Source organism: Lithobates pipiens, unplaced genomic scaffold (genome assembly GCF_037356315.1).
Source record: "Lithobates pipiens isolate NorthernLeopardFrog02 unplaced genomic scaffold, aLitPip1_a1.2 Scaffold_16, whole genome shotgun sequence".
Classification (NCBI taxonomy): Eukaryota; Metazoa; Chordata; class Amphibia; order Anura; family Ranidae; genus Lithobates; species Lithobates pipiens.
This window is the reverse complement of record NW_027507748.1, coordinates 346,652,570-346,897,692: the sequence shown is the minus strand read 5'-3', so window position 1 is coordinate 346,897,692 and position 245,123 is coordinate 346,652,570. Positions and strand designations below refer to the sequence as shown.

The 245,123-nt window shown below is 44.5% G+C and overlaps 1 protein-coding gene across 1 annotated transcript; it reads left to right on the top strand.

Moving 5' to 3' along the window:
• Positions 1-25,754: 25,754 nt before the first annotated feature.
• Positions 25,755-232,799, top strand: MYOM3 (myomesin 3). The gene is made up of 37 exons (XM_077481840.1): positions 25,755-25,941; positions 34,950-35,071; positions 45,388-45,468; positions 78,849-79,008; positions 80,171-80,328; positions 105,673-105,768; positions 106,987-107,075; positions 107,423-107,467; positions 119,648-119,788; positions 121,646-121,807; positions 131,712-131,853; positions 135,087-135,286; positions 136,496-136,549; positions 136,813-136,940; positions 139,145-139,328; positions 141,429-141,603; positions 150,196-150,317; positions 151,490-151,677; positions 163,761-163,887; positions 165,935-166,113; positions 166,766-166,880; positions 167,130-167,286; positions 167,813-167,919; positions 173,731-173,775; positions 174,297-174,433; positions 184,710-184,854; positions 196,607-196,666; positions 199,327-199,394; positions 202,581-202,691; positions 212,068-212,155; positions 213,679-213,717; positions 215,011-215,116; positions 216,261-216,424; positions 218,167-218,203; positions 223,171-223,193; positions 224,648-224,703; positions 232,403-232,799. Exons 2-37 carry the CDS (start codon positions 34,965-34,967, stop codon positions 232,703-232,705), a joined length of 4,299 nt encoding a protein of 1,432 aa, XP_077337966.1. The 5' UTR covers positions 25,755-25,941; positions 34,950-34,964; the 3' UTR covers positions 232,706-232,799.
• Positions 232,800-245,123: the final 12,324 nt, after the last annotated feature.

The window sequence follows — 245,123 nt, the reverse complement described above, 5'->3', positions numbered from 1 at the left end:
GTAACACATTTATCCCAAAAAGAAAACAAAACTGTTTGCTGTAACTGATTATAAAGTATTAGCTGGAGTTTGGCTTCAATTTGTTAGTGTATTTCAATCTGCTAGTCCATCTAGCACTTTCTTCCGCCCAGACTGACAATGCTGCTGTCCAAATGTGCCCCCTATTCTCCTTCATCCAGAATGAGGGCACTCTAATACAGAAGGTGTGTTACTGGCCAGATCACCAGGTAAAAAAAAAAGAGGGAAAAAAGCCTAAAACAAGAAAACTGATGCAACCACCATATCTAAGGATTGATAGGCTGCAATATATTACATTTTTGAGTTGGGGTTTAATACTACTTTGAGGATTTTTTTAAAATCGATACATAACTGCATTATTTCTTGTTTTTGTAATATCTACCTGGAGTTCAGCTTTAGGCTCGGTTCACACAGGGGCAACACGACTTTTGGAGGCAACTTGGACGTGACTTGGACGCGACTTGGACACGACTTGGACACGACTTGGACGTGACTTGGACATGACTTGGACACGACTTACAACACTACTTTAAGTCGCCCCAGGCCAGGCGACTTGCCGTGGCCAATCAGAGAATGAGCTCTCAGGGGGGAACTCCTTTTGAGAGCTGATAATTCTCTGAGAGTCGCCTCTGTATAGACGGAGATCCGACTTGGAGGCGACCTCCATTGAAATCAATGGGTACCAGTCACCTACAAGTCGGATTGAAGTAGTACAGGAACCTTTTCTGAAGTTGGAGCGACTTCAGTAGTGTGCATTAAGACGGCTCTCATTCACTTACATTGATTTCTACATGTTGTGCGACCTGAGGTGACTTAGGGCGACTTGAAGTCGGATCTGAGTCGCCCCTGTGTGAACCGGCACTTAACGAAGCAACAAGAAGTGGACAAACCCAAAACTGCTACACAGTAGCTAGCTTCCAATAGACCTTATCCAATACTGAAATCTGTAAATTGACTGTTTCTCTTGTAAATACACAATGTTTTCTATGATGTTATTTATTAATGGCTATAAAATTTACATAATGTTACTAGGAGAGTAATATATTGGGAAGGAGGAAACTTCTTGTGAGATTCAGACAGTAGGTCAAATAGGAGCAAATGCAGAGGGGTCACAGGCAGTGAAGTTAAAAAATATTGTATGCCAGAAAGTACCTTATAGGGGTGTCTGGGACAGGCTTTGGTCCTCAGACTGACTACCATTAAGTAGACCTCCTTCTTCCCAATACGCCCTATACTTAGGGGTAGAGAACTTAACCGTAAGGTGCTGCTGGATCAACCCAACTGGGCCCATGTTCAGTTAAGGATTTATTGCAGGTTTGCACTTCTGTTAATTGCTGTTATATGTAATATTGTCACACCTATATTTTGCATGACTTTTGGAAATTAATAAAAATCTATTGAAAGAAAAGAAAAATATTGTATGCGATCACCTGTTCCAGTCACAGTTGCCTCAAAGGGGATTTCCCCTCACAAAGATTTCTACTGACTTCCTCTTGGTGTTCTGGAAAAAGGAACTTGATAGGTTCTGGCTATCCCCTACTATTTAAACTTAAAGTGCTATTAAACCTAAAAAACAAAATGGAGTATGTTGCAGCTTACCAATACTTAGATGTGGCGTCTGCATTTATTTTTTGTAGCTTTTTTTTGCGTTCATTTCATTCGGTCAGTGGCAGCTGGTGAAGTTTTGGGATGGAAGGGCTCCAGACCCAGCCCTTCTTTTTTGACCCCTCCCGATTCTCATAAGCCCCACCCCTTACATAATCCACCCACTCCGTCCCCTGTATTCCACTTGCTTCCACCCATAGTGTCAGGAGTATACAGCTCAGCATCACAGGACAGAGTATATAGCTCAGCCTCACAGATCAGGGTATACAGCTCAGCATTACAGATCATGGTATACAGCTCAGCCTCACAGATCAGGGTATATAGCTCAGCCTCACAGATCAGGGTATATAGCTCAGCCTCACAGATCAGGGTATATAGCTCAGCATGACACAGATCAGGGTATACAGCTCAGCCTCACAGATCAGTGTATATAGCTTAGCATGACACAGATCCGGGTATATATCTCCGCATGACACAGATCAGGGTAAATAGCTCAGCATGACACAGATCAAGGTATATTGCTCAGCATGACACAGATCAGGGTATATAGTTCAGCATGACACAGATCAGGGTATACAGCTCAGCATGACACAGATCAGGGTATACAGCCAGGCATGTCAGCAGGGGCAGCCGGGGGCTCACAGCACTGACACCACCCCCTCTGCGGGCTGTGGTGTCCTCTCCTCTGAGTCCTGTGTCTCCTCCAGAGTGTGGGCAGCAGGCTGCAGCGGTGGCGGAGGTGTCCGTTCCTTCAGCGTGTGTCTCCTCTGCTCCTCTGGCTGCGTGTTTCCTCTTCCTAAGAGCTAGGCATCCAATAGGATCACATGGCACCTGCCTCCTGATTGGCGGGGAAGAAGTGAGAAAATAGAAAAAATGTATTCGCTATACTCACGTAATTGTGTGGGATCGGGGCACCCTCGCTGTATCCCGAGCCTACCCTTTTTTGAAGCCTATCAGAGCCTCTGGCTCTAATCAGGTGCTTAAAAAAAACCCTGCCTACCCCCGCCATAGGAATTCATGCGCCTGGCATCCTGAAAGGGGCAGGCAGCAGGGAGGCAGGGGGGCATCGCCGGTGGCCCTCAATGCACGGGCCGCCACTGCATCTGGTAATCCTGCCAGTAACACACTTCCTGTCCTAGGGTGTCTGCATTCTGGATAACGTAGTAGCAGACACCTTTGGACAGCAGCATTGTCAGTCTGTGGGGACTGGAGGGTTAGAATAGCAGATTTAGATGGACTTTACTAACAAATTGAAGCTGATCTCCATTCTTTTTGGGGTAAACGTTTTGCATAAATTAACAACAGCAGACCATTATAAGTACCTCTGTCAGTGGTAAATGGTTTCTCTCAACCCTTTAACTGCCACTTTTGCTTGGTCTGTTAAAGGAAGATGAAAAATAACATGCTTACTGGCTTGATCATTAGGTGAAAATAAAGAAAAAAAGGCTTAACCACTTCAGCCCCAGTAGGTTTCACCCCCTTCCTGACCAGAGCATTTTTTGCGATATGCACTGCATTGTTTTAACTATTGATTGTGACACTGTACCCATACATTATTTATATCCTTTTTTCCCAAAAATAGAGCTTTCTTTTGGTGGTATTTGATCACCTCTGCGTTTTTTATTTTTTGCGCTATAAACAAAAAAAGACCGAAATTATATTATATTATATAATATTATATTAAATATATTTTTTTTTACTTTCTGCTATACTTTCTGCTATAAAACACATCCAATAAAAAAATGTAAAAATCTAATTTCTTCATCAATTTAGGCCAATATTTATTCTGCTACATTGGTAAAAAAAAATCCAATAAGCGTATATTGATTGTTTTGCATAAAAGTAATCATATCTACAAACTATGGGATCGATTTATGGACTTTTTAAAATATATTTATTACTAGTAATGGCAGCGATCACTGATTTTTAGCAGGACTGCAACATTGTGGCAGACAAATCTGACACCAAGTGCCACTTTTTGGGGACCAGTGACACCAATACAGTGATCAGTGCAAAAAAATGCACTGTCACTGTATAAATAACACTGGCAGGCAAGGAGTTAACACCAGGGGGCGATCAAAGGGTTAAGTGTGCTCCTAGGGAGTGCTTTTTAACTGTGTGGGGATGGACTGCTTAGCAGGAACACAAGATCTCCATCTTGCACCCTTGCAGAATGGGGATCTACCTTGTTTACATGGCTACTCAAAATGTAAAATAATAGGATTGTAGCGTAGTATGTGTTTAAAAAACGTTGTCTTTTAACCACTACAATACAGGGCACTTTCGCCCCCTTCCTTCCCAGCCCAATTTTCAGCTTTCATCGCTCTAGCGCTTTCAGTGACAATTGCGCGGTCATGCTACACTGTACCCAAATGAAATTTTTATCATTTTGTTCGCACAAATAGAGATTTATTTTGGTGGTATTTATTCACGACTCCGTTTTTTATTTTTTGCGATATAAGCGCAAAAAAGCGGAAATTTGGAAAAAAACCAATATTTTCTTTTTTCTATTTGAAAAGAAATCCAATAAAATCAAATTTTGTCATAAATTTAAGCCAAAATGTATTCTGCTACATGTTTTTGGTAAAAAAAATTCCGTTAAGTGTATAATAATTGGTTTGTGTGATAACGGACATATGTACGCAAATGATCATGTACATATGTGTGCAGGTGATCACGTACATATGTGTGCACATAATCATTGGGACAAGTGATTTTAGTGGGACATATGTGGGGGACATGTTTTTATTATTAGGGACATGTGTTTTTATTTTTTGGGGACATGTATGTTTTGGGGACATGTGTGTTTTGGGGACATATGTGGGGACTGTGTTTGTACTGTGTGGTGTGTTGTGTGTTTACACTAGACTGAAGATCAGTGAGTAAAAAGCTGTAAAAAACAGCTCATACTCACTGATCATCAGCCGGCTGCAGCAATCTGCTCTCCTCTCCTCAGCGATGTCTTCTGTGTGAGGAGAGGAGGAGCCGATTGCCTAGCAACCGGCTGTTTGTTTACATCACATGACGGCCGTGATTGGACACGGCCGTCATGTGATCAGGAGGGCCAATCACAGAGCCCTCCTGCCGATCTGAGATGCGCCGTGTCCCGGTGACACAGGCGCAATCGGGATCGCGCCGCTGCGCGGGCGCGCGATCCCGCTCCTCCTGATGGACGTTCCTGAACGTCCTATCAGGAGTAGACGGCTCCCACCCGGCCGTATATGTGCATTGGCTGGGTGGGAAGTGGTTAAAAAGATCAGGAATACTTACAAATACAAGTACTTGCCAAAACGCATGTAAAAAACAGCCCTTGGGATGATAAATATTCCAATGCCTCAGAGACACCAGAAGTGACGTCACTGGCTCCGCCCGATGCATTGCATCACTTGTCATAAGACTTCCTAGCTACCTTTCTATTAGTGCACACTCAAATGAATTGAGAATTTGTGGCTGTCTCCACAAAGTGCACATTAACCCATGACATAGCACGCAGTAATTCATGTGCCCTATCACTTTGCATCGACTGCATAGTCTGAACAGTAAGAGCTCATTCAGACCAGCCTGGTCTGTTGTAGTTAGTTAAAGCAGACATTCAGTCATTTTTTTCAACTTTCCAACTATTTATCTTCTGCCCTTGTTCCAGTCTTCTGCCCTTGTTGTTTTAACTTTGGATAGTAAAACATTTTTTTCCACCAGTAAATATATTTTATAGCCCACTTCCTGTTTCTAGTCTGGTAATAAGCCTAGGCTTATGACATCATGCACAGCTCTGTCTCTCTCACTTTCATGAGAGTTTGTCAGGAAGGGAGGGGGTGAGTCATAGAAGGGCCAATGAGAGCTGCAGGGCTGCAAAGCTGGAGGTGTGCCTCTGTGTGTCTGTGTAAATCCAGGAAGTGAACAGGCAGCAGCTTCTGTTACCCACAGTTGAAATGGATGCAGCCAGACTCAGTGGAGGGAGATTTCTGCAGCAAATTTGGCAAGTACAGAGTCACAGTATATATAAAATAATATGGAAAGTGGTTGGAGGGAAGCTTCAGCATGGCAAAGATGTTTTTTATTACAAATGACGTGAGCAGACTGCAGTTCTTTAACCACTTGCCAACCGCATCACAAAGATATACTGCGGCACAATGGCTCTCCTGGGCGAAATCCCATACGGGTATGCCTTACCCTTTTTCGGCCACCAGAGGGCATGCGCACCTGCTGCATGGTGGGGGACCCAATGCACGTGGCCAGCAGGCACTATAGCCGCTGGCCACGTGCAATTGCGTGCAAGAGCACCAGCATGGGGATTTGTGTGTGTAAACACACAAATCCCTGTGCTGTCAGAAGAGAGGAGCCATAGCATTTGTTCCTAAAAAAAAAAATAAAAAAAAATTATATGGCTCCTGTTCTAGTCAATTCTTTCCCCATACAATTAGAACACAGTGAGGGAACACACAATTAACCCCTTGATCGCCCCCTAGTGTTAACCCCTTCCCTTCCATTAACATTTACACAGTAATCAGTGCATTATTATAGCACTGATCACTGTATAACTGCCAATGGTCCCAAAAAAGTGTCAAAAGTCTCCAATCTGTCTGTTGCAATGTCGCAGTGCCGCTAAAAATCGCAGATTACCACCATTACTAGTAAAAAAAAAATAATAATAATAAAAAAGCCATAAAAATGCCATAAGTCTTTCCCATAGTTTGCAGACACTATAACTTTTACGCAAACCTATCTATATCTGTATACGCTTATTGTGATTTTTTTTATGAAAAATATGTAGACTAATATATATTGACCTAAACTGATTAAGACATTTGTTTTTTTTAAATATTTTTGGGTATAATTATTATAGCAAAAAGTAAAAAATATTGTGTTTTTTTTTCAAAATTGTCACTCTTTTTTTGTTCATAACACAAAAAACAAAAAACCCAGAGGTGATCAAATACCACCAAAAGAAAGATCTATTTGTGGGGAAAAAAGTATGCAGGTTTCGTTTGGGTACAGTGCTGAACGACCGCGCAATTGTTAGTTAACCCCCCTGACGGTATTCCCGAGTCTGGCTCGGGGTGGAATTTTTATGCCAAAAGCGGTAACCCCGAGCCAGACTCGGGACTGCATCGCTGGATCCAGGAGGATGTTTACTTACCTTCTCCCTCGGATCCAGCGATGTCCCCCCGCTGTACGAGCGAGCCGTGTCTCGCTCGATTCATCACATCGCTGATCTCCACGCCCTGCGAGCGTTGCGACGCACGGGGACGGAGATCAGCGCCAAATTCAAGAAATTAAACACACATATTACATACAGTATAATGTAATCTTACAGATATGTAATTATTTCACATCCCCTTTGTCCCTAGTGGTCTGTCCAGTGTCCTGCATGCAGTTTTATATTATAAAAACTGTTCTTTATGCCTGGAAACTGGAGATTGTCCATAGCTACCAAAACTGTCCCTTTACATCAAAAATGGTTTTAGACCAGCTAGAAAACAGCGATAATAAATTGGAATCACTCGCAGAATTGAGGGATAGTGATTTGTGGGGAGATCCGTCATCAAATATTGAAAAGTAATGACAGCAACAATTCTGCAACTGAGCAAATTTCAGTGTTTTTATTTTGATTACATTATTGAATAATTTTTATTATTATTATATTATTATTTGGTATAGTTATTTATTTATTTATTTTTTTCAAATATAATTTTTTTTATTGAATTCCAGAGGGGTCGAGGCTCCCCAGTACATATAGTAAAACATACACACAGGGCAAAGGTTACAGGAGCAGCAGTACAAAAACCAGGTCAGGAGACAAGATATAACAAATAACATTCCAATGTACGTGCAACAAAGAGGAGGAGGAAAATATGTAAAAATAGCCCTTGTCAACGCCCAGTCAAACAGCACCGGAGCAGGAGTCGACCCCTCCGCCCCCCCCCCCTGTAAATGAGAGGGGGGGGCGTCCCGAGCTCCCGGAGAGAAGGAGCACGGGACTAACAAGGAATAGTAGCTAGAAGCAAAGAGGAGTGAGATAGAAGGGTCGGAAAAAAGGAAGGGGAGGGAAAAAGGGGGGGTAAGAAAGGCAGAGATAAAGCGTAAAAGAAATTAAAAGGGCAGAAATAGACATGGACATGATGGTGGCCCCAGCCATCCCCCCATTCAAGGTGGCGAAGAAGGATCAGGACGCCAATAGGCGTTGACCCTCGGCTGAGAATATAAATAGGCACCAGGCGTCCCAGGTCTTTTTAAAGATTTCTTGTTTATGTTGTGCTGTAAAAATCACGTCCTCCAGCCTCCGCACGTCCTCCACCCTCCTCAACCAATGTGCCACACTTGGGGGGGGGAGTTTTGCTTCCAGTGTAGAGGGATGCACGCTTTAGCTGCATTGAGAAGGTGGCAGACCAGGGATCTCCTATATTGCTGGACGGGAGTCGGGGGGTGATGAAGCAGGAAGAAAGCCGCCTCATTCGGAACCTCATATTCCGTAAATTGCTGAGTAATGCGGCGGACCTCATCCCAAAACCCCCTTAGGCTAGAGCAAGTCCAGAAAACATGGAGCAAAGTACCCTCCTCTTCATTGCAGCGCCAGCACCATGCCGAAGAGGAGGGGAAGCATTTACTCAGGCGAGAGGGGGTCAGGTACCAACGGTTAAGGACCTTAAAGTTAGTTTCCTGAATTTTGGTGCAGGACGAGGACTTAAGAGCTAGAGTGACAATGCGCTGTGCCTGCGCGGTCGAGAAAGTGCATTGAAGGTCTCTTTCCCATTTAGTTAGGCAGGGTAGGCGGGACGGGTCCCGCGGTGTGGCTAACAAACCATGAGTCTGAGAAAGAATATGGGTCAATGGTTCTGTGCCTGAGCATAAGATCTCAAAAGGGGTTAGTTGCTGCTCAAAGTCCCGCGGTCGTGGTAACGAGTGAAGGAAATGGTGCAACCGTAGGGCCTTCCAGAAAGGGAGCCGATATGTCCCCGTCGCTGTCAAAAGTTCTGAGATGGAGGGCCAGCGTCCACCGGCCAGAAATTTGGCCGCATGATCGTGACCTGAGTCTCTAAGAGATATGTAGTCCGTCTGGTTGAGACCCGGTTCAAATTTCGGGTGACCCAGAATGGGAAGTAATAGGGATACAGATGACAAAAGGGACTTTTGAGTAACGGCCCTATGACTCTGCGTCAATGTCGTCCCTATTAGGGGGTGTGTCTTCAAGGCAGTCGGAAGGTCCCTATAGCACCACAGTGCTCCAGGCAGGGGTATACGGGTTTGGGATTGTTCTACAGTGGTCCAAAGTTTGGAGGCCCTATTTCGGCGCCAGTCAAGAATCCGTCCGAGATGAGAGGCTAGATAATAGCAGCGAATGTCGGGAAGCGCCAGGCCTCCCCATTGCTTGGGAAGAGTCATTTGAGAATAACGTAGTCTAGGTCTCTTAGCAGCCCAGACAAATTTGGTAAGGAGAGCTTGTGTCTGCTTAAAAAAGGAGGGAGGGATATGTATAGGCAATGCTTGGATGAGATAGATAAATTTGGGTAAGATGGTCATTTTGAGAAGATTGCACCTCCCGAACCAGGAGTGAAGACCTCCGGTCCATGACTCAAGAAGTAAATGGGTAGTCATCAATAGGGGTGGGAAGTTAAGATCGAACGTTCAGGAAATGTCCGCAGGGATTTTCGTGCCCAGGTATGTGAGGGCGGTGTCGGTCCATTTAAGACTAAAACTAGCCTGAAGGTCTGATAGGGTGCGGGCGGGGATTGCCAATCCCATGGCCTCCGATTTGGTAAAATTAATTTTTAGATGGGAAATCTCCCCAAACTTCCCAAACTCCTTAAGTAAATTCGGCAAAGAGATGTGGGGGTTCGTTAGGGAGAAGAGGAGGTCGTCTGCATATGCGGAGATTTTATAATGCGAATTACCGATTTGGAGCCCCGAAACGTCTGGATTATGTCGAATGGTACATAGAAACGGTTCTAGTGAGAGAGCAAAGAGTAGCGGGGATAAAGGGCAGCCCTGTCTCGCCCCATTCCCAATAGGAAAGGGGGTCGACAGGACCCCGTTGGCTTTAACTTGAGCCGAGGGGACCGAGTAAATGCTGGTGATCCACTTCATCATCCTCTCTCCCAGTCCTATATGCTTGAGAACGGAAAACATGTATTGCCAGTTGACCCTGTCAAATGCCTTCTCGGCATCGGTATTGACCAAAAGGCAGGGGATTTTCCGTGAATTGGCTACTTGGAGCAAGTTCAGGACCTTGATAGTGTTATCTCTTGCTTCTCTATTGGGTATGAACCCCACTTGGTCCAGATGTACTAGGGATTGGAGATGGTGCGCTAATCTAGAGGCAATTATTTTAGAAAACAGTTTCAAATCCAGATTTAGCAGGGAGATCGGTCTATAGCTGCCGCATTGGTTGGGATCCTTCCCCTCCTTAGGGATCAGTGATATATGGGCTCTCAATGTGTCCCTGGGGAAGCTAGTGCCCGCACTTAAAGCATTAAAGAAAGACACCAGGTAGGGTCCTAAAATTGGGAGTAGGGCCTTATAATATTGGGCGGTAAAGCCGTCCGGGCCCGGGGCCTTATCCACCTTCATCGCGTTCACAGCTACCCGCAGTTCCTCAATAGTAATCGGCGCATCTAAAACGGCCTGGGCCTCTGGAGATAGCGAAGGGAGCCAAGAGTCTGCAATATAACTATCTATTTGTGCTTGTGTGCAAGTAGAACGCGGTAGGTTATAAAGACCCGAATAAAATTCACCAAAGGCCGTGGCAATCTGCTGTGGGGTGGAGGCCCGTTGGCCTTGCGCATCTATCACCTGGGGGATGTAGGATGCTGATTTAATCGCTTTGACCGACCTGGCCAACATCTTCCCGCATTTGTCTCCCGTTTCGTACGACAGCCGACGGGTAAATTGCACCGCTGCTTTCGCCTTGTATCGGAGGGCTTCCGTGATTTGTGTGCGAAGCGATGTCAATTCTACTTCCAAGGGTTGTGTGGGGGAATGCTTATGGGAAGACTCCACAGCGGCCAGCCGGGTGAGTAAATGAGCTATGTGGGCATTTCTTTTCTTTTTCAGGGTGGCTCCATGTTTGATAAGAACACCCCGGATAACCGGTTTATGAGCTTCCCAGAGAATCCTGGGGTCGCAATCGTGGGTGGCGTTTTCCTGGAAATAAAGATTAAGGGCTTTGGAAACATCCGCAAGAACCTCAGGGGCCTGCAGGAGGCTTTCATTTAACCGCCAAAATAGGGACCTGGGCGAGGGGTGATCGCTAAGAGTGTAAATTAAAGAGATGGGAGCATGGTCGGACCACGTAATCTGACCCAGGGCGGTAGAACTGACTAAGTGTAGCTGATCGTGCGGAATCAAGAAGAGATCTATCCTGGAGTAGACTTTATGGGGAGAGGAGTAAAAAGTATAGTCCCGCTCTCCAGGGTGTTGGAGTCGCCAGACGTCTATGAGTTGGGTGTCATGTAAGGTCTGCGTCACACGTTTCCTGCAGATTGGCGGTGTAGAGGAGAACCCAGAGGACGTGTCAGATGCTGGGAACAAAGGCACATTAAAATCGCCTCCTAGTATCAACTGGCCTGTCTTGACCTCCATCAGCTTAAAAAGGGTGTGTCTGAGAAAGGTGTCTTGGTAGTCGTTAGGGGCATAGAGCGTGGCCAGCGTAAGTTGCGCCATCCCAATATGTCCCACTAAAAAGAGGAATCGCCCTGTCAGGTCAATAGTTACCTTTTGGCACTGCCAGGGTAGCTTGCTAGAGATTAAAATAGACACTCCCTTGGATTTAGAAAGGGGGTTAGTGGAGTGATAGACCTTGGAATAGTGTCTGTTCTGAAGCAGAGGGAGTCTATCATTTCTAAAGTGGGTCTCTTGAATAAAAGCTATGTCCGCGTGAGATCTCCTTAGATCATGAAGGAGCATACGTCTCTTTTCCGGGGTGTTTAAACCCCTAGCGTTCAAGGAAACCACCTTGACGGAGGCCACCGCCATGTCTCAAGTGTGGGGTGAGAGGGAACAGAAAGGGAATCCCAAGAAGGTAGTGTAGAAGACAAACGCGGGGGAGAAGAGAGGGTAAGGAAGGAGAGAAAGGGGACGAGCAAGAGAAAAGAAAAGGAAGGAAAGAAAGGGGGTGAAGTCTAGGGGGTAGAAGGGTAAAATACACCCACCACTCCGGCACCACCGGGAGCGGCTGGGAGTAAGCTAATAGGAAGGCCTAGCCTTCAGTAGTGTACAACACCGGATTGCCGGGAGTACACAGTGGCCTATGTGGGGCGAGGGCAGACGGGGGACGGGTGGCGAGCCCCCGGGCCTCCCTCCCAGCCCGGCGCACACATAAAGAGGGAAAAAGAAAGAATGACTCTGTGGAAATAGAGAATACTAGATGCAGAGCATGCACCAAGAGGAGGGAAAAGGAGAGGAAGGGACACAACGAGGGAGAGGCAAACACAATAATCACATCCAACAGATAACATTAACATTAACGGCAACTACCTGCATGCGTGATCCGAGGTCCAGCGCTGGACGCGGACCCCAAACTTCAGGACACAGGTGGAATATATAATAGAACAAAAAACCTGGCACGTGCTGAGTAACCCCAGGCGGAGAAAAAAAAAAAAAAGGGGGGGAGAGGGGGGAGGAGAACAGTCCGGTAGGGATGCTCCACCCCATCAGTGCCGGGGGAGGCGGGGGAACAGCCAAACCAGCCCGGCATCAAGCATAGAAACAGACCACTGCCCACAATACAACCCCCCAAGCAAGCGAGAGGGCACAAAACAGGCAGAAAAATATTTGACCCCCAATAGGCATAAAAGCCTCCAAGACCCCTCTGTGCCCAGCCCCCCCCCCCCACACCATCACCACCACAGCATCCCCATCTAGCCCCATCACATTGAGGGGAACCTCGGTGGGTCACAAGAGTCCCGCTTAGCCTCTGCCCTCCCCTCGTTAAGAACCCCCCCCTCCCCAGTCTGTACCATGTATAGGCGTCCAGCAGGCGGGTGCTTCATAGGAGATGAGACGTCAAAGTCCGTTTGTGAGAGTACAGCGCACCTCCGAGACAGGAGACCGGTCCTTAGGGATAACACACACAAAAAGGGGGGGTAAACACAACAAACCCCAAGAGCCCGTTCATGTGAGGATAGGACCCCCCCGTCAAGACGGCGGGTGGCGGCGATGACCGACGGGGGCACCAGGTAATGGGGGCAACCGAGCCAAGGGGGGGCGGCAAGCTCACTTAGTGGAGGGACAGGAGCAAGGCAGTCAGAGAGGAGGGACTAGCCATGGGATCTGCCGCCGTGTTTCCAAGCGACTAGTTGACTGCGGCAGTGCAAGGCAGCTATCGGTCCCTCCTCCTAAGTGATCCGGTAGCTCGGCAGCCAGTGTCCGGGGGGTTATGGACAGTTAGATCTAAGTTCAAATTCTAGGCAGGGGGGAGCAGGGGGCAAAAAAAAAAAGGCTGTGGGGGAGCCATTGGGTTAAAAGCAAAGGGGAAGGTGTCGACAAGGCCAGGAAGGTAAAAAGAAGGTCCAGAAACAACACTTACGCCTCTCTCTCACCATCCCGAGAGATAGAGCGCGGGCGGCGGGCTTCTCGTAGTCTCCTCTGCGGCAGCGGCGTGCTGCGCCCTGGAGCGGCCGAGCGGTTCTGCGAGCGTGGGAGGTAGGCTAGCCAGTCGGGAACCTCAATGGGGTCGGTGGCTAGGAAGTTGAATAGCGCTGGGAGGGCCTCCGGAGATCGTAGCATGAAGGATCGCTGATTCCTAGTGAAAGTAACGGAGAGGGGGAAGCCCCAGCGATAGGTAGCACTGCAGCGTCTGGCCAGGTCCAGGAGAGGCTTGAGGAGTGCTCGGCGGTACAGGGTCGGTCTGGAGACATCAGGCAGGATCTTTACTTCGGCCCCGTCAAAATCCACAGCACCCATTTCCCATGACTTGCGGGCAATCATTTCTTTGTGGGTGTAATGGTGCAGGCGGCAAAGGACGTCCCTGGGTCGGGCCGGATCGGAAGATCGTGGGCCCAGGGCTCTGTGCACTCTGTCCACCTCCAGCTGTTCTGGCAGTTGCTCGCCCACGACCCGCCGGAAGATCGCCGTGACCGTGGCCAGGAGATCTGTAGCACCGGTAGCCTCCGGGATGCCGCGGAGCCGCAAGTTATTCCTGCGGCTCCGGTCTTCAATTTCCTTCATGCGGAGCTGGAGGTCTACAGCTGCCAGGGAGTGAGCACTATGCTGGTTCTCCAGTGCAGAGACCCTGTGTTCCAGGGAGGCCACTGATTGCTCCCCTGTTGTAAGGCGATTGTCCAGGGAGCTGACCTCTTGGCGGACAGCCGCTATTTCTTTCCTGTGTGCCGCCTCTACTCTCCCCACGATTGCCTCAATGTCCGCTTTCGTTGGAAGGGACTGCAGGATAGCCTTCAGCTCCGGATCCGCGCGATAGAGTAGCGGCAGTGGAGGAGCTCCCCCTGGGTCCGTCAAAGGCGCCGCCGGTGAGTTTGGATAAAGGATCGGGCACTGGGATCTCTCTGAAGTGGCCGGCAGATCCTCTAGTGCCAAGGCTGGGGAATGCGAGCCACGCGGCGCCGCCATCTTGGATCCCGGGATGCCCGGGCTCTTACGGCCAAAAAGTCTCTGTATCTCCCCAGCTGCTGGAGTTGTAGGGGTGAGAGTAGTCCGGTGCTTGTGCCTCTGACTTGTCCGCTTCCTAGAAGAGTGCATTCTAGGCAAATCGGTAGATAAGTGCAAGGCTAGGAGGAAGGTGGCCGGGAGCTCAGAGCAAACACCTCTTCACTCGGCCATGTCCAGACCACGCCCCTCATTTGGTATAGTTATTTATAATTATTTATTATATTATAATTTATGATTTCATTTTTCAAACTTTATCATACCCAAGATGTCTGCTAGACTCTGTTTTGGACAGATTTATGTGAGTTATTTCAAAAGCCGCGTACACACGGGCGGATTGTATGGCCTACTTAGTCCGTCATACAATCCGACGGACAGTCCGTCATACTTTCGAATGAACGGACTTGACCACACACGGATGCACAAACAGTCCGTTGAAAGCTTGCGCGATGACGTGTACAGCACGTACGACGGGACTAGAAATAGGAAGTCCAATACACAGCAATGCAACCTTCCGCCGTGTAAATCCTTTCTGAGCATGCGCCATTCTTAGTCCGTCGAACTAGCCTACTCACGAGCGGATTGTCCGCTGAAACCAAAGTATGACGGACAGTATTACAGAAATTCCGAAATACTTAGTACGCCAGACTGCACGCTGAAAAAGTCCGCTGAAGCCCACACACGAGCGGACTGTCCGCTGAAATGTGTTTCGGCGGACTAAGTTGGTCATACAGTCCGCCCGTGTGTACGCGGCTTAAGAATTACAGGACTACAATATAAAACGTCAAATTTTCATGCAAAATAATTGTACCGCTTTTAGCACCTAAAATCCGAAATAATCGTACCGCCAGAGAGGTTAAATCTATGCAGTGCCAAATTGTAAAAAGTGCTCCGGTCAGGAAGGGGGTAAAATCTTTTGGGACTGTATTTATCCCATGTTACCCCAGCACTTCGTATTACTGATACGTGCCTGTTGTACAATGTACTTCAGGGATGTGTGGGGATGTTAGTGGCTCGTGAGACCTGTTTATATTATATATACCTGTGCGTATGCACAGGTGTATATAAAAGTGTTGCGCTCCTGAAAAAATGCTATAATCTAATCAATGAACTCAGTAATAATAAATAGTTAAAAGTGCTCGTGCTCCTATCCCAAAAATGCTGTGATATCAATTCAAATATTCAGAATAAACATAAATGTAAATCCAATGAATTATAAAAGGCAATGAATAAAAAAATAAAAAAATGAAAATGAAAAGTGCTCGTGCGTCCGTGAATCTCAAACAATATAAAGTGGTATAAATCAATATATTGCAATAAAGTCCATAAATAAAATTCAATTCAACAAGAGTCCATATTAATAATTAAAGTGACACTTAAGGTGAGGGCACACCTGACGAGGGAGGAGAGCACAATGCATGAAGTCACTTGTCACTTTATTTATTAATTGGACTCTTGTTGAATTGAATTTTATTTATGGACTTTATTGCAATATATTTATTTATACCACTTTATATTGTTTGAGATTCACGGACGCACGAGCACTTTTCATTTTTATTTTTTTATTCATTGCATTTTTCATTCATTGCATTTTATAATTCATTGGATTAACATTTATGTTTATTCTGAATATTTGAATTGATATCACAGCATTTTTGCAATAGGAGTACGAGCACTTTTAACTATTTATTATTACTGAGTTCATTGATTAGATTATAGCATTTTTTGTGATCAGGAGCGCGATACTTTTATATACATGTGCATACGCACAGGTATATATAATATGTACAGGTCTTAGTTTTCACATTGTGGGAAGGTGTGGGAAGTGTCAGCAGCTGTTACGCATTCATAGCATTTTTGTTTTAGTTTAAGCAGCGCACAAGGTTCCACCCATTTTTAGTGCCTGGTGAGGCACTGGCTAATACCAGAGCCAGATAAACACAGGTTACATACTTACAAGTTATGTATTAATGTAACCAACATAAGGACTTGTTTTAGCATATGTAAACAGTGTTCAATCCACACATGTGAGGTATTGCTGCGAATGTTAGAGCGAGAGCAATAATTCTAGCACTAGACCTCCTCTGTAACTCTAAACCTGTGACCTGTAAAAAAATTTAAAGCATCTCCTATGGAGATTTTTAAGTCCTGAAGTTTGTTGCCATTCCACAAGTGTGTGCAATTTTAAAGCATGACATGTTAGATATCTTTACTCGGTGTAACATCATCTTTCACATTATACAAAAAAATCAGGCTAACTTTAGTGTTTTTTTTTAATTTTATTAAGGAAACAGTATTTTTCTTTTTTTGAAAAAAAACAACCACCTTTTTATTCCCTAGCGTGTCTGATAAAAAATATATATATAATGTTTGGGGGTTTTGAGTAATTTTCTAGCAAAAAAATGCACTCATGCACTCACTTGTCAGGTCTCCTCCCACTGTCCAATATGCCTCCCTATTGGACCAGTGGGGGACAATCAGAGCAAGCTGAGCTGCACCCGAGTACAATGAGCAGACCTAACCAATAGATCCTGCTCCCTGGTAGGCAGAAAGTTTTACCTGACCATCTTCCTGGTAAGCAGAAAGACCAAAAACTATACTCTTCTAGCACCTACCTAGGAGGGTGCTATAATTGTTTGGATCCTTTTTAATCATAATGATAAGAGAAATCATCCAAATGGCCCCGATCTAAAGTTTTCTAAGGTTTACATACCCTGGAATGTTTGGCCTTGGTACAGAAATACAAGATGACACACACAGGTTAAATTATCAATCAAAGGTTAATTTCCCACATATGTGACTTTTTAAATTGCAATTAGTGTCTGCATATAAATAGTCAATGAGTTTGTTAGCTCTCATGTGGATGCACTGAGCAGCTATATACTGCTGAGACATGGGGAGCAGAGAAGAACTGTCAAAAGACCTGCATAACAAGGTAATGTAACTTTATAAGGATGGAAAAGGATATTAAAAGATATCCAAAGCCTTGAATTTGCTAGTCAGTACTGTTTATTAAGAAGTGGAAAATTCAGGGTTCTCTTGATACCATTCCAAACTCAGGTAGACCAGTAAAGATTGCAGCCAAAACTACCAGAAGAATTCTTCAGGATACAAAGAAAACCCCAGAGGTAACCTCAGGATAAATACAGGCTGCTCTGGAAAAGACAGTGCAGTTGTTTCAAGGGCACAATATGACAACACTTGAACAAAATGAGCTGCATGATCAAGTTGCCAGAAAGAACCCTTTAGTGTGCCAGTGCCACAAAAATCCCAGTTACAATATTCTCCACAATACCTTGACATGCCTCGCAGCTTCCGGCACACTGTAACCTGGATTAAAAAGACCAAAATAGAGCTTTATGGTCACAACTATAACCGTTATGTTTGGAGAATAATAATAATATACCCACTGTGAAGCATGGTGATGGCTGACTGATGTTTTGGGGTGTGTGAGCTCTAAGGGCACAGGGAATCTTGTGAAAATAAATGGCAAGGTGAATGTATGTTATCAGAAAATACCGGCAGTCAATTTACATTCTTATGCACAAAAGCTGCGCACGGGATGCTTCTGAACTTTACAGCACGTCAGTGACCCTAAGCACAAGGCCAAGTTGACCCTCTAGTGGTCACAGCAGAATTAGATGGAGTTTCTGGAGTCGCCATCAAAGTCTCCTGACATTAATACCATCAAGCCACTCTAGAAAGAGCTCAAACATGCGATTCAGGCAAGTTGGCTAAAGACTTTGCATTACCTGGAGGCATTTTGCCAATACGAATGGGCAGCTATACCATCTGCAAGAATTTGGGGCCTCATAGCCAACTATTACAAAAGACTGCACGCTGTCATTGATGCTAAAGGGGGCAATACACAGTGTTCAGAACTAAGGGTATGCTTCTGAACAGGGGTCGTTTCATTTTTTCACTTGTTGCCATGTTTTGATTTATGATTGTGCCATTGTGTTATGACCTACAGTTTAATATGAATCCCATAAGAAATAAAAGAAATGTATTTTGCCTGCTCACTCATGTTTTCTTTTTAAATGGTACATATTGTATATTACCAATTCTCCAAGGGTATGCAAACTTTTGAGCACAATTGTATCTCCAACGTTGGCTAATGAGGAATGTATTTACATGAATGTTTTTGTGCCTGGAATTCAGCTTTTAGATCAGTATTTTCAAATGCAGAGATAGTAGATTGAAAACTGCACAAGTTCTGACAAACTTTACACTGCCATTGACACAGCAATCTCCATCATAGCACATAGAAAACTCATCTGTCTCTGGCTGAATATCTCCTATGAAGGACAGTTCTTTATTAGAGGACTGAACTGGCAGGGGTTATTGAGCTGACACACAACAACTTGCACTATGCTGGTATTCTGCGATAATCTCTTGCACCTGCTGCACCACAATAATTTTCTGAAACCCTAGAATGTGCTTGCTCTCTGCAGTCTGCTTTAGTGATGTTCGTCATCCTCTACTATGCTACTAGTTTTTATGGTTTCTAAACAAACGTTCAATAGACCCCACTATACATAACACAGAAATATGAGACTAGAAAGCTAAAACATTAAAATGTATGTATGGGTGCCAAAACCTTTTTTTTTTTTTTTTTTTTTTTTTTTTAAGGTTTGGATACAATCACAAAGATTTATATGTTGGGTAGAATTACCCTCTCTATGTGTCCTTTTACCATTGTTACTGGGACAGAAAGTGACCGGCAATCGCAAATTTTATAGTTGTCACCAAAAAGAAGATATGAGGAAAAGTCTTCCAAAGGGGGGCACCTGACACAGTGACAATTATCTAAAGTCGCGTACACACGATCGGAATTTGGGTCGGAAAAGCTCTGATGGTTTTCCAGATGGAATTCCGACAGGATTTTGCTCAAGCTGTCTTGCCTACACACGGTTACACCAAATTCCGACCGTCAAGAACACGGTGATGTACAACACGTACAACGGGACTAGAAAAAGGAAGTTCAATACCCAGTAGCCAGTAGCTTCCATCTCGTAGTTGAATCTGAGCATTCGTGAGTTTTTGTGCATCGGAATTGCATACACACAAGCGCATTTTCAGATAGGAACTTTTTCCGACGGAAAAATTGAGAACATGCTCTCAATCTTTTGCTGGCCAAAATTTGAAGTGAAGGGAACTCTCCTTAATTGGACTCATACAGCAATACATAACCTGAAAACTGTTTCAGTCCTTTCCTACTCTATCCAAAAAAATTATAATTTAGCATATACAATTGCAGCACAAGCCATATTGTAATTTAAACCAGAACTCAATGTTAGGTTTCCCTATCAAAATTGTATTTGGGCCAGCATGGTCCAAGCGATTACACATTGTTACAGATGGCTCTGGCCACTCTGTACCCAGTAATGCAATGCACCAGTTTGTGCTGATACAACAATATGTGCTGTTTTCCAGCCAAGTCCTATTCACTTCACTTGTGTGGCCAGAACAAAATTGGTCATGTGGTTCATGAGCTATTCAGGGAGTGCCTTGTGTTTTTATCATTATTTTCTAAAGATCCAAACAGTTGCATTTTTCTTGTTTACCACTTCCAAGGATCATCTTCAGCAGCTACGGGCGACTTCTCAAGACTAAAGTCCTTCTTGCTGTGCCTGTTCTTCTTTAAGTGTCATATTTTTATTAATGAATACAAGACATTTCACAATTGGCTATGTTGAAGCTTGTGACATATTCTTCAAGCTTCAGCCAATCAGTGCACACCTTGCATTAATTCACAAAAATATAAATATCTGCTTGAATGGCTAATATACATGACCGGATTGGCTTCTTTCCAGCCACACAACTGAACTAAGTAGGACTTTGGTTGAAACATAGCACATATTACTGTATGAGCACAAACTTCTGCACTGTATTACTAGATACATAGCGTCCAAAGCCTTCTATAACCCTTCAACTTTTCTCATCAAAACACTGAGTTTTCACCAGCTGATTTTAGTGAACCAGAACCTCCTATTCACAATCAGTCTGCAAAGGACATGGTGAAACAAACAGCTATTTCTTTAGAGCAGAAAAGGGTAGGATGACATTTTTTTAAAACCTTGCACTGTACATTGATCATTTTCAACCGTAGTGGTTACAATAGGATTAGTGATTTTTTATTTATTTTTTAACCAAGGACAGTACTTACAATGAATGAAAAGTGTCCCTTGTGCTGATGTGTGTTGCTTGAAATCTTTAGCCCTTTTTTCACAGGATACCCCAGTAACTGTGATCTTCTGGTGCTATGGGAGTTAATGTGTGGCTCCACCTGTCACAAGCATACGTCAAAAGTGTCGCATACACCTGCCCTTCATAGCTTCGTAGAAACTGTATAATCGGTTCCCACAATGAAAAAGCCCTCTATGAATGAAGACTGGGCGGATGAATGAATGGTCCTTCTGCTCCATTCGTAGAATTCTTTTTATTGTGGGAATTAATAGTATGGCTTTCATGGAGCAGATGGGTTGTAAAGGGCACACATAGTCAACACCTGACAAGTGCTTCGTCCCGAAGGGAGCTGGCACTAATACTGCATACGTATACTTCCTGGACTTTATAGACTTTTAGTTGTGTTATCAGTGTGTTTTAGTACCCTCTCGTGCGCCATTCTGTTTTTGTCTTGTAGCACTTGACAAGTGCCTGTGATGGGTGCAGCTGCCCAATTTAACTGCCACAGTGCTGGAAGATTACAGCTGCAGGGGTATCTGGGGGGCAGAGCAGCCATCAGCATAAGGGACACTTTTCATTCATAGAAAGTACCATCCCTGGTGGTCAGTAAACCCCAATCACCCAGGAGGACAGGTATTCTGTTAAAGAGATCTTATTGTTACGGTATCCAAGCCATTTAAGAAACCAGGTTACTTCATGCCTACTATTCACCATATATAACTAAAATATCAGTTTTGGATGGACTGGTTGCATAAAGATTACATAATTGTGTATTGTATGAAACTGCATAAGTACACAGTAGCAAATCACTTGGTTTCAATCCACATGCTTATTCAAGGAAGCTTCTTTGAGTAATCTTGTGGACTGTGGCAAAACGATTTTGCCACATTCAGGCATTCCACTAGACACCAATGACAGTCGCTTGCACTTCTGGTGTGCTCACCTTCCCGAGCTGGATAGCCAATCTCCCCTTATTGACAAATTTCCTGGAGAATTTGACAACGCTTTCACTATAGCCAAGACTGATCATTTCAAATGTGTCAGGAGTCATAGCAGCTAATTAGCTAATGACTATTGCCTGAGATGTGAAGTGTCATGGAAGGTATGAGTGAGGTGTCAGAGCCTGACAGCTGAGGGATAAGAGTTTGAGAGTTCCCTATTGGTCTGTAAATAGCAACAGCAAACTTTACTTTCCATCCTGATGGTATTCCAATGTCATGTGATGAAATCAATTAAAATCATTAAAGCTGAACTCCAAGAATTATAGTTTTTCATAACTACGTTAGGCCAGCTTGGGTTGATATATTCATATCTGATATCCGGATTGCCACTGAGAATGACTTGAAGGTCTGGGCTTCTCCTATGAGTCGCAGGTGTGCAATTCGTCTTGCACTCCAGTGACCCAATTTTTTAGCAGAGAGTGGTCTGAACTCCGCTCTCTGCTGACATCACTGGAATGAGTCCAGGCACCGCGTCATCACGACAATAAACAAACAAGATATTCAAACAAGATAACATCACGACAATTAAATCTGGATCTGCCAGATGCCTGGACTGATACCTGTCTCAGCCTCTCAGCGGGCCGCTGAGAGCCTGAGACGGCCGATCCCCGCCCCTCCACAGCTCAGTACTCCAATGGGCGTGGAGGAGCAGAGAGGAGAGCTGCTAACTGACAAGCAGCAGCTCTCTGCTCGGGGAGCAGAGAGAACCTAACCATCAGCTGTGTTCGATGGCTCGGTTCTCAGTGCAGAGGCGTCAGGGGACAGATGCAACATCGGTCTGATGCTGCATCCATCTAGGTAAGTATAATGGGTAACTAAAAAAAACATACTTCTCTTTTAAATTAATGTAGTAGTCCACACTACATACAGTGAGTTCCATGATCTTGTAGGTTCTGTTCGAGTGACTTCCCCTCTGCACATGGATGACAGGGGGTTGCTTACTCAGCGCCTCTTCATCCAATCAGAGAACAACTTGCATTTATTTTTAAAAAATCTAAGTGTACTGTGAATGGTGGAGGTGCTGAGCAAGGGAAGCCACTTACACAGAACCGGAAATATCACTGTATGTAGTGCAAACTACTACATCAATTTAAAGCAATAGCCCGCAGCATATCAGATTTTCATACTTACAACAAGCCAAAGCTTCCCAATAAAAGTATGCAGACAATTTTAATCCTGGAGATCATCTTCAAGGTTGTAAGGTACTCATAATGCATAAAGGAAATAAGAAGGGTAAACCAATGTAGTAAGGTTTGACCAGAAACCCGCTAATTCTAATAATAAAAAATCTAATTCTGCAAAGTTGTATTAGTGTTTTAAAATGTTTATAATGTTTAAATGTAATTAAAACCTCATGCAGCATGGAGAGGGTATCATATTCAAAACAATGTTTTTAAACCGATCCATGATCCGAATGGGTCAACCTGTTCGGATCGACACGCCACGCGATCCGCGGAGCAATCCGCTGCCTCTGCCTTAGGAAAGGACACGGCTTCGGCCTAGCTCCGGAACGGTGGTCATCTTGGTACACCCGGTGGCCGTTTACCACGTGATCGCTCCATCAAATGACGGAGGGATCAATTGTAAACAAACCGGCATCGTGTCATGACGCTGGTTCTTCTCTCTCCTCTGTATACTGATCTGTACAGTGGAGGGGAGATTTCGGATGGCAGCAGTACTCTGGGCTGGATCTGTAGTGCCCACAGCGCTGCTCTGTGACAATTGCAGTCACATCCATCCATCCCTCCATACTCTGCCAATACCCTGTCATACTCTGCCATACCCTGCCATACTCTGCCAATACTCTGCAATACCCTGCCAATACCCTGCAATACCCTGCCATACCCTGCCAATACTCTGCAATACCCTGCCAATACCCTGCAATACCCAGCCATACTCTGCAATACCCAGCCATACTCTGCCATACCCAGCCATACCCAGCCATACTCTGCCATAACCAGCCATACTCTGCAATACTAGGTGATACCCAGCCATACTCTGCAATACCCAGCCATACTCTGCCATACTCTGCAATACCCAGCCATACTCTGCAATACTCAGTGATACCCAGCCATACTCTGCAATTCCCAGCCATACTCTGCCATACTCTGCAATACTCAGCCATACTCTGCAATACTCGGTGATATCCAGCCATACTCTGAAATACCCAGCCATACTCTGCAATACTCGGTGATACCCAGCCATACTCTGCAATACCCAGCCATACTCTGCAATACTCAGTGATACCCAGCCATACTCTGCAATACCCAGCCATACTCTGCAATACCCAGCCATGCTCAGCCAATATAACAGTGGGGGAGATGTCCATTACAGTGGGGGAGATGACGTGGATGTTACAGTGGGGGAGATGACGTGGATATCACAGTGGGGGAGATGACGTGGATATTACAGTGCGGACTATATGGTGGTGGAATTTTCACAGGTTTTTGCAAATTCAATTATTATTTGCTGATCCGAAAAATGATCCGATCCATCACTCTGATCCGAGGAACGATCCGATCCGTGAGTTTTTTGATCCGTTGCACCCCTACAGTTGGGAGTTAAGAATATCTGTCATGCCGCGTACACATGATCGGAATTTCGGGCCGCAAAAGACAGATGAGAGTTTTTCATCGGAAAATGTGACCGTGTGTATGCTCCTTCGGTATTTTGCTGGCAGAACTCCAGTCAGAAAAAGATTGAGAGCATGCTCTCAATTTTTCAGTCGGGAAAAGTTCCTATCCAAAAATGCGATTGTGGCAATTCCGACGTGCAAAATTCCTATGTATGCTCGGAAACAATTCGATACATGCTCGGAAGTATTGAACTTCATTTTCTCGTCGTAGTGTTGCACATCACCACATTCTTGATGGTCGTAATTTCAGCAAACTTTTGCCTGACCGTGTGTATGCAAGGCAAACTTGAGCGGAATCCCATGTGAAAAGCTGTCATATCTTTTTCCGATGAGAAATCCGATCACGTGTACGTGGCATAAGTGTTATGTCGCGTACACACGGGCGGACTGTATGGCATACTTAGTCCGTCGAAACACATTTCAGCGGACAGTCCACTCGTGTGTGGGCTTCAGCGGACTTTTTCAGCGTGCAGTCTGGCGTACTAAGTATTTCGGATTTTTCTAAATTCTGTCCGTCGTACTTTGGTTTCAGCGGACAATCCGCTCGTCAGTAGGCTAGTTCGACGGACTAAGAATGGCGCATGCCCAGAAAGGATTTACACGGCGGAAGGGTGCTTTGCTGTGTATTGGACTTCCTATTTCTAGTCCCGTCGTACGTGCTGTACACGTCATCGCGCAAGCTTTCGACGGACTGTTTGGGTATCCGTGTGTGGTCAAGTCCGTTCAGTCGAAAGTATGACGGACTGTCCGTCGGATTGTATGACGGACTAAGTACGCCATACAGTCCGCTCGTGTGTACGCGGCATTACACTTACTGTACACATTATATATCATGCATGCACTTAAAGTGTATGTCCAACCCAGGACTGCTGTTAGAAATCATGGGCCCTGTACAGCCCACCTGATAGGGCCCCTTACCCCTGAAGATAGCAAAACTCCTGCTAAATTTAAAAGAAATCTGTATTGACTTAATAAATAAAGCTTTATTTATTTTGAGGTCTTTGGGCTCATACACATGGGTGCTACGGCCTGTATAGTGTGAACTAGCGTTTTCTTTTTATGTGGCTGGAGCTGTGTGCAGGCAGCCTATGTTACGCTATGGGCACACAGCAGCTGTATGAACACAACCGCAGGCCCTAATTTAACATGCACACCTGTCAAATTAGGACCTGCGGCTGTGTTCGTATAGATGTTGCATCCCCATAGAGTAACAATTGGCTCAAGTTGAACAAACAAACCATTCATCCACACTGTATGGGCCAGAGAATGAGCTCAACTTGTGTACAACCAGACTGTCTGGATTTTCCCGAATGACCAGTGCCACCAGCTATAACCGGCAACACTGATTATTGTATTCTGCCATCAGAATATAATAGCTCAACAGAAGGATTCCCCCATTTACATCAAATGTGTGGATGGGGGAATTGATTAATTTTTATTATTCATATATGGCCTGCTTTAGTCATTGAACCTAAATTCTGTACAACTAAAGATGCAGAAACCAATATCATCAATGAGAATTATTTGAATAAATCAATAACACTTTAACATTGCAAGTTATTTCTCTTTTTAAATGTCAATGTACTGGATTTATTCCACTGTTGATCAAACCCCTCCCAATGGCCTTTCTGAAATCCATCTTAATCCCTGGTATATTTATATACCCATAGTGTATTCTCTCATCCCGTTATAAAATAGAAGATGGAGTATGCTCTGAAACTTTTGTTGAAATGAGCCCAGAGATTGTTTTGGATCACAGTTTACGAGGCTCATCGTTTCATAGTGCAGCTGTAAGGCTTAGAATTAGCCTCTTATTCTGGGAGTTGTCAGTATTGCAGAAGGGGGACATTGGTCTTATCTCTTGAGCAGAACACAGTTTCAGTCACTGCAAAATTTGTAAGTATAATTGATTTTTTTTCTGCGAATATTTCAGATTTATGGTAATATCAACTTGACTTTTTATTTTTATAAACATGTGGACGTGTGTACAATTTATTTATTTAGCACTATTAATATTTTTCTATACAGCACCATATTTATTATAGAATGAACATTTATTGTATACCCTACAGCAAAGTTTTACTGATAGAAGTAATTATAATATAGGGGGCTAGGGAATAAATGTATAAAGAGTATTAAGATAGTATGTGGATATTTATAATCTACTAAGCAGAACATAACACATATTAAAAGACATAAAATCAGGGTATTTAAAGCAGAAAAAGGTTTCTTGAGCTTACATATAACATTTACTTATAATATCCCATAAACGTTGCTATTATGAAGAGCATAAGGACTTATTCGGGTGTTCTGTGTCTTTATAGTCAACACACAGTACATTTGTGAAGCATTTTCAAAGGATAAAAAGTTTTTGCCATTTATTGCATTGTGTTTTATGGGCCATATTCAATTCTGCTGTATTTCAACTTTCTGAATGTGAGACTTTTTCCAAAAGAAATAAAATATTACTTTTTTGTGAATAGGTCTGAGCTGAATAAATTAGACTAAACTGACCTTGGTAATGATGAAATTGCACCAAAACTATTTTTGCTCTTCAGCTGCTCAGAGGGAATTTGCTGGAAAATATATATATCTTTTTATATATATATAGGGTATGTTTGTTTGAGGGGTGAATTCAGATTAGTTTAGTTTATTTTATTTTATTTCTTTTTTTTTTGTATTTTATTTTTAACCTTTTGATATATTTGATTAGTATGTGTATAATGATACTTTTATATATTTATTTTCTTTTTTCTTTTTTTTCCTTTCTTTTTTTAATATGTGAAAAACAAAGCATACAGCAATATGACAAATGCAGGGCTGTTTTTTTTTATTATTTTTTTACAAAAGAACATATCTAGAAAAGTTGGCAGGAGCATCAACACTCCTCAGGAGCTTTAACCACTTAAAGACCTCCCACTGCATATATATATATATATATATATATATATATATATATATATATACAGCAGGGCAGCTCTATTGCTTGAAACTATGTGCCTGTACGTAATTTCGTGCAATAGATACTGTGGGTGCTGGTTGGCCAGAGGGGGAGCCAATCAGAAGGTCCGACGGCCATCCACGATCACTCCCCAGAGAGATAGAATGGCAGTCTGCCAATGTAAACAAGGCAGACCACCGTTCTGTCAGAGATGAACACAGTGATCTTGTGTTCCTGCTAATCAGGAACACAGATCACTGTGTTCATCTAATAAGTCCATCCCCCACATTAGAAAGTGTCCCTTAGGGACACACTTAACCCTTTGATCGCCCCTGGTGTTAACCCCTTCTCTGCCAGTGTTATTAGTACAGTAACAGTGCATAATTTTAGCACTGATTAGTGTAGTCACTGGTTCCCAAAAAGTCTGCCGCAATGTTACTAGTAAAAAATTTTAATTCATTTTTTATTTCTAGCACAAAAAATACAAACCGCAGAGGTGATCAAATACCACCAAAAGAAAGCTCTATTTGTGGGGAAAAAATGGCATCAATTTTATTTGGGTACACTGTCGCACAACCGCACAGTTGTCAGTTAAAATGACGCAGTGCTGTATCACAAAAAATTAGGGGGTAAAACCTTCCGGGGTTGAAGTGGTAAAAACACAAATAAAAACTTGATTTTGTTTTTCCTACTGATATCAATGCATTTTGCCAAAATGGCAACATTTTGGTGAAATCCCATGGATTTTTAGGCTGTTCACATAGCAAGGGGATTTTCCAATTTGCAAGGGAATTAAAAAAGAAAATTCTTACATTTTATCTTAATTAACCACTTACCCACTGGGCACTTAAACCCCCTTTCTAACCAGACCAATTTTCAGCTTTCGGTGCTCTCACATTCTTAATGACAATTACTTAATCATGCAACATTGTACCTATATGAAATTTTTGTCAGTTTTTTTCACACAAATACAGCTTTCTTTTAGTGGTATTTAATCATGGGTTCTTTTGGTGGTATTTAATCACAGTTTTTTGGGTTTTTTTGCGCTATAAAAGAAAAAAGAGCGAAAATTTGGTTAAAGAAATGCATTTTTCTTTGTTTCTGTTATCAAATTTTGCAAATTAGTAATTTTTCTTCATATATTTTGGCCAAAATATATACTGCTACATATCTTTGGTAAAAATAACCAAAATCAGTGTATATTATTTGGTCTTTGTGAAAGTTATAGTCCAAAAGCTGTGGTGCCAATCTCTGAAAATTGATCACACCTGATGTACTGACGGCCTATATCATTTCTTGAGACCCTAACAAGCCAGTAAAGTACAAATACCCCCCAAATTACCCCTTTTTGGAAAGTAGACATTCCAAGGTGATTCGTTAGAGGCATGGTGAGTTTTTTGAAGTTTTAATTTTTTCCCACAATTCTTTTCACAAAATTGTTATATTAGCAATTATTTCTCACACACAGCATATGCATAGCACAAATTATACCCCAAAACACATTCTACTATTCCTCCTGAGTATGGCGTTACCGCATGTGTGAGACTTTTACACAGCATGGCCACATACAGAGGCGCAACATGCAGGGAGCACCCTCATATAATTTCTTGGCTACCTCTTACACTTTTGAAGGCCCTGGAGCACCAGGACAATGGAAACACCCCAAAAATGACCCCATTTTGGAAAGAAAACAACCCAATGTATAATCTATGAAGCATAATGAGTCTTTTGAACATGTCATTTTTTTCTACAATTTTTTTGGAAAATGTGTAAAGAAAATTAAAACGCATTTTTTTTTACACAACATTGTCCATTTACACAATGTTTCTAACACATAGCATGTACATACCAAAAATTACACCCCAAAATAGATTCTCCTACTCCTTCTGAGTATGGCGATACCACATGTGGGAGACTTTTCCACAGCCTGGCCAGAGGCCCAACATGCAGGGAGCACCATCAGGTGTTCTAGGGGCATAAGTTTCAAATCTTATTTGACTACCTATTACACATTTGTGAGGCACTGTAGTGGCATGGATGTGGCATGGATGATAACTGATGTGGCATGGATGACCATGAATGGGGATGGATGAGCCGTGGATGGGGATGGCTGAGCATGAATGAGTATGGCTGAATACGGATGGGTACGGCTGAGTTCGGATGGGTATGGCTGAGTATGGCTGGGTATAGATGGGATGGCTGGGTATGGCTGAGTATGGCTGGGTATGACTGAGTGCGACTGAGTACGGCTGGGTATGGCTGAATATGGCTAGGTACGGCTGAGTATTGCTGGGTATTGCTGGGTATGGCTGAGTATGGATGGGTATGGCTAATTATGGATGGGGGTGGATTGGATGGCTGAGCATGGATGGATGGGATGCATCCAATGGGATGCATTGGCTAATGCCCTTATTTAATATGCTCTTAAAGAAAACCCATCTCTCCTCTACATTCGTTAGACAAATTAGACAAAAAAATGAAATGTATGCAGTAAAGATGTTGCAATTATTCTGCAGAAAAAATAAAGAAATGGTAAAGTAAATATAGGACACAATATACTATGATACACTTGTAAGAATATATAATTATTATACAGAATAAGGTAAAACATAATCAGCATTACAGTTACATAAAAATATTCATCTATTCATAAAAATTCAATGAATATAATCGATTGCTCATGGTGAAACTTGTCTAGACATCAGTTCCACAGGGGCGGCTCGTCCATAGGGGCACCTGGGGGACGCCCCCCCCCCCCCCCTCCAGGCAGTCAAAAAAATATGTAAAAAAAATAAAATATATATATATATATATATATATATATAGTGACACATGCTGCTGCAACTTGGTGGGGCACATGCTGCTGCAATTTGGTGGGACGCATGCTGCTGCAATTTGGTGGGATACATGCTGCTGCAATTGATGGTGACACATGCTGCTGCAATTTGATAGTGACACATGCTGCTGCAATTTGATGGTGACATATGCTGCTGCAATTTGAAGGTGACACATGCTTATGCAATTTGGTGTTGCCACATGCTGCTGCAATTTGGTGGTGACACATGCTGCTGCAATTTGGTGGTGACACATGCTGCTGCAAATTGGTGGTGGCACATGCTGCTGCAATTTAGTGGGACACATGCTGCTGCAATTTGGTGGTGACACATGCTGCTGCAATTTGGTGGTGACACAGGCTGCTGCAATTTGGTGGGACACATGCTGCTGTAATTTGGTGGTGACACATGCTGCTGCAATTTGGTGGTGACACATGCTGCTGCAATTGATGGTGACACATGCTGCTGCAATTTGGTGGTGACACATGCTGCTGCAATTGATGGTGACACAGGCTGCATTTGGTGGGACACAGGCTGCATGTTAGGAGGGACTCCGCTGGGGACACCTGATGGCATCTGGTGGCAGGCGATCTGGCTAGTGACACGCTCAGGGCTCCCACTGATTCTGCATTATGGTGAGTTGAATGATTTCATTTTATATTACAATGTTATAATAGAAATAATGTTCTTTAATGATCCTGACACCATAACAACCATGGTGCCGGGATGATTGAAGTGCTAACACCAGGTGTTTGAAATATCTTTATCTGCTGATTGTTAAACTTTCTAGAATATACATGTTTCTATTGTTGTGTAGGATCTGTCCCTGCTGTCCCTCCATCCCTCTCTCCCTCCGCCCCTCGTTCATCTCAGACACTAACCACACCACCTTAGAGCCATGCCCACTATTTCACTGAAACTACGCCCATTTTCACCAAATGTGAGGGGTCAAAAAGGAAGGGCGGGGTCTGGCACCCCCCATCCTAAAACGTCACCAGCCGCCACTGCAGTTCAATGTAACTCGACGCACGTTTCATGGCTTGTGCCAATCAAATGCTCTGAAACTAAATCAATATTATCTATAAATAGAGGATTGCCTTTAAATGGGGAACAATCTCTCAAAATAAAGGTGTGTAACTTACAATACGGCCCAAAGGTGGCTCCCAAACAGGGGACAAGGATGATCATCTCCCCCGGGGCTGAGGTAGGGAGCCCCATCCAAACCAGAGACAGCAAACAGGTGAAGACCAGGCGACCATGTCACGACCATGAAAATCTAGTGTATGTTAAACAGTCCACACTGCTCTGCAGAGTATAAAAATAAAACCATGTGAAATGAGAAAATTAATGAGATAAGCCTATACCTGGGAGTGTGTGAAGTAATGAATAATAGTGATTGCTATAATGGTATGAGGTGTTTTAGCTGAAAAACTACAGCCCAAGAAAGTGTATGTGTACATATACCAACAAAAAATATAACCAAAAAACAGAACCACCAAATAGTCGTTGGCTGTATGATGTAAAACTAAAAAATAAAATCAAGGCGATGTTGTGATGAATATGAGTAAACCTTAATTACCTTCTGTGTGGTTCTGTGACCCTAAGCAAGCCTGAAATCCTACTTGTGTAAATGGTCCAGGTGAAATGGTCAGCTGGCCCGCCTGAGCAGCTTATATCCCTGGCAAAGGGTGTGTGCCCACAAACATAATGAGCCCCAATTGGATGGGAAGAGGAAATCTGCTCAATGCTCAGGCAAGTTAATGCACTAAGCAGGGCATTCAATTATGATGCCAATGCATAGGAGGCAAAACCTTGCCCCCCAACTTGTATAAGGGAATAGTGGGGGAAGGGGAGAGACTGCTGTGCATTGCAGCCCCGGGGTCAGAAGGCACCCCATCACCCCCCACCTCCACCCAGCAAGGGGGCCCATCCATGGCCCGAAGAGAGAAGTTATATCCAAAATATTGTGTCTAATGCCTCTTCTTCACGTCTCAATAAATGCCAGAATATATGACTATATATATATATATATATATATATATATATATATATATATATATATATATATATATATACATACACACACACATGATAATTAAAGGTTTCAAAGACAGGTGGCTTGTTATAAAGAAAATCTGAATATGGATGAGTGGTTGACTATTTTTCTTGTTAAGGTGTGGCAGGTTGCTGGGAAAATGGGTATCTTCTACCCTAATTAGACAACATGATTGGATGTGACCTGATGCGACCTAACTCTAACTGATTATGGCAGTGGCAAGCCTCCATCCCTAATATGTATTAAACACCAGAAAAAAGAAAGAAATGGGACTTTGAGTGAGGCAGGTCACTGAATGGATACCTTATTCAAATCATTTATAAAATTATTTATTAATAATAACAAGTCACGTTATAGAGAATGTCAATCAGTAAATATACACCATATACTATTATACACTTGTAAGAATATATAATTATTATACAGAATAAGGTAAAACATAATCAGCATTACAGTTACATAAAAATACTCATCCATTCATAAAAAATTTATGAATATAATCGATTGCTCATGGTGAGACAGCAAACAAGTGAAGACCAGGTGACCATGTCACGACCATGTGAATTTAGTGTATGTTAAACAGTCCACACTGCTCTGCAAGAATATAAAAATAAAACCATGTGAAATGAGACTATTAATTAATGAGATAAGTATACTTGGGAGTGAGTGAAGTAATGAATAATGTTGATTGCTATAGTGGTATAAGGTACAGCCCGAGAAAGTGTGTGTTTACATATACCAACAAAAAATATAACCAAAAAACCTCAAATTTATAGATAATATTGATTTAATTTCAGAGCATTTTACTCCTGATGATTGGCATGATCATGAGCTCAAGTTTAGCTAAAAATAAAAAATAAAATAATAAAAAAAAAATAAAAATAAAAAACATAAAAATGAGCACAAGGGACATAATATATAAAGTTAGTGTGATGTGTCCCTTGTGCTCTTCTCCTTTCAGTAGAAATCTTCCTCTTCTGTACTACAGCTTCTATGAATAGGGGATGGGGGAATGTGAAGACAATTGATAGTCCTGCTCCCTCAATTTACCGATCCTGTGTCATTCATAGAAGCTGTAGTTCAACTTCTGTCAATGACGTGTAGCAGGTAACGTCCCCCCCCACCCCCCCCCCCCGCAAATCCTGCAGCTGCCAGCCAGGGACACAGGGAGCGACTCTGAGACACAAACAGTCTGAGGAGAGAAACAGAGCCTGTCACAGCTGTGGGGGGATTTTTCCCTCCCCTGCTTCTTCGTTGGCAGAGGGAGAGAGCCAATGCTTGGACAGCACTGCAGCCGAAGCAAAGGAGTTGGGGGCATGTAGTCCCGAAGGCAGGCGACTCCATGTTCATCTCTACAGGGCAAGTTACACACCCTAGCATGCCAGGAAGGGAGAAAGGAAAAAAAAGAACACCACAAGGTTGCCTGGGAGCAGAGAGAGACCATGAGGCAAAGAAAAGACTGGACACTGGAGAGGGGTGCTGCTATCCAGGGTCGGTGTGCCTGTTCCTGCCACAGTTCCACGGCCGGTCACAAACATTCTACCAGAGAGGGATTCTGGGTGCATCTCCAGGCGCATTCCTGAAGGTGTCGGACAATCCAATTGTGGGGTAGCCAGTCGGGCAACCTGAAGAGCCTGACAGAGCATCTCCTTTGGGCCTTGGTTACAAGAATGGTGAGCGGGCACTTGGCCATCGTACAGATACACAGAGACACTGACAACGTTGCATATCTTTACGTACATCACTAGAACACCCCCCCCCCCTCCCTACAAGGCAGAAACAATGTGTATTTTGAGTCAGAGCTCTGCAGTAGAGCACAGTATAAACAGAATACTGTGCCTGAAGTGCACCCACAAAGAGATAGCTGAAGATATTGGAAATATATAATGTGCAGATTTCCATATCTCTGCTCTGTATACTCAGGAACTCAGTGACACTTATACTCAGGAACTCAGAAGTACTTACACTCATTAAGGAGGAACTCTAACTTCCATACTAAAGCTAATATTGTCGTATATGGTGTTATGTTTATAAAGCCCAGTCCTGTGATTTCAGCATTTCAGGTAGATAGACTGGCTTACATCAAGCCACCTCTGTTCCCCCTTTATGCATGAGCACATAGGCTATACCTGAGTCATTTGAAGTGGTTAAACTGCGTTAACTTTATAACCTGCCTGTGCCTTTAAAGATATACTGTTTATATGAGAGTTTTTAAAAAAAAAATCCTCTGTGTTGTTATTACTGTTGTTCTATGACCAATATGAATACTTTCTATTCAGCTACCATTTGTCTCTATTTACTGTTGTGCTGCAGTGACATTGTCTAATAGGTGTGCCAGAGGAGCTGAGACTGTTCTTGGGGGTTGAGAGCCAGAGCACAGAACCAAATATACTTAAAGTGGAAGTAAACCCTCCTATCGTTTTCAGTCAAGGAAGCTGCCATCTTGGCCTCTAATAATTCTTCAACTGCCATAATGCTGCACATGTGATCAGTTATTACACCAGCCATTGGATGGTTTGAAAGTTTGGTTGAGAGCACAACCAATGTGAAAGTTAGCATTTCCGGCATGCCGGGAATGTAAGTGTTTTTTGAAACTGGGTTTACTCCCGCTTTAAGTGGCTCCTTCAGGGGTGGTGCTACAGACGGATCTGGCAGAAAAGGGTAGGCATAGTTAAGCTCTCTTCATGAGAGCTCCTGACTGGCCTTTAGTTGTATTAAACCCTGCTGCACCGGAAGATTATGGCAGTGGGTTTAGAGTAGGACAGATAAGGATTTCTACTGAAAGAGAAGCGTTAACACAAGGGACACATCATCCTTACTGTCCCTTGTGCTGATTTTTATGTTTTTATCTTTAGCTACATTTTGAAGAGATCTGAGTCTGCATGTGAGGCACTCTGCTACATTTCTTACACTTCATTCAGAGTAAGTGCTACGGTGTGAATGGGTAATCCTGCACAGATCAGATTTTGGCATATGTATTTTGCATGCAGTTATTTTGTCAAGACAGTTATAAACAGCTCTGAAACAGAAACAGGCAGATATGAACTGTCATGGATTTGTCTTTTTTCACTAGACTTGTGGATTTAGGATGGAAAAGAGAATCACATATTCTTATGCAGAAGAAGAAGAATCTGAGCAGAAGAAACGAAAGTTTGAAATGGGAACTTCAACAATGAAAAAGAAATTTAGAACAAGGTCAGTTTCTGTTCTCAGTTCTTTGTGGTTTTATGGCTTTTGCCTTTCCCGGTATACCAAAATTGGTCTGGTTTTAACACGGTGAGCAATTACAAAATGAATACACTTCATCTCACTAGAATTGGCAATGCTTATTGAAATACAAAATACATATATAAAAAGGATTATACTAATATGAACATTTACCATACCTGATCATTAATGACCATTTGCAATTCTTTGGAACAATAGATTACTCTAAAAATGAAAGGACATCAGTCCACGTGAAATATAGAATTGTTGTTCCTCCATTTACATATCGCTTTCTTCTTGCTATTTAACCACTTGCCGACCGCCGCACGACGATATACGTCGGCAGAATGGCACGGGCAGGCATATGGGCGTATATATAAGTCCCTGCCTGCCCGCGGGTGGGGGGCCCGATCGGGCCCCCCCCCGGTGCCTGCGGCGGTCGGCATTTCTTCGAGAGCGATCCGGGATGAGGGGGCGGCCATTCATTCATGGCCACCCCCTCGCGATCGCTCTCGACGAATGGAAATCCCCGGTGACATCACTTCCTCTCCTGTAATGTAAACACAGGAGAGGAAGTGATGTATTCTCTCCTCCGTGTCGGTATTTTCCGTTCCGACACGGAGGAGAGCGGATCGGTGAGTTGCACCAACACTCTACACACACAGTAGAACATGCCAGGCACACTCACACCCCCCCTTTACCCCCCGATCACCCCCCCAATTACCCCTGCCCCCCAGTCACAGTGACACCAATGTCATTTTTTTTTTTTTTTTTTGCATTGGTGTCATTTGTGACTGTAATAACTGTTAGGGCAGTTAGAGTTAGCCCCCTTTAGTTCTAATGTACCCCCCTAACCCCCCCAATAAAGGTTTAACCCCGTGATCACCCCCCGTCGCCAGTGTCACTAAGGCTGGGTTCACATTGCAGCGGTTTATGAGAACGAATGTGATTCGCACCGCACTGCAGTGCAAATCACATCCGATCTCTGTGCGATTCGAGTTCAGCCATTCGCCGCACCCGCCGCACCCGCCACACCCGCCGCACCCGCCGCAAATTCGCACGGGACCCTTTTTTTGGCCCGCAGCAGAATCGGATCGCATGGGTGTTCACACCATGCGATCCGAGTTTGCAGATCGCACTGCGATATGCGAACTGATCTGGGGGTGTCAGTAACATTTCACTGACACTCCCAGCAGTTCGCATAGGGCAGTGTGAACTGCCGCCGGGAGGCATGCGATGCGGGAACCCGCCGCGGATTCGCGGCGTTTCCGCATCGCTCCAGTGTGAACCCAGCCTAATAAGCGATCATTTTTCTGATCGCCGTATTAGTGTCACAGGTGACGCTAGTTAGGCAGGTAGGTATTTAGGTTCGCCGCAGCTTTTTATAGCGCCAGGGACCCCCATATACTACCGCATAAAGCCCCCTGATTGCCCCCTAGTTAACCCTTTCACCAGTGATCACCATATAACTGTTACAGGTGACGCTGGTTGGTTAGTTATTTTTTTATAGTTTCAGGGCACCCGCCATTTATTACCTAATAAAGGTTTAACCCCCTGATCACCCGGCGGGTGTCATTTGTGACTAATAACTGTTAGGGCAGTTAGGGTTAGCCCCCTTTAGTTCTAAGGTACCCCCCTAACCCCCCCAATAAAGGTTTAACCCCGTGATCACCCCCCGTCGCCAGTGTCACTAAGGCTGGGTTCAGATTGCAGCGGTTTGAGAACGGATGTGATTCGCACCGCACTGCAGTGCAAATCACATCCGATCTCTGTGCGATTCGAGTTCAGCCATTCGCCGCACCCGCCGCAAATTCGCACGGGACCCTTTTTTTGGCCCGCAGCAGAATCGGATCGCATGGGTGTTCACACCATGCGATCCGAGTTTGCAGATCGCACTGCGATATGCGAACTGATCTGGGGGTGTCAGTAACATTTCACTGACACTCCCAGCAGTTCGCATAGGGCAGTGTGAACTGCCGCCGGGAGGCATGCGATGCGGGAACCCGCCGCGCATTCGTGGCGTTCCCGCATCGCTCCAGTGTGAACCCAGCCTAATAAGCGATCGTTTTTCTGATCGCTGTATTAGTGTCACAGGTGACGCTAGTTAGGCAGGTAGGTATTTAGGTTCGCCGCAGCTTTTTATAGCGCCAGGGACCCCCATATACTACCGCATAAAGCCCCCTGATTGCCCCCTAGTTAACCCTTTCACCAGTGATCACCATATAACTGTTACAGGTGACGCTGGTTGGTTAGTTATTTTTTTATAGTTTCAGGGCACCCGCCATTTATTACCTAGTCTCACTAGTGTACCCCTAAATTTAGGGGTGTCTACTTTCCAAAATGGGGTCATTTGGGGGGGGTTTGTGCCATCTTGGCATTTTATGGCCTTCAAAACTGTAACGCCCTTAGAAAGCCTGAAGGCGGTGCTTGGTTTTCGGGGCCCGGTACGCGGCTAGGCTCCCAAAAAGTCCCACATATGTGGTATCCCCGTACTCAGGAGAAGCAGCAGAATTTATTTTGGGGTGTCATTTCACATATGCCCATGGCATGCGTGAGCAATATATCATTTAGTGACAACTTTGTGGAAAAAAAAAAAAAAAAAAAAAAGTTTGTAATTTTCCCGCAACTTGTGGCAAAATATAAAATATTCCATGGACTCAACATGCCTCTCAGCAAATAGCTTGGGGTGTCTACTTTCTAAAATGGGGTCATTTGTGGGGGTTTTGTGCCATCTTGGCATTTTATGGCCTTCAAAACTGTAATAGGTAGTGAGGAGTGAAGTCAAATATTTACGCCCTTAGAAAGCCTGAAGGCGGTGCTTGGATTTCGGGGCCCCGTACGCGGCTAGGCTCCCAAAAAGTCCCACATATGTGGTATCCCCGTACTCAGGAGAAGCAGCAGAATTTATTTTGGGGTGTCATTTCACATATGCCCATGGCATGTGTGAGCAATATATCATTTAGTGACAACTTTGTGAAAAAAAAAAAAAAAAAAGTTTGTAATTTTCCCGCAACTTGTGGCAAAATATAAAATATTCCATGAACTCAACATGCCTCTCAGCAAATAGCTTGGGGTGTCTACTTTCTAAAATGGGGTCATTTGTGGGGGTTTTGTGCCATCTTGGCATTTTATGGCCTTCAAAACTGTAATAGGTAGTGAGAAGTGAACTCAAAAATTTACGCCCTTAGAAAGCCTGAAGGCGGTGCTTGGTTTTCGGGGCCCCGTACGCGGCTAGGCTCCCAAAAAGTCCCACATATGTGGTATCCCCGTACTCAGGAGAAGCAGCAGAATTTATTTTGGGGTGTCATTTCACATACGCCCATAGCATGTGTGAGCAGTATATCATTTAGTGACAACTTTGTGTAAAAAAAAAAAAAAAAATTTTTTTTTGTCATTATTCAATCGCTTGAGGCAAAAAAATAAAATATTCAATGGGCTCAACATGCCTCTTATCAATTTCCTTAGGGGGTCTACTTTCCAAAATGGGGTCATTTGGGGGGGTTTTGTACTGCCCTGCCATTTTAGCACCTCAAGAAATGAGATAGGCAGTCGTAAACTAAAAGCTGCGTAAATTCCAGAAAACGTACCTTAGTTTGTAGATGTGACAACTTTTGCGCAAACCAATAAATATACAATTATTGACTTTTTTTTTACCAAAGACATGTGGCTGAATACATTTTGGCCTAAATGTATGACTAAAATTGAGTTTATTGGATTTTTCTAATAACAAAAAGTAGAAAATATCATTTTTTTTCAAAATTTGCGGTCTTTTTACGTTTATATCGCAAAAAATAAAAATCGCAGAGGCAATCAAATACCATCAAAAGAAAGCTCTATTTGTGGGAAGAAAAGGACGCAAATTTTGTTTGGGTACAACATTGCATGACCGCGCAATTACCAGTTAAAGCAGCGCAGTGCCAAAGTGTAAAAAGACCTCTGGTCATTTACCAGCAAAATGGTCCGGTCTGAAAGTGGTTAAAAAAAAATATTAGTCTCTTTATTTCAGTTGCATATATACCTCTCCGACTCTCCCAATAAGGGCAACATAGTGAAGTAGTAACATCACTCAATCTATAACTGGAGGAAGAGGCATTGATAGCTGGTTTATCTATATTATTGCTATTAGTGTACTATGCTTTTTTTGGACCTGGAGTTTTAAATATTTTGATTGCAGTGGATATTCTTTTTTCACTACAGTTTTTGAGTCTAACCATTTAGGTAAGTCACTGCACTTGTCACAAAATAGCAGGTGGTGATTCTAATGTCACTCTCTGGCAGAGCCATGGCTGCCACTTGTATCCAACACTTCTGTGTGTGTTGGATGTCTGGTCTTCTACCGTATGCTGTGGTTCCTTGCACTAAGCTCTAAGTCACTACAGTGGAAACAAGACATACCTGTGCTCAGATCCCAATAGCTTGCACATGCATATAATCTACCAGGTGCTAAAGGGGTGTGACCACATTAGCACTACAAATACTGGATGAACCCTCTGCACACTGCTATACCCTTTCAAGCAAACTTTGCAAATAAAAAACAGGACACAGTAGTGACATAGAGTTCAGCAGGAAAAAATACTACAGTGCCCAGCAGGAAGCCATGTATTTGAAACAAACTTGAAAGTTATGGTCAAAGTTGTGCAAGAGAGCAAAGATCGAAGTAGTTGCCAGTAACAGTAAGTAGTCGTTTATACCTGGTGACTCTAGTTTTTTTTTTTTCTTTAAATAACAGTTTTATTAGTTGTCACAGCAGGTAATAAGACAAAAAAAAAAAAAACAGAACACTGGTATATAGCAAATACAAACACTTTAGCAGTAGGTGGAGCAAGATCATTGTTATGTCATACTATGAACTGTAAATTAGTAGTTAAGGTTTGCCAAAGGTTAAGTAAGAGCCTATGGGGTATGGGAAAAAAAAAACACAAAAGAGAAAGTAAAGCCCCATATACAATATCAGATTTTCTGCTGATTTTTGTCTTCATATTTACCAAAACCATGTAGTGCAAGGGCCTGCCTGATTGCATACAAATTGAAACTTCTAAGGTTTAACCTCATATTATATGGTTTTGGTAAATCTGAAGGAAAATATCTGCAGAAAATCTGATAGTGTGTATGGGGCTTAAGAGGATAGGAGGAGAAAGAGAGTTTGAAAGAGAAAGTGAGTAAAGAGGAGATGATAAGGTAGAGTAGTAGCTCAACCATCGGTTCAGGGCGGGTCCTCCCGGCGGTGCCACAGCTCCCAGACCTTATTGTGCGATTCCAGCCTATCCTGTAATCTAACTGTCATTTTTTCCATTAGCTCCACGTCTTTAATTCTGGCAAACAGAGCGTCATGGGAGGGAGGAGAGTGCTGTTTTTCATATTAAAAAAAAATGTAGTGGTCAAATACCACCACAAAAAATATTTATTTGTGGGGGGAAAAATTATATCCATTTTATTTGGGTACAGTGACACATGATCACGCAATTTTCAGTTAAAGCAACGCAATGCTGTATCGCAAATAATGGCCTGGTCATGAAGGGGGGAAAATCTTGCAGAGGTCAAGAGGTTAATAATCATTAAAGTTTCATGACTACTGCTTACCCTTGATTAATGCTACCAATGCACTCATATTAATATAAGCCGTATCACTGCAGACAGCAAGAATTTTCCATATCATTCTTTGTGTGAACTTTGAAATTCTAAGGTGAAGAATGTGAAAAACAGTTGTCAGATATTTATCCCCACGCTAATATTGTTAACGTTAAGAAAAATACGAACCCCCAACCCCCCACGACACCACCACCACCACCACCACCACCACCGCCATTTCTGCTACCTAACCAAGCAGATCAAATGGCAAATATTTATGCATGTTTGTATAGTGTGATAGAATTACATAGGCACTAATCCTCTCTGGCATTGAATGCTGTTCTAATTAAAATAGATTTATTGGTCTTTGAAGAAGGATAGCGTAGCTTTAGCTGAATGTAAAAATAAATAGGTGACTATATATTTTAAATTAGTTTGGAAAGCTAAGTTCTTCAAGGGAAAGCTTATGTATGTATTTTAAAAATATGATTGCATCTGATATGATATCATCTGATGAAAGCTGCTGTACCTAAATACTCTCTATGTAAAACAGAAAAACCAGTCCACTGCTCTGGGGCATAATGGCAGAAAACACAAGCCTAGCATTGTTTCTCAAGCATAATGACAACCCGCTCCCACTCGCATACACACACCCACACGCACACACACACACTGGGCCTGTACTTGTTTGTTTCTAAATCCTGGTACATACGATCGGATTTTCTGTCGGGAAATGTATGATGACAGGCTGTTGTCGGATTTTCCACGGACAAATGTTAGATAGCAGGTTTTAAAATTTTCCCCGGACAAATATCTGTTGTCGGATTTTCCGAGCGTGTGTACTCATGTCCGTCAGACAAAAGACCAAAGTACAAACATACATGCTCGGAAGCAAAGACGAGTGAGAAGCGGTCGGTCTTGTAAACTAGCGTTCGTAATGGAGAATTAACATTTGTGACGTGGCAAATTATGAAATCTCGAAATGCAGCGCACATTCTCTTCTTCTTGAATGGGACAATAATGAAGCTGCTTTGCAGGTGATACTGATGGAATTATTGCAAACGAATTTTCAAAGGCTTTTTTTTTCTAGTGATATCAAGAATAATATTATTATGCTTTTTTTTTTGGGCAAGTTACCACAACACATTATCCCGTAGTTTTTAAGCTCAAAGATACAACTATGTTGGTGTCCCTTGTCAATTTTACATTGTATTTTTTAAATGTAACTGCCTACTCCCAAACTGTAATTTTAAGTAAAACACATAGCTAAATATTATTCTCCACATTTTTTTATTGTGCATTAAAAAAATAAAACAAATAAAATTAGACATGCTATCTGCCAATGGAACTTAACCAAAAAGTGCATTCTATGCATCCAAAAATATAGAAAATGCACCAAATCAAATCATTATTATTCAACCAAAAAATAAAATAAAAGCCTCATGCATGTGTCCTGTTTCTTAATATAGGGGGTCAACAATGGCAAGAGTTGATGAAAGCAGGGGTCCGTCGTCTGTAGATAATTGCGAAAATCATCTGGATTATTTTCCTGGCGCTCCCGCAGCAAAGGCATATGACATAATTGGTCACGATAAATAAAGCAACCAATTTTTGGTCCAAGCACTTCTCCTCCCCCTGTTCCTGGACTGGACTTGGGTCAAAGCAATAACTCCAAGGCCAATAATAAATAACACGTTATCTCCTCCGATTCCACAACATGGCTGGACGGCGAACTGCCATCCAGAAACTAACTGAAAACGCAAAATGAAAACGTGAAATGAAAAGCACGAATCAACACTCACCAAACTTCTACTAACATGAAATTAGCAGAAGAAGCCCAAAGGGTGGCGATAAAGAGCTGAAAAACAACATAGTACGTCACTACGTTCGTATTTGTTGGCCAATAATTGTGTGCCGTGTGTATGCAAGACAAGTTTGGCCTAACGCCCTTCTGACAAAAGGCTTAAAGCCTCGTACACACGATCAGATTTTCATCCGGGAATTATGACAGATTGTTTGCCTAAAATCCGACCATTAGTACGCTCCATCAGACAATTGTTGATCAACTTTCCGCCAACAAATGTTGGATGTCAGGCTAGTAAATTTTCGGTGGACAACAGTCTGTTGTCAGATTTTCTTATTGTGTGTACACAAGTCAGTCACACAAAAGTCCAAAGTACAAACACGCATGCTCGGAATCAATGCTCACCAAACACGACATTAGCAGAAAGTTCCCAAAGGGTGGCACTCAAGAGCTTAAATTCACATTACTGAATATGAACGTTACTACGTTCATGTTTGTTGGCCGACAATTGTGTACCGTTTGTATGCAAGACAAGTTCACGGCACGTTAGATTATAACGTGTGCAAAAAAATTTAAAAATCAAAAACAAAAAAAAAGCTCCAGTAGACAAGTACCGTATATACTCGAGTATAAGCCGAGATTTTCAGCCTCTTTTTTGAGGCTGAAAGTGCCCCCCTCGGCTTATACTCGAGTCATCGCTGTCTGCCCGCTCGATCAGCGTGTCGAGCAGACAGACAGCGGCCATTCTATTCAAAAGCCGCGCCTCCGGCTCCGCCTTCGCCTGTGATAGGCGGAACACTGAATTTCCCAGCAGCCTGTGTTCCGCCTATCACGGACGTCGTATCATCCTCGTACTACGGACGAGGATGATACGACGTCTGTGATAGGCGGAACACAGGCTGCTGGGAAATTCAGTGTTCCGCCTATCACAGGCGAAGGCGGCGGCGCAGCTTTTGAACTTTACAATGGCCGCCGACGAAGAGGGCACGGGACGGCACGGCACGGGACGGGACGGGACGGGGGCAAGGCAAGGCACGACACGGGACGGATGCAAGGAGGCAAGGCACGGCACGGGACGGAGGCAAGGAGGCAAGGCACGGGACGGAGGCTCGGGACAAAGGTAGGCTGGACACACACACACACACACACACACACACACACACACACACACACACACACACACACACACACACACACACACACACATGGATGGAGACACACACAGGGATGGATGGATGGATGGATGGAGACACACACACACAGGGATGGATGGATGGATGGATGGATGGAGACACACACACACAGGGATGGATGGATGGATGGATGGAGACACACACACACAGGGATGGATGGATGGATGGACACACACACACACAGGGATGGATGGACGGACACACAGGGATGGACGGACACACAGGGATGGACGGACACACAGGGATGGACGGACACACAGGGATGGACGGACACACACACAGGGATGGACAGGCATGTCTCACCCTCGGCTTATACACGAGTCAATAAGTTTGCCAGTTTTTTTGGGGGTAAATTGGGGGCCTCGGCTTATATTCGGGTCGGCCTATACTCGAGTATATACGGTAGATAATTCCAGGCATTGATGGGGTCATGCTCACTATAAAACTATGTTTTAGAAATTTGGAGTGTTTTTAACCATTATAAAATGCAGCATAATAGCTATGGTTCTACAATTATTTTCAAACAGTACCAAAATCTAATTTTATATGCCTGTTTTACTATAGTGAGTATTTACAGAGGCATTCTCACTATAAGTATATACTATGCTTTCAATTCTTAAAGTGTTTTGCCAATGATAAAATGTTGCATAATAGCTCTGGTTTACAGTTATGACTTATTGCAACGCTTTCCTAAATTTTTATTTGATCTGTGATTATTTTCAGACATTACCAAATTCTGGATTCTCCGAGTCTATTATAATCTTGTGATTTGGAATGCAGTTTGGCTGACCCAGTCCTGTATAATTATCCTTTCAGATCCTATCTAATTGGTCATATTGGTTTGAGGCCCGCTTTGGACATTACGATCCTACACAAGGGTAGTCATGATATTTGAGCTAATCCAGGCAATGTTATCATTCTGAAAAGTGTCAATGAGTATGAACAGGTGTTTACCACAGATAGAAATCATTTCTATGATTGGTAATATGACACATTGGGATTGATTTACTAAAACTGGAGAGTGCAAAATCTGGTGCAGCTCTGCGTAGAAACCAATCAGCTTCCAGATTTTTTCCGTCAAAGCTTAATTAAACAAGCTGAAGTTAGAAGCTGATTGGGTGCCATAGAGTTGATTTACTAAAACTGGAGAGTGCCAAATCTGGGGAAGCTCTGCATAGAAACCAATCGGCTTTCAGATTTTTTCTGTCCAAGCTTAATTGAACAAGTTGAAGTTAGTAGTTGATTGGCTACCATTGCACAGCAGCAGATTTTGCACTCTCCAGTTGTAGTAAGTCAACCCCGCAGTTACTACTCCCTGTTAGGTCACATGTATGCTTCTGATGTTCAACTTAACAAAGAGTTAAATAAGAAATCGACACATCTGGAAGTTTCAAATTTTCAACAATCGTCAGCTGTAGGCCTTTCTTCAATACTGCAGAGATTGGTGTCATAGGAAGCAGGGGAGGTGAGTATTTTATGATTTTTTTTGCAGGGGGACATTCATTTTGAATCTGTATTTTAGTCACTTTAAGGATTCTTTAAAAGAGACACTAATTTAGACAACCCCTTACTGTATTACTGAGTAATAAATGAAGCTGTAATCTTGTGAAAGGCAGAGTGATGTATTATATTTTTTGTTTTCTAAAGGTTATCTATCTGTCAGTAAGTAATGCATTGTACTAAACTATGCGAAGAACAAAAGAATGGTTGATGCTATTTTTATGTGTTGTATTTTTCAGCATGGAAGAGCTTGTGGATATTCCAGTTTCATCTATTCATCTTTCAATAGCCAGGGCAGAGCAAACATTGAGGTCCACACTGTAAGTACAATCAGCTCCAAAAATAAATAAAATAAATAATAATAATATGTTGGACTATTGTTTTTAGTAAATGAGGTGAACAAATTCAATTGTAATTGTAATTAGCTTTTTCTGGCTAAAAACTGTTTTGTGATTTTTTTTGTGTGTACTAGATCAACATTGAGAGCTATACAAATCATTAAACTTGATTGCCAAGTTTAGAGAACAGTTTCTATTAGCTGGAAAATAGCACATTCATTCTATTCTCTAGATTTGCTAGTTCACATATTGGTATGTGTACTCAGGGCCATCTTTAATTTTGATTGGGCCCTGGGCAAACATTTTCTTGGGGCCCCCCTCCATTTTGAGACATACAAAAAATGGCAGGTAGACTCAAAATCAGTTTACTGCAGCAGATCACGCAGTGATTGCAATTGTTTGCCAGAGGTTACAGCCTATCCTTACTGCTCGCTGGCTGGTTGCTAGAGGTTACAACACATAATTTCTTCTTGCCGATTGGTTGCTAAAGGTTAATGCACATCATTACCACTTACTGATTGGCTGCTAGAGATTAAAGCAGATCACTACTGTTTGCTGATTGGTTGCTACAGGCTAATACACATCATTACCTCTCACTGGAGCAATTCTAAATAATTGAGCAAGTAAAGGGGCACATTAACCACTTGCCGACCGCCTCACGCCGATGTACGTCGGCAGAATGGCACGGGCAGGCATAAGCACGTACATGTACGTGCTTTGCCTCCCGCGGGTCGGGGGCCCGATCGGGCCCCCGCCCGGTGCCTGCGGCGGTCGGTTTTCGTTCGGGAGCGATCCCGGACGAGGGGACGGCCATTCATTCATGGCCACCCCCTCGCGATCGCTCCCGACGAATGGAAATCCCCGGTGACATCACTTCCTCTCCTGTAATGTAAACACAGGAGAGGAAGTGATGTATTCTCTCCTCCGTGTCGGTATTTTTCGTTCCGACACGGAGGAGAGCGGATCAGTGAGTTGCACCAACACATCCCACACACAGTAGAACATGCCAGGCACACTCACACCCCCCCTTTACCCCCCGATCACCCCCCCAATTACCCCTGCCCCCCAGTCACAGTGACACCAATGTCATTTTTTTTTTTTTTTTTTTTTTTTTGCATTGGTGTCATTTGTGACTGTAATAACTGTTAGGGCAGTTAGGGTTAGCCCCCTTTAGTTCTAATGTACCCCCCTAACCCCCCCAATAAAGGTTTAACCCCGTGATCACCCCCCGTCGCCAGTGTCACTAAGGCTGGGTTCACATTGCAGCGGTTTATGAGAACGAATGTGATTCGCACCGCACTGCAGTGCAAATCACATCCGATCTCTGTGCGATTCGAGTTCAGCCATTCGCCGCACCCGCCGCACCCGCCACACCCGCCGCACCCGCCGCAAATTCGCACGGGACCCTTTTTTTGGCCCGCAGCAGAATCGGATCGCATGGGTGTTCACACCATGCGATCCGAGTTTGCAGATCGCACTGCGATATGCGAACTGATCTGGGGGTGTCAGTAACATTTCACTGACACTCCCAGCAGTTCGCATAGGGCAGTGTGAACTGCCGCCGGGAGGCATGCGATGCGGGAACCCGCCGCGGATTCGCGGCGTTTCCGCATCGCTCCAGTGTGAACCCAGCCTAATAAGCGATCATTTTTCTGATCGCCGTATTAGTGTCACAGGTGACGCTAGTTAGGCAGGTAGGTATTTAGGTTCGCCGCAGCTTTTTATAGCGCTAGGGACCCCCATATACTACCGCATAAAGCCCCCTGATTGCCCCCTAGTTAACCCTTTCACCAGTGATCACCATATAACTGTTACAGGTGACGCTGGTTGGTTAGTTATTTTTTTATAGTTTCAGGGCACCCGCCATTTATTACCTAATAAAGGTTTAACCCCCTGATCACCCGGCAGGTGTCATTTGTGACTAATAACTGTTAGGGCAGTTAGGGTTAGCCCCCTTTAGTTCTAAGGTACCCCCCTAACCCCCCCAATAAAGGTTTAACCCCGTGATCACCCCCCGTCGCCAGTGTCACTAAGGCTGGGTTCACATTGCAGCGGTTTATGAGAACGGATGTGATTCGCACCGCACTGCAGTGCAAATCACATCCGATCTCTGTGCGATTCGAGTTCAGCTATACAGATAGTATGGCTGAATTCGTGTCGCACCCGCCGCACCCGCCGCAAACTCGCACGGGACCCTTTTTTTGGTCCGCAGCAGAATCGGATCGCATGGGTGTTCACACCATGCGATCCAAGTTTGCAGATCGCACTGCGATATGCGAACTGATCTGGGGGTGTCATTAACATTTCACTGACACTCCCAGCAGTTCGCATAGGGCAGTGTGAACTGCCGCCGGGAGGCATGCGATGCGGGAACCCGCCGCGCATTCGTGGCGTTCCCGCATCGCTCCAGTGTGAACCCAGCCTAATAAGCGATCGTTTTTCTGATCGCTGTATTAGTGTCACAGGTGACGCTAGTTAGGCAGGTAGGTATTTAGGTTCGCCGCAGCTTTTTATAGCGCCAGGGACCCCCATATACTACCGCATAAAGCCCCCTGATTGCCCCCTAGTTAACCCTTTCACCAGTGATCACCATATAACTGTTACAGGTGACGCTGGTTGGTTAGTTATTTTTTTATAGTTTCAGGGCACCCGCCATTTATTACCTAGTCTCACTAGTGTACCCCTAAATTTAGGGGTGTCTACTTTCTAAAATGGGGTCATTTGGGGGGGGGGTTTGTGCCATCTTGGCATTTTATGGCCTTCAAAACTGTAACGCCCTTAGAAAGCCTGAAGGCGGTGCTTGGTTTTTGGGGCCCCGTACGCGGCTAGGCTCCCAAAAAGTCCCACATATGTGGTATCCCCGTACTCAGGAGAAGCAGCAGAATTTATTTTGGGGTGTCATTTCACATATGCCCATGGCATGCGTGAGCAATATATCATTTAGTGACAACTTTGTGAAAAAAAAAAAAAGTTTGTAATTTTCCCGCAACTTGTGGCAAAATATAAAATATTCCATGGACTCAACATGCCTCTCAGCAAATAGCTTGGGGTGTCTACTTTCTAAAATGGGGTCATTTGTGGGGGTTTTGTGCCATCTTGGCATTTTATGGCCTTCAAAACTGTAATAGGTAGTGAGAAGTGAACTCAAAAAATTACGCCCTTAGAAAGCCTGAAGGCGGTGCTTGGTTTTCGGGGCCCCGTACGCGGCTAGGCTCCCAAAAAGTCCCACATATGTGGTATCCCCGTACTCAGGAGAAGCAGCAGAATTTATTTTGGGGTGTCATTTCACATATGCCCATGGCATGCATGAGCAATATATCATTTAGTGACAACTTTGTGAAAAAAAAAAAAAAAAAAAAAAAGTTTGTAATTTTCCCGCAACTTGTGGCAAAATATAAAATATTCCATGGACTCAACATGCCTCTCAGCAAATAGCTTGGGGTGTCTACTTTCTAAAATGGGGTCATTTGTGGGGGTTTTGTGCCATCTTGGCATTTTATGGCCTTCAAAACTGTAATAGGTAGTGAGGCGTGAAATCAAAAATTTACGCCCTTAGAAAGCCTGAAGGCGGTGCTTGGTTTTCGGGGCCCTGTACGCGGCTAGGCTCCCAAAAAGTCCCACATATGTGGTATCCCCGTACTCAGGAGAAGCAGCAGAATTTATTTTGGGGTGTCATTTCACATACGCCCATAGCATGTGTGAGCAATATATCATTTAGTGACAACTTTGTGTAAAAAAAAAAAAAAAATTTTTTTTTTGTCATTATTCAATCGCTTGAGGCAAAAAAATAAAATATTCAATGGGCTCAACATGCCTCTTATCAATTTCCTTAGGGGGTCTACTTTCCAAAATGGGGTCATTTGGGGGGGTTTTGTACTGCCCTGTCATTTTAGCACCTCAAGAAATGAGATAGACAGTCGTAAACTAAAAGCTGCGTAAATTCCAGAAAACGTACCTTAGTTTGTAGATGTGACAACTTTTGCGCAAACCAATAAATATACAATTATTGACTTTTTTTTTACCAAAGACATGTGGCTGAATACATTTTGGCCTAAATGTATGACTAAAATTGAGTTTATTGGATTTTTCTAATAACAAAAAGTAGAAAATATCATTTTTTTTCAAAATTTGCGGTCTTTTTACGTTTATATCGCAAAAAATAAAAATCGCAGAGGCAATCAAATACCATCAAAAGAAAGCTCTATTTGTGGGAAGAAAAGGACGCAAATTTTGTTTGGGTACAACATTGCATGACCGCGCAATTACCAGTTAAAGCAGCGCAGTGCCAAAGTGTAAAAAGACCTCTGGTCATTTACCAGCAAAATGGTCCGGTCTGAAAGTGGTTAATACACATACTACAGGAGAGTGTCAGAGAGTGCAGACATACTACAGGAGAGGTTCAGAGACTGCAGACATACTACAGGAGAGGTTCAGAGACTGCAGACATACTGCAGGAGACAATCAGAGACTGCGGACATACTGCAGGAGACAATCGGAGACTGCGGACATACTGCAGGAGACAATCGGAGACTGCGGACATACTGCAGGAGACAATCAGAGACTGCGGACATACTGCAGGAGACAATCAGGGACTGCGGACATACTGCAGGAGACAATCAGAGACTGGCGACATACTGCAGGAGACAATCAGAGACTGGCGACATACTGCAGGAGACAATCAGAGACTGGCGACATACTGCAGGAGACGATCAGAGACTGTGAACATACTGCAGGAGACAATCCAAGACTGCGGACATACTGCAGGAGACAATCAGAGATTGCGGACATACTGCAGGAGACAATCAGAGACTGCGAACATACTGCAGGAGACAATCAGAGACTGGCGACATACTGCAGGAGACAATCAGAGACTGGCGACATACTTCAGGAGACAATCAGAGACTGGCGACATACTGCAGGAGACAATCAGAGACTGGCGACATACTGCAGCAGACAATCAGAGACTGCAGACATACTGCAGGAGACAATCAGAGACTGCGGACATACTGCAGGAGACAATCAGAGACTGCGGACATACTGCAGGAGACAGAGACTGCGGACATACTGCAGGAGACAATCAGACACTGCGGACATACTGCAGGAGACAATCAAAGACTGCAGACATACTGCAGGAGACAATCAGACACTGCGGACATACTGCAGGAGACAATCAAAGACTGCGGACATACTGCAGGAGACAATCAAAGACTGCGGACATACTGCAGGAGACAATAAAAGACTGTGGACATACTGCAGGAGACAATCAGAGACTGCGGACATACTGCAGGAGACAATCAGAGACTGCGGACATACTGCAGGAGACAATCAAAGATTGCGGACATACTGCAGGAGACAATCAGAGACTGCGGACATACTGCAGGAGACAATCAGAGACTGGCGACATACTGCAGGAGACAATCAGAGACTGGCGACATACTGCAGCAGACAATCAGAGACTGCAGACATACTGCAGGAGACAATCAGAGACTGCGGACATACTGCAGGAGACAATCAGAGACTGCGGACATACTGCAGGAGACAATCAGAGACTGCGGACATACTGCAGGAGACAATCAGAGACTGCGTACATACTGCAGGAGACAATAAGAGACTGCGGACATACTGCAGAAGACAATCAGAGACTGCGTACATGCTACAGGTGATGGTCAGAGAACTTTCAGCAACGCACAGCTTGACAGTTGAATAACACAGCTCAGGGTTTAAGCAGTCAGGCATTTTATGGGTGCAAGGACATACCTGGGCAGCCAAACACACTACATACATTTAGAGGTATGTGGGCGGGGCTTCCATTCTCAGATCGCACTACAACACCCGGGAGCTCCACTGATGCTTTGTAGGGGGGCCCCGTTACCCGTGAATTGGGGCCCCAAATGAAGGTGTTGCAGAGTGCACAGAGGACACGGGAGGCTGTATTCCCGCGCTAGCCAGCTGAGAGGGGGCGGGGCCGGGAGTTCCACTGACGCTCTGACCCCACCCCCGTGCAGCTTGTATGCTCAGAACAGAGCGGCTGTAGTGAGAGCCAGTGATCGGAGTGGGAGTGTCAGTGGAGCTCCCGGCCCCGCACCCTCTATACTGGCTGGGGAATACAGAGGTCCGGGCGGGGCCGGGAGCTCCACTGACACTCCCACTCCGATCACTGCTCTAACTACAGCAGCTCTGTTCTGAGCATACAGGCTGTACGGGGGCGGGGTCAGAGCGTCAGTGGAGCTCCCGGCCCCGCCCCCTCTCAGCTGGCTAGCAGGGGAATACAGCCTCCCGTCCCGTGTCTTCTGCGCACTCTGCAAAACCTTCATCGGGGCCCCAATTCGCGGGTAGAAGTGCGGGCCCCCCTACAAACATTGGGCCCAGGGCAGGTACCCCGTTTGCCCTGCGCTAAAGACGGCCCTGTGTGTACTCTATTACTGAATCGCCTAAAGTTTGCCTAATGCCCTGTACACACGACCAGTTTACCCGTTGGAATAAACTCTGAAGGTTTTTCCAACGAAGTTCCAACGGAATTCCACTGAAACTGTCTTGCGTGCCCACAATCACATCAAAGTCCGAGAGTCAAGAACGCGGGGATGTACAGCGCGTAAGACGAGACTAGAAAAAGGAAGTTCAATAGCCAGTAGCCAATAGCTTCTGCCTCGTACTTGCTTCAGAGCATGCGTTGTTTTTGGTCCGTCGGAACAGCATGCAGATGAGCAGTTTTCCTGATAGGAATTGGTTCCGTCGGAAATACTTAGAACATGTTCTATTTCTAGGTCCGTCAGAATTTAAAAAAAAAAAGTCAGATGAGGGCTACACACGATCAGAATATCGATGAAAAGCTTCCGTCTGACTTTTTCTGTCTGACATTCCGCTCGTGTGTACGCGGCATAAATAGAACACTCAACATAAAAAGTGTCTGCACTAAATTAGCCGTGACAATGGTAAACTATAAATCTAAATTATATTTTTCTAAGGCCGCTGTAAAAATGTGAGTTGCACCTTCCAATCAAACTAGTGGTTATTTTCAAGCAGCAACATGACAATGAACAAAAAATATGGTTGCTTGTGCTGCTTCCAATTGCACTTTGCAATAAGTTATGGACTGCAATGGGCTGCTTAGGGCAATGACTATGTGATGTGCCCCCATGTCAAAGCTAGTAACAGACTCTCTAGCCCCCATTCCAAGGCAATTACTCTAGTGATACCTTATATGAATTGCTTTCATGGTAATTGCACAGGGGAGTTTTTTGTTTAAATACTAATGCTACCAGTATAAATTTCTGCGTCATCAAGTGCCAGGTCCTTTGTTTTCTTTGGCCTCATAGTAGTTCCATGATCTGCTATGACTATAGTTAAACCCCCTGGGACTGTATAATGATGTTCACAAATAGGAAATCTCCTCAGAGATATCAGGCAGACATGATGGGAAAACTTTATTGTGTGGTTCTATTAGAGCCGTGTGATTTGTCCTTTGGCCTGCCCCAAGCTTGAGCCTGCCTCTTTGGATATTTCTCTTAAAAGCTGATGCCATACTTGATTTGGAACAAAGTCACTCAGTGGTAATGGTAACCTAATATACTAACATAGTATTAACATACTAGTTAGATAGCCTCTGCTACTTTGGAGGTTCTACCGGGTGTTTTTTGAGACTTCATTAGATCTTGGATTTCTTCTTGGATAACCACTAATACAGCAATTTCACGAGTGGCATATTTTTTTATTTCCCTACTGTGTTACAGATTATTCCCTACTGTATTAGTATCATAATTGTGAGCATGCTGGCAGTGTCATGGATCTTGGTTTTGACTGTTGTGAGGTGAGGTCTGCATTAAGCGGACTAAAAAAAAAAACTCCTGGGGGATTTAGGAGGTCTTTTGTCCATTTGTTATAAGATCAAGTCTTGTAGTATGAGATTGTATACATCTAAGTTTATCTGTAACCACTGGAATGTGTCAGAGCTAGGCTCATTAATGCAGATTTGCTTGTAGATGTTTGTATTTATAATTAAAATATAAAAATAATTATCAGAATCTTAAAGTTATAATTGAATCTCCTCAACTAGGCAGTTCTTTGATTGTAGTTGCACAGATTAGTTCTAAATATTTTTTAACAAGTTTTGTTTTATTAATTTTCATCATACAATTACAAATGTACAGTACAATACAGTACAAAACAACACAGATAAGCATACGCGGTTCAACAAAAGCCCACCATCAACAGTCAACAAGCAAGAAATGCTGCACCAGAACATCTGTTAAGTTTGCAAATCATCCCAAAGTCAAAATAGTAACATATCATGCCAGAGAGCGATGGAATGCCCATCATGCCCATAGCTTATACAGCCCAAATTACATTGTTTATATTTCTGACAAGAACCTGGGAAGTAATGTAATTGCTCCAGGTGTGATTGATGAAAATGCAGGTAGGAGACTTAATGAGTTTTTACACATATATGAGAGGTGATTCTACCAACAGAGCGCTTATATGTTGCACAGGTAGTTCCACAAAGAAGTATCCCTAAAGAGTGCAATCAGGTCTGGGTCACTTTGTTAGAATTTTACACCCAGGGAGACCAGACTTTGACAAATTTAGTGGGGCAGTCTCTACTTTTATAGGTAACCTTGTACAGCAGTAGTGCTTTCAATTTTCATTTATCAAGAGTTGAAGAATCACCATTGAAGCACAATTGCTTTCCCAGCATAGTAAAGTAACAAACCTAGCAGTGTTCTAGTGGCATTCTGTGGGGTCAATGTGTCCATAAGGCCTAAAAGGCAGATTTTTAGGACCAATCTGGGACCAATAATCACTGATATCTGGACAAGTCCAGAAGGTGTGGAGGAATCCCGCATTAAATGCACCACATCACCAGCATTGGGTCAGTTGAGAACTTGGTCTCTCAGGGGTGAGGTAACAATAGTGGATGATCTTGAATTGGATAATTATATCACTGACTGAGACTAATTTCTGAAAAGGATAACCCCAGATATCTTTCCAATTATAATTATCTAAGTTAGGGACATCCAGAGATCACAATTCTCTCTATATTTATTTAATCCCTCTGAGCTGGGCTGTTGCAGGGCCCTGTATAATGTAGAGTGGGCCTCCAACAAGAGATTCCAAACTGGATGTGGATAAATGGATGGGGAGTAAATCAAAGTGAGAAGCACATGCACAAAGCAGTTGCAAGTAGTGATAAAAATATCATTTAGGGGGGGCGTGGCTTGGCCGGACTCGAAGATGGCTGCTTAGACTGAGAGCTCCTGCATGCCGAGGACTTATTTTTGCTACCGCGGGGAACCACAACGCCTTTTCACCATGGGCAAATCGAATAGGAATGCCGCAACATCTCAGACACCGAGGGAGACCGGAACGCAGCTCAGCCGTAACATCCCGGAGCTATTCCGTACCCTCCGCTCTGACAGCCACGAGGCACAACAGGCCCAGGCCCTGGATCACCAAGCGCAAGTTCAGACCCACGCTCTGACGGAGGTGATACACCGCCCCACCATCTCCACCCGTCAGTGAGCCTAGCGGATCTACAAAAAGTGGCTTCTGATATCACCAAAACCCTCTCGGCGGCTATCTTGGATCTGAAGACAGACATCCAAGCGGTAGCCACCCGGCTCGCGGACGTGGAGCAGACCACGCAGCTGCATACAGCAGCCATAAGGCAAGTCCAGCACACATATGACGCCCAACTAACCTACCTCTTTGACCTGCACCGCCAAGTCGAGGACCTCGACAATAGGGGTCGCCGCCATAACGTGAGGGTCAGAGGTGTAACCGAGGGCATAGAAGCGGGGTCTCTCCCACAAACAATCTGTGCTATTTTTAATGACCTGCTTGACCACCCTGCTGATTCCCCAATAGAAATGGAGAGGCTTCACAGAGCTCTCAGACCTCTCCCCCGGGACAATGAACCACCGAGAGATGTGATCTGCTGCATCGTTAACTTCCCATTGAAAGAGGAAATTTAGAGGAAAGCCAGGGAGAGGGGTCGGATACTGTACAATGGTGCAGAGGTAAAACTCTTTCAAGATTTGTCACCGACCACATTACAAAGCAGAAGAGCTCTGCGCCCTCTGCTGGATCTGTTGAGAACCCGCAACATACAGTACCGATGGAAGTTCACGTTTTGCCTGTCGGCTTCCGCCAGAGGTCGCACTGCGCTCTTACGCTCGCCAGATGATCTGCAATCTTTCTGCGAGCAACTTGATTTACCTATCCCAGATCTTCCGGACTGGTGTGTCTTTCACTTCCCGACGGAACCGTGGCATCCAGTGTCACATGCACTCTCTCCTAAAGCCCAAAGACACCGCGCCAGAAGGCGGCGATTGAACCCTTCCTCACCTGGGGCCCATGTATCCCGCCGTGACCTGAACCAGCGGAGCCCTGGATTGCCGATTACCCCCCGTAGGGAGCGCTCCGAAGCCTGATCTTCTTACTGGTTTAGATCCCCTGTAAGTACTCTGAATTTGTACCTTCTGTTCTTTTTTGTCCCTTCAGGTTTTTTTTTTTTTTGTGGTTAGCACTGGGTTTACCTTGTCCCAACGACGCAATGGTCCCTGGGCATACAAGGATTTACCCCTGGAGCACAGCGGGCTTAACGCTTTCCATATTGCCGAACTGATCAGGAGGCTATAGCAATCATTAGAACTAAGGAAAGTCACATCTAGTTAACACTTGCTGTCCTTCTAGAACTTTGAGATGCTCAAGGATTGTACACTGCTCTACAACAGGGGTTGGAATAATGAGTCTGGATCCTTTGGAGGCGTCATGATTGAACGCTGCTCTACAACAGGAATGACTCGTCCTCCCAGGCGCTGACTATGCTGTTTTTTGTTTTTGTTTTGTTAGTCTCCCTGGGAGTCCTTATCTTGATTGCTTCAGAGGGCATCAGCCGTTATTTACTGAGGACATGTTGACAACTTACCCTATTCAAAATGCCGCTTTGGGACATTGGTAATGTATGGTTTGGAATCCACCACTGGCTGTACAGGGTTATAGCATTTGATACGATCCCATAATGCCACACACACACTGTGGCTTCCCTTGACCTGCTGTCCAGTTCCGGGTGTAAACCCGAATTCCTTTTTTGCCCTCCCACTCCCTAATGGGTTCCAGTTACTTAAGGGAAACACGAAGTCCCTACGAAGCCCCCTCTTCCGGATGGGTGCTCCCTGCACTAATCCCCCTTTTTTTTTTTTTAAGCTTTGAGGTTGCATAGGAGTTTCGCGCCGACCCCTGATCCCGGACCCATGCTTTTCGATTTCAGGTGACCCGCTGGGAACTTCACATTACTTACCGTATTTTGCTCAACACTGAGCTTGCTGGTGGCTGGCATTGGGGATCCGCAGTGAACCTTCAACTATTATTCACTTACCTGGGGATGATGTGATGCTTTGTTTTTGTTTTTGTTCTTTAGTTTGATTGGTATACCATGTTAGAGTTTCCCCATGGGGATAATATTTGTTGTCAGACTTAAAAGGTATAGTACGTAATGGTTTTGTAAACATCCCGGCTCGTGGATAGACTGAAATACCCAATACCTGGTTATAATGACTAGCTAATAAATATGGTGAGGTACGCCCGGACATGCCTCCTATGTCATCGGTCCCCCCACTAACCGTTACATGTCTAGTGCCTCGGCATTGCAGTAGTAAATGAGTCCCGTTACTCTCATTGCCCCCCCGCAGCAGTTCTGTATAAGAACTTGCTGACCAACCAGCCTTCTCTTTCCTAGGTGGATTGGTATTTCTGTATCCACCTCTGGTACTCTTTCCTCTATCTACTCCCCACCTTCTTGACCTTTACCCCCTCTTGCACTCAACATCTGGGTCTCTTCCTCCCCTCCCCGACTTAGCTACTCTCTTTAACCTACGTGGTCTTTCCCTCTCCCTCCTTCTCGTTCTTCTTTTCTACCCCTTCCCCCCTCCCCCCTTTTTTTTTTCCCGGCACCCCCCCTCTCCTTTGGCCCTCCTTACCCAACTCTGTCCCTCCGTTATCCTCCTTTTGAAATTATATTGGCCCGTTCTCCAGTCCACTTGTCAGGGTGTAGGTGAATTAATCCTGGTTCATAGAAGGGAGACTAGACCTCGCAAACTCCGTGTTGTGTCCCTCTCAGCATCATGCAAAAAAATAGGAAGATCCATAGCTGCCTCTCCTTGAAGTGTGTGTCTTCCCTACGTGTGTCTTCCCTACGCCTGACATCACATCACGTGACTTCATCAGGGGATCCCCTGATGAAGTCACGTGATGTGATGTCACGCGTAGGGACGGGAAGGAAGCTGACTGTGGATGCACTTGCTGCTGATTACTAGAAAAAGGCCTTTTTCTATCTATTAATGTGTGAGTACCCTGTGTATGAAAATGTTTAATAAGTGCTATTTGTGAAATACTACACTATGGTATTCCCTCTCTATTAATCTATTGGGTCCTCTGGAGCAATAAGAATAAAATTCAAAGGAGAAGGTGACCGAATTTACCAGGAGAGAAGACATATAAAGAAATCTATATACCTCTATGCGAATCCCTCCTTGCTATAGGTAAGGGGCCACTGCCCACTAAAGTGTGATCACAGCGGAATTAAGCACTGGGAGATCCATACCTCAGTTGAATTTGCACAAGTTTGCACAAAACACTTGCACTTAACCACTTGAGATCCGCGCTATAGCCAAATGACGGCTACAGCGCGGATCTCCTTTTCCGGGACGGCGTCAATAGACGTAGTCCCGTGCACGAGCGCCCTGCACACCCCCTGAGGGGCGCGCGCGGCGCGCTCTGGGATCGGCGAGTCTACGAGACTCGCCTGATCACCGATCCATGCAAGGGGTCGATCCCGACCCTTATCACGTGATCAGCTGTCAGCCAATGACAGCTGATCATGTGATATAACGGAGCCGGTAATCGGCTATTATACCTCCTCGGGCTGACAGCGCGAGGAGAAAAAAAAAAAGCCGATCACCGGCGGCCGTGATCGGGACATCAGTCCCAATCACGGCCAGCCCTGCCAGTGCCCACCTGCCCCCTACCAGTGCCCACCTGCCCCCTGCTTTGCCTGCCTAAATAAACAATGTGTCCCCCCTGTCAGTGCCACCCAGCAGTGCCCATAGTGCCACCCAGCAGTGCCCATAGTGCCACCCAGCAGTGCCCACAGTGCCACCCAGCAGTGCCACCCAGCAGTGCCACCCAGCAGTGCCCACAGTGCCACCCAGCAGTGCCCACAGTCTGCCTAAACAAAGGTGCTGCACCCCAGTGCCACATATCCGTGCCCAGCAGTGCCGCCCATCAGTGCCCAGCAGTGCCGCCCATCAGTGCCCAGCAGTGCCACCTATCAGAGCCACCTATCAGTTCCACCTATCAGTGCCCAGCAGTCCCATCTTTCAGTGGTACCTAACAGTGCCCCTTCGTGCCACCCATCTGTGCCACCCATCCGTGCCATCTTATCTGTGCCCGTCTTTGCCCATCGGTGCCGCCTTATCTGTGCCTATTAGTGCCGCCTTAACTATGCCTATCAGTGCCCACCAGTGCAGCCTATCAGTGCCCACCAGTGCAGCCTATCAGTGCCTACCAGTGCAGCCTATCAGTGCCGCCTCATCAGCGCACTTCAATGAAGGAGAAAAATGACCTGTTTGCAAAATTTTATAACAAACTATTAAACATTATTTTATTTTATTTTTGCATCTTTTTTTGTTTGTTTAGCAAAAAATAAAACTCCCAGCTGTGATTAAATACCACCAAAAGAAAGCTCTATTTGTGGTATTTCATTTGGGTACAGTGTTGTATGCCCGCGCAATTGTCATTCAAAGTGCATCAGCGATGAAAGCTGAAAATTGATCTGGGACTGAGGGGGGTTTAAGTGCCCAGTAAGCAAGTGGTTAAAGGAGACTGTTGTTTATTTATGGACTTGAATATTTATGTCTTTTTATTTTTGATGGATTTCAATATGTATATTTAATCTATAGAGGCCGGATTCATTCTGATATAACGTATGTTACAGCCGGCTCTGTAGTGCGTTTACTACTATATATATTTTTGGTTTATTCTAAAGTTTATTCCCATGTGATCAGGAGAGGGTACCCTCTTTTTGGTCTAGGTATACTCTTTCTTATTTTCTTGTATATCATTTGTTTATTATTAGGGTGGTTCACTTATATCACCTCTGGAGAGTGTTTACTTATTTGCACATTTATAAGACGCACTTGGCACTTCAATTCACTGTTTTTTGGCTTTGCACTCAATTGAAGCAGTTGTGTTTCCGTGGAGGTTTTCAATTGACTCTGTAGTGCGTTTACTTTTTTTTTAAAAAATTTTTGCATTTTTTCTGCACTTTATCAAAATACTAATCTTTTAAGAGACTGTTTTTAGTTACTTACCTTTTTCACTTGATTTTCATTTATTTGGATTCTATCACCTCTGTGGTGTGTTTATTTTATTTTATTTAATGTAGCACTTTGCACTTTTTGATACTATTCAGTAGACATTTATAGATATATATTTTTATATTACACTATTGATTTATGTAACTAGGCATTATACTTATCACCCTCGGAGGGTTATTTAATATAGGGACAGCGCAATACCAACATATCTTTAGTTTCATATTAAGTGGATACGGTGTGATCCATTCCGGTAGTAGCAGAAGCCCCTGACATTTGATAGATCACCAGTGGTAGCGCAGGAATAAAACACTATCAAATAAATGCGGAAAGCTCTTGGCGCGGGCAGTGCGGAACTCGCGACCCTCTAACATTATTCATCAGATTAGAGATAATCAAGGTACCCCCTATTCTATAAATGAGGATATAGCCAGACAATTCGAGAATTACTACACGGGCCTATATAACCTGAGTTCAGTGAATCATCGCCATACCCAAGCAGATAGGAGAATGGAAGCCATCAGGGAGTTCCTATCACAATATTGCCCCACCACCCTCTCCCAGGAACAAGCGGAGGAAATGGAACGCCCTCTATCCATAGAGGAGCTCCAGACTGCTCTTAAACAAATGAAAACGGGTAAGAGCCCGGGCCCAGACGGGTTCACGCTTCAATACTATAAGTGTTTTTTTCCAGCATTGTCTCGTGAGATGATATCAGCCTTTAATTATTTAGCCTCTCCCAATGCAGCCACTGGCCACATGTTAGAAGCCCATATCACGGTCATACCGAAGGAAGGTAAGGACGCAACTCAGGTTCAAAATTACAGACCTATATCCCTCCTCAATGTAGACACCAAATTGTACACCAAGCTGTAAGCTAATAGGTTATCCCTATTCCTTCCCAACCTCATATCCCTGGACCAGGTCGGTTTTATCCCTGGTAGAGAGGCCAGGGATAATACCATCAGAGCGCTGAATCTCCACCACTGGTGTAAGACTTCGGGTACCCAAGGTTTTTTCTAATCACTGGATGCAGAGAAGGCGTTCGATAGGGTGGCCTGGGATTACATGCGGGAGGTTTTGAGGACAATTGGCCTCGGCCCCCGCAAGTTGGCCCATATTGTGGCACTTTACTCCTCTCCAAATGCGAGAGTGCGCATTAATGGTCACCTGTCGAACGCCTTCACCATCAGCAATGGTACCCGTCAGGGCTGCCCTTTGTCCCCCCTAATATTCGTACTTTCGCTGGAACCCTTTCTTAATCTAATCCGCAGTAACCCCAATAGCAAAGGCTTCTCCGTCCACGACAAAGAATGTAAGGTTGCGCCTTTGCGGACGACATACTCCTCTCCCTATCTGCCCCACGTATCTCACTACCCAACCTACTACAGAATTTGAAAGACTTTGGGAAACTATCCCACTTGAAAGTTAATTACACGAAATCACACGCGCTGAATGTCTCCTTGCCACAACATGAGGTAGAGGGATGTGAAACCTCATTTCCATTCACTTGGAACAAAAAAGCCATCACATATCTGGGAATTCAAATTACGGCCAACCTAGATGAGCTGTATAATGCAAACTTTCTGGTAGCTCTTAAAAAAGCCCAACGGGATCTAAAAGAATGGGGAAACCTTAACGTGTCTTGGTTTGGACGCTCGGCTCTACTGAAGATGATAACTTTGCCGCGTCTTCTTTATCTTATGCAGGGCATCCTGATCAAAATACCAGCCTCATTTTTTGCAGCTTTTAGGAAGGCAGCCTCCTTGTTCCTTTGGAGGAACTCCCCCCCCACGCATTAGCTATCATCGCCTTACCCGTCCGAAATCAGGAGGAGGTATCGGTCTGCCGGACCTTTACAAATACTACCTAGCAACCCAACTTACGCGTTTGGTCGACTGGAATATACATGAGGTAGGGAAAATCTGGGTATCCCTGGAGAAATCACTTATACGCTACCCGATTGAATCTTTACCCTGGATATTGCCGTGACATTGGCCAATGGAGGTTTTGACGTACCCCCTTATTGGCCCATCTCTGGACGCTTTCAGACAGGCGGCCAAAAATGGTGCTTTCTCCTCGGCTCCCGGACCCCTCACCACGTTAAGGAACAATCCCGATTTTACGCCGACTTCTTAGAACAGGTTTGGCCGCACGCTAAGGTTCTAGCGAACCAATTCTTTGCACATGGTTCCCTTCATACATACGAGGACTTAGTCACCCTATCCCACTCCAACTCCTTTCCATTCTGGACATATAGACAAATAAGACATTTCCTATCCTCCCAAGCCCAGATAGGGACATGGACAAGACAGTTGACCCCTTTCGAACTGTTATGCTCGAAACCTCCCCCGCAAAGACAGTTGATCGCGTCTATCTATGCCATACTCGCCGACGACAGGCCTACAGCACCCGATGCGGCGCATATGGCATGGGCAAGAGAGCTGGGAATTTCCCTTACTGACGGTGACTGGTCTCTCATTAACGAATATATCCACAAAGGTTCTCTCAATGTGGCTATTCAAGAGAACTGCTATAAAATCGCGACACGGTGGTACAGGACCCCTACGCTGTTACACAGATTTTCCCCGGCGATCCCGGATAGGTGCTGGAGATGTGACAGGGCGGAGGGAACGATGCTCCACATTTGGTGGACCTGTGAGGCTTTACAACCTTTTTGGAAGGAGGTACATGGACTCATTGCACACATCTCCACATATACGCTAGATTACTCCCCAGCTCAGTACCTGCTACACCACACTAGTCTACCCAAACACACTTACTTTAAGTCACTAGCTATGCACCTAGTAAACGCTGCTCGATTATGTATTCCCGTACATTGGCGATCGACACACACTCCTACGGTGGGAGAATGGTTTCAAAGGATCTCTAAAATAGAAGAGCTAGCGGAGCTAGTTCACATTTCTCAGGAACTAATCACAAAATTTACAAATACGTGGGCATGTTGGATTCACTTTAAAACGACACAACGTTTCCGAGCCTATAGCCCTTGAATAGTTGAACCTGTGGCGAATGGACTGGAGGCCTACTGACCCGCATGGGCAAACTGTACTGGAGAACGATTAGTGATGGCAGAGGAGATTCAACATAGCGTTATCCCCCTCCTCCCTCCCTGTTCCTTATTAGGCCCCCCTCTACCCTTCCCCAACCCCCTTTACGTTTTACCCCACCCCCCATTTTTGGGATTCTTCCCCCCTCCCTTTTTTTTTTTTTCTCTTTTTCTCTTTTTCTTCTCTTTCCTCTCTTTTCTCCCTTACTCTTCCACTCCCTTCTCGAAGTATGGTCCCTCCCCTGACTTCTGGCACACCACTACATAAGGCTCTATGGCGAGTGAAGGATTTGTACTCTCTCTTTAGACAACTCCCTCACCTGTAGAGACCCCACCAGGGAGTTGATACATGAATAACTAAGATAACTCCTTAACTTTAATATTGTACTTTTCTACCTGACTGTTTCACACTAAAGTGTTGCATATATCTGTGAATATTGTACATTTGTATTTCTGCATTTCAATAAATTTATTATGGAATAAAAAAAATATATATCATTTAGGTAGAAAGTATTTACATTGTAGTTCTGAAAATGATAGTAACTTAGTATTAACAAATAGGTCCCCCAGACCTTTCAGATGACTGGGTCCGGTAGCTGCATTAGATGGGGGTTAGTTATATATATTTAACATGTACAGTAGTTTAATTGATCAGTCATTTTGTTTTATTGATTTTTACTTGTCAAAATCCATGTTTTATGTTTTACTCCAGGTCTGTTATCTTCATCCTTGCTTCAATACCTAGAAAATCACTGACCTAGGATAAGCATTCAGCTGTGAATCTATAAAACCTGACTGATATTTTCTATACATGTTCCCTGTCAGTGTCTCAGCCCTAGAGCCTTGAATCACAAACAGTCTCACTTTAAGCCACATTCATAGTCACATTCTTCGAACTGTCTGTGGACAATCACAACCCTGTGGCAACAATACTTGCCAGCTGATTTTTGGCTAACTTGTTCCAACTGTCATACAAATATTTAGAGAGAAATGCTTGCTAAATGAGCATTGCCCCATTAAATTATAGATCTGTTGTGTTTTGACCGAGTTGGGGTTGAGGTAATTAAAAATGTTGCAATAGTTGGAGTTATAATTATTAACCTGTTAACAAATAAAAGAACGATATACAGTGGATATAAAAAGTCTACACACCCCTGTTAAAATGTCAGGTTTCTGTGATGTAAAAAAATGAGACATAGATAAATCATTTCAGAACTTTTTCCACCTTTAATGTGACCTATAAACTGTACAACCCAGTTGAAAACAAACTGAAATCTTTTAGGTGGAGGGAAGTAAAAATAAAAAACAAAATAATATGGTTGAATAAGTGTGTACACTCTTAAACTAATAATTTGTTGAGGCACCTTTTGATTTTATTACAGCACTCTTGTTGAGGCACCTTTTGATTTTATTACAGTCTTTTTGTGTATGAGTCTATCAGCATGGCACATCTTGACTTGCCAATATTTGCCCACTCTTTGTTCTGTCCACCAGATGTCTATGCAGATTATCTGTAACTGTGTTGTTAAATTTACATGTAAGATGTGTAATTTACATAAGACAATCATATGTGGTGTGCAGGCTCCATCTAGAGTTCTTTTTTGGTATTGCTGCAGTTGTTCTGTTTATTTGATTTACTATGTGTAGGTAAGGAAGTTGTTAGTAAGCAGGGAATTCTGGGTAGAATCTTCACAGGAAGTGAAGCAGCCACCATTCTTTGAGAAGATACTCAGGATGCAAGACATGTATTTCTCAATGTATCGCCATCACCCCTTAGAGGACTTTAAAAAAGTATGTTTTTACTATCTCATCCTATATTGTAGATCGTTGTTTCTGCAATGTATGCTGTAATATATGCTAAATTGTACTTATTGAGGTCTATTTCTGTTATTTTGTAGTTTCACCTGGCTTGTTTTAATAAAACTGAGATTAAAGAAATATGGTATCTGAAGTTTATGGGACAAGCAGGTTTAGCTATATGTCCTTGAGACAGAACACTCTTCTTTGCAAAAACTCTCCAAATCTGTCAGATTGCGAGGGCATCTCTTGTGCACAGCCCTCTTCAGATCACCCCACAGATTTTAAATCGGATTCAGGTCTGGGCTCTGGCTGGACCATTCCAAAACTTTAATCTTCTTCTGGTGGAGCCTTTACTTTGTTGATTTGGATGTACGCTTTGGGTTATTGTCATGCTGAAAGATAAAGTTCCTCTTCATGTTCAGCTTTCTGGCAGAAGCCTGAAGGTTTTGTGCCAATATTGACTGGTATTTGGAACTGTTCATAATTTCCTGTACCTTGACTAAGGCCCCTGTTCCAGATGAAGAAAAAACACGCCAAAGCATGATGCTGCCACCACCATGCCTTACGGTGGGTATGGTGTTCTTTTGGTGATGTGCATTGTTGTTTTTGCGCCAAAGATATCTTTTGGAATTATGACCACAAAGTTAACCTTGGTTTCATCAGACCATAACACATTTTTCTGACAGACTCCATGGCAGCAACGTGTGGGTTAAGTCCCGCCTCCACTACCCTATAGGACACTACTCCCATAAATCTTTGCTCCCTGCCCCTGGCTGTGTTCTTTTTTTGTCCTCCTCCGAAGGACCCAGAGGTGGTCTTTCTACCTGAAGATTTATCATCCCCACGACCGAGGTCGGCCGGTCTGCGACTCTGGGTCTGGAAAGTCGCATTACTCCGCTAAGCCCTAGCTATTAGCAGGGTATAGAGTGGGCAGTGGAAGAGGCGCTGTGAAGAAGCCCATGTCCTGGCCCCTGGCAGGCAGGCTGCGCATTGGTCGGATAGCCAGCTATTAGCAGGTGACCTGTTTTGCCCCCTGGAAAGTCTGGTGTCATCTTACCTTACCTTCGGCCGAGTGATCGATCGTGGTGGGAGTGGTGAGAGGTTCTATAAGTTCATTATGGCAGCAGTTTGTGTATCTTTTATCTGTCTTCGTTTTTTCTGTTTGTTTGTATGTGCAGGCATGGCGGCTGGTTCTTCCGCTTTCCAGCCGCCGTTCTACTTCCGGGTTTGCGCTCTCGGCCGTACTGCGCATGCGCGGATGAGGTTGAGATCGAGGCTTAGTTTCGCGCATGCGCGATAGCGGCATATTGCCGCTATTTTGCGCATGCGCACAGGCACGGCAGTGACATCACAGGGGCGGGCTATTTAAACGGGGAATTAGTCTGCAAGCTTTGGGAATGCTTGCGGGCTGTTGCGGTGACTTCCCCCTGCCTCTGTGTTGCATCTATTGGTAAGTGGCATTCTGGGACAGGGTGGCTATCCCTTCCCTGTCCTTTGCACTGATACCTTGTCATCTTTTCAGCGCGTATGGATATCGCTGAGGACATGGATTCTTTACCGCCTGTTTGTGGCCAGCCCTCTCATAAAAGGTATTTTTAATGATCACCTGAAGGTCTGGTGGGGGAGGGGTATATATCTGTTAGCTCTGTCCTGATGTCTTGTCTCTTGTGGTTTCTTGTCTTGTTCCTGTTTCAGCCCTTCCAGGTCAGAACAGCATCGCAGCTCTCATAGAGGGAGCGACTCCTCCAAGTCGCATCACCGGCACTCCTCTTCCAAATCAAAACATTATGGTTCCTCCTGAAGATCAGGACACCCTAGTGAGGAACGGTCGCATTCCTCGAGGACTCAATCTAGTCACTCAGCTAGTGCCTGTTGGGGGTGCAGAGCTCTTGTACCGGCAGGAAAATCTTTGTGCGATCCTTGCTACGCCAAGGCTTCCAATGAAAGGGGTGACGCGGATCGACAACTTAAAACCCTGGTGGAAAAAGTTGTTAAGGAGTCCCTCAGAAATATTGAGGGCCAGTCCTATGTTCCCCCGGCAGAGCTGCCACTTTCTCCAGGAATGGAGACTCAGCTGCAGGATACTTGGGAATCCTCTGCGCATAGCCACCCCTCAGCTGCCATATCTGACAGTGACTCTGATGAAAGTGATCCCTGTGTGGGTTTTGATTTCGCTCTACTTCCTCCTCTGGTCAGAGCTGTTAGAGAGACACTGAACTGGGAAGATTCTGTGGCTGCTCCTTCCAAACAGAGAAAATTCTTTAAGCAATTAAAGAAGGAACAGATTAATTTTCCTTTTATCTCTGAGCTAGGGGAGATTATCACAGATGAATGGGGCAAGGTGGAGAAGAAAAATTCCATGCTATCAAAGGTTTCGAAACTCTATCCTTTCAATGAAGAAGAGGTGAAGCATTTGGAGTCAGCGCCGTTGGTAGACGCAGCAGTCATGAGGCTGGTGAAACATGTCACACTTCCCTTAGAGGATACTGTGTCTTTTAAGGATGTTCTGGACAGACAGATTGATGCTGATTTGAAGAGAGTGTATCTCACAGCAGGAATGGCCTGTAAGCCAGCGTTAGCTCTGGCCGCTATGTCCAAAGCAATGGAGATATGGACGGATAGTGTAGATGAGACGCTTAGAAATATCTCTGAAGATACGGCTAAGAGCTCGCCTATCCAAGAACTTAGGCTGGCCTCCGCCTTTCTTGGGGAGGCCTCTATCGACATCATATGCCTGGTGGCTCGGGTGATGCTTTCTTCTGTTACGGCCAAACGGGCTCTGTGGCTCTGCCCTTGGCTGGCAGACCCAGCCTCAAAACAAGTATGGTGCCGTATCCCCTTTGAGGGGTCCTCCCTTTTTGGCAATAAGTTGGATGAGGCTATTACCCGAGCCACTGGTGGGAAGTCGGGGTTCCTTCCCGAGGACCGGCGTTTGCAATCCCAGAGAAGGTCTTTTCCAAAGAGACAGTACCAGGAACGAGTCAGGGAAGCTCGTAGTTACAGACCGGGCCGTGAATTTTCCAGGTCCTGGAAATCAAGACAATCCTCTTTTAAAAAATCTACAAAAAGTGATTTAAAGGGAGAGAGGGAACAGACTAAATCCTTTTGAGGTTGGGCCCGCTCAGACAGGGCAGGTGGGGGCTCGTCTTTTCCACTTTCGCCATGTCTGGGCGGCCTCGATCCAAGACTTCTGGACCGTCAAGACTGTCTCCTCAGGTCATGTTTGGACCTTCAAGGAATCTCCCAGGCTCAAATGGGTCCCCACTTCTCTTCCGGCTTCAGACGAAAAAAGGCAAATTCTTCTAGCCTACGTGGAATCTTTGTTGGCTCAAGGCACCGTTATCCATGTTCCAGTCATTCAGCGAGGCATGGGAATCTACTCTCCTTTGTTTATGGTCCAGAAAAAGAGCGGGGCCTGGAGGCCGGTCATAGATCTAACTCACTTGAACAATTTTATCAAAAAAGAAAAATTCAAGATGGAGTCATTATCCACAATTCAACAATCTGTTTAAGCAGGGGACTGGATGGTCTCCATAGACCTCAAGGACGCCTATTTTCATGTCCCAGTTGCAGAAAATTACCAGCAGTATCTCCACTTCTCCGTGGGCGAAAGCCATTTTCAATTCACATGCCTTCCCTTCGGGCTATCAACTTCTCCTCGTGTATTTTCAAAAGTACTGTTGGCAGTGGTAGCTCTTCTGAGAACCAAAGGGATTCGTCTACATCACTACCTAGACGACCTTCTGTTGTTGGCTCAAGACAAGGATCAACTTCTGGTACACAGAAAGCAGGTCATCTCCACCCTACAGGAGTTCGGGTGGATCTTGAACTTGGAGAAGAGCCAGCTGGTCCCATCTCAGCGGCTGGTGTTCTTAGGGGCCCTATTCAACACTGTCAGAGGCACCATCTCATTACCAGAAGAGAAGTTGTCAGTGGTCAGGGACAGAATCCATCCAGCCCTCTCTGCCTCTCATCTCCAGGCTCTCCAGTGCCTGAAAATTATAGGCACTATGGTAGCGACAATTCCGATGGTGAGGTGGGCACAGTGGAGGATGAGGCCCTTTCAGAAGGGTTTCCTTCATCAATGGTCAGGCAGCAAAACCCAGCTGATTCGGATCACCCTATCCATGAGGAATTCCCTTTCGTGGCGGCTCCAACGGGAAAATCTCTGCAACTGCCATTCCATTCTCCCCATCTCATGGGTCACCATAACAACGGATGCCAGCAACAGAGGCTGGGGCGCCCACTGTCTGGCGGAAGTGGCTCAGGGCACCTGGATTCTCCCCTCCAGAAGGATGGTGTCAAACATCCTGGAGTTAAGGGCAGCCTTTCAAGCTCTGCTAGCCTTTCGGCATCTGATTTCAGGAGCCTCGGTCTTACTCAGGCTAGACAATACCACAGCAGTAGCATACATAAGAAGGCAAGGGGGTACCCGAAGTCTATCCCTTCTCCAGGAGGTGGAACCGATCATGACCTGGGCTCAGAGGAACCTGAAGGATCTGACAGCAACCTATGTTCCAGGGATTCAGAACGTTCAGACAGACTTTCTTTCCCGGATACTTCTGGACAACAACGAGTGGTCTCTTCACGAGGAAGTGTTCAACTGGATCCTGACGATGGGGCTCTCCCCAGAAGTCAACCTGTTTGCCTCTCCCTGCAACAAAAAACTGGAGAAGTATTATTCAAGGTACAGGGATCCTCAAGCCTACGGGGTGGATGCCTTGACGGAGAAATGGTGGTTCCACAGGGCCTATGCCTTTCCACCAACTCCTATCATTCATCAGTTCCTGAGGCGACTCAGGTCAGAGACAGCAGAAGTGATAGCCATAATCCCTTATTGGCCCAACAGACCCTGGTTTCCGCTTCTGATGCTCCTCAGTGTCAGGGATCCAATTCCTTTACCATCCAGACCATACCTTCTGTCTCAAGGGTTGAGATTACATTCTTGCCCGGATCACCTGCGCCTAAAGGCTTGGTTTTTGAAAGGGGACGGTTGAAGGCTTTAGGCTGTCCTGAAGAAGTCATTCCCACTCTTCTTAGTGCATGAAGAAGTAGTACTAACCGGATATATGAGAGAATTTGGGCAAAGTTTGCAGATCACTTGTCTTCAAGGTCCAGTTCCTGTAATACCCTGACAGTCCGGGACGTTTTAAGCTTTTTACAATCAGGATTGGATATCTCCCTTTCGGTTAGTTCTCTCCGGGTCCAGGTATCAGCAATTTCAGATTTTTCTGGAGTCGCATGGGCCAATCATCCCTTGGTCCAACAATTCTTCAAAGGAGCAGTCAGGCTTAGGCCACAAAGGAAGCCTAGATTCCCTAAATGGGACCTTCCATTGGTTCTAGATTTCTTCTCTCAACTTGACAAAACGCTCTCAATCAGAGAATTAACCCTTAAAACCTCTTTTCTGGTAGCCATAACTTCGGCGAAGAGAATCTCCGAAACAGTCTCTAGGCGCAAAGGAACCTTTTCTCACCTTCTTTCCAGATAGGGTAGTCCTAATTCCGATGTTGGGGACAAATCCCAAGGTTACCTCTCTTTTCCATGAAAACCAGGAAATCACTCTTCCTACCTTCAATTCTGCTGGAAGTCCGGATCCACATCCACTCGATTTGGGAGTTACTCTAAAACAATATCTGGATGTTACAGCTTCTTTTCGTCAATCTGACTTCCTCTTCGTGCTATTTAACGGGAAAAATAGAGGCGCTAAGGCCTCCGTTAGATCCATCGCTGCTTGGGTGGTCCAGGCAATCCAATGGGCTTATAGAGAGAAGGGCTTGGCTCCTCCTGAGGTGGTTACAGCTCACTCTACCAGAAGTCTCTCAACCTCATGGGCGGCTTTGCGTCATGTTGTAATCTGCAGAGTGGCCTCCTGGTCTTCAATTCATACCTTCATGTCTCACTATTGTGTTGAGCCAGCATCTTTATCCTCTGTTGATTTTGGTTTGAAAGTCCTGTCAGCTGACAGTGTTAAATAAATCTTTTGTTCAGCATTTTTCCCACCCGGGTGTGTTTTGCGAGTTATTTCCCACACGTTGCTGCCATGTAGTCTGTCAGGAAAATGGAAAATTCCTATCAAAATGCTTACCGTAATTTTCCTTTCCTGATGGACTCCATGGCAGCAGTAGTTCCCTCCCAAATGGCTTGAGTAGACTAGTTAACGAAAACGGCCAGGGGCAGGGAGCAAAGATTTATGGGAGTAGTGTCCTATAGGGTAGTGGAGGCGGGACTTAACCCACACGTTGCTGCCATGGAGTCCCAAAGGAAAGGAAAATTACGGTAAGCATTTTGATAGGAATTTTCCATTTTCCCACCTGCTTTTCAGAGACTTTAGATGTGTTTTTTTTAAATTTAGCCGGGATTGGATGTTTTTCTTTGTAAGAAAAGGCTTCAGGCTTGCCACTTTACCCCATAGCCCAGACATATGAAGATTACAGGTGATTGTTGTCATATGTACCACACAGCCAGTACTTGCCAGAAATTCCTGCAGCTCCTTTAATGTTGCTGTCTCTTGGCAGCCTCCCTGACCAGTTTTCTTCTCGTCTTTTCATCAACTGGAGGGGCGTTCAGTTCTTCGTAATGTCACTGTTGTGCCATATATTCTCCACTTGATGTGACTGTCGTCACTATGTTCCATGGTATATCTAATGCCTTGGAAATTCTTTTGTACCCTTCTCCTGACTGATATTTTTTAACAATGATATCCCTCTGATGCTTTGGAAACTCTCTGTGGACCACGGCTTTTGCTGTAGGATGCGACTAATAAATGTCAGGAAAGACCTACTAGAACAGCTGAACTTTATTTGGGGTTATTTACAGACACTTTAAATGATGGCAGATGTGTACTGACTCCTATTTAACCACCTCAATACAGTGCAGTTACACCCCCTTCCTGACCAGACCAATTTTCAGCTTTCAGTGCTCTCACAGTTTGAATGACAATTACTCAGTCATGCAACACTGTACCCATATGAAACTTGCGGCCTTTTTTCCACACAAATAGAGCTTTCTTTTAGTGGTATTTAATCACTAGTGAGTTTTTTATTTTTTGTGCTATAAATAAAATAAAACGTACATTTTGTGAAAAAAATGCCTTTTTCTTTGTTTCTGTCATAAATTTTTGCTAATTAGTAATTTTTCTTCATACATTTTGGCCAAGATTTATACTGCTACATATCTTTGGTAAAAATAACCCACATTAGTATATATTATTTGGTCTTTGTGAAAGTTATAGAGTCTACAAACTATGGTGCCAATCGCTGAAAATTGATCACATCTGATCAGGCCTTCAGTACATCAGGTTTATCTCATTTCCTGAGACACTAACAAGTCAGGAAAGTACAAATACCCCCCAAATGACCCCTTTTTACAAAGTAGACATTCCAAGGTATTAAGTAAGTAGCATGATGAGTTTTTTTAAGTTGTCATTTTTTCCCACAATTCTTTGCAAAATGAAGATTTTTTTTTATTATTATTTTTTTTTACAAAATTGTCATATTATCAGGTTATTTCTCACACACAGCATATGCATACAACAAATTACACCCCAAAATACATTCTGCTACTCTTCCCGAGTATGGCGATACCACATGTGTGACACTTTTACACAGCCTGGCTACATACAGAGCACCAACATTGATGCAGTACCTTCAGACGTTCTACGAGCAAAAATGACGCATCTCATTTCTCAACCACCTATTACACTTTTGAAGGCCCTGGAGTACCAGGACAATGGAATTGCCCATAAAATTACCCCATTTTGGAAAGCAAACACCCCAACGTATAATCTGTGAGGCATAATGAGTCTTTTGAATGGTTAATTTTTTTCCAGAAGTTTTTGGAATATGTGGAAAAAAATTAAACCGCATTTTTTTTTACACAAAATTGTCAATTTATAAGATATTTCTAACACATAGCATGTATATAGCAAAAATTACAACCCAAAACACATTCTGCTACTCCTCCCGAGTATGGCGATACCACATGTGTATGACTTTTACACAGCCTGGCAACATAGAGAGGCCGAACATTGAAGTAGTACGTTCAGGCGTTCTAGGAGCATAAATGACACATCTCATTTCATTCCTACCCATCACACTTTTGAAGGTCCTTGATAACCATGACAGTGAAATTACCCACAAAATGACCCCATTTTGGAAAGCAAACACCCGAACGTATATTCTATGAAACATGGGCTGCAAATAGGTACTGGGGTACTCTGATGGGCTGGAGATAGATACTCTGGTACTCTGATGGCCTGGTGACAGGTACTCGGGTACTCTGATGGCCTGGTGACAGGTACTCGGGTACTCTGATGGCCTGGTGACAGGTACTCGGGTACTCTGATGGCCTGGTGACAGGTACTTGGGTACTCTGATGGCCTGGTGACAGGTACTCGGGGTACTCTGATGGCCTGATGACAGGTACTCGGGTACTATGATGGCCTGGTGACAGGTACTCGGGTACTCTGATGGCCTGGTGACAGGTACTCTGATGGCTTGGTGACTGGTATTTGGGTACTCTGAAGGGCGGTGAACGGTACTCATATGGACTGTGACAGGTACTCGGGTACTGAGATGAACTGTGACAGGTACTGAGATGAACTGTGACAGGTACTCGGATGCTCAGATGAACTGTGACAGGTACTCGGATACTCAAATGAACTGTGACAGGTACTCGGGTACTTAGATGAACTGTGACAGGTACTCAGGTACTCAGATGAACTGTGACAGGTACTCAGGTACTCAGATGAACTGTGACAGGTACTCAGGTACTCAGATGAACTGTGACAGGTACTCGGGTACTCAGATGAACTGTGACAGGTACTCGGGTACTCTGATGGGCTGTGACAGGTACTCGGGTACTCTGATGGGCTGTGACAGGTACTCGGGTACTCTGATGGGCTGTGACAGCTACTCGGGTACTTTGATGGGCTGTGACAGGTACTCGGGTACTTTGATGGGCTGTGACAGGTACTCGGGTACACTGTTGGACCGTGACAGATACTTGGGTACCATGATGGACTGTAACAGGTACTCGGGTACTCTGATGGACTGTGACAGGTACTCGGGTACCCTGGTGGACTGTGACAGGTACTCGGGTACCCTGATGGACTGTGACAGGTACTCGGGTACTCTGATGGACTGTGACAGGTACTCGGGTACTATGATGGCCTGGTGACAGGTACTCGGGTACTCTGATGGCCTGGTGACAGGTACTCTGATGGCTTGGTGACTGGTATTTGGGTACTCTGAAGGGCGGTGACAGGTACTCATATGGACTGTGACAGGTACTCGGGTACTGAGATGAACTGTGACAGGTACTCAGATGAACTGTGACAGGTACTCGGATGCTCAGATGAACTGTGACAGGTACTCGGATACTCAGATGAACTGTGACAGGTACTCGGGTACTCAGATGAACTGTGACAGGTATTCGGGTACTGAGATGAACTGTGACAGGTACTTGGGTACTCAGATGGACTGGGACAGGTACTCGGGTACTCAGATGGACTGGGACAGGTACTCTGGTACTCTGATGGGCTGTGACAGGTACTCGGGTACTCTGATGGGCTGTGACAGGTACTCGGGTACTCTGATGGGCTGTGACAGCTACTCGGGTACTTTGATGGGCTGTGACAGGTACTCGGGTACTTTGATGGGCTGTGACAGGTACTCGGGTACATTGTTGGACCGTGACAGATACTTGGGTACCATGATAGACTGTGACAGGTACTCGGGTACTCTGATGGACTGTGACAGGTACTCGGGTACCCTGATGGACTGTGACAGGTACGCGGGTACCCTGATGGACTGTGACAGGTACTCGGGTACTCTGATGGACTGTGACAGGTACTCGGGTACTATGATGGCCTGGTGACAGGTACTCGGGTACTCTGATGGCCTGGTGACAGGTACTCTGATGGCTTGGTGACTGGTATTTGGGTACTCTGAAGGGCGGTGACAGGTACTCATATGGACTGTGACAGGTACTCGGGTACTGAGATGAACTGTGACAGGTACTCAGATGAACTGTGACAGATACTCGGATGCTCAGATGAACTGTGACAGGTACTCGGATACTCAGATGAACTGTGACAGGTACTCGGGTACTTAGATGAACTGTGACAGGTACTCAGGTACTCAGATGAACTGTGACAGGTACTCAGGTACTCAGATGAACTGTGACAGGTACTCAGGTACTCATATGAACTGTGACAGGTACTCGGGTACTCAGATGAACTGTGACAGGTACTCGGGTACTCAGATGAACTGTGACAGGTACTCGGGTACTCAGATGAACTGTGACAGGTACTCGGGTACTGAGATGAACTGTTACAGGTACTCGGGTACTCAGATGGACTGGGACAGGTACTCGGGTACTCAGATGGACTGGGACAGGTACTCGGGTACTCAGATGAACTGTGACAGGTACTCGGGTACTCTGATGGGCTGTGACAGGTACTCGGGTACTCTGATGGGCTGTGACAGGTACTCGGGTACTCTGATGGGCTGTGACAGCTACTCGGGTACTTTGATGGGCTGTGACAGGTACTCGGGTACTTTGATGGGCTGTGACAGGTACTCGGGTACTTTGATGGGCTGTGACAGGTGCTCGGGTACACTGTTGGACCGTGACAGATACTTGGGTACCATGATGGACTGTGACAGGTACTCGGGTACTCTGATGGACTGTGACAGGTACTCGGGTACCCTGATGGACTGTGACAGGTACTCGGGTACCCTGATGGACTGTGACAGGTACTCGGGTACTCTGATGGACTGTGACAGGTACTCGGGTACTTTGATGGACCGTGACAGGTACTCGGGTACTCTGATGGACCGTGACAGGTGCTCAGGTGCCCTGATGTGCCGTGACAGGTACTCGGGTACTCTGATGGGCCGTGACAGGTACTCGGGTACTCTGATGGGCTGTGACAGGTACTCGGGTACTCTGATGGGCCGTGACAGGTACTCAGGTACTCTGAGGTGCGGTGACAGGTACTCGGGTACTCTGATGGGCTGGGACAGGTACTCGGGTACTCTGATGGGCTGGGACAGGTACTCGGGTACTCTGATGGACTGTGACAGGTACTCGGGTACTCTGATGGACTGTGACAGGTACTCGGGTACTCAGATGGACTGGGACAGGTACTCGGGTACTCTGATTGGCTGTGACAGGTACTCAAATACTCTGATGGACTGTGACAGGTACTCTGATGGACTGTGATTGACAGGTACTATGAGGGGTGGTGGCAGATCCTCTTTATTGGGGGGGGCAATCAGTGTGATTGGTGTACACTAGGCGGTAATGAGATGTTACCGCAATCTCCTCCTCACACACGATCGGTGTGTGAGGAGGAGAACAACCCGGTAACATCTCGTTACCGCGGTTTGTTTACATTTTAGTGATCGGCTGTGAAAGGATCACAGCCGATCACGTGGGTAAACAGCCGGCCAATGGCTGTTTACCAGCGTCGGTGACGAGCAGTGTTCCCGGGGAACACGCCGCCACCGACGTGCACGCGCAGTGCGCTCGCGAACGCGCGCATGCGCCGTGCACAGCCGGGGTGTGACCATCTGTGATCGGTCGTGACTTCATCATGGCCGATCACGTGGTAAACAGCCATAACCAATGGCTGTTCACCCCCTTCGGTGGCGAGCGGTGTCTCCGTGACACGCCGCCACCGAAGAAACAGGGATGTGCGTGCACGATCACGCTCATTCCCTGTTTAAACGGGAGGCCAATAGGTGCGCCGCCTGGCCGTCATTTGACGGCCGGCGGTCAGCAACCAGTTAAGATGAGTTTGAATGTCATTGCTTAATTCTGAACACCGCTACATCCCAATTTAAAAGAGAGCGTGCATACTTATGCAACCACATAATTTTATTTTTTTATTTTTACTTCCACCTCCTAAAAGATTTGTTTCTCAATTGAGTTGTGCAGTTTATAGGTCACATTAAAGGTGGAAAAAGTTCTGAAAGAATTTATCTTTGTCTCATTTTTTTACATCACAGAAACTTGACATTTTAACAGGGGTGTGTAGACTTTTTATATCCACTGTACTACAGCCATGAAGGCATGTGTACTGTACTCTAGCGCTAGTATCAAAAAAGTGGGACCTCTGAGGTACAAAATTTGTTCTAAATTAAAATTATTATTTCATTAGTTCATCTAAAATGTAGTATTTTTACATAACATCTTTTACATATTATACACAACTATAAAATTCAATATTGACAGTAAAGGCCCATACACACGATCAGACTTTTTGACAACAAACATGCAAATTAGCTGTTTTGGAGCAACATCCGACTGTGTGTACGCTCCATCGGACAAACTTTTTTGGTTTTCATCGGACTTTTGTTGGCTGTGCGAACGGACAAACTTTCTGGCAACAAAAGTCCGATGAAGCAAAGTCTGATCGTGTGTACAGAAAACCATAGGACTTTTGTACAAAGTACAAACAGGCATGCTCAGAACCAATGCAAAAGATCAGACAACAATACAGAAGTTGACCAAAGGTGGCAGTAGAGAGCAGAAAAACCACGTGGTTTGGTGAAAGTTGGCTGAAAAAGTCCTGCTGTGTGTATGCAATACAAGTTCAGGGCCGACGCCCTTTGTACAAAAATCCAAGGGAAAGTTTGTACAAAGTCCTATCGTGTGTATGAGGCTTAAGATGTATCTTGTTCACATATGACGATCTTAGACATTTACTTGACCTAGTCCACTTCCTCAGGAGCCAATGATACACAATTTGTAGAGCAAACGATCTAGATAGAATAACAATCTGTCAGTAATCACTTTTCATCAATTAATAATTATACCATCACCCATTATATTGACATGTTCACCCAATGTGTGCATAGACCCATGAGAAGGGGAGCAAGGTCTGTCAGTAGGGGCAACCTACACCCTCCAGGCCCTCCAGACCAATGAACCTCTTCTCCAAAACCTGCACAAGAGTTAATAAAAATATAATAAGCGCTGCTTTACATATGGCCGTTAGGCCTATTCAGACTGTGAGTATATATTACCTTAATAATGTGGCGTCACATCATTAAGGTAATATATACTCACAGGGTGTAGGCATGGGAGGGTGTCCATCTGCCCCTACTGATGGACCTTTCTCCCCTTCTCATGGGTCTATGCATGCATTGGGTGAACATGTCAATATAATGAGTTGTGGTATAAATATTAATTGATGAAACGTGATTACTGACTGATTGTTATTCTATCTAGATTGTTTGCTGTAGAAATTGTGTATCATTGGCTCCTGAGGAAGTGAACTTGGTCCAGGAAACATGTTGAGCCTCTAAGATCATCATATGTCAACAAGATAGATCATACTGTCAATATTGACTTTTACGGTTGTGTATAATGTTATGTAAAATTTTATGTGCAAACACTACATTTTTGATGAACAAATAAAATAAGATTTAAATATATAGAACAAATGTTGTGCCTCTAAAGTCCCACTTTTTTTATACTATTATGTTTCAAGGCACTAGATTATATATAGAGATGTGGCATTCATATCTCGCAAATTATTTTTGGGTTTGGCGTATCTAGTGTATATGATTGGCTATGTAGGTTTAGAAACTCTAAGGTGCAGAAACAACAGATAAGTTTTATCAAATGCGAGGGAATGCCATATCTGCACACACCCCTCTGCATCACATTGCCACAGTCTACCTGTAGTCTCCTGTTCTGCATAATTCATGTTTAAAGACTGTCCCCCCTTCCTGTGCTTCCCCACATGAGGGGGACTTGTTCAGATTTTGCATCAGCTTATAGCTTTTACTTGCATCTCTTTGTCTGAGCTTAGATTTTATATCAACAAACTTTTTGTGGTGCATCAAAAAAAAAATTAATAGACATATTTGCAGATATTATTATTCCTCTTATTATAATTCTGTCTCCCCATCAATGTATTCTGTACCGACTGACTAAGAATGAATGCCATTTTTATGATGCACAAGCTTTTTATGGTGCATTATAAAAATGTTTTTAAAAGACATATCAAATCATGTATTTGCAGATATTATTATCCCTTTTTTTATAATTCTCTTTCCCTATCATTGTATTCTGTACCTACTGACCAATAATGAATGCCATTGCAGTTATCACATACCAAAATGTGATGTGAAAGACATGTGGTTCGAAACTAGGGAGCAAAGAAAAGGTGGATTCCGGAATGATATGGAGAAGATGGAAGTCATGGTGCTCCAGGCCTGCAGAGCCTTACGTGTAAGGACTGATCGCAAAGCCTCATATAGGAGGGTATGTCCTTATTACTCATTTTACATAGTTACATAGTAGGCGAGGTTGAAAAAAAGACACCAATCCATCAAGTCCAACCTATGCGTGTGATTATGCGTCAGTATTACACTGTATATCCCTGTATGTTGGGGTCGTTCAGGTGCTTATCTAATAGTTTCTTGAAACTATTGATGCCTGCCCGCTGAGAACACCGCATGTAGAAGGAAATTCCACATCCTTGCCGCTCTTACAGTAAAGAACCCTCTACGAGTGGCCACGAGTCTTGTTAAACTCCCTTCCACAAAAAAGTTTTATCTCTATTGTGGGGTCACCAATATGGTATTTGTATATTGAAATCATATCCCCTCTCAAGCGTCTCTTCTGCAGAGAGAATAAGTCTCGTGCTCGCAACCTTTCCTCATAACTAATATCCTCCAGACCCTTTATTAGCTTTGTTGCCCATCTCTGTACTCGCTCCATTTCCAGTACATCCTTCCTGAGGACTGGTGCCCAGAACTGGACAGCATACTCTAGGTGCGGCCAGAATTATTTGTGTGATAATTGTATTGCCCTGCTTGCATGTCACTGTGGAACACATTAAATATGCTACCCCTGGTGAGCTTACCTCTAACGAACAGTGCAGGATAAGTTTGAGCAATAAGCAGCTAATATAATTAAAACCAATTTAAAAAAGTCCTTATTTTGGAAAAGTAGCTAACTTCCTTTAAATTTAGGAAGATAGATGTATTGCAAGCAGCATATTTTTAATTTTTCATATTTTTCATAAAATGTATCATTTTAAAAATCTCCTTGGGTATGTTTTGTGGCATTTTATGTAAACTGGGCTAGAGGAGTTCATCCTTTGAATTTGAAATCTATCTTGCTTTACACACCAGTAATGCCGCGTATACACGACCCGTTTTCACGACAGAATAGACTCTGAAGGTTCCACTGAAACTGTAGTGTGTACACACGATCACACCAAAAGTCTGATCGTCAAGAACGCGGTGACGTACAACATGTACGACGGGACTAGAAAAAGGAAGTTGACTTACTGTAGATTTAGAAGCATGTTAAAATATTTAAATGCATGGCTAATCCAAAAATGTTTTTGTCTATTGTGGTTATGCCGAGTGCAGAGAAATCAAATGACCACAACGGTGTGTTTGTTAACTATGTGCAGGCTGATGAGAAATCCAGACAAATGAAAGAGTTCAGAGAGCTGTGTGCAAGACGAGCACCTATGTTCTGGATCCCGCTCAGGGCGCATTGTGTGTGGGAACGGATGTCTGTCACGCTAGCGTGCACCGTAATGGGCACACCTAGGCCATCTGTACAGTGGTAAGACAATTCCACGCATGTTTACTAATGCATTTACACTGTGCTAACAATACGCTACTAGGAATGTTTTTGTGTCTGCACCGCTTTTTCCTCTAAGCATCATTTTCAACAAGGCAAGAAGAACTAGACTCAGACTTCTCATAGGTATATCATGTGCACCTGTCTATGTATACAGGTACTATGGATCTGCATTGAATCCAAAATTAGATATAACATTCAGTGAATCCAATCAGTAATAAAAGCTTGTCTCTTTATTGAGCAGATGAAGCTAAACACAAATGGAGAACAGAAATGACTGTGTGTCTTTTATTTATTATAGGTACTTATATAGCGCCATCAATTTACACAGTGCTTTGCATACAGTATATACTGTACATTCACATCAGTTCCTGCCCTCAAGGAGCTTACAATCTAAGGTCCCTAACGCACATTCATACATGTAAATACTAGGGCCAATGTAGACAGCAACCAATTAACTTACCAGCATGTATTTGGAGTGGGGGAGGAAACCGGAGCACCCGGAGGAAACCCACACAGGCACAGGGAGAACATGTAAACTCCAGCCAGGTCGTGCAGTGGTTGCGTTTTGAATCGATGACCCTAGTGCTGCTAGGCGGAAATAAAATAAAATGTATAAATCAATTAATATGTGCACTCATACTAACATGATTATTTTGTTTTGTAAAAAAAAAAAACAATATCATTAGATTGCTACATATACTCTGCAATGGCAGATTTGACACCCAAAAACCTAATATGACATTTACGCATTCTGTAATTAGAGGGAGATTATCGTTTAAATTATCGATCGATTTGAAAGTGTTTATTTTGTTAAATTTTCTAATCATGTGTACTATTGTAGTCTTTAGCGTCTTCCTGCCCGGCGGCCGAGCTGGGCAGTGCGGCTCTCATTCCGGGTGGACGTCATATGATGGCTCTCCAGAACGACCGCTCTTGCACGCATCACGGTGATCGTGGTGTGGTGTGTCAGTCTGACACACCGTTACACCGATCTCGGTAAAGAGCCTCTGACGGAGCAGCCATGTCCAATCATGGCTCATCGCGATGTAAACAGGAAGAGCCATTGATCGGATGCCAATAACGCCATCCAATGTATACAATCCATATGTGCATATTATGTGCATTTTATTGCATTCGGCACATCACAACATCATGTCCCTAGCATTCTCTTCAGAGACAGCTTACCTGTCAGACTGTGAGATGATCTGGTTTTGTTGGAATTAATCACAAATGCAATTAGCCCACTTTGCTTTAGGTCTTGGGATTAAAGCAAACCAGGTCTGCTATTTCATACACATCATCAAAGGGATTTTTTTTAGATTTTAAGTTTTTGTGACGCCAATGTGAACATTAGGCCCTTTTCACACTGGGGTGAGTGTGTCGGCGGTAAAACCCGCTATTTTTGCCGGCGCTTTACCTCCAATTTCGCTGCGCTTTTCGGCACTCCGCTAGCAGCCGATAAAGGGTTAAAACCACTGCAAATCACTGCAAAGCAGTGCTATGCTGGCGGTATAGCCATGTTGCCCTATTGATTTCAATGGGCAGGAGCGGCGAAGGAGCGGTGTGTACACCGCTCCTTCACCGCTCCAAAGATGCTGCTAGCAGGACTTTTTTTAGTGTCCTGCCAGTGCACCGCTCCAGTGTGAAAGCCCTCGGGGGGTTCACACTGGAGACACAGCAGCGGCTCTTTCAGGGCGCTTTGCCTGTGCTATTTTTAGTGCTGTAACGCCTGCAAAGTTCCTCCCCAGAGTGAAAGGGGTCTAAATGTATACATTACCTAAAATGTATATTTTAGATTTGGCATGGCTGCTATTAAAGTAATAATAACATTTTATTAAAAAAAAATTTAAATAACAAACATGTTATACTTACCTGCTCTGTGTAATGATTTTGACCAGAGCAGCCCAAATTCTCCTTTTCTCAGTTTCCCACTCCGACACTGTCCGCTCCTCCCCTATGCTGAGTGCTGCCCCATAGAAAGTCACTTACTATGGAAGAACTCATGCGTGCTTGCTCCTGAGCTGACTATGTGTGTCCATTGACACACAGAGCGGGGCTCAGTCCCAACCCCCCACTCCCTCTTTTCTGGCTGTGATTGACAACAACAGGACCCAGTGGCTCCAACCAATCCAATCCATTCTTATACTTCAATCTTTACCAGTCATATTGTATGTTAAACTGCAATACTCCTACTACTGCCAATTTACTTTTATGTCTTTATTGTTCCTAACCATACTAAGCGACAATATATTCAGATTTGTCTTCCTGAACCACTTCCCGACTGGTGCATTCTGATGTACGTCGGCAGAATGGCACGGTCAGGCAAATGGGCGTACAGGTATGTCCCTTTAAATTTGCTGGCACCGCCGGTGGCATCGCGTGTGTATCAGTCAGGACCTTCGTGAGTCTGATTGCGGATCCCGCGCCCTCGATCGCCTCGGGGATACCCGCGATCGTCTCGCAGGGAGGAAGAACGGGGACATGCTAACGTAAACAAGCATCTCCCAGTTCTGCCTAGTGATAGTGTCACTGATCTCTGCTCCCTGTCATCGGCAGCAGAGATCAGTGACATGTCACACACAGCCACGCCCCCCCCCCCCCACAGTTAGAAACACGTCCCAGGACACACTTAACCCCTACACTGCCCCCCAGTGTTTAACCCCTTCACTGCCAGTGTCATTTACACAGGAATCAGTGCATTTATATAGCACTGATTGCTATATAAATGACAATGGTCCCAAAAATGTGTCAAAAATGTCTGATGTGTCTGCCATAATGTCGCAGTCATGATAAAAATCGCTGATCGCCGCCATTACTAGTAAAAAAAAGTTATTAATAAAAATGCCATTAAACTATCCCCTTTTTGTAAACGAAATAACTTTTAGGCAAACCAATCAATAAACGCTTATTGCGATTTTTTTTTACCAAAAATATGTAGAAGAATATGTATCGGCCTAAACTGAGGAAAAAACATTTTTTTATATATTTTTGGGGGATATTTATTATAGCAAAATGTAAAAAATTGTGCATTTTTTTCAAAATTGTCATTCTTTTTTTGTTTATAGCGCAAAAAATAAAAACCGCAGGGGTGATCATATACCACCAAAAGAAATCTCTATTTGTGGGGAAAAAAGGAAGTCACTTTTGTTTTGGAGCCACGTCGCACGACCACGCAATTGTCAGTTAAAGCGACGCAGTGCCGAATCGCAAAAAAGTGGTCTGGTCTTTGGCCAGCAAAATGGTCTGGGGCTTAAGTGGTTAAAAGAAAAGTGGTTTAAATCATACTTCTCTAGGTGGATGCAGCATAGATCCAATTCCTATATCTGTTGACCACCGGCTCTAGCACTGGAAACCGAGTTATAAAACTCGGAGAATAATTTGTTGAGCCCCTTCTCTTTGTGCCTTAAACACATGCTTATTTTGTTCCTTGGTTATTCCAGTCCTGGTTCTGTTTCTTGACCAGTAAGGGCTGGGGGGGAAAGCAGATGGACGAGGAATGTGCTACAGCTCAATCATTATCCAGTTACAAGTTATGGTCGGCCCTCACCCAGATCACATTTTCCAACAATAGGGTAGTCTACAGAGAGACAGAGAGGTGTAGTATCAGCATATGTTGTCTGGCAAGGTTGATTGAATCACAAAACTGACTGAGAAGGATTAGTAATTTTTTGGCGGGTAAGACAGTTTGCATACAGTATACACTATGTATTTTAACATTGCAACTTGTAAAGTACATATGCAGAGCTATAGACACAACAAAAATTAAAAAAAAATATAATAAAACTAAATACAGTGCAACAGTTTGCATTAGATGCAAATTATTACATTTCACCTATATTCAATATGCATCAACAAGCAATCAGTTATAACTGTCAACATTTCTAAAGTCATCTAAAATGCATATTTTTCTGCTGTAACTACCTACTGTATATATACTGTTTATTCTCAATACTAGCTCACTACTCTTATGCCCCATACACACGATCAGACATTCCAACCACAAAATCCGTCAGATTTTTTCCGACGAATTTTGTTCGAAACTTGTGTTGCATACACATGGTCGCACAAAGTTCGTTCTGAACGAGGTGACGTCAAACGCGTACGTCGGGACTATAAACAGGCCAGTAGCCAATAGCTTTCATCTCTTAGTTTATTTTGAGCATGTGTGGCACTTTGTCCGTCGAAATTGTCTACACACGATTAGTGATGGACGAACTTCCGACGGGACGTTTCGCGAACGCGAAACGCGAACGGACACAAACGTTCGCGAAAACGACCGTTCGCCGCGGGCTCCATTGACTTCAATGGGAGGCGAATTTCGCAAACCTTTAGGTCGAATTTGCGGCCACGGGGTAATTATTAGGGGGTAGCACGTAGTCCCACCACCTGGACAATAGCATAATACATGTATGAGGTGAATTTGGGATCGATAACTACAAGCATTTTTTTTTTATTTGGGAAATTGTTCTGACAATTCAGGACTATGGAGCTAATGAAGGCAATGGAGGAGAGGGAAGGTCAGGGACCAGGGTAGGCAAACAAGAGGGTGCAGGAGATACAGAGCACTGACAGCAGCACCGTAATACAGAGCACTGACATCAGCACCGTGACATACAGCGCTGACAGCAGCTCCGTGACATACAGCGCTGACAGCAGCTCCGTGACATACAGCGCTGACAGCATCTCCGTGACATACAGCGCTGACAGCAGCTCCGTGACATACAGCGCTGACAGCAGCTCCGTGACATACAGCGCTGACAGCAGCACCGTGACATACAGCGCTGACAGCAGCTCCGTGACATACAGCGCTGACAGCAGCTCCGTGACATACAGCGCTGACAGCAGCTCCGTGACATACAGCACTGACAGCAGCTCCGTGACATACAGCGCTGACAGCAGCTCCGTGACATACAGCGCTGACAGCAGCACCGTGACATACAGCGCTGACAGCAGCTCCGTGACATACAGCGCTGACAGCAGCTCCGTGACATACAGCACTGACAGCAGCTCCGTGACATACAGCGCTGACAGCAGCTCCGTGACATACAGCGCTGACAGCAGCACCGTGACATACAGCGCTGACAGCAGCTCCGTGACATACAGCGCTGACAGCAGCTCCGTGACATACAGCGCTGACAGCAGCTCCGTGACATACAGCGCTGACAGCAGCTCCGTGACATACAGCGCTGACAGCAGCTCCGTGACATACAGCGCTGACAGCAGCTCCGTGACATACAGCGCTGACAGCAGCTCCGTGACATACAGCGCTGACAGCAGCACCGTGACATACAGCGCTGACAGCAGCTCCGTGACATACAGCGCTGACAGCAGCACCGTGACATACAGCGCTGACAGCAGCTCCGTGACATACAGCGCTGACAGCAGCTCCGTGACATACAGCACTGACAGCAGCTCCGTGACATACAGCGCTGACAGCAGCTCCGTGACATACAGCGCTGACAGCAGCACCGTGACATACAGCGCTGACAGCAGCTCCGTGACATACAGCGCTGACAGCAGCTCCGTGACATACAGCGCTGACAGCAGCTCCGTGACATACAGCGCTGACAGCAGCTCCGTGACATACAGCGCTGACAGCAGCTCCGTGACATACAGCGCTGACAGCAGCTCCGTGACATACAGCGCTGACAGCAGCTCCGTGACATACAGCGCTGACAGCAGCACCGTGACATACAGCGCTGACAGCAGCTCCGTGACATACAGCGCTGACAGCAGCTCCGTGACATACAGCGCTGACAGCAGCACCGTGACATACAGCGCTGACAGCAGCTCCGTGACATACAGCGCTGACAGCAGCTCCGTGACATACAGCGCTGACAGCAGCTCCGTGACATACAGCGCTGACAGCAGCTCCGTGACATACAGCGCTGACAGCAGCTCCGTGACATACAGCGCTGACAGCAGCTCCGTGACATACAGCGCTGACAGCAGCTCCGTGACATACAGCGCTGACAGCAGCTCCGTGACATACAGCGCTGACAGCAGCTCCGTGACATACAGCGCTGACAGCAGCTCCGTGACATACAGCGCTGACAGCAGCTCCGTGACATACAGCGCTGACAGCAGCTCCGTGACATACAGCGCTGACAGCAGCTCCGTGACATACAGCGCTGACAGCAGCACCGTAAGCAGCCCCAGGAGGAAGTCAGCACAGCACAGGGATGGTGTGATCCCCTCATAATAAGAACCCCCAGGAGGAAGTCAGCACAGCACAGGGATGGTGGGAGCCCCTCATAATAAGAACACCCAGGAGGAAGTCAGCACAGCACAGGGATGGTGGGAACCCCTCATAATAAGCAGCCCCAGTAGAAATATGACACCGCTCAACCTCTTCAAAGAGGAGGGTAGGGGCATATAGTACGGTGTGCTTTTTTGGGTCAGGGAAGTGAGCCAAATGAATTAAGAAGGTCTGTGTGCTTGATTCCAAAAATTGTTTATAGACATATACATGGTCTACTGATCACATGTGTTGAATTCCTCCGAGATCCATGCCTCATTCATTTTTAGAAATGTGAGGTAGTTAACACTGTGGTGAGCTAGGCGAGTACGCTTATCGGTCACAATCCCCCCTGCTGCGCTGAACGTCCTTTCGGACAGGACACTGGATGAGGGGCAAGCCAACAGTTCGATTGCAAATTGGGCAAGCTCTGGCCAGAGGTCAAGCCTGCCCACCCAGTAGTCTAGGGGTTCATCACTCCTCAGAGCGTCCACATCGGCCGTTAACCCAATGTAGTCGGACACCTGACGGTCTAGGCGTTCCCTGATGCTGGATCCGGATGACACCTGTCGATGGGTCGGCTGAAAGAATGACCTCATATCCGAAGTCACCAACACATCTTCAAACCGGCCTCTTCTTGCAGGCGCTGTTGGATTGGTACCCGCAAATCCTTCTCTGGGAGTGGGAATTGCTCCTCTGCCAGCGCACGCAAAAGCAGAATGCAGCATTTCTCGAAGCAAGGCCTGGAAGTGCTGCATTCTGACAGCCCTCTGCGACGGCGGTAACATTTCCGCCATTTTGTGTTTGTACCGGGGGTCTAAGTACGTTGCCACCCAGTACTGGTCCTTGACCCTCATGCTTTTTATACGGGGGTCCCTATTAAAACACTGGAGCATGAAGGCCCCCATTTGCACTAAAGTGGAAGCGGTGTGGTGGCCTGGCTCCTGCTCATCATCCAGGATAATGTCGTCCTCTTCATTCTCCTCTCCCCATCCTCGCACAACAGGGATCCCAGAAAGGTTTAAAGCATGCTCTTCTTGCTCCTGCTCATCCGCCCCGGCACCATCCTCCTCTGACTCCTCATCAGACTCCTGTTGTTGACTTGTCTCAGATAGAGTAGCCCCCCCTGGGAATTCATCCAGCATTGCGACTTCCTCATCTTCCCGCTCCTGCTCCTCCACAGCCTGATCAATGACACGACGCAATGCACGCTCCAGAAAGAAGGCATAAGGTACCATGTCACTGATGGCGCCATGGCTGCGACTGACCAGTTTGGTGATCTCCTCAAATGGCCGCAGAAGTCTGCATGTGTCGCGCATGAGCAGCCACTGGCGCGGTGAAAAAAAACCCAGCTCCCCAGAACCGTTTCTTTCGCAGAGTTCATACAGGTAGACGTTAACTGCACGTTTCTGCTGGAGCAGCCTATCAAGCATATAGAAGGTTGAGTTCCATCGCGTCGGGCAATCGCAAATAAGACGTCTGACCGGCAGATGGTGTCGCCGCTGAATGTCAGCAAGGCGAGCCATGGCCGTGTAAGATCTTCTGAAATGGGCCGAGATTTTCCTTGCCTGCCGCAAGATGTCCTGGACCCCAGGGTATTTGACAAGGAATCGCTGCACGACCAAGTTTAAGACGTGTGCCATGCACGGCACGTGCGTGATTTTGCCCTGTTTCAATGCGCTAAGCAGATTGGCACCGTTGTCACACACCACTTTACCAACTGTCAAATTGAGCGGTGTTAGCCACTCATCTGCCTGTGAACGCAAAGCTGAAAGGAGTGCCGGGCCAGTGTGGCTCTTTGCTTCCAGGCACAACAGACGCAGCACGGCATGGCAACGTCTCACCTGGCATGTGGAATAGGTTCTGGGGAGCTTGGGCGGTGCAGTGGAAGAGACGCTAGCAGCGGAAAAGGAGGAGGCAGCTGAGGAGGAGAGGGAGGAGGATGGAGTAGGAGGAGGAGAAGAAGAGTCAGGCCTGCATGCAATCCGTGGCGGTAAAACCAAATCTACACGGGTGCCACGGGTTACATGCTTGACGGCCGTCAGAAGGTTCACCCAGTGGGCAGTAAAACTGATATACCTTCCCTGCCCGTGTTTGCTAGACCACGTGTCTGTGGTCAGATGTATCTTGGCACCGACACTGTGTGCCAGAGATACATTCACTTGCCGCTGAACATGGCCATATAGCTCTGGGATGCCCTTCTCTGAGAAATACTTCCTTCCTGGGACCTTCCATTGTGGTGTTCCAATGGCCACAAATTTGCGAAAGGCCTCCGAGTCCACCAGTTTATATGGCAGTAGTTGGCGGGCTATGAGTTCTGACAAGCCAGCCGCCAACCGTTGGGCAAGAGGGTTATCCGGCGTCATCATTTTTTTACGCTCAAACATTAGGCCCACGGAAGCCTGCCTTTTTGCAGAAAAATGTGAGCTTGGCGTGATGGAAGGTGGAGTGGAGGACAATTGTGAGGAGAGAGGAGAAGGAGAAGTAGAAGACGAGGCTGGACGGTGAGAGCCTGCAGTGTGGCTTTGTGTGTTCCGTTGCTCCCACTGGGCTCGGTGATGGCTGCTCATGTGCCTTCTTAAGGCGGTCGTCCCTAGGTGAGTATTGGGCTTACCGCGACTAACGCGTTGACTGCAAAGATTGCAGATGGCAACGCTATTGTCAGCAGCGGACACGTTAAAAAAAGCCCACACTGCGGAGCCATGTGCCGGTGTCCTGGGAGCGCCAGATGTGACCGTACATGGTCGATGACTCGCTCCTGATACATTTGCAGTCTGCTTTGTCCCTGCTGTGCAATGTAAGTCATTGCTGCTTCTCCTCCCTATCTGCTGGTCCATATCTCCCTCTGAACTCCCCTCCTCTTCCTCTCTTGTGGGCACCCACGTGACATCACTAGACACGTCATCATCAACGTCACCTTCCCCACCGCTATAAGTAGAGTAGGCAGCAACACCGGGGACCAACCTCCTCCTTGGGCTGATCTGGGTACTGGCGTCAGACTGCTGAGTAGCGCTTGTTGCTACCTCCTCTTCCTGATCCAATACCAAGAGTGGCTGCGCATCAGAAATGTCCTCTTGATATGGATCGGAAAATAATTCCAGTGACTCAAGCGGAAGGTATGTGGTGGTGGTGGTGGTGGTCGTGTTGTTGGTGGTAGTGTCTTTGGGGGTGCACATAGCAGAGAGTGAAGAAGAGGGTGCAGATCGAGAGGATGAGGAGGGTGCAGAAGAGTAAGGCTGAGCGAGCCACTCAACCAAGTCTGGTGCATCCTTTAAAGTAATTGAACGCACCTTCTGCAACTTCCCACTTTGGCTCAAGCCTGTTGCTCCTGCCCTACCCCTACCACCCCTGCGGAAGGGCCTGCCTCTTCCTCTGCATGTCATTTTTTAAATGACCCTGTGACAAAACTCTTAGTCCCTATACCGCTGAAGGACTGCTGCAGTATAGGTGAGCGGTCAGCAGTGGTGCACGTCAACCCTATCTATTGTGGACCTATAGCGGTCCTTACAGAACAGCAGACTGTACCGCACTCAAGCCTATGTACCGTAGCACCCTATACCAAGTTACCAGTCCTTATAAGAACTTTTGTGGACCAAGCAGGTTGTGTATTAGTGTTTAGCAGACTGTACGTCAGTCCCTATACCGCTGAAGGACTGCTGCAGTATAGGGCAGCGGTCAGCAGTGGTGCACGTCAACCCTATCTATTGTGGACCGATAGCGGTCCTTACAGAACAGCAGACTGTACCGCACTCAAGCCTATGTACCGTAGCACCCTATACCAAGTTACCAGTCCTTATAAGAACTTTTGTGGACCAAGCAGGTTGTGTATTAGTGTTTAGCAGACTGTACGTCAGTCCCTATACCGCTGAAGGACTGCTGCAGTATAGGGCAGCGGTCAGCAGTGGTGCACGTCAACCCTATCTATTGTGGACCGATAGCGGTCCTTACAGAACAGCAGACTGTACCGCACTCAAGCCTATGTACCGTAGCACCCTATACCAAGTTACCAGTCCTTATAAGAACTTTTGTGGAACAAGCAGGTTGTGTGTTAGTGATTAGCAGACTGTACGTCAGTCCCTATACCAATGAAGGACTGCTGCAGTATAGGGCAGCGGTCAGCAGTAGTGCACGGCAACCCTATGTATTGTGGACCGATAGCGGTCCTTACAGAACAGCAGACTGTACCGCACTCAAGCCTATGTACCGTAGCACCCTATACCAAGTTACCAGTCCTTATAAGAACTTTTGTGGACCAAGCAGGTTGTGTATTAGTGTTTAGCAGACTGTACGTCAGTCCCTATACCGCTGAAGGACTGCTGCAGTATAGGGCAGCGGTCAGCAGTGGTGCACGTCAACCCTATGTATTGTGGACCGATAGCGGTCCTTACAGAACAGCAGACTGTAACGCACTCAGGCCTATGTACCGTAGCACCCTATACCAAGTTACCAGTCCTTATAAGAACTTTTGTGGACCAAGCAGGTTGTGTGTTAGTGATTAGCAGACTGTACGTCAGTCCCTATACCAATGAAGGACTGCTGCAGTATAGGGCAGCGGTCAGCAGTAGTGCACGGCAACCCTATGTATTGTGGACCGATAGCGGTCCTTACAGAACAGCAGACTGTAACGCACTCAGGCCTATGTACCGTAGCACCCTATACCAAGTTACCAGTCCTTATAAAAACTTTTGTGGACCAAGCAGGTTGTGTGTTAGTGTTTAGCAGACTGTGCGTCAGTCCCTATACCGCTGAAGGACTGCTGCAGTATAGGGCAGCGGTCAGCAGTGGTGCACGTCAACCCTATCTATTGTGGACCGATAGCGGTCCTTACAGAACAGCAGACTGTACCGCACTCAAGCCTATGTACCGTAGCACCCTATACCAAGTTACCAGTCCTTATAAGAACTTTTGTGGACCAAGCAGGTTGTGTATTAGTGTTTAGCAGACTGTACGTCAGTCCCTATACCGCTGAAGGACTGCTGCAGTATAGGGCAGCGGTCAGCAGTGGTGCACGTCAACCCTATCTATTGTGGACCGATAGCGGTCCTTACAGAACAGCAGACTGTACCGCACTCAAGCCTATGTACCGTAGCACCCTATACCAAGTTACCAGTCCTTATAAGAACTTTTGTGGACCAAGCAGGTTGTGTATTAGTGTTTAGCAGACTGTACGTCAGTCCCTATACCGCTGAAGGACTGCTGCAGTATAGGGCAGCGGTCAGCAGTGGTGCACGTCAACCCTATCTATTGTGGACCGATAGCGGTCCTTACAGAACAGCAGACTGTACCGCACTCAAGCCTATGTACCGTAGCACCCTATACCAAGTTACCAGTCCTTATAAGAACTTTTGTGGAACAAGCAGGTTGTGTGTTAGTGATTAGCAGACTGTACGTCAGTCCCTATACCAATGAAGGACTGCTGCAGTATAGGGCAGCGGTCAGCAGTAGTGCACGGCAACCCTATGTATTGTGGACCGATAGCGGTCCTTACAGAACAGCAGACTGTACCGCACTCAAGCCTATGTACCGTAGCACCCTATACCAAGTTACCAGTCCTTATAAGAACTTTTGTGGACCAAGCAGGTTGTGTGTTAGTGATTAGCAGACTGTACGTCAGTCCCTATACCAATGAAGGACTGCTGCAGTATAGGGCAGCGGTCAGCAGTAGTGCACGGCAACCCTATGTATTGTGGACCGATAGCGGTCCTTACAGAACAGCAGACTGTACCGCACTCAAGCCTATGTACCGTAGCACCCTATACCAAGTTACCAGTCCTTATAAGAACTTTTGTGGACCAAGCAGGTTGTGTGTTAGTGATTAGCAGACTGTACGTCAGTCCCTATACCAATGAAGGACTGCTGCAGTATAGGGCAGCGGTCAGCAGTAGTGCACGGCAACCCTATGTATTGTGGACCGATAGCGGTCCTTACAGAACAGCAGACTGTACCGCACCCAAGCCTATGTACCGTAGCACCCTAGACAGACCAAGTTACCAGTCCTGATAAAGAGCTTTGTGGAACAAGTGAGTTGTGAATGATTAGCAGACTGCAGCAGAAGGGCAGCAGTCAAGTATAATATTCTTTCTATATTTGGAAGAAAGAATATTATACGTGTACAAGCCTATTACCGTACCACTGATACCAGTCCTGAAAAGAACCTTTGTGGAACTAATAGTAACAGCAAGTCTTTAAAATTATCCTCACTGCCTGACACACTGCTTCCTGCCTGTCCCTATACAAATTGGCAAAAAAGAGTAGGCTGGAACGATTAGCTGGAACAGCTCTTTTGTGGACCTGATAGTAACAGCTAATGATGATGATGATGATGATGATGAAGAAAGACTAATCTGGCTGAGCTGTCCCTAAAATAGCAGCATACAGCGCTCTGTCCCTTTATCTAAACTGACAAAAGAAACTCAGGCTGCTGACCTAACACCTATACCAGTCCTGAAAAGAACTTTTGTGTACCAAATAGCTAGCGTTTTCTCTGTCCCTACTCCACACAGGATCCTTTCCCTACAGTGACAGAAGAAAGAATGTAAAATGGCCACCGGATCGGGTGTATTTATAGGTTAGGGGGAATGTCCAAGTGTCCATGAGCTGTCATGTCTCAATTGGTTGTCCTGTAACACATGATAAACGTGTCACGAAAGGTTAAAGTTCTTGTATACATTAAACACGTAAGTCCGCCGGGGCGAACGACGGAAAAAGGCGTTCGAACCCGCGGACGGCGAAAGTCGGAAATTCGCCGCGAAACGACCGCCGGGCGAACCGTTCGGCCATCACTACACACGATCGGAATTTATGCGATCGGATTTTGTTGTCGGAAAATTTTAGATCCTGCTCTCAACCTTTGTGCGTCGGAGAATTCTCCGACGGAAAAAGTCAGATGGAGCCCACACACGATCGGATTTTCCGACAACATGATCCGTCGGAAAATCCAACCGTGTGTATGGGGCATTATACTGGCAGCCTACAGCACTCTCAGATTTATTGCCTCAAAACATAAAATATTTATTTGCAAATGAGTCACTCCAGTTTAAATAACTTATTATAATAGTTTTTTTTAAATAATTAAGTAAACAATTCAAGAAAATTAAATATTTTCTTGTAAAGGCCAAAAAATGTTATGGAAAAAATATCAATCCTGGGACTGTATAACCTGTATTATAAGAAAACTAGAAAATAAAAGAAATGGCAGTGTGCAACCCCATATACTGTATATGAACACCGTCTCAGTAAAAAAAATTCAAAGGATGTTGGACATTGAACATCCTCAGTCTGTTTCTGTGGTCATTGTGGGCTTGGGGTAGGAATGCTTCCCCCATTTCCTCCCTGCCAACCATCAATCCACCCCTCCCCATAAGCCTGACCTCCCACTCCAATATTATGGCTAACACTAGATGCTCCCTTAAAATTTTTTTGGGCAATCCACCAATGCTTTAGGTTTTTAAAGAAAACATGGTAGATTTGTGGGTAGGTGCGGGTTTCCCCTCCGTCCTGTGGTTGTACTATGCCAATATTACAGATGGAGTAGTCTGTTAGGGGAATTGTCCCCTTGTAAACTCCGTCAGGGCCTCAGAGGCCAGCTGTCCAACTGAACGCTGCAACCTCTGGGGACCTCAGACGGCCATTTAATTGAATTTATTTATTCATTGCAGGTACTTATATAGCCCCATCAATTTACAGCTTTTTACATACATATATATATTGTACATTCACATCAGTCCCTGCCCTTAGCTAACAATCTAAGGTCCCTAACTCACATTCATACATACACATACTAGGGCCAATTTAGACAAGATCTAATTAACCTACCAGGATTTCTTCGGAGTGTGGGAGGAAACCAGGGTACCTCGAGGAAACCCACGGAGACACAGAGAGAACATGCAAACTCAATGCAGGTTGTGCTCTGGTTGGGTCTGAGTGGGAACCTTATATATTGGGTCTCCTACGTCATTCTAGAGCAACCACAGCGAGTGGCGCCAACTATATAATGCATATGTGCAGCGGCAAAGAGGATGGACTGTAATGCTCACACACCACACACACTGTATGTGTTCATGGTGACTAAGTTTTCTGGTGCACTCGCAACGTCCACCCAGCACAATAGCCAAGCGGTCACCAACAGTTCCTGGTCTCGAGTTATGATTGGGAACTGATGGGCCAATAACAATGGTCTTGTGATTGGGAAGCCTGTCCTGCCCCTCCAACCTTAAAATGGAAGTTCAGTCAAAATCGAACTAAGGCTAAACCTGCTCCCACTCCCATTCTAAGACTATTCTATCTCCCCTGTGAAAGAAAAGAAGTCTATACCTAGATACTCTGAAGCCGCTCTAGTCCAGTCACATGATCGGGTCCTAACCCTGGCTTCAGGGTAAAGGAGGGGCAGCCAACAAAAGATATCCAATAGTAAGCCTATGGATCTTTTCATTCACAGGATAGATAGAAAAGTATTAGAATGGGAGTAGGTTTAGTCTGAGGCCGCGTACACACGCGCGGACTGTTCGCCCAACCTTGTTCGGCAAACAGTTTGTCAAACAGTCCGCTCAAAATTTGCATGAGCGGACTTGCCCACACACGAGCGGACTGTTTGACGAACAAGGTTGGGCAAACAGTTCGCTCAACTTTTGAAATGAACGGACTCGCCCACGTAAGGAGGAGGCAAATCCGCCCATTTCGAGCGCGTGTACAGGTAGGCGGGGCCCGCGAAGGAGACGTCGCGGGCTCCGCCGCCTGGAATGGGCTTAAAGGGGAACCCCAACGCCGAAAAAAATCGGCGTGGGGGTTCCCCCCAAGTCCACACCAGACCCTTGTCCGAGCACGCTACCCGGCCGGCCAGGAAAGGGGGGCGAGCGAGCGCGCCCCCCCTCCTGAGCCGTACCAGGCCGCGTGCCCTCAACATGGGGGGTGCCTTGGGGAAGGGGGGGGCCGCGCGGCCCCCCCACCCCAAAGCACCTTGTCCCCATGTTGATGAGGACAAGGGCCTCTTCCCGACAACCCTGGCCGTTGGTTGTCGGGGTCTGCGGGCGGGGGGCTTATCGGAATCCGGGAGCCCCCTTTAAGAAGGGGGCCCCCGGATACCGGCCCCCCACCCTATGTGAATGAGTATGGGGTACAATGTACCCCTACCCATTCACCTGTGAAATAAAGTACAAATAAAAACACAACACAGGGGGAAAAAATATTTTATTGCACAGCCGGGGGTCTTCCGTCTTCGGGGGTCTTCTCGCCGGACTCCTCCGCTATGTGTGTGTAGCTCTTTTGCCAGCGGAGGAGTCCGGCTTTCTTCCTCCCCGCCGCCGGCCTCTTCTCCCGACTTCGGGGGTCTTGTCCCCCTCTTCGGTTCTTCTGCCGGGCCACCGCGCCTGGTCCGGTGGCCCGGTCTTCTGTCGCCGTCTTCCGTTCTTCTGTCGCCGCCTTCGGTTCTTCTGCCGGGCCACCGCGCCTTCTTGTAGCTCTTTTACAGGCGGTGGCCCGGTCTTCTGTCGCCGTCGCCGCCTTCCGTTCGTGTTCTTCTTCTTGTTCTTCTTGTTCTTCTCCAGGCGATGTTGACACGTCGCTCCCTCCGGCCGGAATGCCAGAGCCGCCCTGCGCTGTGACTTATATAGTGACAATGGGGCGGGGTCACATGGTATATGTCACATGGGTTGATGTCACATGGTGACCCCGCCCCCTTACGATGTCATAGTCCCCATGTGACATCAACCCATGTGACCAACCCATGTGACATATACCATGTGACCCCGCCCCATTGTCACTATATAAGTGACCGCACAGCGCGTCCCCGGCATTCCGGCCGGAGAGCTCGTCGAGTCAACATCTCCAGGAGAAGAACAAGAAGAACAAGAAGAAGAACGGAAGGCGGCGACGGCGACAGAAGACCGGGCCACCGCCTGTAAAAGAGCTACAAGAAGGCGCGGTGGCCCGGCAGAAGAACCGAAGGCGGCGACAGAAGAACGGAAGACGGCGACAGAAGACCGGGCCACCGGACCAGGCGCGGTGGCCCGGCAGAAGAACCGAAGAGGGGGACAAGACCCCCGAAGTCGGGAGAAGAGGCCGGCGGCGGGGAGGAAGAAAGCCGGACTCCTCCGCTGGCAAAAGAGCTACACACACATAGCGGAGGAGTCCGGCGAGAAGACCCCCGAAGACGGAAGACCCCCGGCTGTGCAATAAAATATTTTTTCCCCCTGTGTTGTGTTTTTATTTGTACTTTATTTCACAGGTGAATGGGTAGGGGTACATTGTACCCCATACTCATTCACATAGGGTGGGGGGCCGGTATCCGGGGGCCCCCTTCTTAAAGGGGGCTCCCGGATTCCGATAAGCCCCCCGCCCGCAGACCCCGACAACCAACGGCCAGGGTTGTCGGGAAGAGGCCCTTGTCCTCATCAACATGGGGACAAGGTGCTTTGGGGTGGGGGGGCCGCGCGGCCCCCCCCTTCCCCAAGGCACCCCCCATGTTGAGGGCACGCGGCCTGGTACGGCTCAGGAGGGGGGGCGCGCTCGCTCGCCCCCCTTTCCTGGCCGGCCGGGTAGCGTGCTCGGACAAGGGTCTGGTGTGGACTTGGGGGGAACCCCCACGCCGATTTTTTTCGGCGTTGGGGTTCCCCTTTAAGCCCATTCCAGGCGGCGGAGCCCGCGACGTCTCCTTCGCGGGCCCCGCCTACCTGTACACGCGCTCGAAATGGGCGGACTTTCCGAGCGGGAACAGTCCGCTCATTTCGAAAGTACAGCGGACAAGCCCACACACGGGCGGACTGTTCGCTCAAACACAGTTTCAGCGGACAGTTTTTCGGAATTTCCGAAAGACATTGTCCGTCCAACTGTCCGCTGAAACTGTCCGCTGAAAGCCCACACACGAGCGGACTGTCCGCCCAAACACTGTTCAGCGGACAAGGTTGGGCGAACAGTCCGCCCGTGTGTACGCGGCCTGAGTCAGATTTTGCCTGAACTTGCACTATAAGACCCAGTTAATGTGTTAGGTGTTCGCCACTTTGTGTTCATTACAAAAATGTTGACTCTTTTTCTGGTACATAACATAATAAAATATGATTGAACGAACAATGTCTCAATAAAAATGCATTTTAAAAAATCTTTGTTTTTATTAATAGTAACAATAATATAAAAAAAACACATTAATGAACACATGTTTATACTGTACCTTATAGTTTACTACAGCATACACAAACATATACGAAAAACCTTCTGAAACAATGGTAAAAGCAGCATTAAAGGGAGTTGAAGCCACAGGTTCCTTTGAACAACAAAGTTACACAATAATAAAAACCACTGCCGTTACAGAGTAGTAAAACTAGGGGAAACAAATATACTTGTTTCCCACCTGTAGCTGGAAACTTCCTCCCAGTGCAGCGCAAAATTTTCAGTCACACCATCTCAGCCTAAATTGGATCAGGGTTGCCAACCTCTCGTGGCTTTTCTTACTGACAAAACATGAATATTTACTAACAAAGCGCTTTTTTTACTGACAGCCTGAAATAAGAAGCAAACTCCCATTTAGAAATTAGAAAAGAGAATTGATATTTAAAGAATATAAACAATATGTAAACATTAACAATACCCATAACATGTAATTTGCCAGGCTTTACAATAAAAAATTCAAAACAGCATGACAAATGTGAGCATGACTAGGATTATGAAAGACCTGGGGAGTCCTGGGATGGGGCACAAAAATAAGTCCTGTGGCAAGCAGTGGTCATGCTAAGGTTTGGCAGGTCCGGCCTCCATCCTCTTCATGCAGGGGCGAATGGTGCTGGGTAGAGAGGGTCACAGACATCCTGAACTGACAGTCACTCTATTTTCTCCCACCCATGGACTTTAATGAATGGGATAAATCAGCCTGTTTTTTACAAACTGTCTGTGAAAATACAGATGGTTGGCAACTCTGGATTGGATGCAACTCTGGCTAGTTATCACGCTCATATATCATTCTTATACCTAAGTCACAGGAACAGTGCATCCCTAATTTGCAAGTTTTCTACAGTCTGATGACTTGCAGTGTTTACCACAGGATGACATAAATTAGGCTTTCTCAGTATCTTAACCACTTCAGTTCGGAAGGATTTACCCATTTCCTGACCAGGCCATTTTTGCGATACGGCACTGCGTCGCTTTAACTGACAATTGCATGGTTGTGCGATGTTGTACCCAAACAAATAGAGCTTTCTTTTGGTAGTATTTGATCACCCCTGCAATTTATTGTTTTTGCGCTATAAACAAAAAAAAGCGACAATGTTGAAAAAATTTTTTTTAATTTTTGCTATAATACATATGCCAAAAAAATGACAAAAAACGAATTTCTTCCCTAGTTTAGGCCAATATGCATTCTGATTTATGGTATTTTTATTATTATTATTATTATTTTCATTAGTAATGGCGGTGATCAGTGATTTTTAGCAGGACATGCAACATTGCGGCGAACAGACCGGACGTGTTTGACACGTTTTTGAGGCGTTGATCAGTGATTTTTAGCAGGACTGCGACATTGCGGCGAATAGATCAGACATGTTTGACACTTTTTTGGGGACCAGTGACATTTATACAGCGTTTAGTACTATAAAAATGCACTGATTACTGTATAAATTACACTGGCAGGGAAGGGTTAACACTAGTGGTGATCAAGGGGTTAAATTTGTTCCCTGGGAGGTGTTACTAACTGTATGGGGGCTAGGCTGAATGGCGGAGGCGAGAGATTGCTGTTCCTAATCACTAGAAACAGACGATCTCACTCTACTCCTTTGACAGAACTGGGATCTGTTTGTGTACACTGGCAGATCCCAGTCCTGCCTCTCTCTGATTGTGGGCGGCCTGTGAACATTGAGTCCACTGGACCTGCTGGTTGGCTCCCCCGCTAGCGAATGGGCACAGACCACCATGTATGCACCCAACGTACAATGGCTGCAATTCGCGTCAGCCAACCTGCCGCAGAACTGCATTGGCTGGTCGGTAAGTGGTTAAACAAATATCACTGATCATAGGCACAGTGCATTTATTAATTAAAAATGTATACTACAGTGCCATAATTCTTTTTGCTTGTCCTTTTTAACCCCTAGGTGCCAAGCGCAGACAAATATGTGGCCTCTCAACAGCCGGGCCTTGGTGCTGAGTGGCTGCATATTTGCATGCAATAATGGCGATGGCACTGTGCCGAGCGTGCACACCCTCTGCGCTTCCGGCACAGTTATTGGCAGCTAACTGAAAGCACCCATTTGCTGATTGAGATCAGGAGCTTTCTGATCATGTGACCACTATAAGCCCCACCCCACCTCCCAGCTTTCCTAACCCCTAAAGGGTCGGCAGGTGCAGATCTAAGAGGTTAAAGTGGTTGTAAAGCCACTTTGTTTTCTTACTAGAATCCCCTGTGATAGATTAAGTTATGTGCCCCAGTGTATGTTCTTTATAAAAAAAATGCCACTTTATACCCTATTTCAGGGTGCAGCTCAGCGCTCACATGACTACACGCCGCTCTTCTCCCCCCCAATCGGAGAACTACAGTGGGAGGGGCTGAGAATCCCCTACTGATGTCAGCCAGGAGGAGGGGAGGAGAGGAGGAAAGCGGCAGGGGGAAACGTGACCACCGATGGGTGCTCTGAAATAAGGTACAAAGCTACATGTTTTTTTAAAGAACATACACTGAGCCACATAACATAATCTAACACTGGGGATTCTAGTAAAAAAACACAGTTATTTTAGCAGAAGGGGAGGGGCAGGAAGCAGATCGTCAGAGGCTAGCTGACAGGCAGGGAGGGAGCGGAAGAAGAGGACAGAGGAGAGACAGCAGGATGACGGAGGCACGTAAACTGACCACGGTATAATGGATCAGCAGCCATGATAAACGTGGTCAGTTTTCAGAGGGGAGGGCATCATCAGGCAGGATAAACCAGGTATTTTAGATGATAGAAAGGGACAAATTACACAGCACAAGCACTTGTGCTGTTATTCATGCTATAAAGTAACAAGATCATTTTTATTTATAAATTTTTTTAGGGTTACAATTGCTTTAACTAAGGATTATTGACATCACCACTGGCATTCATGAAAGCTATTAGCCATCAGGCAGGGGTGCACTGTTATGTGTGTGTGTGTGTGTGTTTGTGTGGTTCTAATACAAAAATAAAGTTCTCAAATGCACATATACAGCATTCACTGAGATTTTTAGTATGCAGTAACTCTTACTCTTAGTAATCTGAGGGTTGTTACAAGAAGATAAAGCCCACAATACCACAAGCTTCTGTACTAAGCTGGAGTGTCCCTAGCTTAACTGAAGGCCTATTCCAGCTAGGCGGTAACCAACCTGAGCTCTGTTTATATTTTTATGGGTTCTGCTAGTTCTCCTAATCTCAGTTGATTGATTGCTTCTGCCTGTTAGGCCGGGCATACCATGGATTACAGGAAAAAAAAATCACTCGATACCCCCATCAATACAGACAGTGTTTATGCGGGAATTCCTCCTGCCAGGCTATTGTCTTCTCCCAGCAGGGGAATGGAGGAAGCCAAGAATCCAGCAGGCTGGTTGTGCCTAAGTTGATCCATTGTACATTTAGCCTACCCATTAACAGTTTGAATCTTGGATGGTTCCTGCTGAACCGGCTGAGATTCAAATCGTGTATGGTCAGCCTTACTGTTGAGGAAGTCCCAGTCATCAGTGTGGGAAGGACAATTACAGAGTTATAAATATTTATCTGACCCAACCAATCTCTGAGGTCCCTAAAGTCTTTTTTCAGAGGTATGGTTTAGGGGATAATAGATATCTGAGGCACCTTAGCAGAGTGTTATGACTCTCCTGGGCATTTGCCTGGAGAGGATGTCTGTGATCTAGGTTCAACACATTGGATTCTCTACTGGGGTATATATATCTGGATGGAGCTGTCTTTAAGAAATATCTGTATAAAATCTTCTTGCTAAAAAAAATTTCACAAAGGATCTGGGTGGAAGCTACTGCTGGACAATGAAAGAAAGATTAATTGCCCACAGATCAAGGTATCTTTGACTTCTATCAGAGGGTCAAAAGCCAGATTTATTCACAACCACTCAAGTGAGACTAACTGCTCTTACAGGGCCATATGTCTGTCTGGCTGCTATCAAAGGGCAAGCCATTACCAGGAGGCTGTTCTTACAGAGCCTACCATTGTCGGCATAACTGTCCTATTTTTGTGCTATTTCTGGGAATCCTGCACCCCCTACACCCTTTCTCCTAGAATTGTGTTCAGCAATAAAAGTCTCCCCACTATACACCAAGAACCAGAATATGGGATTTATATATTAGCCTGTCACCACTATTAAGCGGTCATTCCACAATACACAAAAAGGGTGAGTGTTACATACATATTTAAACTTTCAGGCTGCAGTAAACAAAATATATACCTAAGCATAATTGAAAAACTCATAGTACCAAAAAGTACCAAATACTGGAAGCGAAAAAAATTATGTTTGGTACAAGCTGCTTTTTTGATTCTCATGGACATATGCCAAGAAATATGTAAAAGAGAAGCACAAAAACACACATGTAACCTTGTGTTTATCAATCACTATTGCCAATACAGTGGGTACCACAGTATGTGATTTCCATTTTGAACCTAGCTGTAAGTTCCCTAAGGCTCCATGCACACTAAGGCTGCATTCACACCTGAGCGTAGCTTTTTCAAGCGTTTTTGCGGCGTTTTTTACCGCGATTGCAGCGTTTTTTGCCGCGTTTTGTCGCGAATTTGTGCAGGGCAAAAGGTCACCAATGTTAAGCATTGCAGATACAGCGTCAAAACGCCCATAGAAACGCTCGTTGTCGCGCTAAACGCTCAAATCGAGCGTTTCCATTCGTTTCTATGGGAATGAAAACGCCCAAATCAGCCCGATTTGCACGACAAAAAAGGGTCTGGAACTTGTTTGAGCTTCAGGCGTAGGGCTTCAGGCGACTTGGAGTGGAGATGTGAACCATCTTCATTGAGAATAATGGATTTTTTCCCCTCCAGCTTTTGTAGCTTCAGGCGTAGGGCTACAAAACGCTCAGGTGTGAATGGGGTCTGAAGCTCAAAAAAGCTTTTTCTGGATGCCAGATTGCTGGCAGAAAACGCTGGTTGAAAAAACCTGCTTTTAACAGCGTTTTGTACTAGCGTTTATGAGCGTTAGCGTTTATGGGCGTTTTTAAAAAAAATACACAGAGGACACTCCAAAAATCCCACAGTGCATTCCAAACTCCCACAATGCATTAAAAAAAAATAGAATGGCGAACATTAATTAACGCGTTTTTTAGTGAGCGTTTAGGAGCGTTTATCGGCGTTTGACGTTTTTTGGCGGTGAAAAATGGCACTTTGAACACAAAAGCCCATAAACTCCACTGCCCATTAAAGCTAAAAAACTTCCATGTGTGCATGGACACATAGGCTAACATAGAGTGGAGTTTATGGGCTTTTAAAAAAAACGCCCAAACTCCAATAAACTGCACTTTATGAGCTCCAGTGTGCATGGAGCCTTAGATGATATTGTGCACAGTTTCTCAAAAGCACTCCATTAACTTGTCAATATAATGATCATCGTAGTCTGGATATTCATGTGTGAACAGCCAAACAGCCATAGAAGATGCTTTTTATTAGGTGATAACCTCCTTATTGAATTCCTTACAATGTTTGGCTGCATGAAGACTTACTACTGCCAGGGTCTTGGAACACAGGATACAGCTGGGGGCTTAGCATGCAGGATATGGTTTCTTCCTCAGTACAGATCACTATTCCATTAATGTACAGGTCATTCAACTTGTGCTGGTACAGCATGACCCTGTGCTAACATTTCTGTTAACACTTTAGACAAGTTCTTGGTTTGATTAAGAGTAGGCTGTTTAATGATCATGAGAAAATAGGCATATTTCTCAATTCATTTATAAGAAAAGGTGGTTAAAGTGTTGCAATTCTCCACAAAAAGATAAATTCGCAAGCTCTCATTATTGCAAGTTGACAATTGGACCTAACTCAAACCTGTTTCCAAAATCATATTAAAAGCAGAGGTCTCAACTTCATATATTTAACAAAATATGAGATTAACTTGACAGGAAAATGTAATTGTATTTTACCTAACCCTCAAATCAGAGACCCAGACTTGCTCTGGGTAGCTGGATCCCTTTTATAAGTGTATATCAAATATTGCAAAAAGTTAGTTATCTGTCCATAGCATAAGAAAACAGCACTCGTCGTGCAAATTCAATATGTAATGATCAAATGTTTACCTATCTCACTAGTGTGCCTGTGACGGAACCGATCCCACACTCCAATTGAGTGCTTTCATCAGTATACCGCTTCCTAAGTCTGAATATTGATATCAGATATTCCAACCGCTCACAAGCACAAAACAAGACGAGACTTACTTAGCTGCTAAACATGGACTCCTTTATTAGAACCAAAATGCCAAGTATTTATAATACAGTAGAAGACTAAAACCTAACCTAATTAGCATGAGCTAATTATCTAAATCAACACTCAGACTAGTTGACTGGGGGATAAGACTTTTCGGCTCCAAGCTCACTAACAATTCAATTGCAGGTTAATTAGCACAAACAACAAAACAACAATAGGTGAAATACTCTTTAGAATCTGTGTCAAGCCAGACTAGACTCATTTACATTATACAAGACACAGGTGGCTGGAGGTGATGATATTAGCATCTAAGAGTTTGTGTCCCAATAGTGTGATTCAGTCTATTGCTAACATGACATTTACATATCCAGAGTCTGTGTGTCTTGGGGGGGACATGGATCTGAATCCAAGTAACACCACCTCAGGGGTCCCCAGGCATACAGCTCACAAAGAGCACCATTCCCCCAAATGCGAGGGCCCATAATCACAAGACAAGAGGCTCGCATTCAGTCCCCTCCAAGAGCCTCGGTCCCAGCTAGGTCTGTCACATTTCTCCCCTTTCGGCAGGAGACTAACACAGGAGGAGACCCCAGACGGGTTGACTCCGAAGTTAGTCAGGGGTTCCAGTCTTCTAATGCTGGTATCCACACAGTACCCCAGATAAAGTGTCCCAAACAGAGCATTACTTACCCAGCCAACTTCTGCCTCTCTCGGAGAACACGCCCGCTGCCGGGGAGAGAGGCCTGGACTGGCCCTTCTCCCTGGAGTCCTTTCAGATGCTGGAGAGAAGACAGGGTGACTGGGCTTACTCCATAATGCTGTTGGGGATCTGGGCCGATCACCCAGCATCCCTGGGGTATACAAGTGGGGATTGAAGTCCCATCCACTTTTGGTAGGTGAAAATCCCCCAGTTCTTGCCTCGGTCCCAGCTAGGTCTATCACAGTGCCTATCTTCGAAATTCATATAGGAAAATAGTAATTAAAAATACGTTTTTAAGATCTTTAGAATCGTAAAGAGTTTGGCTGGCCAAACATTATACAATTTTCTTGTACAGTTTTCCTTTAGGCTGGCTTCACACCTGTGCAAATTGGATGTGGGTTTCTTTGCATCCAATTCACATAGCAGGAGAATGTGACCGGCTCTCTATGGAGCCGGTTCACATATCTCCAGGACAGCTAGGGATTGCACTGCACAGAAACGCTGTGCATCTTTGGCTCAGTTTCAGAGCCAAATTCAGGTAAATATTCAGCCCTGGTTCGTACCGGAAAATGGGGACACACAGCATTCCTGTGCGCTCCGCAGCAGGTGCCAGCGCACCACTCCAGTGTGAAAGCTCTCGGGGCTTTCACACTGGAGAAACAGCTGCAGCTCTTTCAGGGGACTTTGCAGGTACTATTTTTAGCGGCCGAGAAAGGGTTAAAACCACCACAAAGCGCAGCGCTTTGCCGGCGGTATAGCCGAGCTGCCCCATTGAGTTCATACACCGCTCCTTCACCGATCCAAAGATGCTGCTAGCAGGACTTTTTTTAGGGTCCTGCCAGCGCACCACTCCAGTGTGAAAGCCCTCGGGGCTCTCACACTGGAGAAACAGCTGCAGCTCTTTCAGGGAACTTTGCAGGTGCTATTTTTAGCACTGTAGCACCTGCAAAGTGCCCCAATGTGAGAGGGGTCTAAGAAAAAGTTATAGTGACCAATTCAAGTAACCATTTACTATATATCTTTTTTAGGTTTAAAAATGGGCAGCTTATTGAACTGAGAACATCACCTCCTGGAAAATACAGGATACTTAATGAATATGGCATGTTAACCCTAGAGATCCGCAGGTAAGATCACCTGGACTACAAAGTAAATGTTTAGGTTACAGCGACTTGTTTATTCCTAATTAACAGTAAAATAGGCATGCACAGTAAAATAGGCATGCAGAGTAGACAAGATTTCAATTTATCCTTATTCTCTTTTACACCCATGCACCTTGCTAAATGGTATATAGAAAGCATATACTGCCATCTGGTGGATAGATTTAGCTGTAACAAAAACTGTTATGAAAATCATATGAAACATAATTTATTATGAACAAAAAGATATTATCTTATCTAATACATACTTTACAGATAGAGAGTTGGACACAGGTCCATATAATGCAAATAACTTAGTATAACCAGACATAGGGAAAGCATAACCTAGTGAGGTATTTTATGGTATGAGATGAAAGATTAGCGAACTTCTTTGCTATTATAAAAATCAAGGCTGTCAGTTAAAACCTTTACCTGAATAATTTTCTTCTCAGTGATAATTGTACCAAAATTGTGCTGGTTATTACCTATATCTGGACATAAGCATTGATCAAGGATGTTGCACAACATATTTTAAAAAAGTATACTTATATACGATATATATACACTATCTCACAAAAGTGAGTACACCACTCACATTTTTGTAAATATTTTATTATATGTGACAAAACTGAAGAAAAGACATTTGACTACAATGTAAAGTAGTGAGTGTACAACTTGTATAACAGTATAAACTTGCTGACCCCTCAAAATAACCCAACACAGCCATTAATGTCTAAACTGCTGGCAACAAAAGTGAGTACACCCCTAAGTGAAAATTGGGCCCAATTAGCCATTTTCCCTCCCCGGTGTCATGTGATTTGTTAGTGTTGCGAGGGCTGTGAATGGGGAGCAGGTGTGTTAAATTTGGTGTTATCCCTCTTACTCATACTGGTCACTGGAAGTTCAAGATGGCACCTCATGGCAAAGAACTCTCTGAGGATCTGAAAAAAAATAATTGTTGCTCTACATAAAGATGCCCTAGGGTATAAGAAGATTGCCAAGACCCTAAAACTTTGTGTGAGTGCTTTTTTGATTAATGTGCAGACAAGCCATGTTTCCACTCAGTCAGTATACACAAACATGCAATTATGGGGCTATTATGTTGAGAATACATAAATACATGTGTCAGTGAATAAGAGAAGATTTTTCAGTGTGTATGACAGTCAATACTGATAAGACCCTGTTGTCCCTTCTCTTTCTAAATAGATGTTCCATGGAAGATTCTGCTGACTACAGTGTTGTAGCTACTAATGATTTTGGCCAGGCAACCTCCTTCGCTAATGTGGTTGTAAAAGGTAAGTAGTTTAAAGCATCAAAAGCAATCAATATGTAGACAGAAACAAATATTTTTTTCCTAGCCCTAACAAATAGCATATAAACATATAAACAACATCTGCTGTATTTCTTTTCTGATTTCTCTCTGGGCCCCATCACCTAGACCAGTGATGGCGAAACTTGGCACCTCAGATATTTTGGAACTACATTTCCCATGACGCTCCACTACACTGCAGAGTGGATGAGCATCATGGGAAATGTAGTTCCAAAACATCTGAGGTGCCAAGGTTCACCATCACTGGCCTAGACCTATAGAAGATTCTTTTTAAATCTTTATAGATTACATGCTATTCTTTTTTTTTTTCAGAACATCGACAATTAAAAGCAGGCTGGGACTCTGTCTCATATCCTGGTAAGTCAAACAGGACTGAGTTTAATATTAACACGTTAAAAACTAGAAACCAAACAAAAATCTGTTTGAGCTAGTGGTGTATCTAAATGTTTTTCACTGTTATGGCAAAAGTGTAATGGGAATTCCTATAATATTATCACCACTTATCATACATGTAAATGACCCTCACAGTATACAAATATTGTAAACCTGAACCTGATAAATTGTACACAATGAAATTTGCACTGATAATGATTAGTAATGGTGGAGAGAATGCACATTTACAAAGTGAATGTTTGCCTTACTTAAACATGGTGAAACTATGTTCACTTTAATCATCCAGTCATATGCAATGAAAACTCCTGTTTTTATTTCATCTACACATGGTTGGAAGGACATGGGTTGAGCCCACATTCACATTGGGCCGATTTGGCATGCGATTTGAAATGTCAAATCGCATGCCAAATCAGCGGCTATTTCCAGCAATAGCACCGCCCAAAACTGTGTGGAGACGCAAATTCACAAAAGTAGGTCCTGTACAGGCATACCCCACTTTTAAGTACACAATGGGGTTTATTTGCTAAAGCTGGAAAGTGGAAAATCTGGCTCACTTCTGCATAGAAACCAATGAGCTTCTAACCCCAGCTTGTTCAATTAAGCTTTTGTAATAAAACCTGGAAGCTCATTGATTTCTATGCAGAAGTGAGCCTGATTTTGCACTTTCCAGCTTTAGTAAATAAACCCCATTGTGTACTTAAAAGTGGGGTATGCATGTACTACTTTTTGGCGACTTACGGGGCTATTTCAATAGACATCTGTGCATGTACCCCCACAGATGTCTGTCAAATCTCCCCCAAAGTCGGACTGCATTGCCAGTTAGAAATCAATTTCTAACCCGCATTCAGTGGGAACCTGGGCTTAAACAACAGGTTTATGTTAATCCAGACTCCCATACTGAACTTTTTTTCACCCACAGCAGCTCAAATAAATCACCTTTCACCAGTAGAGAAGACTCTTTTTAAACTTCAAGCCACAGCTTGGAGCTTATACAGGTCTGAGGACTCTTTCCCTGCAGCATGTGACTGCGCTGTGTGCCTAAATGAATGGCTTGGACTGGTACCTGCCCTGGCACATGAAAGGAAGGGGGAAGGGGAGTTTGTCACAAGCTCCTATATACCTGAAAGCACTAGGTATGCTACATTGTTTCCCCAGGGATGTGAAGCAAATGTTATTAAGCATCTGCGGGGACTGGAAATAAAGTATACCTGGTGCAAGTTCAGTGAGGTGATTATATTTAAAAAGGGATCAAAGTTTTTACCAAGTAACTACAGACTGGTTAGTTTAAAGTTGTTGTAAACCTCACACATGAAGTATGAACAGTGCATATCCCTCTATAGTGTGTACTTGTCTCAGTTAAGAGCACTAAGGGGGTTATTAGCTAAAACTGGAGAGTGCAAAATCTGGTGCAGCTTTGCATAGAAACTAATCATATTCTGGGTTTTATTGCCAAAGCTCAAAGCTGCAGTTGGAAGATGATTGAATTCTAATTGCACCAGGTTTAGTAAATCTCCCCCCTACGTGTAATTTATGGCTGCTGCTTTGTGTGACCGTGTGTATGCAAGCCAAGCTTGAGTGGAATTCCGTTGGAAAAACCATCCAAGTTTTTTCCGTGACGGAAAATCCGCTTGTGTGGAGTACCCCAAGGTTCAGTATTGGGACCCTTACTTTTTAACATATTTCTAAATGTAAGCATATAAAAAAATTGTAACTTAAATAAAAAGTCCACTTTTCATATATAGCAGCGCATGCACACTTTTCCCAAAAAGTGAGTTAATCAAAGTTCTGTTCAGGGTCCAGAAAAGAAGGTGCTTGTTCTATCCGTTCCTATTGTGATTTAGGTACAGCTTCCATCATGTAGTTCACCACTTGTGGAACACAAACGATCCCCCTTTGGGGATGCACTCACCGAACACTTGAAATCATAAGCCTTTACACTGCCATTACACCATCCTTCTTTGGCCACTAGATGTCTCCCTTATTGGAATTCGGTTTTCTCATATAAAAGAACAAAGATGTCCAAACATAGCGTGATACTGTTTAACACTATTTATTATAAAAACCCAACATATAAATGCGTACCAAATAGAAAAATGTTCAAGCATTAAAAAGTACTGTGCCTTATCCCGCTGGTTCAGTTGCGCTCGAGGAGAAACAAACGTTTTGCTATGCACAGCACTTCCGCCTTCCTCAGCTCGCTGGAACGCAGGGATTGAGGCGCACTCGTCACTTCCGGTATGGTAATGGCTGACGCGTTTCGTCACTTCCGACTTCATCTGAGGGCGTAACCTAAAATACCAGAAGTGTTCTTTTACACTTCCAACACTTACGGTATTTTAGGTTACGCCCTCAGTTGAAGTCGGAAGTGACGAAACGCGTCAGTGCGTAACCATACCGGAAGTGACGAGTGCGCCTCAATCCCTGCGTTCCAGCGAGCTGAGGAAGGCGGAAGTGAAGCTTCTGCTGTGCATAGCAAAACGTTCGTTTCTCCTCGAGCGCAACTGAACCAGCGGGATAAGGCACAGTACTTTTTAATGCTTGAACATTTTTCTATTTGGTACGCATTTATATGTTGGGTTTTTATAATAAATAGTGTTAAACAGTATCACGCTATGTTTGGACATCTTTGTTCTTTTATATGAGAAAACCGAATTCCAATAAGGGAGACATCTAGTGGCCAAAGAAGGATGGTGTAATGGCAGTGTAAAGGCTTATGATTTCAAGTGTTCGGTGAGTGCATCCCCAAAGGGGGATCGTTTGTGTTCCACAAGTGGTGAACTACATGGTGGAAGCTGTACCTAAATCACAATAGGAACGGATAGAACAAGCACCTTCTTTTCTGGACACTGAACAGAACTTTGATTAACTCACTTTTTGGGAAAAGTGTGCATGCGCTGCTATATATGAAAAGTGGACTTTTTATTTAAGTTACAATTTTTATATATGCTAATATTTCTGTGTTTTTAAAAGCAGCAGCTTTAAAGTGTGGTTTTTACGTAAGTGGGGTACCGCATAAGTACTGTATTTAAGTTTGCATATTGGCATCCAAGAGCGCGGAGCAGTGTGCTATTTGGGCCGGTTTTTATCATTTTTAGCATTTTTTTAATATTTCTAAATGACATATAGTTTGGAATTAGATATAAAGCCTAAACATCTTTTACCTAAATGCATTCAATGCAATAAGGTATAAATGTTAACAAAGTCTGTTCAATAAAAGTGTAGCGTACCCTCATGAGGGCTGCTGAGTGTTGTAGTCCACTTGTCACCCTGCCCAGCCAGGCACACAATTTCCAGTCACTCTTAGACAGAAAACAGTCCATGCACTTTGTTTTGTATTTTTATTGAGGGAAATTAACTTGGATGGGGTAACGGGACATGGGATACCCACTTTCTTGCAGAACATTTACTTGGGATCAGCTGTGCTAGCTGTCCTACACGTGGCTACTGCTCCCAGTACCACCTCTTCAGAATCTGCCAGCCCTCTTGGCTGCAGCTACCTCTCTCTCCTGCCCATACTTCCCCATTCCACTCTTCTGGTCCTGCACCCATCCCAGGCTGCTCTCTCCCAGTCCTCTCAGGCATGCCTCCCCAATTGTCTGGGCTGTGCCACCAGCTAGGCCTGCTTAAATTTTCCTACTCTGCAAAAAATCCCTATTTACATAATCTAGCAACCTAGAGGGTGCTATACAAGGACAATGTCAGAGGAAGCTCAAGGCTTCAAGATTAGATCATGGACTGCAAAATAAAAAGGGGAAGTGGCCTCAGTGCTGGCTGTAGCTACCTCATAGGAACACCCATAAATTAGGCTTCAGCCTGGGGTGGAGTTACAGGCAGCACAGACAAAAAATATATAATTTTGTTCATCAACAAGCCACTTTCCAAACAGAATTGAGTGCTATGTGCACTGAGTCTCCTGGGGGATTCAAGTAGGGTTTAAAACTAGGGATGAGCCCCCTTCAGACTGGGGAGCTCCCTCAGAGGCCACCAACAGCCTAGCATTCCATCTCCAGCTTCCTCACGAACAACTCCTCCTTTCCTGGGCTGACTCTGGGTATTTAAGGAGGCCTGCCCCCTGCCAATCCATGTTGGGGATTGGTCAGAGCTCCTTAGAACACCCCAAGAAACTCCACCTCTCTTTCCAGAAAGTACCAGAACCTTCTAGAAAGAAGTCGGAGGTCTTGATGATGCTGCGGTGAGTCACCAGCTCTACAGTGAGCCACCAGCTCTACAGTGAGAGATACAGGCAGCACAAACATAGAACTATAATTTTGTTAGTCAACAAGCCACTTTCCAGACCTAAAAAGAATTGAGTGCTATGTGCACTGAGTCCCCTGGGGGATTCATGTAGGGTTTTAAACTTGGGATGAGCCGAAACACCCCCCCATTCGGTTCGCACTAGAACTAGAAAATTTGTGCGAACACGCCAACACTGTTAAAGTCTATGAGACAAGAACATGAAAAATCAAAAGTGCTCATTTTAAAGGCGTATATGCATGTTATTGCAATGAAAAGTGTTTGGGGACCTGGGTCCTGCCCCAGGGGACATGTATCAGTGCAAAAAAAGTTTTTAAAACTGAAATTTTTTTCGGGAGCAGTGATTATAATAATGCTTAAAGTGAAACAATAAAATGGAAATATTCCTTTAAATATCGTGCCAGGGAGTTTCTTTAGTCTGCCTGTCAAGTAGCGCATCCTTCCCATGTTTATGACATTTCCACAGCAGAATTACATTTCTAAAGGCAAAAAAATTATTTAAAACTGCTCGCGGTGGTAATGTATTTTCAGACCCCTCCCCTCCAGTTCATTACCAGGCCCTTTGGGTCTGATATGAATATTAAGGGGAACCATGCCCTATATACTCTGCAGAAAAATTGGGTGTTGGTGGTACCAGAACACTGTTACCCCTCACAGTTACTCTGGGTGCAGGAACAGGCCCTGCTGTTAAATATTATATCAAAAACTCTAATTACATGGCCCTGTTAAACAGGGGCAGAAAAAATGGGCCTTGGGTGGTGGTGGCGGTGCCACAACACTGTAACCCACACAGATACTCAGATACAGATACTCTTGTCAGGTGAAGGAACGGGCCCTGCTGTAAAATATTATATAAAAAATTGTAATTACATGCTCCTGTTAAACAGGGGCAGAAAATGTGGGCCTTGGGTGGTGATGGTGCCACAACACTGTAACCCCTCACAGATAATCTTGTTGTGCGCAGGAATGGGCCCTGCTGTAAAATGTTGTATCAAAAATTGTAATTACATGCCCCTGTTAAACAGGGGCAGAAAATTTGGGCCTTGGGTGGTGGTGGTGGTGCCCTAAACCAAAAATATTGTTGGAAGCTATCATCATCAAGATTGAGGAGGAATAGGATGGTCAGCATAGGCAGTCTTCAAGGGATCCCAGATCCATAGCAAGTTCAATCAGTTAAATCAGCATCAGGTGCTTGATAGCTGCTGATACAAAAACTCATTCATTTTTGTGAATGTGAGTCTATCAACAGAGTCTGTGGACTCTTTGATCCATTACAAACCCTCCAGCAGGACTGAATGTGCATTCAGAATGCACACTGGATTCAGGGTAGGCCAGTAGCTCAATTGCATATTGAGCAAATTCTGGCCAGTGGTCCATCCTCAAGACCCAGTAACCCAGTGGATGCTCTGTTGGAATGGTCTCCAAGTCTGCTCTTGCCCCTAGATATTCCTGCACCATATAATGCAGACACTGGCGATGGTTACTTGAACCAATGAGACCTTGGCGCTGAGGATGGACATTTTTTTTAAAGGCATTGGTCAGATGGCCACCTTCTCACCGCTCTTCCTCTGACTGAACGAAGCCTCAGCAACATGTTGTCCAGCACCATGAAATGGTAACCTCCCAGGGTCTGGAAATACGTCACACAAACCTTTCTGCAAGGCCTCCTCAAGATGTTTCATTCTCTGCTCCCTCTGTGAAGGCAGGATGAGTTCTGCAGCTTTACCCTTGTAACGTGTATCAAGAAGGGTTGCCAGCCAGTAATTATCCCTTTCCTTGATACCACTAATCCTAGGGTCCTTTCACAGGCTTTGTAGAATCAGGGAGGCCATGCAGCATAAGTTTGGAGATACATTTGATTCTGAGTCCTCTGGGTCACTAAGGATCACATTATCCATAATTACCTCCTCCCAGCCACGTACAAATCCTTGGGTTTCTGGGAACTGAAAACTATCCCTTGAAGGCTGCTGCTGAGTGTTATCCTCTACATCCATGCTGACACAATCCTCCTACCCCTCTTCCTTTGTGTTTGGCGGGCCTGCAGGAATGTTATCTGGATAAGGGGGCCTTGAGAGGAAAGGAAGTCCTCCTTTTCCTCCTGCTGTTCTGCCCCATGTGCCCTTTCCATGATCCCACGAAGGGTATGCTCCAGCAGGAAGACTAGAGGGACAGTGTCACTGATGCATGCATTGCTCACCATCCTTGTGGCCTCCTCAAATGGTGACAGGACAGTGCATGCATCCATGATCAGTAGCCACTGGCATGGAGAAAAGAAGCCAAGCTCCTCTGACCCTGTCCTGGTACCATAATCACACAGGTACTGCTGTGTGTGCAGTCGCTGCAGCATTGCCAACGTTGAGTTCCACCTGGTGGGCATGTCACAAATGAGGCGGTTGGTGGGCAGGTTGCATTCCCTTTGAATGTCAGACAGCTGAGCACTGGCATTGTATGACCGGTGGAAATGACCACAGACTTTTCTGGCTTGCCTCAGGAGATCTTGCAAGCCTGGATACCAGGTCAAGAACCGCTACACCACCAAATTCAGGATGTGTGCCAAACATGAAACATGGGTCAAGTGTCAAGGTTGGTGCAATTGTCGCATACAACCATTCCTGACTGAAGCTGGCATGGCATCAACTACCTCTGAGCCTGCCCCTGCAGAGATGACAGAATCTCTGCCCAGTGTGGCTCCTGTCCCCTAAACAGACCAACTCAAGCATTGCATGACATCTTTTTGCCTGACTGCTTGCGTAGCCCCTTGAACGCTTATGAAGCACTGCTGGCTCAGAGAACAAATCTGCAGAAGAGGCCATAGAGGAAGAAGAAGAGGTGGGGATGGAGGAGAGAGCTGTGGCAGAAACACCACTAGCATTTTGGAGGCGTGGTGGCTCCAACAACACTCCAACAACACTCAACCCTGTCTTGCATCCTTCCCAGCTGCCAGCAGAGTTACCCAGTGAGCCGTGAAGGAAAGGCAATTTCCCTGCCCATGTCTGCTGGACCATGAGCCAGCGGTAATATGAACCTTAATGCTAACTGCCCTATCCAACGAGGCCAAAACATTGCCTTCCGCATGCTGGTAGAGAGCCGGAATGGCCTTCCATGAAAAGAAATGGCGTTTTGGAACCTGCCACTGAGGTACAGCACATTCCACAAATTTGCAAAAGAGGGCAGAGTCTACCAGCTGAAAAGGCAGCAGTTGCAGTGCTATCAATTTGGCTAAGCTAGCATTCAGACGCTGACCATGTGGATGTCTGGGACCAAATTCCTTTTTACGGTTCAGCAACTGGGGTAGGGAAATTAGCCTGCTTAAATCAATTAGTGGTGTACTGCTATCAGATTTGCTGCAAGTACTTGGCATACCTATTGCTATACCTTCATTCCTCTCAGTGCTGGTTTTTGAGAGAACTACAGGTATAGTAGGGTTGGAGATCTCAGATGAGGAGCAAGGAGAAGTCCGCCTCTTTCTATTATGTAGGTCTTTCAAGTGCGATTGCCAACGGACTGCATGTGTGATTTGTCTGGTCAAGCATGCGGTGCCCAAGCGGCTGCTGTTCTGGCCATGATCTGCTTTAGACATAGGTTGCAAAAAGCAATGGTGCGATCTGCTGCTCACGTGTCAAAAAAGGCCCACACCAAGGAACACCAAGGAACTCTTGAATGTCAGCGGGGTTTTAGCAGCGCTCTGCAGTATGATGCAATAGGGTTGCTGCCCTCAAGCTGCCTCCAGAGGACATCCTGCCTCGTTGGAGTTGTGCATCTCCTCACTTTCCTCCTCTCTTCTCTCAGGCACCCAGGTACAGTCAGTGACCTCATCATCCCCTCCCACCTCGTCACTGGAGCAAACGTGGCAGTATGCTGCAGCTGGGGGGAACATGACTGCCAGTTTCTTGTCCTTCTATGGAACCCCCTCTCTCTAGGCTCGAGTTACTCCCTTGCTTAACATGTGAATTAACATTGGAGCCTTCAAATCGCTGCGCATCCTCCAGCAGTGTATAACTGTGGTTGAATAATTCTGGGGACTCCTCTGTGTATGTAACTGGTGGAAAAGGCAGCTTTGGCAGCTGCATTGGAAGGCAAACTACTCTGAGCCTGGGTGACAGAGGATGAGGAGGCTGAGGATGGCTTCGTTATTCACTCCACCAACTCTTCTACATGTTGTGGCTCAGCATCAGCAAAAAGGACACGCGTGCACCACGGCCACCTGCAGAGGATGCACCATGTCCATGACCACAATTGTTGACTGTAGACAAAGAGGCTGTTTGCCCACTTGTTGTGGTCTGTGAGCTTCTGCCTCTCCTTGGTGGCCTTCTGGACATGATGTATTTTTTTGTTTTGCAACACCACACTACCCTGTATTTGATACTGTGTACACCACGTGAAGTGTATTAGAAAGTATACACCACCAAATGCACTGTATATATACACTGAATGCAGAGTATATACATATATATATATGTATTATATACTGTGTACACCACCAGAAGTGTAGTAGAAACTGAACACACTATATTAGATACTGTGTACACCACCTGCACTGTAGTAGAAACTGTGCAATGGCTGCACTGTATTATATACCGTGTACACCACCAGAAGTGTAGTAGAAACTGTACACACTGTATTAGATACTATGTACACTGCCTGCACTGTATTATAAACTGTACAATGGCTGTACTGTATAAACCATCAGCAGTGTAGTAGAGACTGTACGCACTGTATTAGATACTGTGTACACCGCCTGCACTGTATTAGAAACTGTACAATGGCTGCACTGTATTGTATACTGTGTACACCACCAGAAGTGTAGTAGAAACTGTACACACTGTATTAGATACAGGGCAGCACAGGTTAGCACTCCCACCTAGCAGTAAGAAGGGTCGCTGGTTCAAATCCCAACCACGACACTACCTGCCTGGAGTTTGCATGTTCTCCCTGTGCCTCAGGGATAGGGACAATTGTAGACACTCACTCAGGTTGAACTGGATGGACTGGTGTCTTTATTCAACCTAACAAACGATGAAACTATGAAGATACTGTGTACACCGCCTGAAATGTAATTAGAAAGTATACACCCCCTGATGCACTGTATATATAGGCTAGACTGAATGCAGAGTATATATACAGTTTCTCACAAAAGTGAGTACACCCCTCACATCTTTGTAAATATTTCATTATATCTTTTCATGTGACAACACTAAAGAAATCACACTTGGCTACAATGTAAAGTAGTGAGTGTACAGCTTGTATAACAGTGTAAATATGCTGCCCCCTCAAAATAACTCAACACACAGCCATTAATATCTAAACTGCTAGCGACAAAAGTGAGTACACCCCTAAGTGAAAATGTCCAAATTGGGCCCAATTAGCCGCTTTACCTCCCCGATGTCTTGTGTGTAAGAGAAAAAGATACGGATTTTCACGTTGCTTGGATACAATTTCAAAAGAAAAAATACAACTTTTAAATATATTATTTATTGAAATAAGAGTTAAAATCAATTCACACTAAAAAGTGCAGAGGTTTTAAATAGAAAGTGGTATTTGAGGTCTGAAATGGGTTTAACAGAGAAATTCATTGCACACTATCCCGACATGTTTCGCTAATGCGCTTCCTCAGGGGATGTGCAAGCTATGATAAGAGACACTATACAAAAAAAAATAAAGAATCAAACACAGAGAATACACAAAAATAAATAAATTAATAAATTGTTATGATTTGGATATGAAAGCACATCAAATACAAGCAGAATAAGCCAAGCTAGAACACAAGGGAAGTATAGTATAATATAAATATATACGGTACTATAAAAAACTTGGCTCCTTGGTGCAGTTTATTTTGAGTCGCCCTCCTACCTATGTTCTGACAATTTATATTTTAAGTGAGTACCTTCTATATAAATCAAGATATGTATACTCCATAGGACCTTATCCATACTTATTTTCTATATATTTAAATTCTTTTCAAGAGATGCATAAACGCATCCCCTTTTTCTGCTAGTTTTATTTCTAGCAGAATTCATGTTTTTTTATAGTATATATTTATATTATACCATACTTCCCTTGTGTTCTAGCTTGGCTTGTTCTGCCCTCTATAACCACCTTGGCGCATGGAACTCCGGGGTCTTGGTGGCAGGTGTGCTACATCAGGCAGTGGTTCTCATTAGTTGGTATTGGTCGGGGGTAAGCGTTGCTGTTGTGATGGGTGCTATTTGATGTGCTTTCATATCCAAATCATAATAATTTATTAATTCATTTATTTTTGTGTATTCTCTGTGTTTGTTTCTTTATTTATTTTTTTGTATAGTGTCTCTTATAATAGCTTGCACATCCCCTGAGGAAGCGCATCATCGAAACATGTCAGGATAATGTGCAATGAATTTCTTTTCCATTCCAGACCTCGAATACCACTTTCTATGTAAAACCTCTGCAGTTTTATGTGTGAATTGATTTTAACCCTGATTTCAATAAATAATATATTTAAAAGTTGTATTTTTTCTTTGGAAATTGTATCCAAGCAATGTGAAAATCCGTATCTTTTTCTCTTACACATTTCATTGCTTCAGTTTGGGATGTGGTGCTTAATTTTGGATGGGTGTTTTTCTGGAGTCTGACCAATACTGGTGATACTTCTTTAAAGCGGAACTGCACTCTCTCAATCAACATTGACTATTTTCCTTATGTTGATAACATTAGTAAATGCTGTAGATAAGCATATTATATTTACTGGTTTTAAACATTTTTTTCAACATTTCCTCAGTTGCTTTTTGGTTTCCAAACTTAGCCAAATGATGTCCTACATGTCTGAAGGAGGGGTTTTCTCAGCTAAAAACACCCTCCTACCTGCATGCCTGAGCTAAGGACAGATGGATTCCAGAAAGTAAATGCTACATGCATCATCTGTCCTTACTCAAGATGGCCACGGTCAGAAATACTAGGGGGTATTTTTCGAAGTGATTTATCCGCTAAATAAAGCATTGAGACATGGATGGTTTGCCTTGAATATAAAAAAATAATTAAACAGCATTTTTGTGTGTGGTACTCAGATGCAGTGTAGCTGCTTTAATTCCCTGAAAGTTCTTTGTATCACTTAAATACTCCTTTTAAGGGGTTTCCTCGCAGTAAATTGTCTCCTTTCACTCCCTACAATAAAGTCTACTTAAAAAAAAGAATTCTGGTGGGAATATCTCCCCACTACAGCCCTTAGGAGTTGTTGGAATTTAACCTGTCAGCAAACAAGCAAGACTGAAATATCAGTATTCTGCAAATTTTACTTTTAAGGCCTCTTTCACACTGACGTCCCGTTCAGGCCCGCCTGTCAGTTTTTCAGGCGGACCTGAACGGGTGCTCCATAGAGCTCTATGGAGCGTCGGATGTCAGCGGTGACAAGTCCGCTGACATCCGACCCGCTCCGATCCGAAAAAGTGTAACGGAGGAAAAAGCTATTTTTCCATCCGTCTGCGGATCGGATCGGGTGACGACGGGCACTGCGGTCCGTCATCATCCGATCTCCCATAGGGGAGAGCGGCGCTGTGACAGGTCCGTCCCTGCGCAGTGTGCAGAGACGGAGCTGTCATCTCCCTGCTCAGCGGGGATCGGCGGAGTGATCCCCGCTGAGCAAACGGATATCCACGGGGCGGATCAGAACTGATCCGCCCCGTGTGAAAGGACCCTAACAGCTAACTGGTTTGCCCCACAGCCTAGTCACCAAATTTGCAAAATCACATGTAGTAGTGTTACTAGATGTTAAGCACACCAATCTGATTATAAAATGCAACCTAATATTACAAAATGATCAGCAATGGATAGCGGAAATCCAGTCCACTTTTGACATTGTAAAAATAAGTTCCTTTAATATAGTCGAATTGAGCCTAAACTCTTTATTTTACTTTGCAGCTTTATTGCCACCCTATGAAGGAGAGTTCACCAGTGTCTTGAGGCCTGTGTTTACCAAAGAGAAGGAATCATTTGACTTGTCCTGTTCTGTGTCCTCCAGCCTTGAGAGACACAAGCCAAGTGTCCAGTGGTTTAGGGATGGTATGTAAATTTTCCTATATGCAATAAAAGAAAGGTTATAAAAAACAAAACAAACAAAAAAACAGAAACCGAACAAAAAAAAGTAATGTATGTTAAGAATTATTGATTTAAGAAGTTGCCCCCCCCTGGCCCGCAACCTCTTGGGACACGTAATTTTTTTCCCCAGGAGACTGTGGGATCATTGAGAGAGTGGAGCGTATCTCCAACTGCGAAACACAAGGAAGTCACAATCGGCTTCCCACAAGCAAGATAGCGACACTGGGGACCTGAAGATCAGCGAAGAACAGGCCCAGGTGATGACAGCACTAGTTTCCTGGGCTGATAAGTGTCTGTATATTAAAAGTCAGTAGCTACAGTATTTGTAGCTACTGTCTTTTATTTACTTTATAACCGACTGGAGCTCCTCTTTAAACTCATACATTGGTTTTGGGTCAATGTTATTTTAACTTTTATTAGTAGTAATAATAGTCGTTTATCTGTTTTTCTTTCTACTATATATATGCAAGATTACACATTTAACAACAAAGGATTCCCAAAGCATTATGGATTATCTAAAGAAGCAACACAGCAGAAGTAGCCTGCCTCATGGATGGCTTTGCCAGAATAAAACTTTGCATTGAGGATTAATGATTACCTAAAATTCGCATTAAAGTGATTGTAAAGCTTTGTTTTTTGTTTTTTTCTAAACTAACAAACATGTTATACTTACCTCCTCTGTGCAAGGGTTTTGCACAGAGTAGCCCAGATCCTCCTCTTCTGGTGTCCCCCCACAGCACTCCTGGCTCCTCCTCTTCTCGAGTGCCCCCTTGAAGAGCCGCATTCCATGGGGGCACTCTTGCGGGCGTGCTCCTGAGTCCTGCTGCTGCGTCCATTGACACAGACAGCAGCACTTGGCCCTGTCCCCCGGCTCCTGTGTCTCTGGATTTGATTGACAGCAGCGGGAGCCAATGGCTCCCACTGCTATAAATCTATCCAATGAGGACATGAGACAGCGTCTGGAGCTGCTGAGCTTTTCCCCATCGCTGGAACGATTGGGCTTAGGTAAGAAAAAGGGGAGGGGGGGGGGGGGGGTTTGGGAGGGTGCTGCAGCACAAAAGGTTTTTCACCTTAATGCATTCTCCTTCTATCCCTACCCCTGAGGGTTTACAACCCCTTTAAGGTTTATCTGCAAAAAGACAAACACAGTGTACAAGTCTAATATAAAATGTTGTTGGTATTAAATTAAGTCTTTGATGCGAGGAATATGAGTAACAATCTCTTTAAAAAAATGCTGACCAGGGGCCAGAGATTAACATTAGCAGGCTCAGCATGTGTTTCCTTTACGGTTGGTTCACAACTGAATTGCACAGAAACTCAGTCTGCATTGCTGTGCAACTCATTGCATCCAAATAACATGGTGCACTGTTTGTAATCTGCGATTGGGGTGTCATTAGGAATAACTGACATTGGCAGCAGATAGCGCACCCAGTGCATTTTGAACATAGGGGGTTATTTACTAAAGGAAAAGCCACTTTGCACTACAAGTGCACTGCCAGCGCGCTTAAAAGTGCACTTGGAAGTGCAGTCACTTTAGATCTGAGGGGGACATGCAAAATAAAAAACAGCATTTTAGCTTGCACATGATTGAATGATAAAATCAGCAGAGCTTCCCCTCATACAGCGACTGCACTTCCAAGTGCACTTCCAAGTGTACTTGCAGTGCACTTGTAGTGCAGAGGGGATTTGCCTTTAGTAAATCAACCCCATAGTGTAGGAAACACACATGGAACGAGGATTTCACGCACTGCATTCTGGTGTGAACGAGCCCTAAGTAGTTATAATATCACAATTTTTTAATTTTCCTTTTCATTTCATCAGGAACACCACTAAAAGAGACAGAGCACAGGGAAATAATTTGCGAGGGGTGTGAAATTTCTCTTCGTGGATCCCCGGCTTTCAAGGAAGATGAAGGATTCTATACGATCAGTGTGCCTGCTGCATCTGGTCACCAGGAGCAAACTACCTATATGTTTGTAAGAGGTGAGCTGCAAAAAAATGCACCTTTTCCTATAACCTGCTCCCTAAGATGAATTATAAGAAATTGTTTTGAAGGAATGCCATGAATTTTCATATAGCTAAAGCTGAACTCCAGACAAATAGCTACGCAAATGAAATACATCTAGGAGAGCTATTTTACCTGCTGAACGGTTTGTATTTTTGACTATCCAGTCTTGAGGAGTACACACCTCTGCCACACAACACAGCCCTGTCTGGTAGGTTAAGGAACCTGATCTTTCTCTGATGCTGCTCAGTAAAACTTGCAGATCATTTTCTCATAATGTGACTGAACAGTGAAAAAAGAAGCAGCAAACAGGTAAGCTTATTTCTTTGTCATTCTGTTCCTTCCTCCTGTCAGCTATGGATGAGCTTAAGGTACAGTCTGAACATAAGTTCGGACCAAACCTTGGCTGTTCAGGTGTTTTAACAAACACCTCAACATTTACTAGGCTCCTCAGGGCCGGTATGAATATTCATGTGGATGCCACACAAAAAAAAAAAAATTGCGAGAGGGCCGCCTAAATTCTAGACCTTTTGATTCTTGTATGCATTTTATGGGGAAACCTCATGTAGAAATCAAGAAAAAAAAGTAAACCAGAAGGGGGGAGGGGACAAGCATGTGTTCCTCCACACTTCAAACCATAGCAGGCCACATGTCCTCAACGTGGGGGTGTACCTTGCCAGAAGAAGGCATCCGTGACAAAGCACCTTGTCTTCCCGATAATGAGGACAAGGGCCTGCTTACCACAACCCTGGTCTGGTGATTGTGGGAGTCTGTGGGCAGGGGGCTTATTGCAATCTGTATTCTTCCCGGGTGAAATCATTGACCATTTATAGATATGACCATATACAGTATCTTTATTATATCTTTTCATATGAGAACACTGAAGAAATTACACTTTGCTACAATGTAAAGTAGTGAGTGTACAGCTTGTATAACAGTGTAAATTTGCTGTCCTCTCAAAATAACTCAACACACAGCCATTAATGTCTAAACAGCTGGCAAGAAAAGTGAGTACACTACTAAGTGAAAATTTCAAAATTGGGCCCAAAGTGTCAATATTTTGTGTTGCCACCATTATCTTCCATCACTGCCTTAAGTTTCACAGGTTGCCCCTGGAGTCCTCTTCCACTCCTCCATGATGACATCACATATCTATTGGATTTTAGAGACCTTCTGCATGTCCACCTTCCATCTGAGGATGCCCCATAGATGCTGAATATGGTTTAGGTCTGGAGACATGCTTGGCCAGTCCATCACCTTTACCCTCAGCTTCTTTAGAAAGGCAGTGGTCATCTTGGAGGTGTGTTTGGGGTCATTATCATGTTAGAATATTGCCCTGCAGCCCAGTCTCCAAAGGGAGAGGATCATGCTCTGCTTCAGTATGTCACAGTACATGTTGGCATTCATGGTTCCCTCAATGAACTGTAGCTCCCCAGTTCCGGCAGCACTCATGCAGCCCCAGACCATGCCACTCCCACCACCATGCTTGACTGTAGGCAAGACACACTTGTCTTTGTACTCCTCACTAGACATGTGCATAGTAAAATATTTCGTTTTCGGAATTTCGTTTTCGTTCGAAAAATTAATTTATTTTGTTACTCCCAAAATTCGTTTTTATTTATTTCGTTTTTCGTTCAAAAATTGCATTCGTCCGAAAATCCACATGAATTACGGTCGAATCTGTCTTTGAAGGCTTATGGTGTCTGTCGAATGTATAAAGAAGATTCGACGGAGCTAGTATATAGCATACTTTAGAACCCCTATTAAAGTCTATGGGACTCCAACGTTCAAAATTTAAAGTGCTCATTTTAAAGACTAATTTGCAAGTTACTGTCCTAAAAAGTGTTTGGGGACCCGGGTCCTGCCCCAGGGGACATGTATCAATGTAAAAAAAAGTTTTAAAAACGTCCGTTTTTTCGGGAGCAGTGATTTTAATAATGATTAAAGTGAAACAATAAAAGTGTAATATTCCTTTAAATTTCGTAGGGGGGGGGTGTCTATAGTATGCCTGTGAAGGGGCGCATGTTTCTGGTGCTTAGAACTGTCCCTGCACAAAGTGTAATTTATGCAGGAAAAAAAGTCCTTTAAAATCACTCGCAGCTATTACGAATTGTCGGCTCCGTAATACAGAGAACACTCATTGAAAGTCATTGATAAAAAAAAAAAAAAATAATAAAAAAAAAAGCGTGGGGGTCCCCCAAATTCAATTACCAGGCCCTTCAGGTCTGGTATGGATATTAAGGGGAACCCTGCCTCAAATTTAAGAAAAAATTTGACGTGGGGTTCCCCCTAAATATCCATAACCAGACCCTTCAGGTCTGGTATGGATATTAAGGGGAACCCCGCGTCAAATTTTAAAAAAAATTGACGTGGGGGTCCCCCTAAAAATCCATACCAGACCCTTTATCCGAGCACGCAACCTGGCAGGCCGCAGGAAAAGAGGGGGGGACGAGAGAGCAGCCCCCCTCCCTCCTGAACCGTACCAGGCCACATGCCCTCAACATTGGGAGGATGCTTTGGGGGTCTGTGACCCCTCAAAGCACCTTGTCCCCATGTTGATGAGGACAAGGGCCTCATCCCCACAACCGTGGCTGGTGGTTGTGGGGGTCTGCGGGCGGGGGGCTTATCAGAATCTGGAAGCCCCCTTTAACAAGGGGACCCCCAGATCCCGGCCCCCCCTGTTTGAAATGGTAAGGGGGTACAAAAGTACCCCTACCATTTCACAAAGAAAGTGTAAAAAATAGTTAAATAAGACAAACACACTTTTGAAAAATTCCTTTATTAAAAATAAAAAAAATTAAAAAAAGATTCCAGCGGTGGTAATCCACTCTTGCTATCCAGCGACGGACGGTCATCTCTCCAGCGATGGCTCATCTCATCCAGCGCAGCGAATCCATCCTTCTTCTGTCTCCACGGAGGAGACACTTCAGGGATTCCGGCGGTCTGACGTTTCTTATATACGAAGGGGGCGGGGCCACCCGTCACCTGACCCCACCCCCCTCTGACGCAAGGGAAAACCCGGGGTTCCCTGTGACGTATGGGTGACCCCGCACCCCTCTGATGTAACACAGGCAGGTTGGATTCGCTGCGCTGGATGAGATGAGCCATCACTGGAGAGATGACCGTCCGTCGCTGGATAGCAAGAGTGGATTACCACCGCTGGAATCTTTTTTTTATATTTTTTTATTTTTAATAAAGGAATTTTTCAAAAGTGTGTTTGTCTTATTTAACTATTTTTTACACTTTCTTTGTGAAATGGTAGGGGTACTTTTGTACCCCCTTACCATTTCAAACGGGGGGCCGGGATCTGGGGGTCCCCTTGTTAAAGGGGGCTTCCAGATACTGATAAGCCCCCCGCCCGCAGACCCCCACAACCACCAGCCACGGTTGTGGGGATGAGGCCCTTGTCCTCATCAACATGGGGACAAGGTGCTTTGAGGGGTCACAGACCCCCAAAGCATCCTCCCAATGTTGAGGGCATGTGGCCTGGTATGGTTCAGGAGGGAGGGGGGTCGCTCTCTCGTCCCCCCCTCTTTTCCTGCGGCCTGCCAGGTTGCGTGCTCGAATAAAGGGTCTGGTATGGATTTTTAGGGGGACCCCACGTCAATTTTTTTTTTAATTTGACGCGGGGTTCCCCTTAATGTCTGGTATGGATATTAAGGGGGAACCCCACGTCAAATTTTTTCTTAAATTTGAGGCAGGGTTCCCCTTAATATCCATACCAGACCTGAATGGCCTGGTAATTGAATTTGGGGGACCCCCATGCTTTTTTTTTATTTATTTTTTTTATCAATGACTTTCAATGAGTGTTCTCTGTATTACGGAGCCGACAATTCATAATAGCTGCGAGTGATTTTAAAGGACTTTTTTTCCTGCATAAATGACACTTTGTGCAGGGACAGTTCTAAGCACCAGAAACTTGAGCCCCTTCACAGGCATACTATAGACACCCCCCCCCCCCCCTACGAAATTTAAAGGAATATTACACTTTTATTGTTTCACTTTAATCATTATTAAAATCACTGCTCCCGAAAAAACGGCCGTTTTTAAAACTTTTCTTTGCATTGATACGTGTCCATTGGGGCAGGACCCAGGTCCCCAAACACTTTTTAGGACAGTAACTTGCAGAATCTTTTCTCTCTGTCAAATCTTTTTTCTCTGTCGAATATTTTCACTATATAATTTTGGACTAATAGAGGTAAGGTTAGGCACATTCGACCACAGGTTCTATAGACAGATTGTTATTGTAAGAGTCATGTCGAATCTCCTATTCTATATCGAACTGTTGTAACAATGAAAACGAAAATAAAGCATTTATTTATGTCGGATCTTTTGTTTTTCGGATTCTGTGCTTTCGTTATCGTTTTTCAAAACGAAAACGAAAATAGCTGAAATTCGGACGAAAATGCATTCGGACAAAAACGAATGCACATGTCTACTCCTCACCTAGTTGCCACCACGCAAGCTTGACACCATCTGAATCAAATACGTTTATCTTGGTCTCATCAGGTTCCAGCAATCCATGTCCTTAGTCTGCTTGTCTTCAGCAAACTGTTTGAGGGCTTTCTTGTGCATCATCTTTAGAAGAGGCTTCCTTCTGGGATGACAGCCATGCAGACCAATTGGATGCAGTGAGCGGCGTATATGGTCTGAGCACTGACAGGCTTACTTCCCACCCATTCAACATCTGCAGCAATGCTGGCAGCACTCATACGTCTGTTTCCCAAAGACAACCTCTGGATATAACGCTGAGCACATGCACTCAACTTCTTTGGCGGATCATGGTTAAAGTGCTGTATGGTCTTAGCCGCTGTGCTGCAGCTCAGTTTCAGGGTCTTGGCAAAATTCTTAGAGCCTAGGCCATCTTTATGTAGAGCAACAATTCAAATTTTTTCAGATCCTCAGAATGTTCTTTGCCATAAGGTGCCATTTTGAACTTCCAGTGACCAGTATGAGAGAGTGAGAGTGATAACACCAAATTTAACACACCTGCTCCCCATTCACACACACAGACCTTGTAACACTAATGAGTCACATGACACTGGGGAGAAAAAATTGTTAATTGGCCCCAATTTGGACATTTTTAATTAGGGTGTACTCACTTTTGTTGCCAGCGGTTTAGACATTAATGGCTGTGTGTTGAGTTATTTTGAGGGGACAGCAAATGTACACTGTTGTACAAACTGTACACTCACTACTTTACATTGTAGCAAAGTGTCACATGAAAAGATATAATACAATATTTACAAAAATGTGAGGGGTGTACTCACTTTTGTGAAATACTGTATGTGGTTAATAAATGAAATGACAGAAATCATTATAAGATTCTTTTTTTTTATTTCACGTGCCTTTAATTTAACTTTCCCCACACTTACATGCAGGCCAGGCTGTCCAGCAAAAATGGCAGTGTCATGAGTTGGGCCAAGCTATAACACTGTTAGGGGAGCTTGAGTAGTTAGGAACAACTAGAATAAAAAGATTTAAACAATAGGAATAAAAGGCAAACATTGCAAGCACCCCATCACTTTTGCTGGACTTCAATTTGAGAAATATGTGGAGAAAATTGTAAATTAATGTTAAATACAATGGAATTAACATGCTGAATATTATCTCTATGTATTTATTAACACATGCAGTTATGAGACTGTATCAATGATAAAAAATGTAAAAAAATCCCATGATGTACTGTTGACACTAGTGTGCTAGAACACCAGTCTGGTTGTAACACCAAGTTACCCTTTAACATCTTTACCCAGAGGTTTATGAACCCAATATGAAATTCTCTTATCTCTTCTCTTAGAGAAGAAGATCAATCACAGTACAGATAAAGCTTACAGAATGCAACATGCAAACAAAGCATGTAGTAAAGATTTTTTGAGTTTTGCTCTCTTCTATTTCATTAAAATATTCCATCATTTTTTCACCACAATGGTATATTTTATACATTGTTTTAATGTTTCTATTTAAGTAGTAACAAAAACAATACTACATACACACACACACACACACACACACACACACACACACACACATATATATAATAGCTTCAAAAGCATTTGAAAAAAATCCACAGCTGTTGCAACATCACAGAATATCAGAGTCATTTTTATTGATATGTTTGTCTATTGTTTTATGAAATTGAATTTTATATTATCAACATAGAATGGCTATTTTTTCTGGATTCAATAAATGCCTAATATAACTCACTGGCAAAACAAGCCAGAGACCAGGGACATATTAAAACTTATCATGGATGTTTATATGTTTAAAATACCCTGATAATATAACAAAAATAATAGTGCTAACAAACTGTGCCAAAGTCCACAGACACATGCGATAAAAACGTTTATGAATACATAGACAAGCATGGTAATGAAAATAATGCAGCATAATTATTTTCTCAAATGATGAAATTAAGTATTATTATTATTATAATACAGGTTTTATATAGCGGCAACAGTTTATGCACCTCTTTACAATATAAAAGGGAGACAATACAGTTACAATACAATAGAAGTGGATTAAAAGACCTGCTCTGAAGAGCTTACAATCTAATAGGGTGGGGCAGGTGGTACAAAAGGTTGTTAGTGTGGGCAATGAGCTGATGGAAGTGGTAAAAGATTAGCTGGAGGTGTGATAGGCTTCCCTGAAGAGATGAGTTTTCAGGAATTGCCTAAAGGCAGCTAGAGTAGGAGATAGCCGGACAGGTTGAGGTAGAGAGTTCCAGAGAATGGGAGAGGCTCTGGAGAAATCCTAGAGATGAGCATGGAAGGAAGAGACAAGGGAGCTTGAGAGTAGGAGGTCTTGAGAGGAGCAGAGAGGACGGTTTGGGTGATATTTGGAGACAAGACTATTGATGTAGCTCAGGGCACAGTTGTGAATTGCTTTGTATGTTGTGGATAGTATTTTGAATTTAATTCGCTGGGTGATCGGGAGCCAATGTAGGGATTGGCGGAGAGGGGTGGCAGACACTGAGTGGTTGGTAAGGTGCATAAGTCTGGCAGCAGCATTCATGATAGACTGAAGAGGGGATAGCCTATGGAGAGGTTGGCCTAGGAGAATGAAGTTGCAATAGACAAGGTGAGAGATAACAAGGGAGTGAATGAGTAGCTTGGTGGTTTCATTAGTTAAAAAGGAGCGAATTTTAGCGATGTAATGGAGGTGAAGTCTACAAGCTTTTGACAACGATTGGATTTGGGGCTGAAAGGACCGGCCAGATTCCAGGATTACACCTAGTTCCCTGGCATGAGGAGAGGGATTGATTATTAATTTTGATGGAAGAGTCATGGAGGGGGGCATGGGCGGGGGGGGGGGGATTACAAGCTTGGTTTTAGAGAGATTTAGTTCAAGGAAGTGGTACAACATCCATGCTAATATGTCAGTTAGTAAGTTAGTAATGTGATTTCTTGTTTTCTTTCTTGTTAAAAAAAAAAAGTTAGTAATGCGAAAGGAGACTGAAGGAGAGAGGTGAGGAGTAGACAGATAGATTTGGGTGTCATCGGCGTATAGATGGTAAAGGAAGCCGTGGGCGGTTATCAAGTGAGCAAGTGTAGATAGAGAAGAGAAGGGGTCCAATAACAGAGCCTCGGGGGACCCCCCACAGAAAGGGCCAATGAAGAGGAGGAGACAAAGTTGTAGGTAACACTAAAGGAGCATTGTGATATGTAGGAGGAGAACTAAGATAGAGTATAATCTTGGAGGCCAAGGGAATGGAGTTCTTTGAGAAGGAGTGGGCAGTCCACAGTATCAAATGTTGCAGAGAGATCAAGCAGTAGGAATATGGAGAATCGGCCATTGGTTTTAGCTGTTAGTAAATCATTAGTGAGCTTTAGTAAGGCAGTTTATGTGGAGTACTGCGAGCGAAAGCCAGACTATAAGGGGTCAAGAAGGTTATTTTCAGTGATGGTAGGAGCTACAAAGGTTGTAGACTAAGTGTTGTAGAAGTTTAGAGGTGAATGGGAGCAATGAGATGGGCTTTAAGTTGTTCAGGTTGGTAGGGTCCAGTGAGGGCTTTTTAAGTATGGGAGTGATCTGCACATGTTTTAGAGGGGAGGGGAAGATGCCACTAAAATGGAAGAGATTGAAGATGTGAGTGAGGGAGCATAGAATATAATAAGAGGGTGAACATAGTAGTTGTGAGGGAGGAGGATCCTGAGGACAATTGGTTAGGTCAACATCTGAGAAAAGTTTTGCAACCTCTTCAGTAGCAGCCAGTTCAAAAGAGGAGAGTGTTGACTGTGCTTTTAGGCAAGGTATGTTGAGTGGGGAATATGTATGCCCACTGGAGGTGTCCTCACGTATTACATCAATATTGTCTTTGAAATGATTGGCAATCTCTGGGGCAGTGAGTGAGTTAGTGGGTAGAGGGGGTGGGGGACGAAGCAGAGAATTAAAGATTGAGAAGAGCCAACGGGGACTGGATCAAGGTATTAATAAGAGAGACAAAGTAGGCTTGTTTGGCAGCATGGAGGCAGGAATTGTATTTTAAGGCAGATTTATATAGGGTTAAGTTCCACGGGCATTTGGTTTTTACGCCATAGTCGTTCAAGAGCACGGCAATGTCTCTTGAGATTTCTAGCGTTGTCAGTTTGCCAGGGTTTTAATGGTTGGGGCCTGATTCTGCATGTAGTTAGAGGAGAAAGTGTGTCCAGTGATGATGAGAGTGAACTTTTGTAGACTGAGGTGGCCAGGACAGAACAGGACAGGACAGGGAAGAGATTATGTCATATAGGTGGTCAGTAGCAGAATAGAGAAGAGAAGGTTTAAAGTGGCGAAGGTTCCTACAAGTAATTGTTTGCTGCTTGGAGGGATGGGCGGTTGAAGGCAAGGATACAGTGAAACTGATGAGGATGTGATCAGAGAGAGGAATGGGGGTGTTGGTGAGGTTGCCAGGAGTGCAGAGATGGGAGAATAGAAGATCAAGTGTATCAGCATTGGATTGAGTGGAAGTGTGTGCCCATTGGGTTAGGTCAAAACATTAGGTTAATTTGAGAAGTTGAGCTGTAGCTGGGCTGTTAACATTGACAGGGATGTTGAAGTCACCAACAATGACAGTGTATATTTCAGAGGAGAGAAAGTAGGGTAGCCAGGCAGCGAAGTCATAAAAAAAAAACGATACGGATCCAGGAGGCAGATAAATTGCTGCAATCCTCAGAGAAACGGGAGAAAACAGACGAATATAGTGCATCTCCAAAGAAAAAAAGGGATGAAGAGAGAGGGATAGGAAGGACGTAGAAGGTGCTTTGTGGAGATAGAAGGAATCCAACTCCACCTCCTTTCTGTCCATTGGGTCTGGGGGAGTGAGTCTAGTGGAGGCCACTCTGCTATCCGATTATACCCGGCTACCTCTGATTTGCGTCACCTAAATGGAAGAAGATGGAATCCTCTCCATTTATTTTAGCAGGCCTGATTGGACCCATAGGCAGGCCAGTGTAAGCATACACAAGGCCGTTTACACCCTCCTGTCCATAGGGATGAATGGGCCTTCCGATCAGGTCAGCCGGAAAAACTGTCAGGCAGACTTGATCGGAATGCCTATCTGAAAGGGATTTTAGAGGCATGCAGGTGCAAGTGTTGAAGTGGTTAAAACAAAGTAAGCTATACTGGCATAAACATAGTTAATTTTCAGTACTTTCTATTTATATTTAAAAAAAAAAAAACACACATATGTTCAAAAATCTATTTAATAAAGTTGTTTATATCTCAAATTGCATATTTCTTTTTGTCTTACCTGTCGAAGCGATATACATATCTGACAGAATAATAAATAAGGTAACAACTAATCAGGAAATAGTAAAGTAATAATGGTAAGGAGCTTCGAAGTGCCTTTTGTGGTTTTATAAACTGACAATGGCATTATTGCATATTTTTATTATGGAATAGATGCTGAGCCAGAGAATGCCGGTGTGCCAGGATCACCACTCTGTGTACAGTGCAATGATATACAAATGGATTGTCTAGTGTTATCTTGGATTCCGCCAAGTGATGATAGAGGCAGTCCTGTGTGCGGTTACTACATTGAGAGGTAAGTACATATGAAAACACTCTTACTGCCATTATCATTACTATACTCACTCATTCTTGATTAGCAAGGGACACCAGAAGCCCAGCATGCATATCTCTTCAATTTTTTAATAAAAAAGAGAGGCACCATCATTTCTGGTCATGTCGCTAAAATAAAATCAAAAATGTTTATCATCTGAAAAGATATAAATCAACATCCCATGAATGTTCACTCACATGACTGTCAACTTGGGGGGCAGTGGCTTTGTCTGTGCAGCCAATGAGACCAAATTGAAATGAATGGTACTGCCAACAAGGGAATGCATGGAACACCTGGGCATCCCCACAGGGGCAAACACTACTGTGTGCTATAGTACACCCCTGAGAATGAAGCCTTAGAAGGCAGTCATTCTGTACATTGGGAAGTACCAACTACCACCTCCTGACTCTTATTTCTGATCGTTTACTTAAGAAACAATTCAACATCATGTATATCTGCATTGTTTCCTGAGCTTTTTTTCACACTACATATTTTTACAATGAAGAAAAAATCACCAGAAATCCTACTTATATACAGGCATACCCCACTTGTAAGTACACAATGAGGTTTATTTACTAAAGCTGGGAAGTACAAAATCAGGCACCCTTCTGCATAGAAACCAATGAGTTTCTAACCCCAGCTTGTTCAATTAAGCTTAGGTAATAAAACCTGGAAGCTCATTGGTTTCTATGCAGAAGTGAGCCTGATTGTGCGCTTTCCAGCTTTAGTAAATAAACCCCATTGTGTACTTAAAAGTGTAACTGCTTGACACCTAATCTTAGGTAATTCACTCACAATATGGTAAATCTTATGAAAAGATTGGATATTTTCTTGTTTCTAACAATTTGCCCTAAAGTGTATGTAAACCTAACAACAGACTTCTGTTATTTGCTCTCTTTTAGTCTGTTAAAGTGGAAGTATAGGCAAAAACAAACACTAAATCTGCTTCCACCCCCATTATAAGGCAAATCTATCTAAGAGTGTTATACTTACCTATTCTGAAGCCGCTCCAGTCTGGTCTACAGCAGCACAGTCTGTCTGCAGGAGACAGACAACAATGACTATGAAGTGACGTCACCCATGGACTTACTATGGGGCTTCCGTTGTTGGCTGCCTCTCCTACACACTAAAGCCACTGCTGAGAGCTCAGCCTAGGACTGGCCCAGAGCGAATGCAAAACAGGTAAGTATAGCAATCTTTTCTTTACAAGGTTAGCTAGATTAGGCTTAGAATAGGGGTGGAAGTAGGTTTAGAGTTAAGTAGGTTTTGTCTTTACTTCCACTTTAAATATATTAATGAAAGTGTATTATTATACATCTGTATGATGTGTGCAAAGAATATCCTTTCGATCCTGTCAGAAATCTTGTGAGCTGATAATTTCCTTAGCTCTCTGCTTGTTCTGCACTCTTATCAGTTATATTGTTCCCAATTCTCATCTAACTTCCTGTTGTGTCTACGGGATAGAAAGAGAAGGCAAATGTCACCAGTGAGACAAAGGGGTTGATTTACCAAAGGCAAATACAGTAAAAACTTGGAGAGTAACTTGGTCTGAGAGTGTTTTGCAAGACAAGCAACATTTTTTTTTAAATTTTGACTTGATAAACGAGCTATGTCTTGATATACAGGTAGCGTCATGTCACAACTGAGTATAAAAGAGAAGAGAGGTGCTTCTAATGCCGCGTACACACGGGCGGACTGTATGGCGTACTTAGTCCGTCGAAACACATTTCAGCGGACAGTCCGCTTGTGTGTGGGCTTCAGCGGACTTTTTCAGCGTGCAGTCTGGCGTACTAAGTATTTCGGATTTTTCGAAATTCTGTCCGTCGTACTTTGGTTGCAGCGGACAATCCGCTCGTCAGTAGGCTAGTTCGACGGACTAAGAATGGCGCATGCTCAGAAAGGATTTACACGGCGGAAGGGTGCTTTGGTGTGTATTGGACTTCCTATTTCTAGTCCCGTCGTACGTGCTGTACACGTCATCGCGCAAGCTTTCGACGGACTGTTTGTGCATCCGTGTGTGGTCAAGTCCGTTCAGTCGAAAGTATGACGGACTGTCCGTCGGATTGTATGACGGACTAAGTACGCCATACAATCCGCCCGTGTGTACGCGGCATCAGTGTAGCAATGTGGTTAGATTTAATGAAGGTACAACATTTAGCAACTCTCATGACTGATGATTAAAACAGGCACATCTAAGTATGCAGGCATCTGGGTTAAAGCTGTCCACAAAGACCATCCTTCTCACCGCCATCAAGGTCATCTCTTCCACGCTGCACTCCACAAGCGATTTAAGCCTCGCTGTCAGATCGCTCTACTGCACTCCACTCTATTGGTGGTCTTCCCGGTCACGACTGAAGATTGACAGCGAGGAGAGCCAGCGATGCAGAGGCAGTCTATGTGGACAGCTTCACCCCAGGTGCCTGCATACTTAGATGTACCTGTTTTAGTCATCAGCCATGTGAGTTGCTAAATGTTGTACCATCATTAAATGTAACCATATTGCTATCTTCTCTTTTACATACGGTAGCTCCTACTGGATTTTGCTTCTAATCCCCTTGTGGAGTCTGCTATTTGTGGATGGACATTTTTTATGGACATCACATTGTTATAATCTTTTTATATGGACTATAAACTGAAGAACTTATGAATGAATAGTTGTGGAACGAATCATCTGACTTTCCATTATTTCTTATGGGGAAATTTGCTTTGGATTACAAGCATGTTTTGGGTACGAATTATGCTCGCAATCCAAGGTTTTACTGTACTGTAGACTGTGCACTCTGCAAATGCAGGTGCACTCTGGAAGTGCACTTGCTCCAGAGCTTAGCAAATGATGGGAAGATCCAATCATATGCATGGTAAAATGCTGTTTTATCAAATTTTCTTGCATGTGATTGGGTATTTTTTATATAGTGAAGACTCATCTCATTTACTAAGCTCTGAAACAACTGCACTTGCAGAGTGCAACTGCACTTTGAAGGTGCACAGTCTATTTGCCTTTAATAAATTGACCCCACAGATGGAAAAAAACAGTCAGGGATTTAAATTATTCAATGCTCTAAATGATAGGTTTTGGTTTTAGATAGATTTTAAATATCACTTGGTATACCCACACTGTATACACTTTCATGGAAATATAAAAAAGTTATGAGATAAAAATGTTAAAAACATTTAGTAACTGTACATTGCAAAAACTCTTTTTGCTTTCCTCAAAGCTTTGATACTTCAACAAAAGAGTGGATGAGGTGTAATGAAATTCCAGCAAAGATCTGCCGATATCCTGTATCTGGTCTTATTCCTGGGCATACATATCAGTTCAGAGTAAGAGCGCTCAACCAGGTTGGTGTCAGCCATCCATCAAAACCTAGTGATCCTGTGACTACAAGAGAACCGGCGCAGGAAGAAAGAACAATAGGTTTGTTCTGAACCCATATTATATCCTCTATACAATATAAACTGTCATTTACATGTGTGAACAATCATGTGAACAGCAATAAACAATCATTTTCTAATGCTGGGTAGTGAATATTACAGCATGCATCATGAGTTTACATTTAAAAATTAAACCAAATGGTCATCACATCTCTATTTTCAGCTTTATAGTCAAATGGCAATTATATATGCTATTGCCTTTATATAACAGAGCCACAAACAGCTTTCAGTCCAGATCCCCCCATCAATCCCAAATCATAAAATCATGCCTATCCTGCCAGTACCATTCTTAAGCTGACCATACATGGATCCAAAATTCGGCCAGTCCAGCAGGGATTTTGATCCATGTATGGCCAGGCTGGTTTTATACAAGTCAAACTATTTATCGACTTGTGTACAACCAGCCCATCCGGTTTGTGCCAAACCACCAGTGCGGTTGGCGTCAGAAAAACAGCTCATTGGGAAGAATTCCCCATCCACATAGAATGTGTGGAGGGGGGAAATGGCTCATTTTATTTTTTGTTCAACCCGCTGGTTGAAGGGAAAAAAAAAATGAATCGTGTATGGCCAGCTTTAAATATGTTTACAAATCCCTGACAGAGGCAAGCCCCCAGCTTTAGTGTTTCACATTAGTTAAAATACTGCAGTAAAATTACTGAATAAAAGGAGACTGAGGATATACTTCCTCCTGTCTGCAGCAGACTGATGGCATTGTTTCAGCCTAGGTAAAACCTGGACTGGAGATTATGGGCTGCTCTTTAGAGATGAAAGGTAAAGCATTTTTTTAAATAATAATGCTGCTGTATATTGTGGCACCCCAGTAATATACTAATGGCGCCTTGTATAGAGACCAAAATTCAACTTTAATTGTATAGTGTGCTCAATCATCTGATTTTGATGCATATGCAGTACACTAAAAATTAGACTTCTAACATTGCCGAGACTACAACATAGTGTGTTATTATTTATGTCAGAGGTGTTTTGGCCAGAAGTCTGCTTATGAAAGCATCTAAGCAAATGTGTTCTTCTGATCTATAAACTTTTCAACTTTTGTTTTCTACTGTTGAGCTAGATGCATCTGTTATAAAGCACAGTCCACTGCTTATTGTTATATGCCCAGCAACAGAATGGCTGCATCAATGATGCAGTATTTTTAGAAATGTTATTCTAACTAATGTCTTCTTATAATCAGTAATACCATATAATGAAGGAAGGAAAATCACTGTCAACAGAGATGAACTGCAAGGTCAGTAAATACTGCATTCTAAATGACATCTTTTATGTGTGTGAAGGAACATTATGTGATAAACAGGTCGAGATAGCTGGGGTCATGGTAACCACATCTTTTTTTTTTTTGTCTTTGGTATGTACCATATGTCTCCCCTCTCTTCAACTACTTGTGTGCAGCCTCCTCAGTGTTTTCCTCATTTTATCTGTATGAATAATGAACCAACATGTCCTTGTTTCAATACATGTGCTATGTATTCTTGTATCATTCTTATAATTCAGAAGATGTCAAGGTGCCCTCACCCCCAAGAAATGTTCAGGCTTCTGAAATCACAGAGGACTATGTTGTACTTCGTTGGGATGAACCAGATGCTTGTGGCAAGGAGCCTCTAAAATACTATGTAGAAAAGGTATTAATCAATAAATTTTTATTCAGCTACAATGCCATATTGATAAACACAATAAATTGTAACTGTGTACAAGTGCATGTATAAATGCAAAACAATATCCTTCATTATGTAAATTGGTATTAGTACTGTATTTTTATCTACTTGCATTACCAAATTATGCAGTAAAATTATTAATTTAAATTATAAATAGGACTTGATTCTTGCTAATCCAATACATAAAAAATCAAATTAACTGATCTGGCTGCCCTAGGGGATCTATCTATCTATCTATCTATCTATCTATCTATCTATCTATCTATCTATCTATCTAACTATAATCAATCTAAATTCAATGGGGTTAATTTATTAAACGACTTACAAATTTTACAAAATTTCCACATGATTGGGTATTTAGAGTGGGCATAGCTTCTCTTTATTCACTAAGTTAAGTGATTGTTAACCTTGCTAAGTGATCATTCTCTGCTCCTTATGCTGCGTACACACGTAGCAGACTATCCGGCGGACTTAGTCCAGCAGACTTCCCGGCGGACTGTCCGCCGGACTTTCCGAACGGCTACTTGCCCACACACTGCACTTTTTTCCGCCATACTTTTGAAATGAACGGACTCGCCCACACACGCGGAGGAAAGTCCACTCATTTTGAGCACGTCCCCAGGTAGGCGGGGATTGTGAAGGAGACGTTGCTGGCCCCGCCACCTGGTATGGACTTAAAGGGGAACCCCAACGCCGATGGGGCGCGGGGGTCCCCCCAGGTCCACATCAGACCCTTGTCCGAGCATGCTACCCAGCCGGCCAGGAAAGGGGGGGACGAGCGAGCGCCCCCCCCTCCTGAGCTATACCAGGCCGCGTGCCCTCAACATAGGGGGGTGCCTTGGGGAAGGGGGGCCATGCGCCCCCCCACCCCAAAGCACCTTGTTCCCATGTTGATGAGGACAAGGACCTCTTCCCGACAACCCTGGCCGTTGGTTGTCGGATACCGGCCCCCCACCCTATGTGAATGAGTATGGGGTACAATGTACCCCTACCCATTCACCTGTGGAAAAAAGTAAAAATAAAACACAACACACAAGGGTTAAAATAGTTTATTGCACAGCTCTGGGGGTCTTCTGTCTTCGGGGGTCTTCTCGCCCGACTCCTCCGCTATCTTCTGCTAGCTCTTTTGCTAGCGGAGGAGCCCGGCTTTCTTCTTCTACCCCATACTCATTCACATAGGGTGGGGGGTCGGGATCCGGGGGGCCCCCTTATTAAAGGGGGCTCCCGGATTCCGATAAGCCCCCCGCCCGCAGACCCCAACAACCAACGGCCAGGGTTGTCGGGAAGAGGCCCTTGTCCTCATCAACATGGGAACAAGGAACCCCCCCATGTTGAGGGCACGTGGCCGGCCAGGTAGCGTGCTCGGACAAGGGTCTGATGTGGACTTGGGGGGACCCCCATGCCGATTTTTTTCAGCGTTGGGGTTCCCCTTTAAGTCCATACCAGGTGGCGGGGCCAGCGACGCATCCTTCACGGGCCCCGCCTACCTGGAGACGTGCTCAAAATGAGCGGACTTTTCTCCGAGCGGGAAAAGTCCGTTCATTTCAAAAGTACGGTGGACTGGCATACGCACGGCCAGATTGTCCGCCGAAATGCAAGTCCGGCGGGAAGATTGGAGTGCAAAACTACTTTCTAAGTCCGCCGTACTTTCGGGTAAAAAAAGTCCGCCGGAGACTACACACGGGGGGATTGTCCGGCTAACTTGAGTTTGCCGGACTTTTCCACCCGATTGTTTGATCGTGTGTACGCGCCATTTGTAAAGTTGCCCATTCACTATTTGATATTTTTTAAATGGAAAAATATGTAAGAGTATATAACAGAATAGCGAATCCAACAGTAAAACAAAATATCTTTCCTCCATCCATGCTAACATCGGTAACAGACAAATCTCTATGCTAGCAGATGTGCCAGAGTCCTTCAATTTTTCAATTAAAGGATGTCGAGCAGAAAGGGGCCAACAGACCCACCCACATAGCAAATTCAGCTGGTTCATCTAGAACTGGCCAAAATTTACACATTGTATGATAGGGGTGCTAAATTTAATCGCTGCATCGATGTATTGCGATTCGCGTGTCCCCGATGCAGCATCAGTGACGTGTATGACCAGTTTTAATCTCCCCCTCCCTGTGAAATATATTTAGATGTTTACTATCTATGTCACTATTTGTTAGTCTGTTGAAGGAAGCGACAAATGGGAGAGGATCAACCTGGAAGGACCTGTGTCTTCTCCAAGGCTTTCCGTGCTGGATCTTGATAAAGAGAAATCATACCGTTTCCGAGTACAAGCTGTGAACAAATATGGAGTCAGTGATCAATCCGAGCCTAGTGCACTTATTTCCCTTAAAACAGCATTGGGTAATTTCTGTTACTTCTTCTGAAAATTATTTATAACAGTACTGGCATCTAGACCTGTAATATTGTTAAGAAGTGGATAATATCCAAAGCATATAGATCTATTTAGATCAAAACAGCATAAAGACTAATGATGTGCTGTGATCCATAGCCACCAATTACATTTCATCTTTAAAACTGAACTTCAGGCATATATTAAAGAAGAAGTAAACCCCCATGGTCTCCTGAGCAAGCCACTTCCATCTTCGCCCCTCTACCTTCCGGCTCCACATGCGTGTGGGAACCGTCAGTCATGGCAAACGCTGGGGGAAGAAACGGCACGTGGTCTGTTTCTTCACAGCGCATGCACCGATGACGAAATTGACGCAATACAAGTGAAATATCTCCTAAAGGCACACGTTTAGGAGATATTTCCACTACCTATAGGTAAGCCTTATGCTAGGCTTACCTATAGGTAAAAGTCACCAAAGAGGGTTTACAACCACTTTAAAGATACAGATGGCTTCAACTCTGTTAAGTAATAAATGCTTAAATCTATTTTTGGAAGTGCAAGCAAGGTAAGTATCTGAATTTGTCTTGGTATCGGCCTCTAGCAGTGCTTGTACAGTAGATGGGGAGAGGGAGAAGAAGCAAAAGGACCCGTTCAGTTGTTCTGCAGTGTGTGGAATTTGCTGATAGGAAGAGGTGCAGAGTGATAGAGAGATGCGATTATGCTTAATTCTTCTCCTTTCGCTGTTCTGTCACAGGGTGGGGGAGAGACAAGATCTAAAAATGTTCCTGAACTGAAGTAGAAAAAGTAGTAAAAAATCAGGTCTCCTGCCCTACCAGACAGGACAGTATAAATCTCATAACTGAATAGACATGATTATAAATACTTTGGCCTGCAAAACTGCTCCTTTATTTGTATTTTATCTGTGTAATTAGCTATTTGCCTGAAGTTCAGCTTTAAGGACATGCATTATATTGTCAAAAGTATTGGGGCGCCTGCCTTTACATGCACATAAACTTTAATGGCATCCCAGTCTCATTCTGTAGGGTTCAGTATTGAGTTGGCCCACCCTTTGTAGCTATAACAGTTTCAACTCTTCTGGGAAGGCTGCCCACAAGGTTTAGGATTGTGTCTATAGGAATGTTTGACTATTCTCCCAGAAGCGCATTTGTGAGGTGAGGCGCTCTAATTCATTGCAAAGGTGTTCTATCGGGTTGAGGTCAGGACCCTTTGCAGGCCAGTCAAGATCCTCCACCCCAAACTCCCTTATCCATGTCTTTAAGGACCTTGCTTTGTGTACTGGTCCAAATCATTTGGTGAAGGGGGGATTATGGTGTAGGGAGTTTTCAGGGGTTGGGCTTGGTCCCTTAGTTTCAGTTAAGGGAACTATTAAAGCGTCAGCATATGAAAACATTTCAGGCTCCCATTTTTGTGGGAACAGATGGGGATGGCCATTTCCTGTTCCAACATGCCTGCACACCAGTGCACAAACAAGGTCCATAAAGACATGGATGAGCGACTTTGGGGTGGAGGAGCTGCAGCTGCTTGAGCATGTTACATGTTCCACCCTAAATACGGGTGGAACGTGTAACGTGTTCCAAAAGGTGAACTTATAGCATGAAGAATAGTTAGATGATCTGTTAGGTTAGTGGTCATCAACCCTGTCCTCAGGACCCACTAACAGGCCAAGTTTGCAAGATAACTGAAATACATCACAGGTGTAATAATTTGTTGCTCAGTGATTGCAGTATTCTAGTCTGCATCTCCCCAAGGTAATACAGAAAACCTGGCCTGTTAGTTGTCCCTAAGGACAGGGTTGATGACCACTGTGTTAGGGTACTGTGTGCTCACTATGGAGACCTCCCCTCACTTCCTCTCCTTGAGACATGAACAATTTCTCTTCACCTCTTGGTCCAGAGACTTATTTCTTAATGACAGTTGTCATTGGGACAGGAAGTAAGGGGAAGTCTCCTCTACAGGGAACAGGGAAACAATAATAATAATCAAAACTTGACACAGGTGATGATCCTTCCACACTCTGTCCAACATTTCTTTGGAGTTGTGCTTGACTATTGGATTTTTAAATAAGTAATTTGAAATATTTTCCATTGCAGCTCTTCCTCCAGCACCTGGACACATTTTAGCACTCAGGGACACAAAGACATCTGCCCTAGTGCAGTGGGGTAAGGTTGAAGCTATTCCGGAGATTCTGGGCTATTACCTTTACAGTCGAATGTTAGGTGAAGAGGACTGGCAACCAGTAAACAACAAGCCTCTTCAGTCTACTAGGTAAGGGATTTTAAAAGATATAGAAAACAATTGAAGAAAACTCCACATGTGCAATTAAAGCGGGAGTCCGCCGGGACTCCGCGTTTTTTTTTTTTTAAAGCCAGCAGCTACAAATACTGCAGCTGCTGACTTTTAAAATAGTGACACTTACCTGTCCAGTGCGCCCGCGATGTCGGCACCCGAAGCCGAACTCTAGATCGTCTCTCGGGTGCTGCCGCCGCCATCTTGGGTATGGGAATAAGGAAATGGAGCCTTTCGGCTTCATTTCCCGGTTCCCTACTGCGCATGCGCGAGTCGCGCTGCGCAATAAGGACGGTCCCCGCTGCCTCTGGGATCTGTGTGTTTCCCAGCAGGCAGCGGGCACTTGCGGAAAGGGGCGGGCACTTGCGGAAAGGGGCGTAATCTACGCCCCTTTCCGCAGAGAGCTATCCCGGAAGTGGGTGCAGATACCTGTACTGTACAGGTATCTGCACCCCCCTCCCCCCTGAAAGGTGCCAATTGTGGCGCCGGAGGGGGGGAGGGTTCCGATGAGCGGAAGGTCCACTTTAAGGTGGACCTCCGCTTTAAGGGAATCAGAGGTATATTCAAAAAACACATATACGGTGGTGAGAATACTCTGATGTATTTCATGCTACAACCCTCTAAGTGGAGTTGGTTTATAAAGGTAAATAGGTTGTTTGCTACAAGTACATTTTCACTCTGCAAAGGAATTTTTCTCTTAGCTTAGTAAACGTGGTAAAAATTCACATTGCAAAAAATACCTAATCACGTACAGTTTTTTGCTTGCACATACAGTATTTTGATGAAGTCAGCAGAGCTTCACCTCATTTACAAAGCTAAGATACAATTCCCCTGCAAAGTAAATATTGAAAGAACCTTTCGTCGAAATTCTAAATTGCTGCATTTGTACATTTTAAAAGCCAATATAAAGGAATAGTATTGGTAAAAAAAAAAAGCACTTGTGGATTTAATTTACTAACTTAATTATCAACTTTTTTTGGGCTTAATTTTCCTTTAAAGGGGTGTGGCAGGAGGCGTGCCATATGCCTACATATGTTTGCTAGTAGGTGTCCCTCATTCCCATCTCAAAATGTTGGGAGGTATGGGTACAGGCTATATGCTGTGAATATTGCATTGCAAATTAAACCACCTATTTGCCCTAACTAAATCAACTTTAGCATGTAAAAGCATTCTGATCACAGTATGTGTGAATAAAAGAAAGGGGGCATGGTGCACTCCAAATGTCTTGAAGCCTGGCAGAGATGTGCGCTGTAGTGCATCAAAACGACTAGCCCCCAATTTAGAAATGTTTTAAAAGCTAATATTACCAACGCACTCCATACTGAATCAGGGCTTTTATTTAGTCACAAACAGGCAATAATGTTGAGCCCACATACTAGCTTCTTTTTCAGACAATAGTGGCAGTGATGCTTGATGAAGGAGGGGATCCGAAACATTGGTGGTGATTGAGCATGCAATGTGCAGGTAGTACCTACCTTTTGAAGATTTTCTATATAAACTTCCTGTTTCCTTCATTTCACTCATTGACCATAGATGTCTGTCTACATGATAAATTGCTCAGGTCACAGTATTTTAATGAAATTAATGTATACAGTACTGGCATGTTTACATTGACTACATTCAAAATAGTGTATTGCAGTGCCAACGTCCTATTAAAAGCATACGTTCCAAATTTTTGAGATGGGAATGAGGGACACCTATCAGCAAAAGTATGCAGGCATTGGACACACCCCTTGTCACACCCCCTTAAAGGAGAATTGCACAAAAAAACAAGATTGGTTAAACTCACAAGTGCTTTTTTTTTACCACTACTATTCCTTTATATTGGCATCTGGAATTTACAAATGTAGCAATTTAGAAATCAGATGAAAGGTTTAGCGCTGGAAAACATTTTTTGATAGATAAAAAGTGCATTTTATATACAGCTATATAGATCAGACCAAAATGAGGGACAAATGAGGAGGAATGAGGAACAGATGGACATTGCTCCAAATCAGGGACAGTCCCTTTAAATCAGGGACAGTTGGGAGCTATGTTAAAAGTAGAGAGCTTGCCTTTAAGATGGAAGTGGCATAGCTATGGGTCTCTTGCACATACATTTACTGTATGCCTAACATGTATATATTGCGTCCATCAAACACTAGATGGCTAGACAGGTAAAATGTCAGCATGACTCTTTATTAAGCACAGAAGGTTGATTCTTATCTATAAAGATTACAACTAAACATTGCTCTTGCAAAAGACATAATTGCAAAATACCATGAGTAATATTCAACTAGAGTATTGCTATATACTACAAACCATGCAGAAGCTTTAGCAGACATAGGGGGTTTATTGACTAAAGGCAAATCCCCTTTGCACTACTACAAGTACACTTGGAAGTGCAGTCGCTGTAGATCTGAGAGGGATATGCAAGGAAAATAGAAAACAGCATTTTGCTTGTATTGCCCTCAGATCTAAAGCGACTGCACTTCCAAGTGTACTTGTAGTGCAAAGTGCATTTGCCTTTAGTAAATAAACCCCATAGTGTAATACATCCCTGTGTGGAGGCTCTATGTTATTTCCTATAAACGTTACCCCTAAAATGTTCTAATTTTACATAACGAGTCTATGAACTTAGGAGAAAACATAATATCAATATAATTCACCATAGCCAGTACACTATTCCATATAACTGACAAACATTATTGAGCCTTTCAGAGTGCCAAATGCAACATTTTACTACGGTTACATCAGATCTGTGGAATAGCTGACATTCAATAGGAACATCAAATAGGAATTTAAAGAGGAAGTAAACCCTGATGAGTTTACTTCCTCTTTCATTCCCTGCAAAGGTAAAGCATAATGGACTATTATGCATCGCATAGTAGTCCATTATATGTCACTTACCTGACACAGGAGCCAGCGATGTCACTGCTGTCCCCTGTAGTCCGGCACATCCATCTTCTCGGTGGGTCTTCGCTGCTCTGCCGCTGTCATTCGGCGAAGCCGCGATGATGTCACTCCTGCGCACGGGAGCCGCCATGTGTGGCATATTCGCCATTGACAGTGCCACGCTCAGTGCGCCTGCACGCCACTGTTTACGGCGCATGCGCCATAGACAGCAGTGCCTGTCTTTCGGTAAATATCTCCTAAACCGTGTAGTGGCCTTAACCACTTGCCGACCAGCGCACGACGATATACGTCGACAGAATGGCACGGGCAGGCAAATGGGCGAACATGTACGTCCCTTTAAATTTGGCGCCCTGCCATCGGGTGCGCGCCGCCGGCGGCACGCTCCCGCGCTGGTCGGGACCCCCGTGAGTCCGGTCGCAGGGACCCGTGGACACGATCGCCACGGGCATACCCGCGATCGTCTCACGGAGCGGCCAAATGAAGAAATGCCGTTGTAAACAGCATTTCTCCATTCTGCCTAGCAACTAGTGACGCTGATCTCTGCTCCATGTGATTGGAGCAGAGATCAGTGTTCACTAAATGAAAGCCCAACCCCCCCACAGTTAGTAACACACCCCTAGGAACACTTAACCCCTACACTGCCACCCACTGGTTAACCCCTTCACTGCCAGTGTCATTTACACAGGAATCACTGCATTTATATAGCAGTGATTACTGTATAAATGACAATGGTCCCAAAAATGTGTCAAAAATGTCCGATGGGTCCCCCACAATGTCGCAGTGACAATAAAAATCGCTGATCGCCGCCATTACTAGCAAAAAAAAAAAATAATAAAAAATTATTAATAAAAATGCTATAAAACTATCCCTATTTTGTAAACGCTATAACATTTGTGCAAACCAATCAATAATCGCTTATTGCGATTTTTTTTTACCAAAAATATGTAGAAGAATACGTATCGGCCTAAACTGAGGGAAAAAAATTTTTTTTATATATTTTTGGGGGATATTTATTATAACAAAAAGTAAAAAATAATGCGTTTTTTTCAAAATTGTCGCTCTATTTTTGTTTATAGCGCAAAAAATAAAAACCGCAGGGGTGATCAAATACCACCAAAAGAAAGCTCTATTTGTGGGAAAAAAAGGACGTCAATTTTGTTTGGGAGCCACGTCGCACGACCGCGCAATTGTCAGTTAAAGCGACGCAGGGCCGAATCGCAAAAAGTGGTCTGGTCTTTGACCAGAAAATTGGTCCAGTCTGAAAGTGGTTAATCTAGGCTTACCTGTAGGTCAAAGTGTGTTATAAGGGTTTACAACCACTTTAAATGCTTGTAGGAAAGGAAGAATCGTAAAGTATATCTAAAGACAACATACAAATAAAAAAATAAAAAATTAGAGTTAAAAACCTAAAAGCCATCAGTTATTTTTGTAATCCTTTTTGCCAGCTGTCTTCTATCTGAGAGGTTTACCTTTGCCTTCCATACTGTAAGTACAACCAGAAGATATCCCCTTCTGTTCCTGTTTTGGTAACCTAGGAAAACAGACAAAGTTAATCTCCCTGGTGAAGACAGAGGCAGCAAGAAAAATCTGTCAGTAGTTTTAACCGCTCACCACTCTAAAGCCTAGTACAAATGGGCCGAATGTCCAGCGGCATCAACCAGTTCAATAGAAATCAGCCAACATTCGGCATGCGTGTACTGCAGCCGGTCCCACAGAAGCCAGCCGTTCGGCTGATATCTGTCAAAGAGGCATGACCGAGAAAGGTGTGCTCTCGTGAGGTGAGGTTGTGAGGTAAAGTCTCCCGATCAGTGCTGTCGGCCAATAGCTGAGAGCGCTAACTGGTATGTTCTGGTGGGGGCAGTCCCCCTGTCAGAAAACAATAGCACAGCAGGGAAGATTGCTGTACTAACATTACATAGTTAGTACAGTGGCTCCTCCTGAGTTGTCAGTTTTTTTTACGTTCAGCCTGCTGGGTTGAATAAAAAAAAAAAAAACAGTAGTGTGTACAAAACTTTAACAAAATCAGATGTAGGCCTCATGAGCAAGGATGCTTTCAGGCATCTGACATAAATTGCCAATGTATTTACACACCCAATAGAGACAGTTACAGCATACAGCCGCCCACAATAATGACTGGCTGTATGCTAGCTGTATGTGGGTATACAGGAAGCTAGTGTGAACTTGTGCATGCCTATGGGCATAAAAGCTGAACGCAGCTTTTGTGCATTCAGGTATTTACATTTGTAAGCGAGCATGAGTTTACGCAAGCACAGCATATACCCAGATAAAGTTGGCACACAGTCATTCATTCACTATTAGGGGTTGCTGCACACTGCACCTGTCTCTCCTGGGAGCAGAAATATACCAGTAAATTACGTTGAATGCCTAAAGCATCTGTGTGCATGAAGTGTTAGATACACTATAATACCTATGTACAGGTTTGCTGTGATTCCTCATCACGGACTGGCAAAAATCAGACCACTTTAAGAAGGTTGTCTTTTCACAACTGTACTATGTTAATAAATATACATGTAATACATATAGTACAAGGATTTTTTTTTTCACCTGCCTTTATTTATATACAGTATCTCACAAAAGTGAGTACACCCCTTACATTTTTGTAAATATTTTATTATATCTTTTCATGTGACAACACTGAAGAAATGACACTTTGCCACAATATCAATTATTGAGTGTACAGCTTGTATAACAGAGTAAATTTGCTGTCCCCTCAAAATGACTCAACACACAGTCATTATGTCTAAACCACTGGCAGCAAAAGTGAGTACACCCCTAAGTGAAGATGTCCAAATTGGGCCCAAAGTGTCAATATTTTGTGTGGCCACCATTATTTTCCAGCACTGCCTTAAAGCGGGAGTCCACCGGGACTCCGCGTTTTTTTTTTTTTTTTAAAGCCAGCAGCTACAAATACTGCAGCTGCTGACTTTTAAAATAGTGACACTTACCTGTCCAGCGCGCCCGCGATGTCGGCACCCGAAGCCGATCTCTAGGTCGCCTGTCGGGTCCTGCCGCCGCCATCTTGGGTATGGGAATCAGGAAATGGAGCCTTTCGGCTTCATTTCCCGGTTCCCTACTGCGCATGCGCGAATCGCGCTGCGCAATAAGGACGCTCCCCGCTGCCTCTGGGATCTGTGTGTTTCCCAGCAGGCAGCGGGGCACTTGCGGGAAGGGGCGGGCACTTGCGGAAAGGGGCGTAAGTTACGCCCCTTTCCGCAGAGAGCTATCCCGGAAGTGGGTGCAGTTATCTGGATTATCCAGGTAACTGCACCCCCCTCCCCCCTGAAAGGTGCCGATTGTGGCACCGGAGGGGGGGAGGGTTCCGTTGAGCGGAAGGTCCACTTTAGGGTGGACCTCCGCTTTAACCCTCTTGGGCATGGAGTTCACCAGAGCTTCACAGGTTTCCACTGGAGTCCTCTTCCACTCCTCCATGATGACATCACAGACCTGGTGGATGTTAGAGACCTTGCGCTCCTCCACCTTCCGTTTGAGAATGCCCCACAGATGCTCAATAGGATTTAAGTCTGGAGACATGCTTGGCCAGTTCAGTCCATCACCTTTACCCTCAGCTTCTTTAGCAAGGCAGTGGTCATCTTGGAGGTGTGTTTGGGGTTGTTATCATGTTGGAATACTGCCCTGCGGCACAGTCTATGGAGGAAGGGGATCATACTCTGCTTCAGTATGTCACAGTACATATTGGCATTCATGGTTTCCTCAATGAACTGTAGCTCTCCAGTGCCGGCAGAACTCATGCAGCCCCAGATCATGACACTCCCACCACCATGCTTGACTGTAGGCAAGACACACTTGCCTTTTAACTCCTCATCTGGTTGCCGCCACACACGCTTGACACCATCTGAACCAAATACGTTTATCTTGGTCTCTTCAGACCACAGGACGTGTATCCTTGTGCTTAGTCTGCTTGTCAGTCAGTCTGCTTTCAGCAAACTGTTTGCTGAAGAAATTGTGCATCAGCTTTACAAGAGGCTTCCTTCTGGGATGACAGCCATGCAGACCAATTTGATGCAGTGTGCGGCTTATGGTCTGAGCACTGGCAGACTGACTCCCCACCCCTTCAACCTCTGCTGCAATGCTGGCAGCATACATACATCTGACTATGACCTCTGACAACCTCTGGATATGGCGCCGAGTATGTGCACTCAACTTTTTTGGTCGACCATGGTGAGGCCTGTTCTGAGTGGAACCTGTCCTGTTAAACCGCTGTATGGTCTTGGCCACCATGCTGCAGCTCGGTTTCAGGGTTTTGTTAATCTTCTTATAGCCTAGGTCATGTTTATGTAGAGCAACAATTCTTTTCTTCAGATCCTCTGAGAGTTCTTTGCCATGAGGTGCCATGTTGAACTTCCAGTGACCAGTATGAGAGAGCGAGAGCGATAACACCAAATTTAACACACCTGCTCCCCATTCACACCGAGACCTTGAAACACTAACGAGTCACATGACACCGGGGAGGGAAAATGGCAAATTGGGCCCAATTTGGACATCTTCACTAAGGGGTGTACTCACTTTTGTTGCCAGCAGTTTAGACATTAATGTCCGTGTATTGAGTTATATTGAGGGGACAGCAAATTTACACTGTTGTATTCTAGCAAAATATTATTTCTTCAGTTGTCACATCAATACCCTTAGGTTTACAATATTCCTTAACAGTGGTGGCTGGTGAAGTTTTAGTCTGTGGGGGGCGCCAGACCCCGCCCTTTATTTTTGACCCTCCCACTTCGCAAAAGCCCCACCCCTTATATAGATCAGCATTACAGATAGAGTATATAGGTCAGCATTGGGTATATAGATCAGCATTACAGATTGGGTATATCTATATATATATCGCGGCTCTGGCAGAAATCCCCCCTCCCAGGCGGCTTGCGGCTCTGATGGCCCCGCCCGAAGGCTCATGGCTCCTGGCACTGAAAGCACACACAGCACCACGCGGGAGTTATGCCAGTTACCGGACTGTGGCTCTCCTCCTGCCTTGTCTCCTCCAGTGTGGGCAGCAGGCAGCAGCAGAGGAGTCTGCTCCTCATGCTTCCTCAGCACTCTGTGTCTCCTCTTCCGCCAAAGCACTGGGCATCCAGTGGGATCTCCTGGCGCTTTGGCCAATTGGGAAACAGGTCTCACTGACCTGCCTCCTGATTGGCTGGGAGGTACTGTAGTGTGAAAATAGCAAAAATGTATTCACTATGGTCACGTAATTGGGAGCCCACCCTTTTTTGGCTTTAATCAGCTGCTTCCAAAAAAAAAAAAACACCCCCTCCTGCCCCCGCCATAGGAATTCATGAGTCTGGCGTCCTGAAAGGGGCCGAGGTGCATGGATAGAGGGGTGGCGGCAGGGATGGGGGGGGCCCACTGTTCCTTTAAGTGGTTGTAAACCCTGTTACACCAATTTTACCTACATGCACAGTTAAGGAGATATTCAGCATATGTGCACTGAATAAACAAGCAGCTGGTGCAGTTTCTTCAGTAACTGTGCCATGACCTGCGGCTCTCCCAATTCAGGGCATCATTCTAAGGTAAGTATTTCATAATGAGCTAGTATGCGTTGCATACTAGCTCATTATGCCTTTGTCTTGCAGGATTTGTTTTTTTTTTGTTTTGTTTGAGGTTTACAACCTCTTTCATTTGTAATCTGTTTCTATTCAGGTTTACTGTTCCTGAGTTGCAGACTGGGAAAGATTATGAGTTCTGTGTAAGAGCAGTAAATGAAGTTGGACTGAGTGAACGGTCACCTGTATCCAACCCTCTGAATATAAATGAGGCCATTTGTGAGTATTTATATAGTATTAAGCAGAAGCCTTCTGTTAATTCAGGTATGATTATGTATGGGTTAACCATCAGGAAAATTAATGTATTTCCATATGTTATTAACAGAATCATGCATATTATACAGAGTAGCTTAGTTATATTAGTATTTCCATGTTAAGCATTCTAAGCGTGGAGCTCTAAATAGTATATGATTTACCATGCATTGTAAGGAAGATTTTGGAGGAAAGTAAAGTTTGGCAAGAAAGTAGAGAAATGGATATATTTCCTGCCTTAGACCTAGTATGTCCAGACAGTATGGCCAACTGCTTACTTGGCACCATCCACAGGCAGCTTAACTCATCAATTAGATACAGAATTTGAATCCAATGAAATGTTACTTCAGCTAATTGCAGAACAGAGGATTTTTTTTTAGTAAAGTGGAATAAGACAGTGACTTTCCTAAGCCCTGTCTCTGTAAAGTACTAACACTGGCTGATGGAACATGGAAGAAACAGGGTAGACCTAGCTTGCACTGAGCTAACTAGCTCTTAACAGGAGGGAGAAAAGATGGAGAAATCAAATCCCATAGTAAACACATTGTAGTGGCCCAAAACTGCCACTAGATGTCAGCATACTACAATACCCACTTGCAGACCGCCCTATAGCACATTAACTGCTGCAGGGCGGCCGCGCTGCGCAGGGTCACGTATATATACGTGATCCTGTCATTTCAGGTATCGGGCTGCTGGTGGCTTGCTCCTGCTGTGAATCTACACAGCGGGAGATGATCAGTGGGTCCTGAGGACTCGATGTCTGCCAGGCCCCACTCCTCATTCTGTACACAGGCAGAACGGAAGTCTACCCATGTAAACAAGGCGGATTGCTGTTCTGTCAATCAAAAGCTGTGAGACGGAATCGGGGGGCGGGGCCCAGTCCTGCTGTCTGTATCAATGGATGCTGCAGCGGGACTCGGGAGCGAGCAAACACTGGTGCTCCCAGGGAAAGCGGCCTACCGAAGAAGAGAAGGGGCCTGGAGCCCCAGAAGAAGAGGATTGGGGCTGCTCTGCAGGTAAATATAGGCATGTTTTTTTTTTTTTTAACATTTAAATTCACTTTAAAGTAATCCAGCTTTGTAATGTCTGCCCTTTATGCTTCTATACGAAATAGCTCTAACAATTATTTTCTATTTTAGATTGTCCATCTGCTCCCTATGATTTTGATCTCTTAGACTGTGGTAAAGATGAAATGACCATATGTTGGAAGGCTCCTAAATTCACAGCAGGAAAGGAAATTTTGGGATATTTTCTGGATCAGCATGATTCTATGGAGGTGTCATGGCGGGATGTCAGTAGTGACCCAATTCCTTCCAGGGTTTATACGGTATGATATCATAGGCGATTATTATTTTGATCCTGAAAGCAACACTTAACTCTGGCTTAAAAGAAATCTATGCAAATGTGTATTCTTAACTCAAAATGCTCATTTTGTTGCTCTCAGCCTCCTCCAAATTGTCAAAAAAAATACATTTTTTCTTCTGTGATGCAACTTCCTGTTAGAGGATGGCTATGTTCATTCTCCATGGTCCCACTGTATGTAGGAAAGTAGTGACCCTCTCTTGCTCGCTCTTGAGATAGACTAGAACAGGGGTAGGCAACCTTAGAGAGATCTACTTGAACAACAATGATGAAGAGATCATGGTGCCCTGTTGTTAGGGCCAGTTCACACCAGAATGTGTCTTTCCTGCACTGTAGTCAAAACGCACAGCCTTTGTGATCTATTGGGGGTGATGATACATTATTAACCCCAAAATAGATCCTAAACGCAGTGGACACAAAAAAGTATTACAAGAGAGTGCAGGGTTTAAAAGTGCGTTACTCTCAGAATGCAGGGTTAAGGAGTGCTTTGCGTTCAGAATGCAGGGTTCAGGAGTGCATTATGGTCAGAATGCAGGGATCAGCAGTGTGTTATGCTCAGAATGCAGGGATCAGCAGTGTGTTATGCTCAGAATGCAGGGATCAGCAGTGTGTTATGCTCAGAATGCAGGGATCAGGAGTGCATTGTGCTCATAATGCAGGGATCAGGAGTGCGTTGTGCTCAGAATGCAGGGATCAGGAGTTTGTTGTGCTCAGAATTCAGGGATCAGGAGTGTTTTGTGCTCACAATGCAGGGATTATGAGTGGGTTGTGCTCAAAATGCTGGGATCAGGGGTGCATTATGCTCAGAATGCCGAGATCAGGGGTGCGTTATGCTCAGAATGCAGGAATCAGGAGTGCGTTATGCTCAGAACGCAGGATTCAGGAGTGCGTTACACTCAGAATGCAGGGATCAGGGGTGCGTTGTGCTCAGAATGCAGGAATCAGGAGTGCGTTATGCTCAGAATACAGGAATCAGGAGTGTGTTACACTCAGAATTCAGGGATCAGGAGTGTGTTGCGCTCAGAATAGAGGGTTCAGGAATATGCTGTGCTAAAAACGCAGGGATCAGGATTGCGTTATGCTCAGAATGCAGTGATTAAGGGAGTGATGTGCGTAGGTAATGTACAGGGTGGTAGAGGACACCCACCCGCCCCCACACACTCACAGTAGTGTCCTCTTCTCCCGCCTCCCCCCCACCCCCCCTCGCTCCCATAGCTTCCTACCTGTGTACAAGGAGACAGAGAAGCAGCACAGTTCTGTACAGGGGGCAGAAGCAAGAGCTGGCAGCGTGACTTTTAATAACAAGCTGGTAATTGGTTGCTTAGGACCTAGCAACCAGCCACCTATGGGTTAACTTGAAGTGTTAACTTGGCTGTGCTTCCTCTTGCTCTCCGGAGGAGGCTGAAGGGGAGGGAGAGAGAATAACCGAAGGCGCAGCGGAGGAGGCTTAGGGCAGAAAGAGAAGGACTGGCAGCTAGCAGTAGTGAGGGTCAGCGGCGCAGAACGTTCTCCGGTCTACCTGTCACCTACCCACAGTTGACAGGTAGACCGCGATCAACAGGTTGCCGACCCCAGGACTAGACTAATGGGATCATGCTATGAGGAAGGCTGCAAAAGTAGAAACACGTGTATCATGCTTTTATACATGTAGCCAATAAAGAATTTTCTTTGTAAGAACACTCCGAGTCGCCGGCTTTAATCTTATTCATATCTACTACCTTGGTAGTAGAACGCCCCAGGAGCTCATGGAGGACTATACAAGGAAGTAGAAAAATACAGAAAAGAAACAATTTCATGAATGCGTATGGATTATTTTTAGAGACTAAGGATATAATTTGGAGTCATTTTAAAGCATAACTAAAGGCAAAATTTAGTTTTGTATAGATTGAATATGGAAAAGAACCCCTGTCATGTTATTGCTATCTCTGCTACTTGACAGGAAGAGTCACCTTATATATCTGTCCGGTTTATCTTTATCACCAAAAGTAAAAACAGGCGAAAATCCCAAATTTTGAGTGGTCACCAGAATAGGAATAGTTGGGAAATCTTCCAACAGGGACACTAGTTCTAGTGTCATTAGCAACAAGCAGAGACTCTCTCACTTTGGGGGGATGTTCTCTCACCCACTGTTTTGTATATGGGACTGGAAGTGAAGATTAATCAATGGTAAACAGGTGGGAAAAAAAAATAAAAAATTGACAGGGTTAGGCCGCGTACACACGGGCGGACTGTTCGCCCAACCTTGTCCGCTGAACAGTGTTTGGGCGGACAGTCCGCTCGTGTGTGGGCTTTCAGCGGACAGTTTCAGCGGACAGTTGGACGGACAAAGTCTTTCGGAAATTCCGAAAAACTGTCCGCTGAAACTGTGTTTGAGCGAACAGTCCGCCCGTGTGTGGGCCTGTCCGCTGTACTTTCGAAATGAGCGGACTGTTCCCGCTCGGAAAGTCCGCCCATTTCGAGCGCGTGTACAGGTAGGCGGGGCCCGCGAAGGAGACGTCGCGGGCTCCGCCGCCTGGAATGGGCTTAAAGGGGAACCCCCACGCCGAAAAAAATCGGCGTGGGGGTTCCCCCAAAGTCCACACCAGACCCTTGTCCGAGCACGCTACCCGGCCGGCCAGGAAAGGGGGGCGAGCGAGCGCGCCCCCCCTCCTGAGCCGTACCAGGCCGCGTGCCCTCAACATGGGGGGTGCCTTGGGGAAGGGGGGGCCGCGCGGCCCCCCCACCCCAAAGCACCTTGTCCCCATGTTGATGAGGACAAGGGCCTCTTCCCGACAACCCTGGCCGTTGGTTGTCGGGGTCTGCGGGGGGGGGCTTATCGGAATCCGGGAGCCCCCTTTAAGAAGGGGGCCCCCGGATACCGGCCCCCCACCCTATGTGAATGAGTATGGGGTACAATGTACCCCTACCCATTCACCTGTGAAATAAAGTACAAAAAAAAACACAACACAGGGGAAAAAATATTTTATTGCACAGCTCCGGGGGTCTTCCGTCTTCGGGGGTCTTCTCGCCGGACTCCTCCGCTATGTGTGTGTAGCTCTTTTGCTAGCGGAGGAGTCCGGCTTTCTTCCTCCCCGCCGCCGGCCTCTTCTCCCGACTTCGGGGGTCTTGTCCCCCTCTTCGGTTCTTCTGCCGGGCCACCGCGCCTTCTTGTAGCTCTTTTGCAGGCGGTGGCCCGGTCTTCTGTCGCCGCTGCCTTCCGTTCTTCTGTCGCCGCCTTCGGTTCTTCTGCCGGTTCTTCTGTCGCCGCTGTCGCTGTCGCCGCCTTCCATTCTTGTTCTTCTTCTTGTTCTTCTTCTTCTTCTCCAGGCGATGTTGACACGTCGCTCCCTCCGGCCGGAATGCCAGAGCCGCGCTGTGCGGTCACTTATATAGTGACAATGGGGCGGGGTCACATGGTATATGTCACATGGGTTGGTCACATGGGTTGATGTCACATGGGGACTATGACATCGTAAGGGGGCGGGGTCACCATGTGACCAACCCATGTGACATATACCATGTGACCCCGCCCCATTGTCACTATATAAGTGACCGCACAGCGCGGCTCTGGCATTCCGGCCGGAGGGAGCGACGTGTCAACATCGCCTGGAGAAGAAGAAGAAGAACAAGAAGAAGAACAAGAACGGAAGGCGGCGACAGCGACAGCGGCGACAGAAGACCGGGCCACCGCCTGTAAAAGAGCTACAAGAAGGCGCGGTGGCCCGGCAGAAGAACCGAAGGCGGCGACAGAAGAACGGAAGGCAGCGGCGACAGAAGACCGGGCCACCGCCTGCAAAAGAGCTACAAGAAGGCGCGGTGGCCCGGCAGAAGAACCGAAGAGGGGGACAAGACCCCCGAAGTCGGGAGAAGAGGCCGGCGGCGGGGAGGAAGAAAGCCGGACTCCTCCGCTAGCAAAAGAGCTACACACACATAGCGGAGGAGTCCGGCGAGAAGACCCCCGAAGACGGAAGACCCCCGGAGCTGTGCAATAAAATATTTTTTCCCCTGTGTTGTGTTTTTTTTTGTACTTTATTTCACAGGTGAATGGGTAGGGGTACATTGTACCCCATACTCATTCACATAGGGTGGGGGGCCGGTATCCGGGGGCCCCCTTCTTAAAGGGGGCTCCCGGATTCCGATAAGCCCCCCGCCCGCAGACCCCGACAACCAACGGCCAGGGTTGTCGGGAAGAGGCCCTTGTCCTCATCAACATGGGGACAAGGTGCTTTGGGGTGGGGGGGCCGCGCGGCCCCCCCTTCCCCAAGGCACCCCCCATGTTGAGGGCACGCGGCCTGGTACGGCTCAGGAGGGGGGGCGCGCGCGCTCGCTCGCCCCCCTTTCCTGGCCGGCCGGGTAGCGTGCTCGGACAAGGGTCTGGTGTGGACTTTGGGGGAACCCCCACGCCGATTTTTTTCGGCGTTGGGGTTCCCCTTTAAGCCCATTCCAGGCGGCGGAGCCCGCGACGTCTCCTTCGCGGGCCCCGCCTACCTGTACACGCGCTCGAAATGGGCGGATTTGCCTCCGCCTTACGTGGGCGAGTCCGTTCATTTCAAAAGTTGAGCGGACTGTTTGGCAAACAGTTCGTTGAAACAGTCCGCTCGTGTGTGGGCAAGTCCGCTCATGCAAATTTTGAGCAGACTGTTTGCCGAAACTGTTTGACGAACAAGGTTGGGCAAACAGTCCGCGCGTGTGTACGCGGCCTGACTCTAGTCAAAATGGAAAAAAAGGCCTTTATGTCTACTTTAACTGCTTGCTGCCCGCCCACAGTAGTTATACTGCAGGCGACATAGCCCCACCACATCATGTACCTGTACGTCCATAGGGCACATCTGGCCATGCGCGTGCATGCTGCTGACCATGCTGTGGTTGGGCACAGCGTGATTTTGTCATCAGGCCCCACCCAATGATTCATGACTACTGACCGCCTGTGATCAGTCACAGCAGAGAACCGATCTGGATGTTTCTTTTCCCTGCAAAGCAGAGAGAAAAAACAGCCAGATAGAAATATAAAAGCAGCACACATTATACATTATTAGGCATATATTTAACCCCTTGATTGTTAACCCCCTCCCAGCCAGCATCATTAGTACAATGTCAGTATACAGTATTATCACTGTATTAGTGTCACTAGCATCAGTGACAGTTACTGACGCTCCCAGATAGTGTTTGTTAGCGCCAGTCTGTCAGTCACGCTTTCGCAGCCACACTATAAGTCAATGTTCACCTCCATTACAGTATAGCATCTATAGCTGTGTAAAATCCAGTATACTGCATATACCATAGGTTGTAGACTAGCTACAGCTGTAGCTATACCTTTTACACAACCAATAGAGGTGCACCAAATAGAAATTTTGGTGCCAAAACCAAAAATGCAGGATGCGTTTGGCCGAAAACTGAAAATTACAGTTTTTAAAATACATATATATTTTTATATATAATTGTATTATATTTGACTTTTTAATTAATATCATGAATTTAAATGAATATGAACTTATTGTCAGACATTATTGGCAACTTTAATGCAAAAAAAAGCTCAAGAAAAATGAATCCCTTTAAATTCTCTGTATGTCTTCACACCATTCCGTTGCGCTGCTGTTGCGGTGCTAAAAATCCTGCATTTTTGGTCAGTAAAAAAATGCACCAAAAATGCACCCCCCAGTTGAAATGCATTTAAAATGCAGCAAGAACACATCAATAAAGCACCCATGTTAAGTTTTTAATGTGTTTTTTGAGATATGATCTATAAAAAACACACCATAAGCACTGTAAAATGGTGGTAAAATCGCGGCAAAATCATGATAAAATCATGGCAAAATCAAGTGCGTTTTCGGGTGCCATTATCAGCATATTTTCAGCAAAAATAGCTATTAACACTATTTTCAGCCGATACATTTATTGTATTTTTTTTGTTTACATAAGACATGTAGCAGAATACATTTTGACTTAAATTTACAGTATGAAGAAACTCGATTTTTTTGATGTTTGCTATCGGATATCTTTTATAACAGAAAGTAGAAAATATCTTTCTATTTTTTTTGTTTTCAAAATTGTCAGTGTTTTTTCATTTATATCACAAAAGATAAAAACTCAGTGGCGATTAAATACTACCAAAAGAAAGCTCTATTTGTATGAAAATATAAAAATGTAATTTGTGTACAATGTTGGATTACCGTGCAATTGCCTGGTAAATTAGCACAGCGCTAAATAGTAAAAAAAAAAAGCTCTGGTCATGAAAGGGATAAAACCTTCTGAAGGCCAAAAGGTTAATGGAAATGTTCACTGAGTTCAAATGCAGTAAATGAGCATCAACATTTTTACATTTTTCAGTGGGTAGTCATATTTATACATCCCAAACAAATCCACTGGGTCATTATTACCTTTAACTCCAGGCAAGTATAGACAAAGATAAAGACATGGATGAATGCAGCTCGGTGTTCATTATTACATCGATAATTGTATTTTTAACCACTTTCAGACCGGACCATTTTGCTGGTCAATGACCAGAGGTCTTTTTACAATTTGGCACTGCGCTGCTTTAACTGGTAATTGCGCGGTCATGCAATGTTGTACCCAAACAAAATTTGCGTCCTTTTCTTCCCACAAATAGAGCTTTCTTTTGATGGTATTTGATTGCCTCTGCGATTTTTATTTTTTTGCGATATAAACGTAAAAAGACCGCAAATTTTGAAAAAAAAATGATATTTTCTACTTTTTGTTATTAGAAAAATCCAATAAACTCAATTTTAGTCATACATTTAGGCCAAAATGTATTCAGCCACATGTCTTTGGTAAAAAAAGTCAATAACTGTATATTTATTGGTTTGCGCAAAAGTTGTCACATCTACAAACTAAGGTACGTTTTCTGGAATTTACGCAGCTTTTAGTTTACGACTGCCTATCTCATTTCTTGAGGTGCTAAAATGGCAGGGCAGTACAAAACCCCCCCAAATGACCCCATTTTGGAAAGTAGACCCCCTAAGGAAATTGATAAGAGGCATGTTGAGCCCATTGAATATTTTATTTTTTTGCCTCAAGCGATTGAATAATGACAAAGAAAAAAAATTTTTTTTTTTTACACAAAGTTGTCACTAAATGATATATTGCTCACACATGCTATGGGCATATTATGAAATGACACCCCAAAATAAATTCTGCTGCTTCTCCTGAGTACGGGGATACCACATATGTGGGACTTTTTGGGAGCCTAGCCGCGTACGGGGCCCCCGAAAACCAAGCACCGCCTTCAGGCTTTCTAAGGGCGTAAATTTTTGATTTCACTTCTCACTACCTATTACAGTTTTGAAGGCCATAAAATGCCAAGATGGCACAAAACCCCCACAAATGACCCCATTTTAGAAAGTAGACACCCCAAGCTATTTGCTGAGAGGCATGTTGAGTCCATGGAATATTTTATATTTTGCCACAAGTTGCGGGAAAATTACAAACTTTTATTTTTATTTTATTTTTTTCACAAAGTTGTCACTAAATTATATATTGCTCACACATGCTATGGGCATATGTGAAATGACACCCCAAAATAAATTCTGCTGCTTCTCCTGAGTACGGGGATACCACATATGTGGGACTTTTTGGGAGCCTAGCCGAGTACGGGGCCCCGAAATCCAAGCACCGCCTTCAGGCTTTCTAAGGGCTTACATTTTTGATTTCACTTCTCACTACCTATTACAGTTTTGAAGGCCATAAAACGCCAAGATGGCACAAAACCCCCACAAATTACCCCATTTTAGAAAGTAGACACCCAAAGCTATTTGCTGAGAGGCATGTTGAGTCCATGGAATATTTTATATTTTGCCACAAGTTGCGGGAAAATTACAAACTTTAATTTTTTTTTATTTTTTTTTTCACAAAGTTGTCACTAAATGATATATTGCTCACACATGCCATGGGCATATGTGAAATGATACCCCAAAATAAATTCTGCTGCTTCTCCTGAGTACGGGGATACCACATGTGTGGGATTTTTTGGGAGCCTAGCCGCATACGGGGCCCCGAAAGCCAAGAACCGCCTTCAGGTTTTCTAAGGGCGTAAATATTTGACTTCACTCCTCACTACCTATTACAGTTTTGAAGGCCATAAAATGCCAAGATGGCACAAAACCCCCACAAATGACCCCATTTTAGAAAGTAGACACCCCAAGCTATTTGCTGAGAGGTGTGTTGAGTCCATGGAATATTTTATATTTGGCACAAGTTGCGGGAAAATTACAAACTTTTATTTTTTTTTATTTGTTTTTCACAAAGTTGTCACTAAATGATATATTGCTCACACATGCTATGGCCATATGTGAAATGACACCCCAAAATAAGTTCTGCTGCTTCTCCTGAGTACGTGGATACCACATATGTGGGACTTTTTGGGAGCCTAGCCGCGTACGGGGCCCCGAAAACCAAGCACCGCCTTCAGGCTTTCTAAGGGCATACATTTTTGACTTCACTCCTCACTACCTATTACAGTTTTGAAGGCCATAAAATGCCAAGATGGCACAAACCCCCCCCCCCCCCCAAATGACCCCATTTTGGAAAGTAGACACCCCTAAATTTAGGGGTACACTAGTGAGACTCACAGGTAAAAAAGCACCTAGGCTGTCAGCGACTGTATCAAAACGCTACAAGAAAAACTGTTAGCGATCGCAGGGATCAGGCCTGACTCTGCGAACGCTGCAGTTATGCGTGTTGTGTTTTGTAAGTGACAGTGATCGATCGATACTGCACTTGGGTGGGCTGGTCTGGGCTTGGCGGAGGGGCTAAACGCAGGTGCTAACAGGTATCTGGGCTGATCCCGCTAACAATGCGTTTTGGGAAACCTAAACTGCTGGCGACGCTAATATAGATCTGATCAGATACTATATTACTAAGGGAGGTGTATGCTTTGTGCATGGGTGTTAGCGGTACTGGCACTAACCTGACGCTGCCTGGGGCGACGCAGACCTTATCTGACCCTCAAACTTATATCACCCGCCGGGTGATCAGGGGGTTAAACCTTTATTAGGTAATAAATGGCGGGTGCCCTGAAACTATAAAAAAATAACTAACCAACCAGCGTCACCTGTAACAGTTATATGGTGATCACTGGTGAAAGGGTTAACTAGGGGGCAATCAGGGGGCTTTATGCGGTAGTATATGGGGGTCCCTGGCGCTATAAAAAGCTGCGGCAAACCTAAATACCTACCTGCCTAACTAGCGTCACCTGTGACACTAATACAGCGATCAGAAAAATGATCGCTTATTAGGCTGGGTTCACACTGGAGCGATGCAGAAACGCCACGAATCCGCGGCGGGTTCCCGCATCGCATGCCTCCCGGCGGCAGTTCACACTGCCCTATGCGAACTGCTGGGAGTGTCAGTGAAATGTTAATGACACCCCCAGATCAGTTCGCATATCGCAGTGCGATCTGCAAACTCGGATCGCATGGTGTGAACACCCATGCGATCCGATTCTGCTGTGGACCAAAAAAAGGGTCCCGTGCGAATTTGCGGCGGGTGCGGCGGGTGCGGCGGGTGTGGCGGGTGTGACGCAAATTCAGCCATACTATCTGTATGGCTGAACTCGAATCGCACAGAGATCGGATGTGATTTGCACTGCAGTGCGGTGCGAATCACATCCGTTCTCATAAACCGCTGCAATGTGAACCCAGCCTTAGTGACACTGGCGACGGGGGGTGATCACGGGGTTAAACCTTTATTGGGGGGGTTAGGGGGGTACCTTAGAACTAAAGGGGGCTAACCCTAACTGCCCTAACAGTTATTACAGTCACAAATGACACCAATGCAAAAAAAAATAAAAAAATGCAATTGGTGTCACTGTGACTGGGGGGGCAGGGGTGATTGGGGGGGTGATCGGGGGGTGAAGGGGGGGTGAGAGTGTGCCTGGCATGTTCTACTGTGTAGTGTCGTGTTGGTGCAACTCACCGATCCTCTCTCCTCGGTGCCGGAACGAAAACTACCGACACGGAGGAGAGATTACATCACTTCCCCTGCCTGTGTTTACATTACAGGAGAGGAAGTGATGTCACGCCTCACTTCCATTCGTCAGGAGCGATCGCGAGGGGGTGGCCATGAACGAATGGCCCCCCCCTCATCCCGGATCGCTCCTGAACGGATACCGACCGCCGCTGGCACCGGGGGGGGGCCCAATCGGGCCCCCCACCCGCGGGAAGGCAGGGACGTATATATACGCCCATATGCCTGCCCGTGCCATTCTGTCGACGTATATCGTCGTGCGGCGGTCGGCAAGTGGTTAAATGAAAACAGCGTAGGTAAATGAATTTGACTTGGTATCTACCTCTTGCAGTCCCTGTAAACAGGGGTAGGCAACTCCAGGCACTGGTGCCGCAAGCGGCACACAAAGCTTCTTTTGCCGGCACTCGACTCCCTCCCCATCAGCAGAGCATTGCAGGGAAGTGTCAGTGAGACACTAATGCATTCCAATTTCAGAATTCCCCACACTGCACCTGCACTGAGGAGGAGGCACTGTGCCCCCACACATTCTGAAAGATGGGAAACATGGTTTGGTTCTCTAACTTTGTTGTATATGCTATCGTCAGCTTTTGTGATGGGGGAAGAGATTGGGTGCAGTTCTGCTGGTTCCTCCACCATCTGGAGGAAGATGACTCGCTTGGTTGCCACTACCAATCTCAGAAAGAAGGGATTTCACTGTGATTGAGAAAACCACAATCAGGTGACAGTTTGTGGAATTACTGTTGAGCTTCTGGGAACTTTGTTGAAATGATTCCTGAACCTTTGTCCAAACAAAAGAACTCGCTGCTCCAGGTGAGACAGGAAGCCTAATGATATCAAGGGTGCCCGCCTCAGCTCATCTCTGCATACGATCAACACTGAAGAAATGGACGCACTCCAAGATCCATCAAAATTCTTATTTAATGAACGAACATTCCAATCATTACAAACAGTTCAAATGGTCACTTACTACTGAACCCCTGCACTCTGTGTCTCTTTAAGCCACAGCCAGTATTCTGCGCAATGAAAATCACACCCAACTTTTGCTGCGGGGGTTCACGCCACACTTTTCATTAGCTGCAGGGGCCCAACCTATGATCCTGCACACAGGCCCGCTGCTTTCAGAAAATGTCCCCGACCTGAGTGCATCATTGCGCATCCATTCCAGATGCTTGTATTTGACATCACAGACATCACATACATTACATACATCACATACAAGCACGTAGGCTGGAGGCAAGAGGTGGATCAGCAAGATGAGTGTGCCAGAACAGGACGATGTGTCTCATCTCTGCTTCCTTTCACCACTCTGCATACCACACATATCATAGGTGAGAAGACGGTACAACGGTGGGGCAGATGTGCAGGGAGGTACAGTGGTGGAAAAGATGAGAAGGGGGTTCAGCAGTGGGACAGAAGAGCAGGGAGCTCAGTGTTGGGGTAGATGAGCAAGGGGGTACAGCAGTGGAACAGAAGAGCAGGGGGTTCACTGATGGGCCAGATGAGAAGGGGGGTTAGTGGTGGGACAGAAAAGCGGGGGGGAGAGCAGTGGGGGAGATGTGAAAGGAGTTGTATTGGTGGGACAGATAAGCAGGGGGTTACAGTGGTGGGGCAGGAGAGCAGGGGGGAACAGAAGTGGGGCAGAAGAGCAGGGGGGTAACAAAGTGAGACAGATGTGCAGAAGGTACATTGGTGGGGAGATGAGAAAGTGGGTTAGGGCAGATGAGAAGATGGTTCAGCAGTTAGACAGAAGAGTTGTGTGAACTTGACAGAAATAAAAATCTTTTGGCAGGTAAACAGCTTTGTTATATACTGTATATTTTATTTGCGTATTTAGTTGTTTGCCTGGAGTTTACATTTAGGTTTATACCACTCTAATACCAGCAACCCTGTTGTAAATTAGGGCACTCATTTGCTATGGTTATTGTTAAGTTAGGTTTATTATTGTTTATTGGTTAGAAAAAAAGGAATAGAATTTCTTCTATCTTGAAAATGATTTATGATTTTATCCCTATCATACATATGTTGTTGTTCTTTCAGTTCAAACCATTATTTGAAAACGAATGACTGGGAACACTGTTTTTCCAACAGGTAAAAGGCCTAACCGAGGGACATTTTTATGAGTTTCGCGCTCGAGCAATAAATATGGCTGGTGTTGGAAAGATGTCAGAGCCAAGCGATCTTTTTAAATGTGAAGAATGGACCATGCCTGAGCCAGGTAATACAGTAATATGTTTATTGTGAAAGATTGTTAAGAAATGTATGCTTAATGTCTTTAACTACTTCAGCCCCGGAAGATTTGGCTGCTGACCGGGCCATTTTTTGCGATTTGGCATTGCGTCGCTTTAACTGATAATTGCGTGGTCCGGCAATGCTGCACCCAAACAAAATTGACGTCCTTTTTTTCCCACAAATAGAGCTTTATTTCGGGGGTATTTGATCGCCTCTGTGGTTTTTATTTTTTGCACTATAAACAAAAAAAGAGCGACAATTTTGAAAAAAACACAATATTTTGTACTTTTTGCTATAATAAATATCCCCATTTTTTTTTTTAAAAAGGTATTTTTTTCTCAGTTTAGGCCGACATGTATTCCTCTCATATTTTTGTTAAAAAAAAAAACAAAAAAAAAAAAACAAAAAAAAAAAAACAATAAGCCTATATTGATTGGTTTGCGCAAAAGTTATAGTATCTACAAAATAGGGGACAGATTTATAGCATTTTTTTTACTAGTAATGGCGACGATCTGCGATTTTTATTGAGACTGCGACATTATGGCGGACACATCGGACACTTTTGACACATTGTTGAGACCACTGGCATTTATCAGTGCTATAAATTGTGTTGATTACTGTAAAAATGTCACTGGCAGGGAATGGGTTAACACTAGGGGGCGATCAAGAGTTCCCTGTTTGTGTTTGTAACTGTAGAGGACGGACCTAGAGGAAGTGATGGATCGTGGTTCCTAGCTATTAGGAAGTCACAATCTGTCACGCCTCTCCCCACAGAACTGGGATTTGTGTGTTTACACACACTTGTCCCTGTTCTGCCTCTCGTGCCCGGGATCGCTCGTGGTCCTGGTCATTGCAACCGTCGGCCACGAGCATCGGCACCCCCGCTGTGCAGCGACGCGTGTGCACCTGCTATCCCGATCCCGTGACCCGACGTATAGCTACGATGGTTCGCGGGCCCGTGTCGACCCGCCGCAGTAAAATGACGGCGGCTGGTCGGCAAACGGTTAACTATGTGAGCAATTGTTAAGCCTCTAACAAATTTTGACCCTCTGTCAAATTTATATTGTTATTTGTGTCCCTGCTCGGGAGATTAACCATCTTGATACTTTCACCCCCCTTCCTGCCCAGGTCAATTTTCAGCTTTCATCGCTGTCCTGATCTGAATGACAATTGCGCGCTCAGGCAACAATGTACCCATATTAAATTTTTTATAATTTTTGAGACAGATTTCTTTCTTTCTTTTGGTGGTATTTAATCACCTAAGTTTTTTATTTTTATTTTAAAACTTTTTTTTTTTCTTAGTTTCTGAAAATTTAGGAAAAAATATTTTTTTCCTCCTTCACTGATGTGTACTGATGAGGCTGCACTGATGGGCACTGATAGTCTGCACTGATAGGGTGGCACTGATGGGCACTTATCAGGCGGTGCTAACAAAGCTGCATTGATATGCGACACTGATGGGAACTGATAGGCAGCACTGATAGGCGGTACTGATGATGAAGCACTGCTGAGGCGACACTGATGAGCATGTACTGATGAGGAGGCACTAATGAGGCTGCACTGGTGGGCACTGATAAACAGCATTGATGAGGGGGCACTGTTAGAGACTGATGAGGAGGCACTGACAGGTGGCTCTAATGAGGCTGCACTGATATGCGACAGTCATGGGCACTGATAGTCGGCACTGATTGGCACCGTTAGGCAGCACTGATGCACACCGATAGGCAGCACTGATGCTCACTGATGGGGCTGCACTGATAATCAGGGACTCGACAATCATCAACTATGTCCTGGACAGGTCCTTTTCAACAGAGTAGCATCAAGTAGAGAAAAGGTAATTTACTACTTAATATATGCCATGACGTTCAGATGCCATGGAAATGAGATAATCATTGTTATTCACCCTGTGGTCATAAAAGTTATGGATGATCGGTATGTATTAATATGTCAAAAAAGTGAAGAATGTTCTCAATAAATACAGTTTTCTAAGATATAAACATATATGCCTCTAATAACAGCTTTTACATTCACAGGTCCTCCTTATGATGTCCGATGTAGAGAAGTACGTGATAGCACACTGATGCTCCATTGGGAGCCCCCTGTGTACATTGGGAGCAGTCCAGTCAATGGCTACATAGTAGAAGTATGTGAGGAGGGCACTGAGGCATGGAGGAAGATTAATGATGACCCCACAATGGAATCACATATGAGGGTATTGTATATGATGCTTATATTTTGCCTTCCCATTTCAACATGTTTATTACATTTTTTAATAAAACCTTTCCATTTTTATAACTTACCTTATTTTAGACCTATTGATGTCATCACTGTGTTTTTTAGCTTCTCCATGCAATGTAGGCAGACCATAGATGGTGGGAGGTGGTGGGAGGGGACAGTACATAGCTTCCCAAGAACATCACAGCATCCTGCCTGAGTACTCCTCTCAAGAGCCCTCAGACTTGATGCAAGCAGTGCTCTAGCTCTTGGGAGAAGTTATACAAGAATGACTTGATGGGTGGAATCCATAACTGAAAGAACTAAAATCCAATGAATAAAAGGGATTGGCCAGGGACAGCCATGCTGGGGAGGAACAGGCTGTGTGATGCTGGCTCATGTCGAGAAACAAACATCAGTATAACTTGCTGCCTCTAATGCACACAGCATGTTTATTATAGGAGATGGGTCTGCAACTGTGAAAGAGCGACAGTTCAGCTTTAAGTAGCTCTAGAAGTGTAGGTCACTGTCAAGTAAGTGCTGAGTTACTATATGATTTCTTTTTCCTAGTAGAATGTACTAATATTTTCAATAATAGTATCTCAAAATGGAGAGAGTCATATTTGAAATAATATGCATTTTTAATTTAGATCTCTGAGTTGGAAACAGATAAAAGGTACCAGTTCCGTGTCCTGGCTGTTAACACATCTGGACCTGGGATTCCATCTCTCCCATCTGATCTTGTGTTGCCTGCCACTAAAGAAGGTTTGAACGTTAACAAATGAGTAGATATATTTTTAAAAAATCTATTTTTTTTGCACAAAGCCAATGCTGTCTTCTTTTGGAATGTACAGACTGTACTTACGTGTTTCGTTATTATTAGCAAGCATCATGTTTATTTTCAGACCATGCTTGATATGGTTTGTATTGGCTCTATTTCCTAAACACCAACGGCAGCATTCCTGTTAAGACAACACTTTTTTGTTCAAATAATAAAGTAATATTTATCCACAGGCATGAATGAAATTCAGGTTGGGGTAGACGAGGAAGGATTTATTTACCTTTCATTTGAAAACCCGGAGCCAGTTGACAATCCACAGTTCCTCTGGTCCAAGGACTACAAGGGAGCTCCAGACTCAGAGAGAACAGACATTTCTACAGATGGAAATACGTAATTACTAAAATAATTTTTTTACGTTCTGGGTCCATGGACTTGACTGTGAAATTTCTATGTATACTTCCCATAGTGAGAGATGTTATTATTATACTATATTTTAATAATAATTTAAGAATTATTCTCACATCTATTTCTGCATTTATATCCATTAATAAATGTTCCACCTCTATGTCCATGTTATGTTGTCCACCTCCTAAACAGAGGCTTGCTGGACATATCACACAAGAGGCACACAGATACTGTGCCTATGTGCACATGTGTATACACCACAGAAACTCCACAACGCTTCCACTGTCCAATGGACATGTGCTCCAGCACACCACATCCAACACCAAGATTGGTTAGAACAATAAAAGTAGGCTAGAAAGAAATGATTGACAATGTAGAAAAGAATATGATTTTACATTTGAACCATAGATATGCATTAATTATGTAAGCAAATACAATTGTTTACTTCAATTATAAGAACAGACAAGAAGAACAGTAATAACATAAATCCTTTTGCTGTTTATTGTTATAGGTCTAAACTTATTCTAACAAACCCTTCTGAGGAAGATGTAGGCACCTATGCTGTTGAGGTGCCAAATACAGATGGAGTATCTGCTAGTCACACGCTAACAAAGGAAGGTATGAAATCCTGAATGAATTCTCCAAAAAACAACTATAATGAAAGAAAAAAACACTTCCAATTAAGCAAAGCTCACAACTATGCTTCTTTTGGAGGAACAGTTCATCTTTTGGAACCAGATTTGAATGTACCTTTCTTTTAGGTTTGACGTATACAGTAATACAGTTAGGTCCATATATATTTGGACACAGGCACAATTTTCATACATCTGGCTCTGTATGCCACCAGAATATAATTAAAATGAAACAAAACAATCCAAATGAATTTGAAGTGCAAACTTTCAGCTTTAATTCAAAGGGTTGAACATAAATATCAAGTACAAATGTTAGGAACTGCAACCATTTTTATACACAGTCCCCCCATTTTCAGGGGCTAAAATGTAATTGGAAAAATGAATATAATCATAAATAAAATGTACATTTTTAATATTTTGTTGAAAATCCTTTACTGGCAGTGATGGCCTGAAGTCTGGAACCCATGAACATTACCAAAGACTGTGTTTCCTCCTTCCTGATGCTTTGCCAGGCTTTAACTGCAGCTGTCTTCAGTTCTTATTTGTTTGTGGGTCTTACTGCCTTTGGTTGTGGCTTCAGCAAGTGAAATGCATGCTCAATTGGGTTGAGATCAGGTGATTGACTTGGACATTGCAGAATATTCCACTACTTTTCCATCAAAAGCTCCTGGGTTGCTTTTGCAGTGTGTTTTGGATCATTGTCCATCTGTACTGTGCAGCGCCATCCAATTAACTTTGCTGCATTTGGCTGAATCTGGGCTGACAATATATATATATATATATATATATATATATATATATACTGCAGAATTCATCTGGCTGCTTCTGTCTTCTGTCACATCATCAATAAATACCAATGACCCAGTGCCACTGGAAGACATGCATACCTATGCCATCACACTGCCTCCACCATGTTTTACAGATGACGTTGTTTTCCTTCCCGGCTTCCTGGTACGGATTAATCTTAGTTTTATCCATCCACAGAATGCTTTTCCAGAACTGGTCTGGCTTTTTTAGATTATTTTATGGCAAAGTACCTGGTATAGGAGCCCAAAATGCAGGGAGCGGCCTCTCGTAAGCCTCTGGCTCGAGAACCCCTGGAAGTGGAGACAGGGACTCAAGAGTTCAGAGGGCACAAGTGCCTAGCTGGTGCAAGACTGGTCCAGACCCTTGGGGAAGCAGAAGAACCACAGGAGCGCTGGGTCAGCAGGCACTCGGCAGTCAGGCTGGAACAGCAGATGGCAGTTGGCACTCAGCGGTCAGGCTGGAACAGCGGGTGGCAGCAGGCACTCAGCGGTCAGGCTGGAACAGCAGGTGGCAGAAGGCTCTCAGCGTTCAGGCTAGAACAGCGGGTGGCAGCAGAAGGGGGGTCGAAGGTACGAGCCGGGTCGGTAACAGGCGGGCAGCAACGGTACCAAGGAAGAGGCAAAAGCGTAGTTAGACAAGCCAAAGGTCGGTGGCAGGCAGCAAACAGACGTCGTCAGGAACAGGCCGGGTAAACAGGAATCAAGATAACTAGGTAGCAGATAGCAGGATCACTGGACACGCTGTAGACTGGACAGCAAGGAGGCACAGTAACAGATTCCTTTAAGTAGCCCTTTGGGCGGCAAAAACGGTCGTACGGCGTGTCTGCGCGCACCCGCGTGTAACCGTGCGCCCGTTTGTGACCCCGCGCATCCACGTGCGCCCGTTCGTACCAACGCGCACCCGCGTGCGTCCGTTCGCGCCAACGCGCGCCCATGGATACCGGTTAGCTCTTAACATGGGGATTCTGCGGGCAGGTCTCCCATATGCCACTGGATTACCAGGATGACCATGACACAAAGTCTAATCTTGCTTTTCTATTCTTCCGGCATATGAATGATTTTCACTTTGTGGCGAACCCTCTGTATTTGCTCTTGTGAAGTCTTCTCTTAATTGTAAACATTAACGATGATACGCCCACCTCCTGGAGAGTCTCCTTCACTTGGATGTTGTGAATGTGGTTTTTTTTACCATAGAAAGGATCCTGCGATCATCCACCACTGTTGTCTTCCATGGATGTCCAGGCCTTTTTATATTGCTGAGCTCCCCAGTGCTATCTTCTTTCCTCAGAATGTACCAAACTGTTGATTTGGCCACTCCTGATGTTGCTGCTATCCCTCTAAAGGATTTGTTTAATTTTTGAATCCTTACAATGGCCTGCTTCACTTGCATGGACAGCTCCTTTGAAGGCATGATGTAGGTGACAGCAATAGATTCCAAATGCAAATACCACACTTAGAATCAACTCCAGACCTTTTACCTGCTTAATTGATGAATAAATAATGAAGAAGTAGCCCACACCTGGCCATGAAAAAGCTTTTGATTCAATTGTCCAATTACGTTTGGTCCCTTTAAAAAGAAGGATGGCTATTCTTAAGAGCTGTAATTTCTAAACCCTTTCTCCGATTTGGATGTACATGCCCTCAAATTAAACCTCAGAGTGTGCACTTTCAGCACATATCCATTATATAACTATAGCTTAAATATGTTTTTGTAAATACCTAAAAAAACTAAAATTGTACCTGTGTCCAAATATATATAGACCTAACTGTATATGGGCTATTTAAGTATTAAAGTATATCTACAGTTAGTGCTTTTTTTCTGCCGATGCATACCTGTGCCAGGGCTGGATCTAGCCTGTCTGATCTGCTAGTGTAATAAAAAAAAATTAAGGGAAGCATACTGTCAACAAACCCTTTGTTTTATCGTCTCCAGCTAGCTTTTCCTGTTCCTGGGTAAATGTGATTACAGAGCCATGGCAAATGAAGCTGATGTTGTAAGGGTGGTAAAAATAAACTCCTGTTGTTGGTTGGTACTATGCCAGTGGTAAAGTACCACCCCATAGCTATAAGGGTAGCCACACAGCCATGACAAAAGAGAATGGTCCTGAGGGTAAGGGTGGCAAGTGCTGGGTACCTAGGTCAGGAGTACAAGTAGTGTTGGGGCCAGAGGGGGGTCAGTTACCAATGATCACAGAGCAATGGCAGAAGAGAGTGGTCCTGTGTACGTAAGTGTGGCAAGAGTTGAGTCGAATACATGTGGTGTTGTAGGTAAGAGATGCAAGCTGGTAGTTGTGTGTGAGTGGCCAGCTGAGGGTGGTGCTGTGGTTAAAGGTGGTCACAGAGCCAGGGCAGATGAAACTGATTTTGTGAGTGAGTGTAGTAAGGGATGTGGGTGGGTTGTGGCCTCGTACATAAGTGGCCACAGAGCCATTACAGAGGAGGGTGGTGGACAGCTGGGTGGGTGTTAAGGGGTAAAGGTATTTGCCCAGGGTTGGATGTTGTATCTATAAGGATGGTCAACATGCCTTGGCAGTTGATGACATTTCCAGATTTGGGTGGTTTTGGGGGTTGGATAAGGCTGGAAAAAGATTTCGAACAAACAGGTCTAAACAACCATTAAAGGCTCATTACCATAACAATGCATGTGCCGTATCACATTTTCATGTGCAGAGGCATATTTAACTAAGCTCCACACTCCCTTTTCCGGACTGCCTCATTCTCTATGGTTGATGTAATGTACATTTGCTATTTCTAAAGCCTGGTACACTAATAGTTTTGTTTCGTTCAACCTAGTAAAGCCATAAAGAAGTGTGGACATAGCTGTCATTGTGCTAAGTCAACTGTGAATTTTTAGGAACACAGTTGTCTTGGGATGTTGGCTAATAGTAGCTTGAAAAATGATGGTCTGGGAGGCTACTGCTTGAAGTCACTGGCCATAAGTGAGGGAGGTGAGCATAGCTTTGTACATCTGTAAAAACTTACCTGCGGTACATCAATAAGGCATATTTTGTGGGTGCAAGGACTGCAAGGATGTGCTATAAGGTGTTTCATTTGTGGAGGTTCATTGCATTAGGCCAGGGATATGCAATTAGCGGACCTCCAGCTGTTGCAGAACTACAATTCCCATGAGGCATAGCAAGACCCTGACAGCCACAAGCATGACACCCAGAGACAGAGGCATGAAGGGACTTGTAGTTTTGCAACAGCTGGAGGTCCACTAATTGCATATCCCTGCATTAGGCAGTCAATCAACATTCTTTTTTTTTTTGACATTCCCAATTGTACACCATTCCAATCTACAGTATACACTGGGGTTGATTTACTAAAACTGGAGAATGTAAACCTGGTGCAGCTCTGCATAGAAACCTTCCAAGTTTTTTGTCAAAATTTGTCAATGTTTAATGTTTAATGTTCTAACCTGAAGTTAGAAGCTGATTTGCTACCATGCACCAGATTGTCCACTCTCCAGTTATAGTAAATCAACCTCCCTGTCTTGTACAGTCCCTATCCCACACCTCCTTTAAAAAAACAGAACGGAGGATAACTAAATGCACATGGACAAGTGGTCCATTGTTGCATCGATTTTTGCCTTTGTAGTTAGGAGAAAATATCAAATATTTGGGGGTTTTAAGTCATCTTCCAGACTAAAACTATTTTTTAATTACGTAAACCAAAAATTTTAAATGTAAAAAATGGCACCGGGGGATGTAGAAACTGATAAAAAAAATGGTGAACAAACTGATGAAAAAAGTAAGGTAAACTGATGAAAGACGGATCTGTTTTTTCTTTGAAAAAACGTGACTGAACTGATGAAACAAACAGAACGCCTGTGTGAAAGGGGGCTAACAGAACAAAAATTGGGCTTTCATCCATTTAAAAAACTGGATGTTTACAGAAGTGGATGACAATGATCATCCATTTACATCCATTTTTTCATAGAGATGAATTGATGTCTGTTTTTCATCTGTCAATAGATGGATGAAAAATGGGCATGTTCACATGTGTGAAAGGGGCCTTATTCTGTTAGAAGTGCGCTACCCTCCCTATTTCATGCCAGCTCATTCTGTAAGCTGTTCTTTATGTTCCCTATATTATGCCACTTCATTCTGCACATTCTTGTAGATTCAGTATTCCACATGACCTCATTTTATATACTGTATGTTTTTGTTCTTCACTAGACCACCAAGGTTTGTTAATATGGTGGTGGACACCCACTAGACCAGTGATGGCGAACATTGGCACCCCAGATGTTTTGGAACTACATTTCCCATGATGCTCATGCACTCTGCAGAGTAGTATTAGCATCGTGGGAAATGTAGTTCCAAAACATCTGGGGTGCCAAGGTTCGCCATCACTGCACTGCACCATCAGGGCTTATTAGTGGAAATGTACAATGTGAGCACAGTCTCATATTGTGTTGTGGCATTGTGCCATATGGGGGCGCAATTATATTTTGACGCTGTGATATTATATTCTGGTCCTGTTTTACGTTATGTTGTGGGCACCTCAGAGTATTGCATAATTACATGATCTCTAATATAATAGAATGTGATCACGGATGTACTTTTGGAGTTGGAAATCTGTGTTTTCTATACGATAGACTGCTGTATTGTAAAAGGAACATTTTATAAATAGCTTGTGAGCAAGATCTTTTTTTTCCCCTATAATATTGGTATTTATTAATTTTTTTGATTGTCAAATCCATATATATTATTATAAAGCAATGCGTATATTGTGCATTGCTTTAAAATATAATGCTATATCAATGCCTGCGTAACTTTTTGTTCCCTCGCTCTCTAAAAAAAGGGAGTGGAGGGGGTGGTGTTTGGGAAGTGGGGAAGCGTTTGGTGGTGCATTGAGGGCAGGACAGGGGTGTACGAGCACCTCCGCTAAAACTAAAAAAAAGCCCTGCCAATAACCAACAGTGTTGTAAATATACTGTTATTATAAGTACTACATATCTTTATAACAATATTTTTGTTTTCTTTTAGAACTAGAGGAACTGATGCGCAAAAGCCATGATGTGCGACATCCACGTGAGTGGCTTTTAGTGTATGTGTGGTATTTGGAGATTAGGCATTGTAAATCTTTGAATTTCAATAAAAGGTCAACAAGGGAAAAAAACATCAGAATACAATTTGAAAAAGAAAATATGTGCTGCCTGAACCTGTAAACAAGGTAAAGAATTTGAAAAGAATACAAGGCTTTTTATAAATGAAGGAGGTACAGAGAGAGAACAACCTCCTGTGATCTCTGTACTACAACCAAAACGACACATTTCAGCCCTGGACATTCAGCGCTGACAGGATAAAAGTAAACATTATATTGACCTCTGCCGCAGCCAGAGATAGGGCACACTTCATTTACTGTGCAAAAGTACAAAAGTTGTTTTTGCCCATATTTCATCTTTAAACATATGCAGGTTTAACAAACAAATATGCTGGTTAACCGCATCAATGCAAACACACCAAGAATGTAGATATTGGTGAGGTGAATGTTGTAATTAAACACATCAATCTTGAGAGAAGTTAAAATATTCTAATGTCTTTTTATTTAGTGATACAGAAAATCTCAGGCTGGAATGTGGAAGTACTGGAGAATGGGGACGTGCGCCTCTGGTTACAACTAGAAAAACTGTCCTCTGATGCAGATTTGGAGATGATTCTTAATGACAAAGTCATCCAAAATACACCGGTATTATGTTTGTCCAACAAATAGAATTATAATAGAGTATATAAGTAATCATTACAGGCAGGAAGGCAAAAAAAATTTCAAGTTCACATTGCTTTATTGTAGAAAGTTTTGGCATATATACTTAGGTCAACTTTTTTAAGTGGGTCCCTGTGCCCCTTCCCTTAAATTGGATGTAAACCCGATTCATGAAATTTGAGCTGGGCATATATATCTGCAGTGTTATGTTATCTCTCTCTTGTGGCTTTCTCCTGCTTAGTAGCTCTGTTATCAGCCTGATAACTTCTGACATGTTCTCCAACACAGGAGATAAAAGCAGCCTGAAATTTTTGTGGTGGGAGGTTGCTATAAATATATTAGCAGATAGCTTGACTTGTCAAAGAAGAGCTCTGCGCATTCTTTTTTTCCTTTGCCAATGTGGAATGGGGGTGTGTGCCTCTCCTCCAATCAGCTGTATTGGCTGTATGCCAATAATCCAATTCCCAGTGCTGAACAGGAAGAGAAGTTTGTAACAGGATGTGCATATTCTAAAGGATACAGTGCCTTGCAAACATACACACCCCCCATTGGCATTTTTTGTGTCTTGTTGCCTCATAACCTGGAATTAACATGGATTGTTTGAGGATTTGCATCATTTAATTTACTGAACATGCCCACAGCTTTGATTTTTTTTTTTTTTTATTGTGAAGCAAACAACAAATAGGACAAAATAACAGAAAAAGTCAATGTGCATAACTATTCCCCCCCCAAAGTCGATACTTTGTAGAACCACCTTTTGCAGCTATCACAGCTTCAAATTACTTTGGATAAGTCTCTATGAGCTTGTCACATCTTACCACTGGGATTGTTGCCCATTCCTCCTTGCAAAACTGCTCCAGCTTCAAGTTGGATGGTTTGCACTTGTGAACAGCTTTGATTAGGCCATTCCCACACATTTACATGTTTCCCCTTAAACCATTAAGTGTTGCTTTAGCAGTGTGTTTGGGGTCATTGTCCTGCTAGAAGGTGAACCTCCATCCTAGCCTCAAATCACACACAGAATGGTACAGCACTTTAGCACTATCCATCTTTTCCTCAACTCTGACCAGTTTCCCAGTCCCAACTGCTGAAAAACATCCCCACAGCATTATGCTGCCACCACCACGTTTCACTGTGAGGATGGTGTTCTTTAGGTGATGTAATGCCTTGGGTTTGCAACCGACATAGCGTTTTCTTTGATGGCCAAAAAGTTAAATTTTTGTCTCATCAGACCAGAGCACCTTGCTCCATACATTTTGGGAATCTCCCACATGCCTTTTCGCAAATTCAAAACTTACCATTTTGTTTTTTGCTGAAAGTAATGGCTTTCTTCTGGCCACTCTGCCATAAAGCCCAACTCTACGGACCATATGGCTTATTGCCATCCTATGTACAGATACTCCAGTCTCTGCTGTGGAACTCTGCAGCTCCTCCAGAGTTACCTTAGGTTGCTGTGCTGTCTCTCTGATTAATGCCCTTCTTGCCCGGTCCATGAGTTTTGGTGTGCAGCCTTCTCTTGGCAGGTTTGCTGTTGTGCCATGTTCTTTCCATTTGGTTATGATAGATTTGATGGTGCTCCTAGGGATCATTAAAGATTTGGATGGGGCGTGTCCGGATGTGAGGAGGGGCGGACGTGAGTTTGGGGAGCTCCGGCCATCCGCATATTAATCCTGTGCCATCCTGCTAATTCCTTGGCCCAAAAGGAGCGCTTTCTTGCCTGGAGGGACTACTGCCCTGCTGCAAGGTGTCCTGAGTGGCTATTGTGGAGTGGGGGACCGTGGAGCCTGAGATACAGCCACCTATCCTCCTCGTGCCGGACGCCATCTTCCCAGTCTGTGCGGAGCAAACGGAGCTGATCCGAGGCCTGTGGGAGAGGTAAGGGGCTCCTCTTTATCCATCCGCTGCCCCCCTTGTCCCCCTGGGCTGTCCTGTTGTTCCGCGGGCCGCTGGAGCGATTTTCGGGCCTGAGGCCTAGCGCGGCCTAGTGAAGCCTGCCGCGGACCGGACTTTCCTGGCCGGCCGGCCGGCGGGCGAGCACCGCGATCGGCCAGCGGAGCGGCGGAGGTGGCTGTCGGCCGGTGGGGAGCCGAATCCTGCATCACAGGCCTGGCAAGAGCTGGTGGGGAAGCTGTGGAGCCATCAAGACTACCCCGGCCTGGTCCGGCCTAACGCAGCCTGGGCATCAATTGCAGCCTGTACCCAGTGGCTGGGGGGGATGTGCTGTGGTCGGCCTGGCCCCTGTGCTTTGGTAGCTGCTCCTTTCATTTAGTTCTGGACACTGCTTCTCATTGCAGGGGGGGCTGTTCTGGTGCACTGACTGAGGGCCCTGGCTATCCTCCCTTGCTGACGGACATTGCATCCATCCATCCAGCTCCCTGGGCCCTGCCATATTGAGTCACTGCCTGAGCCTTGCTACCTGGGAACTGCAGCTGTGAAGAGCGGAGGCTCACGGACGCCTGCGGCCCACATCCCTTCATGGGCCCTAAACATCGGCCCAAGAGCTCTTCTGCGTTGAGCTGTCCTGCTCCTGATCCGCCTGCTCAACCAGATCCCTCTCTTATTGGGAGGGTGCAGTCGCTGCTTGCGGAATTAGCCATGGAGTCCGGTTCCCCTTCTGGGGCGGCTTTGCCTACCCCTCCCTCCCAAGACAGTACTGCGGTGATACTGGCTGCCATTGAACAGAGTAAAGCCTCTATGCTGGTACGTATTGACCGTCTTGCAGAAGAATGTACTTTTATTAGGAATGACCTGGACAAGATCAGGGGCAGGCTGACTGAATCAGAATCACGAATCTCTGCAGCTGAGGACCTCACGGCTACCCATACCAACAACATAGCGGACCTGCAACGCACTGTGCAACTGCTTGTCGCTAAGGCTGATGATGCGGAGAATAGAGCAAGACGCAACAATATCCGTGTCTTAGGTCTGCCGGAGGGGGAGGAGGGTGATCGGCCAGCGGAGTTCGCTGAAGATTTTTTCAAGAAGCTGTTGAGCCTCCCGGAAGTCTCCCCGACATATGTTGTTGAGCGTGCTCATCGGGTCCCTACAGGACGTTACATCCCAGGGGCGACTCCCCGACCCTTCCTGGTCCGCTTTCTGAATTTTAGGGACCGGGATAGGATCCTCTCCGCAGCCCGTAAGCTCCCTTCTCTCCCATACGGCAACTCCTCCATCCTACTGTTCCCGGATTTTTCGGCAGATTTGCAGCGCAAGAGAAGGTCCTTTAACGATATCCGCAGGCGCCTACGGGACAAGGATATTAAATACAGCATGTTATACCCCAGCCGCCTTCGGGTGCCTTATAACGGATCAGTGAAGTTCTTTGACACCCCGGAGGAAGCAAATGACTGGCTGATCACTCTACGTTAATCTTCTACAGCTTTCCCTACGTTGATGGGGGGTACTACTATTTGCCTGCATTGTTATCCTGCTGTGGGCTCCTGGCCCTTTTTTGTTTTTTGTTTTTGTTTTTGTTTTGTTTCTTGTTTTTTTCCTGGCGGGTTGTCGACACGGCAGCTGCGGAACTCACGGACTGCTACTTCCCAATCGCTGGGTGGACGCCTTTGTTTCATCCTTCCTGCCGGCGGACGGCGGACGGATCTCCGCCTCTCCTGGGGCTGCTGCGGTGCCTTGCCATCTCTCCAGTTGATCCTGCCTGACTCTGCTTTGCTTTTTGGGTTTTTTTTTTTTTTTTTTTTTTTTTTTTTTTTTTTTTTTTGTTATAGGTCCTTTGGCTACCTCCTTTTAGTTCGGAGCTCCCCGGACGTGGGACACTTAAGGACTTATTAGCCTTTCCCCTCATTACAGGGTCTTTGACCTGACAAGAATAAGCGGCTTAGAGCGGCCGCTGCTTCGGAACTTTTTTTTTTGACTAAAGTCTGGAGGTTTAGGTTTTGGTTAGTTTTTGGGTATCAAACTGGTCATGTTTTTTAGTGCCCGATTGGTTTTTGTTTTTCCCCAATTGGGGCACTCTTGGCTGGTAGGGAGTTGTGGGTTTTCTTTTTTTCTTCTTTTTTGTTGTTTTAATTATGTTGATGTTTTCTTGTTCTTTTTTCTTTTTTTCACTGTGCGCTCTGAATCCACTGATAAATGCACCTGTTTTAATTGTTGTGCCGACCTGTACCATGCTCGCTGGCAGGATACTGGGATATTGTATGTGTATTACTGTACTATCATAATTATTAATTGCTTCCATGGCGTTGAAACTAGTGTCTTGGAATGTGCGGGGCCTTAATGATAAGGTAAAAAGGGCGTTGATGTTTAAATACCTGAATAATCACAGACCCCATGTACTTTTTCTTCAGGAGACTCATCTCCTGGGGAATAAAATCCTTGCCCTACGCAGGCCCTGGGTGAGACAGGCATTTCATGCCACATACTCTAGCTATGCGAGGGGAGTGGCCATCTTGCTAAACAAATCTCTAGCTTACAAAGTTGTTCACCTGCATACTGACCAAGGGGGTAGATTTATTGTCCTACTGTTAGAGATTGGCCAGGTGGTTTATGCTTTGGTCAATGTATATGTGCCCCCCCCTTTCAATCCACAGATTTTGTATAAGATTGCTGAACTGCTGGCTCCCCTACAGTTCTCCAGATTGTACATAGCTGGGGATTTTAACTCTATTTTAGACCCGTCCCTGGACTCGTCCAACCCGAACAGGGCTTATTCGTCAGATCTACTGCAGTGGGCCCAAACGTTCAATTACACTGAGATCTGGAGATGGCGGAATGTGGGCGTTCGGGCCTACTCTTTCCACTCCTCCACACATAAATCGGGCTCTCGGATTGATTTGGTCTTCGGCAACCCTGGGGCCCTGACGTCGGTGAGGGGGGCCCTGTACTTGCCTGCAGGCCTCTCTGACCACGCACCTTTGGAGGTCACCTTGCAGTTGTCGGACACCAGGGGTACAGGTTGTTGGCGTCTGGCGTCCAAATGGGTACAGGACTTGCGGGTGGGGGAGGAGGTCGCTCCTAAGTTGAAACAATATTGGGATCTGAATGAGGGTTCTGCCTCGGTACAGATGGTCTGGGATGCTTTTAAGGCCAATACCAGGGGGGAATATATTTCGGCTATCAAGGCGGTCCGCTCTGAGATGTCATCTCGGATGCGGCAGCTTGAGGGGAGCGAGGCCGAGGCGGCTGAGGCTTTTTCCGCCTCGCCGACCCCGGAGCGCTTTACTCGGCTGGCTGATTCAAGACGGGCCTTATCCCTTCATCTTGCAGAGGCCACACACTTAGATCTGAAGTCTATGGCAGGAAAAATCTTCGAATCCGGGGACAAAAATGGTAAGCTTCTGGCAAATTTAGTAGCTGATTCTAAAATGCAGACAGTTGTCTCGGAGATCTGTGGGTCGGATGGTCAGTTGGTGTCCGCGCCTGACATGATCCTTTCTGAGTTCAGGGCCTTCTATGAACAATTGTACGCTGAGGTTCCAGGGGGGTCGGTGGAAGCGCAGAGGGAATTTCTTTCCTCCTTAAATTTGCCCACTCTATCACAGGAGGACCGGGAATTCCTAGATAAGGACTTTACTTTGGAGGAAGTGGAGGAGGCAATTCGCTCACTCCCTGGTGGGAAGACTCCTGGCCCTGATGGTCTACCTGGCGACTGGTACAGGATGTATGCCCCACTGATTGCTCCCAAGTTGTTAAAAGTCTTCTCCGATAGCAAACTCCAAATGGGGCTTCCCCCATCCATGTATCAAGCACATATAGTGCTTATCCCTAAGCCTGGCAAGGATATCTCCCTGTGTGCTTCCTATAGACCGATCTCCCTGCTAAATTATGACCTGAAAATCTTGACGAAAATTCTGGCCACCAGGTTACGGACGGTCCTGTCATCCCTGATTGATATGGACCAAACTGGATTTATGCCAGGGAAGTCCACTGATGTAAATCTACGACGGGTATTTACACATTTGCAGTTGCCGGCCACTGAGTCTTCTACGAGGGTTATAGTTACACTAGATATTGAAAAAGCTTTTGACTCTGTGGCCTGGCAGTTTATGTCCTTAGTTTTGGAGGCCATGGGTTTTGGAGTGGGATTTTGTAATTGGATACATATTTTATATAAGGAGCCCTTGGCGCAGATTAAGATGGGTGGCGCCTTGTCAGCGCCTTTCGCTGTTAGGAGAGGAACGCGGCAGGGTTGTCCATTGTCACCGGCTCTGTTTGCCCTGGCAATGGAGCCACTCGCGTCGGCCCTCAGGAAGGCGGAGGGAGTTAGAGGGATACAGGTGGGTTCCATACAGGAGAAGGTAGCCTTGTATGCAGATGACCTCATACTCTTTTTAAGTGACCCGGCCCAGTCTCTCAGGGAGACGTTACTCATTCTTTCTCACTTCACTGACTGTTCAGGGCTTAAGGTGAACTGGGATAAATCTCAAATTATGTCAATAGATAGGGAAGCCAAGGCAGCTGCGGATCCCAACCTGCCACTCATGTGGACAGATACAATGAAATATTTGGGGATTTACATTTCCCCCTCTACCTCTGATTTTTGTGCCCTCAATCTGGATCCACTGGTGCGGAGGATGAGGACTAGACTGAAGGCATGGTCGCATCTCCCTCTCACCTTGATTGGGAGAATTAATTTGTTTAAGATGAAGCTTTTGCCTGCTTTTCTCTATGTTCTCAGACATGCTCCAGTCTGGATACCTAAAAAAATATTCCGCACGATAAATTCTCTTTTGGTGTCCTTTCTCTGGGGCGCTGGTCAGCCACGGTTTAAGCTCACGGTATTGCAGAGGCCTTGGGGGGAGGGTGGGTTAGCTTGCCCGGATTTGCACTCCTACTATGTGGCGGCTCTTCTGTCCCATGCCCATAATTGGCTGGTTTCAGACGAGTCCAATGCGGCGGTGGTCCTGGAAGCGGCGTGGTTGGGGTCGTATGAGGCACTAAGACACTTGGTGTATCGCGGTCTACGAGCCCCTTTTCCTCTTACTGCTGCAATGAGGGCGGTTATAAGGGCATGGAAGGCTGCCAATCTGCTGCGCCCCGTACCCTCGGGACACATCTCCCCGCATAGTCCTCTTTGGTTCAACCCGAATTTACCGGAATTTGGCGCTATCCCCGATCCTAGTGTGTGGGCAAGCAGGGGTATCAAATATATTGATCAACTCTGTGTTGAGGGCAAAATACAGACCTTTGATAGGCTGAAACAACAGTATACACTGCCCAACTCACACTTATTCAGATACTTACAACTTAATCATGCCTTTCGAACGCAGTTTGGAAATGCCCCCGTCGCATTTTACACCTCACGGTTGGAATCTCTGCTCCGAGATGTTGATCTGTCCAAACCGTTGTCTGCTATCTACAAGGTGTTACTCCCAGGTGTCCATACCGGTTTGGAACTCCAAAGGGCAAGGTGGGAAGCTGATTTTCCCTCCTTGGATACGGAGGACTGGGAAGATGTATGGGAGTATCCTTTTCAACAGTTAGTGTCAGCCAGAGATAGACTGGTGCAATTCAAAATAGTACATAGGGTATATTACACTCCGCAACGTCTTCACAGAATCTATCCATCTGTCCCTGATTCTTGTTGGAGATGCAACTCACTTTCGGCGGATTTCATACACATGTTCTGGAGCTGTCCTCAGATAGCTGGGTTTTGGGTGGAGGTGACTAATTTTATTCTGGCGGTTACCACCGTTAACATACCTTTATCGGTCGAGATATGCCTCTTAGGACTGGTCGAGCCGCTGGCTCCACGCCGAGCGCTCAGAACGCTCCTGGGCTTATTGCTGTACTATGCCCGTAAGTCGATTGTTCTCAAATGGAAGGCCCCGGTAGCCCCCTCTATTAATTTTTGGAAGCACTTAGTGAATACGGCCCTCCCTCTTTACAGGGCCACCTACCTTTCGCGAGGCTGTGGCACTAAATTTCATAAAGTATGGGGCATTTGGACAGAGTCGCGTGACACCAACGCTGACTTGAATCCGGACTGATGGAGTTTCATTAATGCTTAATGGAAGAGTTCTAAGTTGTGTGATATTCATGTAACCCTGGGTCATTATTAACGTGGGCAATAGGGGATTGGTAGGTGAAGGGTGATGCTTGCATATTTTATCCTGGGTCTGTGTGTGGACTGCGGTGGAGCATGGGTGAATTAAGTAACTGTCCTGAGTAATGTGCAGTGGTGCTGGAGCGTACAGGGGGAGGGGGGGGGGTTCTCTTTTTTTTTTTTTTTTTTTTTTTTCTGTTGGATGCACACGCCGGTGGCGGTGTGTCGGGTGGGGGGAGGGGGAGGGTTATTTGGTTGTTCCCTGATTGTTGACTCAGGGGTTTTTTGTAATAATCAGCCTGGGTATGCCCAATAGGCTGTAGGTTGTTTTATTGTTTTCTTGCAAATTAATAAAAATAATTTATAAAAAAAAAAAAAAAAAAAAAAAGATTTGGATATTTTTTATAACCTAACCCTGATTTGTACTTCTCAACAATGTTGTCCCTTACTTGGTCTGCCATGAAGACCAAGTAAGTTCCTTGGTCTTCATACCAGTATTTGGTTAGTGGTGACTCTTGCTTAGGTATTGCAGCCTCTGGGGCCTTTCAAAAAGGTGTGTATATGTAATGACAGATCATGTGACACTTAGATTGTACACAGATGGACATCATTTCACAAATTATGTGACTTCTGAAGGTAATTGGTTGCACCAGAGCTTTTTATGGGCTTCATAACAAAGGGAGTGAATACATACACACATGCCAATTATCAGTTTTTTTATTTCTGAAAAATAGTTTTATGTATATATTTTTCTAATTTTACTTCACCAACTTGGACTATTGTGCTGAAAGTATACTATATTTAAATGTTCCTCCAAGACGTTTATCCTGCTTTTAAAGTGGAGTTCCACCCAAAAATGGAACTTCCGCTTTTCGGATTCCTTCCAGGATAATTCAGGTATTTGCTCCCACTTCCGGGCATAGATCGCCGCAGTATCTGCGGCGATCTATGCTGTGTCCAACCCCTCCTCCCCCCCTCTGTCTTCTGGGTGACACACAGGTCCCAGAAGACAGCAGGGACCAGTGAAATGATGCAGCAAGAGAAGTAGGGAACCAGACTGTGAAGCTGAAAGGCAAGGCTTCACTTCCTGATTCCCTTACCGAAGATGCCGCCGCCTCCACTTGGGAGCCGAGGGACAGATCGGCTTTGGGTGAGGACATCGCGGGCACCCTGGGCAGGTAAGTGTTCATTTATTTAAAGTCAGCAGCTGCAGTATTTGTTGCTGCTGACTTTTATTTATTTTTTAGGCAGAATTCCGCTTTAAGCAGGAAACAGGCACATGAAAGTGGACATTGCATTTTATGTAATAAAAAATATGAATTACCACACAAATACCATGCTCAAAATAAAGTTTTTAAAACAAAAAACATAGGGTTGCTGTAAGCATTAATGTGTTCCCACAATACAGAATAATATGATCAAATTAATAATGCTGCACATCCTAGTTCTACAAAGTTGTAACCTAGCGGAGTCCTCTTTTGACAAAATCAGACCAATATTCTGAATTAAAAAATAAAAATCTATTATACCATATGCAAAAGTGTGTTATTGATGGTGAAACGCTCTTAGGGTAATCAATGATGTACCCTTCCAAAACACATGCTCAGACTGAAATTTTTCACTATACAGTAAAACAACAATGACATTTGTGATAGTAAAACCACAAACATAAAAATAATCCTACAGAAGATAAGGGAAACTTTTTTTTTAACATATACGGTAGTTACATAGTTACATAGTCACTCAGGTTGAAAAAAAAAACACAAGTCCATCTAGTTCAACCAATAAATAAAATTAATAAATAAATAAATAAACCCCAGCAGAGCATGCTCCAATTTGCTACAGCAGGGCAATAAATTCCTTCCTGATCCCCAGAGAGGCAATTGGTTTTTCCCTGGATCAACTTTACCTATAAAAATGTCAGTACCCAGTTATATTGTGTACAATAAGGAAAGAAAGAATCCAGGCCTTTTTTAAAGAAATATACTGAGCTGGCCAGAACCATGTATTCCACATTTTCACAGCTCTTACTGTGAAGAAACCTTTTCGTATTTGTAGATGAAACAATGAATCAGCAGTGTGATGATACCATCTCTTCATTAAGGGGCAAATCTGAATGAAGAAAAGGGGACATCCATGACCTAGCTGGGCTATGAAGCTGAATTGTGTGAATTAAAAAACTTACTTACTTTACTTTGGAAACAGCCACAGAACACACTGCCATAAGGAATAATCCCTGGTTATCCTGCTTTTTTACAGAAACGAAAAATAACATTTGACAAGGAAAATGGACTTATTGAAATAATTAAGGAAGACTTTGGTGAAGAAGATAAAGGAACTTACACTGCAAAAGTAGTAGATGGAAAAGCATCAAACCAGCTCAGTGTTACCCTTACTGGGGAAGGTCAGAAACCACTGTATATGTGTGTACAATGCCAGTCAAAGTATTTTATACCAACCATGAAGAATAGTGGTTGTGCACTAGCTTACAACTGTATGCTGGTCTACGTGTGAGGATATGATTGTTCGATATAACAATTATAAAAGGATAGAAATTAATTGCACTAAACAAGTAATTTTTAATGATATGAAACATACTGTGTAACTGACCTCAAGGATTTTACAGTCCCTATGTTACATGCATTTATATAGGCACTCACATAATGGGGTCAGTGTAGAAAAGAGTCACTTATCCTACCAACATGTCTTTGGTTTTCTAAGAAAATCCAACTGAATTTGACAAAACTGACATTTTCTTTGATGTGCTACATATAGTTACATATACATAAATATATATATATATATATATGTATATATATATATATATACCATATTTATCGGCGTATAACACGCACTTTTCCCCCTTTATAATCGGGGGAAAGTCGTGGGTGCGTGTTATACGCCGATCCCCACTGTCTGTGAGGCTAAAATACTGAGCAGCGCCGAAAAAAGACCGAGCACTGGGCTCGGCTCGGCTTGCTGTCCTGCCCATACTGGGCGGGACTGCGAGCCGAGCCAAGCCAAATACACAGTAGAGTCGGCTCGGTCTTTTTCGGCAGCGCTCGCTCCAGAAACAGCAGGGAGGCAGGACTACGAGCGGAGCCGAGCAGACGGCTCGGTCTTTTTCGGCGCCGTTCGGTCTTTTTCGGCGGCGCTCGCTCGGTCTGTCTCGGCGGCGGGATATTTAAACATGGGCAAGGCTGCAAACAGCGCTGGGCGAGCTGGAAATTACACTGGCAAGCTGCAAATTACACTCTGTAAGGCTGCAAACAGCGGTGGGCAAGCTGCAAATGACACTGATCATTCTGCAATGATGGACAAGGCTGCAGATGCACACTGATAAGTAGGGATGAGCCGAACACCCCCCGGTTCGGTTCGCACCAGAACTTTCGAACGGACCCCAAATTCGAACGAACTTTAGAACCCCATTGACGTCTATGGGACTCGAACGCTCGAAATTAAAAGTGCTAATTTTAACGGCTAATATGCAAGATACTGTCCTAAAAAGGGTTTGGGGACCTGGCTCCTGCCCCAGGGGACATGGGTCAATGCCTAAAATGTTTTTAAAATGGCCGTTTTGGCGGGAGCACTGATTTTAATGATGATTAAAGTGAAAAAAAAAGTGAAATATTCCTTTAAATATGGTGCCTGGGGGGTGTCTGTAGTATGCCTGTGAAGTGCCACGTGTTTCCTGTGTTTAGAACAGTCCCTGCACAAAATTACATTAAACAGAAATAACATCATTGAAAACTGCTTGCGGTTTTAATGTTATATCTGGTTCCTGCAATATGGTTGAAAACCATTGAGAAAAATGGCAAGGGTAGCCCTCCCTGCCCATTACCAGCCCCTTTGGGTCTTGTACGCATATCAAGGGGAACCCTGTACCCATATTAAAAAAAGGAAATGCGTGTGGCCCCCAGGCCTTATATACTCAGAACAGCAGTATACAGGCGGTGCAAACAAGACAGGGACTGTGTAGGTTTGTTGTGTTAAGTTGAATCTGTTTGTAATTTTCAACTGGTACATTTTTAAAGTGTAGCTCCAGTCAAAAAAACTATTTTTAAGCTTTTTGGAAAACATAGGGAAGGGTTATCACCCCTGTATAATTTGTTTTGTCGTCCATCTTTTTTCATCTCATTTGCTGTTGTCTCCTTCCGTTTGCAAGTAGGAGATGTTTGTAAGTTGGATGTTTGAAAGTAGGGGCCTGCCCTATATGCTCTGCAGAAATGGTGGAACAAGGTGTTGGTTTTGCCACAACATTATAAGCCCTCAAAGTGACTCTTGCTGGGCGCTGGAGCACCCTGCTGTGAACGATTATATCAAGAATTGTAATTACATGCCATTGTTGAACAGTGGTAGAAAAATTGACCTTTGGTGGTTGTGGTGCTGGTGCCACAACACTATAAGTCCTCACAGTTACTCTGGGTGGGCACAGGAACGGGCCCTCCTGTGAAATATTATATCAAGAATTGTAATTACATGTCCCTGTTAAACAGGGGCAGAAAAATTGGGCCTTAGGCACTGGTGCTGGTGCCACGACACTGCAACCTCTCCCATATATTCTAGTTTTATTGCAGGAATTAGCCCTGCTGCAAAGCATTGCATCAAAAATTGTACTTAAACGCCCCTGTTAAACAGCGGCAGAAAAATTGGGCCTTAGGCACTGGTGCTGGTGCCACGACACTGCAACCTCTCCCATATACTCTAGTTTTATTGCAGGAATTAGCCCTGCTGCAAAGCATTGCATCAAAAATTGTACTTAAACGCCCCTGTTGAACAGGGGCAGAAAAATTGGGCCTTAGGCACTGGTGCTGGTGCCACGACACTGCAACCTCTCCCATATACTCTAGTTTTATTGCAGGAATTAGCCCTGCTGCAAAGCATTGCATCAAAAATTGTACTTAAACGCCCCTGTTAAACAGGGGCAGAAAAATTGGGCCTTAGGCACTGGTGCTGGTGCCACGACACTGCAACCTCTCCCATATACTCTAGTTTTATTGCAGGAATTAGCCCTGCTGCAAAGCATTGCATCAAAAATTGTACTTAAACGCCCCTGTTAAACAGCGGCAGAAAAATTGGGCCTTAGGCACTGGTGCTGGTGCCACGACACTGCAACCTCTCCCATATACTCTAGTTTTATTGCAGGAATTAGCCCTGCTGCAAAGCATTGCATCAAAATTTGTACTTAAACGCCCCTGTTAAACAGGGGCAGAAAAATTGGGCTGATGGCATCACCCAGAACCAGAAATGTTCTTCCAACATATCAGCGGAGGAGGAAGAGGATAGACAATCAACATAACAGGACAGTCACTCAGCATCAGCATAGGCAGTCTTGAAGGGATGTGATATTTCAAAAAAAATTATTCGGTTACATCAGCTTCAGGTGCTTGGTAGCTGTGGGTGATCCAAGACTGATTCATCTTGATGAAGGTCAGTCGATCAACTGATTCGGTGGACAGGCGCACCCTGTGATCGGTAACAAAGCCACCAGCAGCACTGAAGGTGCGTTCCGAAAGAACGCTGGATGCAGGACAGGCCAGTAGCTCAATACTGTGAAAGCTCTGGCCAGTGATCCATCCTCAAGACCCAGTAAGCCAGAGGATTTTCGGTGGGAAAGGTATCCAAGTCTGACCTTGCCCCTAGGTATTCCTGCACCATGTAAATCAGACGCTGGCGATGGTTGCTGGAACCGATCATACCTTGGGGCTGCGGACTAAAAAATTGTCTGAAAGCATCAGTCAGACGGCCACCTTCTCCACCGCTCCTTCTGACCGATGCCTCAGCAACACGTTGTCCAGGACCAGGAGTTTGTAACCTCCCAGTCTCTGGGAACGCGTTGCACAGACCTTTCTGCAAGGCCTCCCGGAGATGTCTCATCCTCTGCTCCCTCTGCGATGGCAAGATAAGGTCGGCAACCTTACCCTTGTACCGTGGATCAACGAGAGTGGCCAGCCAGTAATGGTCCCTCTCCTTGATCCGAAGAATACGAGGATCCTTCCGCAGGCTTTGCAGGATCAGGGAGGCCATGCAGCATAGGTTAACTGAGGCATTCAGTCCGGAGTCCTCTGGGTCACTAAGGGCAACATGATCCGCAGCTACCTCCTCCCAGCCACGTACAAGTCCACGTGTTTCTTGGGACTGTAAATCATCCCTACAAGACTGCTGCTGCTGCTGCTGCTGCTGCTGCTGCTGCTGCTGACTGCCAGCCTCCACCTCTATGCTGACACAATCATCCTCCTCCTCCTCTTCCTCCTCCTCATCCTCTTCCTGTGTGATGGGTGGCACAGCAGGAACACTGTCTGGATAAAGGGGGCCTTGAGAGGCAAGGAAGTCCTCCTCTTCCTGCCTCTGTTCTGCCTCAAGTGCCCTGTCCATTATTCCACGCAGCGTATGCTCCAAGAGGTGGACAAGAGGTACAGTGTCACTGATGCATGCACTGTCACTGCTCACCATCCTTGTGGCCTCCTCAAACGGTGACAGGACAGTGCATGCATCCCTGATCATGCCCCACTGGCGTGGTGAGAAAAAACCTAGCTCCCCTGACCCTGTCCTGGTGCCGTAGTCGCACAGGTACTCATTGATGGCCCTCTGCTGCGTGTGCAGCCGCTGCAGCATGGACAACGTTGAGTTCCACCTGGTGGGCATGTCACATATAAGGCGGTTCTTGGGCAGGTTCAACTCCTTTTGGAGCTCAGCCAGCCGAGCACAGGCATTAAATGATCAGCGGAAATGCACACAGACTTTCCTGGCCTGCTTCAGTACATCCTGTAAGCCGGGGTACCTGCCCAAGAACCGCTGCACCCCCAGGTTAAGGACGTGAGCTACACAGGGCACATGGGTCAGTTGTCCCTGTCGGAGGGCGGAGAGGAGGTTGGTGCCATTGTCACAAACCACCATTCCTGGCTTAAGCTGGCGTGGCATCAACCACCTCTCGGCCTGCCCCTGCAGAGCTGACAAAAACATCCGCCCCAGTGCGGCTCCTGTCCCCCAAACAAACCAGCGCAAGCACGGCATGGCATCGTTTTGCCTGCGTACTTGCGTAGCCCCTGGAACGCCTACGGAGCACCGCTGGTTCTGAGGACAGAGCACTGGAAGAGGCCATGGAGGAAGAAGAAGAGGAGGGGGGGAGGAGAGAGGTGTGTCACAACCAATAGTAGCATTTTGAAGGCGTGGTGGCAGAACAACCTCCAACACTACTGCACCTTGTCCTGCATCCTTCCCAGCTGCCAGAAGAGTGACCCAATGGGCCGTGAAAGACAGGTAACGTCCCTGTCCATGCCTGCTGGACCATGAATCAGCGGTAATATGCACCTTACCGCTGACCGCCCTGTCCAGCGAGGCAAGGACATTGCCTTCCACATGCCGGTAGAGAGCCGGAATCGCCTTCCGTGAGAAAAAGTGGCGTTTGGGGACCTGCCACTGAGGAACCGCACATTGTACAAACTCACGGAAGGGGGCCGAGTCTACCAACTGAAAAGGCAGCAGTTGAAGTGCTAGCAATTTAGCCAAGCTAGCATTCAACTGCTGGGCATGTGGATGGCTGGGAGTGAACTTCTTTCGCCAGTCCAGCAGCTGGGGCAGGGACATTTGCCTGCTATAATCGGACGTGGGTGTACCACTAGCAGAGTTCCCGGAAGCACTTGGCTGTGACACACCTAATTCTACACCTTCATTCCTCTCAGAGCAGGTTTCAGAGAGGACTGAAGGTCTAGTGGGGTTGGAGATGCCAGCTGATGAGGAGCAAGGAGAGGTCCGCTTTGTTCTTTGGTGTGGGTCTTTGAGGTACGCTTGCCAACGAGCTGCCTGGCAGGTCAACATATGTCTGGTCAAGCATGTGGTGCCCAAGCGGCTGATGTTTTGGCCACGCGAGATACGCTTGAGACATATGTTGCAAATAGCAGTGGTGCGATCTGATGCACTCGTCTCAAAAAAGGCCCACACCATAGAACTTTTAGAATAACGCACAGAGGCAGCGCCCTGCACAGGCGGAGCTCTGCGGTGTGATTCAGTCGGTGTGCTGCCCCTAAGCTGGCCCCCAGAGGGCATCCTGCCTCATTGGACATGTGCCTCCTCCTCCTCCTCCTCTCTCCTACCAGGCACCCACGTGGAGTCAGTGCCCTCATCATCCCCTCCCTCTTCATCGCTGTAGCAAACCTGGCAGTATGCTGCAGCTTGTGGAACATGACTGCCAGATTGCTGTCCTTCTTGAGCATCCCCTCTCTCTGCGCTCACGCTACTGCCTTCCTCTAGCTGAGTGTCATCATCAGAGCCCACAAAACACTGGGCATCCTCCTGGAGCATGTACCCAACACTGTGCTCAAAGAGTTCAGGAGACTCCTCAGGAGGACGTGGTGGGTCTAGGGAAGGAGTCACTGATGATGACATTGAGAGGAGGGAAGATGATGCGTTGGCAGCTGCTTTGCTAGTACCCTGAGACTGGGTGAGAGAGGATGAGGAGGATGAAGAGGGCTTGGTCATCCACTCTACCAAGTCGTTGGCATGTTGCGGTTCAACATGTCCAGCTGCCGAAAAGAAGGACAAGCGTGTCCCATGGCCACGTGCTGATGACAATGCACCGCGTCCACGACCAGCACTGTTGTCTCTAGACACAGAGCCTGCTTGCCCTCTTTTATCGGCTCACGCCTGTCTGCCTCTCCTTGCTGGCCTACCAGACATGGTAATGGCCTGAAGGGAGTTGGGTAAAACAGCAGTGTAATGGAGTCACACAACACCCACTAAGCCCTGCAGATGGCTCTATTAGAGAACAGCAATAAACGGTAGATACAGGTGTATATTGTGCTGGAGTCACACAACACCCACTAACTCCTGCAGATGGCTTTATTATAGAACACCAGAGATAAAGGGGTATACTGTAATTGAGTCACACAACACCCACTAAGCCCTGCAGATGCCTCTATTAGAGAACAGAAATAAAGGGTAGATACAGGTGTATATTGTGCTGGAGGCACAAAAAACCCACTAACTCCTGCAGATGCCTTTATTATAGAACACCAGAGATAAAGGGGTATATACAGATGTATACTGTGCTGTGCTGGAGGCACACACAACTTCCAATAACTCCTGCAGATGGCAAGTGGGCTTAAATAGAGAAGAGCTATGTAGGTGGATATAGCGGTGTGTACTGGGTACAGAGCATGCAGACAGCACGCACAAGCTCCTAACACTACTGACTGCAAGCTCTATTATAAAAGATAGATCACTAGCTATATAGGTGAGGTGAATATAGCGGTGTATACTGCGGTCAGGGCACACAGACAACAACCACTACAGAAGAGCAAGATCGAAAATCGGCTGATAACGATCGGTGTGTACTGTGTTGAAGGTACACAGAACACCCACTAACTGCTTCAGACACCAACACACTACACTAGGCCGCCGCGCTGGCGGCCTTATATAGTGTTGGGCGTGTACTACACAGCCTGAGCTATGATTGGCCACAGGCATCCTGCCTGTGGCCAATCATGGCTCTCCTCGCTGCTGGCGCTGTGATTGGCCAAGCATGCGGGGTCACAGTGCATGCTTGGCCAATCATGAGCCAGCAATGCACTGCGATGACGCAGTGCATTGTGGGCCGTGAGCGCCACACAAATTTGGCGTGAACGGTCCATAACATTCGGAATTCGCCGAACGGGCGAACAGCCGATGTTCGAGTTGAACGTATGTTCGACTCGAACACGAAGCTCATCCCTACTGATAAGGCTGCATTGACGGGCATTTAAATGTACGTTTTTTTTCCCTTAAACTTCCCTCCTAAAACTTTTTTCCTTAAAATGCCCTCCTAAACTTGGGGTGCGTGTTATATCCCGATAAATACGGTATATATATATATATATATATATATATATATATATATATATATATATATATATATATATATATATATATATATATATATATATATATATATATATATATATATATATATATATATATATATATATATATATATATATATATATATATATATATATATATATATATATATATATATATATATATAAATAAATATATATATATATATATATATATATATATATATATATATATATATATATATATATATATATATATACACACACAGTATCTCACTAAAGTGAATACACCCCTCACATTTTTATAAATATAGTATTATACCTTTTCATGTGACAACACTGAAAAAATGACACTTTGCTACAATGTAAAGTAGTGAGAGTACAGCTTTTATAACCGTATATTTGCTGTCCCCTCAAAATAACTTAACACACAGTCATTAATGTCTAAGCCAATGGCAACAAAAGTGAGTACACCCCTACGTGAAAATGTCCAAATTGGGCCCAAATTGTCAATATTTTGTGTGGCCACCATTATTTTCCAGCACTGCCTTAACCTTCTTGGGCATGGAGTTCGCCAGAGCTTCACAGGTTGCCACTGGAGTCCTCTTCCACTCCTCCATAATGACATCACAGAGCTGGTGGATGTTAGAGACATTGTGCTCCTCCACCTTCCATTTGAGGATGTCCCACAGATGCTCAATAGGGTTTAGGTCTAGAGACATGCTTGGCCAGTCCATCACCTTTACCCTCAGCTTCTTTAGCAAGGCAGTGGTCATCTTGGAGGTGTGTTTGGGGTTGTTATGTTGGAATACTGCCCCGTGGCCCAGTCTCCAGAGGAAGCGGATCATGCTCTGCTTCAGTATGTCATGGTATATTTTGGCATTCATGGTTTCCTCAATGAACTGAAGCTCCCTAGTGCTGGCAGCACTCATGCAGTGCCAGGCCATCAGAATTGCTTGACTGTAGGCAAGACACACTTGTCTTTATACTTCTCACCTGGTTGTTGCCACACACGCTTGACACTGTCTGAACCAAATAAGTTTATCTTGGTCTCATCAGACCACAGGACATGGTTCCAGTAATCCATGTCCTTAGTCTGCTTGTCTTCAGCAAACTATTTGCAGGCTTTCTTGTGCATCATCTTTAGAAGAGGCTTCCTTCTGGGACGACAGCCATGCAGACCAATTTGATGCAGTGTGCGGCGTATGGTCTGAGCACTGACAGGCTGACCCCCCATCCCTTCAAACTCTGCAGCAATGCTGGCAACACTCATATGTCTATTTACCAAAGACAATCTATGGATAGGGCATTTAGCATGTGCACTCAACTTCATTGGTTAACCATGGTGAGGCCTGTTCTGAGTGGAACCTGTCCTGTTAAACTGCTGTATGGTATTGCTGTAGCTCAGTTTCAGAGTCTTGGCAATCTTCTTATAGCCTAGGCCATCTTTATGTAGAGCAACAATTATTTTTTTCAGATCCTCAGAGAGTTCTTGCATTACCTATGAGTGCTTTAAAAAAAAAATACATTTTCAAACAGTTACAGGGATAGAGGGACAGATGTCTACAACCCTTTAAGAATGATATGTGAGGAGCCATATACTCAGACTTACTTGCACGTGGATCTGTTGTCAATTTTAGGCTGACAATTTGCTTAATAAGGCGATGGCGGCATTAATACTCACAAACTGAAAGCAAGAATTATACAAAGGTGTACTGCGCTTAGTGTGTCTAAAGCCGCGTACACACGTAGCCGTCTGTCCGACATACTTAGTCTGGCGGACTTCCCGCCAGACTGTCCGTCGGACTTTCCGAACGGGCTACTTGCCCACACACGGCACTTTTTGAGCGGACTAATACGGCGTACTAAGTCCGCCGTACTATCCGCCCTACTTTTGAAATGAACGGACTCGCCCACACACGCGGAGGAAAGTCCGCTCATTTCAAGCGCGTCTCCAGGTAGGCGGGGCCCGCGAAGGAGACGTTGCTGGCCCCGCCGCCTGGTATGGACTTAAAGGGGAACCCCAACGCCGAAAAAAAATCAGCATGGGGGTCCTCCCCAAGTCCACAACAGACCCTTGTCCGAGCACGCTACCCGGCCGGCCAGGAAAGGATTAGCGAGCGAGCTGTACCCCACCCCAAAGCACCTTGTCCCCATGTTGATGAGGACAAGGGCCTCTTCCCGACAACCCTGGCCGTTGGCAACATCTGAAGAAGAAGAAGACAAGAACAGAAGAACAGAAGGCGGCGGCGACAGAAGACCGGGCCACCGCCTGTAAAAGAGCTAGAAGAAGGCGCGGTGGCCCGGTAGAAGAACCGAAGAGGGGGACAAGACCCCCGAAGTCGGAAGAAGAGGCCGCGGCGACGAAGAAGAATGCTGGGCTCCTCCGCTAGTAAAAGAGCTACAAGAAGATAGCGGAGGAGTCCGGCGAGAAGACCCCCGAAGACGGAAGACCCCCGGAGCTGTGCAATAAAATATTTTAACCCTGTGTTGTGTTTTTTTTGTACTTTACTTGACAGGTGAATGGGTAGGGGTACATTGTACCCCATACTCATTCACATAGGGTGGGGGGCCGGTATCCATCCGGGGGCCCCCTTATTAAAGGGGGCTCCCGGATTCCGATAAGCCCCCCGCCCGCAGACCCCGACAACCAACGGCCAGGGTTGTCGGGAAGAGGCCCTTGTCCTCATCAACATGGGGACAATGTGCTGTGGGGTGGGGGGGCCACGCGGCCCCCCCTTCCCCAAGGCACCCCCCATGTTGAGGGCACGCAGCCTGGTACGGCTCAGGAGGGGGGGGGCGCTCGCTCGCCCCTCCTTTCCTGGCCGGCCGGGTAGCGTGCTCGGACAAGGGTCTGTTGTGGACTTTCGGGGAACCCCCACGCCGATTTTTTTCGGCCTTGGGGTTCCCCTTTAAGTCCATACCAGGTGACGGGGCCAGCGGCGTCTCCTTCGCGGGCCCCACCTACCTGGAGACCCGCTCGAAATGAGCGGACTTTTCTCCGCGCGGGAAAAGTCCGCTCATTTCAAAAGTACGGCGGACTGGCATACACACGGCCGGAATGTCCGCCAAAATGCGAGTCCGGCGGGAAGATTGGAGTGCAACACTGCCTTCTAAGTCCGCCGTACTTTCGGGTCAAAAAAGTATGCCGGAGGCTACACACGGGGGGATTGTCTGGCGGACTTGAGTTTGCCGGACTTTTCCACCCGCTTGTTTGATCGTGTGTACGCGGCATAAATCAAAAAATCTTCCCAAATAGAAACAGTCACAATCAAATGGAGACAGTAGCACTCACTCACCATAACTCACATTAGGATATAAATAGCAAAATAAAAGAAAAATGTGTTGCGCTGTCTCATAAAGTGCATAGTGCTTTACATATTACATGAATAAACAAAATACCTGATTAAAAAATTAATACTCAATAAATGAAACAGTATCAAAAATAGAGGTGAAAGAAAACAATAGTCCTGTAAATTTTTAAACTCTTGGAAAAGTCCAAAGAAAGAAATTAATCCCAATGAAATAATAAAAGTATGTGCAATAATATAAGGTACTCCATTTGTGTATTTTACACAAAAATCCAGTGCTTCTGGTGATCACCGCAAACATGCTCCACTCAAAGAATGAACTTTCCTGTTACCAGAAACAAAGACCTTTTACAGGTCTGACTACGCCTCGGTAATATACCCTCTATCAGATAGATGAATGGATAGATGGTAATGCAAAGTTGGTAATACAACTTTGCTCCAACCCAGTCACATCGCAGCAAGCCCAGCTGCCATATACAATCTCTTGTTATACTTCTCAGACCACCTCCAGGGTTGTAGACTTGCAGCCATAAGTGAATTCAAACATTCGTATACAGAGAAAAGACAAGCTCTTTGATGTGCAATATCTCAAATCCACATTTATTATAAAAAGTAATCCACGTGGATGCTTCCACCGCTATCTTCATTGCCCCAGTGATGACGTAGTTCGGATGAAACACGTTGGGCTGAATTTCAGTGATGACGTCATTATGCCTGCCTGGGCGCTGGATGTGTTTATGCATTTGATGCTTTTTAAACTCTTTATGTATGTACGTTACTTTTTATAATAAATGTGGTTTTGCTCGAGTTTATAAATTTACAGGGCTATTGTTTTTTTTACCTCTATTTTTGATACTTTTTCAGTGATTCATTTATTAGTTGTTCATTTATTAATCAAATACTCACAAACTGCTGCTTGTGTTTTTGTCATTATATAGTGAAAATGCAACACACTGACCAATGTTTCTGACACAAACATAATTTAATTATTATTATTTTTTTTTCCCCTAAGATTTTGATAAAGTTTATGACGAGTCCCAAAAGAAGAAGAAGGCATGGAAAAAAAAACAAGGTAACTATGCATAGGTATACTCATAATACTAATAATTAAAGAAAAAGACCACGCTCGCAAACAAGTATCCATCTAGAGACAGAGCAGAAAGTTCAACAAGCTAAAAGCCAATGCTAAATCTCAAAATGTCATGTAGAAATAAAATACTGTGTGGTCAATGTACTTTGTACATTGTAGGATTGCAAGTGTTTTTTGCACGTGCGTTACACTTAACACAACATTTTATTTTAACATGATTTGTTGGATTTTAGCACTGCCTTTTAGTTTGTTGTTGGATTGGGGCTGTTGCACCTACGGGAAATGCAAGGAGAAAGTCTCTGACACTTTTTTTAAAAAAAACAGCCGCTTGCAGTTTCACAAACCCAAAAACTCACTGTGGTTGATTTACTAAAACTGGAGAGTGCAATTTTTTTTTGTCAAAGTTTAATTGAACAAGCTGAAGTTAGAAGCTGATTGGCTACCATGCAGAGCTGCACTAGATTTTGCACTCTCCAGTTTTAGTAAATCAGCCCCAGTGTGTTTTCTGATGTGTGGCGGTTCCATTAAGAATTACTGGCACCCCTGTGCATTTGTAAGAGAGCAGTGTGTTTTGCCTGGGGTCGGGAAACACACATACTGTATATGTCACCTAGGCTTACTGTGAATGTGGTTTTGGTTTTGGAATAATTGTACATATTTAAATGTGCATGCTCTAGGTAAAAAAGAAACCTTTCATTAAGTTTGCCTTTCCTCATTTAGCAGGTCTGGATGAAATATTAAGGGCTTTTGGTCAAAACTAGTTGATTCAATGTTGGCAAAATAAAGTTTTGGTACAAAGGTTTGAAGGAAATTTTACTTGAGTATGGCAGATTTGCTGTTTGCACTGATTATGCATGCCAGCTTTGCCCTTTAAACTTGAATATGCCCATAAAAATAATTAGATAAATGCTTTTTTTATTGAACTATACCCTGTATACTGTATGTCTAAATGCAGTGAAAATAAAATAGTGTGAAAAAAGTTGCAAACAGAGATGACTGATTTAACAAGTGCTCTATCAAACATGGCCCCAAAGGCCTCAGCTGTTACATGCTTAAAGCGATTGTAAAATCTCTTTAAAAATAAATAAATAAACATGTTATACTTACCTGCTCTGTGCAGTGGACTTGCACAGGGCAGCCTGGATCCTCCTCTTTTCAGGTCCCTCTTCTGTGATCCTGACCCCTACCTCCTGTTGAGTGCCCCCACATCAAGCAGCTTGCTATGCGGGCACCCAAGCCAAGCTGTAGCTCTGTGTGTCCATTCAGACATGGCGCTGCAGTTCGGCCCACCCCCTATCTCTCCTGATTGGCTAACTGACTTTGATTGGCAGCAGTGGGAGCCAGTAGCGCCACTGCTGTATCTCAGCCAATCAGGAGGGAGAGTCCTGGATGACCGAGGGACTCGTGGACATTGCTAGATAGAGAGGGGGCTGAGGTAAGTACTAGGGGGTTGAGGGGGGCTGCTGCATACAGAAGGCTTTGTATCTAAATGCATAGAATGCATTAGGATAAAAAAAAAACCTTCTGCCTTTACAACCCCTTTAAGGTGGTTGTAAACCCTTTGTTCAGATTTCATATCTGAGGTTTACAACCACTTTAATCTCTTTTCTCCGTATCACACCAGTGGAGGCATCATTGTGTAAATTACAGCAGATGAAAGAGGTTTTTGTAACTATTAGGCTTGTTATATTGTGTTGCGGCATTTGTGTATAGTAGATGTCACAAAGGGCCTGCTATACAGTATATTCTGCAATAGAGCTCAAAGCAGTTTGGCTACACTCTTTGATGTAGCTGAATATATTTTGGATGTTAAACCCATAAAGGAGTACTGCAAAAAGGTACCAAGGTGTCCAACAAAAATGACAGCAACAGCAAATATAATGCCATGTATACGCGATCGGACTTTCCGGCAGACTTGGTCTGGCGGACCGGAATCCGTCAAACAATTCGATCGTGTATGGGCTCCAGTGGACTTTTTTTTCCCCAAAAGTCAGACGGACTAAAAATCGGGGAAAAAGGGCGTCTGTGTGCTAGTCCAACAGACCAAATAAGACGTAAAGGCAGCTATTGGCTACTGGCTATTGAACTTCCTTGTTTAGTCCCGTCTTACATCATCACGTTCAAAATGAACGGACTTTCGAACAGACTTAGTCCGGTCGTGTGTGGCCAAGTCCGTTCGTTCAGAAAGTCTGTCGGACATCCGCCGAAAGTCCGTCAGGAAGACCGTCGGACCTAGTCCGTTGAAAAGTCTGGTCGTGTGTACGCCACGGTGCTTGAGCAGTTGCTGCAACAGTTACTTTTTTTAAACAAGATCTGAATGACAGACAACGGTTTTAGGCACCCCTGACAGTATGGTTAGCCCCAGGCCCTGTCATGGTCACTTTTACTGGACAGCATAATCTGCATGTAAATGTGAAGAAAAAATATAAAGACTTGTAAAATAAAGACAACATTCATAAACTTGATATTACCATTATATATATCAACCAAATACATTATTGGATCTTAAATCAAAAACGGCATAAATGATCTAATGATGAGTATTGGGAATGTCACAGAAGACACCATAAATAGCTCAGACACAGTTCACTGTTGTGCCAAGCCAATCCACAAAATGGTTAATAGTGTCTATGTCCTGCTAGGACCACATTTTGAGGAGCAGTTGCAGTGGAAGGTCACAGAAGACTGCCACGTTATTATGATGTGCAAGGTATGACATTTTGTATATTTTTATGATCATTTTGAACATACTCTTAATTAGAACAGTAATCTACTCAGTAAGGCCCATGTCACAATTGGGTTCCTGTCGCAGAGAGAACACCAGTCTATATTTTTATGGATTGCTCCATTGCTGGCTGGATCAGTGAAGTCTAAATGCTGCAGAAGGTAAGTCTCAGTAGTGTCTCATCTCTCTGCTGTGTACTCGTTAATCCTGCCACTAGCAAATGCTTGCAAGTGTCAGGATTGCAATTTTGACATTGGCCCAAAGTTATTTGGTGCTCAGATGCCCAATGCCATTTCGAGTGGATAACTCAGATTAGGGTGATTGTTATTGAGGTGAATGGTACCTTTTGTTTTATTTCTCAGACATTCCAAAGCTAAGATAGTTTGTGCCTTTACCTTTCACAAAACTAAAGCAAGGTGCCACTCTTTTACAACAGGATCATCACACAAGTATTTGGTTATTGTACATTATAACGAGCGTATCAGGGCAGTGAAGCCAATTGACCTGTGATTTCTGATGGAAAATCAGATAAATCAATCTTTGAGAAAAAAGGTGCAGCTTGCTGGATGTCTCTAAAGATTAAAGTGTATCTATGGTCAAAATGTAATATGATGTATTCATTTCTACATCTACCCTACTCCTATTAATATGAATGATCGTGAAGTTTGTAAGCTTACTGAAGATTCCACATTTACTTCCTTGAATTCTGTGAAATGTATTCACTATGCCCTGCTGTGACTAGGCATTGCTATGTCACACATTTCTGGTGTTCTATTATATTACCGCTGCTCATCAGATTGTGTAACAGAAGTGACGTTCCAACCAAAAAATACCTACTGCGCATGTTCTATGCATTTCAACATGCGTTCCACGGTGCTATGCATTCCAAACACTTCTTGTGTAGCACCCTCTACCTTAGGTAGGTAGGTGTTAGTGTTAGTTTTTTTTTTTTTGTTGCAACCAGTGCAGATACATTTAGGCAGGTCTATCTGAAAGCTAGGCGTGTTTGTTTTTGATCTGGGGGCTGCCAGTGGTTTGAGAGCAGTAGCAGGTGACTGACATGTGGCTTCATCTCTCTGGCACCTCCCTCTGGTTTCTGACTCTAGAAAAGAGTTGGAGAGAGAGGATTGGAGTGGCATTAGGTTTCTCTGGGAGCCCTGACTAATCCCCAACTAGGATTGGCACAGGGCAAGCCTCCTATATATACCCAGGGTCAGCCTGCTGGGGAAGAATTTGTTGGGTGGAAGAACTGAGTGATGGAGTGTTAGGCTGTCGGGGCCTTTGAGGGAGCCCCCTATCTGGGGGAGGGGATCTTGGGCTGGGGCTCAGAGAGCTGGGAAGGAACCCCTTCATACAACCCAAATTAGGGGTTTCCTGAACAGGAGCAGGAGAGTACACTGGGGAACTGCCAGGCAAATCATCAGGAGGGATCTATCTGTGGTTCAGTGAGTGACAGGCACAGTCAGAAGATCTGGGAGAGACATACCAGGAGTGAATGTAGAGCCAGAGGGAGAGACTGTGGTGTTGCTGATGTAGGAGACAGGCCGCTGCAGCCAGGAGGGTTGGCAGAGTCTGCACAGGACTAACTAGGACCAGTAGTCCACCGTTACACAATCTCATGGGTAGCAGTAGTCTGATAGAACACCTGCCTTCTACAGAGGTGCTTAGAGGAGGCGTTTCAGGAGGCAGAGTCAGTACAGGAATCACTGTTTGCAGGCAGCAAGGTACCATGGGATATGTAGTCCTTAGAAATTTAAAGTAAAATACAGAGGAGCAGCTGCAAAGCATTCAGGGAATCCAGGAAGTTGTGAAAAGAAATGACCAACAGAGAGGCAAAACAACATGAAAGGAGTTTTTTTAAGTAAGCTCATACTGGATTGTCAAAAATAACCAATATTTGTATTGTTATTACCAGGGTACTGAGATGGTAGATTTTTTTTTTCATTGGATCAGGAGGTTGTTCAGCCTTGGGCACTTAGTGAAAAACATTTAAGTGGCACACACAAATTATGGGTATTGCAAAACTTCAAAGTAAGAGAAGCTTAAAATTTGAATGCACTCATTGTGTACACTGTAACATATGGCACAGTCCTTGCACCCAAAAAATTTCTTTAATCAGTAAGCGTCTAACACCTGTCAGGGGTTTGTAAAGCAGAGAGTGGAGGCGTCCATAAAGCCCAAATCAGTAGACAGAGTACAACAGGAAATTACCTCCTCCCTCCTCAAGCTTAAATTCTTCCATACATATCTCCCCTCCTCCCACCAGTAAATGTCCCCTCCACCCAGCACAGATATTTTCCCTAGTACAGCTCCCCCACAGTTCAGATCTACCCCCCAAGTACAGCATACCCCCAGTACAGGCCTCCCCCAAAACAGGTCTCCCTCCCCCATACAGCACCCCCTTGTACAGATTTGAACTCACCAGTACAGGTCTCCCCTCCAGACAGTACAGATGTGCTCCTCAGTACAGACTCTCATCCCAGCACATCTCCCACCAGTGCAGATCCTACAGCCCCCAATTACAAATCTCTGTACAAATTTACCAACCAGTACAGGTCCTCCTCACCAGTACAGCTCCCCCCAAGTAGGAAAGGGTGTCAGGAGTGCAGTGCCTCAGATGTGCAGCAACTGTCAACTCTAGCTGGCATCACCACAGACACTCTGGGGGGGTGGGGGCTTGGACCCCCTTATCCCCTGCTTATCTATGCCCCGACTATTACAATAGACTGAAAGTGCATGTTTTGACCATAAAAATCCTTTAAATAATGCATCCACATGTATTTATTTGCCAGTAAGGCCTTTTTAGCCATACACTATAACATTCTTGTATGCAGATCATAAAGGTTAGAGTTGTGATTGTGATAACAGCTGCAGAAATCTACCACTATAATGGAAATGCTATTTTGATTATGATTGTTATTGACTCACAAAATAATGGGAATTGTGCTCTTTGATCATTTCACAAATGTGCAATAAATATACATCATATTAGAAAATGCTAGATTACCTGAAAAAATGCAAACACCATTATGACTCACAGATCAAAAAATACTAGCATTGGTAAATAATTCTGTTTTGAGGTGTTTCACGGTCTCCTGGTCAACTTGCTAAAACAGCCTGACTGAAATAATAGAGTTTGGCTTTACATTGAGAAACAGTTGTTTTTTGCAGGTGAAAAATACTAAAACAGAGACCACGCTCAAGTGGTCTGTGGACAAGAAACCACTATCTAATGGACAATTTGATAATCAAACTGGATCAGGGACACTTGTAATGAAAAAGGTAAGTTCAATAAAAGGAGACACTGCAAGCAATAGATATCTTATTAAATATTTTATACAAATAGTTGTATTGTACTTATCAGATTGCTGGGCTATCCCATGGGCTGCAATTAGACATTTGCTAAGAAATTGTCACAAACATTTTTCTAACTATGCAGACTGAAATTAATTCTTGCATTTTATATGTGTGATTAACCATTTGCACAGAAGACAATCCTGACTAGCATCTTGGGAGCAAAAGGCTATTGGCCAACAATTAAACAGAGGTACCCCCACAAACACACATATCCAATACTTAGAGAATGAGTATTTTTTCACTTAGCCAAGGAGATCTGTCTTCACTTCAAACACTCAGTTATGCACGGTGGAATGTTAAATATATCTAAAGCTAAAACCTATTTTTGGATAGTGTGGAATAGTTAAAACACCTTTCAGGTTTGTACTGCTGTCAGGGGTTTTGACTATACAAAGTTTTAAAAAAAAGGTTTGGGCTGCACTTTTCTAAATATGTATAGCGATACCCTCACTTAAGAGGGCCGCAAGTTTGGTTTGGGCCCTGAGCACAGCTCCGCCAACCCCCCCCCCCCCCCGGCAATCTGCTCTACCCACTCTGGCACAGTTAGTATCTAGCAATAAACATTAAATCGCTTATACTCTAAATATGTGTGTGTGCGTGGGTGGATAACTCAAGCTCATAGACAATCTTTGAAAGTATATAACTGACTTTACTTGTTGTTTTTATAAAAGGAATAACATGAATCGAACATTTGGTTTACAACACATAAGCAGGTCCCTGCAGTAACCAGTAATAAAGATAAACAGAGTAATCAGCATAATAAAGTATTGCTATGCAACTCTAGCGCTGCCCTTTTTCAGCTACTTCCCCGCATGGGTAAACTAACACCCAGCACTATCTACCTATGCAGTCAGGCCTGACTGATCTAGATGGAAGTCCAGTGAAACAATATTCGCTAGCAATCTTTCGGTGGTGCACTTGAAGAACAACTTTGTAATCCAAACGAATAATAAAGATAAAGTATCTGTCTTTAAACAGCTCTCACCACCCGGACAAGTCCAAGTCCGTTTCCTCCGCCGATTCGTCTAGGAACAGGAATCCACCGACCTCCGAGTCTTCAATCCTTCTGGTGTACTGCAGCAAGGATGAGAAAATGTCTCTCAGGTGCAGCTAGGCTGGCAGAGGGCTCTTTGGAAAAGAGCACAAGGCCCAGGCTTCAGGCCTTGTGCCTCCAGAAGTTCAGCACAGACCTCCTCTTGCTAGGAGAGGGGGGGGGTGTCCAAAGAGCGCGAACTAGGCCTCTCCCCCTCCTTATATGTCCTCCCCCATGAGTCTCTGGGGCATAACTCCAAACATCCTGGGAACCAGCAGGGTTCTGGGAACAGTAGTTTTATAGTCCTTAAAGAGACCCCGCTACACACTCCCCCCACTTAAACTCTTTGGTCCCCAAAGATAAACTTTTAACACATATCCTGTACCAATTTTGAAAGTGCTGGGTATGATGTTGGTACAGGGAATTTCCACCAGAACTCAGGGGTGGGATTCCCTGTCCCACAGGTCACACTGGCATGAGTGGCCTGCCTAACTGTGCCAGAGAGTGAGCTGGGGTTGCCCTCCACCAAATGGTCAGTGGAGGGATTAGAGCGTTCAGCACTTCTTCTAGCAGTCACAACAGAGTCCTCAGAGCTCTCCCCCATTTGAGAGTAGGTTAGCTTCTTGGGGGGTCTCACAACTCGGCGAGCTCTCTGTTCTCTTGGGACTTCAGGCTCTGGTGCCACAGGCTCTACTTCAGGAACACACTCTGACAGCATCACTGGTTCTGGAACATCGGTCCTTTCCTCTTCTGAGTAAATGCTAGGGGTATCTTCCCAGCCTTCAGGCACACCACTAGATGGAATGAACTCTGTAGCTTCTGGGTTCAGTGTCCCATCCTGTGTATCCTCAGTAGGTGGGAGATCTATGGCAGAATTTCCTGGAGTTGATGAAGGCCACAGCCACTCAAGCTCTCCTCTTCCACCTTCACCCCGTTGGGAATCTTGTCCATCTCTAACCCGGGAGGTCTGAGACCGAGTGCTAGGTCCCGGGGTATCCAGAATGGAAACAGATTCAGGTGGATTTCTCACTGGAGGTATTCTGACTGCTTCAGTAAGCGGGAGCAAATGATTCCTGTGCCAAGTCTTCAAGGGCCCCACTTTCCCCTCTGGTTTTAACTTATACACAGGCAATCCAGGTAGCTTTCTGCAAATGACATAGGGCTCCGATCTCCATCTATCAGCAAGCTTGTGCTTCCCAGGGATCCCCAGATTGCGTAGCAGTACACGGTCCCCAGGCTGCAGGTCTTGCACTCGAACCTTCAGATCGAAGTTCCTCTTGTTGCGGGCTCCCCTTTGGTCCGAGGCCGCCTGAGCTCGTTCATGGGCCACTTTCAAATTGTGTCTAAGTCGGTCCACATATCCCTTGTGGGAGGTAGCAGAGGCATGGTCTAGGGAAATGCCAAAGGCTAGATCCATCGGCAATCTTGCTTCTCTCCCAAACATGAGCCGGTAGGGGGAGTAACCCGTCACATCACTTGTGGTGCAGTTGTAAGCGTGCACCAAAGCTGATATGTGTTGGCTCCAGTGTTGCTTCTTCTCTGTCTCTAGAGTTCCAAGCATGTTTAGTAAGGTCCGATTAAACCTCTCAGGTTGGGCATCTCCTTGTGGATGATAAGGTGTAGTCCTGGTCTTCTCTACTCCCAATGAGTCCAGCAAGTTCCGGATCAGACGACTCTCAAAGTCCCTTCCTTGGTCTGAGTGGATTCTCTGTGGTAATCCATAGTGGACAAAGTATTTTTCCATGAGCACCTTGGCCACAGTGGAGGCCTTTTGGTCTTTGGTGGGGAAAGCCTGGGCATAATGGGTGAAATGATCGGTTACCACCAGAACATTTCCCAATCCACTCAAATCGGGTTCGAGGCAGAGAAAGTCAATGCACACCAGATCCATTGGACCCTGACTCTGTAGGTGGCCCATTGGGGCAGCTTGATGGGGTAGAGTCTTCCTCTGGATGCATCGTGCACAAGAATGGCAATATTCCTCCACTTCTGCCCTCATACAGGGCCAATAGAACCGGCTTCTGACAAGCTGGAAAGTTCTCTCCGCCCCTAGATGGCCATGCTGGTCATGTAAGGCAATTAGTACCGTCTCTCGGTGCTTCTCTGGGAGAAACAACTGCCACTTATCTTCTGAGTTATCAGAGGGGCCCCTTCGGTAGACCACTCCCTGATGTACTTGTAGCTTATTCAACTCTTTCCTCAGCAGGCGAGCCTCCTTGGAAGGGTGATGTCGAAGTCCCTCTGGATTCTCGTTCTCCAAAGCTTCAAGGACCAATCTCCCCATGGGGTCTTCCAATTGGTCATAGCTCAGCTCCTTTCTGGACAGCTTTGGCAGGAGTTCCTCTGCTAGTTGAGTTACCCCACAGTAGGGTTGAGGGACTCCCACTGCGGTGACTCCTATCTCCTCTGCTCTGGAGCCCCCTCTTGCTTGAAACTCAGCACCCTGACAGAGTGCTCGCACTCCTTCCGGTGCTATCTGGGTCCAGTCTTCCCAGTCATTGACCATGACATGAGATCTTCGGGACAGGGCATCTGCATCCCTATTTCCAGCCCCTGGTCTGTACTTTAGACTGAAGTTGAATCCGGGTAATGCAGCCACCCATCTGTGTCCGGTTGCATCTAACTTTGCAGTAGTGAAGAGGTAGGTCAGAGGATTGTTATCTGTCTTTACGGTAAACTCCGCCCCATAGAGATAGTCCTTCAGTTTGTCTACTACTGCCCATTTGAGGGCCAAGAACTCCAATTTATGAGTGGGGTAGATCTTCTCCGAGGGAGTCAGGCTCCGGCTCACATAGGCCACTGGTCGCAGCTGCTCTTCATACTCTTGATAGAGCACTCCGCCTAGGCCCTCATGACTGGCATCGACATGTAGCTCATATGGTCTGGTGGGGTCGGCATAGGCCAGGACTGAGGCCGTGGTAAGGCTCCTCTTCAAGGTTCGGAAAGCCTCTTCACACCTTGGGTTCCACTGATCTTGAACCGACTCACCGGCCCTCCTAGGTCCCAAGCCATCCTCTTCTCCTTCAGTCTTGAGCAATTCGTTAAGTGGCTTGGCAATCTGGGCAAACCCATCCACAAATCTTCTATAATAGGAGCAGAACCCCAGGAAAGATCTGAGCTCTGTGACTGTTGTCGGTTCTTGGCCAAGAGGTAACTGCCTCCAACTTCTCAGGGTCTGTAGCCACTCCCTTTTCAGACACTATGTGTCCCAGATAGTTCACAGAGGATTGGTAAAACCGGCACTTCTCGGGAGAAAGCTTGAGTCCCTCTTCGCTGAGTCTTCTCAACACCTTCTCCAACCTGGCCTCATGTTCTTCCAAAGTCTTCCCGAAGACAATGACATCGTCCAAGTACACAAGGACTTCTACAAGGTTCATGTCTCCAACGGTCTTCTCCATGAGGTGTTGAAAGGTAGCAGGGGCTCCAGACAGGCCCTGAGGCATTCTGTTGAATTCAAAGAATCCCACTGGGATTATGAAAGCTGTCTTCTCTAGGTCTTCCTGGTGCATGGGGATTTGGTAGTACCCACTCTTGAGGTCCATTACACTGAACCACTTGGCACCAGACAAACTCTGTAGGGCATCCTCTATTCTCGGTGTGGTATACTGGTCAGGGATGGTCCTCCTGTTGAGAGTCCTGTAGTCGATACAAAGCCTCAACGACCCATTCTTTTTCCTGACCACCACTATGGGGGAGGCATAGGGACTTCTAGACTCCCGAATCACACCAGTCTTCTTCAACTCCGCAAGCTGCTCCCTCAGATCCTCCAGATCAGCTAGAGGGACCCGCCTAACCCTTTCCCTGAAGGGTTTGTCTTCTTGGAGGCGGATTCGGTGGGTGGCACTCCTGGCACATCCCACATCAAACTCATCCTTTGAGAAAATCCTCTCCCATCTAGTCAGCTGGGCCTTGGCTCTCTCCTTCCAGGCTCCAGGTAGGTCCGGGTTCTCCATGGAAAGTTTTTCCCAAACATCTCCTCCTTCACCCGTTCCTTTTACTTCTGACCAGCTGACTAGGGCCGCAGGACTCACCTGACCCAACAGCATCCTGGCAGGGATCTCTATGGGTCTCTCCGTAGGGTTTCTCACACTCACTGGGACTCTTCCTCGAGCCTTCTTCAGGGCCTTGATTGGAATCACTTCCGGTATCACTTCCAGGCCTGAGTGGTCCTCCCTTGGATCGGATTCCAGCATGACAAAGGGGCCAGGCTGCTCCCAGGTAAGCTTCACCGTGGCCCTGAGGCAGGCTACCTCTCCGGGCTGCAGCACCACTCCTTCTCTCCCAAGTCTCCACACCTTCCCTATCCCCTCTCCTGGGGTCTTCTGCTCTAGGACCAACCGTTGGTAGGCTGTCTTCAGCATGGGATGGATATTGGGAGCTTGATGGTTTCTCGTCTTCACTAGAGGGGTCAGAAGTCTTCGCACCAGATCCGTATTGGTCCCTATGATGAGGGACATCTTGCTGGCCCCGGGCGGTCTAGGACACACAACTGCCAGGGTGTCAAACACCTCTGTTTTCCCCGCCACAGATGGATCGAAGGTCAGCTTTATGGGCAGGTAACCATCGTAGGGGAAACTCTGAGCTCCCAGGCCCCATATCTCCAACTCTTCTATCTTCTGTATAGGCAAATGGCTCAAGTGCCTATCATAGAAGTCTCTGTACAACAAAGTCACTTGAGCTCCAGTGTCCAGGAGGGCCTTCGTGTAGACTCCTTCCACCTGGATGGAGACAGTGGGGGACGGGCCGACCAATTCTTCTGGGTAGGGCCGGGTTGAGGCCACCCTCTTCTGGGGACCCATCTTCATCCAGTTGGTTTTTGACTTTATTCTTTTTTCAGCCTGGTATGCATTGACCCTCCCCACAGTAATGGGAGTACAAACCCGCTGAGGGATGTTATTGTTTCTTATTTGTAGACATTCCTTCTGAGGGGTCTGGTTTTCTCTCTTTCTCTTCCTTCTATTCAGTTTGGAGTTCACTGAAAGGCATGGGCACCCGGTTGACTCCCTCACTGGGGCCCTCTGGAGTTTCCCGCCGGCTGGCGGTTATCTATCTTCTTCTTCTTGAGACTGGAACATCTACTGGCGAAGTGGCCACTGCCCCCGCAGTTGTAGCATAGCATCTCTTCTCGGTCTCGAGTGGGGCTTGGTGTTGGTGTATCTGGAAACAACTCCTTCCTAGGACTTGGTTTCTCGGCTCCCCCTTGACCTTTCGCCATCATAGCAGTCAACATCTCCATCACCTGGGACATCTGTAACTTCAAAGTGTCCACCTCCTTATCTCTAGCGGGAGTCATGGCCGGTGTAACTATTGCTACCGGTTGTTTGACGGGCTCGGTGATATGTTCTTCCCTTTTCTCTTCCAGTAGGGCCTCTTCCTCACTGATCATTCGGATGAGGTCAGTGTACTCCAGATTCTTCCCATCCTGTTGGGCACGCAGTGTCCATGCAATAGGATCCATGGGTTGAGCTCCCCTCAGTACCTGTTGAGCACGGGCCTCATCTACTTTCCCTGGGCTGATCCCCTTCCTTAGGATCATCCTATGCAGGATTTTATCTAAACGTCCCATGTAGTCTGATAGTTTTTCACCTTTCTTCTGGTAGCAATGCTCTAACTGATAAGCAAGCTCAGAGATTTTCTCTGTCCCACCAAACACATTCTGTAATACATCTAGGTACTCCTGCGCATTACAGTCTGTCTTGCTCATCTTCAGGTTGCGTATGGCCTCTAGAGCAGGCCCCTTTAGACTTTCCACAATCCTCTGCTTCTTTCTGCGCTCTGGAACTTCCCATTCCTCTAGTGCCTGCGTTGCGCTATCTAACCACTCTTCAAATCCCTCTTCTTCCGAAGGTACAGGTTTCCTCCCTGAAAACATTCGGAGTTTTCTGTATCCCGACATCGGGTAATCTGTGGGATCCTTCTTGCACTGGGCCACAATCTCCCCCAGGACAGCACACAGTTCTGCGCTAAGGGTGGCCGGTGCTGATCTGAGACTCTCGGGTGAGGTACAGGCCGCAGCATGCGGTGATCCCGTTGGCGATGGCTCCTCCTTTGTTGCGTGCGCCAACCTATAGGATCTGTTGTCTTGTGTCCGTACACAGTTGCGCTTGCAAGCCTCCGGCATCCCATCCCAGTATTCCACTAGCGCGTACTGATATGAGATGTCTGGGTCTGATTTTATCTCCATCACCCATGGTTCATGGTCTGGGGACACTGACTTCATTAACTCCTCTACGGTCTCAGTCGACCATTTCTCCCCTGGGAGGCTAATGACCACTGACTGACTTGAGTCGGCCTTAGCCGCTTCACACCACGCTCTGACTCCCTGTGGGTCCATGCCGGTACCTCTGGCGTGTTCACCGCTGTCTCAGAAATCCCGGATTTATGAGCCCCCACGTATAACGATACCCTCACTTAAGAGGGCCGCAAGTTTGGTTTGGGCCCTGAGCACAGCTCCACCAACCCCCCCCCGGCAATCTGCTCTACCCACTCTGGCACAGTTAGTATCTAGCAATACACATTAAATCGCTTATACTCTAAATATGTGTGTGTGCGTGGGTGGATAACTCAAGCTCATAGACAATCTTTGAAAGTATATAACTGACTTTACTTGTTGTTTTTATAAAAGGAATAACATGAATCGAACATTTGGTTTACAACACATAAGCAGGTCCCTGCAGTAACCAGTAATAAAGATAAACAGAGTAATCAGCATAATAAAGTATTGCTATGCAACTCTAGCGCTGCCCTTTTTCAGCTACTTCCCCGCATGGGTAAACTAACACCCAGCACTATCTACCTATGCAGTCAGGCCTGACTGATCTAGATGGAAGTCCAGTGAAACAATATTCGCTAGCAATCTTTCGGTGGTGCACTTGAAGAACAACTTTATAATCCAAACGAATAATAAAGATAAAGTATCTGTCTTTAAACAGCTCTGGGGGGGGTGTCCAAAGAGCACGAACTAGGCCTCTCCCCCTCCTTATATGTCCTCCCCCATGAGTCTCTGGAGCATAACTCCAAACATCCTGGGAACCAGCAGGGTTCTGGGAACAGTAGTTTTATAGTCCTTAAAGAGACCCCGCTACATATGCATTTGATTATTCAAACCAAACACAGATTGACTGAGCTAAAGGCACCCAAAGTCATAAACTTATCGTCTGATATGGCTTTCTATGAGCACTAGGTCTAGGACCTCTATAGGCAACCCCAGGACAAGTAACAGTTGGCTGTGTTAGCCCTTGTACACACGGTCGGACATTCCGACAACGAAATCCGTTGGATTTTGTCCGATGGATTTTGTCCGAAACTGGTGATGCATACACACGGTCAGACAAAGTTGTTGGAAAATCCAATCGTTCGTAACGTGATGGCATTATTTAGTTACGACGGGACTACGTTCAGGCTAGTAGCCAATAGCTTTGGTCTAGGATTTTGATCTGAGCATGCGTGGCACTTTGTCCGATCGGAATTCTCTACAAGCGATTGCAGAAAGTCCGATCGGATCATGTTGTCGGAAATTTTTTATATCCAGCTCTCAAACTTTGTTGGTCAGACATTCCGACGGAAAAAGTCAGATGAAGCCCACACACGGTCGGATTATCTGACAACGCGGTCCGATCGGACATTTTCCGTCGGAATGTCAGACCATGTGTAAAAGGGCTTAGACTAATCCAGTTTCCATTAATTGTGTTTGTTTACCAAAGATTCTGAAAATAATTAGAGCCCAAGACTTGAAGCCTTCCTAGTTTTACTATAATGCAGTCAGACTGATGCTTGAGAGTCATACTGCTGATCTCAAGTAGTAGCCAGGGTCTCCAGCGGTCTGGCCAGCCCATCTGCATGCTGCTCCGATTATCAGGGCTGCTCAGCCAAAGCACTGTTGAATGGAGCAGTGTGCAGAAAGGAGTGTCAGAATGCTGGAGACCCTGGTCGCCGCCTATGTGTGAGAACAGTGGCCTGGCTCTACAGTGTGATGCTAGCTATATTAACCCACACTGCAACACTTAGAATGGAAAAATCCAAAAAAGAAAAAAAAAGAAAAGCATATTTACTAATATATATGCAACCTGGCAAATTTATAGGTAAAAAAAGAGGCTTCTGTTGACTTTAAAGAAATATATTTTTGTATTCCAATCATCCATTGGAAAATCACCCCATTAATGTTTAGTAGTGGAGATAATGAAATAAGGACACTCAACTACTTCATCAACTTTTATACCTATGATTGGCAGATTTTGCATAAGAATCAATCTGTGTAATTATACCTAGTTTACAAATGAAGATAAAGGACTTTACAAAGCTGTGGTAAAAGATAGCAGGGGAGACGACATGACTGAAATGGATCTTACCAAAGAAGGTAGGTAATGATCATCATTCAGCTGAAGACTATGTAAGTTTATTTGTTTTGCACCTTCAAGGAAATGGTTTTATCTCTTTTTAAGAATAATTACACAGAATTATTACTTATTATTTATTTTATGTATTATTACATGGATTTATTACATATTATTAATTAATAAATGGAAGTATGTAAAGTATTTTATTGCAGACTATTATATAGGCTATATGATAGAGTATATAAAATTGAGTCTAGTCTGCCATTGTGACTGTTGCTTTGGAGAGGTGATCCATTTATGGGTTCCCTCACAAAGTATTTTCCCCATGGTGATATATATATATATATATATATTTTTTTAATATATTAACAAAAACAAAACCTTCTATACAACTAAGCTTACATAAACCTACAGATTCCACGTGCTACAGTATACAACCCATCATATTAATTTACCTACCAGCATGTCTTTGGAGTTTTGGAGAAAACCAAAGTACCCAGAGGAAACCCACACAGTCATGGTTGAGACTCTAAGGCCCCTTTCACACGATAAGCCCACTTGGATCTACCTGTCCGCTTTTCATGGCAGATCCGAGAGGACCATCTATTGACTCCTATGGGCAGCCGGATGTCATCGGAGATGTGTCCGCTGACAACCGTTTGCCATCCGATCAAGACAGATGTATGGCGATAAGTTTGCCACCCGTCTTGGCAGATCGAATGAGATTTGATGAAAACTGACATGCTGTCTGTTTTCGTCCGATCTCTCCATAGCGATCAGCATGGCTCTGACAGGTCCCTACTCGCTCAGAGGGCAGAGATGGACCTGTCATCCGCCAGCTCAGCGGACATCAACAAAGCGATCTCCCGCTGAGCTGGCAGACTCCGCTGAGCAGATCCGCCCCATGTGAAAGGGGCATAACCGACGAACCTAGCGCTCCCAGGCAAAGGTGCTAACCACTTAGTCACTACGCTGCCCTGTGAGATACTTTTAATTGTTAACTCCTTTACATTTTTCCCTACACAAACTAATCTTAGCCCCTGTACACACGGTCAGAGATTTTGCCAACCAAATCCGTCAGATTTTGTCCGTTGGATTTAGTCCGACAGATTGTGTCCAAAACTGTTGCATACACACGGTCGGGCCAAGTTGGCGAAAAATCCAAACTTTCAGAACGTGATGACGTAATTTCGTTACAATGGGACTACATTCAGGATAGTGGCCAATAGCTTTGATGTAGGAATTTGATCTGAGCATGCGTGGCACTTGGTCCGATTAAAATGCTATACACATGATCGGATTAGGTCCGACCGGCCCAGTTGGTCGGGAAATATTTCCAACATGTTGGAAAATTGGGTCGGACGGAGATTCGGACGGAATCAGTCCGATGCATACCACACACAGTTGGATTATCTGACGACACGGTCCGATAAGACGCATTCCGACAGATTCTCCGACCGTGTGTACAGGGGCTAAGAATGTTCTTTTGTTAATACCATTTTTAATAATTTCTTGCTGTTTGTTCACTTTTTGTCATTTTTAGGTTTTGAAGATATAATGCAGGAAATTTGTAGAATAAGTGGTAAGTGTTTAGACACTGCATAGAAGAATGTGACTGTGAGTAACTATGGTGGCCATGATTCAACATTTTGAGGTCAATATATCTTTTATTTAACCAAGATTAACACAACTTTTACCCAAGATTTAACATGAAATTGTGAATCTTGGGTAAAACGTTAATAAATATACCCTTTTGTTTGTATTTTGTTTCGTAATCTTTATATATTTAAAGATAGATACACATCAAAATTTTAAACAAAGTGAAAAAATAATATTAACCTTAAAGTGGTTGTATACCCTTATTTTTTATTTTTAACTACCTATAATAAGGCTTACCTGTAGGTAAAATTAATATCTCCTAAAACTTGTACTGTTTAGGAGATATTCACTTTGCATGACGTCAGCGGCGCGGTGCATACTAGCTCATTATGCCTTTGCCTTACAGGGTTTTGTTTTTTTCACATGTGCTGTATACAACCGCTTTAACGTAGAACTAAAGTCCAAACTTTTTTTATTATTATTTTGGATCGAATAAGTGGGGGTTATAATCCCTGTCAGATTTTTTGTTTATTTTTTGCCATCTTTGTCCCATTAGGGAAACTTCCCTTCACTTTATGTAGCATATCCAAAAGAGGAAGTGAGAGGAAATCCCTCCAAAGGGAGGGAATCCCTGGTTGACACAGTGGTTACCAGAACTAGTGTCCCCATTGGAAGATATCCCTTTTTCTGCTCTAGCAACAATGCAAAATTTGGGATTTCCTGTGATAAAGGTAGATAAGATAACTAACGAGAGTGAATCTCCCTAAAGATGTTAGGTATCTATTTACTTGGCTTAACATCAGCTTTTATATTTTACCAAAAAATTGGTATTATATAGTGTTTGTGTACACTACAATTCATTAAAATATAATTATTATTATTTTATTTTTTTATGCGATTGAAAAACTGCTGCACAAATACTTTGTGACCTTAAATAATGTAAATACCCACCATTTTATCCTCTAGAGCAGGGATCTTCAAACTATGGCCCTCCAGCTGTTGTAGAACTAGACGTCCCACGAGGGATTGCAAAACTCTGACATTCATAGGCATGGCTAAGCATTGATGGTAATTGTAGTTCCTGAACAACTGGAGGTCCATAGTTTGGTGACCCCTGCTCTAGAGTCTCTGCTAAAAAAATATATTATGTTTGGGGGTTCTAAGTAATTTTTTTAGCAAGAAAAAATAGTAAATTTTTACATATACGTGAGAAGTGTCAGAATTGGCCTGGGAGCCAAGTGGTGAAACTGACCAATTTCATGTTGTCTTCTACAAGCAATGTCTGCCTCCCCACTGAAATGTAAAGGCACAGCTGACGGAATTAAGATTTACAGCGATGTGAAATATTTCACGGAGAGCATGAATCCTGTGTGGCACCACAAGTATGTTGATCAGTATTCCTTTAACTAATACAATTAGCAGTACCCTCATATAAGTGTACATTATTAAACTGTTACTAAACCCAGGGCCCTGCATTCACTATATCTGGTCTCCCACAGCACACACAACATGGAAATGTAATTATTTTAGTAAATATAAACTGCTAAATACCTTTTCTCATCAGCAGTATATAGCAGTCTTGTGACTTCTATCAGTGTCTGTTTAAAGCTTGTAGGAGGGGTTTTCATTCTCCTCTGATTGTCCTATGAGCCTGCAGGACCTCTGACCTTCTGTCTGGACAGTGCTGATTGGCTGTGTGAAGATCACATGCACTCTCCCAAAACAAAAACAAAAACATTCTCTAGCAGTATGCACCAAACTGAGCATGTGCAGCGTGCCTCCAAGGCTTTGTACTAGCAGGAGATGGATAGGGGACTGTGGAAGAGGGGGAGGATTAGAGAAGACAGGATTAAGCAACCTTTTTCCATAGCAGAGGATTTACCCCTTAGGCTCCACAGTGAGCATAACAAGTACGCATTACTGCTTATAAAGACTGATTTTAGTTTTGTGGGTTCAGTAACACTTTAAGCACTCATTGTGGCAAAACTGTCTGTCCTTCATGTAAAAAAGGTATCTCAAAGGAGAGTGCTCTTTACAGAAACTTTGATAATAACAACAGCTGACCTCAAATTCTTTGTCATTGGTAATTTTTTGCTTCAGCTACCGTAAGGCAGATACTATTTATGATGATGCCTCTTTCTGTGGTAGGGCATTTTGTATTTAGATTTCAGGGAAAATATTCTAGCATGTTAAAGCCAACCTGTAATCACCTAGTAATGCACTGAAATATTCCTTGAAGAAAACAGCTCATTTGCAACCTAGTTTCAGGGCTGTGAATTAGTTAATTGAGCAGTAACTGGTGAGACTGCCCAGGAACTAGCATACTTCCTGGGAGCTGGAGTTCCAAGAGGAGTGTTGTAGTCAGAAGCTTCTCACTCAGGTGTCATGATGATTGATTTATGAATATCTTTCATAGTTTGGATTATTTTGATTATGTATTACAAAAATACCATTATATAATTTGAAGAAAAACATTCAGTTCATTAAGATTTAAAGAAATATTATGTAATTATTTATTGCACACAGAGATAAGAAATTAAGCAGTACAGATCGACTTAAATCAGGAAGCACAATGGAACAGGTTTGGCTGCACATTAAAAATCCTACAGATTCAGATCGGGGCTTGTACATGTTGGAACTGTCTGATGGCAAGGACATTCATAAGCGAACGTTTGACCTGAGTGGTAAAGGTAATATCAGCTAATTTACCTCCTAAATGTTTAAGTTGTAACTGTCCAAAAGGAAGCTCTAGACATTCACAATGGTACCTAAACCATATCTAAACCTAAGAACCAACGTTTCGTATATCGCAACTTACCAGGCAGATGTGGTGGCTGAATTTGTTTCCTTTTTTCAGAAACATTATAGCAAGTATCAACATTTCTCCTGTAAACTACTAATGTCCTACCCCCCAAAAGAATGGAAACAGAGAAGGACATATTTAATTAAAGTCAAGCCTGGGTAACAGCTGTGACTGCCTCCATAGATATAGTGGAGTGAGTGAGGGACACAAAGTGTGTTATTCTCAGTATCACTAGGTAAAAATAAAAAGAAAAGGCCTGAAGGCTTACCATCCAAGGATTGGTAAGCTCCAATATTTTAAATATGTGTTGTGCATATTAGCGTAAATTCACAAAAGCATAACGTATGCAGTATTTCACTTTCAAGCACTCATTAGCTCAGGTTAACAATAACAATAACATTTAACATTTAAATATATTTTCTGTATGTAAAAGTCAAGTCATAAAGACTACCAGGTTCCTAAGGTACCTAAACAGCCAGTGATGAATTGTTGGGGTTCTTGGAGACTTATTTTAGCATCAAACGACCAGCTCTTGGGTTGAATTTGATGGGTTGACCACACCAGGACAAATTAGAAGTTATTTGAAGTCTACGCCACTTGAAGATTATTTTTCCTACAGTGAAATTATTGATTTCAAATCATTTGTCAAATGATTGCCAGACTCGTAGGCATTCAAACTTTATTTCCGAGGGCCTTAGAGAGAGCTCTGTTGATCTTGGCATGATGACATTACATATGTCAATAGCAAAGAGAACACCAGACCCTAGATATCTGCGGTTAAATGAGACAAGTTGCACTTGCATACTCCCTAAGAATTTTCTAGTCTTTGACACCTAATCTGGAACACCAGATTCCAATTTTATGGATGTAATGTGGTGGTAAGTATAGGGGTATACTTTCTTTTTCCACATGACAAATCTTAATGTTTGTTAATTTAGATCTTGAAAATGAATTTATTGGGGGAAATTTAGTAAAACTGATGCACACAGAATCTGGTTCAGCTGTGCCTAGTAACCAATCAGCTTCTAACTTCAGCTTGTTCAATAAAACTTTGACAATAAGCCCTCGTTCACATTGGAGTGATTTGTCATGCTATTTGACAGGTAAAATCGGATGATAAGTCGCAGCCTATTTCTGGCAATGGCATCGTTACCAATCAGTGCGACGCCGACTATTTTTGCAGATTTCAGGTGCGGCTTCAATAGACTTCTGTGCATGAAGCCGCACAGATGTCTTTAAAGTAGCACCTGAAATTGCGCTGACCTGATAATTTGAAATTAAGCTACTTCCGATGAAGTAGCACGATTTCAAACTAGCATCAATGTGTACAAGTGCTAAAACCTGGAAGCTGATTGGCTAGCATGCAGAGCTGCATCAGATTTTGGGCACACCAGTTTTAGTAAGTCTCCCCCACCATGTCAGTTTAATGTGTCATTTGTTCAAGTATATCATCTTTATCTGTAAGCACTGTATGAATCAAGATCCAATGTTTGCCTGTACTTTTTCACATGATATATTTCAAATTTAGCCATTGTTTTAGAAATGCAATAATGTTTTACTGTTATGAAAGTGAAAATTACATTTATAAGTGTGTCATATTTTTTTATATATATGTGTCTTTTTTTTTAGTATTTGATGATTTATTGGCACAACAACAGAAATGCAAGTAAGTATATACAATATATAGTTGGTTTATTAAAGTAAAACTCCAAGCAAACACCTATATTCACAAATACATATACTGTATATTTACTAGTGATGACTGAACTTACTTGTGTTCAAATTGTGAGCTGTAATGCAAATCCTATTGAAGTCAATTAGAGGTAAATCTTGAAAATCGCCCCCCAAAATTCAGAACCCCTGAGCCATAACAGGCCACAAGCCTTTAGTGTGAGGAGGGTATTTTGGAAGGGCTTACCCTGGCAAAGCACCTTGTCCCTATGAGCCTATTCCCCACATTTCTGCCCCGGTGTATCTGGGGATCCGTAGGGCAATCTCAGACTCTAACTTCATCCATAAAATGTACTTGTAAATGTTTAATCAACCAAAGGTTCCGTAAATATGTTCATCTGCTATTGTCATGTATACATCTCTGCACAGTGCATGACCAGGACAATCACTCTGTTACATCCTATCCTGGTTTGACTTTACTAATTCTTGGTATAATACAAAGAGTGTTGTGACCACAGACATTGAATGCTAAAGTGGAACTTCACTCAATCAAAATCGACTATTTTGAATCCTTATGCTGTTAGCATTAGTAAATAGACAGGAAAGTAGACCATATTTACTTTAGTTACTTCCTGGTTTTCAGGCTTAGTCAAATGATGTCATACATCTCAGGAGTCTTCAGGAGGGGAGGTGGCATTTACTCACCTTAGCACCTCCTGCTTGCACGCATGAGCTAAGAGCAGACAGATTCCAGGAAGTAAGTGCTACATGAATCATTTGCCCTTACTCAACATGGCCACGGCCAGAAATGTGGTGTCTTTCTAAGTGATTTCTCAATAAAATAAAGCATGATGACATAGATGGAGGGGGGGAGATTGCTTTGAATATTAACCATTTCCCACCCATAGGACATCATGTGATGTCCTTAGGTTGAAGTGGTGATATCTGAATGATGCCTGCAGCTACAGGCATCATTCAGATATCTTTGTTGTCAGCCAGCGATTCCCTCGAAGGTTAAAGCCATCCTAGTAGCTATTTACAGGCTTTTACAGGCAGCAGAAGGGGACGTTCCCCCTCCCACCTCCTGCTACCCTCCGATGACTCTCCGGGCTCTCCCATGCGATCAGGAAGCCAGAGATCCATTCTGGCGGAGGTGCCAGATTATCATAGAGCTGGTCGAGGACCAGATGGTCCCCAACCATCACTATGATCCTGGGAGACCAGAAGTAATGTCATGATGTCACTTCTGGTTCTGGCAGATGCAAACACTGCCATTTTTTCCCTTTTTTTGCTTTCCAGGGTAAAGGAGATATCTGGGGTCTTATTGACCCCAGATCTTTCCATAGAGAGGACCTGTCATGCCTTATTCCTATCACAAGGCATGTTTACATGCTTTGTAATAGGAGTAAAAGCGATTAAAAAAATAAATAAAGGGACAGTGTAAAAATAAAATAAATAATAAAAAAAGCAAAAGATTTTAAAGTGAACGCCTGTAGGTTGCGCCCACTTAAGACAGTGTTCGCAACACACAGGTTTCACTGCGAAAGTTAGAGCGAGAGCAATAATTCTAGTACTAGACCTCCTCTGTAACTGTAAACTGGTAACCTGAAAAAAATATCAGTAACAACCCATGCAATCCATACAAAGAAACCAAAACAAATAAGTTCAGAAATTAAGTTATGTGTAATAAAATGGAATGACACATGGAAAAAGTATTGAACATGCTAACTGAAATGTATTTAATACTTCGTACAAAATCCTTTAGTGGTAATGACAGCTTCCAGATGCTTCCAGTATAGAGAAACTAGATGCATGTATTGCTCAGGTGTGATTTTGGCCCATTCTTCCACACAAGCAAATCTTGAAGGTTTCATGGGCCTCTTCTATGATCTTTAGTTCTTTCCATAGATTTTTTTATTGTATTCAAGTCAGGTGATTGACTGGGTCATTCTAGCAGCTTTATTTTCTTTCTTTGAAACCGATTTTTTATTGGTTTTGTGTTTGTGATCATTGTCTTGCTGAAATGTCCACCCTTGTATCATCTTCATCACCCTGGTAGATGGCAGCAGATTATTATCAAGAATGTCTTGGTACATTTTTCCATTCATCCTTCCTTCAAAGATATGAAGTTTGCCAGTACCATATGATGAAAAACAACCCCACATCATGTTTCCACCTCCAAACTTCACTTGGTATGGTGTTTTTGGGTTGATGTGCAGTGCCATTTGACCTCCAAACATGTTGTGTATTATGGCATCCAAAGAGTTAAATTTTGGGCTCATCAGACTAAATTATCCCAGTATTTCACAGGCTTGTCTAAATGTTGTGCAGCAAACTTTAAACAAGCTTAAACATGCATTTTCTTCAGCAATGGAGTCTAGCAGGCCATAGTGGTTAAGTGCATTACTTATTGTTTTCTTTGAAACAATTTTACCTGCTAATTCCAGGTCTTTCTGAAGCTCTCCACAAGTGATCCCTGGCTCTTGGACAACTTTTCTGATAGTTCTTTTCACTCTGTCAGAAATATTGCAAGGAGCACCTGGTCATGGCTGGTTTATGGTGAAATCAAGTTCCTTCCACTTATGGATTATAGCCCCAACAGTGCTCACTGGAACATGCAGAAGTTTAGAAATCCTTCTGTAACCAATGCCATCAGTATGTTTTGAAAAAATAAGATTGCAAAGGTCTTTGGAGAGCTCTTTGCTTTTACCCATCATGAGATGTTTCTTTTGTAACACCTTGATAATGAGACACCTTTTTATAGGCCATCAGTTGAGACTAAACCATCTGATATCAATTTGCACTGACAAGGGGCAGGATGCTTTCTAATTACTGACAGATTTCAGCTGGTGTCTTGCCTTTCAATGCCTTTTTCCACCATCCTTTCAAACAAATGATGGTTTTTACATGTAGGAGAGAAATGTCAGAATTGGCCTGGGTGGAAAGTAATTAAAAATGAATTACATAGTCCTTTTTGGTTTGTGGTGCTCAGATACAGTGTAGTTTTGCTTAACCACTTAAGCCCGGGACAATTTTGCTGCTAAAGGACCAGGTCCCTTTTTGTGATTCGGCACTGCGTCGCTTTAACTGACAATTGTGTGGTCGTGCGACGTGGCTCCCAAACAAAATTGGCATCCTTTTTTCCCACAAATAGAGATTTCTTTTGGTGGTATTTGATCCCCTCTGTGGTTTTTATTTTTTGCTCTATAAACAAAAATAGAGCGACAATTTTGAAAAAAATTCAATATTTTTTACTTTTTGCTATAATAAATATCCCCCAAAAATATATAAAAAAACTTTTTTTTTCCTCAGTTTAGGCCGATACGTATTCTTCTACATATTTTTGGTAAAAAAAATCGCAATAAGCATTTATTGATTGGTTTGCGCAAAAGTTATAGCGTCTACAAAATAGGGGATAGTTTTATGGCATTTTTATTAATAATTTTCTTTTTACTAGTAATGGCGGCAATCAGCGATTTTTATTGTGACTGCAACATTATGGCGGACATGTCGGACAATTTTGACACATTTTTGGGACCATTGGCATTAATACAGCGATCAGTGCGATTAAAAATGACATGATCAGTGACAAGCTCACTAGGAAGCACGGTTTGTTTACATTTACCTCTCCCCGTTCTTCAGCTCTATGACCCTAACGCGGGTCCCGTGGACATGGAGCTCAGGACTGGGTCACAAGTGCGCCGCCGGCGGCGTGCGCGTGACCCACGGCTGGGTTCTTAATGGGCAACATACCTGTACGTGCTTGTGCCCAGCCGTGCCATTCTGCCAACGTATATTGGTGTGAGGCGGTCCTTAAGTGGTTAAGAAACATCATGATCAAACAATTCTTAGGCCTACTTATTAGTATAACTCTCCAAATCTTTTATTATCAAAAGTGAGTACACCCCTCACATTTTTGGAAATATTTTAATATATTTTTTCTTGTGACAACACTAAGAAATGACACTTTGCTACAATGTGAAGTAGTGAGTGTACAGCTTGTATAACAGTGTAAATTTGCTGTCCCCTCAAAATAACTCAACACACAGCCATTAATGTATGAGTACACCCCTAAGTGAAAATGTAAAATTGGGTTCAAATTGTCAATATTTTGTGTGGTCACCATTATTTTCCAGCACTGCCTTAACCCTCTTGGGCATGGAGTTCATTGGAGCTTCACAGGTTGCCACTGGAGTCCTCTTTCATTCCTCCATGATGACATCACGGAGCTGGTGGATGTTAGAGACCTTGCGCTCCTCCACCTTCTGTTTTAGGATGCCCCACAGATGCTCAATAGGGTTTAGGTCTGGAGCAGAGGCATCGCTAGGGGGTGGCTATTGGGGCTATAGCCCCGAATCTGGGGTCCATAGCCCCGAGTCTCTTGCCGCAGGGTCTCTACTTAAACAGTGGGCCGCAGCCATGGCTGCAGGAGGAAGGAGGCAGTGGAGAGGAGAGAAGCGAGCGGGCTGACAGCGCTCTTCACAGCCGGGCCTATTCAATGTGGAAGCAAGGTGCAGAGAGATGACATCATCTCTCACTGCCAGCCACACATCAGTGCTCTTCTGCCCTCACAGCGTGGTGGAGTGGAGGTCACGTGCTTCCTGTCATCGGTGGAGCTCCACTCTGCAGCCAGACCCCCTTGCTTCAAAGCACTCGTAGGTCTATTTCACAAAGTGTGTTGAGTTATTTGGAGGAGACGGCAAATTTACACTGTTATACAAGCTGTACACTCAATACTTTACATTGTAGCAAAGGGTCATTTCTTTAGTGTTGTCACATGAAAAGATATAATAAAATATTTACAAAAATGTGAGGGGTGTACTCACTTTTGTGAGAACTGCATAGGAGAGCTTTTGTCAAGTAGAAGCTAGAACATTTCGTTTTTAATAAAATGTTTCTGTAAAAATGTATGCTATTCATTCTATGTATCAGCATGTGAAACATGAATATTTTATTTTCTAGGGAAGAAGAAATAATAGAAAAAAGTAAGTAAAAATAAATATTTGATATAAATAAGTCCCTCTTTATTACTACATTACTTTATTACACAATGACCATAATGGTTTGCTGTAAAATATAGATAAGTGGCAGCAGAAAAGGACCAAGTGGTACATCAGGTCTGCCCCTTTTTTATTTTTTTTAACCATGCAGATCTTTTGTCCCAAGCATATTTAAGTCCCCCAATTATTGTACTTTGAGGATTATTTTTTGCACTGCAGTTTTCTCATTTCATTTGACCAATTTTACCACAATGCCAAATCATATTTCATGTTACAAACACCACTTAGAATATCAACACTATTGAAATCATTTGTGTCCTCAGCAAAAATACATACCTTACCCACCAATCCTTTAGCTACAGCACTTACAAACAGATTAAATAGAACAAGACCTAGTACTGAGCCTTGTGGTACAACACTAGTGACTGGTCTGTATTCTGAATGAACCCCATTTACAACCACACTCTGCTATCTATACTTTAGCCAACTGAACCAACCAAAGTTTAAAGTCAGGCATAGATGGTTCAGCAAGAACTAGCCGAGATTCGATCCATCTGTGGGCAGACTGGTTGTACTGAAGTTGATCCATCAATCGACTTCAGTACAACCAGCCTGTCGGGTGTTTTGCATGTGATTACTGCACTATGGCAGCTAGCAGTAATAGTGTTTTCCGGCATGGAAGGCTCCCTGTGCCCTCCTGCTGGCAGAAAACAAAAGAGCTGTGGGAGGGATTTCCCCATTAACATTGTGTTGATGGGGGAAATCGGGTGATTTTCTTTCCTGCAACCCGTGGTTGCAGGAAAGAAAATTGCATAATTTATGTCTTAACTAAGTCTTAGCTTGTGCAACTTTTTTCTGAGATCATTACCAAATGCTATGCTGAAATCAGGATAGGCTAGGCCCACCATATCATCCTGGTCCAAAGCAACAAAGATACTCTCCTCATTACAAGTGCCTCAGTTTTTAGTGTAAAACAATAAAAATGAACCACTTTGTTGTTACAGCTAAAACAATGGCTTTACAGTTCAGAAATAAAGTGCAATAATGTGAATTCTTGCTTGACATAGAAACACTGGTGTAGACTACTCGTGCGGACAACATACACCACAACTCTCACTATTGAATATCACAGAGAATTGAAGTGGTGTCACTGTGCCCCATTTCCACTGCCTACCACTCAGGCCCGCCACATGAGTGCATGAAGGATTCTTTATTCTGATCACTGTAGACCAGGGGTAGGCAACCCTGGGCCCTCCAGCTGTTGTGTAACTACATATCCCATGAGGCATTGCAAGGCTGGCAGTTATAATTACTCCCAGAGGCATGATGGCACTTGTAGTTCTGCAACAGCTGAAGGGCCCCAGGTTGCCTACCCCTGCTGTAGAAGAATAGTGAGTTCACACCTGCTCTGGTAATCTGTGCGTTTATGATACTTCCAGATCGAGCTAAAGTGGTCCGAGGTCTTCCAGATCTGGCAACAATAATGGTAGACAAGGTAAGTTTATTAATGGTCATTGCCTTGTAGTTCATAATATGTGTTCATACTATAATATACAGTATATTGTAATGAAAGATGTTTTTTTTTTTTTTTACAATGAGTAGATATGCAATTAGCGGACCTCCAGCTGTTGCAGAACTACAAGTCCCATGAGGCATAGCAAGACTCTGACAGCCACAAGCATGACACTCAGAGGCAGAGGCATGATGGGACTTGTCGTTTTGCAACAGCTGGAGGTCCGCTAATTGCATATCCCTGGAATAGATGATAACACTATGCACAGGATCTAAAATATCAACAATAAAAAGCTAAGCTTTTCTACAAATTAATAAAAAATCCATTTCATTTGAGTGAAGGGCAGAAATGGCAAGAGCATTCAGACAATATAGATTTTTTTTTCTATGTATAAAATGTTCACAGTGGGGATGTTTTAATGGAGATCTCTGGTTATTGTATTCTCTTTCATTTTATAACATCAGCATTGTAATAATAATACAAACAATAGTTATATTTGACAATTATAATCTTACTTGAAAAAAAAATCTCCTTTCATGTTGTGAGTTCTGCCTGTTCCACAACTGAACTGAAATTCCTCCATGCTTTGCAGCGTCTCCTCTGCTAATTTCTTTGGTTTACATTTGATTTCTAAGAACTACATATCCCATGGTCTTTAGTTGGGAGACAGCAGGCTCTGTGAAATGTGGGACACAGCAATGTATATACACAGAACATAATAAATGTGTGTTACAGAATTCAAGGAAGTAAATATGTGGGATTCTTCACAAAATAAATTTAAAAATGTAAGGATCTTTTAGATTAATAGGAGTTGGCTTTTAAGCACTTTTATTTAATCACTTACTGAGTATGAAGCTTATCTTTTAATCCTTGTGTTCCATTTTAAAGATAGTGCCATGAACACTGCCCCTGGATTCCTGTTTCAGTGGCTCCTTTCACTTGCAGCATTCTATGGAGCCACCCTTGCATGCAGAGACTAGAACACACAGCACTGTAGCCTAGGATTACAAGGCACACCCCTGCTCCTTCTACTGCTTCCCCCTTACCTTCTCCAAGCTAATAGACTGGCACTGTCGACTGTTCTCTCTTTTATGTGAAGACCAGATATTCAGGGAAGCAGCACTGAAAGAACAGGAGCCAGCAGTTACAGTAATAACTTGGATTATGGGCATGATTAGTTCCAGAAGAATGCTTGTAATCCAGAGCACTCATATATCAAAGTGAGTTTCCCCATAGGAAATAACGGAAACTCAGATAATCCGTTTCACAGCCAATGCTTGTCTATGCGGTACCGCATGTGGCCAGAGGTGTCGGGGGTGCCAGAGACACTCAGAAACATTCGGAGACACTCGGCAACGGAGTATCCCTGAGCGTCATCTGCACCCCTGCACCTCTGGCAAAATACGGTACTGCACACCCCAGCGGCTTGAATCCTGCTCGTCTCAGCCTTTTTTTAAAAAAATAGCTTGTATTGCGAAACACTCGTAAACCGCGTTACTCGCAATCTGAGGTTCCACTGTATTTTAGCAAATATAAACTGCTAAATACCTTTCTCATCACCAGTATATAGCAGTCTTCTTGCTTCTATCAGTGTCTGGTTAAAGCTTGTAGGAGGAGTTTCCATTGTACTCTGACTGTCTTATGAGGATGGAGGACCCCTAATACTCTGTCTGGACAATGCTGATGGGCCCAGTGTTAATCACATACTGCCTCCCAAGAAAAACAAAAACTCTCTAGCAATACACACCAAACTGAGCATGTGCAGAGTGCCCCCCAAGGCTCTGTACTGTCAGGAGATGGATTGGGGAAAGTAGAAGAAGGGGAGGATCAGAGAAGACACAATCAAACAGCCTTTTTACACAATGCAGCGGATTAATCCCTTGGGTTCCACAGGGGGTATAACAAGCATGCTTTACTGCATATACAGACTGATTTTACTGTTGTGAGTTTAGTAACATTTTAACTCTAAGCATTTGGGCATGATAAATGTCTAGCGCATTGTTTGAAAAACAATTATCTCATATGATGCTCAGCCCCATCTATTGGTCATAATTTTATTGAAATACCGTATTTATCGGCGTATAACACACGCTGGCGTATAACACAAACCCCAAGTTTAGAATGGAAGTTTAAGGAAAAAAACTTACATTTTAAATGCCCATCAATGCATCCTTGCACTTTCTGTAGAAAATGATTTTCATTTGGGCTTGGGATGTTCTATGACCTGTATGGTATATTGCAATGCTCTTTTCCCAGTTTGTCCCTATCTTTAACCTGTTTGCTTTTTTCTCTGGTAAATGCATATGCTGCCCAGTCATGTAATTACAGTAAGCAATTCTCCCTGATTACCCATATTTTTCATAGAAGGATACAGTGAGGTAAAAAAAAGTATTTGATCCCCTGCGGATTTTGTACGTTTGCCCACTGACAAATGATCAGTCTATAATTTTAATGGTAGGTATATTTTAACAGTGAGAGAGACAGAATTAAATAAATAAATAAATCTATAAAAACTCATTTCAAAAAAGTTATAAATTGATTTCAATGAGTGAAATACGTATTTGACCCCTTCGCAAAACATGACTTGGTACTTAGTGGCAAAACCCTTGTTAGCAATCACAGAAGTCAGGTGTTTCTTGTAGTTGGCCACCAGATTTGCACACATCACAGGAGGGATTTTGTCCCGTTCCTCTTTACAGATCCTCTCCAAGTCATTAAGGTTTCAAGGCTGACATTTGGTAACTCAAACCTTCAGCTCCCTCTACATATTTTCTATGGAATTAAGGTCTGGAGACTGGTTAGGCCACTTCAGGACCTTAATGTGCTTCTTCTTGAGCCACCCCTTTGTTGCCTTGGCCGTGTGTTTTTGGTCATTGTCATGCTGGAATACCCATCCATGACCCATTTTCAATGCCCTGGCTGAGGGAAGGAGGTTCTCACCCAAGATTTGATAGTACATGGTCCCATCCATTGTCCCTTTGATGCGGTGAAGTTGTCCTGTACCCTTGGAAGAAAAACACCCCTAAAGCATAATATTTTCACCTCCATGTTTGATGGTAGGGATGGTGTTCTTGGGGTCACAGGCAGCATTCCTCCTCCTCCAAACATGGTGAGTTGAGTTGATGTCAAAGAGCTTTTGAACTCATCTGATCACAACACTTTCATCCAGTTCTCCTCTGAATCATTCAGATGTTCATTATCAAACTTCACACAGACCTGTTCATGTGCTTTCTTTAGCAGGGGGACCTTTTGGGGGGCGCTGCAGGATTTCAGTACTTCACAGCATAGTGTTACCAATTGTTTTCTTAGTGACTATGGTCCTAGCTATGTTGAGATCATTGGCAATATTCTCCCGTGTTGTTCTGGGCTGATTCCTCACCCTTCTCATGATCCTTAAAACTTTAAGGTTTTGAGATTTTGCATTGAGACCCAGACCCGAGGGAGATTGACAGTTATTTTGTGTTTCTTTCATTTGCAAAGAATCGCACCAACTGTGGTCACCCTCTCACCAAGCTGCTTGGAGATGGTCTTGTAGCCAATTCCAGCCTTGTGTAGGTCTACAATCTTGTACCTGACATTCTCTGGACAGCATGGTCTTGTCCATGGTGGAGAGATTGGAATCTGATTGATTGCCTCTGTGGACAGATGTCTTCTATACAGGTAACAAGCTGATATTAGGAGAACTCCCTTTAAGAGAGTGCTCCTAATCTCAGCTCGTTACCTGTATAGAAGACACCTGGGAGCCAGAAATCTTGCTGATTGATAGGGGATCAAATACTTATTTCACTCATTAAAATGCACATAAATGTATAACTTTTTAAAATGTGTTTTTCTGGATATTTTTGTTGTTATTCTGTCACTTACTGTTAAAATAAACCTACCATTAAAATTATAGACTGATAATTTCTTTGTCAGTGGGCAAACGTACAAAATCAGCAGGGGATCAAAAACTTTTTTTCCTCTTACTGTATGGAGGGGGACACATTGCATTGGCATGTGCAGTAAAGACTTGTTCAAGACAGGAAAGTTGCATTTTCTGCTGCATCTGTGCCTTCCTACTCACATGTAGAAAATACATAATAATAACATTATGCAGTATGTTCATTACATACAGTGCCTTGAAAAAGTTTTCATAACCCTTGAAATTTTCCACACTTTGTCATGTTACACCCAAAAACATAAATGTATTTTATTGGGATTTCATGTGACAGACCAACACAAAGTGGCACATCATTGTGAAGTGGAAGGAAAATGATAAATGGTTTTCACAAATAAATATCTGAAAAGTGTGGCGTGCATTTGTAGTCAACCCCCTTAACTCTGATACCCCTAACTAAAATCTAGTGGAATCAATTGCCTTCAGAAGTCACCTAACTAGTAAATAGAGTCCACCTTTGTGTGTTAGGGATGGGCCGAACAGACCCCTCTTTGCACCAGAACTTTCGAAAACCATGAAAGTTCGGACCCGAATAACAAACCCTATTAAAGTCAATGGGACCTGAACATCAAAAATCATTTCGAAGGCTTATATGCAAGTAATTGGGCATACAATGGTTATAGGGGTCCGGGTCCTGCCCTGGGGAAAATATATAAATAAATAAAAAAAGTTTGTGAAAAACATCATTTTGAAATGAGCAGTGATTTTTTGATTTTTAAAGTGATAGCATAAAATGAAAAATTCCTTCCAATATAGTCCTTTGGGGGCCCCCTTAGTCTACCTGTAAAGTGGCAGATCTGTACCATGTCTACAATCTGCTGCAGCAATAATTGCATTTATAAAGGCAAAAAAAATGAAATTTTTCCTGCAAGCTGCCTTTATTTTGCTCAGCAACAGCTGGGGAGCCAGTGTGTATTACTCTTTGTGGACAAGGAGGCAGGTTTATCCACTCTGGCAACTGCAGGGGACTGCACAATTGTCTCTGCTTGCGTGACAGAGGATAAGGAGGATGAGGAAGGTTTAGTAAGCCAGTCCACCACCTCCTCTGCATGCTGTGGCTGGATAGCACGGGGAAACTCACAAATCAGAGGAAATTATGCCCTGCCTGAGTACTGATGACCACCACATTCACCTTTGCCGGTGGACACAGTTGTTGCTGGCCCCCTTACAGTGCCAAGGGAATGTCTGCTTCTCCTTGTTGTCCTCCCAGACATTATTGGGAGGGAGGGGGCGGTGCTTATAAGCAAATGTAAAGAAGAAGTGGAAATCTGTACGTAGATGCACTTTAATCTATGTGAAGTGGTGTTTGTTACACTTTAATTTGAGTACTCACACTACACAGACAGACTCCATGGATACACTATAATATACTGCAATATAATGCGCCAAATGTACAGTGATGCACAGAACTATATGGCGTTAAACTGCCAGTAACACACACACAAAACGATATGGCGTTAAACTGGCAGTAACGAACACAGAAGTGAATGGCGTTAAACTGGCAGTAATGCACACAGAAGTGAATGGCAGTAAACTGACAGTAACGCACACAGTTACTGGTCGTAACTCACACAGAAGTATATGACGTTACACTGGCAGTAACGCACGCAAAACTATATGACGTTAAACTGGCAGTAGCGCACACAGAAGTAAATGGCGTTAAACTGTCAGTAATGCACACAGAAGTAAATGGCGTTAAACTGGCAGTAACGCACAAAACTATATTGCGTTAAACTGGCAGTCAAATAGACGATGTTCAACCATCACTACACTGAAAATATCTGAACTGTCCCTACTACCAAGTAGGAGAATCTGTTCACAGCCCCACCGTGAAACATGATGGTGGCAGAATCATATTGTTGGGATGTTTTTCTTCAGCAGGGACAGGTAAGCTGGTCAGAGTTAATGGGAAGATGGATGGATCCAAATACAGGGCAATCTTAGAAAAAAGTTGGTCTATCACATAAAATTCCGATAAAATATGTTTACGTTTTTGGTTTTAACATGACGAAATGTGGAAAATTTCATGAGGTATGAATACTTTTTCAAGACACTATATATTGAGGATATTCTAGCCACACAGTGCAATGGATCTGGTGAATAGTGTTAGTTCATTGGGTCTATTGACACTGACCTGTCTGGTGTGTTCCTTGGACTTCATGATGCTGTTTGTTAACACAGGTTCTCTAACAACCCTCTGGGGGCTTCACAGAAAAACTGTTTATATTAAGATTAAATTACACACAGGTGGGCTCTATTTACTAATTTGGTGAATTCTGAAGGAAATTGGTTCCACTAGATTTTAGTTAGGGGTATCAGAGTAAAGAGGGCTGAATACAATTTGTAAAAAATGTTGAAAACCATTTATCATATAACTTCCACTTCACAATTATGTGCCACTTTGTGTTGGTCTATCACATAAGAATCCCAACAAAATAAATTTACACTTTGGTTGTAAAATGAAAAAATGTAGAAAATATCAAGGGGTGTGAATACTTTTTCAAGTCACTATACATACTACAAACCTAGATACTGTTTGTTTCACTATAGAAATAACCATGTAAAATAACAGAACAGTATCAGACAATGTCTAATAACGCAACTTTAAAGTGTTTGAAAAGTTCAGGGGCTTATGACTTGTACACACGACTGGACTTTTCGACAGCAAAGGTCAGACGGAACGAATCTGCCGGACAATTCGATTGTGTGCGGACTTTTGCTGTCTAACAATCAGACGGACTTTAGAAATGGAACATGTTTCAAATCTTTCCACTGGCACTCCGCCGGACCCAGTTCCTATGGAGAAATCCATTTGTCTGTATGCTAGTCCGACGGACGAAAACCGATGCTAGGGCAGCTATTGGCTACTGGCTATGAACTTCCTTATTCTAGTCTGGTCGTATGTCATCACGTTTGAATCCGTCGGACTTTGGTGTGATTGTGTGTAGACAAGTCTGTTCGTTCGGAAAGTCCGGCGGAACTCTACCAAAAGTCCATCGGGAAGACCGTCGGATCTAGTCTGCTGGAAAGTCCAATGGTGTGTACACGGCCTTAGAGTTTTAATTACCGAGAACAGATATGGCCACTGGAGACATCAAAGAAAAGGTGTCCACCACCAGCCATCACCCTCAGGCATTGTTTTCGGTCTTTCCTTGTTTGATAGACTGGAGGGAACATGCATATACATTTACCATTTTAACAGGTAGACAGCTGCAATAAGGCAGCTAAAAGGACATATACGAGATATATTATATTTTACACATGATACTTGCCTGCATTTACTTTGTATAGTGCAATAGCCAAAATACCAGAGAAAGTATTTTTTGCATAAAAAGGACTTAATAATGGCTCATTCACTAAGGTGGGCTGGGGGGAAAGCGGTATAAAGCGGTTGACCTGCAATTTTATTGACCTCTCGGCCACCCACCCAAACACGGCAATGCAAACACACAGGTCTGTACCCACGCAAAGCAATCATGGCAGTTGCAAAAATTAAAAGGCATGTCACATTTAGCAGGAGATACCACCACATGTGGTTGCCATGCAGTGAGTTTGGCATTTTGAGAGTTAAAGCATGCAGTGTCTGTCAAACACCTCTAAAAAGTGACCTGCTGCTGGGAAAAAAATGTGGTCAGGGTGTAGGTTGTTAAAGAAAATATTTTATATTGTATACATTTATCCTTGAAAATGTTGAACTTGAACACTGCATGTGACATTTTTCTTTTTTTTTGCTTGTATTGATAGACATTGTGTTTGACATGTCACATATCTGGAGACCCTGCTCCTGAAGTCTCCTGGGTAAAGAATGAGAAGAAAGTGATATTCAAAGATCGCTATAAACTTGAAGTTCAGGGTACTGTGGTAACTTTGACCATAGAGAAGATCTGTGCTGAAGATTCAGGCCGATATCGTATAACTGTGAAAAATAAGTATGGATCAGAGGTTGGGCAGGTAACAGTAAGTGTATTTAAGCATGGTGAAGAGCCGGAGGAACTGAAGAATGTACCGGACATAACTGCAGAACTAGAGTCACTGATGACACCATGAGAAGGAGGGGAAATCGTAAACACTTTATCCAAAAAAAAAAGTCAAATCTGCAGACAGACTGCAATGAAATAAAAAGATGAAAGCAATAAAAAAAGATGCTGTGTATATTTGTGTTTGTTTTCATTTCTCTTTTAGCCCTACTTCTCATGGGGACCACAGGAGTGCACTTCATTCTGGATTTTTGTGATCCGTATTCAGCAGCCACTCAGCCAGTCCAGACTCTGGCAGGATCCCAACTTTAATGTCTGGATCCATGCAGATGCCTGAACTGGCAGCTAGATTAGCCACTCAGCACGCCGCTGAGAGCCTGTGCCAGCCCCTCCCACCTCCTGCACAGCCTGGTACTCCAGTGAGTGCTGGAGGGGCAACGTAGAGAGCTGGTGACAGTTACTGGCTCTCTGCTGACAGAAAACCAAGAACTGAGCGATCAGCGGCCTTTGATCACTCAGTTCTCGGTATAGGTGGCAGGGGAGTATTAATGTTTGGTTCATTTTGAATTTTTCTTTCAAAGTGTATGTCAGCCAAAACGTTTTATTTATTTTGGATAGTGTGGAGTTTTATTGTCAGCTTTACTTCTATTTGGTGCGCAATTTGAACGTTTTTTCCTTCACTTATGGTCTGGCTGACAACAATTTCACCAGACTAGAAGTAAAGGAAAATTTGCAACCAGATCACGGACAGCAGTACATAGCTTTCTGAGGTTCTTGCCTTCCCTACCCTACTTAAAAAAATATATATTTCTATCTGTGTTGGTGTTGGAGATTTATCCTTATTTCTTGTCTCGCAAAACGGTTGACAGACAGTAAGCTAGCCACGATTCTAATGGAATCGTGGCTAGCACTCTCAAACTGAACAAAAAAAGCTTACACATGAATTCACTAGGCTGACAATCTCATTAGTTATCATCAGGACATTTTTCAGCACTGACAGAAAATGAGAGCTACAAATAATCACATGGCTGAAAATCATCATCATTGCAAATAACACATGCATTTTATCTTAGTGAGTTGAGTCTACATTATGAATTGAGTAATTTGGTGCCAAGTGGAAAAATGGAATGCCTTTTTCATTTTTTTTCATTCTGATATCTTAGAGAGGTACAGTCATTAGCCTTCAGTAATACAGGTCAAAAAAAACATTCAATTCTAGAAAAATAAGATCTATTAAAACCCCAGAATTAAAGCTGCAAAAAATTGTATTCAATGAACCAATGTATAAAATAAATTCATACATACAAATACTCAGGAGATCCATAAAAGTCTAAGCACAGAACATGCTTACTGAGAAAAGTGTACCACTAATATCCGCAATCACAACAGGCTCTGAATGGATACTTGCATTCAAAACTTTAGATTTTTTTTTTGTTCCAGGGTTGTGGCCTTGTCATTCTCATAGCAATAGAGGTCAGTGAACTTTGTATGGCACAGCCAACACTGTAAGGTTAGTAACCTAGACTTCATTTAGAAGACTGTAAGGCTTCATATCAGTTACCAATCTGTTCCTCTCTGTTACATTTGTCATTGTCAGTTGTGCAAGGTCAGTAATCTGGGGCATTATTCACAAGCTGAAAATTCAATGTCTCAGTTACACAGATGGTCTATTTGCTGAACTCCTCATGTAACAAGCGTAGTTGTTTCATGCACACTATATTTCTGATTCTTTTTGGCAAGAGTTTGTGAGATTCACTTAAAAAAATCATGGCAGATGTACTTTTGCAGCTAGGTCCCTTTGTTTCTCCTATGGTCACCATTTTGCCACCTTTCTGCTGTCTCTTGGGGGTACGAATGTCTTATAATAAACAAATGCCTTATTTTTTAATAAGATTAACCCAGCTATTGGATAGGTAAGCACATAGGACATGTTCCAAAGTATACAAAAATGTAATATTGATTGTAAAATGATTCTTTGTCTATTTCTATACAGCTTTAAACACTACAACATTTGTCCTCCTGAAGAAGCCACTTCTTGATTTACGGCAAAAAAAGACCATGACACGGTTATTGATTTTATTCTATTTTTAAATAAATTATGAATATAATTATTGATGTTTTTATTTATTTGGATACAGTATTGTTATTTAAGCACCTCAAAAGTTCCATATCACTTCTAATCTTTTTGTACAATTATTGGGATGTGGTGCGCTATTTAATTCATCTCCAACCCATATCATGTAATTTGTCTACTACAGTCACTACTAGTCTACCATATTTGTGTATTAGTCCTAAATATGTAGGTATGATGCAATAACAGTTTTTTTAATAGCTGTCTTGTATTATCTAACGTCCCTGCCACACTCATAGACATTAGGACTATTTGGGGAGATTTTTAAACTAGGGATCGACCGGTTATCGGGACAGCTGATTTGCGGACCGATATCAGCATTTTCCGAAAAATCGGTATGAGTCACAAGCACACAATGTCATTACTCCTCTGTGCACTGGGCCTAACATTCTGAGGCTGACAGGCCTCCCTCACCTCGACACTCGGACTGACAAGCCAGCTGGCCAGCCAGACACCCACCCACAGTAAAGTGCCAGGCCACTGAGGGCAGCCAGCCAGAAGTCACCCACTCACAGCAATCCGTCTGTTAGTTAGGTTGGCGTCGCCAGGCATTTTATGCAAGCTCAGTGCACCAGCACTGCATATGTTACTGTGAGATACACTCTATTTTGCTATTCTAAAAACACTCATTTAGGGCAAAAACAAATATTTTGCAGTGTTTTCTGCATATCTGTACGTGTGAGATACACACTTTAGATACTGTTGTTTTATTCTGCTATTCCCCAAAAAATAATTTAGGGCAAAAAAACATTTTTGGTGCGTTTTCTGCATATCTGTATGTGTGAGATACACCGTTTAGATACTGCTGCTCTATTCTGCTATTTTAAAAACACTCATTTAGGGCAAAAACAAATATTTTGCAGTGTTTCCTGCATATCTGTACATGTGAGATACACACCTTAGATACTGTTCTTCTATTCAAAAAACAACCATTTAGGGCAAGATCCTAAATTTTAGAAATATGAGGAGAACGTCAAATAAGGGACGTGGCCCTGGTCGTGGTGCTGCTGGTGGAGCTCCTGTTGCAGGGAGAGGACGTGGTCAATCTGTGCCAGCTACACGCACAAGTGAAACACCTTCCTCAGGTGCGAGTAGGCGACAGAGCCTGCAGCGGTATTTGGTCGGGCCTAATGCGGCTCTACGAATGTTGAGGCCAGGACAAGTACAGGTGATAGTAGATTGGGTTGCTGACAGTGCCTCAAGTTCCTTCACATTGTCTCCCACCCAGTCTCCTGCTGAAAGTTCAGAGTTGGCACCTGCAGCCGATGTCCATCAGTCTTTCACCTCACCCCCTTACAAATCAGCAAAGCAGTCTGAGCCCCAAATCATGCAGCAGTCTCTTCTGCTTTTTGATGACTCTGTTAGCAGGGTTTCCCAGGGCCATTCACCTAGCCCTGCCCCAGAAGTGGAAGAGATTGAGTGCACTGATGCCCAACCACTTATGTTTGAAGATGAGTATATGAGACCATCGCAGCACATCTCGGATGATGACAAAACACAGGTTCCAACTGCTGCTGCTTTCGTAATTGTGCAGACCGACAAGGAGGGCAGGGGTAAAGACTGGGTGGAAGATGATGTGGAGGATGATGAGGTCCTCGACCCCACATGGAATCAACGTCATGCAGGTGACCTGTGTAGTTCGGAGGAAGAGGCAGTGGTCGCACAGAGCCACCAGCACAGCAGAAGAGGGAGCAGGGTGCAAAAGCGGAGTGTCTGTCCCCTAGACAGTATGCCCGCTACTACCCAACGCAGCAAGGGACCAAGCACACCAAAGCCAGGTCCAAGGAGTTCCCTAGCATGGCAGTTCTTCAGACAATGTGCTGCTGACAAGATACGAGTGGTTTGCATGCTGTGCAATCAGAGCCTGAAGCAAGGTATAAACATTCTCAACCTGAGCACAACCTGCATGACCAGGCATCTAAGTGCAAAGCACGAGCTGCAGTGGAGTAGACACCTCAAAAACCAAGAAAGGTCTCTGGCTCCTCCTGCTTCCTCTTCTGCTGCAATCTCGGCCTCTTCATCCACCTCTGTAGTGACAGTGGCACCTGCCAACCCGCAAACAGAGGATCTGCCAGCAACAATACCACCTGGGTCACCAACCATCTCCACAATGTCCCATGGAAGTGCTCAGCTCTCTATTTCCCAAACACTGGAGTGGAAAAGGACCCGTGATCCCTGGCTCTAAATGCCACCATTTCAAAATTCCTGGCCTTTGAAATGCTGTCATTCCGTCTGGTGGAGACTCAGAGCTTTAAAAGCCTGATGGCATTGGCTGTCCCACAGTACATTGTGCCCAGCTGCCACTACTTTTCCAGGCGAGCCATCCCTTCCCTGCATAACCAAGTCGGGGACAAAATCAGGTGTGCACTGCGTAATGCCATCTGTGGCAAGGTCGACCTAACTACGGATACGTGGACCAGTAAGCATGGTCAGGGACGTTATATCTCCCTAACAGCACACTGGGTAAATGCATTGGCGGCCTGTGGCGGATAGCAGTTTGGCGCATGTCCTTCCACCACCAATGATTGCAGGGCGCTTCAGTTGGCCTCCTGTTGCTAACTCCTCCTACTCCGCTTCCTCATCCTCTACCACCTCCTCATCCAGTCAGTGTAACACCTTCACCACCAACTTCAGCACAGCCAGGGGTAAACGACAGCAGGCAGTTTTAAAACTTTCCTGTTTGGGGGAAAAGCCCCATAACGCGCAGGAGTTGTGGAGGGACATGGAATAACAGACCCATGAGTGGTTGGTGGCAGTGAGCCTCAAGCCCGGCCTGGTGGTGTGCGATAATGGGCGAAATCTCGTAGCAGCTCTGGGCCTATCTAGTTTGACGCACATCCCTTGCCTGGCACATCTGCTTAACTTGGTGGTCCAGAGGTTCTTTAAAAATTACCCCTATATGCCAGAGCTGCTGCAGAAAGTGCGGGCCGTCTGTGTGCACTTTCGGTGTTCTCACCCTGCTGCTGCTCGCCTGTCAGCGATGCAGCGTAACTTCGGCCTTCCCGCTCACCACCTCATATGTGACGTGCCCACAAGGTGGAACTCCACCTTGCACATGCTGGCCAGATAGTGGAGTTTCAGCTGCAGCACGCACGCGTGAGTTGCTCTGCGGAACAGCACCACTTCACTACCAATAACTGGGCCTCCATGCGAGACCTGTGTGCCTTGTTGCTCTGTTTTGAGTACTCCACAAACATGGCCAGTGCCGATGACGCCGTTCTCAGCGTTACTATCCCAGTTCTGTGCCTCCTTGAAAAAACGCTTTGGGCGATGCTGGAAGAGGATGTGGCACAGGAGGAGGAGGAAGAAGAGGGATTATTTCCATGGCTTTCAGGGCAGTCATTCACAAGTGGCTCAGAGGGTGGGTTCCTGAGCCAACAAATGCCAGGTACACAATTGTCCAGCAAGGGCACAGTTCTGGAGGATGAAGAGGTGTAGGATGAGGAGGAGGAGATGGAGGAGGAGGAACCATGTTCACAGCAGGGTGGCACCCAGACCAGCTCATGGCCAACACTGGTGAGTGGCTGGGGGGATAAAGAGGACACAGACCATACACCTCCCACAGAGGATAGCTTTTCGTTGTCTCTGGGCAGCCTGGTAGACATGAGCGATTACATGCTGCAGTGTCTCCGCAACGACCGCCGAGTTGCCCACATTCTAACTGGTGCGGATTAGTGGGTGGCCACGCTGCTAGATCCCCATTACAAGGACAACTTACCGTACTTATTTCCCTCACTGGAGTGTGATCGTAAGATGCGCGAATACAAGCACACGCTAATAGATGCGCTGCTGGTGGCATTCCCACCTGACAGCGGGGACACAGTGGAAGCACAAGGCGAAGGCAGAGGAGGAGGAAGAGGTCGCCAACGCAGCTGGGGCACCGCCAGCACCTCAGAAGGCAGGGTTAGTATGGCCAAAATGTGGAAAAGCTTTGTCAGCACGCCACAAGAACCAGCACCACCAGCTGATATGGAACGTCTTAGCAGGAGGCAGCATTTCACCAACATGGTGGAGCAGTATGTGTGCACGTACTGAATGACGGGTCTGCCCCCTTCAACTTCTGGGTCTCCAAATTGGGCACATGGCCTGAGCTTGTCCTTTACACCTTGGAGGTGCTGGCTTGCCCGGCAGCCAGTGTATTATCTGAACATGTATTTAGCACGGCAGGGGGCATTATCACAGACAAGCGCAGCCGCCTGTCCAGAGCCAATGTGGACAATGTCACGTTCATTAAAATGAACCAGGCATGGATCCCACAGGATTTGTCTGTACCTTGTGGAGAACAGACATGTATACCGGCCTTACCCAGCCATTGTTGTATTTTTGATCTTTCTCACTGTTTTGGGGTTTACCCTAATAAAAAAAAAAATTAAAAACAAAAACCAGTGTTGGCTACCTCGTCCTTCTCCACCGCCGCTTCCACCTTCACTACCACATCCACCACCACCTCAACCTCCTACTCCATATGTACCTCGTCCTCCTAGGTCAAGATTATCCTTTTTTATTTTTATTTTTATTTCAAAGTATTTTATTTTGTATCACAAGAATAATATATTTGAAAGTGACGTTCAGAATATCAATTCAGTCAAAACATAGAAAGGTTACAGGCAGCGCAACAAGATGAATCAAGTGTAACACGTCAGAGATATAAAATGTAAAATAATTTTAGACAGATATGGTAGTGTAAGCCCTTGTACACACGGTCGGAGATTCCGACAACCAAATCCATCGGAGTTATTCCGACTGATTAATTCCGGAAGATGTCTGGAAGTGATGTTGCATACACGCGGTCGGACTAAGTTGTCGGAAAATCCAATTGTACATAACGTGATGACGTTATTTCGTTAGGACGGGACTAGGTTAAGGCTAGTAGCCAATAGCTTTGCTCTAGGAATTTGATCTGAGCATGCGTGGCACTTTGTCTGTCAGAGTAGGCTACACATGATCGGAGTATGTTCGATCGGAGCATTTTGTCGGAAAATTTTACCGGCAAGTTGGAAAAGTCAGATGCAGACCACACACAGTCGAAATATCCAACAAGATGGTCCGATAGGAAACATTCCGTCCTCCCTGGACACCCTCAATGAGAGCTAGCTGTGCCCGAGAGGAAGAACTTAACCACAGACCCCTAGGTGTAAATGTAAGGAAAGGGACGGAAATGACCATGTGTCTTTTTCCCTAAGTTAGAAATCCATGACTAGGCATCAGTGTTTGTCGTCTGCAAACAGGCCACATTTGGGAACCTGAGAGCCACATTGAACTCCTTGTATGTTGGGGTCCCGGCGAATGGAAATGGCGAGTGTCTCAATTGCTATTGCAAAGATTAGCGGAGATAAAGTACAGCCTTGTCTGGTGCCTTTGGCTATATGTATTGGTTTGGAGTAGTGGCCTTGAAGCCTAATATAGGCTTTAGGATTTGAATAAAGAGCTCGGATCAGGCCCATAAACTTGTCGCCAAAGCCCCACCGTTCAAGGATTGTAAAGATGTATGGCCAGGAGGCCGAATCGAAGGCCTTGAAGGTCCAGTGATAAAAGCATGCCTGATTGTTTTGGACCTCCTGGCCAGTTTGTCTGGAGGATGCAGACTATGTCTATGGCTCTTCTGATCTGATCAGGGCCCTGTCTGCCTGGGATGAACCCCACTTGATCCTTAAGAACATATCGGTTAATGAAGGAAGCTAGATGATTTGCAAGGAGTTTGGTAAGGATTTCTAAGTCGCTATTGATGAGGGAGATGGGTCAATAATTACAGACCTATTTCAGGTTTTTATCCCGTTTCGGTATTACTGCAATGTAGGCTGTGTTTAGTTGAGGTTCAAATGGGGTTCCCTGTGTCTTTGCGTTAAAAAATGGTGTCAAATGTGGAGTCAGGGTGGTGGTAAATGTTTTGTAATAGGGGTTAGGGAGACCATTGGGGCCTGGAGCAGAACCTGATTTGAGGTTCTTAATGACTTCATGTACCTCTTCTTCTGAGAAGGGGGCCTCCAGCATATTATTTTTTATTTTTATGTATTTTATGTTATTTTAAGTTATTTGCCTATCCAGAACACTTGCCATGCCCTTACCAAACATTTTGCTGGCATTTGCAGTCCTCTAGCCCTTTCCATTACTTTTTTAGAGCCATTTTAGTCCTCAAAAGTTCGAGTCCCTATTGACTTCAATGGGGTTTGGGTTCGGAGTCAAGTTCAGGTCAAGTTCGGGTCCCGAACTCAAACTATTTTGCAAAGTTCGGCCAAACCCGTTGAATCCGAACATCTAGGTGTCCAGTTAACCTTATTTATAACATTAGTTTGTTATTTTATAAAATTCCAGAAGGCCGTGGCCATCTTAAGTGTGGGCATCTGAAGCCAGACTGTATTTCTTCCTGGATCTCATCCTTGCAGATCTCGCACATGCTCAGTGCAGCACAAGCAGTGTAAGAGGTTTCAGGTCAGGTTTCCATAGCAACGGCAGTGTCAGACTAAGTTGCCACCCCTTAGCAATGCAAACCTCTCCTCCCCTCCTCCCTCCAGGAACCAGGAAATAAATTACAATTGCATTATTTCTTGTATTGCCTACCTGCAGATGGCATAGACCAAGTAAAGATGAATTTCTATCACATAGCATCACAACACCCCCCGCAAATAGCATCACATCGACCACCGCAAATTGCATTACATCGCCCACCGTAAATCGCATCACATCGCCCCAGCACATCGTTTTACATCACCCCAACAACTCGCATCACAACATCCCCCGCAAATCGCATCGTCCCAACAAATCGCATCACAACCCCCGCAAATCGCATTACATTGCCCCAACAAATCGCATCACAACACCCCCCAAATCGCATCACATTGCCCCAAGCACATCGCACCACATAACTGCCAGAAAATTGCATCACAACCCCCCACAAATCGCATAAAATCGCTCCCAACAAATCACATCACAACCCCCCCGCAAATCCCATTGCCCCCAACAAATCGCATCACAATACCCCCGCGAATTGCATCACATCGCCCCCAACAAATCGCATCACAACAGCTCCCCAAATCGCATCACATTGCTGCCAAGCACATCGCACAACATAGCCGCCAGAAAATTGCATCACAACACCCCCCCGCAAATTGCATCACAAAACCACCCACAAATCGCATCACAACACTTCAAGCAAATCGTATCACAACACCCCCGCAAATCGCATCACATCACTTCCAACAAATCGCATCACAACACCCCCCGCAAATCACATCACATCTCTCCCAACAAATTGCATCACAACAGCCCCCCGCAAATCGCATTTCCCCCAACAAATTGCATCAGAACACCCCCCGCAAATCGCATCACATCGCCCCAACAAATCGCATCACAACACCCCCCCATCGCATCACATTGCCCCAAAGCACATCGCACCACATAGCCACCAACAAATTGCATCACAAAACACCCCCCGCCAATCGCATCACAAAACCACCCGCAAATTGCATCACAACACGCCAAGCAAATCACATCACAACATCCCCCGCAAATCACATCACATCGCTCCCAACAAATCGCATCACAACACTCCTCTCAAATTGAATCACATGACTCCCAACAAATCGCATCACAACACCCCCTACAAATCGCATCACATCGCTCCCAACAAATTGCATCCCAACACCCCCCGCAAATCACATCTCTCCCAACAAATCGCATCACAACACCCCTCGCAAATCGCATCACATTGCTCCCAACAAATCGCATCACAACACCCCCCGCAAATCGCATCACATCGCTCCCAACAAATCGCATTACATCGCTCCATCACATGCCCCCATCAAAACTGCCCCCATCAAAATAGCCCCATCATATTGCCACCATCAAAATTGCTCCATCATAATTGCCCCATCAAAACTGCCCTGTCATATTGCCACCATCAAAACTGCCCCATCATATTGCCACCATCAAAACTGCCCCATCATATTGCCCCCATCAAAACTGTCCCATCACATTGCCACCATCAAAACTGCCCTTATCATATTGCCACCATTAAAACTGCCCCACCAGAATTGCCCCCATCATATTGCCACCATCAAAACTGTCCCATCAGAATTGCCCCATCAAACTGCCCCATCATATTGCCACCATCAAAACTGCCCCATCAGAACTGCCCCCACCATATTGCCACCATCAAAACTGCCCCATCAAGATTGCCACCATCAGAACTGCCCCATCATATTGCCACCATCAGAACTGCACCATCAAAATTGCCCCTTCATATTGCCACAATTAAAATTGCCCCATCATATTGCCACCATCAAAACTGCCCCATCATATCGCCACCATCAAAACTGCCCCATCATGTTGCCACCATCAAAACTGCCCCCATTATATTGCAACCATCGAAACTGCCCCATCAAAACTGTCCCATCAGAATTGCCCCATCAAAACTGCCCCGTCATATTGCCACCATCAAAATTTCCCCATCAGAATTACCTCCATCAAAACTGCCCCATCATGTTGCCACCATCAAAACTGCCCCATCAATACTGTCCCATCAGAATTGCCCCATCAAAGCTGCCCCATCATATTGCCACCATCAAAACTGCCCCATCAGAATTGCCCCATCAAAACTGCCCCATCAGTATTGCACCCATCAAAACTGCCCCCATCAAAAATGCACCCATTATATTATCATATTGCCACCATCAAAACTGCCCCATCAGAATTGTCCCCATCAAAACTGCCCCATCAGAATTGCACCCATCAAAACTGCCCCATCAATATACAAGCAGACAAAAGGAAAATAACTTGAAAAGGACATCCATTACACAAACACACAGAATAAAGAAAGGGAAGACATAAAAAAAAAACAAAAAAAACTGAGATTACAAACAGGACAAAGAAGGAGCAATTTAGACCTGTATATATATATAGTGAGCACATTTAGACCTGACATGTGAATTGGACAATCCACATGTGTACTGGCAAAAAGGGCATTGTTCCCATTTTAAAAATGTAGCTGTGACTCTCCTTAAGGCCCCTTTCACACTGGGGCGGTGCCGGCGTCGGTGGTAAAGCGCGCCTATTTTTAGCGGCGCTTTAGGCCCCTTTCACACTAGGGCGGTTTTCAGACGCTACAGCACTAAAAATAGTGCCTGTGTAGTGACTGAAAAAAACAACCCTTTTCACTCCAGTGTGAAAGCCGGAGAGCTTTCACACTGGAACGGTGCGCTAGCAGGATGGTGAAAAAAGTCCTGCTAGCCGCATCTTTGGAACAGTGAAGGAGCGGTGTATTCACCACTCCTAAACCGCTCCTACCCATTGAAATCAATGGGGCAGTGCGGCTATACCCCTTTTTCGGCCACTAGCGAGGTCATAAGTGACTGACAGCAGCAATGAGTCGCTTGTTGTTGAGGACACCGGCAGGTGCCGGCTCCTTGACAACCAGTTATTCACTGGTTAAGGACACCTGTGAGTGCCAGCTCCTTAACAATGAACATGCACAAAAAAAGCATGCAAAAATGCAGGTAACCTACTTATGTGTTGCATTAAATTTTAACTCAGGACTCCTAATCTGGCCACACAATATTCGATTTTTTTTCCATTCAACTTCAAGAATCACCATGTCAGCACTATTGACAGTAGGGACTTGACAAGAACAGCAGCACAGTGACTTGCACTTCTGCTTTGTAGCTCTGAGGCCCCTGGTTGAAATTTTGGTTGGAACACTATCTTCATAGAGTTTGCACTTTTCCCTGTGCTGGTAGGTTAATTAGATCTTGTCTAGAATTTGCCTAAGGCTGGATTCACACCTATGCATTTTTTGTGCTTTTTTGCATTTTGCAGATTTGCCCTACAGAACGTGTTCCATAGGAAAACATGTTAAATGGACTGTAGTGCAAATCTGCAAAATGCAAAAAGCACTAAAACTGCATAGGTGTGAATCCAGCCTTAATGTATGTTTGTAAGATAGGGACTTTAAAGGAGAAGTAAAGCCAAAGCTAATTTGGCTGTACTTCTCCTGTAGATCACAGGAGATCAGTTCATTCTCCACTCCTGTAACCTATTTTGCTGTAGCCCGCTGTTGGCTGATGTCACAGAGCCAGTCCAGGCTCACGCAAGATCACATCAATAAAGTCGGAATCCGCCCACATGTGGACCGGCACTCAGCTCAGCCTCTCAGCGAATTAAGCTGAAAGAGCAGCAGAAGAGGGTGTACATATGCCACATCTGTGATGCTTTGCATTGCAGCAGGGCAAAAATGATCCCCACTGTTCCAGTCAACTGAAAGTGGACAACCCTCTAACTGCCCTGCAATTGCATGCAATGCATATAGTTGCAGGGTTTAAGGAGTTAAGGCTAGGTTCACATTAGTGCATGCTGCGGGAAGGTG

Coding starts and splice junctions, on each gene's coding strand:
- MYOM3 (XM_077481840.1), top strand. CDS start 34,965: ATGGAAAAGAGAATCACATATTCTTATGCAGAAGAAGAAGAATCTGAG. Junction 184,855..196,606: donor TGTTACCCTTACTGGGGAAG/GTCAGAAACCAC, acceptor TTTTCCCCTAAG/ATTTTGATAAAGTTTATGAC. Junction 199,395..202,580: donor ACGTTATTATGATGTGCAAG/GTATGACATTTT, acceptor TGTTTTTTGCAG/GTGAAAAATACTAAAACAGA.